Source organism: Schistocerca serialis, chromosome 1 (assembly GCF_023864345.2).
Source record: "Schistocerca serialis cubense isolate TAMUIC-IGC-003099 chromosome 1, iqSchSeri2.2, whole genome shotgun sequence".
Lineage (NCBI taxonomy): Eukaryota > Metazoa > Arthropoda > Insecta > Orthoptera > Acrididae > Schistocerca > Schistocerca serialis.
Window position 1 is genome coordinate 743,665,984 of NC_064638.1, and position 288,358 is coordinate 743,954,341.

The following is a 288,358-nucleotide window of genomic DNA, read 5'->3' on the forward strand; positions in this document are numbered from 1 at the left end:
CAGCCAGTTTGCCGTGGCATACGGAGCTCCATCGCAGTCTTTAACACTGGTAGCATGCCGCGACAGCGTGGACGTGAACCGTATGTGCAGTTGACGGACTTTGAGCGAGGGCGTATAGTGGGCATGCGGGAGGCCGGGTGGACGTACCGCCGAATTGCTCAACACGTGGGGCGTGAGGTCTCCACAGTACATCGATGTTGTCGCCAGTGGTCGGCGGAAGGTGCACGTGCCCGTCGACCTGGGACCGGACCGCAGCGACGCACGGATGCACGCCAAGACCGTAGGATCCTACGCAGTGCCGTAGGGGACCGCACCACCACTTCCCAGCAAATTAGGGACACTGTTGCTCCTGGGGTATCGGCGAGGACCATTCGCAACCGTCTCCATGAAGCTGGGCTACGGTCCCGCACACCGTTAGGCCGTCTTCCGCTCACGCCCCAACATCGTGCAGCCCGCCTCCAGTGGTGTCGCGACAGGCGTGAATGGAGGGACGAATGGAGACGTGTCGTCTTCAGCGATGAGAGTCGCTTCTGCCTTGGTGCCAATGATGGTCGTATGCGTGTTTGGCGCCGTGCAGGTGAGCGCCACAATCAGGACTGCATACGACCGAGGCACACAGGGCCAACACCCGGCATCATGGTGTGGGGAGCGATCTCCTACATTGGCCGTACACCACTGGTGATCGTCGAGGGGACACTGAATAGTGCACGGTACATCCAAACCGTCATCGAACCCATCATTCTACCATTCCTAGACCGGCAAGGGAACGTGCTGTTCCAACAGGACAATGCACGTCCGCATGTATCCCGTGGCACCCAACGTGCTCTAGAAGGTGTAAGTCAACTACCCTGGCCAGCAAGATCTCTGGATCTGTCCCCCATTGAGCATGTTTGGGACTGGATGAAGCGTCGTCTCACGCGGTCTGCACGTCCAGCACGAACGCTGGTCCAACTGAGGCGCCAGGTGGAAATGGCATGGCAAGCCGTTCCACAGGACTACATCCAGCATCTCTACGATCGTCTCCATGGGAGAATAGCAGCCTGCATTGCTGCGAAAGGTGGATATACACTGTACTAGTGTCGACATTCTGCATGCTCTGTTGCCTGTGTCTATGTGCCTGTGGTACTGTCAGTGTGATCATGTGATGTACCTGACCCCAGGAATGTGTCAATAAAGTTTCCCCTTCCTGGGACAATGAATTCACGGTGTTCTTATTTCAATTTCCAGGAGTGTACATGGTTCCTATCTCTAAGATGGAAAAAAGTATGCTATGTGATGAGTGAGATCATGCTGGCATACACTTCACTAACTGCTATAGCAATGACTGAACTATGATCACAGCAATTTAGATGTGAAAATAGGAGCTCACGGTGGTGGTGGTGGTGGTGGTTAGTGTTTAACGTCCTGTCGACAACGAGGTCATTAGAGACGAAGCGTAAGCTCGGGTTAGGGTAGGATTGGGAAGGAAATCGGCCGTGCCCTTTCAAAGGAACCATCCCGGCATTTGCCTGAAACGATTTAGGGAAATCACGGAAAACCTAAATCAGGATGGCCGGAGACGGGATTGAACCACGGTGGTGGTTTCGTGTAACTTACAGATAGCGTATTATGACTTTTTAGAGACTTTTAGGATCCACATGGAGTCCACAAACAACAATTTTATGAAACCTGGCTCGCTCTGTAGGTCCTCGGTTGATGCCGTGAATCTTGACTTCCGGAAGGTGTCAATTCAGTTTCTCACTGTCCCCTAATGAAGAAAATACGAGTGTTTCGAACATCAGACTAACTTTTTTATTGGGTTGAAGAGCTCCCAGAAAATAGAACACCACATGTCACTCTTAACAGAAAGAAATATTCAGACATACAAGTAACTTCGGGTGTACCCCAAGGGAGTGTTAAAGGACCATTACTGTTCACAATCCATATGCATGTGCATATGCATGATTTCGAACGCTCGGTGAGGCTGTTCGTGGATGCGTTGTTGTATATAGAAAAGCTGTACAAGGCTGTTTGTGGATGATGCTGTTGTACATAGAAAAGTCGAAACGCTAGAAACCTGCGCTGCAGAAAAATCTACAGAGGATCGTTGTGGGTGCAGGGATAAGCAGCTGAGCCTCAACATAAAAAAATAATATACCGTGCATAACTGGGTGGAAAGACCCATTATTCTTTGATTATGCAATTGCCGAACAGTCACTGGAAGCAGTACGTGTACTGAATATCTGGGAGTATACTGGTATTACACTTCTATGGTACCTGTCTTTGGCTGCACAGGAAGGAATGTGCTGAGGAATAGCTTTAGATGTATTCAATCATATTATGCGTATTACTGATGCATTAAGACACAAGTCAGTCAGGAAAAATACAGAACAGATCACATTTAAGCTGCATAAACATATCTGAAAAGAAATAAATTTGTGTTTGAATCAGAGTTTACACATTGCAGTCACTCACCTCTGAATATCAGCCTAAAGCATACCATTCAGTAGTGTGGAAAGTAATGACATATTAAGACATATTACATTACGGAAATATTTCTAAGTTTGGTGAGCGTTTGTTGAGTGTCATAAGACTGGATTAAGCTTCCCTGGGTTATCTTTCTTTCCCACCGTTCAGACGTGGTCTAGGAAAAAAAAAATGAAACCGTAGACAAGGCCTCATTCTATAAATGATTTGCATGTGATTTAGAAACGTTTTCCTGTATAGAGTGTTGAAATTAATTTTTTTCATACAGAAATAATACCATTCAGGATTACAAAAAATAAGCTTTACATAAAACAATACTAGACTGATTGACATAAATTTTACAGGAGGGCAGGATGTTCAAACAGATTTACATATTTCACAATTTTCTACCAGGAGCTGTATTGTTTTCTTGTATGTGGAGCTGTTCTTACGTCAGCCAATGGCGTTTGGCTTATGAAAGGACCATCAATGGAAATCTCAGGCCCAGTACCTTGAAAACAGAACCCAGGACACTAGATGGCAGTAATACATTAAATAGTCACACAATAAATATCAGGAAACGTGTCACATAATTATCTTCTTTAAATTCAAACTCGATTGTTGCCACTTAAGAAATACACTGGAGCGCCAAAGAAACTGGCATAGGCATGCATTTCAGATACAGAAATATGTAAACAGGCAGAATACGAAGCTACGGTCGGCAGTGCCTATGCAAGACAACAAGTGTCTCGCGCATTTGTTAGATTGGTTATTCCTGCTGCAATGGCAGATTATCAAGGTGTAAGTGAGTTTGAACGTGGTGTTGTAGTCAGAGCACGAGCGATGGGACATAGCATTTCCAAGGTAGTGATTAAGTGGGGATTTTCCCGTAGGACCACTTCACGAGAGTACCGTGAATATCAGAATCCGGTAAAACATCAAATCTTCGACATTGCTGCGGCCGGAAAAAGATCCTGCAATAACAGGACCAACGACGGCTGAAGAGAATCGTTCAACGTGACAGACGTACAACCCTTCTGAAAATTGCTGTAGATTACAATGCTGGGCTATCAACAAGTGTCAGCGTTCGAACCGTTCAACGAAACATCATTGATGAGCTCTCGGATCCAAAGGCACGCCTCTTGTACCCTTGATGACAGCACGACGCAAAGCTTTACGCCTCGCCTGGGCTTGTCAACACCAACATTGAACAGTTGATGACTGTAAACATGTTGCCTGATCGGACGAGTCTCGTTTCAAATTGTATCGAGCGGATGGACGTGCACGGGTTTGGAGACAATCTCATGAAGCCATGGAGCCTGCATCTCAGCAGGGGACTGTTCAAACGGTTGGAGGCTCTGTAATGGTGGGGGCGTGTGCGGTTGGAGTGACGTGGAATACCTGATACGTCTAGATATGACTCTGATAGGTGACACATACGTAAACACCCTGTTTGATCACCTGCATCCGTTCATGTCCATTGTGCATTCCGACGGACTTGGGCAATTCCAGCAGGACAATGCGACGCCCCATATGTCCATTATTGCTACAGAGTGGCTCAAGGGACACTATTTTGAGTTTTAACACTTCCGCTGGCCACCAAACTCTCCAGAAATGAACATTATTGAGCATATATGGGGTGCCTTGCAACATTCTGTCCAGAAGAGATCTCCATCCCCTCGTACTCTTACGGATTTATGCGCAGCTCTGCAGGATTCATGGTGTCAATTCCCTCCAGCGCTACCTCAGATGTTAGTTGAGTCCATGCCACATCGTGTTGCGATACTTCTGCTTGCTCATGGGGGTCCTACACGATATTAGGCAGGTGTACCAGTTTCTTTGGCTCTTCAGTGCATAAATATACATAAATCACTCTGTTTAACGATTCAGGACCACGTAGTGCCCAGTGCAACAATAAATATTCTAGAACAGGGCTTCCCAACCTTTTCAGCTGGTGGACCCCTTCTTCAGTCGAAAATCCATGGCGGACCCCTAGTCAGTCAAGAGCACAGTAACTTTAAATTTCAGAGCGAAACCCATGGGAACTGAAAGCTTCTTAATGCAAGTGCCACGTTCCCAATGCCCCCCACCCCCCGAAGTATCAATAGCCTTTGGTTTAGAGATGAATGAAAACAACTTGAAATTAAGGATCAAATTTGAATTCCCACTGTATCCAGACACTTACTAGTGGATTTACTTCCTTTGTTCAACATACTGTAGCCTGATTAAAGTTACTTGGTAATTGAAATTTCACATGATGGAGCTGTCTTCCTCCAAGAGCAATCAACGTCACGTCCACACTGTACGCTGTTGACAAGCTGCCGCTTACGGTCTGTTCACTTCCACTATTTGGCTACTGTTGTGTAAGGAGCATCCATATTTCGTAACAGTCGTGTGCGTGTGTGTGTGTGTGTGTGTGTGTGTGTGTGTGTGTGCGTGGTTTTTCGTGAAATCCGAAGAAAAATGTTCAAATGCATGTAAAGTCTTCCTTTGGTCGTCCTCCCTCCTCAATCACTTCAACTAGAAACTTCCCTTATTGTGAAGGCGATGGAGAAACTGCACCCTTCTTCAATGATCCTGACTTCAGCCACCGATCCATGTTAGAAGTAATAAACTGGTCAAAAATCGACTTATGAAATAGGTAGTGCACTGACAAAGCGAGTTTGACATTTAATGACGCCTGGGGCCGCATACGTGCCAGCGAGCGCTGTGATTGGTCAAAGCTCACTCCGCGCATGCGTAAAAGGTTTCAGCGCATCTAGCGCCGTGAGCCGGCGCACAGACGACCCCCGTATAGCTGCTAAACAGTCGATGAGAGAAACCGCATTCTCCGGCACTAAACTATGTATACGTTCTCACTTAGGAACCGCAAAGGCTGCTTGGGGATACGACCTGAAGTAAAAGTACACATGCTTTTCACACGAAAAAAAAATAGTGATGAATTTGATTTTCACATTTCTATTCAATAATTTTACTCATTATTTCACATGATTTGGTGGAAGGTGGCCGCGGACCACCTAGAACCAGCCGGCGTACCCCTAAGGGGTCCGCGGACCACAGGTTGGGAAGCCCTGTTCTAGAACATTCAAATCGAACAGCAAGACCTTGATCTGTTAGCTTCTGTCAGTGTATATGAAGAGAGTATATGTTCTGTATTCTTTTTCCAAAGGACATTGCCATTAGAAAGTACTTACATATGTACTTCTTAGAAATATCACATTGTGGAACCTTTGAATCTATTCTCTGTATTTTTAGTGCATGCTATGACAAGTACTATAATCTTATTAAATGATCTGGCATCTAGCACTAAGCAAGCATTTCCTCAGCATGGAGCAGAGAACAGTACAGAATTTTAGATGGCTCAATAATATCCCATTCTAACATATTTCGTAATTTTGTACTGACAGCTGGTTTAGTTGCCCAGGATGTGGAATACGAGGCATCACAATAGGTTTTATGGGGAAATACGTCAAGTTGACATTCATAGCCATGAATTACGCCATATTTCACTTCGAATATATTTATCTATTTTAGCAGACTGCCTTTCAGTTGAGATTGCTGACTAGCATCTAAACACCTAGATTAAGTAACGTGATAATTATTTGTCTCACAATAAATTCAGAAGAACTCAACTCGGGCTGCACAGTGTGGTGACTGTCATACTTGTTACTAATGATATTCACCTTAATGCCCTGGCAAAAGTTGCCATGACCACCATATGTTTTCAACAAATCCACTATCATGTACTGATCATCAGATGTAATATAACACTTTCCTTGTATCCCTTCCAAGAAGGAAGTCCTTTCCTAAAATATAATCTACTACTAACTCATCAATCGCTAGGAATGTGTTCTGAATGACCACATTTTCCTGTCTTAAGAGCAAATAGGACTGTGTCTTAACGTATTTTGACTTGGTACCAATGCTCCCACGGCTTTGCAATTGGTAACTGGCAAAGTACAAAGGGCGGACAAAAATATGGAAAAACTGAAAACACAACACATTACCATGTCTAATACAGTGCAGGAAAATTGTTAGCATTCAAAACAGCTTCCAGTCGCCTTGTAATGCATAAACATAGGTCGTGTATGGTTTTCAGGGGTATCTTATACCATTTTTTCTGAAAAATAGAAGCAAGTTCAAGTAACGATGACGAATGTAGATAGTGATCGCACACATTTCTCACCAGAGTAGACTACAAAAGCTCAATGATATTGCGATCTGGTGACGGCAGTGGTCAGGAGAGATGTGACAATTCGTCACCAAGCTCCAAAACGAGTCCTGGATAGTGTGGACAGGGCCCTTGTCGCCGTCGAACACTGCGTCGCTGTTGAGGAACAAACATTATACTGCGGGAGGGACTTGATCAGCCAAAATGGCCACATTATCCTTCACAGTTATTTGACGTTGCAGAGTACCCATGTGGCCCATTGGATAACATGATGTGGCTGGCAAAAGATCACCGATCACTCACCCCATGATTCATTTTTGGTGTTTCCGTCAGAAGTCTGAAACAACGTGAAACAAGACTCATCCTACCAAATGGCATTCTTCCATCATTACAGAGTCCAAGTTCTATGTCTTTGGTACCATGTTTTCCTGTTACAGGCATTTGCATCACTGACAAGTGGTTCTGGAATTCCACCTTGCCCTGCAATTACCTGTGTATGGAAGTACCTTCGTGTTGTTTTGGTGCTGCCAGGGTTCACAAGCGTGACATTCAGTTCTGCAGTGACTTTTGCAGCTGTTACTCTCTTGTTTTTCGCCACAATCCTCTTCAGTGGCCATCTATCACGATGCCTCAGGACACATATTCGTCCGCATTGTGTCTTAGCGGATTATGATTTTCTGCTTTCCCTGTACGTGGTATCAATCTTCTTGAAACTCCAGATTCTTCAGCTGCCTTGGTTATGGAAGCAACCATCATACGAGCGCCGACCATCTGTCCACATGCAAAGTCACTTAGCTTCAACATGACGCACTATTGTGCACAACACTGTTCTGACCTGAGTGTCACTTGTTACGTATTGAGGACATTGCACAATTGCTATTCATGGTCTAACATCATAGCGCAACCTGCAGACTTGGCCAGCATTTGCATTTATGTTCAAGTATGCATTTCTCATGGTGATTCCGTATTATCGTCTAACCACTGAACCATATAAAAGGTGGAATTCCGAATCGTGCTGGCTGATGTTTTGCAGCAGCTGATACTCCAGTAAATTTAGATTCTTTCAAATTGTCAACAGTTTTTCTGGAGCTAAGCTTGAATGATTAAAATGCATTGTGAGACATATACCAGTAACAATCACTCTTGCTACTCCAGGCTAGCCTTTCAATAACTCAATCACAACCCTCTGAAGCGAACTCATATAAAATCTGGCAGAATCGTACTCAGCCATTAGAACGCCTTTCACTGTGTGAGCTCCACTGTCATAAATGAATAAAATATATTTTTCTGTGGTGAATGTCCCAGCGCTCTGTGATAATATTAAGCTCCTTTGATAGATGAGGGGATGCTGGTAAGTCCTTGGCTATATGAAGAGAAAATGATGTTACGGGTTTGAAAAAAAAGTAATAACTCAACTCATTTCCCCTAGAGCTCAGCACTTTTATGGCGTCTTTGTTCCTGCTTCTGTGTTAGCTCCACTGTCATAAACGAATAAAATATATTTTGCTTTGGCGAATGTCTCAGCGTTCTGTGATAGCATTAATCAGCCTTGTTGGACGAGGGGATGCTGGTAGGCCCTTGGCTACATAAAGAAAAAATGATGTTTTGGGTGTGAAAAAAGAAGTATTTATTCAACTTCCCTCTAAAACTCAAACATTTATGGTATATTTATTCCTGCTTCTTTAACCCATGTAAAAAGAAAAATTACGATTACAAGCAGCCATTCTGGCCTCCTCAGTGTTCAGAAAGATCATCCTTTGAGATGTTCCGTGATATCTGAGAGGGCCACATAGGGTGAATAGGAGGGATGTTTGGGGATTTCAAAGTGAAGATCTGTGAGTTTTTGCTATGTGATGGCCACCTTGTTAGGAGGGAGATCGTATTGCAGAAACAACGTTCCCTTTCTCAGCTTTCCTCGACGGTCCAATTGTTGCTTCAGTTTGTCGAGAAGTTCAACACAGTACTTTGCCTTCATGGTTTTACGGTGTTGTAATCAGTCAATTATAGGATTCCATCTTTATCAACGACGGATGCAAGCAACTTGGCTCTTGATCTTTGTGTTTTGAACGTCTTTGGTCGTAGGAAACCACTGCATCTCCATTCTTTGGAATGCTCTTTGATCTCTGGATCTTAAGTATATATACATGCTTCATCCATGGTGACAAGACAAACCAAAAATAACATAGGGTTTCGAAATTGGACCAAAATGGACTATGAAGCAACCATTTGTTCACTATTTCGGTCTGCTTTGATACATTTGGGAACCCATTTCTTATTATCAAAATCTCATGAATAACGTGACCCACATGTACTCGGGATTTTCCCAAGGTTTCTGTTAACTTTTTAGTACTTATTCTCTGACCAACCAGGATCATGGAATGAACAACATCTACGGTTTGGAAACTGCGACTTGAGTTTTCCTTCCAGGATGCTCTTCACTTCAACGTGAAATGTCCTGATTTAAATGCAGCAAACAAGTTTTTGATAGTGGAGTAGTAAGGGCAGTCACCACCCATTGTAACGGACATATCATTATACATTTGTTTGGCCGTGTACTTAATCGCAGCACGACTCTCTCTCTTGTGAATTCTCTGTTTTCCTGCGTAATGGTCACTTTCAATGTGCACAGAAAAATAAAAACCAATGTTAGTGCTAAGCAATTACTATCACATATGACTTAAATAAGAAGGTTTAATGCCAAAACACCAGAATTAGTCTACATCCATAAACCAGAAAAAACAAAGGACGTGTCAGCTCTACCTGGTATTTTGTCCAGTATGAGAACCTAGAACAAGCTTAAACCAATTAATTGTGAAACTAAGGACGTTGGCACTGTTATGCAAACTACGCCATATAAAAAGAAGTTACAGAAACCGTGAGAGCGACTGAAACGTTTCTTTTTGACTTTTCATAAATTCTGCCGTAGAAGTGAGGAACAATTCTTTTGGAAATGTATATACAGATTGGGATTTTACAGCAGAGTAAAGCTTGTTCTAGGAGTCTTGTAAACCCAATCCTTTCTGCGCCTAATAATGGCTCGTTGTCTAATGAAATTATTTCTGCTATTATGTAACAGCTTTGTTTTTGTTTCTCTTACATCCTGAAGCAACTTCCTTTCAAATGATTCTGATGTAGTCAATTGCTTTTCTGGCGATGTGGAAGACGAACTTGTACTGGGGATGGATAAAGATGATGTAGAAATGGCAGCGGCAGTACATTCATTAACTGTTCGGATTTATCTGGATGTTTCGTTTTCGAATAATTTTTCATGTCATAAAAATGTTTCATTGAGTTTAAGGTAGGTCAGGTAATTTCTAATAGTTTAAATGGATTTTTATAGCTACGACTGACAAATACATCTGTGCATCCCAAACAAGTTAGGTACCTACTTACCGATATTAATCATCATATCTATGGACAAATACCTTGTCGATAAGCGTAATAAAATAAGTGAATCCCTGAGAACCATAACGGCGTCGATTTTCAGATTGTGTCATGTATGCAAGCTTCTGACATCTAAAATCGTTTGGTGAACTACCTGTAGACCCACAATGTATACAAGGAGGTGACAGAAGTCATGGGATACCTCCTAATATCGTATCGGAACGCCTTTCCATATGGATGCCCAATCCCTTTGCTGAACACAGTAGTAGTTTACTGTGTTTTGTGGACGAAGAAGATTCGTGATGGCGTGGTGACTACACATATACTGTATTATACAACAGAGTTACTGTGTAGTGCTCTCTGAAGAATACGGTCATGCTACAATATAGTTCTGCACATTTATACTGAATCTTGGAAGCGCAATACGTCAGTCGAAAAAATAATAAAACCGTTTCCTGCGATAGAAGAGAGGGGAAAAAAGTGTGACATTTTAAGGTCGACAAGGTGTCCTCTCCAGGGATCGGGGCGTGCTCAAACTCTGTGGAAACAGTTCATCGTCAGACGCAGTCGTAGAGCAACGAATTCTGCAGTTCAGTAGGAGAGACGAAGATTGCTATGGCTCAGTCCTAGTTTGCGAATAGTCGCTTCTACGGCCGATTTGAGAGTGGTATTTGGAAATTTCTCACCGTGGGTTGCGATTTTTCCAACCAACCCAAGCAATGTAGGTTTCAAAATGACATTTATTCAACCACTGTTGCGCAGGTCAACATTAAAAACAGAAAGCATGGAAGTATTGTAATAAACCTGCCAACGTGGTCAAATGTAAAGGTTCGGAAGCAATTAAAAGGTTACAGATGCCATCAGAGTTTAATAAGTCGTCTTAAGGGGGGTAGGACGTCAAACGGGCCGACTTCGAGAAGGAGAGGCACCCCAGGACATTTTAATTTTCATTGTCTATACTTTTACGAATAAACCCATAAAACTTTGTCAGCCTGACCAAGAAGGATTCAGGATTCACACTCATAGCAGTGGAAGTTGAAAAACACGAAAAAATAATATTTTTTAAATGTGAAATTTCATGATTTCTTTCACTTACTATTGGCTGCATTTGTTGCTATAGGTACACTTGTCTTCATAAGTAAGAACGGTTCTTCGATGAATTTTGCACAGCTTACAAACCATACTTACAGGTGTATGAAACTCTAGAAAATATTTAATCTATGGAAAAATGAATGGGCTGTTACGTTTTAAACTTCGTGTTTAGAGAAAACTCGAATTTTATAGTTAATTATCTCAATTTTTACCACAGTTTTTAACAGATTTGGGAAAATCTAGAGTTTCATACACCTGTAAGTATGGTTTGTATGCTGTGCAAAATTCATCGAAGAATCTCTCTTACTTACGAAGAATAGTGTACCTACAGCAACAAATGCAGCCAATACCAAGTGAAAAAAATGATGAAATTTCATATGTAAAAAAAATTTGTTTTGTTATGTTTTTGAACTTCCTCTGCTATGAGTGTGAATCCTGAATCCTTCCTGGTCATGCTAACAAAGTTTTATGAATTTATTTGTAAAAGTATAGACAGTGTAAATTAAAATGTCCTGTGATGCCTCTCCTGCTCCAAGTCGGCCCGTTTCACGTCCTACCCCTTTTAAAGGCTTTTTCCCTGCTTAAAACGGTAATTTTTGTTGACGTCCAACAGGATTTTCTCAGTCGTTCTGAATTTTTACAATAGAGTCTATTAATTTTGGTGTCGACATTAACATTATTGGAAGATAATAAATGTTACTGAATATTTTCTACGTATATTTTATAACTCGTTTGTTACCCTGGATGTAATCGTATGACATAATTTTAGACTGGTTGATGAAAAAGATAAGTCTGTAGTGTTTCCTGGTGAAAGCTGGTTCTGCTTCGACGCCAGTTATGACTGTGTGTTGGCTGGAAGGAGGTCAGCCGAGGGCCTGCAACCAGCCTGTCTGCTTTATAGACACACTAGACATACAGCTGGAGTTATGGTCTGGGACGCGAACTCATGTGATAGCAGGAGTACCCCTGTGATTATCCCACGCACCCTGACTGCAATTTTTTACATCAGTCTGGTGAATCGACCTGTTGTGCAGCCGTTCATGAACATCGTTCCTGATGGTGTCTTACAACAGGATACCGCTCGCCCACATACCGTCGGTATAACCCAACATTCTTTACAGAGTACCGGCATGATGCCTTGGCCTGCTCGATCACCAGATCTGTTGCCAATCGAGCAAATATGGGACTTAATCGGCAACAGTTCCAGCGTCATCCAATTCCAGCATTAAATGTCCCTGTACTGACCGACCAAGTGCAACAGTCATTGAACTCCGTCCCACAAACTGACATCCAGTATCTGTGTAACACAATGAACACACGTTTGCATGCTTGTGTTCAACGTTGTGGGGGTTACACCGGTTATTAACGTACCAGCATTTCACAGTTGCAGTGGCGTATCTTGCACTTACATTAAACTGAGATTTTGCAGTGTTGATCAGTTAAATATGTTACCTAGACATATGTATTCCCGAAATTTCATTACTCTACATCAATTATTTTTTGCTGTTGCGCCTCTTTTCCGTTAGTGTGCATTTGATGTTAACAAATTCCTCTTCTTCAGAAACGCTTTTCTTGCCAGCGCCAGTCTACATGTTATTTCCTCTCTACTTAGGCCAACATCAGTTGTTTAGCTGCCCAAATAGTAAAACTCATCTACTGTTTTAAGTGTCTCGTTTCCTAATCTAGTTTCCTCACCAACGCCTGAGTTAATTCGACTACATATAATTATCTCTGTTTTGCTTTTGTTGTAGCTCGTTTTATATCTTCCTTTCAAGACACTGTCCATTCTGTTCAACTGCTTGACTGTCTCTGACAGAATTTCTATCATCAGCAAAACCTAAATGTTTTTATTTCTTCTCCCTGAGCTGTAATTCCTACTTCAAAATTTTATTTGGTTTCCTTTACTGCCAGCTCTGTGTACAGACTGAATAATATTGCGGATAGGCTACAAACCTGTCTCACTCCCTTCTCAACCATTGCTTCCCTTTCATGCCCTTCTACTCTTATAACTGCCGTCTGATTTCTGTACAACTCGTAAATAGCCTTTTGCTCGCTGTATTTTACCCCTTCAGAATTTCAAAGACAATATTTTAGTCAACATTGTCAAAAGCTTCCTCTAAGTCTACAAATGCTATAAACGTATATTTGCCTTTCCCTAAAATCTCTTCTAAGAGAAAACTTGGCGTCATTATTGTCTCGCATGTTCCTAAATTTCTCCAGAATCCACACTGATCTTCCCCGAGGTAGGCTTGTCCCAGTTTTTCCATTCTTCTGTGAGGAATTAGTGTTTGTATTTCGTAACCACGACTTACTAAAGTGATAGTTCGGTAATATCCACACATGTGAGCATCTGCTTCCTCTGGAATCGGAGTTATTATATTCTTCTTGAAATCTGAAGGTATTTCGCCAGTCTCATACATATGGCACATCAGATGGAATAGTTACATCAAGGCTGGCCCTCCCAAGGCAGTCACTAGTTCTGACGGAGTGTTGTCTGCACCAGGGGCCTTGTTTCGACTTAGGTCTTTCACTGTTCTGACAAGTTATTCTCGCAGTATCGCATCTCCCATCTCATCTTCATTTACGTCCTCTTCCATTTCTATAACAATGCTTTCAAGTTCATTTCCCATGTATATACCGTCTATATACGCCTTCTATCTTTCAGCTTTCCCTTCCTTGCTTAGGGCAGGTTTTCTCAAAAGACACAATAAATCGGGAAGACTAGTCTTCTAATGTGTTCCTGTCTAAAACAAATGCCGTAGATTGCTCTTAGAAACTATAAAACATTTATATCATTTTATCAAGTTGCGAGTCATGTACAAGCAAGATCTTGCAAGAATTCATTTGTACTTTGATTTTCAAGCAGAAGCACTACGTGTATTTGAAATATACCATTATTCGAGGGATTTATGGAGATTTTCACGCCAGCGAAGTTTCAAGATCAAGACTGGTTTAAAATTTAACCTCAGTTTTACAGATGGAAAATGTGAATCTCAACAGAAATTTTCAACAAAACTTTCAGGACTCGATTACCCTGGATTGTAGTTCGTCATTTATGTTCATAGGCCTGATCTGTAAACGTTCATGGTGGAGTATGTGCAGAATGACAGCATCATAAGCCTCAGTATAAACTGTTGGCTTTTATAGTTTTTTTTCTTCGCAATCTCTTAAAGTTCGATTTGTAGAGAGCGAAGAATAATATTTGTACATGTTGTGTGAAAACAGGTTCTTGAAAATTTTCAAGACGGATTTTCTTGAGGTGATAGAGGTCCTTCTTTAAATCGACGCTAGTTCAAGTTTTGTAACATTTCTCTTACGATTGGCTGTGACCTCTCATAACAGGGCGCGAAGTGGCGAGAGGGGGCGTGGGAGGGGTGGAGCGCGGACGTACTGCCCGACAACAAGGGGTTGTCATTTTATCTCATAGCAGGACTCCTTTGGTTGTTATTTGTGGCATTACTACAGCGCTACGCCCCGTTTTGTTGCCCTTCATGGTAAGCCATCTTGGGCTTACATTTCAGCAAGATAATGCTCGCCCACGTACTGCGAGAGTTTCTGCTGCTTTTCTCTGTGCCTGGCAAACCCTACTTTGGCCAGCGATGTCGCCGGATACTTCCCCAATTGAGAACGTTTGGAGCATCATGGGCAGGGCTCTCCCACTAGATCGGGATTTTGACGATCTTATGAGACAGCTGCACAGAAATTGGCACGATTTCCCTCAGGAGAACATCCAACAATTCCGTCAATCGGTGCCAAGCTGAACAACTGGTGGCGTAAGGGCCAGAGGTGCACCAAGACGTTACTGACTTGCTCAATTTGTGAACTCTTTCTCTTGAATAAATCATCCATTTTTTTCTGAAAATGTAATCGTTTGTTTGTTTGTACATGCACATCGCATCTATGATAATTCTTTCATGGTACGTGGCTTTTTTGTGTGTTAGAGCAGCCGTTATGGCAGTGGGCAAGGGAGGAGGGGGATCATAGAGTAGTAGCGGCCGAAGGATGGGTGTCAGATTTTTGTACTATGTAAGGAAAAGATTTCTGTAAAGAAATACTGTTAGCGCCAAATTCTCATTTCCATGAACCATTTTAGGAAGCTCCTCCTTCGTTAAGTAGCTGTCTTATTTTACAGGAATTGACTAGTATATCCTATCAGCAGGAATGCTAAGAAACGTCACGAGTAATATTTAATCTCACAACCCCTATCACTGATCACACCAGGCATAGCCATTTACCAAATATTTGAAAATCACTAGAGACAATTAGCCGATTGACAATGTGATGCCACTTCTTCGCAATGCTAACTCCAAGAACAGGACTTCAATCACAGCCATCCGCTCGATTTCAGCAACGCTGCCGGAGTCAGTTCAAAGACAGTAAGTTAGCTAGAAGTTGAAGTCTAGAGAGTGTTCAGTAGAAGCAGTTCACCGGATTTAAAATAAAGTGATACAAGTTCCGTGATTCCTATGGATAAGTGGCTGGTTCGCAGTGGTGACAAGAGATCCCATGAAGTGATTCACCGAGTGTCTCTTCTCTTTCAAAAGTATGCAGTTCTGATAAGGAAAGACATTCGAATTTTAGCAAAGAACATTCCTCTTTTGCATCTTCGTCTGTTCCAATCAGCAATGTTAGTTCCAAACTCAAAACCGAAGTGCATAAACATCAAGTTGATTATCTGATATTAGGCTTTACCAGCATGCTTTTGAACAATGAGGTACGACCACAATGTTTCCTTTGTTTGAGTATTTTAGCCAATAATAGTTTGAAGCCTACAAAATTACACCTACAGACAAAACACTCAGACCATATAGACTCATCGATTTTTTTAGCCATCATGAGCAACAACTAAAAGGAAATGTCAGATTCCCTAAAAAACAGGTATCAGTCCTTAAGGAAGCCCTACGCACATTCCTAGAGGTATTCTTTCTAACTGCAAAATGCAAATCACCACACGTTGTCGGTGGAAATTACTTTTTCCCGCAGCCGTCAAAATGTGCGAAATAATGCGTGGAGAAAAGTTTGGTGAGAGTGTGAAGTCGATACCACTCTCAGATAATACCGTAGCTCGTTGTATTGATGCAACAGCCACGGACATGAAATGTCGATTCGTACTACGTCTTCATGACAGCTCAAAATTCGCCCAGCTGTTTGATGAAAATGAATGCTGATATCGGAAATCTTCCCAGCTTCTTGTTTTTGCACGCTATTTTCGTGAGAATGAAATGCACGAGGGTATCCTATTTTGTAAAGATCTGGAAGGGAGAACTGGCGAAAATGCTTTATTTCTTGCGAATTCCGTTTTTGTTGACAACATTCTGTCAGGGACAAACTGTTTTGGTATATGTACTGATGGGCCGGCTGCATTTATTGGAATTAAAATTCATTTATGGCAAGAGTATGTGCTGTTTCTGCTTCTGTAAAATCCACACACTGCATGACACACAGACAACCGGAAGTCAAAGTGCTGAACAATGCAGTCATTCTTGGAAATTTTATGAAAGCACGAGCTTTAAATAGCATGCAAAATTCAGTGCTTTGTAAGGAGGTGGGCGCTACACATGACTCGCTTCTATTGCACGCCGAGGTCACGTTGGTTGTCTCGTGGTAAAGTGCTTCCTTGCAATGTGGAGCTGAAGGATAAACTTTGTCTTTTCCTACTGAACAGCAATCCTACTGGCGGCTCTATTTCTGGATGAAAAGCGGGTTCTGATATTATGCTATTTGGCCGACGTTGTTGAGAAACAGAAAGATCTCTAAGGGGAGTTGGAACGCCCTATCCCGACAACGTTAAACTTAGTGAATTCCCTTCCCTTTATTTCTGGAACCACTGTAGTCATTGACGTGAAACATTTATAGGGCATTAAACCGTATATTCTGAGTCTACTGAACTACAATAATTGCATTTCAGCCACTGCTTTCGGAAATACAATTTTTTAACTACACGGTTAAAATTTTGTGTACTTTTTTGTACATTATCTTACATAATTTTAAGTATACGTAACATTATATTCATCTTTTAGTTCAGTAGATTCAGGATATGTATGTTATCACTCCTTGAAAATTTGAATACTTTTCTCGAAGTGGTTTCAGAGATTTAGGGAAAAATGCAACAGAAAATGTAAATTTTCAGGAACGGATTCTAAAGTTTCAAAAGACTGTAACTCACTTAACTTATGCTTATTTTTAGTCACTCAGAAGCACCCTGCACCATACTGTATATCATCCTCTCGATCTTTTCGCAAGTTCTTTCTTCTTTCTGGACTTCTTAGTGGCAAACTGTGCTGCATACTCTGCTTTATCAATGCAAACCTTGTCCATCTGTTCAAGTTATCCGTTGCAGTTTGCTCCAGGATTAATTCCCATGTGCTGTAGCACTTTCACCCTACTACCAATGTTGTCATCATTAAAAGCAATAACAGCATCCATCACTGACCCCCCACTTCAGTGTCTTCATTCCAACAAAAACATTTTTTGGTAAGCGAGTCCATGTAAGATAACTGAACGACTCATTGGGATTTTGAGTCTGGCCATGCAGACACTTCTTCAGTAATTCAGGATTTGCCAGGTCTCTGTAAATAGGTTTTGTGGTATCCATGACTGCTGCTAGGATGGAATGTTGATGGCTGTATGAACTGTTTGAGTGCTGCGCATTGCGGTAATTGCACCATGAATCAGGTCCAGGAGGGCAAAGGTGGTATACTGGTTTTTGCATCAGTTGACAGTCTGTGGAAGAAGGTAGCCTATACTACCTGCTTCATTTTCAACAAATTCTCAGTATTATTTCTAATGGCTATCTCATAATACTGCTGTAGTTCATCAATGATTTTGTCTGTCAGCCTGCCTCTTATGGTTTTACCATCAGAAAGTTTCTTGTCTCTCAAACTTTGTTTCATCTTCTTTTAACCTGGTGCCCATCCTCTTCTGGACATGACCAACACATTCCAGTTTAGTGATAATCCTCTCACCATAAGGCTGAACGGCTACTATTTGGGTCTCCATGACCTAAGAACTTAGTGTAACACACTCCCATTTTGTTCATAGATCGATTAAAAATTTCAATAGCTGCAGAGGCCTCCATACCACCACTTGTTCCATCATAATTTCTGTCACAGATATGCCCTTCTTTATTCCCTAATTTACACTTGTAACAATGTTTGGTTAAAATCTGAAAATCTATTACCTTCCCAGTATCCACACTGGTCGTCGAACCAACAGAATTCTTAGAAGTGTAGCCACACTTCAGACAAGTGCCACCAAAAGCTACTGGTATGTCAGTCATACCATCATTTATTTCAACAGCTTCGTTTGCAGGACCCTTCATTGACTTACATGCAACAGATTCCTCAGCAGCTCCAATAAATCCTGCATACTTGTCGATTTTACAAGGTGGGCATGGCATATTCATCAGGGCACACATTGTTTCTGCTGCAGTGTATCCTTTGCCAGTAGCTCTCAGTCCATAAAACCACCTAACATTCACTTCAAAATAATTATCTTTACACTCATCAGAATACCAAAATGAATATGTTTACAACTGGCACAATTAATAATAAGTTTCCTGGCTAGTCCATTTAATACCTCACTGTCTTCACGGAAACTAACTGGCCCTCCACATATTTTACAACAGACGCATTCATCTAACACCCTTGTTAGGATGTGTAAATCTATCAGAATATAAGCTAACCTACCATTTACATCACTTTCGTTTCGAGAAAACTGTGTATCACAACGTTTTATTTTAATCTTCGAAGCACTAATGGGCGTTTCTCTACGTACTGACGGGTTTGCCTGGATTTTATTGTCTGCAATTTCACACGCCACATGATGAACACAGTGTTTCCCTTTATTCGAAAACGTGTTACCACGAAATCCACGTTTCTCAGACACTTCGTTTTGGCGTCATACTTTACTTTTTGAGAGATTTACCAATCTGTTCATCACTTTTCCTTGGAAAAACGTTAGCACTTCGACGTACAATGCGAGTTTATGCTATGAAACGATACGATGCTGTTTTTGATAGTGCTGCCGATACATACACGTAATTAACCTTTATAACACAGCAATCCACAGCCTTCTATTTCTGTATCAAAATTATCGATTTTATTAGATCTTGAAGTATGCACGTAAAAACTTTAACATTTTCAACCGGTGTAGATGATATTTAGAAAAACAAAATAAAATACTTCCCATGTATCATTTTATTCGGAAAATTGCAAATTTTATAGTGAGGTAAAAATTCGAAAATGTGAAAAAAAATTCCGTTTTAACTCCACTTTTATCATCTCAAGGCCTAAAGAGTAATGTCATGTTCATACGCTCGAAATTGTTTACTTTAAGAGAAAATTTGGCTTTGGAAAACCCGGATGGAGAAGATGAACTGCGATATTGAGGTGAATGAAGGTAAAATTAGTAGAATTGGCGTAGAACATTTCGAAGCGCTTAGTCGAGAATTCGAGGATTAATTTCCAGAACCTTCGTCTGAGTATGCCCGGCTCCACAGTCTGTTCAATACTACCATTAACAGACCACTCGTCAGACAGTAGAACAGGAGAAACTACTTGAACCCTCAAGTGACAGAACACTTCGAAATGAATTTAAGTCGAAGTCTCTTGAAAATTTTTGTGTGAAAACTCGGAATGAATATCCTAATTTAGCAACAAGGGCAGTGAACGTGTTATTACAATTCGCATTAATTTGCATGTGTGAGCCAACGTTGTCCCTAATGACATTAATCAAGACGAAACATCAGTCTCGACTGCACCTAGAAGGAGATCTGTGATTTCTTCGCAGATTCAAGCACACACATCACACTATGTGTGCAAATGTCAGAAATTTTCTGAATTTTGAACCATATGCCTCTTTACTCTCGTTTATTTTTTTTTTGGATGACGAGATTGAATACGATAGTTCCTAAATTGGCATTTAGGTGTTGACATTTGTTCTATCTTCATCTGTACATCGTGATCTTTCAAATATGAAAACATTCTAAATGAATTAAAAGCAACATAGACAGAAACAGCTATACTTTAAATAACTAACTAATTTGTAAAACAAAGTAATTAAATATATACATTTGCTCAGTTCCAGTAATTTCACATGCAGCCGTAGTTCTTCATAAACTAGCTGTAATTGTTAGCGTTCACTCCCTTTGAATAATACACGTGTATGAAAATTTTTAAAAGAATGTTGAACTCTGATATGCTCGACGAACACTCTATCATTATTGTTGTTTTTGTTGTATTGATAGTTGCAATAATTGGACACAAAAAATAGATATCGTGGGTCACTTTTATGCCAAGTATGAGAAATGTTGAGGAAGAACAGGAAATAGGGGGAGGGGGAATAATATATGTTTCAGAAGGGGAGTGGTGGCGCTATGGAAAGCGTTTGAGAACGCCTGTCATATAGTGTATTAAGAATACTCCATACCCCCAGATCTAGCGCCCCTTCCCCCCTACAAAAAATCGTATTCCGTCCCCTGCTCATATATAAACTTCAAATGGCTCAGTTGCTCCAATCTGACATAGATTATATAAATTAAAGTCCTATACATCCTACACGTAAACGCGTACTTAGTATTCATAAATGCCCGACAAATAATCTAAATAATTTCTTTCGAAGATAAACCGTTGTCTCCCAGTATCTACATCTACATTTATACTCCGCAAGCCACCCAACGGTGTGTGGCGGAGGGCACTTTACGTGCCACTGTCATTACCTCCTTTCCGGTTCCAGTCGCGTATGGTTCGCGGGAAGAACGACTGCCGGAAAGCCTCCGTGCGCGCTCGAATCTCTCTAATTTTACATTCGTGATCTCCTCGGGAGGTATAAGTAGGGGAAAGCAATATATTCGATACCGCATCCAGAAATGCACCCTCTCGAAACCTGGCGAGCAAGCTACACCGCGATGCAGAGCGCCTCTCTTGCAGAGTCTGCCACTGGAGTTTGCTAAACATCTCCGTAACGTTATCACGCTTGCCAAATAACCCTGTGACGAAACGCACCGCTCTTCTTTGGATCTTCTCTATCTCCTCCTTCAACCCGATCTGGTACGGATCCCACACTGATGAGCAATACACAAGTATAGGTCGAACGAGTGTTTTGTGAGCCACCTCCTTTGTTGTTGGATTACATTTTCTAAGGACTCTCCCAATGAATCTCAACCTGGTACCCGCCTTACCAACAATTAATTTTATATGATCATTCCACTTCAAATAGTTCCGCACGCATACTCCCAGATATTTTACAGAAGTAACTGCTACCAGTGTTTGTTCCGCTATCATATAATCATACAATAAAGGATCCTTCTTTCTATGTATTCGCAATACATTACATTTGTCTATGTTAAGGGTCAGTTGCCACTCCCTGCAGCAAGTGCCTATCCGCTGCAGATTTTCCTGCATTTCGCTACAATGTTCTAATGCTGCAACTTCTCTGTACACTATAGCATCATCCGCGAAAAGCCGCATGGAACTTCCGACACTATCTAGTATGACGCCAATCAATTAAAACCTGCCATTTGCTTTATAATGTGCCCATGTGTTAGTTCTACTTCAGATCCTCACGCATTCTTATTTCCATGAGAACTATAAACCGTCAGTCGTGTAGCCAAAGTCTGTTGAATTTTCATGTTCTGTGAAGTGCGCAACTGTAGCTTATATTCTGCTGACTGCAGTACAAAGTAGTATCATTTTCATGGTTTACTATTTCGAATAGAAGCAAACGTTTCGTCACATGCGCTTAAATCACTGCAAATTCCAGTACACGAACTCCGAATACGATTGAGGTAATCCCCATTATGTGATTTAAGCAACCATGTAATTATTCGCGTGCGCCAGATTCAGAACACAACAATAACGTTTTAGTTGACTTGCTCATACTGAGTGAAAGGGGCAATCTATAAATATTCAGTTTCAAGAGAGACAACTTATCAGCCAAGATCGCATTTGTAAAACCTTTATTTACAATGACCGGTTTCCGTAAACAGAGTTACCATCATCTGATCTCGCTAAAGCTTAATGGGACACTTGCATTAACCTTTATCGAGATCAAATGATGGCGACTCTCTTTGCCGAAACCGATCTTCGTAAATAAAGGTTATACAAATGCGATCTTGGCTGAGAAGTTGTCTTGTTTAAGTTGAATATTCTTTTATCCGAGTCTTGGGTCAAGGTAGATGTTCCCTTTACTGTAGTCTTGTTGTCAACCCAAAAGGATGGCCTACTCTTAAACGTGATATTCAGTCACAATAGTATACGCGAGGTAAATATATTAATATGATATTTTGCATGATGTTGTGTGACTTTATTTTATTAATGATACAGTTACTTAGAGCGTAAGGTTATCATACGCCCATGAATAGCCGGACACTCTTGGCTTTATAATTTTGTCTGGGGTTGCACGAATGCCCAGGGTGACGTATATGGGGAAGTGTGGTTGTCGGTTCCGCCACAACTTTTCACTTAGTCGTTTGGCAACGCAATAGGGTTATTGTGTATATGTTGCTTTTGTGTATAGAACAACTCATCTACACGTTTTTGATCATTTTATCTGTATTCGTTTTTTGCCTCATCGTTTAGCAATGGCTAAAAGAAAATGTTTTTTTCATGTTAACCTGCAATAGGAATAGAAATTTTTGAAATATCAGTATTGAGTCAGAACTTCCTCCTTGTGTATTTAATGACACAATGAAAACAAACAAACTATTTCTGAAAGAAAGTCCTGTCTAGTGAAAAATTGCAACTTAATAAATAAAGCTAAATACTTCAGTAAACTGTTAAGACTTTTAAAAATATATTGTGTGTTGGACGCCAAAAAGTAAAAGAAAACGGCGAATGTCCTGGTCTGAACCCAAAAACATATGATATGCCTATTTGTGTGTAGTTTTGTATTAGTGTCACATGTTTCAATCATTTGTTCATACCATCATTTTTTTGTTAGTGACAATTAACTAATTCACAGCAGAACAGTCATTATAATGATGCTATTCATGTGTGATGAATGGCTGTATGGCGACGACCAAGTGAAAATGAATCTTAATATTGTAAGCATTAAGGACTGATTACCAGTCATTACACTAGACTGACGTTTTCTCAAGAGCTGACAGGATGTTTCCAAAATCTTTCGTGTTGAACATCTTGTAGATATTTTCGTGTTTTGCGAGAAACCTGTTACTGCAGCCAACACAGTCCACATCATTAACTTAAAACACACACTATAACGGTCGTATCATCTTCCATAGGCTGCACCCGAAATTACTGTCATCTATGACACGCTGTCTGCATGTGGGCAAGTGCTCAGATCCGTCGCTAAGATCACCCGATAACGGTATCACTGAGTACGTTTTCTTTAGGAGATTTCGTTGCGATACTGATTTTAAAGATTTCTGAAAGGCCTAAAACAGCTGTCAACAAGGCTGCCTCTTTGCTTGACTTTTTGGAAATTACGTATAAAGAACGAAAGTTGCGTTCCGACGGTCATACGGCGATCGGAACGCGAAATAATTTTTGTTTGGTTGATGCGGAGTGGTAAGCTTTAGCGCCTACTTCAGGCTCGTTAAACGAATATGAATTCAACTTTTGTTTCATTAATCACCGCTAAACCCGGACTCTGTGCAGTTAAAATTTGCACTTTTAGTTGTAACAAGATGATTAACGTGAAGTCAGAGCTGTAGCAGATAATTTCGTATCGATGTTTCGAATGATAAAAAGGAGGCCTAGTATTTGTGCTCACATTTCAGATCTTTATTCCATTAAGAAATATCAATATGCAACTTTGACATTCACCTCGTGTCGTAACAAATATACTCGATTTAAGAAACCTTCATAGTGTGTTCATAAACGCTGTACATCTCTGTTCGTAGCAGAAAGATCTTAAATCCCATTTTAAAATTCCCTTTAGAGTCAATAGACAGGATTTTTATTAAAATTATCTGGCTTTGCCAAAATATTACATGATGACACTTCAAATGAATTACTAAGTATACACTATGGCGAGAGACATTAAAATATCATTGCATTGGTCAGTGAAACGCATATTTTAATTTCATACTACGCGGATTAGAACACGCTACTGTGATGTACCCTGCGCGCTATCTATCCGACGGATTTTGTACTTCGTGAAGTTACTCGGCATTCATAATAAACTAGACTTGCTGAAGAATTTTTCTCTGTATTAACATATTTGAAGCATCGATTGGAAGTGGTGGATCCAAAGTCCACTTTGTTTGCATTTATCTGAGTTTACATTAAAAGCCTATAGCTTTGTATATCATTTTATCGTATTTGCAGCTCCGGCTGCTGCATTTGTTTCCTTAGCCAATCGGAATCAAGGATGTACTCGAACGCTATAGCACGCCATCTGTCTATTTTAGTCACCAATCATCCAAAAAAGTGCATCCATCTTGATTGCTGGTAGGCAACGTGGAATGGGTTGGATTGTTAAAAATTACATGTAATTGCTGTAGGTTCAGCTGATTAGTGTATAGATATTAATTTATACCTGTTCAAACTGGAGTCGTGGGCGGCTTCGATGCAGGCACAGCAAGTGCAGCAGCAAGCCCAGCATCAGCAAATTACCGGGGCCAATGTCATTCTCAAAATGAATGATATACAGCAGCTCTCGACTGTCAGTAAGTATTGTTAATGTTCTTGATTGGAGGAAGATTAGTATTTAAAACGAATGGTACGCCTTTTTCTTGGATATATTGTTTTAGGTTATTGTGGACATTTTCAGTAGTTTTGATAAATGCCAAATTACAGAATTATAATGTCGGACATATTAGTTTCATTGCATTGAGTGATATCCACGTTTATGTATTTGCTTTGGTGTTTTTCCGTGATGAAAATAGTACCATTGCGAGATTCTGTTTTTTAGTTTTTGTAGCTAAGTAGTTCTAATTGTGTCGATGGTTAGTTAACTCTCGCACTCATATTTTACTAAAACTCGGTCGTGTTTGTTAAATTTTATTTTTCTTTACTTCAAAGTTTGACCAAATCTGAAATTATGTTGTGATCTCATTTCTTTGAATAATCAGACATTGACGAAGTTGCACTGGACGTTGGTAACTTAAGATTTTACCCTCTAATTTTCAAGGCTTGCTGGAATTGGCGCATCGGGAGTACCAAGCAGGCGACTATGAAAATGCTGAAAGACACTGTATGCAATTATGGAGACAGGAGACAAACAACACTGGAGTATTGCTGCTCCTGTCATCTATACATTTCCAGTGCCGCAGGCTTGATAAGTGAGCAATATCATTTTGTTACCGCATAGCGTTACAGTATAATTATATTTACATTTTTCACTTGTGTAACAGTGTAATACCATTTCACAAACAAGTGTATATGCAGGGCATTAGCAGCTGCTGAAAGTCCTGGTTAATGAAAACATGGGTGACAGCTCATAACATTTGGTTGAACCATACTAACAAGTTAATGGCTTACAGCTGCAGCTTCATGTGCAACAAAAATAGTGACATTAATCCATGACAGGTTAACCCAGTCTAAGAATATTTTTCACCTTTGATGATTAATCTAATAATTTTTGTTGTACCTGGAGATGTGGCTGTAAGCTAGGAATCTGGTAGTGCAGTCAACTAAAACAAAGTTTTACTAGGTGTGAGAAATTTTTTTATCATGTCATAGCATTTTCCACAGTTGCTACCCACTAGGCCTACCTAGATTAATATTGGAATTTGGACACTTAATTGAAATATCATTGTGTTCAGGTAGAAAATATTAGAAAAGGCCTGTAGATCATAATGAAATGGGTAGAGAAAATGCCTTATTTCAGAAGTGTTAACTGTAAATCCCAGTACTTTGTTTTGTGACTTAAAAAAATAGAAGTTAAATGACAGTTCTGTATTAATGTCTTAAGAGTGATAAATTTCTACTTGCCTTAAAACAAACAGAAGTTTTTTGTGATTTCAGTCTTTTGAGCTGTAGTGTCATTTTGGAAGACTGGGCTGCAAAGATTTTTCCAGCCATCTTGATGAGTTTTGTGAGAGATTGCTTAGTTATCTTTGGCAAATGCTGGGCTATATTGTGGTAGAGGTCCATCCCCTTCCCTTTCAATAGTCCATTTTATGAGAGACCACCTAATAACTTAAACAAAAACACTATTTTGCCTGGTCAGACTGTATAATACAGAAAAGTCTTAATTCTGCCTCCAGATTCAAACAAAATTTTGGTAATTTCCAAGAATGATTACCTATCGAAGTCGCGATGTCCAAACGATAAATACCGAACATGTGAGCCTAAATTGATCACACAACTCTGGTGGTGGGCGTTACGAGTATGTTTACGATGGTCACTACAGCAATGACAAAAGAAGACCATTAAAAAAATACTTGTAATGACAACGGAGATGACTTACCTTACTCGTTGTCATCATGCGGAAGTCCATGTGATGTGTACACTATGGGAACAATTCCCATTTTGTCATTTATTCTCGGAGGTATGTAACTTAGAGCAACTAAGGCAACGACGGAAAACGGATAAAGACAATCACAAATAATTGATCATAACACCGGCCACCAGAGTCGCATGAGCGATTTACAATTGCTCGTTCCATATGTATAATTTGGACACCGCAACTTTGATGGGCAATCATTCTTGGAAATTATCAAAATTTTAACCATTATTATATAGCAAGAGCACTAACGGACACACGATTCAACAATGCATTGTCTAAATATGTTACTTGACTATTTTAGTTTACTGTGTCCAGCCTAAGAACTAAACCAGTGCCTATAAACTAAACCAGGCATACATTGAACCATACATTCCATAAGTTTTTTTATTTAGAATATTGTGAAACATTCCATGGCATGTGTTGCAATTTAAAAAAAATTTATACTTGGTGAATGTAAAAGAGCTCCCTCAGTAGGATATCCATTTTGAACTCCAGTCTGATTAAAAGTACCACATTGTTCTGAATTCACAATATGAAAATATGTGGTCTTCTCGAACATTTTGGAAAGCGAAGTAAGAAGTGAGGCTGGCAGTTAATTATTGATACATAGTAACATTTCTTTGAGAAGTCTAACAATGACAATTTGAATCCATCTGGGGAAACACCTCACATTAATTATATTTTACATTTGTAACTAAGTCACATTACATACTATAAGTACAATAAATACAGACTTTTACTTTTGAGCTTCATGGTGATTTTCCTTATGGTAGATGGAGGTATTTGAGAAATTTTCACAGTATTGCTTCTTCAGCCCACCATTTTTCTCTTTTGAACTATTTTGCCCAATTTTCTCACCAGCCTTTGAAAAGTTTTATTATTATCACCACTTAACATTAAGTGATAAGTTGTCAGTCTTTTTTTAGTAGAGCACTTTGTATCATGGTATCATGATTGTTTTGTAGATTTCCCATTTTTCAGTTGGAAGATCATGCAATACCAATATGATACTGTGTGTGTGTGTGTGTGTGTGTGTGTGTGTGTGTGTGTGTAGACCTTACTCCAGTCACTATTTTTTTAAGCTTTGCGTGGAATGTTTCTACGTTAGATAATTAATCTCTCTCAATTTTTCTGTATGTACAGCTAATTGTAGAGTAACTAACTTTGCACCATGACTTGGCAATTCACTTACCAAATGATAGAAATGAGTTCAATCAACTTTTCCTCTTATGAATGCACAATTTGTCAGTGCAATACTGTCTTTGTCTACTTGAGTAGTGAACTTACACGACTGATACTAAATGCTAATAACATCTGTAGAACACCTTTTCCGTGAGATTTTTGTAAGCAGTTTGTTAGAATTGTCAACCAATAATCCATTCTACTTGTTCCACAGTATAATATGTTAAAATGTTTAGAGAAAATTTCCCATTTACCTAGTGGTATTGACCTGTATACTGTAGTACAGTATTACATTGTGTAGCATTAATTTGTGGGATGATGTTCAGGCAGTGTGTTTCTTTCATACTATTGAGATCTCACATTTTTTGAAACAACCAACAAATTTATTTATTACCTGCCCCAATATTCTGATCAGACAAATTGATTTCTCCTTTCTCCCTAATCGTATATGAAGAATTGGAAGTCTGACATAATTATGTTATCCTGATTAAATTCCCTGTAGTTCTTCCAAATAGTTCCTGCCAAATATTAGAATGGCACCTCCTATGGCAAACACCTTTCTCTTTTCTTGCCCAGATTTGCCTTATTATATTGATGCTGGAATTTTAGAGTTAAATATTTTTGACCACGTGTTGTTGAAATTGTCATTCTGGGTCAGCCAGTTGCACTACCATGGTTTCCTTGAGTGTGGTTGACTCATTCAAAACAACATTGACAGTATAACATAAAAGTTAAGAGCCCCTTCAGTTGCAAGAAGAGTTGGACTCTTACACTTCCTCTGGCATGATCCACATGTAAACAAATTGTACTGATAATATAGGAAAGCAAGCTTAAACTAGCCTCCATTGCTTGTTAGTGTGAGTCTCCAGTCAGTTTTAATCCTCAAAACATAGCAAACCCTCTACATTTTCGTGGATTACAAGCTTTTGGTAATGGCAGCTCTTTCACGGATTTTCTATGTTTGCATTTGTAATATTTTCAGCAAACGTGCATTCTATATACACAGCAGTCTTGTTGTTAATCGCAATTATCCTATTCATGCTACCTTACTTGTTAGAAGGTTTAGTTTCCTACCTACCTGCAGGTACTAAAAATTCTAAATGCAATTGCTTGGTGCACGAACACCTTGTAGACTGTGACATGTTGTGGATGCATAGTGTGACCACTGACACTTCACTGTCTATAAAAGTCAGTAAGGTCCAGAAAATGACAATGAACAGATGTGAAATTACTATATGACACTTTAAGAGTGTTAAATTTTTCAGTTGGCCATTAGGATCAATTTATCAAATCATCCATAGGTTTGGACCCCACAGTGTCGAATAATTCAGATTTGTTACTTTTTTTATTGTAAGTACCTATGCAGCAAACAAAACATAGAAAATGTCATACTTGCACTCTGCCTACACCACTTTTTTCCACATTTCGAGATCTGAAAGTGGCTCGACCTGAGAGCGTCTTGAAACAAAAATATCCATAACTTCAAAACTATTCTGCCAGAAAATTGAAACTGTCATGGTAAAGCTCTAGATTTAAGCTGTAATTTGATGTAATAATTTTGTCATTTATCCTTCATACTACTAAAATCCAAAGGCATTCCTTTGTAAAACGGCCTTTAAGTCTTAAAAATTTCTTAAATTTCACGAAGGATAAAGAAAGGGCTATTGAGTAATAAAATTAAAGACTGTAAATTACCCAAGAGAACAAAGATGTTAGTGATAAACTGGAAAGTCAATATATTCCTTCAAAAACAGCTGAAGTACAGTAGAAGCCCTTCATAATGTGGTTGTGGTTGGACATGCTTTACTCCCATGTCACAGTGTACTTGGGGTATATGGAGTGTGAGCTATGCAGTGATAAACTACACATGGAAAGTTACGAAGTGCACATAATCCAATATTATATAGATCGTACTGTACTTACATCTGAAGAACAGCAGAAGTAAAAAAAATTCAGAAACTTACCACATAGGGTGCAACTACACAAATTTCACTCAAATGCTTAACAGACAATTACAGGAGTTTAAGTGTATTACAGTAAAATATCAGATATAGTATTAAAATTTACAACACTGCTTTCAAGCTACAGGGTGTCGTTATTTTACTGCATCATTACTCCGGCGAGAAGACCCCCCCCCCCCCCCCCCCCCCCCCCACACACACACACACACACACACACACACACACACACACACACACACACACACACACACAAAAGTACTGCTTTAAAGAAGTTTAGAAGTTTGCCGTCTGTGGTTGGTCAATTCATGCAGTGTCTTCAGTGCATGCTGTTTTAAGCTCAAGCACAACAACACAATTTGGTTTGGTTCACTTTTTCACTCCATCCATGTAATCAGTTTCTTTATATTGTGCAATATTTCTATGTGTAGTGATATCAACATCTATACTTTCTTCTTAAGTTGGATCATCCTCATCCTTGACTGCTTCACTACTCTCGTTTCAAACAGCATTGTAATGTCCTTGTCATCTAAGATCTCCGAAATCTCTTCTTCATTGTCGACAACCACCCAATGGTTCAAAGTCTAAGTTCGATATTGCACTGCAGAACATCACATGCAGACTGGATGTCACTGCTGTTGAAATCCATGGGGCTTCAGTGTGTATTCGTTGCATTTTCTTCAATGGAACACTTCTTTCAGCAACTGTGAGTAGTGGCTGGAAATATGTGTTGCCACAGCGGGCCTACTGAATATGTAACACACTTAAGAATGTCCCCATTTCCTCCTCTGATTACTGTTGAAGTGAGCAGTTCATGGCAGTAATGAGCCTTAAATGCTCACATGATGCCCTGATCTAGCAGCTGAGTTAATGCCATCATGTTTCTTTGGCAAAAACAGTGTTTTTCTTTTTCCATCTTTTGATTGCAATGCCTCAGAAGGTGGATGAACCAGATAGTGATCAAGGATTAGTAGAGTTGCTTCTCTTAGCTTAAGAAACTGCCATTGCTTCCTCACTGACAGAACAAACTCTCCTTGAAACCAACTGGTGAAAATGTCCCATCATCCAAACATTACTTGACTGCCTGTAAGTGAGTTGTAATGACATGTTAACACGCAGGAAACATCTTGCACTTTTATCTTTACCTATACAAATAGCTTTCAGCTTATGTCCGCCAGATCTATTCGTGGCAAAAAGGAGGGTTATTCTACGTTTGTTAATTTTCAAACCCATTGTACTTCCTGCTTGCTCCCCCTCCCCATGAGAACTCCATTTGGAAGCAACTGGTGATAAGTGGCACATCATCACAATTATACACCTGACAGTCATTTAAATGTTCGTCTACCAGTACTTAGTGTAAAATTTCATGAAACTGAAGCAGATTCACTGATGCAAGACATTGCTTCTATGTCAATGGTCGTTTGGCGCATTCAATTTCCATAATGAAAACCAAATGTCGGAAGCTATAAAATCTTTGTTTGCCATGTAAATCAAAGTGAAAATTTTCAGCTATGACATTATCAACTGGCCTGGAAAGTGACACCTTCACTTCTCTTTATTAAGTCATCTATAAAGGCATTCATAAAGTTCACTGTCTCTTCCTAGTTTAGCCCTTTCTCTGTCCATTCCGACATCACTTGCAATTGTGTTCACAAAACTAAGTTTATTCTCATCTTCATCCTTCCCCAGATTGTTCCTTCAGGCACACCACACTAGGCTGATAAACTTTCTTTAGTTTCACCACTTTTCACACTACCAATAATTTTTAGTTATCATTCACAGAATATACTTTCCATTTCTGTGAGAGTGTAACAAGTACTCAGAAAGCTAGACAATGAATGAATAATTTATAATCCACCTGATGGTTCTGCTCATTTCGATTAATGCCAAGCATTGTTGCATAGTCACTTTGTTGACTGTATAACAGTGTTAACCGTGAGACATGTATTCAAACCTTCTGTCCAGCAACAATCCTGATCTGTTAAGGCGATCCTTCTGGTTTTGCTTATTGTCTAGAGAGCTTGGAGGTTTTGCAGCAGTAAATTATACTGCAGAATGGCTACATGCAGACTGTAATAAAGTTTTTCAAGTTTATAAAATGTATTGAAAATGCAAAAATCATTCATAAATGGTATTCTATTTTGGGGGCATCTTATTTCATACCACATTTTACCCATATCCGCGTATGTTGAGCTTCTACTGTATTGGACGTACTAAGAGCTGGATTAATGTTGTAGGAAAGTTCTTTTAGAATATAAATACTTTTTGAGTAAAGGAGACCAGTTGTTGAAATGTAGAAGGGTGGAGTTGATAGGCACAGGCAAAAGGAAAGAAAACTCGTTAGCTTTTGGAATAATCCTTTTTTGAGTTAGAGTGAAATACGCAAGAATTTAATTAAGATGCCATTAATCCTCCATTATGTGTGTGATGATGGTCCTAAGTAAGAAAAGCCAATTGAAATAAAACTACATGGGAGCACGTGAAATCTTCTCGGGTGATCAGCCGAGTAAAGGCGTCGTCTTCTCGCAACGTTTCGAAGGGTTTCGTACCCATCATCTTCAAGCGAAGATGATCGCTTGAAGATGATGGGTACGAAACCCTTCGAAACGTTGCGAGAAGACGACGCCTTTACTCGGCTGATCACCCGAGAAGATTTCACGAATGGAATACGCCGAGAAAGTCTCAAATCACATTTACATGGGAGTAGTTTCAAATGTCTTTATGTGGCAATGAGGAAGGAAAAAGGCTGCACAAGGCAATTGCTTGAACTATGTTGCTTTAAGTCTAATTTGTCATGACACCACTTAATTGTTTTGTATAAGTGTGTTGGTGGTGGTGGGTGGTGGTGATAGATTCTTCCAGTATCTTTTTAGGATACAGTTAGCTACAATCCATACAGTAAAAGAAGAGCCGTAACAGTTACTGAAAAGTTGGCACGGCTGCTTCATGCCTCTACCATAACCAATTGCATATTGCAGTTTTTCTACGTGTTTTTACATAGTATAGCTGGTGTGCGCAACGTCTGTGTGCAGGTGGACAACTTTAATAGTGTGTCTTTTACTGCCTCTGAGAGTCTGACTTCCATTTGTGTATACTTTCATGTGGGTTATGAACCCAGTAAAACATTATTAACTGGGGTAACTTTTTACTGCATCAGTCAAGTCTTTCAAGTGAGTCAAATAACATTGGAAAATGAAAAGATATAAGATGGATGGAACACAGTTTCTCAGTATTCAAAAATTTGGCAGAGGTAGTTTCCAATTCTGGAAACATCAAATGGAAGTTATCTTTCGTACTGAGAAATTGCTTTATGTTGTTGATGGATGTAAAATAAGGCAAATTGCATGGAACTTTGGGGATGAGCTTAATGTCAAAGCAATGCTTTTTATTTTATCTGGCACGGAATTAGACCAGCTGTAAACTGTTATATTTTTTGTTACGAGAAATATTTGGAATCATCTGAGGATAATTCATGAACAATGATCGGCAATAAATGAAATTACATTGAAACAACGGTTTGTGAAAGTGCCGCACTGTATTACTATTGTGCAACACACTAGTAAAGCTGAAACATTGGGGCAGTCTCTTGCAGAAGTTGGTGAACCAGTGGGAGACATAGATAGAATTGCCAAAGTTTTTGGTGGACTTTCAGCTAACTGTGGTTTTTTTGTTACTGTTTTGGACTCTTGTGATGAAAGCAGGCAGACTTCCGATAATTATCAGCAACATTACTGAGAGAAGTGCAATGTTTGTTGTAGACAGAAGGAACGGCAACTGCATTTGCTGCTGTTATGGTTATTCACAAAAAAGAAGAAATCAGTGTTCATAAAGCAATTGAAGCTAACAATTCTTTGATCAAGAAGCATGTTGAGTGCTATTATTGTCATAAGAAAGGTCATTGTGTTGCTGAATGGAAAACAGCACTGTTCAGATTATCAAGAGAAAGCCAAACTAACCACCAGGCTGTGTGTGTGTGTGTGTGTGTGTGTGTGTGTGTGTGTGTGTGTGTGTGTGTGTGTGTGTGAGAGAGAGAGAGAGAGAGAGAGAGAGAGAGAGAGAGAGAGAGAGAGAGAGAATGAATTTGAAACATTTTGGCCACTAATTGTGATGTTTAGCTTGCTGATAGTGCAATATCAAAACCTGACTTCACAGGTAATGGTTTTCAACATTTAAACTACAAAGGAAGTTCAAAGTTTCTGTCCAGGTAAGAGATAAATCAGCTGTCCATGCTGAAAGTATTGCATCACTTAAGTTAAATGCACTACGGTCTTTCTGTGTACACTCAGATATTTTGGTGCTTCCTAAGGTCACCATTTCAGAATCTAGTGATATTTGGTACATGAATGTCTTAATAGTAAAGATATTTTAATAGTGAAATGGCCAAATAGTGCTGGCCTAACTGTACTATTTTTGATAAATTGAGGTTTGAAGATGCGAGGGAGTGTACCCAGTCACTAATTATGAACCAGTTTCCCTGTTTTCAGAGGCCTCTTAATCAGTAATGAGTTGATCTACAGATCTTCACCCTTTGGTTCACTTCCAAAATTCTGAGAGTTGTGCAGCAGTTGTTAATGAACCACAATCTTTCAAGAAGGTGATGGTGTCGAGAGACAATGAAAGATGAAATTACCTCATTGGCAATAAATGCTACCTTGGACTTACTGGATTTACCTCTGTGTCATCGGAATGTTAGCAGAAAATTGGTTTACAAAATTAAATTTGAACCAGATTGTTGTATAGTGAAGTATAAGGGCAGTCAGATGAGAGACAGATGGAAAAAAGTTAGTAAACTGTTAATTATTTCCAAATTAATCTCTATAATTGTCAGTGCGGCAAGATGGACAGTGCCTTTATCGAAAAATGTTTGTGATTGCCTATGGAGCCATAATTGTACCCAACTATGTGCCGCCTCTTCCAAAGCAAATAAACGGTCATGAATGTCTTTTTCTTCAGAACGCCAAAATTATGGAAATTGCATGGGTAGAGGTGTAAGAGCTTCCCAGCTAAATTTCTCCACGTAGTTGAAACAGACTTAGCAGCATGTGGGATAAGTTACGGCGATTACTTTTGTAATAATAAAGTTTACTTACTTTTTTTCCATCTGACTGGTTTTCATTCGGCTACCCCGTATATAAAGTTTGATCATGTACAAAAAGATATTCCCAGAAACTCAGACTTGATTATGGGGAACCTTTCCCCTTGTTATTAAGTGTGAATCAACAGCAAACAAGAGTGGGATTGGTACTAAGTATGGGCTGTTGTTCTGTTTTATCTAGTGATATCTTTGTGCAGGTCGACAGTATCTTATTTGTGCAGCTGAAATAAATGTATCTTTGTCATCACCATCCGACTCATGATCTTACATTCCTTTGTGTGCTTGAAAGGTTGCCTTTCTCCAATTTCTACTATGCTCTCTATCGGTGGGAGATTATCGTATTGCTGGAAACTTATCATATGGTAAATCCACAAATAACAAGCTTTAGATAGATTTGACTGCCTTTCATGTTCATTCTACATATAAACTTTGCAAACCATTGTGAAGTGCATGGCAGAGGCTGCATTCCATTTTACCAGTTATTAAGGTTTCTTCCGTTACATTCACAAATGGAGTGTGGGAATAATGAGTGTTTGAATGCCTTTGTCTGTCCTGTAATCTTGTCCTCATGGTACCTGTGTGAGTGGTACATAGGGGGCTATAGTATATTCCTAGAGTTGTCATTTAAAGCTGATTCTTGGAACTTTGTTAAGACTATTTCAGGATAGCTCAAGTTTATCTTCAAGAGTCTACCAGTACAGACCCTTCAGTGTTTCTGTGACAGTCTCACGTGGATCAAACAAACGTGACCATCTCTGTGTGCATTCAGTATCCCTCTTTACTGCTATTTGGTACGGGTCCTGCACACTTGAGCAGTGTTCTGGAACTGGACACACAAATGCTTTGTAAGCAGTCTCCTTTGTAGTTTGGTTGCAATTCCCAGTATTTTACCAATAAACTGAAGTCTACCACCTGCTTTGCTCATGACTGAGTCTGTAATAATTCCATTTTATATCACTACAGAGTGTTGTACCCAGGTATTTGTATGAGTTGGCCTATTCCAACAGTGACTCATTGATGATACAGTCATGCGATACCATGTTTCTTTGTTCTGTGAACTGCAGTGTTTTACATTTTCGAACATTTAAAGCAAGTCGCCAATCTTTGCACCACTTCAAAATCTTAACAAGATCGGATTGAATATTTATGCAGCTACTTTTAGACCGTACTTTATTACAGATAACTGGATCATCTGCAAAAGTCTGAGGTCTACAAGGTCATTAATATACATCATGAACAGCAAAGGTCCCAACACACTTCCCTACAAAAAAACAGATACAAACTAGGCCATCTTGTATAACTTTTTTTGTGCTCACGTAAGCAAAATAATAAATTTTTCTGAAGCTGTTTGCGTATGAATAATAATAAACCGACCAACAAATTTAATGCTCAACAAAAATGTGAAGTTTTGCTTTTTCTGTCTCCAATGGTAATTGTGGGGTACACTTGAAACTTTGCACATTCTCCTGCTGCTTTCTGGTAGTTTCCAATCTGAGAGTGGAGTTGATGGCTTTTCTAAAAGTACCAGAAATGGCTGTTTTCAGCCAGTTTCTTCAAAAAAAGTATTTTTCAAACACTTTTAAACAGTTTTCATTAGAAAGACCATGTTCTAAACCATCTAAAAATATATGTTTGGTGTTGCAATGTGAGGATATAAGGCTTTAGAAAAAGAACAAGTTGGAGGTGCACTGAAAATAGCCCATATTCCCATGGTACTCAAATTAAATCTGATATCTTTTATTATGTTGTACGTTATTTTAGTACTATCTGTAGAAGATATCCAAAGTTCAGGTTACTGGTAAATGAACTCGAGTCGAAAAAACTGCTCGTAAGCAGTCTTTTTGTATTTAAGATATCTTACAGCATTCAGCTCTAAAAATTCTTTTTGAAAAAAAAACAAAAAAAAAATTAAATGGCATAAGGAATCGAATAAAAAGAATAATTTTCTCTTTTTTGTGATCCTTATAATTTGAGGTAATCACATTTGAAACTTGTTAATTTTTTGGGTTCTCTTGTATCAAAATTTCTTTCCAAACAATCCCATGAGTGACATCTGGCTGGCAGTAAAGTTTTCCTCACAATTCTACAAATTAAGTAGCTTGAAGGAAACAAACATGAGATCCTAAAACAGACCTCTTCCAGCTGTGGCCTCTTACATTTACAGAAACTGCAAGCGTGGGAAACTCTAGCCTTGAAACTAGAAACTCTGCCCGACAGGCCATGAAGGCCCAGCTGTACTGACCAGCCGCGTGTAATCCTCAGCTCACAGGTGTAACTGCATGCGGATACAGAGGACACACCACTCTTCTGGCCGTATGTCAGTTTACAAGGCTAGAGCCACTGCTTCTCAATCAAGTACCTCGTCTATTTCGCTCACATATATTTGGCACCCATCCTAATGCTAGCCCAGCTCGACAGTACTTTACTGCAGTGGTGTTACCACTGCAGCAAGGCCATTGCGAAACCAAGCATTGGTCACATAAAACTCCAGCATTGGTCACATAAGTTTGAAATTGTTGTTATTATTATTATTATTGTTATTATTATTTTCTTCTTTCCTTTCTCAGACGTTATGTCTGGTTAAAAATGGAAAGTGATGCGGACCTTGATCAAGTGTGATATCCTTTTAAATGTACGGTATACGTTACATTGCATTTAAGAACTTTCGGGTAATTGAACATGTATCAATAATTACAGATTTCTGTAGTTGTATATATATGTTTGGATGTAGCTGTATTGCGTTGATGTACTGGTGGATATTGTGTGGTATGACTCATGTAGTTGACAGTGTAATTGGTATAATGTCAACTTTATCCTGATGCTACATGTCCTTGACTTCCTCACCCAGTTGGATGTATTTCTCATTTTTTCTGTTTTTTCTGTATATTTGTTGTATTGGGTATGGATACTTTGATTAGTTGTGTTAATTTCTTCTTTTTATTGGTGAGTATGTTGTCAGGTTTGTTATGTGGTGCTGTTTTATCTGTTATAATGGTTCTGTTCCAGTATAATTTGTATTCATCATTCTCCAGTACATTTTGTGGTGCATACTTGGATGTGGGAACGTGTTGTTTTATTAGTTTATGTTGTATGGCAAGTTGTTGATGTATTATTTTTGCTACATTGTCATGTCTTCTGGTGTATTCTGTATTTGCTAGTATTGTACATCCGCTTGTGACGTGATCTACTGTTTCTATTTGTTGTTCGCAAAGTCTGCATTTATCTGTTGAGGTATTGGGATCTTTAATAATATGCTTGCTGTAATATCTGGTGTTTATTGTTTGATCCTGTATTGCAATCATGAATCCTTCCATCTCACTGTATATATTGCCTTTTCTTAGCCATGTGTTGGATGTGTCTTGATCGATGTGTGGCTGTCTTAGATGATACGGGTGCTTGCCATGTAGTGTTTTCTTTATCCAGTTTACTTTCTTCGTATTTGTTGATGTTATGTGATCTAAAGGGTTGTAGAAGCAGTTATGAAATTGCAATGGTGTAGCCAATGTATTTATATGAGTGATTGCTTTGTGTATTTTGCTAGTTTCTGCTCGTTCTGTAAAAAATTTTCTTAAATTGTCTACATGTCCATAATGTAGGTTTTTTATGTCGATAACTCCCCTTCCTCCTTCTTTTCTGCTTAATGTGACTCTTTCTGTTGCTGAATGCATGTGATGTATTCAATATTTGTGGCAGTGTGATCGTGTAAGTGTATTGAGTGCTTCTAGGTCTGTGTTACTCCATTTCACTACTCCAAATGAGTAGGTCAATATTGGTATAGCATAAGTATTTATAGCGTTTGTCGTTTCTTGCTGTCAATTCTGTTTTCAGTATTTTGTTAGTCTTTGTCTATATTTTTCTTTTAGTTCTTCTTTAATTTTTGTATTATCTATTCCTATTTTTTGTCTGTATCCTGGATATTTATAGGCATCTGTTTTTCCCATCGCTTCTATGCAGTCGCTGTGGTTATCCAATATGTAATCTTCTTGTTCAGTGTGTTTTCTCTTGACTCTGCTATTTTTCTTACATTTGTCTGTTCCAAAAGCCATATTTATGTCATTGCTGAATACTTCTGTTATCTTCAGTAATTGGTTGAGTTGTTGGTTTGTTGCTGCCGGTAGTTTTAGATCATCCATGTATAGCAAATTTGATTTTGTGTTGGTATGTTCCAGTAATATTATATCCATAATTTGTATTATTTAGCATGTTGGATAGTGGGTTCAGAGCAAGGCAGAACCAGAAAGGACTTATTGAGTCTCCTTGGTATATTCCACACTTAATCTGTATTGGCTGTGATGTGATATTATTTGAATTTGTTTGGATATTAAGTGTGGTTTTCCAATTTTTCATTAGTATGTTTAGGAACTATCAATTTAGGATCAACTTTGTATATTTCCAATACTTGTAGTAACCATGAGTGGGGTACACTATCAAAAGCTTTTTGGTAATCAATGTATGCGTAGTGTAGCGACCTTTGTTTAGTTTTAGCTTGATATGTCACCTCTGCATCTATTATCAGTTGCTCTTTACATCCTGCTTTGCAGCAGTCCTTTTGTTCTTCATTTATAATTTTGTTCTGTGTTGTATGTGTCATTAATTTCTGTGTAATGACTGAAGTAAATATTTTGTATATTGTTGGTAGGCATGTTATGGGGCGATATTTTGTCGGGTTTGCTTGATCTTTAGGTTTCAGATAAGTTACTCCTTGTGTAAGTGTATCAGGGTCTGTGTATGGGTCTGCAATGTAACTGTTAAATAATTTAGTTAGATGTGAATGTGTTGAGGTGAACTTCTTTAGCCAGAAATTTGCTATTTTATCTTTTCCAGGGGCTTTCCAATTGTTTGTAGAATTAATTGCTCAGGTGACGTCATGTTGCAAAATTATCACTTCAGGCATTTGTGGTATCATCTTGTATGTGTCTGCTTCTGCCTGTATCCACCACGCATGGCTGTTATGTTGTACCGGGTTTGACCGTATGTTGCTCCAGAAGTGTTCCATGTCTGTTATGTTTGGTGGATTGTCTATTTTAATGTGTGTGTTATCTATTGTCTGGTAAAATTTCTTTTGGTTTGTGTTGAATGTTTGGTTTTGTTTCCTTCTATTTTCACTTTTTTGGATCTTCTAAGTTGTTTGGCCAATGCTTGTAATTTCTACTTCTTTTCATCTAATTGCTCTGTTGCTTCGTGTTATGAGAGTTTACCTAACCTCTTTCGTTTTTTGTCTGATATTTCATTTCTTACAAATTATTATTATTATTATTATTATTATTATTATTATTATTATTATTATTGCATATCCAGGGTTACCATAGGTTCTGGAAATCAGGGAATTTCAAAAATGTCAGGGAAATTTGAAGAAAACGCTGTAATAAGTTATTTTTTGTCTGTAGATGAAATGTTTTGTTTACTGAGGTGCTACACATCGTTGCTGCCTGGGTGAGCTGAGCCTGTGTGCCGCTTCCCTATTCCCTCACTACTACTGCTTCTCCCCTTCCCCACACTCCCATCAGCTTCCAGTCAGTACTGCCACCACTTCTTACTGCTAGCCTAGCAACCTGCCAATGAGAGGCAGGGAGACATGGTGAGTGGTTTGTTTGGGTCTGATTCTAAGATTGTAGATGCAGTGGCTGGAGATGGCAGCCATGTGTGCATGAATTGTCTGAGTGATCGTGTGAATGTGTGTTTGCTCTTGTTTTCTAACAAAGGCTATGGGTGAAAATTTAGTTCTGAGAGTGTGATTGCATTTCCTACGTGCCTGTCTGTGGCTCAGCAATTGTCTTTACAATGAGTTGCTACCTGTCCTCATTATTGATTGTCAGAGTATTTGTACAAGTTACTTGTTGCATGGGTTGGTCACAGTGGCCTCATTTTATCAACATGCTGTCTGTGACTTGTGAATAGCTGGCCACATGAGTGCATTTCCATAATAACAAGCCAAAACTGCAGACTCTTTCTAAGGATATCTAAAATGTATCAGGCCAGCCAGTCTGAAGCTCTTTGGTTCCCACTAATGTGCTGGCCCTGCCCGTCAGATCTAGTCTCACCAATCTGCCTGCGCCGGCCGGAGTGGCCGAGCGGTTAAAGGCGCTACAGTCAGGAACCGCACGACCGCTATGGTCGCAGGTTCGAATCCTGCCTCGGGCATGGATGTTTGTGATGTCCTTAGGTTAGTTAGGTTTAAGTAGTTCTAAGTTCTAGGGGACTTATGACCACAGCAGTTGAGTCCCATAGTGCTCAGAGCCAACCAATCTGCCTGCAGGCCAGGTCTGTTCGTGTGTGCGTGTAATGCTGGGGATTTTCATGGTTTATCTGTGGACCCAGGACTGTGGTGCTGCTCAGCAGGCCAGAGGCTATTTCTGATGCATTTCAGGAATTGTGACTGTCTCACCACAAGTACATTCCACATTGTTTTATAGAAATTTCATATGTTCTAATACATTTTGGCACTTCAAAAGTAGTTCATATATTGGAATGTGTGGGCGATAAGAAGAAGAAAATTGTCAGTTGCTGGCAGCTTGTGAGGAGTATTCTCACATATTTTTTGAAAGAAAAATCACACAATACTTATAAAATAATAGATGTAATAGTGGGTAATAACTGACAATGATGAATATAGTAGAACCAACCTTCAATTGGCAATCACCTACAGTGCTGGTTTATACAATTCTTCCCTGTCTTATACACTTCTTTCAGGAGGCTTACTTTCTTTGCAGGTTATTTCTGAAATCATTGAAGGTATTTTAAATCCTTCTTGTGGCTCCAAAACAGCCTTATTTTTGTCGCCAAATGTTTCATTTTATTGATATAAAATATCAGCAGTGGTCTTGATGAAACATATATACCATTTGGCTTGCTTTCTCCATCTAAAAACCGTTCATTACAGATGACGGTGTTAATACTTAAGGTTTTTGCTCACATTAGGAAACACAGTCTGCTTGAAAGTTTTTTTTAGATATTTCCTTGTTTACACTATTGTTTCTTGTACTGTGCTTGTAAAGGTGGATTGTCGTAACTTACCCTTGAGATCTCAAAATTTATCAGGTAAAAATGCTAGAACTTGAATGGAAATCAGGGAATTCCACCTGGGGAAAGTTGTTGCAACCCTGATATCAATTCGCCAGTCACCATCTTCAGTGCAAGGTGGGAGACTCACTCAGTCATTCACAAAATACCACTTCAAATGTAGGTGTGTGTTGTGAAGAACATGACAACTAGCAGTTTACAGAAATATATCAGCAGCTTGGATTCTGTGTACACACACTCTTATCAGGTTTGGGAACATGTGGTAACGAAACTCACCCATGACTGCTGTTCCACAGCTATCGGCCATGGCCCCTTTGGTGTTGGGGGTGCTGGTTTTCTCACTTTAGAAGGAAGAGCAGTGTTGAAGCCAGCATGGACCATACCAACACATTGATACAATGTTTCATGTGTATGCTGAAGTTCCATATTAACTGCAAACTAAGCTAACAAAAAGTATGCTACACATTAAACCAGAATTAAACTAGCACATCAATAACATTACACAATGAAAATATTTAATAATAATTCTCTACAGCGTTAATCCAAAAATCTCAGGAGGGCTGCTGTGAACTTCACCAAAATTCACACACTGTGATGGTGGTGTAAACCCTGCGGACTGTTTAAAACAGTGTGTGATGCAGCTGTTATTTATATGAATGTGTGGTGTGTGTTCTTTTGGACATGCCCGGAAGAACAGACACTACGGGGAATTCACAGCTGTGATATAATATATGTAAATGCAACAATTTTAGTGTCACTTCCTAGTCATCAAGTGCATACTAAATAATTGTAGAACATAGTAAAAGATATCAGATTTATTTGAGTTCCAATGGAAGATAGGTCCATTTTCAGTGCACTTCCAGTGTCATTAATTTGTAGGGCCTTACATGCTTGCATTGCAAAACAGATATATCTTTTTGGTGGCTTAGAACATGGTCTTTCTAATGAAAGTGGTTTAAAAGTGTTTACAGAAGACCCTTTCCATTTTCGGCATTTTTAGGGAAATGGTCACCTTTGCCCTTAATTTGTAAGCTATTGGCAAGCAGTAGGAGCCCCTCAGGTGGCTCACCACCCTTTGGTGAGTACGTGCTTGGCTACCACGGACCCCTAGCCTCTGCAGCATTGCTTTGTCTAGACTCTCTGTTACCTCCTCCAACTTTGTCACATGGTTCTTTCGATTCAGACCCTGCTTGGACTTGTTCATGATTTTGTTCTTGATTTTAGTTTCACTCCCAGTGCTATCTTCACCTTCCATTAACGGTTATATGGTCCCCATTATTAGTTTTGACCTGACATTTTTTTCAAAACTTCAAAGAAATGAATGTCATGCAGGGTTGGTCGCCCATTGTGGTGTATGCCCGTGAGAAATGAATGTCATGCAGGGTTGGTCGCCCATTGTGGTGTATGCCCGTGTACCCTTCCACCTTGGTACCCTTCCACCTTGGTACCCTTCCTTCCGTTTTGATGAAAGAAGAAACGGCAAGAGTATCTTAAAGAATATTTTCTCATAATGAAATAAATTGCCAGCTGTGCTGATTTTGATGGTGACTGATTAATGTCTCGCTATTTCAATATGTAATTGACAAAATGGAAGATATTTTAGGCACAAAACTTTTACTTCATGGTGCTGGAAGTGCGAAAAAGTTTAAGGAAAAATTGAGGCTTTACAAAAGAACATTGAAGTCATTGTCGAAAGGAGAAACAAAAGTTTCAGCAATGAAAATTTTGCAAACTGCAGTAAGATAATGCTGAAGGCTAAAGTAATAGAAATACTGCGAGTGCAGCTTACGATCTAAACAAAAATTATGTAAATTACGGTGCTAGTGGCTACAGGTTAAGTGTTTGCAAACACAAGAGCAAGGGAAAGATACACTTAAATAGCAAAAAGTTACGCCATATCTTATCTGAGTGTGTGTGGTGGTTCCATTCATTTGTTTCTTTGGATTGTTGAGAATTATATTTTGTAACTGTGAGAATAATAACTAGTTACACATGAAAGTCGGAACTGTTTTTCCTACAGTTGCAATTCTGAAAGTAATATAATTTATGCAAATTCTCATTGTCTGACTTAGGCCCTAATTAAAGATGGGTGTCATTTGGTCCAGAAACTTCAGGGCAACAGAAGTATGGAATCAACTTAAAATCTAACAAGCCTAATGGTACAAAGAAAAAGTAAATTTAAGTGTATTCAATCTTTGATTGCAATTCTCTCTCAAGTTAAATAATTTTAGAAAAAGTCTGGAGGCAAATTTTTCTAATGATGTTCGTTAATAATTCCAAAACGACTGATTACCTCAGTCACAATTCCTTATTACTATTTACTGTAGTAAAATTTTTAGTTACTCATTATTTTTAATTTGGTTTCCAGCGAAACTAAATGCATGATGGTAATTAACATATTAAAAATTGTCTGAATATTGAATATACATGAAATAAGGTCAGAGTAATATCTCGACAGGTTTAGGCTTATAATTCATATACAAGATGTGTACGACTATAGATTTAAATAGAAATAAAGAGAGAACAGTTACAGTCGTTACCAGGAGTGCAGTAAGAGCAGATGGATAGATTCCAGCTAGCTCTTTTCGTACATTTGTCTTATTACCATTTTTAATGGAATCGGTTCTTTATTTTGTGTTTGAATTGACTTTTTCTTTTTACTTACTGTTCCCAAACTGTAATAACTTGATTACAGTCTAGCCAACATACATCTATGGCAGTGCCTCAGTGTTGCTGCAGCTCTATAGAAGAGTATTGTTTTCAGTTACTCGGCTTTGGTATTGTTTGGATAAGAGTTCAAAAAAATTAAGCTATAGGTTCCTGTGGAGAAAGAACAAAACAAATTTCATAGATTGATCATCCCTTTCAAGTCTGCATGAAGCTTGGTACCAACTTTAACAGGGTTTATATGATTAAGATCATTATATGAATCTGCTTCAATGACACTGACAGGCGAAGTGTGCTGCATAGAAGTGGTCTACATACTTGATTTACTATTAACACTTGGATCGAGAATATGTGGTTGTGAGCCCTTTGGGTGATTTTTGAGTTACTGAATTGAGGGAATGTGTTTATTTAGCTCTGTTAGTATTGAGGGAAGTCTTCCGGTTGCTAAGGTATCAGGCTTTGATTTTCAAATGGTCTTCATAAACTTGATTCAGTTACTCTCTTGACAGTCCACCACGAACTCACGTACCATGCCCCATTCTGCCTCTATATTGTAATCAGTCTTGTGATGGCCATTGTTGAGACAATTTGTTCACTTTTTATGTTGTGCAGCAGTGCCAACAGAAAAGTAGGATGTCCTTTGTTTTTTAAGTACACAGTTTTTCTTGTTACACAGAGATCTGTGCATTGAGTGGAGTCATCAAATGCTGCCGCATCATGTTCTGAGCAGTTGGTAGGTGGTTGAAACCTGAAATTGATAGCAGTGAGATTTTTGGGAAAAACTTGTGTATCACAAGGATAGGCGAGTGGGAAATCCAGGTGATATATTTGTTGCAATAGAAAAGAACGAAAGAAAAAAAGACCTCAGATCCCCTGAGATAGAAATTAAATCTGCATGTGAGATTGTTTGGGCAAGACTCAGTATCAGCAGTGGGCATAAAACTGTTGGATGCGACCTCAAATTCAGCTTTGAGGTTGTGAAATCGCACAGTGTCAATGTAGCATTGCCATCCCTGCGTCCCACTGTGCAATGATCCATCAAACTCTTACCTTAAGGGGCGAAACCACCAGTTACACAACCAGTAGGCAGGAAAGGACAGGAGGAGTACTCCTGTGAAGATTTCCTCCGTCCCTCCAGCTAAACACCACCAGTTTTTCCTTTAACCGGAAAGGCTTGAAGAAGTCCACCAAAGGCAAACGGTCTTCTCCTTCGCCAACTTGAAGATCCTCTTCGACCATGTTGCTGTGTGGTACCTTAGCCCAGCCAGCCTCTGTCTCGCCGTTGTGCACAACCAACTGTTTTTCAGTGTTGGACTCCACGGACCGGCTGCACAAGCCAGCTAATGCTTCTGTGGAACCCATGGCGCAGGATCCTCCTGCATCTGTACTCTGTAGTAGTGACTCTATACCCGCTGTCACTTGGCAGTGGCTGAGTTGACACACCTACATCTCTTCCTCCTCATGACTGTCCTCCAGTGGAACGTTCGCAGCCTTCGGTCCCACGAAGATGATTTACAACTGCTTTTGGCATTACATTTCCTTCAGAAAACAAAATTTCACTCTCGCAGCCGCTTCGAGCTTTCACATTACTTACCGATCCGTTTTGACCTTCCCCGTGTGGTCGGCATTCCATCTCATGGCAGCGTCATGCTGCTCATAGGGGATGACATTCATAGTCAGCCCTTCTCACTGACTGCTCATCTTCAAGCTGTTGCAGTTCGCTTTTTCCTTCCCCACCTGACTTTTTCCTTCTGTACTATTTATGTACCTCCATCATTGGATGTCACCAGGACAGACTTCCTTCAGCTTATTGGGCAGCTACCTTCCTCATTTTTACTACTCAGTGACTTTAATGTGTATCATCCCCTTTGGGGTTCTCGCAGGACCTGTCAGAGAGGTTCCCTCTTGGCTGACCTTAACCAACTTAATCTCCTCTGCCTTAACACTGGAGCACCCACTTTCCTTTCCGACTCCTTGCACACCTATTCCCATTTGGACCTATCCTTTTGCACTGCCCAGCTTGCCCATCGTCATGAATGGTCCATTCTTTCTGACACCTACTTGAGCGACCATTTTCCATGTGCTCTCCGTTTGCTGACTCCTACCCCATCCACGTGCAGGCCCAAATGGCAGCTTACTAAGGCTGACTGGCGGCCTTCGAATAGCTAGATTCCCCAGTTGTGATAACCTTACTGCTGTAGAATATTCCATTCCTCGCACTTCCTCTTTACCACGTAGTGTCCCAGTCCCTTGGTAGACTGAAGCATGCTGCGATGCAATTCACGCACGGAGACGTGCTCTTCACCTTTTTAACTGTCATCCTACAATGGCAAATTGCATTCATTATTAACAGATGCATGCAAAGTGTCGTCACGTTCTTCGGAATAGCAAACGAGCTAGTTGGATTTTATTCACAAGTTCTTTTAACAGTTCCACCCCTTCCTCTGTCGTGTGGGCCAACCTCTGATGGCTCTCTGGGACCAAGATCCATTTCCGGCTTCACAGTAGCAGATGTTATCATGGACCCTATTGATATTTCAAACACCTTGGGGCCACCAGTTTGCGGAAGTTTTGAGCTCTTTCCCACTATCCACCCTCCTTCTGCCGTTGGAAGTGAGCAAAGGTGGCTCGGGCGATACCCTTGTCTTCTCTGAATCGTGAGTGCTACAATGCCACCTTTACTATGATGGAGCTTTATCATGGTCTCAGTTCATCCCGCTCCCCCACCCCAGGTCTGGACGCCATCCACATTCAGATGTTGCAGCACCTTTCTCTTGCTGGCAAGCACTTTCTCCTTACCATGTAAAACCGCATCTGGGCAGAGGCACACTTGCCAGATGCTGGTATGAAGCCACCACCATACCCATACCTAAGCCTGGTAAGGATAAAAACCTACCTTCTAGCTACCGCCCCATCTCTCGTACCAGCTGCGTTTGCAAGGTGATAGAATGTATGATTCATGCCCAGCTGGTATGGTGGCTCGAGTCTCGCAATTTACGGACGAATGCACAGTGTTGATTTTGAGCATGGTGTTCTGCAGTTGACCATCGCATTACATTGTCCACCCATTTCATGATGGTTTTCTGTGGAAATCCCAGACTGTGGCTGTGTTTTTCGATTTGGAGAAGGCCTACGACACCTGCTGGAGAACTGGTAACCTTCGTACTCTTTACACGTGGGGCATCCGTGGCCACCTGCCCTGTTTCCTTCAGGCATTTATACAAGATTGAGTTTTCAAGGTGCGTATGAGTTCTGCGTTGTTGGACACCTTTATCAAGGAAAACAATGTGCCTCAGGGTTCCGTCCTGAGCGTCGTCCTCTTTGCTATCGCCATTAACCCTATCGTGGCCTGTCATCCACCAGGCATCCCAGGCTCCCTTTTTGTTGATGATTTTGCCATCTATTGCAGTTCTCCATGGACCTGTTTCACTGAGTGGCGTCTCCAACGATGTCTTGATTGTCTTTACTCTGAAGCATCAACAATGGCTTTCACTTTTCCGCTGACAAAACCGTCTGTATGAATTTCTGGTGATGCAAGTGGTTTCTCCCACCATCTTTACATCTTGGACCTGTTGCCCTTCCATTGAAACTATGAAATTACTGGGGCTCGTGCTCTATAGGAAACACTCTTGGTCCTCCCATGTATCTTATGTGGCAGCCCGTTGTACGCGGTACCTTAATGTCCCATGTGTCCTCAATGGTACTTCCTGGAGTGCTGATCACACCACTGTCCTTAGTTTGTACCAGTCACTTGCTCATTTGAAACTCGACTATGGGTGCTTTGTTTATGCATCTGCACACCCACCCTCCTATGCCGTGTCAACACTATTTGCCATTGTGGCATCCGTTTGGCTGCAGGCGCCTTTTACACCAGCCCGGCTGAGAGTATGTATGCTGAAGCTGCTGAACTATCCCTGTTCTACTACCATGACTTTCTCCTCGGCGGGTATGCATGCCACTTGTCTGCCATGCATGACCACCCATCCTATGCGTCCTTCTTTTACGATTACTTTGATCATCAATATGAGGCTTGTCCTTCTTCTCTGTTACCTCCTGGAGGCTGCTTTTGGTACTTGATACGGCAGCTTAACTTCACATTATCTGCACCTTTCCCGGTGCGTGTGAACCCTTCACCATCTTGGCTTCATGAAGTGGCCCATGTTAATTTTGGCCTTCATTCGCTTCATAAGGATACTACTCCAGCCTCAGTCTATCGCCTTCAGTTTCACGACCTTTGCATGGAACTTCGTGATAGTACCTTTGTATACTCTGATGGCTCTCGGACTGACCGCAAGGTCGGGTGTTTCATCATCATTGGCACTCGTGTCTTTCAATATGGGCTTCCGGCACACTTCTTTATATTTACAGCTGAGCTCTTCGCCTTGTATCAGGCCATGGAGTACATCCGGCGACACAGCGTTTTCGATTGTGTCCTCTGCTCAGACTGACTCAGTGCCTTTCAAAGTCTGTCCACTTTACACCATCCATCCCTTAGTGCAGCAGGTCCACGAAAACAGTCAACTGCTCACTCTTGGCAGAGCCAGTGTGATGTATCTGTGGGTTCCTGGTCATGTCAGTCTGCCAGGAAACAAGGCTGCTGCCAAAGCTGCAGTCCTCCCTGCAATTACCTATATTCCCTCCGATGATCTCTGTGTTGCTTTTTGTCAGGAGGAGGTGTCCTTTTGGCATCACCAATGGTCCTCCTTTCACGGGCAAAAGCTCCGGCTTACTCAGCCTCTCCCAGTGGCTTGCATGACCTCCTCTCGGCCCTCCTGTTGGGAGGAGGTTATTTTAGCTCGGCTGTGTATTGGGCACTGGCTTTTCAGCAATCGTCATTTGCTAATTGGCACTACCCCACCAGTTTGTATACATTGCACTCAAGTTTTAACTGTCTGCCACTTCCTGATAAAATGTCCACTTTTTAGCCTTTTAAGTTCACGTTTGGTTTTGCCATCAGAGTTGTTGGCCATTGTAGCAAATGATGCGCGGACTGTCGACCGCGTCTTACTTTTTATCCGCCAAAGCAATATAGCAAAGGCCATTTAATTTTTAGTTTTGGACCTCTGTTTCTGTATGGTGTCTTTTTTAGCCCTTTTTCGATGTGCCTGTTTTTAGCTTTCTTCTATTATATCAATTGGGACTGACATATAGTCATGTTTTAACTCCTCTCTGTCCTCGTCTTCTATAGTTTTGACTTGGGCACATATGACCCCAGTTGTTTTTGCGCCCTAAAGCAAAACAAAACCGAACCAAAATAATTGGATCCTTCTGTTGCCCATTTTTCTTATATGTAGGTTCCCCAGTTGTACCGTAATAATCAGTGAAGATGTTAATCATGCAACAATTGCTTGGCAAAATTACAGTTTTGTTACTGGTGGGTGTAACTAAATGCTTTCTCTGAAAACTACCTACAACAGTGTGTTAGGAATCCCACTCATGATGAAAATATATTGGATCTGATGGCAACAAAACAAGGCAGGAGCATGTAGACGAACTCTGGCTCAAATTTAAGAATAAATAGTTGACCATGCACTGGATAGGTGCATACCTGCATACCCAGTAGAACAATTCATAATGGTAGGGAATCTCCATGGTCTACAGTCCCTGTAAAGAAACTTCTAAAGAAACAGATTACTGCATAACAAGTGTAAAACAAAGTGTAGGGCTATAGATATGGAGGTGTTGAATGAAAGATGTTTGGCTGTCAAGAGAACAGTGCACAATATCTTCTGAGACCACCGTAGCAGAATATTGTCAAGTGAACTTTCACAGAACCCAAAGAAATTTTGGTCATATGTTAAGGCTGTTTGTGACATCGAAGCTAGTGTCCAGTCCCTAGTGAATAAGACAGTAACAGAAATTTGTGTCCCGAATAGCTTCAGGGCTCGGGCTTGAGAAATTGAGCCCCCCCCCCCCCCCCCCCACTCATATATGATAAATGTAATACTATCTGTTAATACTACAGTGAGGAAAACTGTCATAAGACAGCAGAAAAAAAGTTACAACAAAAATTTCATAATTTTTAGTAGTCAATCATTACTTGCAATATGAACTGTTCTGAAAAATCCTTATCAGTGTGGTGTTGTTTTTGAAACTCTGTTACTCCTTTCAACTTATTCTTTCACTAGTTTAAAATTCTATCAGAGGCAAACATAAATATGAGGGTTGGAACTTAAATAGTGGCAACTACTTATTCACAACTGATACAAGAGTCACATGTTTGCACCTGTGACTGCCCTTCAAAGTAGTGATCATCGTTGTGTAGAACCTGTTGCCAGCGATGTGGAACGTGTAATATACCGTTACCAGAGCCTGTTCTGTTGATGGTGCAAACGGGGCGGTCTACTGCCTGTTGAATCTCTGGAACAGTTCTGAAGCGAATGCCACGAAGTGATTCCTTCATCTTCAGAAACAAATCAGTCACTATGACTTAAGTCCCGGAAGTATGATGGATGGTACAGTACTTCCCAGTCCCATCGACCGAACAGAGCAGCCACAGCTTGCGCTGTATGTGCCAGTGCATTGTCGTGCAAAATGATGGTTGGGTTGTGCAGAAAGTGTCGCCGCTCCTTTCGCAAAGCTGGTCACAGGTGATGCTCCAAAAACGAACAGTAATATTGTGCATTGATAGTCTGCCATGGAGGAATGTAATGCATTAGGATAACACAGTTGTACACGAGAAGCACCGTAACTTTACACTGCTCCATTCACATCATCAACATAACAGGCTCTGTTACCAGTATACCATGCCTTACACATCACTGGGAACAGGGTCTACACAATGCTAGTGACTACTTTGAAGGACAGTAGCAGGTGCAAACATGTAACTCTTTTGTATTGGTTAAGAGTAAATAGTTGCCACTATTTAAGTTCCAACCCTTGTATATGTGAAACACATTTTCTGACAGTAGATAAAAGGGGTGTTTCTGAAACTTATAAAAACCAAACCTTTTGGGTTTTTGCAAGATTGTTTTCACAACAATGTTGTGTTCCTTACCAAAGTAAAGCACAGCTCCAGAGATAAAGTGATGCCATAGTCAATTTTGTAACTTTAATAGTTTGATTCTTCTCGTATTCACTTTTATGTTGGTATCTTGAACATCTTGGCGACCCACCTTCTTTTTATGGAGAACACGACCTTTTTCATAAATGGCGTATGCCAAGCCCGAATAGTTGGCCAGGACAGTGGTTGCCTTTCATACCATGTTCGAAAGTTTCATTGCTCGTGGCTATCGGTTTTTGTCTTTATGAACCAGGCCACATACTGATCTTTCTTCTTTGGTATCTTCATTTTATCATGTTTTAAAACTCAATTTTGCATAAGAATTGCATCACCTAGAAAACTAAAAAAAAAAAAAAGAAAAGAAAAAGCTTAGAGTTGATTTGCCCCAGGTTGAAATTATCTAATCATATGTTGAAAAACATTTGTTAATATCTCGTATAGTTTGTTATTAAAATCTTAAGTTGTAAAGATAATTTACAGAATGCCTGTACATCCACTGTGCCCCACTCAGCTGCTCAGAGATTTCCTATTTTAGTCTGTGTTTTTTGTCATTCATACTGGGAAACGCCTCAGAAGTAATCTTGATCGTATATAATGGGCTAAACTACTCAGTGTTACTTGTGGCATTCTCCATTTTCTACCTTAGTTTAGGATTGTCAGACGTGGTGTTGTGGAGAAAAAGAAGAGAGATAAACAGCAACAAACAGTGAGGTGAGGTGGGTTGTACAGAAAACATGAAATGAAATGACCGTGTATAAGAATTCCTTGGTGGAAGATGTAACCATTACTGAAATTAGTGTTTTGTTTCTATTAAACTACTATATACAGTATTGTTCATGTTGTAAAAAGGTTCGTCCCGTCTATTTCTGCTGATGATTAACACAACTCTTGATTCTATGCTTCTTATTTGCAAGGACTTTATAGAGATCACAGTTTTTGCATTGGCATTGGTTGGCACTGGTACTCTCTTGTTGTTGTTGTTGTTGTTGTTGTTGTTGCCGGCCGGTGTGGCCGTGCGGTTCTAGGCGCTTCAGTTTGGAACCGCGTGACCGCTACAGTCGCAGGTTCGAATCCGCCTCGGGCATGGATGTGTGTGATGTCCTTAGGTTAGTTAGGTTTAAGTAGTTCTAAGTTCTAGGGGACTGATGACCACAGATGTTAAGTCCCATAGTGCACTGCAGCTCTTTATGTCTGAAATCTGTTTTGCCTATAAAGTTTTAAAATTAGATACAAGAAATTTGATGAAAATTACTGCCTGAACTAAAAATGTATTTTGTGACTTGCTTTTGAAGTTGTTAGCTGAAAAGAAATGTTGGTGTACAAGGTGATAAGTCATCAGATTATGGCATCTGTGTGGGTAATTAATAATCAGTGAAATTTTTGGTGTAACACTGCAGAACAAAAATTGAGAAAGTTGATTGTACACTTACAAATTAGAATTACAGGTGCCACTGTATTACACGACAGCATTCACATTAGCAATAGTACATAATAGCTGTATATAACATGCCTGTTTTGTAAAATGTAATTTTTGTAAAACAGAGGATGCAAAACATTTAACTACATCCAGTTATTATCTGTAGTTGAGATAATTTAGTTGGTGTAATTCATCAGCTAGAGGTGTGTGTGTGTGTGTGTGTGTGTGTGTGTGTGTGTGTGTGTTTCCGAAGGCTTCGTTGGTTGACAGCTCACTTTGAGTTCGTTTGTTTGTGCATATCTGTGAGTAGCAACTGTCCTTTTTTTAATATTGTTACGTTCCAGCCTGGATTTTCCAGTGTTTGATTTGGAATCATAAGTCACATTTTTGTGTTTCATTTTGAGAAGCATATAGCAACAAAAGTGGAGGACAGATGGTCTGTATAAAAGCTACACATCACAAAACTCTCAGCAGTGTGCATGAGCAATGATACTGTTGAAGTAATTCCTTGCTACATCACCATCTACTCCTTGTCTACTTTCCCATTCACCTCCATCTCATTACACTCAAAATTTGATCTTTGATGCCAATGTGATCTACAGTATTTGTTTTCGTACCTCACCCAGAATTCCAACACCTTACTTTTCCATTGCTCACTAAGTAACCCACAATTTTCAAGTGGTTTTTACATTAAAAGTTTGTGTTTCATTGCCATAAGTAAAAACTAGTAACACACACAGACTGTAAACTTCAGGTGCTTCGGCAACTTCATTTTGTAACACTGTTTAATCCACCAAAGGCTCTCCTCTCTCTCCTGCTGCACTCCCCTCCTGTGCCACCCCTACACCTCACACACCAAGAAAAAGAATTGTTGTTTCAACTTCCCAAATCAGCTGCATTTTTTACTTTTCCTTTTGGTGAACTCCTTGAATATTAGTTGAGCTGATTTCAGACCTACTTCCAAACATGCTCTATTCAGTTATTCCATTCATTGTTGACTGTTACTTGCTCTAAAGACAAAGAGGATAATGTTGTCAGAAAAATTAAGGTAGTCCAAGTGCATTACAAGTACACATTCCTTCTTGGTTCAGCAATTGAGTAGACAATGTTGCTCTATAGCAACACTAATTTCCAATAGCCGTTTTATGAGCAATAAATCTGCTGCATTTTAATAATTGCCCTGTTGAGCTGCTGGATGGCACGTTTTTTTTCCTTACTATGTCTGTAAACGGTCCAGTGCAGGTTCTTATCAATATAAATATCCAAAAATCATTGAATATTCTGTTTAACTTGTTGAGTTTTCCCTTGTGTATGATTTGTAACAGTGCAGTCAGGCATAGTGCAGTAAGAATTGCTGTTTCCAGAGAAATGTTTTAAAGTTCCTTCATTAGGCTTGATTGTACTATTTTCATCTTCAACAAGGATTACTATTTCAGCCTGGATGTATGATGGCAGAATCTTTGTGTGATAAGAATGGATCCAGTATCATTCTTCGTGGAATGCCTGAATTGACTATTCTCCACTCCGAGTATACTGTATTGTTATGTAGTTTCCTGTGGTTTTTTTAATGTAATGATGCATTCTTTTTGTGAAACAGAATTAAAATTATGGGTGTCAGATTATAGTTACAAAGGTCAGGAGTTTGATCCCTGCAAGTCCCAGAATTTTTACACATCACTCATTTCATTCACTACTGACAATTTTTTTTGGTGTGAAAAAATTTGTTACAACATAGTTTGACAAGTTCTAAAAATAGCAGTGGAAAATGTTTTTGTCTTTTAGTAATAGTATAACCTTATCCTTGAATTGATAAATGGCATCTTCTATAGAGATTGTTTCTAAATCCAGATTGAAACGGCCTTCTTTACGAATAGATTTATCATCCATGCATACATAATCTTTGCAAGTATCTTCAAAGAGGTGGTGAACAGTAAGATTTGTTGGTAGTCTTAATGTTACTATGCCTGCTCACCATACATCAGTCAGGCATCCGGCAGAATGATTGATAATTGTCTTTGAGTTTGGTATTTAATGTTACATATGGCAACTGGAACATTTGTGTTTGGACCTTAGAACAACTTTGCAATCTGAAGACACTCCACAAACTAAACCACAACACAATAAATGTGTAATAATACAGCCGAGGTGGTTTCCATAGTAAGTATTACTGTATATTACCACACGTACAGCATATTTCAGCCTATCTGGAAATATACCATCTGATAGTGATGTTTTGCGTCCATGCGTGCGGGCAAGTACACTCGCGCGTACTGCTGAATAGCTGCGGATATATGAAGATTATTATTTTAGCGATTTACGCAAGATGATATCAATCGTGTTGCAGTTGCTTTTGGGAGGGTTAATTACACACATAAATTATTTGGCAGAGCATGGAGTAATTAGAATTTGGCTGTATGTGTGGGGGATTGCGTCTTGTATGTGTTTTCTTGGTTTATGTCTTGAACTGTCCACATTACTCTCTCTTGTTACATTCAGGAAATGACCATAAAATGTGTTTGTTACCTGTCCACTATTGCTTACTATTTGGTCATGTTCTTAAAAATGTAAATCTTTACATTCCTCAAATGATTTTGCTGTTTGTCGTTTAACTGTTTGTCATATAGATTCAATTTTACTATCTGAATTATAGATTTAAGGTGTTACACAAATTAATTATCTATGTTAAGACAGCACAAATTGTACTTTAAGTCATAAGAAATTAGTCTTCTGATCTCTTTGCTTGCCCTTAACAATTTCATATTTTTCCATGCACATGATGTTGGAATTCTTTTTGTAATACATGACTTTTGTGTTTTATTAATGTGTGTGCCTCTCTCTCTCTCTCTCTCTCTCTCTCTCTCTCTCTCTCTCTCTCTCTCTCTCTCTCTCTCTCTCTCTTCCCCCCCCCCCCCCCTCCCCCCCCCCCCCCACTTTTAGCTAATGAATTTTACATCTGATGATAGTGAGGGGTGGGGGACACCGCACCAAGCGCACACTTCATGCTACAGATACTGTGGGTAAAGGAAAGAAAGAAAGAAAGAAAAGAGACCAAATTACATGGAAATATAAAATATAGGTCCAACTGTGAATGTGAAAGTTACAGAGAACTACAGTAAACAGGTTTGCTTGTTATGCAAAGAAGCAGCCAGCTATCTGTTACCTTAATTACTGCAGATTGTGCAAGAGTAGATTTGTTATTGCATGAAGATGCAAGATTTTATATAAATTACTTACAGTTTCTTCCAGAAATGGCTATTGTTTATGAATGCATGATGTCTGTTCTTTCGGACATGTTTGAAAGAACAGATAGCATGCATTCATATACTTGATTGCCTCGATGACCAAGGAATCTACCAGCTTCATCGCAAATGCACATTTATGTCCGACCTCCTGCGGGTATCTGGAAATAAGTGAGTGTCTAGGACTTGGATGGGGAATGTGGAAGGTGGCACTGAGTAGGAATGTGGGTTGCCTGGGAGGCAAGACCAAGATAGTCCACCCAGTTGTGATAAACAGTGTACTCAGGGTGGGCAGTGGTTAACACAACTGAGTAGTAAGCAGGAGACAACAGGTTTGAACGCCAGTCCAGCACACATTTTTCATTCATCACCACAGGTTCTGCATCAAGTCTCTATGCAGCTGACATCAATAGCCTCTTTCCTTTCCTTTATCTCCCTCCTATTTACATAATATTATTGGGTTATTACATTTATTCTGCCGAACATGGTGGTCTTGTTAACTGAGAGTATATTCTGTGCTGAATTCTGTTATACAATGTGTAACAGCATATTATATGATGGGTGTCACAGAAAAAGCCCTTCAGATTTTACTACTAGTGGAATGTTTTTACAAATGTCTATCACTTATTTAGTTTTAATAAATTGGAAGAAGATCGTATGATATGATACAAAATATTGTATCATAACATGTAGCTTCTTCGTTTAAAAATTCTTGTAACATTTTTAATTGACACTGCTGTGATAGAATTCCCAGAATAATCTGTCTTCACATTTTCACAGATCAGCCCACTTCAGTACCTTGGCTATTAAACAGAATCCATTATTGGCCGAGGCATACAGCAATCTGGGCAATGTGTACAAAGAGCGTGGTCAGTTGCAAGAAGCTCTGGAGAATTACAGACATGCTGTTCGTCTTAAACCAGATTTTATTGATGGTTACATTAATTTGGCAGCTGCCCTTGTGGCGGCAGGTGACATGGAACAAGCAGTACAAGCATATGTTACTGCCCTCCAGTACAATCCAGTAAGTAATGCCATTAAACATTTTTTTTACTGTCAGCCATTTCATGTATATTTGAAATGTTTACCTGTCATGAATACTGTGGAATGTGAAAATTGAAAACTAGTGTAGGGTGCTGATGAGACAGTGCAACAAGAAACAGTTGCAGAACAGATTAGAGGAAAGGATACGTTTACAAAAACTGACTTCACATCAGGCCGTGGTAGAGAGACAACAAATTCTAAGTACATTGAATCGGCATACTGCTGATTAGGATGTAATGTGGTATAAAGTAAGCCCCCCATACCCCACCCACAAAAAAATCATTTATGAATGATTTTTGCACTCCCAATGTATTTTATAAACTTGAAAGAAATCTTATTGGTCTGCATGTAACTTTTCTGCAGTATAATTCACTGCTGCAACCTCCAAGCTCTCTAGACAGTAACCAAACCAGATGGCTGTAATTACTTTGTTTGGTTTGTGTTGCTTGGCATTAATTAAAATGAGTAGAACCATCAGGTGGATTATAAATTATTCATTCATTGTCTAGCTTTGAGTGCTTGTTACACTCTCACAGAAATGGAAAGTATATTCTGTGAATGATAACTAAGTGGTGAAACTAAAGAAAGTTTATCAGCCTAGTGTGGTGTGCCTGAAGGAACAATCTGGGGAAGGATGAAGATGAGAATAAACTTAGTTTTGTGAACACAATTGCAAGTGATGTCGGAATGGACAGAGAAAGGGCTAAACTAGGAAAAGACAGTGCACTTGATGAATGCCTTTATAGATGACTTTTAATAAAGAGAAGTGAAGGTGTCACTTTCCAGGCCAGTTAATGTCATAGCTGAAAATTTTCACTTTGATTTACATGGCAAACAAAGATTTTATAGCTTCCGACATTTGGTTTTCATTATGGAAATTGAATACGCCAAACGACCATTGACATAGAAGCAATGTCTTGCATCAGTGAATCTGCTTCAGTTTCATGAAATTTTACACTAAGTACTGGTAGACGAACATTTAACTGGCTGTCAGGTGTATAATTGTGATGACGTGCCACTTACCACCAGTTGCTTCCAAATGGAGTTCTCAGGGGGAGGGGGAGGAAGTAGGAAGTCAAACGGGTTTGAAAATGAACAAACGTAGAATACCCCTCCTCTTTGCCACGAATAAATCTGGCGGACATAAGCTGAAAGCTCTTTGTATAGGTAAAGATAAAAGTGCAAGATGTTTCCTGCGTGTAAACGTGTCATCACAATTCACTTACAGGCAGTCAAGTAATGTTTGGATGATGGGACATTTTCACCAGTTGGTTTCAAGGAGAGTTTCCTCTGTCAGTGAGGAAGCAATGACAGTTTCTTAAGCTAAGAGAAGCAACTCTACTAATCCTTGATCACTATCTGGCTCATCCACCTTCTGAGGCATTGCATTCAGAAGATGGAAAAAGAAAAACACGGTTTTTGCCAAAGAAACATGATGGCATTAACTCAGCTGCTAGATCAGGGCATCATATGAGCATTTAAGGCTCATTACTGCCATGAACTGCTCACTTCAACAGTAATCAGTGGAGGAAATGGGGACATTCTTAAGTGTGTTACATATTCAGTAGGCCCGCTGTGGCAACACACATTTCCAGCCACTACTCACAGTTGCTGAAAGAAGTGTTCCATTGAAGAAAATGCAACGAATACACACTGAAGCCCCATGGATTTCAACAGCAGTGACATCCAGTCTGCATGTGATGTTCTACAGTGCAGTATCGAACTTAAACTTTGAACCATTGGGTGGTTGTCGACAATGAAGAAGTGATTTCGGAGATCTTAGATGACAAGGACATTACAATGCTGTTTGAAACGAGAGTAGTGAAGCAGTCAAGGATGAGGATGATCGAACTTAAGAAGAAAGTATAGATGTTGATATCACTACACATAGAAATATTGCACAACATAAAGTAACTGATTACTTGGATGGAGGGACAAAGTGAACCATACCATATTGAGCAGTTGCACCTGACAAGCATACAAAAAGCTATGCACTGACAGTAGTGCATTGAATGATCTGCCAAAGAAAGCTGGCTGCTTTAAAGCCACAGAATAATGATGTACTGTAGCTTGCAGGCAGTTTTGTAAATTATTCTACTGCATTTAAACTCAAACTCTTCTTGTTTGGTAAGCTTCTGAAATGTTTTATTCGTAATGTTTTCTGTATTGCCTTCAGAGTTCGCATAATCTCCTCAAACGTTAGAGAAAAGCATCACCACATCGGTCACCTTAAACTGTTTAGTGCCTGTTAGAATGGTAAGGCTCCCGGTTCTCTTCTTGTCTACAGCTGATAGGTATTCCTGGAAACGAATGGTTAATCTTGTTATTGTTAAAGAGGTCAGCACTGTGACATTATTGGATTTCCCACAAAATTCATCTAAAACACTTGTACACACATTACTGACATAATACTGTACACCAATGAAAATCTGTTGCTCTTGGGATTATAACACAGTTACCAGGCAGTGAACTGCATTATAATACAGATTTCATGTGGCCTGTATCTGTTAACATTGATGCCTTCATTTGTTGGCTGTAACACCTGAGATGCTATCATGCGGTGTCTGATAAAGTAAATACTATGCATGTCCTATTTACAGAGGTTATTTTCAGATGTAAAACAGTTTGATTATACTATAGTATAAAAAAACCACTCACTCTAAGTCATTTGCGTCTCACCACTCCCGACTGCCTTGATCCTGTCATTTTTTTCTCTTTGGCTGCACAAAAACACAGTTTTTTGTACTGTTACTGGTCACATTGATAATTTAATAAGCAAGCCTGTGTTCGTACTGTATAAATACAAACATGTTTAAATCAGCCAGAAACAGTTGTATTAGAACTTTCACAAATTTTGTTGAATTAACAAAACTTATTGTTAGCAAGTTTTCTCATAGTCTCCATTTTTTAATTTTACTGTGTCATCTGAAATAAAGTAAATGTATTTTGTCAATGACAGAAGGTCTAAGATTCGCTTTTCAGTGTGCAAATTGTTACCTATTTACTCATTGACCTTGAAGATGAATGGAAACTTAGCCAGATTACAGCGAATTTCTAATTAATAATGTACAGACTGCAAGTTTTACAATATGGAACCTGCTGCTCTTGAATCTGAAAGATTAACCCCCATCCTTTATTTTTTAGAAATTCTTTTCATATATTTGGACACTAGCATTGAGTGTGTGATGATTTGCACAGATGCAAACAGTTGATAATATTTAAAGTGAATGTGATATCTGAAGTGCAGAATACCTCTCATAACAACCCAATGGGAAACTATGTGGATGTTAAATGAACAAAAATACAATCATCAGAGAACATATCCTCATGAGTTGTTTTTGATCCCCAAATTTTGCACTTTGGTGGAAACTGTCTCCTTATGCCCCGAGGAACTGAGAGTAAATAATTAGTAAGCTGTCAGTGGAAAATAGCTACAGATTGATAGCACTATACTTCAGTGAATAAAGTAATTTCAAGAAAAGTTGCTACTTACCTTATAGCAGAGATGCTGAGTCACAAATAGGCACAACAAAGACTGTCACAAATAAGCTTTCGACCAATAAGGCTTTTGTTGAAAACACACACACACACACACACACACACACCTGTGGTCTGTGGCAGCTGTTGAGTGTGGTTTCAACTGCCAGAGACTGTGTGTGTGTGTGTGTGTGTGTGTGTGTGTGTGTGTGTGTGTGTGTTCTGTTTTGTTTTCAACAAAGCCCTTGTTGGCTGAAAGCTTATTTGGGACAGTCTTTTTTGTTGCGCATCTCTGCTATATGGAAAATAAAGGATGGAATGTAACAATATTACGAAAAGGGAGGTTGATACTCATCATTCTCTAATAATTTCACTGAGTATAGTAAAAGACAGACCTGAATTGTTACAGAAATGCAGTAACTTTTTAGAGTTCATACATGCCGCTTGCAGTTGACCTACTGTGGAAAACTGGTAATCACTGTTCAGTGGTAATATGATACACATACATCAGGATCATCCTAATTTTTCAATTTCCTAAGAGTTCAACCCCCCTTCCCCAGTTTTCTCCGCTCAGCAAAATACAGATCTGTGCAAAATTAAGCTCAAAACTGCAAAATAAGTTGTGAATAAGAAGTACTGAAATTTTCACTCCAAATTCTTCAGATAATTCCTGTTTTATTGAATCTGTATGCAATCACTTGAACACACTAGTAATGGATTTTGTTTGTTTTCTGTTAACTTAATGAACTTTGCTAGAGTATGTGATTTGCTGTTGCGAAGACATGAGAAAATGCATAATATTTAAAGTGCAAACCGTTCTACCAGATTGTTACTTGCATTGTTATTATTAGACTTACACTATTACCACTTCGTAAATTTCATTAGTAAAAATTTATATATCTATAGTGTTACATACTTGGTTTATTTACTTCATAAACAGCAGTCATGTTGTCTTTCATTGATTGGTTTTAAATAGTTGTTTCAAACCATTTGTGTGGCTGTTGCACAGGACTTCAGTGATGGGCTCGCCCTAGATCTAGCTTATTCTGATAGTTTATCACAAACACCAAGAACTCATTTTTACATCTTGTTGACAGCACTTGCATTCAGATCATTAGGGCCAAAACTGCCTTCTTAAGTTTTAAGGATTTTCTTTTACACTTAGTCATAAAGCTTACACAAATAGAAGTGCAATATTGGTCACTCAAAAAGCACTTGTTTTTAGGCGAAAAGATTACAATTCTTGTTGGAAGAAACAATCGTGCCTTTGAAAAATTACTCAATCTCTCTTGTGCTCTTTGTGCAAATGGTGAATGTTTCATTGACAAGCTTGTTCTGGTCCTTTGGAACAGTGGAAAAAGAGATTAAAACTTTTCATGACAATAAGGCTAAGTGGCCTTTAGTGATGTAGATAAAAAAAAATTGAATCACAATGAAGATTGAAAATTCTGTTTCAATACAATGGAAAGGTGCTCTCAACATTCACTGGCATTCAAAGGTTTAATAGATACAAGAAGTAACTTTCCATGGCAAGGGGCCATTGCTGGGAGTCCCTAGAATTGTGATATCTTAAGACAGAGAGCAAGCAAAGGCCATTTCACATATAGTAGGGAAATGGAGTGTAACTGACTAAATTCAAAAGCTTCATTCTAATACTACAGACAGCAACACAGGTGAGGAAATGGTTCCTGTACAGATGTAAAGAAAAAAAAATACATCCACTTCAAAGTTCATGGAATTTTTGAAATACATTCATTGAATTGTTAATTCTTTCAGCATCAGCTGTATTCAGCAGCTATACTGTCCATACAGCTGATGCTAAAAGAATTCACAATTCAGTTAATATATTTTGAAAAATATTTGGATGGCTGTAGGATTGTCAAGTAAAATAGGTGTCCTTGGATTTCTTGAATACAGCCTTTCCACTCTGAACCAACACCAAAACAAGAGTACTTTCTCTGGTTACTGGCAGGTTACTTATACCAGGAACGTACGTCAGTGTAAGTGGGTGGCAAAGCGTTTTCACATTGAATACGTACCTATCTCAAGATCAATAATTGATATAAAATTCAGTTAACTTGAGGAGAACGGCTCTTTAACAATATATGTATATTTCTTGTTCGAATGTACATACAAGCCTGACTTCTCATCAGAAACAATTAAAGCACCATATTGTGCTTTCATATTCGTGGGTCATCTGATTGTCATAATACTGCTGTGCCTATCACTTAGGTTGCTATGAAGAGATTTTTCAAACTGCATCTTGTGTGTAGTTCTTCAATCTGACTCTATCCTTAATTGATGATAATCAGAGTGTACATGCTGTGGGCAACTGGGAAATCTGGGATAAACCCGGGAATTTTTTGTCCAGGAAAAAACTCGGAAAAACCCAGGAATGTTAAGAATTCTGGGAATTCATAATTGTTTTAGTCTTTAGTTAATTTTTTTTGTAATGTTGACTGGTAAGAACAGCAAAATGTGTCAAAGACTTTAGTACGAAGTCTAAGGAATACTTCACAAAAGCAAACTGCTACTGATAAGCATTACATCACAACTGTTTACATAAAGTTCATTCTGAGCAGTTGCCAGCAGGCTGATGTGCATATGCAGTTCAGTTGTGTAGGAGCAGTGCCTTCTCCCACTTCTGGCTGCTGAAAATGTGACTGCATCAGTAGCAAGAAGCAGTCATGCTACACAGAAAAAATTTTCTGGTGTGGCCAGTTTGCCAGATTCATGCATCCGCAGAGCATTCTGGGTTTTAGTGGGGAGGGGAATAGTGACCCATGTTTATGTTTAGTGATTTTGCTGTTTCCTGATGTCCTGTTTCTTCTTTGCTTAAAAGTTCACATGTCAAATAAAAGCAAAACAGATTTCTGTAGCCGGGAGCTATCAACTGTGAATTAAAATATATTCACATAATTATGGGAGGCTGTTATTAGCTTAAATTTTCTATTTTATTTTCACATTTTTGGCAGTCAAGCATTAATTGCCTTGCACAAATGAAGTTATTTTTGTCGGTTTGCTAAATAAATGTGGATTTTATTAATCTTTTCTGCAGATGCTGTCAGTTTATAAGAAATGAAGTGTTTACATCCCACAGTAGTGGTCAGTTTAAACTGTTCGCTGAATTTAGATGCACATTTTCATCTTCTAGAACTTAGGGCATTATGCCATAATAAAGAATCAAACATAGGGCACTACAGTACTGGTACACCAAGAAAAGTTATATCCTGAAAACTGCACTGAGAAGCTTAATATCAGGTTGGGGCCTACTTCATTGTCAATCAGGACATACGAATTTGTTCTTTAAGCCGAATTATGCATTCCTATGTTCTTGTAGTATCCTTTGATATCGTATTTCTCGTATGACGTCATGTAAGTTCTCTTAATGCTGCATGTGTACGAACATACGGGTTTCCTACATCATCGTAGCTGCCCACGTGCAGTAACACTTGTTCACTTGTTTTCTGGTGCTATCTGGCAGTTGCTGAAACGAACACATGTCTACACCCAGAGTTCACGGGAAAATATTGCAAATGGTTCTTCAAAAAGCGTTATTATGTTCAAAGGAAATTTTCTGTTAAACAAGATGAACTATGTTATGTGTGAGAATTTGCAGTGAATTTCTTAAATTACAGGGCGTTTGACTCTCATTTAAAAAGTAACACTTTCAGGACCGGCTACTTTGAATAATTTCGAGCCCAAAAGACCAGACATTGTCGTCGTTTAAAATTTTACTGGCACATTTGTGTGGTGTATCTTAAAGTGTAACACACATTAAAAAGACAAATAATATATATGAAGGCTTAGCTATTCTTGTAGCTACACTATGTACATCAATTTAAACCATTTACTTTCCCTGTTTGTGCATTCGTGCTGCTGAATAGTGATGTTGCTATTGGCTGACTACATCACGTGTCCCATGCTCTGAATATCTGCTGTCATTGGCTGATGACATCACGTGACATGAGCTATGACTGGCATACAATAGTGCATTGCAATCTCTATTTCAGTGCTTTGGAAACTAATGTGCTGTGTTTGGTAGAATTCAGATTTATACTTTCGTAATATGAAAGTATGGAGTGCATCGTAATATGAAAATATGCAGTGTACATGTTGTTGCACATCAAAGATCTTTCCAAAACGTGCTGGGAAGTTCTCGCTGGTGTATGGAACCTTTACCATTCAAAGGATTGATGTTTTTACAGTTGGAACAAATGTATTTTTACCTGGTAAATTTTTTGTCCATGTATACACCCTGATATTCCAGCAGTGATTAAGGCAAATATGGCGCAAGTTATGCTCTAAGCAGACAAAGCTGAACAAGAGGTTGAAGAAGATAAATCACCTGAAAGGGTACAATATGCATTAAAGAGGTTTTTCTTCCTCCAGACATCACATTTCCATCTTTTGTTACTCTTAGTGCCTGTAATTTTTTCAGGAGATTCTCTGTTACCAACTTTCTTGAAGAAGCCCTTTCAGCACGAATGAATGCTCCTGCTCACAAAAGCGAAATTAAAAATATATTGGATAATATTTCTTTGCAGAAAGAGAATTCATTCTTCAAAGTTTACAATAAAGTTCTAAAAAAGGTTTAGAGTTAGAAACAGTTTATTAAACATATCAATGCTGGCGAGGGTAACAAATACCTAACTAAGGCCAAAGCCATTCTTAGGGAGAAATAACGATCAGTATGTCTTTGCTCAAATCATGTATATTTGTTGAGTAATATTGGGAAATATTATTTGGAAAATTTGGGTGGAGAATGTTTAAAAGGTCGTGCTGTGTCTTTGATGTTTCTGTAAATTTGTATGAGAATAAAAAATAAATGGCAGAGATAGGAAAGAGAGTATCAGTTTTGAAGAGAAATAATTGATGCATTTACTGTTTTCCTACTTGTATTTGTTTTGGTGTCACGTAGCCGTGGTCCAGTTGGGCAGAATTTTTTGTGAATTATTTTTTTTACTCTGGTAGGATTAAGGATAGAAAGCAACATTTTACCTTTCAGAATGTTAGCTATAGCTATGGGCCACCTTAATGCACACATATAAAATGGAATTACAATCAAATCCAAAGAAACCAAATGAGTTTGTGTGATATTCCATCTTATGTATGTATGTATGTATGTATAAATATAATGGAAGGAAACATTCCACGTGGGAAAAATTATATATAAAAACAAAGATGAGGTGACTTACCGAACAAAAGCGCTGGCAGGTCGATGGACACACAAACAAACACAAACATACACACAAAATTCAAGCTTTCGCAACAAACTGTTGCCTCATCAGGAAAGAGGGAAGGAGAGGGGAAGACGAAAGGAAGTGGGTTTTAAGGGAGAGGGTAAGGAGTCATTCCAATCCCGGGAGCGGAAAGACTTACCTTAGGGGGAAAAAAGGACAGGTATACACTCGCACACACGCACATATCCATCCACACATACAGACACAAGCAGACATATTTAAAGACCAAAAATATGTCTGCTTGTGTCTGTATGTGTGGATGGATATGTGCGTGTGTGCGAGTGTATACCTGTCCTTTTTTCCCCCTAAGGTAAGTCTTTCCGCTCCCGGGATTGGAATGACTCCTTACCCTCTCCCTTAAAACCCACTTCCTTTCGTCTTCCCCTCTCCTTCCCTCTTTCCTGATGAGGCAACAGTTTGTTGCGAAAGCTTGAATTTTGTGTGTATGTATGTATAAAGGTTGATGAGCTTTACAATTTTTATGACCCCACATTCTTTCATCCAGGTAAAAAGAAGATATCCTCCAACTGGTCCTTGACTGTTGTGAATACTCATTTTTAATTTCTTAGGATGTAATAAATAGTTCATGAAATTTTGGGCATGCAGCCATGTAAATACTACTTTTAAACTAATATTTTGGGCGCATGTCATCCAGCCATCCTCAGAGCAAATTGCAAGACTGACAAGGTGCCAAGCACAGCCTTACATGCCCCACCGCAGTGGTAATGCGAGTGTGGGTCACAGATGCTATTTGGCGGCAGAGAGGTGCTCTTAACATACGCACCACCTGTGCTGAAATCATTCAGATATTGATTCACTTATCAATGTATAATCAGTGGTGGCAACACCTGGTCGACTTTCCTGTAATTTAATTACACCAAGATCTGGAGTCCATGCCTTACCCAAATTAAAATCATTATCTCTGTTTATTAAGTTATCGGTTAATCTAATTTCTATTGCTTTCTTTAAAATAGGATCCCAAAAGGAAGAGGTGGAGGTTAAAATCTTCCGTCACTGTAGTTCATCAAATGTCCCATATCTATACAATGCTCTGCCACAGCTGACTTGTCTGGCTGTAGTAAGCATGTGTATCTTCAGTGTTCCATGCACCTCTCATGAATGGTGCATGTTGACTAACCTGTATCTGATTTATCACAATTTCTGCAATGTGTGTGATAAACGACTGTGTTACGAAGCAATAAATCATCTTTCACAGAACTGAGTAATACTGCAATTTTTACCAATGACCAGAAGATTGTCTTAACACCGTGGTTTTGAGAATACGGCTTGTCTTAGAGGAAAGAGTGCCCACATAAGATAAGAATGCTCTTGATCTGGAGATATTAGTTTTGTCTTCCAGATCACATACTTACTTTGTAGGATTCACATTGAATTCTCTCCAGATGTGTTGCTGGGATTATCCATTCGCTTTAAAAATTGTCTTAAGGTTTATGATGAGCTCCCCATACAAATTGTCATTCTCTTGGATATACAGTGTGCCCTATTTACTAAGGGCTTAAGGACACCTTTTATTTTTGAAGGATGATGGCAACTACTTTGATGTAAATGTAGATTCATACATGATGTCCCAATGCGCCTTCAACTTCACGACGAATGAAAACATCCAAAAAGAGGTGCAGCCATCTTTTGTATTTCCATAGCAAATTTAATACTAGATTGTTGAAATTTGGGTGCTCAAGAAATTGATGTAATTCTTGCTCCTTGTGAAGCCAGACTACAAATATGTTGTCCATGCACCTCCAGAAGACCGTTGGTTCAAAACGTGTCAAATCCAGTGCCTTGCCCTCTTAAGTCTTCCACAAGTAATTTAGATACCAGGGGGAGAGGGCACTTCCCATAGCAACACCATCAGTCTGTTCATAAAATTCTCATTAACTTGAAAATAAAATGACAGGAATACATGCCCAAATAGGGATGTGATGTCTTTGTCTAAATGTTGGCCAATAAGAGACAAAGAATCCTTCGAAGGTATGAATCTATATTTACATGCCAGTAACTGCCATCTCCGTTTCACAAATGGGGGTGGGGGGGGGGGGGGCGACTCCTAAAGTCCTGAGTGCAAAGGGCAAACTGTGTATCCTATAATGACAATTTCCAAGATGATCTCAAACTCCTTCAGAGTGCTTCTAAAGTGAATGGGTATTCCCAGCAGCAAATTCACATAGGATTCAGTGTGAATCCTAGGATGCAAGTACATGATCTGGAAGAAGAAAGTAATACATTCAGATAAAGAGCATTTTTGCAATATGTGGATGCTCTTTCCTTGCAGATAAGCCATGTTCTTGAGAATCATCCTGTTAAGATGATTTTGTGGCCACATAAACAATAATTATAGCCTTACTCGGTTCTGTAAAGGATGATTTATTGCGTTGTAAGATGGGTGTGTATCAGATGCATTGCGGAAATTGTGGTAAATCCTATATAGGTCAGACAACATGCACTGCTTACGAGAGGAAAACGGAAAAATAAAAAAAAAAAGCTTACAACAACAGTCAGCCAGTTGTGACTGAGCATTGTATAGACACGGGATATTTGATGAACTACAGTGAACGGGAAGTTTTTACATCTACATCTTCCTTTTGGAATTATATTTTCAATGAAGCCTTTCAAATTACATTAACCGATAACTTCATATAAATAGAGATAATGGTTTTAATTTGGATAAGCCTTGGAATCTGGCTCTTAATGTAATTAAATTGCAGAGTAGTCATGAAGGTGTTATCACCACTGAATATACTTCGATAAACAAGTCAATCGTCTGAACACTTCCACTTTAGTTCGCGAGCGCGCGCGCGTGTGTGTGTGTGTGTGTGTGTGTGTGTGTGTGTGTGTAAAAGTGTACCTCTCTGCCACAGACCAGCATCTGTCATCCACATGCGCAGTACCACTGCGGTGGAGCACACAAGGTTACTCTCAGCACCTAGCCATCAGTCTTGCGACTCACTCTGAAGATGTCTAGATGATAGGCGGCTGAAATATCAGTTGAAGAAGGGTATTTGCATGGCTGCATACCCAAAATTTAATGGATTATTACTAATATTATTTATACTTGACAGCAAATTATTCAGGCAGTAGAATGGTCCAGTATTGGGCAATCCACTCGGGTTCCTTCCAGAAATTTTCGTGAACAACTTAGAAGTACAATATTTCAAAAGTAATGATGAAAAATCTACTCACTTAGCGGCGGCAGTGGCGCGCGCGCGCGCACACACACACACACACACACACACACACACACACACACACACACACACACACACACACAGACGACAGTTGTAATTAGCCAAGCATTCAGAGCCAGTGGCTCCTCCTTCAGGCTGAGGGATTGAGGGGGAAGTAAGAGGGGTGAAGGAAAAGGACTGGCGAGATCTAAGAAAAGGGGTTGATTTCAAGAGAGTCACCCAGAACTGTGGGTCAGGGCAGACATACTGCACAGGATGAGAAGGAAAGACTGTTAGGGGCTGCATTGGATGAGATTTGAAAACCTGATATCTTGAAGGTGGAAGACAGCATAATACTCAAGACAGGGATTACTGCGTAAACATCATCCACGAGTTAACTGCTGGTATATGACATAGGTTGTTTCACATGTCGTTCACCCTTTGATAATATATGTTTTGCCAGTTGCAGAACTTCTATAAGTGGTGGTAGGGGGTGCATAGTGCAAGTCCTGCAGCGGGGATGGTCGCAGAGGTAGGAACCTTAGAGTAGGGAGATTGGTGCAAAAGGAGCGTAGGATCTGACAAGAATATTGCAGAGATTGGTACACCAACTAAAAGCTATTCTAGGTGTATTGGCAAAATCTCAAACAGAATGTATGCCAATTCAGGGCATGATTTTAGGAAGTTATGGCACTGTCAAAGTAGCTCATTAATACATTCCAGACCAGGATAATGCTGAGTCACCAGTGGTATGCTGTGAAGTTGTTCCCTGAAGGGATCAGCAGTACCAGGATTGGGTGTGTTGAACTAGGAAATCTGCTTTTGAACTAGGCTGGTGGGTTAATTCCGCACAGTGAAGGAATGACATCATAGGTTTGGAATTAGATGGGCACTGACAGAGGAAATGTTCAGCAGACAGACACACTGAATTTAGTGTGGTGGCATCAGCGGCTACAAGTAAGGTGTGTGATGGGAGTGGGATGTGCACAGACTTCAGACATCTAGGAGACAATTTGTATCTTTGATATAGGAGGGGGGGTCTTAGTACTACGAGTTGCGGATGCTGGTCAACTAAGGCAGATATTCGTTTGATTGGTGCTTTGCAGCCAGCAACTATAGGAGAGCTAGGATTATTGGTTTTGTAGATCTTAGGAAGAGGGTAAAAGGTGGGGGTGTGTGGTTTGGGTGGTGTGAGAAGTTCTATGGATTGAGGTGTTAATCCTTTTGAGGGGCCTGAGCTTTTAAGCATGGACTGCAGGTAAGTTTGAATCACAGGGGTTGTATTGATGGCAGACATTGTAGGTAGAGGTGTCAGACAGCTGTCATAGACCTTCACTAACATAATCCTTTCGGTGAATACTACAGTGTTAGATCCTTTGTCTGCTGTGAGGATAATGATAGAGCCATCAGCTTTTAGGGAATGTAGAGCCTGGAGTTGTGCAGAGGACAGTTACGGTCATGTTGTAGGGACCCGAGGAAGGTCTGTGAAACAATGCGGGATGTGAGGAATTCTTGGAAGGCTTGTACGGGATGATTTGAGGCACTGGTGGTGGATCAAGAGGGATCATCCTGTTGGAGGAACATCTGCAGCTGAGCAATATAGCAGAGGTTGAAGAAACCGCTTCACTTGTAAAGTTCTTTTATTATCACAAGACCGGTTTTGGACTCTTACAAGCCCATCTTTAGGTGTCGGAACGTGGCACTGTGGCCCCCGAGCGCCGCTTTGGACATGTGTTACTCCTTGTTCTGCACTCACAGGCAGTACACTGCGCCTAGTACACGTCCACTGTGGTGCTCGGGGGCCACAGCACCAAGTTAAGACACCTAAAGATGGGCTTATAAGAGCCCGAAACCGGTTGTGTGATGATAAAAGGACTTTACAACTGAAGTGGTATGTTCAACCTCTGGCATTTCCAATTGTTATTACATGTGAAGGAAAATAGGTCCTTCACCAAAGCAACATGATCAAATGCAGGTGCAGGGCTGAAAGAGATACCCTTAGATAATACAGTTATTTCAGGAGGGGAGAGTGCTTTGGATAAGAGGTCGACACTGTACTGTTATGACACTGATTATGGGTTATTCTTGGTCTGGGTGGCAGTGGTGACAGCTGTGGGATGTTCAGGAGGTTGGCCAAGCTTGGTTTGTAGGAGAGAGGAGTGGCGGTTTATGGTGTGACTGTTTAGGGAGCCACAGAGGGACAGGAAGGGAAACACCACTGTTCATGTAGTTTAGGAGAAGTTGGGAAAGCTTTTTGAGATGAAGTCTGGTGTGTTGTCAAAGTTTGAATTTGGCTTGGCAGACGATACCATCCAAGGAAACATGAGGGACGGACAGACAGCTGCAGAACTTTGCAGGAGAAGTGAAGTCTGGTGGAGTGTAAATTGGCTGGTGAGGAATATAGTCACAGATTAGCCTGGTAGAAGCAAGAGATTGCTGTATTTGAAACTGTGAAAGAGCCTGGTGTAGAGTAGTATTACATCCAGAAATGGGGCCTTTCAATGTTAGGCCTTCGGAGTAACTCCAAGGGACAAGCAAGTTTCAAGAAACAGAATGAGAGACTAGTCTCGATAGTGCAAAAGCATGTTTTCGACAGTGGGTGTAATATGGGATGGGATTCATCATGGCAAGAGAGGATAGTTCGAAGAGTTAGAAATCATAGGATTGGCAAAGAAATAAACAAATAGATAAATAGATAAGCAGAGCATGTTAAAGATAGAAAAATGGAAGAAAAGAAAGGAAAAAATTTGGTTAAACCAGAGAAAATCCGCACAAAATTGTTAATAAGGGGTAATGAGTGGGCAACCTGGTGATACGAAAAAAATTATAGAAAAAGGAGGAGGGGAAAAATCGATTGGGAAAGTCGTGAAAGCAGACAATATTTTAAACTTTGCAGCCTTCCAACATTGCTTCACAGCCCTTCCTCAGGTCCCTACAACATGACCCTAACCTGTCTTCTCCACAACTCTAGGCTCTACATTCCCTAAAAGCTGATGACTCCATCGTTATCCTCCCAGCAGTACTTGACTGAAAGGAGTATGTTAGTGAAGTTCTATGACAACTGTCTTGACACTTCTACATGTGTCTGCCATCAGAATCCCATCCCTGTGATTCAAACTGACCTACAGTCCATGCTTAAAACCTCAGGCCCCTCACAAGAACTAACACCTCAATTCATAGAACTTCTCACCCCACCCCACCCAAACCGTGCACCCCCACCTTTTACCTTCTTCCTAAGATGTACAAACCCAATAATCCTGGCTGTCCTATAGTTGCTGGCTTCAAAGCCCCTATCAAACGTATATCTGCCTTAGTAGATCAGCACATGCAACTCACAGTACAAAGACTCACCTCCTATATCAAAGATACCATTTCCTAGATCGTCTGAAATTCCTTAGTCAGTGCCCACCTGATTCCAAACCTATGATATCATTTCTCAACACTTCCTTACAACTACTTCACCTTTGAGGGGCAGACATACAAACAGATCATGGGTATGGCCATGGAACCAGGATGGCTCCTTCCTATGCAAACCTTTTCATGGGTTGCTTGCAGGGGTTTCCCTGGGATCCATAAGTTTTCAGCCCCTGGTTTGGTTTAGATACATTGATGACATCTTTACAATATGGGCTCATGGTGAGGCTGACCTGTTGAAATTCCTGGAATCTCTGAATACCTTCTCCCAATTAAATTTCACATGGTCCTGTTCCCGGTTCAGTGCCACTTACCTTGATGTTGATCTCCTCTTCACCGAAGGCCAACAAACAACAGTACTTAACATTTTGACAGTTGTCATCCTTTCCATGTCAAATGTTCCCTCCCATACAGCCTTGGCATCCAAGGCAAACATATTGGTTCACATGCAGACTCTTTAAAGCAATACACCACTATTCTCACCTCAGCTTTCACTGTAGGGAATTACCCCACCGGCCTAGTACAAAAGCAGATTTCCTGGGCCATCACATCCAATCCTGGTACTGCTGATCACTCTACAAAACAGCTTCCGAGCACACCACTAGCGAGTCAGTATTATCCTGGTCTGGAATGTATTAATCACCTATTTCAACAGTGCCATGACTTCCTAAAATCACTGAAATGAGATCTATTCTGTCTGAGATTTTGCCCAACACACCTAGAATAGCTTTTTGTCACCCTCCCAATCTTTGGATATTTGGCTCATTTTCACTGGTCATTGCACATTTTAACTAAAAACTAGTGATGATGCATAATTTGCTGTTTTTACAGTATGGTATAACCCTACTTCTGTGTTCCTGGAATTAAGGTTAAGTTTCTTGATACCAGGACCCTATACTCAGTGAATTTGAAGCAATAAACATATTAAGTTGGAACAATTTGTGCCATAATTCCTGCCTTGCAGAGCTCTGTTCGGCGTAGTATCAGATGGGAATAACTAGGTTTGTCTGAGTAAAGGTATCATGACCAGTCACAACCATTTTCAAATTGCGTATGCCCAGTTTTGTGATTGTTGACATCTTTGTCGAACCATACTTAGCATGTTTCATTGTTTGACCACTTGTAGCCATAGTTGACACCTTCACTCACTTTGTGTTGCTCAAATGTTTTTAGTTTAAAAAAAGAGCCAATTATGTGTTTCATGCTGAGCAAAATGTGTCTGAGAATCTATCCTCCTTGTAAAGTGCAGTATTTACGTATGTATTTTTTGTAACATAATACGAGCAAACAATGCGAGTGACAATTTGCTTGTGTGGTTTTCTTCATAACTCAGGAGGCACAGTACCTGATAACCTCAAAAAGATGACTACAGTGCAAGAGACTCAGAACAACACATATGAAAACACTGCACAAAATACTTACACAAATACGTCCACTTGACAACAAGAAAAAAATTCTCAAAATGCGTCATGCTAAGCATGAAAAAATGCATAACTAGCGCAGTGTTCCATTATTTAACAAACAAATTACAGCTGGAGGCTTTCGAGAAACATTGATTATGACTTGCGTAATTAAGTAAGAAGTTTGTACTTCTCAGACAATTATCAGTTCCATTTCCATCAGTGGTTTTTATTAGATAATAAACAAGACCCTGACAAGTATTTTCATGTATATTATGTACGTATGACCTACATAAAGTGCGAAAGTACAAGAGGTGTCCTGTATGTAACTTTCACAGCTTAAAACGTTGTTCCCACATTTTAAATTTCCTGCATTTAATTTTTTTTGTTTAGTCCTGTGAAAAGTGTAAAGGTGAAGTTCCACTGTATTTTATAAATGTATATTGGTATGGTCAATCTCGATCTCATTTGGATGCTTCACAATATGACTGTGACGTACAGCTGCATGTGATTGCTAACTGAGAGGCTACTGGTTAACAAACTGATTACGAACAGGAAGAGGCATGCAGAGTCAATGCGCCTGCTGCCCACACCCCTGGTTTACCCATTATCCCTTCATACCAAAAGCTTTAGCAATAATTAAATTATATTACTTAAGTTGTTATTCGCAAGTCCATAGTTTATTTACATTTATTTTTATTTGTACAAAGTTTGGAGTGTTTATATGTAATGTGTAACGTATTGTGCACCATGCTGCCTGAAAGAAGAAATGTTGTTTCATGGATAACTGACCATCCTGGAATACTTTTGTCAGTAGCAGGGATTTAACCTCCAAAGATAAAAATACTTTTAACATGGCTCTGTATGACGCATTCATTGCAAATAATATCTCTCTTCACAAACTTATAAACACTATCCTCAAAGGTTTCCTGCACAAATACTGCTTAAATCAAAATATGCCAGATGAATCAACATTGCATAAAAATTAATACTGGCAGTTCACCTGTGTGTTCTGGTAGAAATACGGAGTGAACTCGAGGACAACATTAACTGAATTTTAGTTGACAAAACTACTGATACTTAGGGCTGTAAAATTACAAATTTAATTGGTGGTGCGTTAAAACGAGAGTTGCCTTCTTCCTGTTTAGTGACGTGCAAAGAACTTGAAAAGATAAATTATTCTATGATTGCCTGCTGGGGTGGCCGAGCGGTTCTAGGTGCTACCGTCTGGAACCGTGTGACCGCTACGGTCGCAGGTTCGAATCCTGCCTCGGGCATGGATGTGTGTGATGTCCTTAGGTTAGTTAGGTTTAAGTAGTTCTAAGTTATAGGGAAGTGATGACCTCAGATGTTAAGTCCCATAGTGCTCAGAGCCATTTGAACCATTCTATGATCACTAGGTTTGTGAATGAGGGTATAAAAAAAAAATTTCCGGAATTTTCTGCAGACGAACGAGTGTTAGTGTTTCTCTCAGATGATGTTCCCTTTATGATCAAAGCAGGAAAAGACCTCCAAGTATTTTATCCCAATTAGATTCAGGTGAAGTGCTTTGCTCGCAAAGTACATCACCTTGCTGAAATAGTACGATCCATGTTTTGGAATGTAAGTACATTGATTTCATCCACAAAGAAAGTGTTTAAGGCACATGCTCACATCAAAACCCATCAAGAAAAACTACAAAATGTGCTGTTACCTCCTGAAACAGTGGTAACACGTTAGGGTATGTCGGTTGAAGCTGTGTTTTACAGTGAAAATTTCAATGCAGTCAAAGGTGTAGTAAGTGACTTTGATAGTGCAGATCTGTGGCAGAACTCCTCACTGTCAGATATATTCCCAAGAAAACTTAAAGAAAAGTTCAAAAAAACATTTTGAATAGTAACCCAAGCAGCGATTCCTTGTCCCAGATTGATAGTTTTATTAATGGGATGGGTGAACTTTTGTCAAAAATTAGTGGCAACATAGAACAAGGATTCAAATACTGCCCAGTTACTTCAGTTGATATAGAACGGTTCTTTCCTGCTTATAAAAAAATGTTTAGAGTGCTCGAAGATACAATCCTACAACTGAACATTAACAACAGTATTTGATCGTTTGTGTGTACAATTATAGCAAAATGTAAAATAATTTGTAAGTGAAAGTTTAGTTTGATAATATTAATTAAATTTCAGCATTATTAAAAAAAATCCTGCTTGTATGTTGTTCTTGGAATAACATATTACGGAGTTCTTGAGCGTGCTACTCTGCATGTGAACTGTGCATATAGATTGTTGTGTGGCAGCTAACTTGCATCGCATTTGCTTGCTACCGACAATGATAGCAAAGAAAAAACAATACTTGAAACAAGGTGTGAGTCTTCTTTTTGGAATTTGTTTAAAAAAGTAATCTCAAAAAGAACCCTGCCTAACCTCTACCAGAAAGTATACAGATCATGAGATCAACATTCTAAATGTTTTGATTTTTCACGTGGCTGGCACTTTTCCTCGCAGTCGGTATGTACAGGTTCATCGGGGAGATATATTGCATGCAATAACTACTATGTTTTTTTGTTATATGATCTTGTATGTCTCAACACTTTCCATGCATATTTTAAACAGTTTTCATGTGTATTTGCAGGTATATTTTGAACTTCTTATGTTGTATATAGTCTGTTCTCTACTTAGGAAGCGCTAATATAACGGCACGGTGGAAGAGAGTAATTAAGTTTGCAACTTGGTTAACAGCCCCGACAGTAACACACATTTTACAATAAAATTTGATGTAAAAAGAAGCATAAATTTCATTGACATGCATCAAAGAATTTATTTTCCAGTTAAGTGCCTCAGACATTTGCTTTTGGCATGAATCCATGACTAGCATTTCCGACATTGTCTGACTTAGTGAAGCAACACAATGTTACAGACACACAAGGAAATTGATATACACGTACTATATTTCTACCCGTTGTGGTCATTATCAAGTATCGTTTATAGTTTCTTCTCCACTGGGCTTAGTATCGGCTGTGTGTACAGCTGATAATTTAACAAGTGCAAGATTGGTGATTGTTAGGGCATAGGTCCCTGATCACTACTGCTGCTTGCACTTTTCTTCACTCATTTTGGGATATTTTGTACTAGTCAGTAAGTTAGGGTGGTACAAACAGCTATAAAAATTCACTCAGCCTCAAGGTTACAGTGTATAATTTGAAGGATTTAGCATGAAAAATGATATATGCTAAATTCAGAGCTCATGTCCATCCTATTCACATAAAGATAACTCAGCTGTGTTGGGTGTTTCTTCCATGAATCATGTACTCCTCCACCCTCTCCCCCAAGACCCCTACCCAGCACCTTATGGACTAAATGATTCTAACAAAACAACCTAGAAATTCCTAGTTCAGGTGGTTTTGGAAAACACAAAAACACACACACACACACACACACACACACACACACACACACACACACACACACACTCACTCACTCAATTACCGCTGCCTCCGGCTGCTGAGGTCAGCCAGAGACAGTTTTTCTTCTCTCTCTCTCTCTGTGTGTGTGTGTGTGTGTGTGTGTGTGTGTGCGTCTGGTTTTTTTTTTCTTTTGTTTTTTCTTTTCTCCAGAAAGAGTGTTTTGGTTGAAAGCTTACCTGTTCAGTAGTATCTGTGGCATGCATGTCTATAATTCAACTTCTGATGTTAAGAATTCAGGCATACAACAGTAGACAAAGATCAGCCAATCTCATATAAGGGTTATGTGGCATTGTGGTTTTTCTCCACACAAAATGTATCAGTAATGTAGGTGATAGCTCATTACTCTCCAGGAATGTATATATTGCACAAAAATTCATAATCAGAAAAGTATTGTTTAAAGCAGTTAAGTTTTCTAGTCCTCCCTGTATAGTGTGTGCTGTATTGTAAAAGAGTAGTTCAGTTCTGTTTAGTGTAAAAAAAATGGTTAGAGGGATAGTCAGGTACATAATAGTAGTAAAGTTTTTCATTAAATGTAATATGTGGTGATCTGTGTATGATAATAGGCATTGGATTGGGACAGTTTATTACATGGTTGTATTTACTTGCTGTTACAGGATTTATATTGTGTGAGAAGTGATCTGGGAAATCTGCTTAAAGCACTGGGAAGACTTGATGAAGCTAAGGTAAGGTTTTGTCTTACACCTGACCTTTCCATTCCTTTCCTTATCACATGAAGTTTACTCAGCTTGGCAATTATAGAGGAAATGACTGGGGACAGTACTTCCTCTGCATTTAAGTATTCTTTTAAACATTGAATGTTATAATTCTTGCTGAAAAACCATCTTTGTGTACAATTTAGCAAGCTGAGTGAGCTCCTTCCTTTCCAAAATCCTATTCAACTATCTTTACCAATAGTCATTAACACAATGGTATGAATTTTCAAAGGCTGCTAAAAGTAATTCACAAAATTTGTTGGCTTGCCTGGTGAAGGAGTAGATATGCATCCAAGTGTATTGAATCGTAAATATTCCTGGTTAAGATTTTTCTTTTTGTCTGAGATTTATGGTAAAAGATTATCCACTGTGTCATCACACACAACGTTAGAAGAAAAGGAGGTTGCAGTAACATTTGTTCCAAAAAAAGAAAAATATGATGGAGTGCCTCACGTTGCCAGATTTTTGGGCACATAGGAGTAAAACAGCTTTTTCCTATTGATTGTATTGTCACATTCACCAGCTATGAGTCCAGGTGGTGTTTTCTTGTTGTTGGAGCACTAATGATGAATTTGACATTACATCTGCATTCCTTCCTTTCTCCTGCTTCCATGTGCAGCTTAATGCCCAGTGACTTTACCATGCTAATTTCTCATTAGCATGCTAAAGTAAAGGCTGGAAACATAAGTGGTATTGGACAGCGCATTTGCCAGTACCAACTATGGAGACTCACAAAATGCAGCGCCACAGTTTTCAAGAAATAACAGCAGTGTGGTTTGTAACAGATGCTGATATTTCTTGAATTATTTTGCTTCCATTTAAGAGTTACTCGTGAGGGAGACGACATGAGTTACGTCAAAAAGTGTTACTTTGTTTACAGTTACTGTTTTATACTTGGCAATTCTCGACGGGTAACTCGCGCAGCTGTGACCTTCCATTTTCCAGTCCTTGGCGATATCAAACAGGAAAAAGTTGTTGAAAGTTTCATTTGTATGTATGATCTTACCTGGATCCAGATGAAAAATTTATATTTACTTGCAAGTTGGTAAAACCATTTGATAAGTTTCATATTTTCAGGCAATTTTCTTGAGTTGCGCAATGTATCAGATTAAGCATGTGTGCATAATGTCTTGACTTATCATATGGTTTACAGCCAATTTCAGGCGATAGTGGTTTGAAATTTTTTCATGTACTGCAAATTAGCCTTTGAAAGATTCAAACACATTGACTCATAAAAGCTGAGTGGAACCAAAGTGCTGGAGACAGGGGGTTTTCAATTCATTCAAAATCATCTGTTTCTGATACAGCTTTCCTTGTTTGGTTGGATGGAGTTTATTAAAGTACATACCTGTTTGAGTAGTGAAGCTTTCATAGAATACTATTAAGATTTGCTGTGAATTGGCATCATTGGTTACATTGCAGTTATTACATTAGTTTGCTTTTTCATTTCTGACTTTACACACACACGTAATTCAGTAGTGAATAAATTCCAACATGTAAATGGAAATTAGTCTTTGTAGGAAATGTGGGAATAGGTCATGCATAAAACTAGACAATGAGTGCTCAAACCTTGTTGTAACTTCTTTTTTTAATTTTCTGGTGAAAGTTGTATTAGAAACATGTGTAATTTTACTTATTGCATTAATGATTTGTTAATCTTCGTGCAGATTTTACTGGTGAAGGAATAAATTCTTTCATCAAAGTGACTGGCAAAGTAATTTTGGAGATTCTTGTTACATAAAATGGAAGTTCTGTAAGTAAAAGTAGAACAAAGCATTAGTCTGTTGTTTGTTTTCGGCATATTTTACCAAGCTCTGCAAAGTCATTGAAATTCATAAATAGTTTACTGTTATCAGTTAAAATACATGGTAGTACTGCTGATTAAATTTCAGCTCAAAGGCTTAGTGTTTATCACATTATAAGCTTACATATTTTACAGAGTAGACATGCTTTAACACAGAACATTTTAAGAAATGCACCAAAGCCTTATTGGAGAGCAAATTGTGTGGCTCTTCCATTTTTGGCTTGCTCTGAGGTAATATTTGAACTCTAATAAACTATTATTGCAAGTGTTGTAGTCTTTAATTATGAACAGACAGCAAGCTTCTATTTTTGTAGGGAGGGGGGTGGAGGCAGTACTACATCACTCAATGTCACCAAGAAAGATTTTATTGTATAAGGAGTAATAAAGTGATAGAACCGTAATGCCTTTCTATAGGCATTAACAAATGGGAGGCTTGAATTGCTCTACAGCAAAGACTGAAATCATTGTTACGTCTTAAAAGTTTTTAAGTATATATAGAGCTTCTTTGTGCTCTGTGCATCAAACAAGGAAAAGTATACCATTGCTCAAAGTTCATTAATCCATTTGTGTGGGAGGTGAAATATGAGGGAAACAATACATAACAGAACTTAATGCATACTTACTTAATTTCTTAATTTTCCTGTCAGTTCTCTGTTTATTGATTAATAAATGATAGGAACTCCAGTTTAGTTGTTGGTGCCGCCCAGGCTTGTCACGTGTGCCTTTGTGCGCTGATTAATGACATGCTTCTTGTTCTTTCTTCCCCCGACTGGGAATGGCTCTGTTAGATGGAGGCGTTCATCTCGTCGACTGCGCGCTCGATGGTGGGCGGGCTTGTTGGTGTGCCAACTCAGTGATAAATGTAGTCCTAGTGGCTGGTGCCCCTCAGGTAAAGTAGACCACTGGGCCAGTCTCCTACCTCCCCGCGATGCTGCAGGAAATTAATTAGTTGCGTGCTGTTATCCTTAATTATTCTGCACATTCCCCCTCAGAATGAAAAAAAGATTCTTTTGTGTTTTTTTACCCGTTTTCAGAAGTGATACATTTGATTTTTTTAATTCTCGAGTCTTTATGAAATTGGCTGAATGTGCTTTTGTTTAATTGCAGTATGTAGCTGATTCATGATAGAAACCAAACCATTAAATAGTGAATGATGTTTTGGAGACAGCTCTAAATTTTGAGTTTATTATGACAATGTTATCATCACTCCTTCAGTTCAGGAAAAGGTACAATTTTGTTTCTTCCAAAAATGAACTTTATTTATTGGTTTGTTCCTTTTAAAAATAAATTTAAAAAAGGAATTGCATCTGACATCGTTTTTAAGTCTGGCTTATTTATGTAACTTATCCATTTGCATAACCTCCTAGGAGGAGACTGGCTTTTCAATTTAAAACAAAAATTTTCTGCTGCTCATATCTTGTGTGTTTTAGGTTACGGAGCAAATAACACTTTTGTGTTTCAAGCCTTGTCTCCCGCGCGCGTTAGGCGATTTGTTTATTCCTTACATCCATTGCTGCAATTTCCATTACCTATCCTCTGTCACTAATGTAACATGTCCTGGTTGAAAGTAATTTCGTATTTTAGTGGTTGCATTCAGTGTTGTTAGAGGCACTATTGTAGTACTCTCACCCAGGGCATGTTAGGCTATAGCTGCAGCGTGCTGCGTACGGCAGTATCAGGTTATTCACATTGTTAATTTGATCGCCTGTGGATTACCTGATACTGTGTTTTACAGTGGAACCAAGTGTTACTGCCCTTTGTCACTTTGACTTGTCTTATTAATTTTGCTGTGGCACTTGATGATGCTGTCATAGGATGACCATTACTCCCTTCCTTTATGAGTATAATTATTACTCTTGAAGGGAGCGGTCCGCAATGCTTGGGAGCAAGGCTTTGCTAGCGCGAGCAGCAGCGTTTTTTGCAACTGCCTGCGAAGCACCTTCTTGCTGATTAGCTTTTTTTCCTGCCCCCACCCATCTTCCCTCGTACCCTTACCCAATTACAGGCTTGCTACCTAAAAGCAATAGAGACTCGACCAGACTTTGCTGTGGCATGGAGCAACCTTGGATGTGTATTCAATGCTCAAGGAGAGATATGGCTGGCTATACACCATTTTGAGAAAGCTGTGGCACTTGACCCAAATTTTCTGGATGCTTATATAAATCTTGGAAATGTGCTGAAGGAAGCAAGAATATTTGACAGGTAAGTTAGTAAATTTTGTGTGATTTTGTAGGATATGAAATAGTTGTCTGTCTGTGTGGATGTGGTATGGGAAGCTTTTGATGAGAATTAACATTTTTTACTCCTTTTTCTGATGTTACAGCATTTTTAATTTTTGAATATTGATTTTATTTCAAAGGTAGACACAAGTAATCCGATCTAACTCTCCTTTGCTTGCTGGTACATTTGTTAGTTCATTTTGTGATTTACAATAAAGTTTAGAGAGAGACAAGTAATGAACTTAGAGTTGATACATAGTTGCTGACAAGCAATACAAATTGCAAGAGCCAGGTGAGTTAATATAGTTATTTGCAAATTCTTGAAGTGAGAGGATAGTTCCAATGAAGTTTACAAAAAATTACATTAATCACTTCATGATTTTTTAAAAAGTATTGTGCTACTGTTGCTTCTAACAAGGAGAAAATCCCCAAGTGTTTAGCTAGGTATTATTAATGAAAGTTATTAGAGCTGTGGCTACTGTAATTATGAATGTGGTGAGCTACGAAATCAATTCAAGAACTTTGTACACAAAATTTTTGTAAAATTACCTTCTACTTACTGTGCATGGTATCCTTCAGAATCGGGATGCACTGAACCCTTGTGAGGCAAACGGGAGAGCTACTTGATTGAGAAGTAGCGGCTCTGGTCTTGTGAACCAACATACGGCCAGGTAAACCAATATACGGCCAGGAGAGTGCTGGGCTGACCACATGCTCTCCATATCTGTATCCAGTGGCGATGACGCCTGTGGGCTGAGGATGACACGGCGACCGGTTGCTACCATTGGGCCTTCCAAGGCGTATTTGGACGGCGAGAGAGAATCCTGCAGAATACTGTCATCTACAATTCATATACTGTTCCCAGTACTGTTTCCACTTCCAGAAGCAGTCTTCGTATGCCTCTTGCTGAATTGCACAAAGTGCTATCTGTAAATTTTGTTCTATCTCATCTGTTGTTGCACATCTTCGTCCTTTAAACATCTCAGCCTCATAACCATAGACCCATGTCACATCACCAGTTAAGATTCTCATTTGCGCGATTCAAAAGGTCTTCAAAGTTTCTTTCTGGTCTTGACTCATGAGCCGCACGACGAACTTGGTGGCAACACAATGCATTCCAAGATGCTGTGTCAGGATTTCACGACATTATCCCACTGAAATTTTACATTCTTTTGCAATCTCTCGGACAGTCGATCTTAGATTGGCACGCATAGTTTCACTGACCATGCCGACATTAGTGCCGTTAGTAGACACTAAAAGACATCCTCAATGAGGATCATCGTTCTTCCACCCAGCCATTTTTTAACTGTGTGAACCATTCATAACACAAAATATGGCTTAAGTGCTCATCACCGTAGGCATTGTGCATAATTTGGTGAGAGTTTCACGGAAAATTTGCAGACGTGTTGTTCCTACAACTTTGCCATCTCAAAATTTGCAAACTGTGTGACACAATGTTCTACTCAATATGGCACTGAACAATAACTAACAGACATGCAACAATAAAACTTCTGACAGTTATATGTTAAAACATGGGTACTTGCAGGGATGCTAACTGCATTTCACTCCAACGCACAGTTGGCACAAAATTATTAATGTTTTGGAATTTTTTGAATAGACCTCGTATATCAGTGTCAGGTTAAATATATGCAGTCTTATGCTATTTATTGCCATAAGCTACTCTACAGAGAAGTTTAGTTTTAACATATCATAACTTAAGCACACATTTGAAATACCAATAACAGTTCCTTGCAGCTCTGCACTTATTCCCTAGTACTGCAGACTTAGTTTCCTCACAGTAAAACTTGCAGTTGCCAGTTGTCGTAATGTACTTTTTTGAAGCGTGTGACGATGTTATCTCGTTCAGACCAATGAACTCTTTTTGAAATTGAACTCCATCTTGTTAGCATATTTACTGCTTGACCAGTGCAACATTCATATGTTATATAACGCAGTTTCATCCTGCTCTTAGTGAGTTCATAAGTACAACAAAAGCAAACAGCTCAAGTTAGCTTGCATATGTGATAAACAGCAATCTTCAGGAGAAAATAGAATGCAAAGTGAAATAGTGAAGCAGCCTACTACAGTTACCGATTATAAGAAGAGATTTTTTTCCACAGTTCATCATTTGAAACATTCAGTGTTTTCTTATATTTGCAGATTAAACTTTCTGTTGAGGTTAACAATATTATGAAAGAGATGCTGAGTCGCAGATAGGCACAACAGACTGTCACAAAACAAGCTTTTGACCAATAAGGCCTTCATCAAAAATAAATGGACAGATGACGTGTGCTTGCCACATCCACCCCCCACAGCACGTGCGCGCGCACACACACACACACACACACACACACACACACACACACACACACACAGAGAGAGAGAGAGAGAGAGAGAGAGAGAGAGAGAGAGAGAGTGTGTCTCTGGCAGCTAAAGCCAGATCCATTCATAATATTGTTACATTCCATTGTTTGACTTCTGTTAAGGCTAACATTTTTGTATTGATTAATAGTGTGTGTCGGGGTCATCTTAAGTAGCTTTGGCTACTGAGGTCATGTGCAGGTTTATTTTGTAGAATTCATAAGGGCAGTGCTGAGCAAATGGTAATTGCCTTTGAAAAGACACAAGATTTCCTGATGACCCGAAGCACTCGATACAGTATCGAGGTGCTCAAACAGTCGCGTGGCATTTGACTCGCGGGGCACTAGGGCAAGGGATATGTGAAAAAGTATGAACCAGCCACTACAGTATCAATTGCTATGCTTGAAATATGACAATTTTGTGACACACACAAGGAAATAACACCAAATTCTGTCATCTGACAAACACTGGGTGTATTTGAACAGGTTCGCAGTGAAAGTTCATACTGTGTACAAAATGCCGCTTGCTTAACTAAAGGTAACATTCAAAAGTGGAAATGTTGTCCTTCAAAAAACACTACTTGGTTTGGAACCCAGATCAGCATTTTATTTGATTATGAGAGACTGTAATGATGATCCTGAAATTCAGATGAAACAAGAAGGGAAATTTATCAAAAATTGTCTAACAATCAAAATAAATCATGTTAAACTGACAAATTTCTTTTGGGAAAATAAATGACAGTGGCAAGACCTGTCGTGGAGATAGTATCAACATACCCGAGTTAATGGTGCGATGAGCCCAAGTTAGAGAATTGGACTGAATCGTCATTACGAGCTTCTGTTTGTGTGTTAGTTGCTGTTTTTTCATATGACTTGCACCCTAGGAGATAGTCCGTGTTTCATAGTTGGTCAGACACAGGAGTACAGGAGGGTTGGAAGGGGGACTGGTGAGTGTGGGAAGGGGAGTCGTGAACCGGCAGCAAATTATGACATTTTGCCAACCATGGGAATCTGTATTGTGTACTTCAGGTTTTTCCATGCTACAATGTTGTAGGAAAGGCGCTTACCGCTGAAACAACCGGTTATACCGGTTATTTTCTATGCCAGTTCAACCTGACTTCTCAAAACCGCTAAAAATAACCAGTTTTTGAAATAACATATTTTTGGTATTTTATTCATAGTACCATGCTTACCCGATCATAAGATAAGGTTTTTTCCAAATTCGTCATTCGAAAAATATGGGATCATCCTATACCCAGAGAGTAAACTATTGTTGCTGAGGCCAACATTTTTACACAGTTCAGTAGATAAATATAGGGATTGTCTTACATTTGCAGATGAAGCTTTGGTTATTGAGGATTCATACAAATTTGTTTTGAACCGTCCCAAAGGGCTTGGCATACCAAACAATACTTGTATTCGAATAGGCTTGAGATTTCCCAATATGCCAAAGTGCTTGATACAGTATTGACCGTATTGGAGCATGGAGACTGCGTTAGTGCCAGGGATATATGAGAAATAATGAACTAGCAACTACAAAAATAGAACGCTCCGCTTAAAAGTTGACAACTTTATGAAGTGAACTTTAAATTGTGTCAGATACACCCATTTGTTGTATTTGAAGAGGATTCAAATAAATGTTCTCATACATGTATGAAGACCATCTACATATATTTATATTGCTTTTTAAGTAAAGGTAGCATGCAAAGGCAAGAATCTTATCCTTCAAAAACCATTACTTGAGGCAGAACCCAAGTCAATATTTTATTTCGTTATTAGAAATTAGATTGGCTTACATGTTAAATACAATTGTTACAGGCTTGTAATCAGCTCTAGAACAAGATGACATTCAGATGAACTGGGAAGGCAATTGAATCCAGAATGAAATGTCTAACTAACGAAATAAACTGTATAACACTAATTGTCACTAGATTGCGAGACAAGTGAAAGTTTGATAATTGGACTAAATAGTAATCTTCTATTTAAGTATTAGTTGCTGTTTGTATATACAACCTGCACCCTATAAGATATTGCCTTCAGTGTTGCTCAGGCACAGCACTACAGAAAGTTTGATAGGGGACAGTGACCCAGCTTGGCTGAGAACTATAAGTGCGTGGAGGGGAGTGTTCAGCAGGCAGAAATTTTGTAGTACAGCCAACAATGCGAAAGTATATTGCATGCTTTGGCTCTGTATGAACATCTACCATGTTTAAACTGAAGTAGGCCTGAACTCGGAATCAAGCTGACTTCAAAATAGGGCCAGTACTCGACAGTAACATAAATGTCAACAGGAGATGCTAAAGTCTAGATGGGGGTCAGTGACTTACTTCCATGTTTATGACTACAATGTTGTCATATAACTGGAACGATTGGGTCTGTATCACTTGCTCGTTCTTCATAGCTAGTGAGAGAGCGGTAGGCAGAAAGTGTGTTTGGAAGCAAGAGACATAGTGACATTCTCATGTCAGTACAGAAGCGAAATCGGATACTTATTCGGATAAAAACAGCTGTGTTCTCAGGCCCCACGGTAACCACAACCTCAGAAATTGCAGTTTAGTCAGAAGAAACAACCTAATACTTCTGGCAACAAAGTTACAAATCTCACAGCTGTGTTATTATTGCAAATTAATGTAAACCATGTAGACAAACAAAAATGACATAAATTTAGATTATATGCATTGTTAAGTTTGCAGAGAGATACTTTGTCAGTAAAATTTTGATTAGTTGGAATACGTTACGAATAAATTTTTCTTAAGGAGCGTCTTGAAAAAGGGGGGGGGGGGGGGTTGTATATAATCAGGGTCATCTTATACCCGGGTAAATACGGTAACAACATGAATCAAGGCAATTAACACTTTGCCGTCCACAGGTCTCGTACAAATTAATTCGCTTGGCGCTGGCAGCAATAATTCAGATTACTTGGCTTGTTGCTGGCCACTTGTGTCCTTTTAGTTGATGACAAGCTTCAAACACATGGACTTTTGTTCGCTTCAATTTTTCCAGAAATCCTCTGTTTTGCCATATCGTTCCACAAACTTGAGTTTTCTTTTCAAGTAACTTCTCTTCAAGTTCTACACTGTTATAATAATTATCCACGTAGAGGTGGCCACTTCCATAAGAAGTTCCATCACTGTTTTTGCTTAAGGTTGTCCAGCGCTGCTATATGTCTTGAATGAGAAAATGTATCCCGTACTCGAGTCTCTCAGAATCTGAATGAGTATGCCATATTCCGTAGTTTTCGAATTGTAAACTTTAAAATTTAACTTTCCACGCCATGGCTTAGATTAAATGTTCCTTTAAACTTTTTGGAAAAATAATCAATTACGAATTGCACATTGAAAAGCTGGTCAGCATTATCTGGTTTGTTGTTATTGTTGGAAAAATGTAAAAATGATAACATTTGTCTGAATCGGTTGTGGGACATCGTTTTGCGAAATACCGGTGTGTGTATCAATGTATTTGTTGACCAGTAATCATCGATCCTTGCTTTTTCCACAATTCCCATGAGGATAGCAAGCCCAAACCATTTTCTAAGTTCGGGTACCGTAATGTCATCAAATTTGGCTTTTTTTATCCAGTTTCCTTCTTTTGCAATTTTGACTGGTTTTCATGGTTTCGCCTTAATATATTCAAATAGATCATTCCCATTATATAATTCTACGATACCCATGACGCTCTATGTATCTTTGGGAAATATGTGTGGACCCTGAGATACTCCAAATTTTTTTGTTGGTCCTCAGTAAATCAGTCTGTCTTCTTCGTCTGATTCATCCGAATCAGTTGGCAAACGTAGAGTTTGCCGAATTCTTCTTGGATGTATTTCACTATCTTCTGACGATTCTGCTTCACTTTCAGTTTTTTGATATCCAATGTCTTCTTCCCAATTGGCCAAGTCGTCCGAAATGTCAGACAAGATGTCTGCGAATTCATCGTAAATAATCGTATCGTCTCTTTCGTCTGCCGTGATGAAAGTGCACAAGTACTTTTAAAAACAAAAAACTTGTTGTCATGTGTAACTTATTGTCACCTAAACAAAACACGAACAGAATGAAAAAGATACTGAAGTGCTGTAACTGGCCACTGCATGATACTATGCTCACGACACCACTGTGGTGTTGCCAGCCGGTGAGCGATATTATGCACGCGACAACACTGTGGTTTCGCCGGCTATTGACCGCTATTTCATGCACGACACCACTGGTGTCGCTGGATGGCAAGGTGTTAATAAAGGTTTCTATTGTGTTGTCTGTCAGAATAGCTGGTGTACAGACTGGCAGAATTCAGAGGCTCTCCCATAAATTGTGGCAATAAATGTAACAGTGCAGATTATGTTGGGCATTGTTTTCTCTTGGCGTCACATGGAACCATGAGAGTTAAATACTACGTCACCATTACGGCTTTACCTTGTTCACTGTACTAACCAACAGGAATTAAAATATAAAGTACTACTGATAATGGATGTCAGTCCAGATCACCTTGTCTGGTCAGCTAATCTATTGATAGAATTCAGTATTGTTCTTGACAGACAGACATTATGATCAGGATGAAATTGGACTTCATAATATGTGAATATGACAATGGCACAAGAGTGACTTCACCACACTGATGAAGGCCACTTGTAACAGTAGGCAAAACATTGATATACAAGACAGCATGACCACATAGTCACATACCCTGCAAAGTATTACTGAAGACGGTAACAGCTGTGGAAGGCAGTGCTCAAACATATATAGTTACAGTGTTGTTACGCAACTGGAAACAAGTGTTTACAAAGAGTTACTTCACAGAACTTTTCCTTTGATCTCTCTGTTTATTTAGTTTTCTTTCTCGACTTTGCTATAAACATTATTTATATTTCCATAAAATTGCCATTGATTTCTTTATTCGAGCATTGTGTGCTCTGAGGTCCTGCTATACAATTAATTGTTCATGCGGCATCTTCATTACTAGTTTTATTTACAGTTATGCAGGAAAAGCTGATAATGCTAGCAGACATCAATTTTCTACAATGCATGTTTTTTAAGTAAGTAGTTTTGAAATTAAAAAAAAAGGATGTGCTAAGATATCTCAATAATTTTATTTTTACACGAAAGCCTGTACCTTAATCTAATTTTCTACATAATTTCTGTCAATATTGAGGCACTTGTCATAACATTATACCAGTTTTCGAATACCCTCCTCATAGAAGTCTGCTGCCTGATTTGTTATCCACTGCATCACCACTGTTTTGACTTCGTCATTGTCTAGAAGATGCTGACCGCTCAGGTGTTCCTTAAAGTGCAGCAACAGATGGTACTCACTGAGGGCAAGATTGAGCTGTACGGAGGATAATGTAAGAGTTTCTCATCGAAAAGATGTTATGAGATCTTTAGTCTGATTCGCCACAAGCGGTCAGGCATTATCTTGCAGCAAAACGAGGCCCTTGCTCAACTTGCCACGTCTTTCGTTCTGGATTGAACGGCGTGGATTGTGGAATGTCTTAGAGTAAGCTGCTGCATTGATTGTCTCATTTCGAGGCAGAAATTCCACAAGCAATACTCCTTTTCGGTCCCAAAAAACTGTGCACATGATTTTCTGGGCACAACTTGTTTGCTTAAACATCACTTTCCTGGGTGAATCTAAATGCCGCCATGCCATTGACTGTTGCTTTGATTCTGGTGTGACGTATGCCACCCACGTTTCATCGCCCGGCCCGTAACAATTTGGCTTAAGAAATCATCACCGTCATTGCGGTACTGCTCAAGGAAAGTCAATGCACTGTCTAAATGTTTGGTTTTGTGCACATCCATCAACATTTTCGGTTGCCAACGTGCACACAATTTTCGGTAATTAAAGTGCTCGGTAACAATGCCATACAAAACACCATGAGAAACATTAGGAAAGTCATCCCGCAAGAAGGTGTCGTGTTTTCTCGCATCTTATTGCCCACTTCTTGCACCAAACTTTCATTAACGACCGAAGGACGCCCACTCTGTTGTTCATCATGCACATTTGTGCGGCCATCTTTAAATGCTCTCACCCACTTTCTTACCATTCCATGACTCATAATGTTTTCTCTGTAAACTACACAGATCTCATGATGAATATCGATTGCTTTTAGGCCTTTAGCACTAAGAAAATTTATAACAGTCCGTACTTCACAGTCGGCGGGACTCACGATTATCGGAGGCATCTTAAACACTCAGTACACAACGTAAACAAGGAAGAATCAGACTGTAATTGTCAGTGCGTAGACAACAGATGTAGGTACCCAGTGCGCATGTGCAGAACGCCGACCGCAGCACTGTGGCCGTGGTGTGGCAAGATGGTACTTAAAAAACATGCCTCATATATTCTTTCAGAATTCTGATAATGGCTATTGCTTATAACCAAAGACATAACATTTACGAAACAACAGTATTACGAAAAAGATGGGTCCCTACTCACCGTAAAGACAACACATTGAATTGCAGACAGGCACAGTGTAAGGATTGTTACAAATAAGCCTTTGGCCAAAACCTTCTTCAGAAAAATGTTCACATGACCGCTTCCTCCGCCAAGGCAATAGAAACGCATTGAATAGGAGCAACAATCCTGAGTGGTGTGGGGAAGGGGTAGGAATAACAGGATGCAGGTGAGGGAAGAGGAATTAGCACAGCCAGGTGGAACATGCAGAGTCTGCAAGTGCCAGGACAGGACTGACAGGTGCATTGCTAGGAGGCTGTAGGGGGGAGGGGGGGGGGGGAGGAGAGGTGGGAAGACTATGAGGAGCAAAGAAGAGGAAAAAAACCAGTGGATACACTGGCAGAGCAGTGCACAATTAGGTAGAAAAGGCAAATTGTTAGGATGGGACAGAAACAGTTGGGTGGAGGGTGTGGGGGAAATAGGTTACCACAGTTAGAGGCCTTTCTGAAATGCACAGATAAGAGTTATTCTTCCTACAGCCCCTACATGCTCTGCCCAAGTAGCGCCATTTAGTCTTCGCCACCTGTACCCTGCTATCCCTCCCACTCTCCCTTCACCTGCCTCACTTCGGATTGTAGGTCCTGTTCAACAAGCTTCTGTTGCAGTCTGGCTGGAAATGGCAGCTGTGTTGTGTGAGGTGTGCTTGCTTGTTGCGATGGGTACATGTTTCTCTTTTCCAAAGAAGGCTGTGACTAAAAGGTTCAGTGTAACAACTGGAAACAATTCTTTATGAAAAGTAAATTCCAGAATTTCTCCTTCGATCTCTTTCAGTTTAATTCTTAAGACTGCAGTCATCTTTTTGGTGAGAAGCAACATATCCTTTAATTGTAACACTGTTGACGTTCCAACCTGAACTTTCCGTTGTTTAACATGTACAAAACAGTGTGCATAAGAGCATTGAATATAGCTCTGCAACTAACCATTCTAACAAGACAATAATATATATATATATATTTATATATTCCTTCCATTATATATATATATGAATTAATAGAGGGAAACATTCCACATGGGAAAAATATATCTAAAAACAAAGATGATGTGACTTACCAAACGAAAGCACTGGCACGTCGATAGACACACAAACATACACACAAAATTCAAGCTTTCGCAACAAACTGTTGCCTCATCAGGAAAGAGGGAAGGAGAGGGAAAGATGAAAGGAAGTGGGTTTTAAGGGAGAGGGTAAGGAGTCATTCCAATCCCGGGAGCGGAAAGACTTACCTTAGGGGGGAAAAAAGGACGGGTATACACTCGCGCACACACGCACATATCCATCCACACATATACAGACACAAGCAGACATATTTAAAGACAAAGAGTTTGGGCAGAGATGTCAGTCGAGGCGGAAGTGCAGAGGCAAAGATGATGTTGAATGACAGGTGAGGTGTGAGTGGCAGCAACTTGAAATTAGCGGAGATTGAGGCCTGGTGGGTAACGGGAAGAGAGGATATATTGAAGAGCAAGTTCCCATCTCCGGAGTTCGGATAGGTTGGTGTTGGTGGGAAGTATCCAGATAGCCCGGACGGTGTAACACTGTGCCAAGATGTGCTGGCCGTGCACCAAGGCATGTTTAGCCACAGGGTGATCCTCATTACCAACAAACACTGTCTGCCTGTGTCCATTTATGCGAATCGACAGTTTGTTGCTGGTCATTCCCACATAGAATGCATCACAGTGTAGGCAGTTGGTAAATCACGTGGGTGCTTTCACACGTGGCTCTGCCTTTGATCGTGTACACCTTCCGGGTTACAGGACTGGAGTAGGTGGTGGTAGGAGGGTGCATGGGACAGGTTTTACACCGGGGGCAGTTACAAGGATAGGAGCCAGAGGGTAGGGAAGGTGGTTTGGGGATTTCATAGGGATGAACTAACAGGTTATGAAGGTTAGGTGGACGGCGGAAAGACGCTCTTGGTGGAGTGGGGAGGATTTCATGAAGGATGGATCTAATTTCAGGGCAGGATTTGAGGAAGTCGTATCCCTGCTGGAGAGCCACATTCAGAGTCTGGTCCAGTCCCGGAAAGTATCCTGTCACAAGTGGGGCACTTTTGTGGTTCTTCTGTGGGGGATTCTGGGTTTGAGGGGATGAGGAAGTGGCTCTGGTTATTTGTTTCTTTACCAGGTCGGAAGGGTAGTTGTGGGATGCGAAAGCTGTTGTCAGGTTGTTGGTGTAATGGTTCAGGGATTCCGGACTAGAGCAGATTCGTTTGCCACGAAGACATAGGCTGTAGGGAAGGGACCGTTTGATGTGGAATGGGTGGCAGCTGTCATAATGGAGGTACTGTTGCTTGTTGGTGGGTTTGATGTGGACGGACGTGTGAAGCTGGCCATTGGACAGGTGGAGGTCAACATCAAGGAAAGTGGCATGGGATTTGGAGTAGGACCAGGTGAATCTGATGGAACCAAAGGAGTTGAGGTTGGAGAGGAAAATCTGGAGTTCTTCTTCACTGTGAGTCCAGATCATGAAGATGTCATCAATAAATCTGTACCAAACTTTTGGTTGGCAGGCTTGGGTAACCAAGAAGGCTTCCTCTAAGCGACCCATGAATAGGTTGGCGTACAAGGGGGCCATCCTGGTACCCATGGCTGTTCCCTTTAATTGTTGGTATGTCTGCCCTTCAAAAGTGAAGAAGTTGTGGGTCAGAATATAGAAAATCCATGGTAATACATGCAATGTGCAAACATTAAAAGATGGGGAGTTAGATCGTATTACACACCTCATAAATTCCATCAATTGCTTCCTGTAATCAATAACCATTAGTAGTATTGTTCGGAGTTTGAACCTCCCCAATTCCAGTAAGAGTGTAAACAACTTGATTTTTACCTTACTGTCCTTCACTCTTACTTGAGACATGTAAATACAGAGTTTATTGTGATTATAACCACAGCAGTAAGCACAGTTCATTACATTGAGAAACACTAATAGTATTTGCATTAATTTATGCTCTTTGTACAGTTAACATCATAGTTCAGAATAGCTTCTGTTGGTGGCAATAAATGTTTCAGAATGCTGATCATATGTATACAAATATTCTGCAGTTTCATAGTTATCTGTTGAGAGGAATCTTCTCCTTTGGGATCTAAGGTAAACTTAAAAGAGAGTGAAAATTATTCTGTCAGGAAATAAGTCAGTGGTGATGGTGGCTGTATGAAGGACTGATGACAACTGAAACATTGAGAGTTCCCATACAAGCTACTTCAAAAGAAATATTTGGGATTAAAATCAGGAGACCTCCCTGGTCACTAAAGGGGATTGCCACACACCATGCCCGACATAGGCACCATTCAGTTAAGTTGCTCTGTACAGCAAGTTCATAGTGAATCATTGCTCCATCCATTTGAATTCACATGGGTTGATGTGGATTCTGACAGAATAGGCTCTGAGAAAAAATAGAACAGTGTGGAATTCACTCTCTCTGTAAGCAAATGTGTACTTTGTATTTATCCAGTCAAAGTTGCAGCCCAAATGTAAGTGGATCATTGGATTTGAAATTGAGTGTTATCTGATGCACAGTAATGGGCCTTTCACATGTACGAAGTATTGTCTGTGGTAAATGAGGGGTAATTGGGCCAAAGACTGTTTGTGAAAAAAAAATCTCGTTGGTTATTACTTGGTTCCCACAGGCAATCACTGAATTCAAGCCTGCAATAATGGCCTTCAGAGGGCAAACATTTGAATTCCAGTACAATGTGGATCTCCACATTACGCAGCATTTGGTGCACAGGCACGATGAGGCAGCAGTTGGAATGCCTTGTTTCTGAAATATCTTGGACTTATCTACTAACTCTCAATGTACCTTATCTCTTAATTGCCTTAGCGGACTGCATTTTAAAGTTACGTTTTATGAACAGTTGGTTGGAAAGTCTGACTAAAATCTCTGATGTGGGGAATAGCTAGAGGTAATCAAAGTACTAAAAACAGTGGTAATAAGAATTTTTAGTAAAGTAGGGTGGTGGTGTCTTTATTTTGAGAATTTGTTGAAAGTACTGCCTTACTGTTCATTATTCCATATCATAGTAATATGGCAAAACTACCCAAATCACTTCCACAGCATAAATTACACTAGAGCTCAGTGAACATTAAGAATGACACCACCACCACCAGCAAGATTTCTTAGTTGAAGAGCACTTACTGCAGACATCATCTACAGTTGCATTGTAGTTTCTGAATGTTTTGATTTGTTACAATTGTTGTACCATAATTTATACTAAACCAGTATGTGCTTCTTATATGTACTATTCCACCTACAAATAAAATTCAGCCTTGATACAGACCAAAAGAAATTTTCTCTGTGAAGAGTGGCTAAAGTTATAAATTAATGTAAGAATACCTGTCTAAAGTAGTGATTCTCTTAATTAAATATTAAGATTGTTTAGATATTGAGGTATTCTATAATGCTCAGACATGGCACAATTTGCTACAATGGTCATTAGTGATATTATTGATGAAGAAATCCTTACATCATATAAACTTTTATACACAAATTGTACTGTAATTGAGACTTGTAATTTTTCTGGGTCATAAAACAAAAGTTTTTGAAAGTTTATTCTGTTGCAGAAATGGTAGGGAAGGTAAGTCTTACAGATTTACTATTAACACAACAGATTTATATTTGTTTCTCGCAGTTGGATGTTGTTGTTATTTGCATTGCATATGATTGTTCGAAGTGCATCATAAATTTGAACCTCAGCTAAAGACTCAAGAATTCAGTGAGTGGTCTACTATAGCACAGTTACTGTTTTACAAGGATGTGACTGTAATCATAAAGTAATCAGTGTGCAAATGTAGCTCTTGCAACTGAAACTGTCAAATGTAGTTCATGAAAGTTTGAAGTAAACACTGTTCACCACTTTAAAAAATTTTAAGCTACACCATAGTACAAAGTAAACATTATGAGACAAGCATAATTCTTTCAGCTCGGAGACGAGCATAATTCTTTCAGCTCGGAGACGAGCATAATTCTTTCAGCTCGGAGACGAGCATAATTCTTTCAGCTCGGAGACGAGCATAATTCTTTCAGCTCGGAGACGAGCATAATTCTTTCAGCTCGGAGACGAGCCTAATTCTTTCAGCTCGGAGACGAGCCTGATTCTTTCAGCTCGGAGACGAGCCTGATTCTTTCAGCTCGGAGACGAGCCTGATTCTTTCAGCTCGGAGACGAGCCTGATTCTTTCAGCTCGGAGACGAGCCTGATTCTTTCAGCTCGGAGACGAGCCTGATTCTTTCAGCTCGGAGACGAGCCTGATTCTTTCAGCTCGGAGACGAGCCTGATTCTTTCAGCTCGGAGACGAGCCTGATTCTTTCAGCTCGGAGACGAGCCTGATTCTTTCAGCTCGGAGACGAGCCTGATTCTTTCAGCTCGGAGACGAGCCTGATTCTTTCAGCTCGGAGACGAGCCTGATTCTTTCAGCTCGGAGACGAGCCTGATTCTTTCAGCTCGGAGACGAGCCTGATTCTTTCAGCTCGGAGACGAGCCTGATTCTTTCAGCTCGGAGACGAGCCTGATTCTTTCAGCTCGGAGACGAGCCTGATTCTTTCAGCTCGGAGACGAGCCTGATTCTTTCAGCTCGGAGACGAGCCTGATTCTTTCAGCTCGGAGACGAGCCTGATTCTTTCAGCTCGGAGACGAGCCTAATTCTTTCAGCTCGGAGACGAGCCTGATTCTTTCAGCTCGGAGACGAGCCTAATTCTTTCAGCTCGGAGACGAGCCTAATTCTTTCAAAAAAGAGAAGTCACTGTGTTAATCGAGAAGCATATACGAACAGAATACCACGTTGCACATTTGTAATCGCAAAAATTCAGTAGAGTTCTAGCCTTCTATGAAAGTGGAGTCAGCAGCGGCAGCTTATCAATTGCGCACAGATTGTATACATTGTTTAGTTTAGTGGTATTTTTACTTACATCTGAGTAGAAGTGAACAGTACCACATTATTCAGCTGTTTTAGTACTAGATATTTTTGCTGTAAGAGTTAGCATATTTTACGATAGTTTGTGTTATTTCAATTTGCTGGGTTAGGGTTACATATGCTTCAGACAATAATTGATCAAAGTGGGTTGTGGACTGTGTTGTGTATGGATGCAGGGGGAATTGGACACTGTCTGTAAACAGCTGGAAGCCAAGTTGGCCACAGTTCACATGCTTCAGGCTGCTGCTGTGGAGTCAGGTGATGTTGGGGCATCTGAGATAAATGCCTTGGCACATATGGAGTCAGTAGCATCACTGGGCATACCTGCTTCTACTGCATCTTCTGATTCTCACGTCCTGGCCAGTTGACACCTGAAGGTGATAGGCGAATGGTGGCAGGGGCACGAATCTTGGGGTCAAAGGGTACTGGCCACACAGTGTGCCATATTTCTTAAAAATGGGGCTCAGGTATTGTGTGCTGCTGAAAGTCTGCCAGAGTTAGCACAGAACACCTCACTTGTTGGGACAGTGGCCCGGACAAGCACAGTGTGTGTGATTGGTTGTCATTGAGAGCTCCAATATTAGGCAGGTGATGGAGTGCCCTCAGTAAAATATTGAGCAGGTTGGGAAAGAAACCCACTTTCCACTCAGTTTGCCTGCAAGGGGCTCTCATCAGAAATGTGGAGGCCGCTCTGCCAGCAGCAGTTAAGCGCACTAGGTACACTTGGCTGCTAATTGTGGTTATGTAGGCTTGAATGACACTTGCGTCTGGGTTCGGCTGCCTATTCTTGGTTCCTACAGGTGTCTGGCTGACAAGATGAAAGACAGCTAGACCCACCTGCAGTATGGAAGCAGAACTATAGTTTTGTAGCATCATTCTCAGAACTGATTGTCATCTGGTTTGGAGCAGGTGAAATTTCTAAACCAGAGGCTAAGACAGTTCTGTGATTAGTGTTGTTTTTGGCGGCAGCGGTGGTGATTTTATCTTCTTTATTGTTCTTCTTCTTTCTTTCTTTTGCAATTTCTTCAGTTTTACTCCACAGTTGATAACCAGTAAATTGTGGTCAGAGTGCAGTTCAGCCCCTAGAAAAGTCTTAAAATTTAAAACGTGGTTCCAAAATTTGTCTTACATAATCTGCCTCCAGGTAACTTCCACACAATTCAGGAGCAAGATTTGTCTGGCTTCTTTACAGATACCCTCCCTGTTGTGGATGCACATATGGTACAGCTACCTGTCTTGCTGAGGCACGCAAGCTACCTTTCCAACAGTGAGGTCCATGGTTCGTGAGGGGTGAGACAGTATTGGATGCAAATTTCTCGACCTCTGTTACCAAGTAGAGAATTAAAAGTTTCCCCTTAATAGGTCAGGAAGAAGATAAGGTAGTGTGTGTGTGTGTGTGTGTGTGTGTGTGTGTGTGTGTGTGTGTGTGTCAGGATAAATAAATTCCTCCACAAGCTAGATAAGATGTCTTTTGAGTCTAGATAAAGTAGCGTTTGTCATGTTAGATTAGAGAAACAGTTAATATATTATTAGTTAACTGCAGGAGTGTGTATGGAAAGGTGCTGGAACTAATCTCGCGTACAAACAGTAAGGGTGTCCACATAGCTCTAGACTCTAAAAGCTGGCTAGAACTTAACATCAGTAGCAGTGAAATTTTAAATTTCAATTGGATTGTATATTTCAAAGATAGGTTGAATACTGTGGTAAAGGCATGTTGTTGAGCCTTAAATATGATGAAATCTGGGGAGTCTTAACACAGATGGGTTGAAGACAAGTGTTAAAGGCGAATCAAACTTGCTCATGAGATGCTTTTGTAGACCCTCCAGCAGGAGCAGTGCCAGAGCAGTTGAGGGGAGACATGAACATTTTGAATAAATTTCGTGGTCATGTTAAAGTTCCAGGTTGAGATTTTAATTTGTCAGCTACAGTCAGGGTGACTTAAGTGATGAAGACAAGTAGTGGGGACAGAATCATTTGAAACTGTTCTAAGTGTTTTATCAAAAAATTATCTTCAACAGATAACCAGAGTACAGATTTGCGGCGATACCTTAGACCCGCTGGTGACGAACGGACCCAAACTTTTCGACACGTTGTAGAACAGGGAATCGGATATCTTAATGTTGTTCCAGCATCACTGGATAAGGCTGTAAATGGGAATAAAAAGAAAGGCCGGACGATATTTCTGCTTACCAAGAATGACAGGAAACAGATTTCTTGTTACCTGAGTGGGCAACACAAAGATTTCATATTCAGCACTAACAAACTTCAGTATTAATGGACAAAGTTGGAGATTAGTAGCATACTTTAGACTGTTATGTGCCGAGAAAGCTCTGAGGGATAAAGAAAGACCTACCATGGTTGTACAGCCATATTAGAAAACTGCTACGAGAGTAAAGACAAGCCTTGCAGACAAACAGAAGTAAAATGAAGCTTAAATTTGTGTGAAGCAAGGTAAACAGTAAATGTTCAATGAATTTGATATTAAATTCTGTCTACTGACATGACAGAAAATCCTCAGAAGTTGTGGTCTTACGTTAAATCAGTAAACAGATCAAAGCCATCTTTCCAGACACTTAGTGACCATAACACCATTGAAACAGAAGATGACAGAGAAAAGGCCAAAGTACTAAAGATCTTTTTCCGAAAAGTTTCAAACTGGAAGATCACTGTAGTGGCTCCTTCAAATTGTTGCACGAATGACAAAATGGCTCATAATGAAATAAGTGACTGTAGCGTAGAGAAGTAACTAAAATGAACTTGATGGGATACTGATACAATTCTCACGCCATTCCCGTTTTATAGTAGGATCTTCGAATAGAAGCCCAAACCTGTAAGTATCTACCTCCGAAGTTGGTTATTTATAGAACTTGGAACATGTTTTATGCTTACATTTTATGACATTTCTGGAGGCAAAAAATTTTCCAGTTTAGAACCCAACGTGGATTCTGTTAAGTCGTGTAAAACCCATCTCACTATTTTCATCCACAAGACAGGGAGAGCAGTAGATAAACACAGACACCCAGGTAGATGCTATGTTACTTTCATTCTGGAAGGCATACAATACAGTTACGCACTGCTGCATAATGAACAAAATGTGTGTGCACAGACCAGAAGACCAACTGTGTGATTGGATTGAAGAGTTTCTAGCAAACAGAATACAGTGTCTTATTCCGAATGGAGAGTTATCTTCAGATGTAAAAGTAACTTCTGGTGGGGAGGGTTACACTACCATTACCTTCTACAATATTCATAAATGGCCTTAGTAGATGACATCAGAAGTTCCATGAGGCTTTTCACAGGTGATACTACTGCATGCAGAGAAGTTACAACCACGGAAAATTCTAGCGAAATGCAGGAAGTAGTACAGAGGATTGACACTTAGTGTAGGGAGTGTCGGTTGACCCTCGACGTGAACAAATGTAAAAGGTGACAATTATTGATATATATGAAATAAAATCGTCATAACTTCTGAACAGTTTGTGTTGGGATGTTCAAATTGCATGGTTGGCAGCAGAGCAGGATCAGAATTAGTATGTGATGTATGATTTGGTTTAGTGATGAAGCCCACTTTCATTTGTGTGGATTTGTCAATAAGCAAAATTGGCGCATGTGGGGGACTGAGAATCTGCATTTTGTTATAGAGGTCTTTTCACTCTCAATGGTGATTGTGTGGTATCCAGTGTCCAGTCAGCAAATAATCAGTGCGATATTCCTTGATGGCACAGTGACTCCTGAATGGTATGTGACAAGATGTGGTTCATTCAAGTCAGAGCTTGACTCTCATCAAAGCAGGAGAGTGTTCAGTATCCTGGAGGAGCAGGTTTGGGACCTGCATTCTGGCTCTGGGCTACCTACAGGCCACTGGCATGGGCCTCGATTGGCTGACGTGTTCTCCGGCTGTAAAAACTTGAGACTTCTTTTTGTGGGGCCGTATTAAAGACTAGTTGTACACATCAATAACCCCAAAACCATTGCTGAGCTGAAAAAGCCATTTAGGAGGACATCGACACTGTCTATCACCCGACACTTGTTCGCCTGCGCCACATCGTAGCCAGTGATGGCAGGCATATCAAACATGTCATAAAGTAAACCCGAATATCTTTAGTGATGTTCACATGTTGTATAAAGTGTGGTCACCCTGTAACTTATTGCGAATACATAGACCCTTTATTGTATGACGGCACAGTTGCTGAACAATCGCTGGAAGCAGTTACTTCAATAAAATACCTAGGAGTATGCGTACGTAGAAATTCATGAAATTGTGTGTGGGGGGGGGGGGGGGGGGGGGGGAGATTCATCGGAAGAACTCTCAAGAAACGCAGTCCATCAAAGCAAGTAGCTTAAATAAACAATCTTTTAACCAGTACTTGTTTTTGCTCATTGTGTGAGATTCGTACCAGGTAGAACTGATAAAGGAAGTACAAAAGATCCAAAGAAGATCAGTGCATTTCGTTGAAAGTTAATGCTTATTAGCATGAAAGCATCACAGAGATGATCACCCAACTCCAGTGGTAGACGCTGCAAGAGAGGTGTTCTGCACCACATTGTGGTTTATTGTTAAAAGTTTCGAGAGTACACATTTCTAAAAATAGTTGAGAAACGTATTACTTCCTCCTCTGTATATCTTGTGAAAAGACCACAATACACTTAGTGCATCATGCCCACACAGAGGCTTACGGACCGTCGTTCTTTCCACGGACTGCTCACAACTGGAACAGGAAAAATGGGTAAGTGAGAGTGGTACACAAAGTACCTGCCGCCGCACACCACAAGGTGGCTTGCAGACTACAGATGTAGAAATACATAATATTTGGTAGTTTTGCATGGATTGCTCATTTTTAATTCTTGTCAGGTGTTCTGCCTGTGAAGAATCTCTGATTTGCTAACTTGAATCACTGACAGCATGTGTACAATACTTCAGCATCAGACGAGCTATAGCTTATACAGGGTGGTCCAAAACAGTCTGAAAAGTTTTCAAGAGTGTTGTAAGAGAGGCTCTGCTGGGAAATAATAGTTATGAAAAAATTTGGATATGTTCACACAGTTACAGACTTACTTAGCACTGAAGTTAGCCAGTCAGGTTGTCACGTGTGCAGATTACAGCCTGCCAGAGGCAGTGTTGCCAAACATATTAATTGTTTGGTTAGATGAAACCAAACAAAAAACATGGGAAATTTTTGGAGGGTACTAAGGATCGAGCCTGCAGCCATTCGCCTTAGTGAGCACTCATTTCAAAGTAATCCATGATGAAAAAAAGAAAAGAAAATGAAATTTTAAGAGACATCCTAGTGCACGAAAAATATAGTTCTGCACAGAGTGGAGGTGTAACATAGTGGTTAGGCGACATAAGTAACATGCAAAAGCTTGTGGGTTCGAACCTTGTCAGGTGATTTGAAATTTTGAATTTCAATTTATTATCAAAATGACTTTGAACATAACTTTGATCAGTTCTTAGCTAGAGGGATAGGGACTGTGTTGTGTGCGGATGCAGGAGGAGTTGGCCACAGTTCAAACGCAGCTGGAAGCTTTGTTGGCCACAGTTAACAAGCTCCAGAGTGCCACCTTGAGGTGCGGTGGAGATGGGGTGCGTGGGGCAGCCTCTGCTGTACTAGATGTCCAAAGGGGGGTGGGGGGGGGATGTTACAGCTCTGTCACTGAGCCGACCTTAGGTGCGGCTGAGCCAGCCAGCCCACCCTCACCTCGGTGTGGGTGGTGGACTATGTCGAGGTCTCGAGCCTCAAGGCGAAGACTGCATGGAGGACGCAGCCTCCTGCCAAATCCCATGCACTTTGCTAATAGATTCAGTGTGCTATCTGATGCTGGGGGGAGGCTGAGTCGAATCGGAATGCACCTTCTGCCAGGATAGTGGCCGCTCCTTCAGCAAGGTCCAGACAGGCACGTGGGGATAGGGGTTTGTTAGTTATTGGGAGCTCCAATGTAAGGCGGGTCATGGAGCCCCTTAGGGCAGGGAAAAAGTCCGACGTTCACTCGGTGTGCTTGCCGGGGGGCCTTGTCCGGGATATGGAAGAGGCTCTTCTGGCGGCTATCGAGTGTGAGGGGTGCAGGCAGCTGAAGATTGTTGCACATGTCGGCACCAACAATGCCTGTCTTTGGGGTTCCGAGGAAATCCTTGGGTCCTTTCGATGGGTGGCTAAATTGGCATGGGGGCAGTCTCCATCTCTTGAGGAGTGGAAGCAAAGCTGACAATCTGCAACATTGTACCCAGGGAGGACCAAGGTCCTCTGGTTTGGAGTCGAGTGGAGAATCTAAACCAGAGGCTACATCAGCTCTGTGATGAAAATTGTTGTAGATTCCTCGACCTACTCTATGGGGTGGAAGGTTGTATTACGCCTCTCGATAGATCAGGGGTGCACTACACACAGGAAGCAGCTACATGGGTAGCACAGTACTTGTGGCGTGTACATAGAGGTTTTTTAGATTAGCTTCCTCCCCACAGGAAACAAACTGTTGGTCTGAAAAATTACCATTTCATGTCACTGATGTTGGTGTGGCAACTGTAAAAATTGTTAGCTCGCCTAAACAGGTCATTCCAAAGAATTTAAATTTTCTTAATCTCATGTTAGTAAATGTTAGAATTGCCTGTAGCAAGATCTTAAAGTTACTCTCCGAAATAAACTGTAGCAATGCCAACATTGCATTAGGCACCGAAAGCTGGTTGAAACCATACATAAAAAGCAGTGAAATTTTGGACTCTGACTGGGCAATGTTTAGGAAGGATAGGACTGATACTATGGGAGGTCGTGTGTTCATTGCTGTCAAAAGCTGTTCAAATGCAGTTAAGATCGATACTGGGTCGGACTGTGAAATAGTCTGGATAAAGCTGTCAATCAGACAAGGATTGACTATTCTATTAGGATGTTTTTATAGACCACCAGCATCCACAACAAACGTCCCAAAATGGTTCAGGGAAAGTCTTGAGTACATAGCAAATAAATATCCAAATCATCCATTAGTTATAGATGGAGACGTTAATCTGGCATCCATTGACTGGGCAAATTGCACGTTTATCGCAGGGGGCAGAAGCAAAGCTTCGAAGTTATTCTAGGAGCACTCTCAACATACAACCTTGAGCAGTTGGTTAGAAAACCTACTCTAGATGGGAACATATTAGATATCTTGGCAACAAACAGACCTGATCTTTTTGAGGATGTTAATCTAGAAGACGGTATTAGCGACCATAATGTTGTGGCTTCTATGTCAGTGGAAGCTACAAAAAAAAGCCTAGAGTTTTCTTGTTTGGAAAAGCAAGTAAAAGTGTCATTAATGAATATCATCATAGCTCGAAGCATTCACTGCAGGACACAAAGATACTGAGCATCTTTGGTCGGAATTTAAATGTTATTTTCCACCATGTGCTAGAGAAGTAGTATGTGCCTAGCAAAAATATAGGGGAGGGAATGGATCCACCTTGGTACAGCAAACATATTAGGAAGTTTCTGAGAAAGCATATAATTTTGCACATTCGTTTTAAACGTGATCACTGCCCTGCTGACAAACAGAAATTATTGCGAAATGAAAGCAGCTGACAGAAGGACAATGAGAGAGTCTTTCAACCAATTTGAAAGCAATATTTTATCTGCAGATTCTAAAAGTAACCCCAAAAAATTTTGGTCGTACGTAAAATCTGTGAACGCTACAAATAATTAAATACCTTCTCTTGCTGACCATATGGGTAATGTAACGGATGATAATAAACAGAAGGCCGAAATTCTAAACCAAGCTATCAAAAACTCGTTTATGGTAGAGGACTGCAGTACCATTCCCCCTTTCAGTTATTGAACAAACGCAAGGATGGCTGGCGTCGTGTTTACTGTATCTGGAATTGTAAAACAGTTAAGATCCTGAGACACCAGGAAGGCATCTGGCCCAGACGGTACCCCATAAGATTTTATGTTGACTATGCCACAAATATAGCACCATTCTTATCAATCATCTATCAGACATCATTGGAACAGCACAAAGTTCCATGGGACTGGAAGAAGACCCAGGTCATAGCGATCTACAAAAAGGGTAGATAATCGGATGTACAAAATTACCGGCCAGTTTCATTGACATAGATTTGTTGTAGAATCATGGAACATATTTTGTGTTCAGACATAACGACATTCCTAGACTCTGAGAAGCTCATCTGCAGAAACCAGCACGGTTTTAGGCAACAGCGGTAATGCGAGACACAGCTGGCCCTCTTTGTGCATGATACACAACTGGCTCTAAATACCGGCTCCCAGGTTGAGGACATATTTCTTGACTTCAAAAGCGTTCAACTCTGTTTCGCACTGTCAGTTGCTCCAAAAAGTGCGTGCTTACGGTCTGCCCTATGACATAAGCAGTTGGATATAAAGTTTCCTGACAGACAAAGAGCAGTATATCATCCTGAATGGGGTGACTTAAACAGAAACAAGCGTAACTTCAGGTGTTCTCCAGGGGAGCGTAGTAGGTCCGCTGCTTTTTAAGTTTTACATAAAAGATCTGGTTGATGGTATTGGCAGCAGCATTAGACTGTTTGTGGATGATGCTGTAGTCTGCAGGAAAGTAGTATCACACGAAATTTGTGAACAAATCAATGAGGATTTGCAGAAAATTAATGTGTGGTGTAATGACTGGCAGTTATCTCTCAATATTAGTAAGTGTAACCTACTGCGTGTAACAAGGTGAAAATCCCCATTAATGTAAGAATGCAAAATAAATGCCCAGTTTTTGGAAGCAGTAACATCCATCAAGTATCTGGGTGTGACTATTCAAAATGATCTCAAATGGAATGTTCAGATTACACAAACAATGGGCAAGGCGAACTCTAGATTGCAGTTTATTGGTAGAATCCTGAAGTGATGGAGTTCTTCAACAAAGGAAATAGCTTACAATGCATTAGTTCGTCCAGTCTTAGAGTATTGTTCGTCTGTATGGGACCCTTAACATCTGAGTCTGATTCAAGAGATTGAGAAGGTCCAAAGAAAAGCGGCAAGATTCGTGACTGGTACATTTAGCCATCGCGAGACTGTTACAAATCTCACAGAAAGTTTGAGGTGGGACACACTTGCAGCTAGGCGGCACACTAAACGGAAGGGGCTGCTCACTAAATTCTGAAATCAGATCTTCACCGAGGATGTAGAGCATATATTATTACCACAAACTTTCAAATTGCGCAATGATCACCATTCAAAGATAAGGGAAATTTGAGCTCATACTGAGGCATTCAGGCAGTCGTATTTCCCTCGCACAATGTGCGAGTGGAACAGAGGCGGGGAAATATGACTTTGGTGCAAACTGTGCCCTCCGCCACACGTGCTTGGTGGCTAGCAGTGTGTATATATGTAGATGTAGATGTAGAACATCATTTCTATGGAATTAATTGCATTAAATGTTCATTTTGCTTCATTTTTTCTTCATATCGTTTTACCCATTGGAATCTTTGTGCAACTGATGTGGATTATTTTTATTCATCTGCCATAATATTGAAACATTTGAAATTGGTTAAAAACCAGTTAAAAACCAAAATACGAAATAGTCTATATTTATGGTGCAGTGGCATCAGAAGTGTATTTCATTACAAGAGGTGGATGTTGTGGATGGCAATCCTCATACAGATATTGAAAACATAAATCTTCGTTGCACTATAGAAAAAATAGTCACATGAACAAAGGTAGCAAATAAAAGTGATCTCCCCTATTCGTCTTATCAACCACTACAAATGAATTCGCACGTGGAATAACCCAGATTGGAAATACAGTGTTGTAAATTGTGCAAGCCTCCAGTGCATTTTGACCCACAGCACTGTATATTAGTGTATTCGTCAAATGAACAGTGATGTTGCAGCATGGTTCCCATACATTCTCTGCTGTGGCAGTGCATGTCACGCACACCTCCGTTGTTGTCCCATCGCACCTCATTCCATGTACATTTGCAGCTAAATGAACACTTCAGACAATGATTATGTCTGTAAGATTTCGGAAAATCATCAAATGACTGGCAGATAAGTCTGCTCAGTTGTGCTTATAGTGTAGATGGCGGCGCAAGAGACTCCTGAGCTGTTGGTTCGAGCTTGGTCCTTGCTTCTGTAAATTCATTCATTTTTTGTGTTGCTCTCTCTTGTTTGGGTTGAGGATAATAAATAAAGAACACATTTGGCAACACCGCATCTGGCAGACTGCTTAAATTTGCATTTGTAATGACCTGATTGGCTAACTTCAATGACATATAACTCGGAAATGGCGCAACATATCAAATATTTCTTTTGTAACAATTATTTCACAGCACAGCCTCCCTTGCAACGTCCTTACAAGCTTCTCAGTGTGTTTCTGGCCATCCTATATAAATACAACAATTGGGCACGAGTTGAAATAGAATAGTAAATAGAGGGGAATATTTTTCTTCAGGGGTAGGGGGGGGGGGGGGGTAGCATTGTGAGAGTATAGTAGTGGGTTTTCGTCAGAGTGTTTGGTATCCTCTAAGTTACTTCATGATGAGACTTCTGTAGTTAAAATTTATAACTGAGGTCTTGGGGGGTTCTTTGAGTAGCAGTTGTGTGCACAGATCATTAAACTACCGCCTCTAAATTTTTCTGTTGGCACTACACATGCTGGCAGATGACGCTCACCGGGCATTCGCCATACCCACACCTTGCCATCACATCGCCGCATTGCATACAGTGATTTGTCACTCCACAAAACAGTTCTTCCACTGTTTTCCAATGCCGTCCAGTGTTTACTTTTCTTACACAAAGTGAGGCTTCATTCGGCATTTACCGGTGTGATGTGTGGCTTTTGAGCAGGGGCTCGACCATGAAATCAAAGTTTTCTCACCACCCGTCTAACTGTCATAGTACTTGCAGTGGATCCTGATGCAGTTTGAAGTTCCTGTGTGATGGTTTGGATAGATGCCTTCCTATTACACGTTATGACCCTCTTCAACTCTCGGCGGTCTCGGTCAGTCAACAGACGAGGTCGGCTTGTAGGTTTTTGTGCTGTACGTGTCCCTTCACATTTCCACTTCACCATCACATCGGAAACAGTGGACCTAGGGACGATTAGGAGTGTGGAAATCTTGCGTACAGATGTGTGCCACAAGTGATACCCAATCACCTGACCACGTTTGAAGTCCGTGAGGTCTGCGGAGCACCCCATTCTGTCTCTCACGATCCTAATATTATGTTGTCTGGTTGCTGGTTAGCCAAACCAGTTAATTCTGCATTTCATGAAGCTCAGATCTTACGGCATAACAAAATTGTTCCCTTCAATCAAGCATGGTGTATTTTTAACCTGTTAACTGTTTGACCTTAATTCCAGTTTGTCTAATTTCATACAAGGCACATGTGCACAAACTTGCACAGAAAGTTGATTCGTGAAGCTTGTGAAATGATTGACAGACTCCAATGCAAGGCAGCAAACATTCATCATTTCTCGCTAGCTGTGATTGATGACAATACACAGTGCATTGTATGCTTCAAAAAGACTTTGTGTAAGGAACAGTGTCAGCTGGAATTTGTTGTTACACATCGTGATAGTGTTTTTAGCATATGGAAATGAGCCATCTGGTTGAGGTGACAGGTAATCTGAATTGGTACTAAAAGGGCCTCCTTTTAAACCAGATATTACATTCTGCTCATAATCTTAACAATGGTCGTAACAGTACCAAGCCTAATCAAGTGGTCCGTGTTCTGTGTATGGCATTTCTTGTCATGGTTTTGGTCACTACAGGCTGTTTTATCATACTTTCTCTTGTTAATGACTCTGTGCAGAGAAAAAGATATCAGATGGGTCTTGTAACTAGAGTTACATTACGAATCATGAAAATATGTCGTGTTGGCCCATTCATTGGGATATAGCAGTCTCACGTGTGGAACTATAAGAAGGAAGCTAAAACCGGGACTGTCTTACTAGTTTTCAGAATTTGAAGGTGTACGAATCCACTATAAGCAATATGTCAGATATAAGGGATGATATTTGAAAAAATCTTTTTATTTTATAGCTGATTTTGGTGTTATTTGCCAATTTTGTTGTGAGTTAGTGAAACCAGCTATTCCGAGCTGTCATCTACTGTTGCAACATGTTTTAAATTCTTCCATCTGTCAATATGACGACGACTGATGTTTCCATGATGTCACATGTCCTGTGCTGTGATTTGTTGATAGTAGCAAAGGGACGGCACTTGCTGATTCACATGTTTACAAAACTGAAAAGCATTCAACAAATATTAATTGCAAGTTTTAGTGAACTGATGTCCTCAGAGTTATAATGTTTTTATGGGAGAGTGATCCAAATTTTGTGACATTTCACTAAAAGCTGCCAGTTTTGAATTATTACTTTCTTTACTGTTCTTGCAAAATTTTCTTGTCTAACAGCATCATTGCACAAATGGATAATCTGCCCCAGTTATGGTGGGAGTATTTGGACAAGAAAGTCACCTTAATGCAGAACTATGGCCAGTTTGTTGCAAGACTCATAATTGAAAACCATAGTTTCTGTAATAGTTGTTTCAGACTTTGTTTCAGTTTCAAAACTTGGATTTTTGTAGCCATAACATTGATCTTAGGAATTTTTTGTTTCAAATCTGTCTGCTTAATATTATTTTGGAGGATGACATAAATGGAAAAATTGAAACAGAGTTAATGCACAATTAAATTTCCTTTGCTTGAAGAAAGATAGTCTCATTTAATTTGAAAGAAGGTCTAAAACCATTTAGGAATTAACTTATGTCATATTTGCACTGGGGCAGTAACCCACAGAGCCATCAGTCCACGCACATGCGCGTATGCACGCAAAATTAACTTCGTCGATAACTGAAATACGAAGATTTCCTAGTGTCTCTTTACTTTCTTGGGTTTGATAACTGACATTGCATGCAGTCTCATGAAGGAAATAAGCATAAAATGTTTGTGACCAATGAGGTTACATGTTTGTCGTGTAAAGGCAAGTAGTGGAGTTATCGTTCGAGCTTTGAGGAAGCTCAGATGTATTTAAATTTATTGAAGGACGAAAAAATGGAGCCAAAATATTCCTTAAATGTGTTCCATGGTAATTAAAGGGAGTGGTAAACCTATTTTGTGATATAATGTGAAACAGGATTTTTTAATTGCTCTCTTATCTTCACTGAATGTCCTCGTAAGATTCACTGGCTCAAAGAACTTACAAATTTTAACTCACATTTCATACTCTAATCATGTAGAGAAGATTGCCTCCTTAAACTCACTTTCCTTACATTTATTACAAGTATGTAATGAACAGGGGAATTGTAGAATAGACAAATCCAGTCTTCATTTAGAAGAGGAAGTGGTGCCAATGTGATCTTGAGAAGCATTACCGCTCATGATCTTACTATCAAGGCTGTTGAGTTGTGCATTGGTGTAAGAAAAAGTGACAGTAAGTGAGGGATAATGAGCTGCAGCTGTGAAAAATGCACTGTCCTTTTAGAGTCATTGGTGGTATGAAATACTGTTGCCCCTGTAAGGTGTTTGTCAGTGACATGGCAGGAACATTGGTTTGGACACCTTCACAGAAACAGTTGCCAATCTGAATGTTCTTCCAGTGCTATATAGTCCTGTTGGAGAGGGTATGCTCGTGCCTTGAAGCAGTGTGGGTGGACACGAAGTAAGTTACTTTAGTGGATCGTAGAGTGTTGGTTTTTTATGTGAAATTTTACAGTAAATTGAATGACAGTGTCTTAAATATGCAGCTCTCTGGGCTTCCAATTTGCATATTGAGTTTGGTGGTGGTGGTGGTGGTGGTGGTGGTGGTGGTGTGTTTCATTTGCAAATAAATGAGTTTCGTGTCCAAATTTCACTTCTTTAACTTAAGTTTCTGTGAATTAAGTATTTTAATGTCAGGTTTTTGATGTACCGAAACTGTGAACGCAAAAGATTTTGGGTGACAAAGTTTATAACTGCTGTTACACAGATTGCATCCCAATTATACATTGGTGTTGAAAAGCAAGTTACCTTCTTAACCGGATCAGCTCTGTTCCCTATGTGCCTGTCTTGCAAGTAGAAGCTATTAACTGTAGCAGTACCAGGGGGGAGGGGGGGTTGTGTACTTAATGCACTCCTTTTAAAATTTTTGTAATCACCAGTTACTTTATACTTCAAAATTTTGAGAAAAATACTTGTTTGATTGGCTCTTCCTACCACATTCCATATGTTTTACATCTTACAGTTAAACTAAACTGGGAGCTAGGAAGCAAGAATGATTTTTATGCTATTTTATTTGGTTTGTACACCATAAAAATTGGCAAGAAGTAATGATGAGCAAATCAATTAACATTTTTTTTTACGGAGTGCACAGCAATCATTAACCCTCTTTCGCACACGGTTCTTCTGTACTCCCTTGCCGCCCCCCCCCTCCCCCACCCCCCCCAAAGCGATTTTCTAAATTCCGCCACAGAGCTAATAAAGTGCTCGTACTGTTTAAAATTGCTTCTTGTGCTGATTTATGATTTGGAGGGAGCGGTTTTCACCGGTGTGGCGGGAACCCCGCTGGCAAGCATACGTTGCGGCAGCCAGCGGACGCTTATAGCGCTAAATAAAGGGACAGACCGTAGCGACCGTTGGAAATAGAGCTCCGGGCGTGTAGCCGCCTCTAACTGGACTGGCGTTGCCTTAGCCCTCGATTCATCGTCCGCGCGTGCCGCAACGGCCTCAGCTGCTTGCCGTCTAGAAGAACGTTTGGCCTGTCATTGCACAAGAACACAAATACCTCCAGTTGAATACTTAGCACGTAGTGTTACGATCTTCCTGCCAAGTGCCAAATTCAAAAGCCGTGTGTAATATCTAGGCTATCATACATCCACTAACAGTAGCGTTGTAGGGCTTCGGCAGTAAGAAAAATCGCATTACAGAAAGCGATCAAGCAAATCAAATGAGTAAAATGTTAGCTGCATCATCGACCGATGAATGTTGTTCGGTAGTGTTGGCGCTTTCCGGGAAAGTGTGTAAATGTGGCTAAAACAGAATCAAAACCGAATTTCAACATTCAATATCTGTTTGTCAGGAATTGTAGTAAACCGCCCTACATACTTGAAATAACCAAAAGAATGATAAAATTGCCTGTTGGAAGATAAGTGTGTAAAAAGATTGCAGTAAAGTCCCATGCCGCCGCTTGTACATCGGGAAATTTGACTCGGCAGATCGATAAGATACCAAGGACAATACGATTCGGGGTAAATATTTGTAATAAGCTGGACTCCCATTATGTTTCGAAAATAATGCAGGTGTCAGGTACGACAAACGTTTGTGCTAACTTAAAATATTAGATATCCCGAGGATGTATGTTGTAGTGGTAGTAATAGTAATAATAAAAATAATATATTGCTCAATGGCCTGGTGCAAGTCGTACAATTGGGCCGCACGTCGGCGTCTTGGTGTCCCTGTATGAGTAGACTTATTTTAAATTATGAGCATAAAGGTATCCCTTAAAGCCACGTACGAAAATCCACGGCCAGTGTTACCATATTGCGTTTCTTGTACACAGAGACGTGCAGTGTATTTAAGTATAGCACCGAAAGGCAGTGAAGGTGATTTCAGATAGCATTCCGATCGAATTGGTAAGTTGGTGGCCCTTGTCAGCATATTCCGGTTTTGTTCGTGATGGGAGTACCTCTAGTACAAAGAACGTTCTCTGTTGTGGTCAGCATCGTTTGTTTATCATTTAAATTCACAAGAATGGGACATTTCAAAAGACAAACCCATGTGTCGAATAGTTCAGTGACCAATTTGATCTCAAAAAGCAGTTGAATTAAGCACGCTGTTTCATATGCGGATTCGTTGATCCAATTAGATGCCATATCTTGTACCTACTAAAATCATAAATATTTTAATACTTTCCATTTCGAAATAGATTATTGATTACCGTGTTAGTTTTTAAAAATTACAACTTTCGAAACGGGACGTGTTACGTAGAACTTTCGGAAACAATTTAAGCAATGTCGATTTCATATCTTATAACCTTTCTACTGCATACAATGTTATCCTTTAAAAAAATTAGTTCAAAGTCAGTTGCAAATGCGCATAGTCGTAATAAAAATTCGCTTTCAGAAAATTATGCGGAGTTCTATATTTTAGGCACTTGAGTTTTAATAGAAATATGTAACGTAATAAAGGTCCAGGAAAATTAAATCTGTAATGGTCTTTATTTAGATTTTATCAGACCTTAGTGTTGTTCTGCCACGAAAAGGAGATTTCGAAATAGATGGCGACCGTGCACCCATGTGACGGATGACGTCAGTTGGTCGTGTTCCAGCCGTAGCGCTCTCAGGAATGTCACAGAAGAATCAAGGTCAGCTGTGCCATTTTCGTGTCCTGTAGTTGAGTGTATTTATTGAAGCCTGATGGCAAGAATAACATGTAAATGATCTCGGAGAATGATAACGCAATTTGTTTGTGAATACTCAAAACTTCATTTGATTTTATGGTAGCGCTACCGCTTGATGCAGGCTAACTTTGTTAGAGCAGTGAGGAAATAAGACACAGCAAAGGCAGGCGCACTTCTTCAGACAGTATCTGCAATGAAAGGAATTGGATACATATGCGCCAGTTATTGCCAGTTACTATCGAAACTTCTGCAAACGCGGAAATGCATTCCTATTGTGAAATAATTATACTGTAATACATTGGGGACTAAAAGGACCAACGCACATTGTAGTGCTCGGTCTGCTGCACGATTGCCCTAACCCGCTTAGAGTATCGAACTCTGTCTCGGCGCACATGTAAACCAAAATGATCAAAATTCAGTATGTTTGAGTCGACAAATGCGATTATGCGGTAACGAAATCATTCCTTATTATTCGGAATTACAATATCGTGATATGGTTTCGCCCAGTGTCGTCACACATTCAATGCTATTTGAGGGAGGGGGCGGGAGTCTTAACACTGTGGAGCGATCTCATTTCCGAAGCTTTTGGGGATGGGGAATCGAATTCCTGTGTATTTGGTACTGTTTCCCATAGTTTTACTCTATGGAATGTAGGGAACCTGCACGTACGAATTAGTGTTAAGAGATTGTTGTTGCCATAGTCAATCGACACGATTTCGTTATTTGTGAAAGGGGGGGAGGGGGGCGGCGGCTCGAAGTATCCTGTTGCTATAAATCAGCAGCCAGTGGAGAAGAAAACCCGACCACGATAAGGCTGATGTGAAAATCACACAGCATTTCTACATAGGACCCAAGTGGACACTGTATCTCTGTGTGACTACCACCCATTTAATTGATTTGCTTGGTGTTTGAGGAGCAGTGGATTTACAGTCAGTTCCACACGGAAGTGTACGCCGCTACCTGTATGAAATAACACTATTATAAACATGTTTACATTAAAATACATAGTACTAATTGCACAATTACCTAATAGTTAATTCAGTCTCCGCCATTATCGATTATAGCTTGGTATCTTTTTAGCATGATTTTCACGAGATTTTCGGGATATTATCTCGGTAAAGATTTACATATCGTCCTGATCTTACATGGGAGCTGTTTCAAAGTGTATACAGGGTGGTCCATTGATAGTGACTGGGCCAAATATCTCACGAAATAAGCATCAAAAGAAAAAAACTACAAAGAACTAAATTCGTCCAGCTTGAAGGGGGCAACCAGATGGCGCTATGGTTGGCCCGCTAGATGGCGCTGCCATAAGTCAAATGGATATCACCTGCGTTTTTTTAAGTAGGAACTTCCATTTTTTATTACATATTCGTATAGTACGTAAAGAAATATGAATGTTTTAGTTGGACCGATTTTCTCGCTTTGTGATAGATGGCGCTGTAATAGTCACAAACGTATAAGTACGTGGTATCACGTAACATTCCGCCAGTGCAGACGGTATTTACTTCGTGATACATTGCCCGTGTTAAAATCGACCGTTTACCAATTACGGAAAAGTTCGATATCGTGTTGATGCATGGCTATTGTGATCAAAATGCCCAACGGGCGTGTGCTATCTATGCTGCTCGGTAGCCTGGACGACATCATCAGTGTCCTGACCGTTCACGGGATAGTTACGTTATTTAAGGAAACAGGAAGTGTTCAGCCACTTGTGAAACGTCAACTACGACCTGCAACAAATGATGTCCAAGTAGGTGTTTTAACTGCTGTCGTGGCTAATCCGCACATCAGTAGCAGACAAATTGCGCGAGAATCGGGAATCTCAAAACGTCGGTGTTGAGAATGGTACATCAACATCGATTGCACCAGTAGCATATTTCAATGCACCATGAATGTCGTGGCTAATCCGCACATCAGTAGCAGACAAATTGCGCGAGAATCGGGAATCTCAAAACGTCGGTGTTGAGAATGGTACATCAACATCGATTGCACCAGTAGCGTATTTCAATGCACCATGAATTGCATAGCGACGACTTTGAACGTCGTGTACAGTTCTGCCACTGGGCACATGAGAAATGGAAGGGAGAATAATTGGCCCCCATTTCATAGATGGCAATCCAAATGGTGCAATGATTGCTGATTTCCTACGTAATGTTCTACCGATGTTACTACAAGATGTTTCACTGCATGAGAGAATGGATATGTACTTCCAAAATGATGTATGTCCGGCACATAGCTCGCATGCGGTTGAAGCGGGATTGAACAGCATATTTCATGACAGGTGGATTGGTCATCGAAGCACCATACCATGGCCCGCACGTTCACCAGATCTGACGTCCCCGGATTTCTTTCTGTGGGGAAAGTTGAAGGATATTTGCTATCGTGATCCACAGACAACGCCTGACAACATGCGTCAGCGCATTGTCAATCCATGTGCGAACATTACGGAAGGCGAACTACTCGCTGTTGAGAGGAATATCGTTACACGTATTGCCAAATGCATTGAGGTTGCGGACATCATTTTGAGCATTTATTGCATTAATGTGGTATTTACAGGTAATCACGCTGTAACAACATGCGTTCTCAGAAATAAGTTCACAAAGGTACATGTATCACATAGGAACAACCGAAATAAAATGTTCAAACGTACCTACGTTCTGTATTGGAATTTAAAAAACCTACCTGTTACCAACTGTTCGTCTAAAATTGAGACACGTATGTTTGTGACTATTACAGCGCCATCTTATCACAACCGAAAAAAGTGGTCCAACTAGAACATTCGTATTGCTTTACGTACTACACGAATATGTAATAAAAATGGGGGTTCCTATTTAAAAAAACGGAGTTGATATCCGTTTGACCTATGGCAGCGCCATCTGGCGGGCCAACCATAGCGCCATCTTGTTTCCCCCTTCAAGCTAGACGAGTTTCGCTCTTTGTAGTTTTTTCGTTTGACACTTAGTTCGTGAGATATTTGGCCCGGTCACGATCAATGGACAATCCTGTATATTGGCTTTCATTTACGCTTCATGTTAATATACGACCACACATTCCGATCCGATTTGTATCCGGAGACGTTTTAGGTCAATCCATCCTGGACACCCCGTTGTCTTGTTTCCAGGCTATACAGAGACGGCTGCGATGTTACGGATCGTTATCCTCTGAAGCACCCATTTCGCCTCTTTCGAGCCATGTAGCTTTTTAACGGACCTCAGAAGCACCCATTTCGCCTCTTTCGAACCATGTAGCTTTTTAACGGACCTCAGAAGGCATTTTTGATAAATACTGCACATTTTTGCACTGCCTCGTGACGCTTCAGATATTTTGCACTCATTTTGAACTGCAACCAACAAAACATTCAACACACACTGTTTATCTACACTGAAGAGCCAAAGAAACTGGTACACCTGCCAGATATCGTGTAGGGCCCGCGCGAGCACACATAAAGTGTCGCAACACGACATGGAATGGACTCGACTGTCTGAAGTTGAAGTTGTAATGGAGGGAGTTGACACCATGAACCCTGCAGGGCTGCCCATAAATCCGTGCGTGTACGAGGGGGTGGAGATCTCTTCTGAACAGCACGTTGCAAGGCATCCCAGATATGCTCAATAACGTGCCCATCTGGGGAGTTTGGTGGCCAGTGGAAGCGTTTAAACTCAGGAGAGTGTTTCTGGAGCCACTGTAGCAATACTGGACGTGTAGGGTGTCGCATTGACATGCTGTAATTGCCCAAGTCGGTCGGAATGCACAATGGGGATTAATGGATGTAGGTGATCAGACAGGATGCTTACGTACGTGTCACCTGTCAGAGTCGTATCTACACGTATCAGGAATCCCATATCACTCCAACTGCACACTCCCCAAACCATTACAGAGCCTCCACCAGCTTGAACAGCCCCCTGCTGACATGCAGGGTCCTTGGATTCAAGAGGTTGTCTCCATACCTGTACACGTCCAACCGCTCGATAAAATTTCAAACGAGATTCGTCCGACCAGGCAACATGTTTTCACTCATCAACATTCCAATCTCTGTGTTGAGGGGCCCCGGCGAGGCGTAAAGCTTTGTGTCGTGCAGTCATCAAGGGTACAAGAGAGGATCTTCGGCTCCGAAAGCCCATATCGATTATGTTTCATTTAATAGTTTGCACACTTCACACTTTTTGATGGCCCAGCATTGTAATCTGCAGCAATTTGCGGAATGTTGAACGATTCTCTTCAGTCGTCGTTCGTCCCGTTCTTGCAGGATCTTTTTTCGGCCGCAGCGTTGTAAGAGTGTTGATGTTTTACCGGATTCCTGATATTCACGTACACTCATGAAATGGTCGTACGGGAAAATCTCCACTTCATCGCTAACTCGGAGATGCTGTGTCCCGTCGCCCGTGCGCCGACTGTAACACCACATTCGAACTCACTTAAATCTTGATAACCTGCCATTGTAGCATCAGTAGCCGATCTAACAACTGTGCGAGACACTAGTCTCACCAGTGCCTAGCGCAGCGCCGTATCCCGCCTGGTTACGTGTCTCTGTATTTGGCTACGCACTCCTATACCAGTTTCTTTGGCGCTTCAGTGTATACATTGTGCAAAAGCGCATTGAGTACAGATTCGAGACCACTATCAGAGAAGTCGCTGCGGACATAGTTTTAAAAACAATCTCGTACACTTTCTTGTGGAACTGACTTTACATTCTGACGTGGTGAAGCTGTAGTCATATGCCCTTGAAAGTATGTTGCCAGCTAGTCAGCCGGACGGAGCTGTAAAATGACATTTCATAGTAATGACTGCAAAGTTAACTAGGCCTACGTTGGTTGTATAAGGCCCGCATTTCAGGCCACATATTTAATCTAGAGCTATTGCTCGCAATAATTCATCAGCGAATTGTTTCGTCATGACTCTTATGCACTATTATACATGGTGCTATTGGGGATGGCATGTCTCGGTTTCCTCAAACATCAGAAATTGTTGATGTAACCAAATTGGGTGCGATTACACATTAATGTGAAGGTGGACCAGTGTAACAGGATTTTCACTTTCGTATTACGAGGGTTGTTTTTTAAGTACGTTCAGAAAACACTGCAAAAAGTAAAATGACATTAAGAACCAGATAAATATCCAGCTCAACCGAGACTCAAGCCATAAAACTTTGTTTTTTGAAAGTGACAGCAGTTGCGTCACCACATCACTCTTAAGGAAATAATCTGATTCTTCTTGATCGAATGCTATGGTCTGGATCGTAGGCAGATCTTGTTGTTCATGCAGTAAAAACAGTGGCAAAATGTTTGGAAATAACTGGGTAGCGTATTTGCTGTTTACGAATGACGACTTCGGTCTGCTGCGACTGACAGTAAACAGACCCGAGTTGAGTGCGCCCGAATGCAGATCCACTTCATGTGGGCATGTAGCCCACTGGGCGTAAGTGGCACAGCGCCGGCCAAGACAAAGATGAGCTGCCATAGCTTCAGTTCTTGTTTGTTTCGTGATGAGGCATGTGTGGAGACCACCGCCCCCGCCACTGGGGGTAAGGTGAGATTTTACTGCTGCTTTTATGGAAGTGCCTCACGTGAAGTACTAGTCGCATCTGTAGCACTTCGGAGATACGAGTAAGGTAGTCGTAGTACCCTATAGTGGGCAATCTTTAATGGTAATTTCATAAGAACTACATCTTCTTGTAAAATACGATTTTGTAATTCATAATGTGTGTGTACTTGAATGTTAAAGGTTATTTGAAACTCTAAATAATAACTTACATAGCCACAGTGCACTTATTTGACGGGTCGATGTATTAGGATGCAACTTTCGTGGTGGAGCACCTTACTATACCATCACTTCCCTTTTCACTTCTTGTTACCATGCCTTATCTCGTTCAATGCCAGACACGTAAACGTATACTGTACTAGTTTTGGCTACTTTGTTTGGTGTCTCCGAAACCATTACGTTTAGTCATTACTATTTATGGATAACACGACGGATCTGTAAGAGGTATTTAAATAGTCTCAATAACCTCTTCGTTTCAGTGGTGAGTTAAAACTAAAAATTTATGGAGGATTCCTCCGCTCAATCAGGATTAAAATCTCTTGCCTGTGTATCCTTAATCAAACGTTCTGCCTGCTGTCATTAATTACTTTCTTGGCTAGATGGAGAGATTACGGAGGAAGGGGCGAATGGAAAATGTTACAAAATCATTTATCGTCCGAAAAGATTTATCACGCGCTTCACTGCTCCTCTTCCAAATTTCCATTACTATAGCCATATACGAATATTGCTTGAAAGAGTGGCAGGTGAATTTCGTAAGCGGGCTCTCTTGTCTGCAGAAGTCTCTGAAAAATAGTAGTCCCCGATTTACTTTCCAATTCATTCTCTTCCGAGTTTCATGTTTCACGTTTTTTTAGTGTCACTCTAATCATGCGCTGTTTGGGTAGCCTATATTCATAATAGACGCTAACCAATCCTATTTGTTACCTACTTCACCGAAAGCTAGACATTGTTCCAGAGCCAAAAGAAATGTTGTGTTCTGCATGCTACATATACCAATGGGCTTTAGAAACCTACTTGAATTTCAGAAAATTCTTCTTACTTACATGAAACAAAAGATTAAACTCAAGCGAAAATAACATTCACTCAGTGCTAATTGTCAAACAGTTTCGTCTCTCTCTCTCTCTCTCTCTCTCTCTCTCTCTCTCCCTCCAAACTTGAAAATTTCTCCAACGCCTATAGGCGTGAACTTGTTTGCATGTACGTTGCTTGTTAAAGAAATCTGCACTGCAGTAAAGGACACATTGCGTGGCTGCATTTTTAAGCAACAGCTGCATTGCGTGCGTATCTCACTTCGGTTGTGACGCAGTAGCTCGTCGTTCCACATGGAAATAGATCGACCCGCTGCATTTATTTCAGTCAGGCAATCTTCGTGAAATGTAAGCCAATAGGCGGTGCAGCTGTATGATATTCTTAACAACGTTCTTGTCCTCGGGGACTGTTACGTCACTATTCACTTCGCATATCGTAAAGTTTCAGGGATTACGCTATTACGTAATATACAATATCTGCAGCCTTGGTACTTCATTGCGTTAGTATTACACAGTAACACGGAATTTACCACACACACACACACACACACACACACACACACACACACACACACACACACACACACACTCTTTCTCTGGCATTAGGCATACAGATTGTATTGAACACAACGCTGATTGTCTCGTGTCAGACCATGTTTTCATCTTATAGCCGGTCATTAGACTTCTGTACCAGATGGTTCAGCGATTGCCATTGGACACTGAACTAATTTATAACCTTCATATTTAGATCAGTTTAGGGTCGCTGTGCTCTATTCCATTGTTCATTAGAACAATAATTCATGTTCAGAATGTATTTCGAATGCTAAGATAAACTTTGCTTAAGTGTTTGGTAGTCCATGTGTTGCATAATTTTGAGCGATGCTATACATTTTAAACCTTAGAGATTTATGTATCATTGAATGTATAATCTGAAGTTCGCAAATCTTGTACATGTGTCGCATCTAACTTGAAATTATTCGTTATGTCATCTTGCTGTACTCCTCTAGCTTCAAGTAAAAATGTTTAATTGCCAGAACGGTATTCGGACTTGTATCCCATCAGTGGCATATACAGGGTGATTCAAAAAGAATACCACAACTTTAAAAATGTGTATTTAATGAAAGAAACATAATATAACCTTCTGTTATACATCATTACAAAGAGTATTTAAAAAGGTTTTTTTCACTCAAAAACAAGTTCAGAGATGTTCAATATGGCCCCCTCCAGACACACGAGCAATATCAACCCGATACTCCAACTCGTTCCACACTCTCTGTAGCATATCAGGCGTAACAGTTTGGATAGCTGCTGTTATTTCTCGTTTTAAATCATCAATGGTGGCTGGGAGAGGTGGCCGAAACACCATATCCTTAACATACCCCCATAAGAAAAAATCGCAGGGGGCCAGTGATGAAATGCTCTGTCACGGGCTGCCTGGCGGCCGATCCATCGCCTCGGGTAGTTGACGTTCAGTTAGTTACGGACAGATAAGTGCCAATGTGGTGGCGCTCCATCCTGCTGAAATATGAATTGTTGTGCTTCTTGTTCGAGCTGAGGGAACAGCCAATTCTCTAACATCTCCAGATACTGTAGTCCAGTTACAGTAGCACCTTCGAAGAAAAAGGGACCAAAAACTTTATTGGCTGAAATGGCACAGAAAACGTTCACCTTAGACGAGTCACGTTCATATTGAGTTGTTTCCCGCGGATTCTCAGTGCCCCATATACAGACATTGTGACGGTTGACTTTCCCGTTACTGTGGAAAGTTGCTTCATCACTAAACACAATCTTTGAAACGAAAGATTCATCTGTTTCCATTTGAGCAAGGATAAAATCACAGAAATCGATTCTTTTAATCTTATCAGCTGCAGACAGTGCTTGAACCAATTTCAGACGATAGGGTTTCATAACTAACCTTTTTCGTAGGACTCTCCATACAGTTGATTGTGGAATTTGCAGCTCTCTGCTAGCTCAGCGAGCGATTTTCCTGGGCTGCGAACAAATGCTTGCTGGATGCGTGCTACATTTTCATCACTCGTTCTCGGCCGTCCAGAACTTTTCCCTTTGCACAACACCCATCCTCTGTAAACTGTTTATACCAACGTTTAATACACCACCTATCAGGAGGTTTAACACCATACTTCGTTCGAAATGCACGCTGAACAACTGTCGTCGATTCACTTCTGCCGTACTCAATAACACAAAAAGCTTTCTGTTGAGCGGTCGCCATCTTAGCATCAACTGACGCTGACGCCTAGTCAACAGCGCCTCAAGCGAACAAATGTACAACTAAATGAAACTTTATAGCTCCCTTAATTCGCCGACAGATAGTGCTTAGCTCTGCCTTTTGTCGTTGCAGAGTTTTAAATTCCTAAAGTTGTGGTATTCTTTTTGAATCACCTTGTATTATGTACGTCTGTATCAAATGACTTGTGTGTCAAGCATGTAAGTTTTGTGATAAAACTGATGTGGATCCCTGTGGTAGACAGGTTGCGGTGTGTACATGTTCTAACTATTAAACAGTCACATTCCTTGGTCGTATTGGACACTACTGTCACGGGAACATGGAACTCATGGTGTACAAATAATCTTTTTATGGTTTCGTACGTTAGAGTCGAAGAAATGATAAATGAAGCGCAATATTCATACGATATCTGCAATTACATAAGGATTTAAGGTAGTTGTAACTGTGGTTGGGTTGTCAGTCCTAGTTGTTATCGTTTCCCAAGGTTGATGCGAACTTCAGCCAAACTCTCAGTTGAAGACCACTACTAGATGAAATGGTGTTGCAAGAAGACGGCTTAAAATGTTAAGACTCAAGGAGTACACTGTGCCCTGTGAGTTCGTGTGTGTACCACTCAACCTGAACCACGTGGGTCTGTGAAGGACGGTTGTTTGTTGGAGATGGGCGCCGCTGTGCCGCGGGCTGGCGTCGCTGCGGTATTGATTTATTCTGCGCGCCGCTTGTGAGCGTAATGCGCATGCGTGACCCGCCACACAAGCCGCCTGCTCTACCGGCCGCCTCGCGTCCTTGCCCACCGAGCGAGCTTCCACACCCCACACTGGTACCACGAAATTGTTAACTGTGGATATTCAGTTTGCGGAAGTGCAGTGGAGATAAAGCGAAGTAATACTTCCAATCTCTTTATACTTCGTATCTCTTACAAAAGTAAAGTACTCAAGGATGCTAGTTTGGGATAAATGTAGTTGCGTTGCTTTCCACTTCAATGGAAGCATATTTCACCGCTGTTGTACAATAATCAGTGGGTTCATTTTATTTCCAAAAACGTCCTATATATTGAGCGTCTTCAGTTCACACCTGTACGTATCACATTGAACTAACACCAATAAATTAAAAGTTAAAGCAGAATTAAGATGTACGCACGATCCGTCTTCGAGAGATTGAATATAAATAGCACATACTTAGTGTTACTAGAACTAACATACACATAACCAAATTCAGTAGTTCGAGAGGTAAATTGCAGTTATGAAAGGTAGTAGACATCCCAGTATCTGTTGCAAAAGGTGGTAACAAACTGTGATAGAAATGGCAAAATAGAGAAATAAGAGGACTAATAATCACCCGAAGGTGCATTCATTAGTAAGCATACGTTTCATGGCGTGATGTATGACAATATGGTCAGTATTACAGAGATTATTTTGTGCGAGAATGAATATGCTGTGATCGCTCAGAGAAAATACTGAGATGCCAGCGAGGAGGGTTGCCTTAATTTTGCGCATTGGTAACTAGCGTTGTCAATAGCTGACGTGGAGCCTACAGAGGAAGTATGAACATTAAAGTCTAGATAGGATGGAATCAGCTGAGCTTGAGAGGGCAAAATGTCCGTTTCATGGCACGTGTTACCCATTTCAGCTGATAAATTTTTGCTATGTAAGTTTTTTGAAGGAAAGTATTTAATTCTTACCATGGATGGTAACTGAGGTCAACACGGCAATGGGAATTAACGCAACGAAGTTTCAAAAACTGCGCCTAATATACAATATTGAACATTGTTTATATTCTGCGTCTGTAGCTAAGGTCAGACGTAATAACAATGATTTGTACCAGACAGTTTTCTCTGCAGAGAAGTAAGATTACTATGTCGACTGACAAAAAAACCGCATTCGCACTGTAGACACTTTAATGATGTGTTTCTGTGTGGGGTTCAACGTTCGACTCCTATTCAAAGTATTTGACACTTTCACCGCGGCCATAGTTAACACAGACCGAGCTAGTGCAGTGACTACGGCACTGGAAACTCGTTCAGGAGGATCGGAGATAAAATTCTCTACCAACAATGCCGGATCGGATTTTCCGTGATTCGCCTGAATCTATAGACGAAATGCCTGGTTGATATCTTTAGAAGGGACACGTCCGATTCTCTTCCATTCTTTGTTTAGTTACTTTGCGCTTCGTCTCTAACGACCTACGTCAACATTAAGGCATTAACATTCCAAGTACACTGTTCATTGTGCACTGTAAGAGATGTCTATTAGCGGAGCTAACAGATTTAGTTACGGCTCACATACTTACGAATGGATGTTCAGTTTTTCACTAACTGCAACGCAGTAATCTTAGTCTTGTATTGTAAAGTCCTTTCACCGTATTATTTGGCAAATTGAAGTGGTTCCGTAGGACATCTGCTAATTTTTCATAAAATTATGCGTTATGAATGGGTTCAGACATCTTTTGCACTAATCACATATTGGATCAGCCTTGGCAGTAGATAAATGTGGTCAGTTAGTGGAACTACTACGTGGTTATGATTACACTTTCGCTACGTGAGTATCCTACAGTTACTCGTTTTCCATGGGGACAGAGAAACTGCGAGGAAGCATTTGTAACGATTTTGCGGGAGAGAAATGACGAGGAAACCATTGAAATAAAAACATTTTATTTTCCACATGAGAGGGTAGCATTTGTTAATTGCGTACTGCGTTCACGTCCAGGTTACAAACGGTGCTCAGTGTGCATCTACGACAGCCTGGAACCGCACTAGAGATTGCTTTACTGCTGCCCGAAATATTTCTGGTGGGATGTTGGCTGTCGTGACACAGCTCGTGCACCGCTTGAAGATCGCGTTCTCAGCCATAGCAACAGTAACGTCTTCAATAACTTGTGGCGCATTTGGCCGTCGGCCTCTTCCAGGAGCAATTCCCAAATCGCCAGTTGATTCAAACTTCCGAATCATGATCTTCAACCCCGGTGCAGATGACGAGCTCTTCGTATTCCTTTAATGCGTCGATACATGCGAAAAAAAGCAGCACGATTGTTGTTGTTCTGATAAAACAGCTTTACGAGTAAAGCTTTGTCACCTTGTCAACAACCATGTTGACTGTCTGAAACTATAATGCACACTGATTGCGATTCAACCCTGCACCACCGTACCAATATCGACGCCTAACGCCGAATCATGACGCTTAACAGTACTTATAACGCAAGTCCTGCAGCGCACAGACTGAACGTCATTCCTATAAATTTGGATGCCCATGCGGTTAATAGTTTCTCGGTTACACTGGCTCAAATAGTGAAAGTGTAATTATAACCACCCATTACGTCAACAGTTGCGGCAGTTCCTGCAACAGTGTGCATTATTAGCAGAAAGTAACAGCACTGAAACACAAGATAAGTAGGTAAATACCTTCATCAAAGTTATTACACGCACGACCGGTACCTCAGTTTTCTGTCAGACGCAGTTGCCAGAATTCGTAAATTATTTTCCGTCGTTAGACGATGCGCCGCGACGTTCTCACCTGGTGATCGCAGCACACGACGCTGTTCAAAAGTGACACGTAGTGCAAACGTGGAAACATTCATAGCACACAAATGAGAGATCGTGCAAACGTGCAATCATTCATAGCGCAGAAGTAAAGTTTCCGGGTAAGTGGAAGACATACTTCTTACACACTAACGCAGAATTGGGCCTTATTGCTGCATCAGTTACACGCAATTTTGAAGTCTCTAAAGAACTCACATTTGTCACGTCCTAAGTTTCAGTTCTTCACGTACTATAATTGTGTATTTACTTGCTTTGTGTTGTGGAGCCCGTCGCTGTGTTCGCAGAGATATTATAGCCAGCTGTTATTCGTAGTAAGTGAGAATTCAAAGCATTATTTAATTCCATTTTTACCATCGAGATGAAGAGGCATAAGTTAGAAACTTTTTGCCAGGCGATTATGACACCCCTCCACGACACGTTCGCGATTGACTCGTTCAGTTTGTAGTACTATTTATTTGTAATTGGCTGCGATCTGATAACTTTAATTTCTGTCATGGGATGCTAGCGCGAAACTCTGCTTTGTGAATAATAAAGTTCGACATTCGCGGCTAGCTGTTCGTGCTGTTGAGTAAAAAAGATCGCCGTAGTACAGACATAAAATGAGTAACCATAACGTCCAAACGGCGGCTTAAAAGAATCTGCCCACGAATTGATAAACACTGTTGTATCATCCTCTATTATGCCGTCCTCTGTTGAATTAAGATTACTTCATTGTGTGAGCTGTGGAAGGTGCACCTCAATTACAGTGCTTAATTGCTTAAAATCAGTTCTGAATATTGCACTTATAAGCAAAAGAGGAATCGCGGTAAAGTAAAATAATAAACCTGGGGTAATAAAACTAATGCAGGTCCAGTTCTTCGACTTACCAAATGGGAAAAAAAGACAGTACAGAGATCATAAGAAACAAAGTTACTAGTGAGAAAGTAGCAAAAAATGTAGAAGTATTATCAGATGTAGACTGTAAACAAAAATGAAAGTGCCAAAATCAAAGTTGTGAGAAAACAGAAAAATCATTAGCTTCATCAGTTTTTCATTCCGGAAACGCGTGAAAAGTCTTTACATACAATAGCTTTTGAAAGCTTAATGTCATCTATAGAATACTATCCAAGCAATTACAACTTTTTTGTGAACATTTGATGAAAAGAGGTATGTGCAAATTCCTGGGCCCTTAAAACTGAACGAAGTGCCCTAAATTATAAAAAACAAAATATACAAGTGCAGAGTAAGCAAACAGTAAGTTGAGGATAACATTTTGGTAAAGAAAGGAGAAAACTGTCTTTAATAAATTTGATTTATAAAGCAAAAATACTGGTACGTGGGGCTATAGTACGCTTTAAGTAAAATGTTGAGTATTCTTGAAAACTTATTACCGAAATAATTAATTGGAAGAAAAATGTAGGGTACAGTACTTCTATTTGGGCTGAATATAAATATTAAAATCCTATTAACTTTTAATAAGTAAAAATGCTTCAAACCGTGGCTAGTAATTTAGTTCAGTGTCAAGTTCTTCCTTTATGCATGAAATTCTTTTATTCGATATGCTTCAGCTCAAGTCTTGATTTCATTCCCAGCTGTGGCAGTATTGTCATTCGTTACCTCCCTTTTTCTTACATATTAGTCTGACAGTTTCCGAGGAAACCTCTGAACTCTCAACTCATTTTCTTTTTTCTGTGAGACTAAAAGCGGTCACAGCATAAGTAGCAGTAGACTGGGACAACATACTTACGTTGAACCTCGTCAACGTAAGTGCTAGAAACCAGTAGCATCGTATTGTTATCTTGGCCACCGGAGTTGTCGCTCTATACTACTATTTTTTTCCCCGTGTTAGATTATTTTTAATGCCTGTGAATATGCAACTGGCGATTACATTGCCTCCCTGACCACCCGAATCCTCATGCTAAACAAAGATAAATCGCCGATTGCTGTCAGCCATGAGCAAACAAAGAGCAAAACAAAACAACTGTAGTTAGTAATAAATATGGCGGTTTAGTGTTCATAAAGAGAACACTGGCTGCAAGTAGACTGAAAACGTACAGGTATCTCTTACAGAAGCTACTGATTCTTCACGATGTTTCACTATTTCTTTGGCTCGCAATTCATTCCTGTGGTGAATTTAGATTGAGTTTCTGTGTCAGTTCCTCTGCTCATTTTATACTTTCCTGTGTAACAAATAGCACATATTACGTAACAAATAGCATACATTACACGTGGCTTGTCTCGGTTACCGAAGTCTTACTGTTAGACTTTGAGAGTGTGGTCTCGCTGATTTTCCACTCTGGGTCATGGCACAGTAGCTTTCCTCTTTGGGTAAAATTTCAATACATCAGTTATTAGAGCTACACCATCTGCGGTGTATATTCACTTTTACGTTAGTTAACCTCTACGTTCAATATAGACGACGTCATCTTTTTTTTCTGCAGCCAGAGTTTCGCCGCTTCGCTTTGTGCTGTGAACTTCAAGGAAGTTTTTTCCAATGCGTTTCCCCATTGCCACCAGGAAGTGACAACAAAGCAGTTGTCAGCCGACGACTTCCTTCTGGATCTGTGCGCTCCAGCATTGCCGCTTACGTCTAACGTCACTAACGCGTAACAGTCTGATGAAATATGAATTTTGCTTCACGTTGTTCGCCGGGCTGTAAAATTGGTAAAATGTATTACCTTTTATTTATAATCATTGTTCTCGAATTCATAACGGCACCGGAATTAGAGGCATTACTATTAATGGCATTACTATTAATGTGGTTGTTGCTGTGAACAACTAAACTACTAGAGCCTTAAGGGTCCATTCTCCTCAGCGAATAAAATCAGCGGTTTTACAATGTTTTTTGACAGACTAATGAAGCAATTACTGTGAATTTATTTTCTCATCATTTATTGACTCTTGGACAACATTTTCTGATTTTCAAAAGAAAATTTCATTGTTCGCCTCACATCCGAGGAATTAAAATTTGCTCTGTCCAAAATGAGATGTCCATGAAGGAAGACCTGCAGTATGCAAATCTTACCTGAAATCGAAAAAAAATTTCCTGGTTTATAGGATATTACGCACGAAGTTTTTTGGACTTCGTAAAAAATAAAAGGTTGACCATTGAAACAGAAATGTAGTTATATCGTGTTTTTAGCCAATATTTTCGAATAACTAATGAATAAAATAAATGCTAATTTGCGCGAGTAGTGAGTGAGCCAAATTTCAGAAACTAAAGTTTCTGATATTTGTGTCAATTACTTGCACATGTCTACAAAGAGCAATAGGCTAATTTTTTGTTTTAATTTATTCATTAATTATTGCAAAAAATGTGACCTAAAACACGAAAAAGATCTCTTTTCAAACCTCAATTTTATTATTTTTCAGATTTCAAAAAAAAGTATGCCATTACTTGGTATGCAATATCCCATAGCTTAAGAAATTTATTTCAGATGAGAGTTGCAGAATGCAGGAATTCCGTCGTGGACGCGCCTCATTTTCACAGAGCAACTTTTAACTCCTCAGATGAGAGGTTTAATGCTGATTGAATCCAAAAATTTTCTCCAAGAATCAGTAAATAATTTGCAAAAACATTTACGTTAATTACTTCATTAGTTTTTCCAAAAATAGTGTAAAAATTGCTTTTTTTATAGGGTGTCTGAAGAAATGAACCCTTAGAACAATCTTAGGCCTCCTCTCATTAGCTTCAAAAAGAAAGCCTATAAGGTTAACATTAGCGTTTTAGACCTACCTCATTAGGGCTCCTTTAGGAGGAACAGTTTTTCCTTCGTATCTGTCCCCGTCCGACCCACTTCTCCCCTTTGGCGGAGCTTTTTGAGGCACATAACTTCATTGAAGCTCCGCAATACACTTGAAACTCTGAAAACACGGCAAAAAGCAGCACACAGTAATCTCCAAGACGTCCAGATAACCACAAAACTAGTCAAAAGGTGCTTGGCATATGACCGGATTTGGATACACGGCAGGCGCAATCTTGTTGCTGAAGCTGGAACTGTTTTCGGCCTGACCATCACATAACCCGGTTTTACCCCATTGGCATAGGAACATGCCAATATCTTAGAAATAAAATGGAAATAGTAGACACTGTGCATCTGAGGACCTCGGTAAAAATTCAGTTGCCTGTTCTTGATGTCCATTATTTTTGCCAATCATTTCCCTCATGAAATCGGACTTCTTAGGCCGCTCTGGAAACTGGCCACATTTTCTTTGTTGGTAGTGTAGCTGATTCTCTTCTTTGTTGGGGCCTTTTCAATCTTCCCTAGGTTTGAGACTTAGTGCTACCAGTGCTTCGTATTCAAGAAGTTGAACTTCATTGCCAGCCTGCCTATGCCGAAGCCAACAGTGTACCACAGTCACATCAGTGAAATAAAAGAAAACGCGCAACCACTATCTCCTGTTTCGCTGTGTGCGTGCTTATGTCAGCTATTGATATCCACTTGGCATATCGGTTGGAGAGCCGCACAAGCTGAAGCGACTTGAATGCACGAATTGTCAAACCAGTTAGTGATGGTAGTATCACTACCTTCTGTAATTGACAGAAACGTAAATGAGAAGTCTCCCTAACAATACCGGGTGATCAAAAAGTCAGTATAAATTTGAAAACTTCATGAACCACGGAATAATGTAGATAGAGAGGTAAAAATTGACGACACACATGCTTGGAATGACATCAGGTTTTATTAGAACTACATCTACCGTTATCGGGCCTTTTTTTCTTCGAGGAAATGCGTGATTCTGGTTTTGTAACTGCTACCGTGACGGGTGAGAGGTACGCCGATATGTTACAGAATCGCATCATCCCCAGCCTGGCTGATCAACACCAGCTGGAACATATGATGATTTTGCAGGATGGCGCTCCACGCCATATTGCTAGACGTGTGAAAGATCTCTTGAACGCGTCGTTTGGTGGTGATCGTGTGCTCAGCCGCCACTTTCGTCATGCTTTGCCTCCCAGGTCCCCAGACCTCAGTCTGTGCGATTATTGGCTTTGGGGTTACCTGAAGTCGCCAGAGTATCGTGATCGACCGACATCTGTAGGGATGCATATTGAGCATTTCCTGCAAAGAACATCATCTTTGCTTTGTCTTACTTGTTATGCTAATTATTGCTATTCTGATCAGATGAAGCGCCATCTGTCGGACATTTTTGAACTTTTGTATTTCTTTTGTTCTAATAAAACCCCATGTCATTTCAAGCATGTGTGTCAATTAGTACCTCTCTATCTACATTATTCCGTGATTTATTCAGTTTTCAAATTTATACTGACTTTTTGATCACCCGGTATGTAACGATAATCAGTAAAATGTTTAATAGATAATGTGCAGTTAATGACGTCAGTTGCGTCTTCGATGAGAGAAGTGCGGTATGATGATCAGCCAAGTAGAACCTTTAATGCGCGATGTCTACTTCAGTGGACAGATGTCTAATGCGTTCGGAAACTATAAGTATGTTATGTGCATAAAAACCTTATAACTTTACAACAGTACCACCAGACAACAACTGTAAAATTATTTATCAATCTTGACGAGCGCTCATAGAACAACCAGGAGCAATAGTGGACACAGCCGCTCGTTTACGATTTATAATGGCCATTTTAGCTACCTCTATGTTCGCTAAACTTTCTTAGGGGTTCATTAGGAACTACCAAGGAAGCGACACCGGTCGGTCATGTACAATACAGTGGACTGCCTGTGTTTGCAGACCGTGGACTGATTACAAACATCTGTCATTGTAGTGTGCAAATAGTAATGCACCAAACCTTTGAATTTAAATTCCTTCTCTAACGCTCTGAGTAAATTTGGTGCACAGGGGGAGCTATCTCAAAACACTAGATGATTTTGGGTGTATTTCGCATTAGTTTGTGTTGACGGGTTATAATTCTTCTCTGTGTGAAGCAGAAAAAAGTACAGTTACTGGACAGGATTCGCTTACGTAACATGGTCACAGTAAAAACTGCTTCCTTAGCCACCATTCCGTTTCTTGGCCTCCCACGAAGTATCATAAAAGTGAGGGTTATTTTATCTCTTGATAAATAAAATATGGTATAGACAAACGTTACATCATCGTATCACATTTCAAGATTGCTTTACCAGAAGTATTTTTCGTTTGGCAGCGAACAGTTTCGGGTATTCTTCGGATAATAAACATGTTTAAACAGTATCTTACCGGAGACTGTTTTCTTGTGCGTTAATTGCTTGTGTGGCGGCAGTTGATCGAGAATCTTGTTCCCGTTGCTGTCTGATACGCGAGAGATTTAAATCGTTGTTCGCAGTTAGGGTCAACTTCTAAAGAGTTCAAGCTGGAAAGTAAAAACAGTTTGCCCTTGAGAGCTGTAAGACAGGTGAGGTATCTCCTACTTCAACGCTGCCTTAAGATTGTTTGTGTACTCCTTAAAGACGAACGAGGTGCGAGCAGAGAAAATACACAACTTATACAATGGCGAAACTTCGTCCGTTGCTTTGATACCGTGCTAAAGCATTCCTAAATTACAATGTTCTGTCTTAGATATAACAAGAGCCAGTTTTAGAACAAGCGTCTAGTTCTTGGCTGGTAAGCTGAGATAATGTTCAGTGTGAAGACAGCTGATTACCACACCACTACCCCATAGTCTTTCGCAGTGTTACGCGCATCCATTGCTCCTTTCTGTGGAGACATTGTAGTCCGGGTGTTAACAGGAAGTCGCCGAACAAGTAGATTGAGACTTGAAGAAGAAATAAAGGGTGTCCCAGGACGACGATCATTCGAAGCACAAAAGTCAGTAAACATACTAACATGTACACCTTAAAAAAACCATGAGCACCTCTTCAGTAGAAGATATATTACACAGTAGCAAAGAAGAAAAAGTGCTCATAACTTATAGCAGTATGCACTTTGAGCCCATGCCTATGCGACATGAACACTTCTAATGATCGTTCCTATAATATCGTTTAATATTTACCATTCCTCCTGGACACCCCGTACATACGTGGAAAAGTTTTAACTCAGACAATAACTTGTGCGAGTAATTAATAAATCTTGCTTCATTTTGGGGTATTAAGACAGTAAGCAGCAACTGGGAACTAAGCTAAATAGTGTACGTTAGTAAACCATAGCGTCCAGCAGTATTTTAGTTTCCCTTTACACCTGTATTTAAAAACATTTAATATAAACTTCGCTGACGCTTTAGTCGTTCTCCGTGAATCATTCTTCATTTTTATTGACCGCTTTCCCCGGTTTCTTTCTTTATATATGTAGATTATTAAATTCATTTTGATTTCACTGAAGCCCTTTGATGAATCGTTGTGACAGGAAGTAGTTTCCTCAAGCAGAGAAGCGTCACGCCGTATTGCAGATATTGATCGCCACCGTCCCGCCTCTCTTAACGTAATTCTGACAACGTATTGGGTCGCAGTAGGTCGGTTGATTTACTGATACGAAATCATAGGACATTCTATTCCAGGAGAGCATTTTTCTTTATCAAAACTGTCGTTTCGTACTTACAGCTGATCATTATTGTAGATTTTAGTTTCCCCTTCTTTCCTCCGTCAAGAGTACAACTTTCTTCCCTTTGTTTTCAAGTTACCTTTTGTAGCCTTTCTAAAGAATTGTTAGTAAGTGTAAATTCGTTTCAACAATAAAGGCACAACTTGAAAATTTGCAGAATCTGATTTAGCGCTGTAGCTTCTCACTACTCAATTCTCAGACTTGTATTCAACAAAGTACATGAAGTGCGAATTGATTAGTGCTCTTGTTGTTCAAGGAATAATTGTTTTCATGGCTGCAAACTTTAATTAAGAGGGTAGTCCCAAAAGTAAGGTTTTCTATTTTCTAAAAGTATATTGACCTGCTTATTTCTACAATGGTTTACATCAGTTTACAGCTTGAACATTTAGCTATTTTTCGACATAATCACCATTTCTTCCGATGCATTTTTGTAGACGCGGTGGCAGTTTTTGTATGCCCATCTCATACCAGCTCGCCGCCATGCTGTTCAGAAAGTTATGAACCTCTTCTTTCAACTCGTCGTCGGAGCTGAATCGCTGGGACAACAATTAACGCTGACAGGTACTGTGAGACTGAAAAAACTCAAACGGGCAATTCTGAACCGGAGAAGAGGAATGATGAGCAAAGGCGCACACATTCTCGATGTCAACGCTCGCCCACACATCGCTCGGCAAACCGTTGCTCTCCTGCAACGGTTTCAGTGGAACATAATCACCCACTCACCCCTTAGTCCTGACTTAGCGCCCAGTTGCTATCACATGTTCCCTAGGTTAAAAGATCATTTGGCCGGAAAGCGATTCAGTTCCACGACGAGGTGAAAGTAGAGGTTCATAACTTTCTGAACAGCATGGCGACGTGTTGGTATGACAAGGGCATACAAAAACTTGCACAGCGTCTACAAAAATGCATCGACAGAAATGGTGATTATGTCGAAAAATAGATAATGTTCAAGCTGTAAAATGATGTAAACTATTGTACAAAGAAACAGGTCTATGTACTTATAAAAAAATAGGAGACTTGCTTTTGGGATTCCCCTCGTAAAATGTCTGTGCCAACTAGAACGGAGATATCATCTAATTTAGTAGAACTGAACTAGAATTCAACGAGTTCACATATAGTGCATTACTTGACTTGTCGGGGGGGGGGGGGGGGGTTGTCAGTATTCACAGCCATTAGTACGAAGTACAGGAGCTAATAGTTACCGCAATGGCCAAAAAATTGGTCTTGCTTGCTGGAGGAGAATGAATCAGTCTCCGGCCTGTTATACTAACTAAATGTAGTTCATGGTTTTCACTAGTAACTCATCTATTGCTCTGGCTGTAGTGACCTCGACGTTGATGGTACGTCTAGCCCTGACCTCACTGACTCGTCATCGCCTGTTACGATACCATTTTTATCAGGGAGCTATTACATTAGAACATTGATAATTAAAAACAATTTTTTCGGATTGCTATCATTTACGAAAACACATTTTACTGGCGTTCATAGAAATAAGAAACACGAAGTACAAAACTGTTCGTATATTATTTCGTATTACAAGCCTTGTAAACAGCAAAGAACTGACCAAGTAGCCAAGGCTGAAAAATTCAAAATGGGTATTAAAGTACAATAGTGTACGAAAAGAAGATCAAAATTTGTTGTTTTTTAGTAGTAGACTCATTTTTTACTATTTTGCTAGTTCTCTCAAACGTTTTAAAGATATCACTCTCAGCTTTTTATAATCATTTTATTATATTCGTCTCAAGGGTTGATCCATTTTCAGCACGTCGTTGTTGCTAGACTTTCGTTGGGTCATGGTAGTCGATGACTCTGGCAAATTATTTCATCGTTCTTCAGCATTTGATATTGTCATTACATTTCATGTAATTCTGAATGTGTGCCCTTCAATTGGAGAAAGGGCACAGTCCATCACAAGCGAAAGTTCACAGGGAGGTAAATCTTACTGCCCATGTTTCGGTAGGACATGGGTAGATTGGCTTGAGAGGTTGCGCAGTAGTATTGGAAGAGGAAAAAAAAAGTTTCATACGTTTGGCGCTTCCGAGCAGTATTGTGCTGTTTGTGGGCAGTATTGTCAGTTGCTTGCATGCTTCGTTAATGTACAGTGTCAACGCTTTAAATGAGTCCAAAACAGGAAGAGATTCCATTCATGCACCGAAACGTACAAATCATTGCCGACGTTATGGGACATGAGAATGGATGAACATAAAAGCCAGAAAATTACTCCTCCTAAGTTGTTGTTCACCAAATACACTTCAGTTTGGAGGGATGCTTTTTAATTCTTTAAAATCAAAGTTCCAGTAGCGTATAAAATATTGGAACACCAACTAAAAAGTTCTGGCATAATCATTTTCTCTTTCAGCCTCAATTATCTCAATAAATTTTGACGAGTGAAATTTTACCTCACCTTGTTTGGTGGAAGAAAACTTTTGTTTTTTCTTTATGCTTGAAAGAAAGTGTTATCGCCCAGAATTTCAAACTAGACTAAATCACATTTTTACGGCCAGCTCATAACTAGCGGAACTTCTAGGTGGTGCGCGTGCGCCAATTTGAATTTGCCAACTGGAACGCCTTCGGTTAACCAGCCTTTCGGGTGATCGCTATTGGGATAATAAATTCCCTTTATCTCTTTCGACAGCGATGGCTTTATTCTTAAATGTTCCATCTGTGGTTCCCCGGTGTGCCATGGGACTGACTCAAAATACGTTAATTACTTGGGCACGGATTTTCCAAGGCGAAATATTATGTATATATATATACGGTCCTTGCGGTGCATCATTGTTTCCAATCAACGGATGTAGTTAACTGCATAAACAAAGAAGTGGAAACGTGGCCTCAGTTTGTTGGCAGCGGTAGCAGGAGCAGGTGTTGCGTTTCCTGCAACTACAGACTTCGCGGGCACTTTGATGTACGATGTGCCGCATCTAATTTCGTCCCAGTTTAGAGACAGCCCTGTGGACTTGCCAGTTCCAGCCGTTGGACTTGGCCCGCCATCCCGAATTTTTCTTTTTTGTATTCTGTGCTCTTTTACTTGTTTTGTTTTTATATGTCTCATTTACAAAAATTATATGAAATCTGCTAACTTTGACGCGTTTGCATCTTTTCGACTGCTCTGCTTTTTCAAGATATCTGCCGCGAATTAATTTTTGGGAAACTCATAAAATCGTAATGTAGATTAACAAGACTAAACCTTGAACGATTAGTAAAAGTATTTTGACAGGAGAGGATGTTTTATACGAAGTAAATTTTTAACACGCATGGAGGTGACTTGCTCCGTGTGCAGAGGCGTGTGTTATTATTCTCTCTTCACATCTTATCACCTGATCTATTAACAGTTCGTTGGAATGCTAATATTTTGGCTGAGTCGCTATGATTGTAGTGCTACCGGTGGCGTATGATAGTGATGCATGCCAAAGGTTACGCCACCGGGAGCAGCTGCGGCTAGTAAATTTTGTTCGTGTGCCAGATGCCCACTGATACACTGGACTCGCTCGTAAGATCGCACCTTACGGATTGAACACGCGTTACAGGACACTATTTCTGTAAACTATTTTCAAAACTAATATACGTATGTCCAATTTGAACAGTAAAGCTGTTAAATTTTGTGTGTCCTTTGCCCCATTTGTAGAAAGCTCGAAGTTCTCAGTAAGAATTATACACCTACTGCAAATGTACATAAAATCTTAACGCCAAACGCCATCGTTGTCTGGCAAGTTCGTGCCGTGACGCTGTGATGGGCTCTGTATGTAACAGAGTGGTAGAAGTTATGGATTTACAGTTTTTCACCAGAATCGTGACGTTACGAGAGAATGCTTCATTGTCTTAACTGTTTTAGGACGGTAAACGTTTTTATGAACTGTATCTTCACATCCCATGTATTTGTGTAGTTCGTATTGATCATGGTTTATAATTTTTGAATGTAATTGTGATACCTTCCCCCACAATAAGAAATGTTGTTAATGGAAGTACATTCATATTTGGAAAGTACTTTTGGGAGGGAATAAAGCTCTGGACTCGGAACTTCACAGACATGTAAAGCAGCAGTTACTAAATTAGGCATTGTATTTCGTAGCTGACGTCAACCAAAGGGACCAATCGCAAAATCGGCCGCGTCTCGGCTTTAAGAGTGCAGCTGAAATGTTTTCAATTGAGCAACGACGAGTAGCAGCTGTGCCTGCAGCATTCCATAACCACCCTGTCAGACTGTGACGCATTTTCCGACGGTGGCCGATTACAACAGATCGATCGTTAGGGCATCGGTCACGACATTTGCAAGCTGCGCCCATTACTCGCGACCAGATCTTCAGTTTGTTGCTGAATGTGAAATCTTAGTTCTGTATTGCGGTCGGTTTAACAGAAACTATTTCATGGGACTTCGCAGAAAAGCACACTAAGGTCGCTCTGTGGTTTGTGTGACATTTTGTCAATTTGCATTCCTATTTCCGATTTTGTATGTTGTCTTCAGGTACTTACCCTTTTTGCCACTCCCCCAATACAAGTGGGATGTTGTTAAAGGAAATCAAGAGCAACAGCTCTTACGTTATACTGTAATCTCCCCTTTCCTGTATTCTTGCGATTCGCCACTGGGTTCAATCAAGTCACCCTTGGTCACAAATAAAGGGTGTACATAAAGGTGGGGAACACTTCCAATTATTTATTGCACAAGAACTTAACATTGTATAGGTGTCATACATATTAAATTTTGAAGAGAAACTCTGAAAGTCTTTTCAAACATTCGATATGCGAACCATGAGTGACCCGGCAGAAGTCAATACTGTAATCGAATTCTTGCCATACCCGTTCCATCATGGCAACGTCAACTGTGGCAGTCGCTTCCCGTATTCTCACCCGGAGCTCTGCTAAATCACGTGGTAGAGGCGGTACATACACCACATCTTTAATATGCCCCCCACAGAAAAGTCACACGAATTGAGATTTGGTGATCTGGGAGGCCATTTCATGAAACACATGTCCCCTTCTGTAGCACGGCCAATCCATCAATGCGGCAGCTCCGTGTTTGCGACTAGCGTTGACTATCGGCAATTTACCAAACTACATGAGGGGGGGGGGGGGGAGATGACGCATGTATGATGTTTGGTTCTTGTGCAATAAATAAAGTGTTCCCGGACATCATGTACACCCTGTATAGCTGTAGGCGTAGTGGAACTATTTGATAAATCTTTCCATGTACGGGATTCACGATTTCGTAAGTGGTATAGCATTTTATAGCAAAGCACGAGCTCTGTTTCGTTAGAAAATTATTTATAGCACCTGAATGTGCTCGCGCAACGTTTTTGGCCATGGAGCCCATGCAATCCCAAGGAAATGACCACGTCTGTTTTTGTAGGTCAGCCCGTTTCGGTTTCCTTTCTTGGTGAATTTTACGTTGCTGCCGAAGATTTTGGCCTTTCTGCTTGTCGTCACGTATTATCAGTGTGGAATTCAGAAAAAAAATCCCAACAATGTAATCTTCGTTCGTACAACTTTAATACAAAACTTACTCCTCTTTAGGATTGTTTCGTTGACGCGTTGGGGGGTTCTTGAAAGATGTACGTAACTGATTACAGTACATAACCCATTTCTTTTAACAAGTTTTGTGATAATTATTCAGCTCGAGCAGCTTATGGTAGTACTGGCCGCTTAATTGAACGTTGCAGACAGTTAAACGCATACGCAGGCGCAGTCGTAATTTCGTTTCCGGACGGGGTCATGTACCGGCCACGGTATGACCCACGCCGTGCAGGATATGACCTATGGGGGCGTGGCCCACGTGGGTTGGTGGAGACGTCACGGGCGCTGCTGCCGCTCCCACTCGCCCAATCACTCAGTCGCCGCCGAGCACTGGCGCAGGACGCGTCGCTGTTGTACGCCTCGTGCACCGTTTTCTCTCTTGCAGTTTTTGGTTCACCGGTAAACTTAAGTGAGATTGCATTAGCACGGTTTGCCTGGTTCCAGGTTTCTGTTTAGTTCTGGCGCTAGGTTCGAAGCATTTGATAAACATACGGTGCGTTTCGTATATGAGTAAAGACACAGAAGAAGCGGAGTGTTTAATCGTACTCCCGCAAACAACACGTCTTCTTGGTAAACGGTTATAATATTTGATCATGTCAGACAGTAAATAAACTACTTAAACGTATATTTAAACAGTAATAAGTCGTCTAAGATGGGTTTATCCATTACTGCATTTGTCACGTATTATTGACACCTGTTACATGTATCGTATCAGACAGGCGAACTGTTTTACAGTGATACAGTTAGACATTAATGTTGTTTGTTTTTATTTTGCTTATGGTTGGAGGCTACAACTTTCTATGTTGATCAGGTTTACAGAATTGTCAGCTTACAAAGTACTGACAACAGCATCATTTAGCAGTTTGGTAACATCCTGGGTCATTTATTCCCCAGTATGTGCTTAGTGTGTGCGCACCTGGTATGAATTCACATCAGGCTTAGTGAAGTACTGTGCTCATGGAACACCTGAGGAGCCTGAGAAGCACAGGTTGTTTTCTGTTCATAATCTCACATTGTTTCCACATGTGATGAAGGGAGTTACCAAGGATAATTCCTCTTCCTTAATTTGAAAAGAAATTCACCTGACCTATGCACTTGGCAGTGAGATGCTTCATAAATTTTGATACTCAGTATAGGCCTCGGCCTTTAGTTCATGTAACTGCAGACATTCTGTGCTATAAAGGATACAGTTGGATTGTAAGATACTTCTGTTGCAATATACATGACAGCATTTGTTAGGTCTAGTGACATTTCTTTTTTAAATATCTGATAAATATCTCAGTGTGATTCATTGAGATATCCCTGACACGAGCTTACTAATGAATCCTTGATAAGGCATGAGTAAATATAGGTTTTTGTTTTTTATGGCAAATGAAAACAATTGTGAACTTGACAATAACAACATACATTTTACTGGAATGCAGATACGATTACAGCAATTTCTTCATGCATGGGTCATAAGGTTTATGTGTCTTTACTAATATCTCCAGATTGTTTTCTCTAGAGCCTGAAATTGAGTTAGCTTTACTAGCATTAGAAATCAAATTGGTCGATAGCATGTCTCAAACTGTTGACTTAATTTTCTTCCTTTCTTGTAGGTTCTCTAAGTTCTCTCATCCCACATTCAGCTTGTCAGGTGGTGTTCTATTATAATTAAGAGATGTAAAAGTCCTTTCTTAATCACATACAACTTGGTTAATTGTCTACATTAACTTCAGCAGATGTGGAGAAATTCCTATTATCTGGTCATTTTTTTGGTATAGCGCTGAATATTTGGCTCGCATTCTAATGATTCATCTTTGCCATTTAAACTTTCATGGAGGTAAAATGTTGTGATGCATTAAATTTGTGTTTATAGAAATAAGAGAAGTCACACTTATTTCTTCTTCTTCTTCTTTTTTTTTTTTTTTTTTTTTTTTTTTACAAACAGTTCACAAGCAATTAATTTTTTTACTTTTGTGTGTGACTATTCTTAAAAAATGTTAACTGTCACAATCATTTTCTGAAAAATCCTATATTTATGTGTGTAAATAGTCTAGTAATTTGGACAATTGCACCTGTATATTAGTTGAAGATGCAAATGCTTCTTCATTAAGGGTTCAGTCTGTTCTGAAAGTGCATTTTCTATCTGTTGAGGTTGACCTCAATCTCGTTCCATAATAAGATTTCTGAACTGCAGGTATCCAGATTAAGATGAAAGATACTAGCCAACCTACTACAGTTTCTATTATGTACACATAGTACACAGGACAGTGGACTTAATTATGTGCAGTTGTTCATAGTTATTGTTACAGTGTATCAGAACACACTTTTGATTCAGTATCTTTATATTTTTACAACTGTGTTAAAGTGCAGGTTTTACCAAAAGGTGGGGGAGATGGATTTTCATAATTGATGAGTTGGTTTCTATGTGGAATCTAGCTGTCAAATTAGTTTCTCCTTCTGTCTGGAGAGTATTCTGTAGTCACCTGTTACATGCACTGTGTCTTTAGAAGTTGTTATAAATTTAATTTGGAAGTTTTTTTTAAGATATAAATTGTGATAGTTAAGTTTAGAAACAAGCTAAATACAATCAGGGCTCTTTAACCTCAATATATTAGCACAATTTTGAGAAACAGTGTCAAGGTATGTGGGGAAAATTTATATTTAGATCCTCAATGTGCATGTATATTGACACAATTTCATGTGTAAAACACTTAACTGATCAGTGTACATAGAGATACTTTATATCGAGAATGTAACTGGCAGTCTCTGGCAAGAGGAAGAAATGGTATTGTGGATTATGAGATGTACAGAATATTACCATACAACAGTAGTAAATATAATAATCTCCCAATGCTTGAAAACAGCAAAGAGCATAGTGAAAGTGTTAAACTTAAATAGCAGTAATCATCGTGCCTCTTCTGAGTACAGTGTCCGTAAAACTGTCCAGAGAATCAGCTGAATCTCCTCTTTAGGTAGGAAGTGCAGTAATAACAGGAACCATTTATGATAAGTTAGTGATGGGTTGCTGTTGTTAATGCATTACTGATTGCAGGAAGTGATGTATCTGTAGCAATGGTTCCTTCTTGCAGTATATTTTAGTCATGGTAAATAAGAAACTAGCCATGCTGCCTTCCATACGTTTGTTAATACTACACTTGGATTGCCTGGCTATAGTGAATTTTAATTGATGATGTAGTAAAATGTCTTTCAAACTGTTTGACTGATAACATCCAAGGCATATGATTACCAATGAAAGATATTTTGTGTGTGCGCGCGGGCGCCTGCCCGCACGTGCCCATGGGTCATTAACTACAGTTTCATTTCCAGTGAACGCAGCGTTGTCGTTGTTTTGTTGTTGAACAACAGGGTAAATTTTCTTGGTCTGTAGTTTCTTGAGATACTAAGTAGTTAGTGAAAACTAGTAAACTTTCAGTATTCTTCAGGGCAGACTAGTACTCTTATAATGTAGCTGTAAACCAGTTTATATTTCTTTTGAAATTTTTGTAGCTGTTGCTGATAGTGGTTTTTCGTGGCGTAGGAGGCCGAGTATAAACAGCAACAAACTGCACGTATAAGTTGGCTTATTTCAGTAGGCCACATCTTAGAAGAGGATTGTTGCAGACAGCATGTGAATGATTTGCTACAAACAATACTTTCCTGTACATTCTATACACCACCTTCTATTAAAGTGCCATTCTTATCCAAGAAAAGAATGTTCGTCTTTCTAATGGTGAAGCCTGTCAAAATGTGGTTCTGCAATTTTTAAATATAAATTGTGGGCATAACAGGCATGTTTCCCCAGCTTATAACTGTGGAGCAAAGCCACACAATTAAATTGATTTTTAAAATGTGTTGGGACAGTTCGGTGAAGTGACAAGTATTTCACAGTAAAAGAAAACATGAACAACACAGTGTTTCCAGTCTGTCACTTTCGCTGCTCAATAAAATTTACGTGGATTTAATCCTTAGAAAGGTAATTGTAGTTGTGGAATCATGTTGGGAACTGAGGAGTGAAACATCTGTGAAGAAGAAACTGTGTTTACAGGATAATATAAAGTTTAACATTTAATATATTTGAAAAGGTGCTTGTGAATTCGAAAGGAAATTGCGGAAAAGTCTTTATGCACAAGTCATGCTGGTCACACCATGGACTATCAGTGCATCATTGTATATACGATCATCACCATCTTGCCACCCAAGGACAACCGACCAGTCTCTGGTTCAACAAGTGGCGACTGGGAACAGCCATCAAGGCAGCATGGTGGTACCTGCTGTTTTGCGTGGCTCAAGTGCTGCCTTAAGAGGTCCGCATTATTAAAACGTGCTCGAGTTACTTCCGTAGTTAAATGAATGGTTAATATGCATGGACTGTAATAGCAAACTTGTCAGCATGTTTATCTGTTTAGGAAATTGTTTTTAATCAGTTCTTTGTGACTAATTGCTGTAACTGACAAGTTATTAATTAAGAGAAATTGTTACACAATTCACTAGTTATGGTTTTCCTAATCTGCTATGCAAGACCAATAATGCACTGATGTTTGCTTGAATGCAATGCATGCTTTCAGTTTCTTGCTTTAAGTTTTTTCACCTTCTTCTTTTGATATGCCTTTGACGAGTTGTCAGGTAGGAACAAAAAATGTTGGAGACATGATACATAGTGTGCTACTTGCTAGTACTTTTCATGTCATTCAGATCATATGCAGCTTTTGTCACCTAGCAGTATGCCGCTAATTAAGACCATTGGTATACAACTATAGAATGCAGTACACTGTCATGACACTTTTTCTTATGCTTCTGTATGGTAAACTTTTGAACCATTTTTTTACCTCATCAGAATAGATGCTGCCTGCTGTATTTCTGTTGGGTTGGTCTGTGCGTTTTGTAGGCGAATGTGTTTATGAAAAATATTTACTGCAGTCTGTAGTGTTGTTCTTAGATCAGGTGGAATTGTGTTACTGTCATTTAATAGAAGTGCCTGCAACTTTGTCATATTGATACTATACATTAAGACCAAAGCCACAGAGTGTAAAAATGAAAACAACTTCAGAGAAGTCCTATTCAACATCAAGAAATGTTTACAAGTGATAGCTAGTTCTGGATTAAGGATCAAATCTATCAGATAAAATGGCAGTGTATAACATTATCTGGGTAAAGAACTCATTGTTTTATTTGCATGTTAATACTACAGTAAAAGCAGCACCTGTCACTGTGTTAAAGGCCAATATACTAAACAAAAGAAATTGTAAGTAGTTTCTTGTAACGTAATGTAACAAAGAAGCTAAACAACAGTGAGCTGTAGGGTGACTTGCTGTAGATACACAGACATTGCCAATAGCCTCCAGTATCCATGAACATTTTTTACAATGATAAGAAAGTTGAGCAGCTCCATATGTCTTTGTGATTAAGGCATTGTGATGATATGTCATGATGGGAAAAGAGTTATCTGGAAATTTGTATGTTTAACAGCAGAGTTTGATGTAGTTGAATTAGTTGATAGTCTTCAATCCCTTGTTCTGATTTGTTTAATGCAGATAGGTATATGGATAATGAAGCAGAAGGGGCACATACAGGTCTCAGTTACAGTTTGATTTTTAAAATGCTTCAGTTCATCATAAGAAACTGTTTAGACATAGATTCTGTACACTGACTATGTTCTGAGGAATGAATGCCAGTTTTTCTGTCAACAGAGCGGTAGCAGCCTATCTCCGTGCCCTTAATCTCAGCCCTAACAATGCTGTTGTGCACGGGAATTTGGCTTGTGTTTATTATGAGCAAGGGTGAGTAGTACATTAATTTATGTAATTTTTTATGAAAAGATTTGAATATATGGTAAGCCTTTGTTTCGTGTTTGTAGGCTTATCGATCTCGCCATTGACACATACCGTCGTGCAATTGAGCTACAACCTAATTTCCCTGATGCCTACTGTAACTTGGCAAATGCTCTCAAGGAAAAAGGACAGGTATGCTTTGGTTTAAACCCTTTTTTCCATAATCGAAATTTTAACTTCAGTCTCATTTGGTGCTATTAGTATTGACATGTCGGTGAGACAGGTGACACTGAAGTGATAAGAAGTGATAACATGATCATCAATTTCTCTCTCTCTTTCTCTCTCTCTCTCTCTCTCTCTCTCTCTCTCTCTCTCTCTCTCTCTCTCTCTCTCTCTCTGTCACCTTTTGATTATTATTAATAATGCAATATTGGCATACTAAGCCTGATGTGTAAATAATTTCCTTTCCCTGTCTGCTGTCTCGCTGAAATAACTTGTATTAATCCATTGACTGATAAATTATGAAGTGGCATGCTGATAGTTCACATACTAATTAAAATTTAATAAAATGATGAGGTATTAATAATAAATATTGAAGTAAAGATGGTCTTAACTGTTCTGTTAAAGTTGTTCTGCACAATAAGGAAATTTTTTTTAATCTAACATCTCTTCTTATTGTGGATGTAACTGTGAAAGGCTTCAAACCGTTTTCAGTCATGTGGCACATTGCTTCAATGTGTTTCTCTCAGAAGTTTAAAAGGGTCTACAGTAGTGTTTAGATTGTGGTAAAGTGTTGCATAATATAGCAATGGTCTTTAGTTATAGACGAGATCCAAGTGAAGTGACATATTGGCTAAAGAACTAGCTTTTGATTAACATCTCCACCCTCCCATCCACAGTTTGGTATTTTGTGGTTTTCTTGCAACAAAAGTTGGGTCTTTTGACACGTTTGATAAATTTGCTGCCGTTGTGGTCCCCCCCCCCCACCCCCCCCCCCCCCCCACCCCCATATGAGCTAGTGCTCTGTTTCCAGTGACCTCTGCCTCAAATAAATATCACGTTTGTGCTCTGTTTTCATCCATGGTTAAATTAATAGGTGTTTCCTTTACATTCACAAAGTAATGAGTGGGTGTTCGTATCTTCTCTTCGTTTAAGGATTAATTTCCTCTAAATAATTAAAGTTTCTACAACTTCTTCTACATTTTCCATCCATTATTCATTTGTAATTTAATCTAGTATTTAATTTGGTTTGTTTTATTATAGTTCATAGTTATTTTCATCACATTGACCATCCAACCCCTCCCTTCTAGTTCCCACACCCTGTCCCATTGCAGGTCTTTACCTTTCATAGAATGACTCATTTTCTTTATTTCAAACTAATTCTGAATAGAATTAGTATCTCCCATATAATTTGGCCATTGATCTGAAATATTTAAACTATCTCAGTGAGTGAAGTATTTGTCAGTCTATGCTAGACTTGTAGATAGTGAAATTTTGAAAAACCCTTTGTATTGTGAATGAAATAATCTACAATGTAAAGGTTTTGATAATGTGCTATCAAGTGGTCAAGATGCTTCTGAAAACCATAAGTTACAAATGCAGTTACCTATGACAAGCAGGACTCTGAGAATAGGGGAAATTTACAAGCAATAAGTTGATTATAGCCAAAGAAATAGTTTGAAGAAAAAGCTTTCATATTCAAAGCACCTTGTCACCAAAAAAAGAGTCTTGCAGCCAAAGTAAACTTCATTGTCACAAATTGCAAAAACATAATGTGTAGATTACCTAAAGAACCATGACTGTACACTATGTGATCAAAAGTATCCGGACACCCCCAAAAACATAAATTTTTCATATTAGGTGCATTGTGTTACTACTGCCAGGTACTCCATATCAGGAACCTCAGTAGTCATTAGACATCATGAGAGAGCAGAATGGGGCACTCTGCGGAATTTACGCACTTCAAACGTGTTCAGGTGATTGGGTGTCACTTGTGTCGTATATCTGTATGCAGAATTTCCACACTCGAACAACAATAAGTCCACTGTTTCTGTGATAGTGAAGTGGAAACATGGACATGTACAGCACAAAACTGTACAGGCCGACTTTGTCTGTTGACTGACAGACTGCAGACAGTTGAAGAGGATCATAATGTTGTAATAGGCATCCATCCATCCATCCAGACCATCACACAGGAATTCCAAACTGCATCAGGATACATTGCAAGTACTATGACAGTTAGCCGGGAGGTGAGGAAACTTTGATTTCATGGTCGAGTGGCCTGCTCATAAGCCACACATCACGCTGGTAAATGCCAAACAATGCCTCGCTTAGTGTAAGGAGCAGTAAACACTGGACAACCGAACAGTGGAAAAACATTGTGTGGAGTGACGTATCACGGTACACAGTGTGGCGATCCGATGGCAGGGTGTGGGTATGGTGAATGCCCAGTGAACGTCATCTGCCAGTGGTGTAGTGCCAACAGCAGAATTCGGAGGTGGTGGTGTTACGGTGTGGTCGTGTTTTTCATGGAGGGGGGCTTGCATCCCTTGTTGTTTTGCGTGACACTATCACAGCACAGGCCTACATTGATGTTTCAAGCACCTTCTTGCTTTCCACTGTTGAAGAACAATTCAGGGATGGTGATTGCATCATTGAGCACCTGTTCTTAATGCACGGCCTGTGGTGGAGTTTGTACACAACAACAACATCCCTGTAATGGACTGACTTGCACAGATTCCTGACCTGGATCCTTTAGAACACCTTTGGGATGTTTTAGAGCAGTGACTTCGTGCCGGGCCTCACCAACCAACATCAATACCTCTCCTCAGTGCAGCACTCCATGAATAATGGAGTGCCATTCCCCAAGAAACCTTCCAGCACCTAATTGAACGTATGCCTGTGAGAGTGAAAGCTTCAGCTTTACCAATGGAGGGTGCCACGAACGTTTATAGGAATAGTTCCGGCCACTTACACTGTTGTATTTGGATATATATGTTTTATAATTGTGTGCAAAAATTAAGTTGTGGTTGTTAGATGCAAAATATTGTAATTTACCTGTAGAGAAAGGTTTTGCATCACATCACACCAGCCTTGATGTTGCCATCAGCAAAAGCACTCCACCTCCAAGAACATGTGTCAGATTTAAAAGAAAATACAATCAATAAAAAAATCAATTAAATGGGACATGGGTGTCAATGTTTTGGCTGTTTGTGGTACAGATTGTTTACTTGTGTTGAACACTTCTTGCCAGTTGTCATGGAGACACTGAAATGTTGAGACAATTGTTTATAACAGGCATTTCTGCTGTGAACTGTAGCAGATTTAACAACAAAATAGGTTTTTGCATATTTACACAAGTTGTAGACAAGCGCTGCGTAGATAAATTGATTTAAAAAGAAATGCAGACGTGACAGCAAACATGCATAGAAATATGCTTGAGAAAATATGAAATAAAAGTAAAGTGAAGAACTGTTACATATACTTCCTTGGAAGACTGCAAAGCAATGTTATTAGCATGGCATAAGAGACTGATCCTGAAACTGATTGCAAGCCACAATCCTGACAGACAATACACAGCCGTGAATGTTCAGTAGCTATGTATGAGGTGAGGTGTCACTAGGAACTAAGGTTACACCGATGATATTCCTGGAGTTTCGTCTCTTTCAGAGAAATTAGTGTGCAGTTATTCAGAAACTTGCAGTTGCCAATTGTGCAGAGTTTCAGCCACTCATCACCTACAGCACTGGTTATAGGTCAACACAAACGGTGATTTGTGTGGGTAACTGGTCTTGTGAAACATTTCGACCAGTTATTAAATTTCTGTGGACTAAAAAAAATTGCAACCACAGCTGAAATTCACCGCAGTTCGTAAAGGTTTACAGCGAGACTGTAATGTCTTGTCAGCATGTTGCAGAGTGGCATCAAAAGTATACAACTCGTCTAGAAAACTTGCTGATGATTATTGCTGTGAGTGACCCAGTGAAGTATCAAAAAGATTTAAACACAACTCAGCAAGTAAGAGCTGAGTCAGGACAATAGGAGGATCACATTACAGCAGATGACAGTAGCATTTGGAATGTCATTTGGAAGCATTTGTCTTACTGTTCACAGTATTTTGCAGTACATAAGTTTTTCATGATGTGTTCCACAAAATCTAACCAATTAGCACTAGGACAAGCATGTGGGGGCAAGCCTAAAACTTTCGCAATGGTTCTCCACAGAAGAGAACAGTTTTCTTCACCACATTGTCATGGGTGATAAAACATGGGTCCATGACTGCACCCCTAGTAGTAAGTGGTCTTCAGTGAAGTGAAAACACACCTCTCCAAAGACAAAGAAATTTGAGGAGATGCCATCTGTGGGAAGGTGACAGTCACATTGTTTTGGGACAGGATATGTGCCATTCTCATGAGCTTTTTGCAAAGAGGGAAGACAGTGCTGGCTGATAATGCAAGACATTGGCACGATTGCGTGAAGCAGTCTGGAGGAAACAGCCAGGAATTCTTAAAAAGGGTGTCAGCTTCTGTCATGATAATATGCGAACTCTTGCAGCTTAGAAAATCGGTGTGCTGTTGAAGCAGTTCTGCTGAGACATTGTTGAACATCCTCTCTACAGTCAAGACCTCACTCAAAGCGACTTTCACCTTTTTCCCTACTCGAAGGAGCGTTCGGGAAGCTGACGACTTGTTCTGACAAGGAGGTCTATCAGTTTTCAGTATTGCTTCAATGAAATAAAAAGTGCACGTTCCACTGCAGGGCTTTGTAACCTTAGTTTCTGATCATCCCTTGTAGCATTACCCACAACATAAGCAAAAAGAACAATCACTATTGACAGAACCAATCATTACAATGGTAGTTTGTTTTTTTCTTAAAGTGATGAATGAAAATGTTTTGGTTGCTTAAGTGTCTAGTAGAAATTATAACAAGTACCAAAAAACATAGCTGAAGTTACAGAAGTTGTCATTTTTGTAGCGATTGGTTATTAAATAAAACCTGCTTGGGTGTCAGGATATGCAGACCATCATTGTTCTGACAAACTTAATTATTTTAGTACTAACTCAGTGGCACTTGAAAATATGAGTAAAATGCTTGTGAATGACTGTCACCTATACTTGATACGTAGCAATAATCTGCAGAACATGGGTTTGTGATTCCTTTACCAAGACGACAATACAAATCTATCCTATTCAATTTATAGGTTGTGGAAGCAGAAGATTGTTACAACACAGCATTGCGGCTATGCCCCACACATGCCGACTCACTCAACAACTTGGCGAACATCAAGCGTGAGCAGGGCTACATTGAAGAAGCTACTAGACTATACTTGAAAGCCCTCGAGGTGTTTCCTGAGTTTGCAGCTGCACATTCAAATTTGGCATCTGTTCTGCAACAGCAAGGGAAACTCAATGAAGCACTTATGCATTATAAGGAAGCTATCAGGTAATTATAATAATTCAAAAAAGGTCCTTAAATATTGTCTGAGATTAACACTTTCAGATTACTTCAAACGTTTTGTTAATATAACTGCTTACACAGGATCCAGCCAACATTTGCTGATGCCTATAGTAACATGGGCAACACATTGAAAGAAATGCAGGATATACAAGGTGCCCTACAGTGTTACACAAGAGCCATACAAATTAATCCAGCATTTGCTGATGCGCATAGTAATCTGGCATCAATTCATAAGGTAATACTAATAATAGTTCACGTGTTCTATAAATCTTTCATTGCAGTTATTTGTAATTGAGAGAAAACATTATTCACTAAAGTTCTCTACAATTTCACTGTTATTTGTGTGTGTGTGTGTGTGTGTGTGTGTGTGTGTGTGTGTGTTTGTTTGTTTTGCCAGTTGGCTACATTTCTATTGATAATCATTATGAAATAAAGATTCCTTCACTTTCAGAAATTCTTGGTAATGGGAATTGCTAACTAAATATTGTCATTCTGTACTAAGATCTTACAAACTCTAATGTGAATGATATCTCTTTTTGCTCCCACGTAGGATTCAGGAAACATACCAGAAGCAATTCAGTCATATCGGACTGCTCTGAAATTGAAGCCTGATTTCCCAGATGCATATTGTAATCTTGCACATTGTTTGCAAATAGTATGTGATTGGACAGACTATGAGGCTCGCATGAAAAAACTTGTGAGCATTGTGGCAGAACAACTTGATAAAAATCGTTTACCGTCAGTTCATCCTCATCATTCAATGCTGTATCCATTATCTCATGAATTCCGTAAGGCTATAGCAGCCAGGCATGCCAATCTATGTCTTGAAAAGGTAAGCTGCAACAATTCTATTGTGCCAAATATTTAGCCAGAAAATTTGTAGTACCTAATTACAAATACTAATTGCATTAACTTTTCCCCTGTTGTCCACTTTTTGTTACAGATTCACGTCTTACACAAACCACCTTACAAGTATCCTAAAGAGCTAAACGCTAGGTTGCGCATTGGTTATGTTTCTTCTGATTTTGGTAACCATCCAACATCACATCTTATGCAGTCTATTCCTGGACTACATAACAAATCTAAAGTAGAAGTCTACTGCTATGCTTTGAGTCCTGATGATGGGACAACTTTCAGAGCAAAAATAGCAAGAGAAGCTGAACATTTTGTTGACTTGTCACAGGTAATTTACTTTACAATGCTTTTACTGTTAAGAAATGGAGTATTATTTCTTTGGCACATTTATAAAAAGAATTAAGAGATATGTTGCTGTTGTTGTTGTTGTTGTTGAGATATGACAGTTTGAAAAACCCAACTGCTTAAGTTGAATGGTACACAGGCAAAGTTTCTGTCCAGTGGGTTTAAAATTTTCGTGGTAGTGATGTAAGAATGAAAGTTCCTTTGCCTGGAAAGTCTGCAGCTCAGTTGATCGTTAGTCAAGAAACGTACCAGAATTAAAGAATGCAAGATAGTTCTTTCTTTCATAGTTACCAGATTCCGTTCATTGATGATTGACTATTGGAAGTTTAAAACCATTCCTTATTAATTACAAGAAATTACCCAGTCTTCCGATCACTCTCTGTTAATCATATCATTAGCAGGGTGTAAAAACCCTAATCTTCCTTTCTGTTTTTGCCAAAATAATTAAAATGTGTTTATAATACTCCTGCTGGTGCCACAGCAGTGTTGTCGAATTATTGCAACATTGTGAAGAATCTGAGTGTGCTGTAATCTCTACATATTTTTGTATGTTTTTAGTTATGTTAGGTGAGAAAGAAGGTGAAAGTTTTTCTTTAACTGTCAAATAATTGCAGGATGCCAGTCATCGTAAAGCAGCTGTATTTGCTGAGTATAATGTTTTAAGAGAAATGCAGTAGCTCGGAACAGTGTATGATCTTGGAGTGGTGAGCAGTGTAAAGGCTCATCAGTTGTGTATGTGAAGAAAAATTACAAAGGTTTTCTAAGACATTTTGTGCTGCAATGTTCGGAGTACTTATTGCACTGCAAAAGTACATTCAATATTAGTATAAATTCCCTATACATATGACAGTGGAGTAAATGTAAACAAGACATTGAGTTAACAGAGCACAGCGCTGAAGAGGTCTGCCCATCCAGATTCCCCTAAGTCGTTCCAGGCAAATGCCGGGTGATTCCATTAAAAAAGGACAGTCAGTTTCCTTCCTTCCCTCCCTCCCTATCCTTCCATAATCAGAGCTTGTGCTCCGTTTGTAATGACCACATTGTCGATGGGACGTTAAAACTCTTAAATGTTACTTACTTACTTCTTGGTTTGATGGCATAGCAGATCATTGCCAAATTTAATACCCTTGAGGGCATTCAGTTGACAGAAATCTTACAGAGAATGAAAGCAGAGTTCGTTGTTGGCTCTTTCAAGGCCTCGTGTGTTTGATTGGCAAGACCACAAATAAGTTGAAAATGAGGGCCCTGATTGTCATCTGCACATGAGCTTTGTAGTAGAGAACTTAATGCCATTAGTGATTTCAGTGAAGGTGACATACATTTTATAGAATGCAAATTTTATATTAAGATTGGATTAAGTTACAGATGCTGTCAAACCAACATTTCAACGGAAATAGGTCACCACAAATTTGAACAGAAACTGAGACATATGCAAATTAGTGAAAGCCTCAAATGTTCGCAGCTAAAAACATATTTGTTCCAGCCTCATTGTGACCTGTGATAAAATGTGGGTACCCCACTACACGGTTGAGTCCAAACAAGTTTTTAAAGAGTGACAAAGGATTGGTGGGACAAGCAAAGTGAAAGCGAAGACTCGATTGTCAGGTGGCAAGGTGTTTGTGCCAGTGTTTTTTAACAAGTGTGGTGTTCTGCATATTGGCTTTTGGCATGTGCATCACACCACCACTGCAGCAGATTACTGTTGCCGTTTGAGTGAAGTTACTCAAATATTGCAGCAAACAATGTGATGAAGCAGTAAAAGTCATTCTCCCTGATGGCAAAGGCACATTACAGTTTATACCTTTGTCTTAAGGCTCTTAAGTTTTCTGTGTCTTTGGAGGACAAGGAGACTCTAATACACTAACAATATGAGGGTGACTCAGCAGTGGAAGATTTCGTACGTAATTGGCAGATGATGTTGCTCGAACCAATCTATCTCCCCTCCCTCCCTCCTCACAACACTAGGGGAGGTGCATTTCTAAATCAGATTATGTACAAAAGTTATGCATACTTTTTTGTGTCATATCAACAAATAATAAATTGAAAACAAAAGTCTGAGTAACATGTGATCTGCCCTCGTAGAAGCAGATCTTCACAGTAGAAAATTATTGCATGATATCTTGTGTGAACTCTCTAGGTTAAATGTTGGAGTTTTATGTTTAGCTCGTGATATAAGGAACTCCAAAATTGCTGGTGAATACTTTAAAGACATTTTTTTATTATATACAGTTGAACTTCGGTTATTTTCTTTTATTAGTGCCAGGCAGTTGTAGCAACTGGAGCCATTCCGTCTTAATACCATCTACATTCAGATTTATTGCTCTTGATAACTCCGTGAGCTCAGTAGGTTATAAAGTGTGTTCTGCCTCTTCTTCTGCTAAATACATACTATACTATCGACCTTATAATGTTTGATGGAGGCTGTTATTGGATATCACTATCACCTCTCCTAGGCAGTTCCATTCATGGGTGATGGATGCAAAGCACGGCTGTTGGTAACACTGTATATAAGCTCAGATTTCTGTGATCTTTTTGTGTCATGGCCATTTTGTTGAATGTCTGTGGGAAGAAGTAACGTGCTTTCCTCTTCTTGGAAGGCCCATACTCTGAAATCTCACAGCAAACATCTACATGCTTCATAATGATTCTTTTAGTGTCTGCCACTAGTTAGTCGAACATCTGTGATGCTCTCTCACATATTAAACACACACTTGGAAAAAATGTGCTGCTTTCCAAGGAAAAAATGTGCTGCTTTTCCAGGACTATAGTTGCACATGAGTCTGTCAAACGGCCCGTCCGAGAAAAGGGAATGATGTATGCCTGTTTCCAGTGACTTTGAAGACCTTGTTGCTCCAGGCCCTATGTTAAATTGCTACTGCTTTTATTATGTTCATTTGCCTTTCCTATGTTGAGCTGGTTAAGTTGATTTTCCATTAGAGAATCAAGTAGCTGCAAAGATGTCTGATCCATTTGCATATTTAAATAAAGAACAAAATAACTGAAGATATATTGTTTACTTGGTAGAAAAACATTCATTTGATGCTTGCTCTCCTTAAGTTTATTTTGTCGTGTACAGCTTTTGTGTGTCTATAAGGCTTTCACTTTGCGTAATAGTGTGCAGAATCTACCTTTGCTTCCTTAGTGACTTGTTGAACTGTGGCAGATTTTTCTGATCCCTCACCATCTTGTTTGGCACAAATGTATATGTACAGTACTGAGGAATTGTATCCATTGGTACTCCACATTTTTGACCTCAGAAATTCATGCTGCCTGCTCAAATAATGTGCTCTCTTTCCATCACAATTGTTTTCTCAACGTTCCTCTAAATGCCTCCAGTCATTAATGCTATAATTTTTATGACAAGATGATGTAAGACCTTACCTTCACAAGGTCAAGGTAAGTTCAAGAAAAATCTTGCCCAATACCTGTCTGTGGCACCTGTTCGTAACATTTCTCCCACATTGTTCATCTGGCAAGTTGGTATCTCCCCCATTACCATAGCATGACCGGGAAATGTGATTTCATATCCTCAAAGCATTCTTTCATTGCCTTGGTTTTGTAAAAACATCAGATTACATTTGACACCCCCCCCCCCCCCCCGCCCCTTTTTTTTTTATTTATTTATTTTTTTTTTATGAAAAAACCTGGTTTATTTTCCACTTACCATACAGCAACAAATATGCCACCACCAGTACCACCTAGCCTATCCATGATGTATGTTATTCCAATTGAGATTTAAAATTTGCTGCTGATCAATTCTGATTTCAACCAGCTTTCTGTTGCTAGTATTAAGGGGTTTAGAGGCAGCAGAAAAAATCTGTAGTATGTAGCAGTTACTGAGCACACAGTTGCTGTAGTAAATAGTTACCGGTATTCATCAGTTATTTTAATAATAGCCAACACTGCATGCAATCAGTTAGCGAACTGCATCCTGACCATGTCATATTTGAGTATCGATGGAAATAACATGTTCCATCTAGTTCAAAGTTTGGTATTCCAGTACTCTTGTGTCTGCTGAAATAATCATCACTGACACTCAAGTAACAATACTTAAACATAGTGAATTGTGATCTACACAGGATTAACTATCAAGTCCACTTAGATGAAAATACTGAATCATTTTGTTGACATTTAATTTGTAGTTTTACATGAATAACTGAAGTGTCAGTAATTCACAGTTGGCATTCCAGTTCCCCAATCTTTTACTGCCACATGAAGGTATAAAAGTCTAGCCATTTCTTTCTTTTATTTCATTGTTGTAAATAAGAGTCTTACAGTGGTGTTCCTCAGAAAAGCAACCATTTATTTATTTTTTAATTTCTGAGGGGGTTCTAATTTTTTCTATGAATAATGGCAACTTTGTCATGAGTTTTGAATCAGAAAACAGAGCACAGTTCAGAGTCCCTGTAATTATCTTGTTTTGCAGTTTGATATTATTATTATTTTGAGTCACAAGTTTTCTTCAGACATTCACACAAGTGTGTAACATACCAGCATCTTTCCAAAGCTTTTGTATAATGTTCATTTAGAAATAAGGTAAACAAAGATTGTCCTACAACAAAGAATGACAAACATCCTGAATATTTGTATGACTGATGTGGACAGCTGATTAGTTTTAATGTCAAAAGAAACTCTGGTTATAATACTGATTCCTTTTTTAATCTGAGTCAATTTTCTCTCATACGCTTACATTACCAAAAGAAAGTTTTATCCTCTTACACTAATTGGTAAGTCAACACTGTGCCACAAACATGATTACTCCATTGTTGGTGGAATGTAGCAGCTATTCTATAATTCCACAGTATTGATCAAGCATTTGACCTGTAGCATTTTTATTGCTACTTTACAGTATTTGTGTGTGTGTGTGTGTGTGTGTGTGTGTGTGTGTGTGTGTGTGTGTGTTTGGAGGGAGAGGTGTTGAAGATTCGAAGAAGAAAATAGGAGACTAATAAAAAGAAAAGGAGAGAATCTGAGAGGAAGAACTGTGGAGGCTGTGGGCAGGAAGGAAGATTGTGATAGAAAGGGAAGCTCATCATGGGATTAACTTGGAAGGATGCTAGAGAAATTAAAGAAATGACTGTCCAAAATTTCTTCTTAAAAAATGCAAGACTTCGCTTCCCAGCAGTAGCAACAAAGATACATCAGTATACAAATACTGAAATTATGCTGCCAATGAGCACTACAAATGCATTTAAAATGTTGATCTTTCGCATAGTAAATGTTCATTAATATGCAAAGGAATCATAAGTCTTTCATTTTTAATTAATAAAATGTGCAAATCAATTACATTTCTCTCCAATGGTCCATTTCAGTTGTCTTCTGAAAGCTCCTGATGTAATCAATATTTCCCTCACAGAAATAACAGAACTAGATAATGGCATCCTGTTTGTAGTGGACGCCTGAGCTATTTCAGGTGCCGCTAAGTTAAACGTTTTTAACAATAATAGTATTGTTATAGGAAATACATTTTCCAAAGAATTGCTTTGCTGACTTAAACACATTACAGCAATATTGACACACAATCTACATGTCATTAGTGACTGTCAAGTTTTGCTAGAAACCAGAATGCATTGGAAAATATGGCAATGTAGTACACTTTCTACATTTCATAATTTCCAAACGCATAGGTGTTTCTCATAGGCATGGTATGTTGGAAAAACATTTTTTAGAATTTGAAACACCCTTTAAGGAGTGGAGAATTGTTTTCAGTTTGTGATTTTTTGTAATATCTGTTTTGCCTCCTTTCTTTTTTTAAATAGGTTCCTTGCAATGGGAAAGCAGCTGACAGAATAAATTCTGATGGAATACACATTTTAGTGAACATGAATGGTTATACCAAAGGTGCTCGTAATGAAATATTTGCACTCCGGCCAGCGCCAGTGCAGGTAATGTGGCTGGGGTATCCAGGAACAAGTGGAGCATCATTTATGGATTACCTCATAACAGATGTAGTTACATCACCTCTTGAATTGGCTAGTCAGTACAGTGAGAAATTAGCATACATGCCACACACATATTTCATTGGTGATCACAAGCAAATGTTTCCACATCTCAAAGAGAGAGTTATCCTTACAGACAGGGTGAGTGTTATTTAAGCAAGTTTTTGTAGTTCATTGTGATTATGTAAAAAGAATAGTATATGTAATCTGCTACTACAGATAGTATTCCCATTTTTATAAAATAATTGAACAACCTGAGTGAGTGTGTATAATGTGCATTAGTGTCTTCATAAAACACAGCATCTACAGCAGTACTTCCTGAAATGATTATTTTATTCCACTGATTAAATTTTATAAAAAAAAAATTACATACTTTTTTCAGTCAACTGGGAAGAAGGAAGTGCCGGATAACGTAGCAGTTATCAATGCTACAGATCTGTCACCTATTATGGAAAACACTTCAGTGAAAGAAATACGTGAGGTGGTTTCTTCAGATAGCAAACATAGTTCGCGACCTGTTGAAATTTCTTTAAAGGTAGCTGAGCTACCGACTACCACACCAATTGAGGTTTGTTGGAACTTACATGAACAGAGACGAAAATTAAATTTATGTACAGATAAGAAAAAGTTCATTGTTGAACTGGACTAACATTTAAAACTAATTTCAGACAATGATTGCATCAGGGCAGATCCAAACATCTGTCAATGGTGTTGTTGTTCAGAATGGGTTGGCTACAAATCAGACTAATAATAAAGCTGCAACAGGAGAAGAAGTTCCTCAGAGTATTGTGATAACAACTCGACAACAGTATGGCTTGCCAGATGAAGCAGTTGTTTATTGTAATTTTAATCAGTTATACAAAATTGACCCTCTCACTCTCCAAATGTGGGTCTATGTAAGTATTACTACCATTTACAATGCTTGTTTCCTCTTGAAAACTGAAAACTCTGAGATAAGTTGGAATGGTAAAATTAGAAATAGGTACCAAAGAACAACCACATTCAGCACCTAGTCTGGCCTTAATTCATTGTAAGTTCAATAATTTGTTAATGTGGATGTTCCCTTCAACAAGGTCATGGCCAGTTCTGTAACGTTATCCTTGATTAGATTAGATTAATACTAGTTCCATGGATCATTGTACAGGTATATACAATCAATGTGTTGTTGCATTCTTGTCAACAGTATTTGCCTCATTACTAAGGAAATAAATTTTTGTGCAAGTAAAAAATGTTGTTGGTAGAAGTTGAATAATAGCTATTTGACATATACCATTGGTTTTCAGTTACATGCATCCATATTGCTGGTGTGTGTGTGTGTGTGTGTGTGTGTGTGTGTGTGTGTGTGTGTGTGTGTGTGTGTTCATAAAACACAGCATCTACAGCAGTACTTCCTGAAATGATTATTTTATTCCACTAATTAAATTTTATAAAAAAAATTACATACAGTTCTGTAACGTTATCCTTGTACAGGTATATACAATCAATATGTTGTTGCATTCCTGTCAACAGTATTTGCCTCATTACTAAGGAAATAAATTTTTGTACAAGTAAAAAATGTTGTTGGTCTTGTAATCAGTCCTGGTCTTCTGATAAATTTTTGATCTACATATCAAAAATTTTGAAGGTATCTATGAACTAGAATAACAGATACAAATTTGTAGCAAACCATAATTCTGGTTTCTTTCAGCAAAAATATTAACTACCAATGCATTCATGAAATTTAATGCTTACATTTGTGCGTAAAAACTAATTTGGAATCATTCATATTTTAGTGTAAAAGTAGGGATTCACTGTATTTGGTCTATCAATATATTAATAATCAATGAATCAATGCCTCATTTTTCAAGAGCCTTAAGTAAAGATTTTGTTGAAACTGAACCTGTAGCTTTTTCAGCATGCATGAATTCCAAACTGTACAATTTATCCATTGCTTAAAAAAAAAAAAAAAAAAAAAAAAAAAAAAAAATTATTATTCAGTTGGAGACAAATTTAATGAGGATCTGGTGGATTAAAAAGATCATGTTGATAAACAAACTATGGATCTTTTTCTTCTCTTCTAAGGTTGAACAGTGGAAGCCTTGCTTCAGTTTTGGATTCTCTTTCTGCAGGCTTTTTGTTAACAGTTCTGCTGCTACTTTTCATTTGTTTTTAATCAACGCAGTTGAAAACCTGTAAGCTCCATGCACTATACTTTCATATTTTTAATGCCTTTGTACTCTGCATTAAGCATTAATGTCATATTTTTCATTATTGGCTATCAGAGTCTCTGGATTCGCCTTATGGTACTAGACAAACATTTATAATAATCTCCATTTGCCTGTTCAATATTCTTCGGAGGTTGCTTGAGTAATAAAAAGTCATGTCTAGTAGATTTCTTACCTCCCTCATATGCTTAGTGTTCACAGTCATTTGTGTAGTCATAATTTCTCGTGTCCTCTCAAAATCCCCTGCAATTAGTTCAGTTTAATTTGTCATATTTTTTATGACCCTGTTATTGTTTCTCATTAATAGTTTCCAAGTTCTCAGTATTTGTGGCTCCTACTTCGGGAAGTGTCTGTGGTGATTACGTGCCAGTGGGTGGCCAGAGGGTGATACTGCAATTAGTTGGCAAAAATAAAAGTGACTGTAGACCAAATCATATGTTACTTCTATGTTACCTTATGGTGACACCTGTGTGAACTTAAGATTCTAATTAGCCGTGGAGCTTACAGAAGGCAGATGAAGTAGACTAGTGGAGGGATAAATGAGTGACATACAGTTGATTTGAACTTCTTTTAATTAAAAGTAGATTTAAGCTTCCCTTGAACATTAATAAATTTCCATAATGCAAAAGGCCTTAATTTTATTGAGGTTGTAATGCTAATTAGCAGCGTATTATCACCATTTGTGTTGTCTGTGATGTGTAATTGTTGCTGTTGTAAAACCAGTTCTTTTTCACTCTTGAAAAACAATTTTCAATAATTTCTGAAATTTCTACAGTTTTATTCTGAATTAAATTCTTGACTCTAAGCCCCTTCTGTCACATCCTTGTTTCCTGACCTCAACAAGTGACTTTTTCCCTCAGTCCGTTCTTCTTTTTTGCCCTGCTCCGTACTCATCCATTTTTCTTCTAATTTTCACACATAATCACTAATCATAGAAGTAGCATTTAAGTTTGAGGATAGCTGCGAGATGGAGCTTCAAAAAGTGGCTACATCATCAGATAACTAAGGGTTAGTGATGTATGTAAGCAACATGGACTGTTATTGATTAGTCGGAGGGGCTAATTCTGTGGCTATATGAGTGTGCAACAAAATTGAGGTTCATTTATAAAGCGAGAAGGTATGTTTTTTGGTCATGGCCATCCATTTGGTTGGTTTTGGGAAATAATCAACAGAATGAGGAAATACGGAAAAAAGGGCTAATGGTTGCCTTCAGTGGGTCCTTAAAATCTTTGTGCAAATTATTTGTGAGAACATTCCCATACAAATAGATTAAAAGTGCCAGAGAAAGTGTTTCTTATGTGAGATACAGTACTTGGTGTCACTGCATCGCAGTTACTTTTATGAATAAAATTAGTAGAATTTCACTGCTGGGCATTGTTTATCAATGGGGAAGGTAAGGGCTACAATCTTTCTATCAGTATTCATTTATTTTTAGTAGTATTGCTACTTGCAATTGCAATGGTTATCCCTCTAATTGAGACACATTGTTTTACAGATTTTGAAACATGTGCCAAACTCAGTTTTATGGCTGTTAAGATTTCCTGCTGTGGGAGAGCCAAATTTGCAGGCTGCAGCCCAACAATTAGGTTTGCCACCAGGCCGTATTCTGTTCAGTAATGTAGCGGCAAAGGAAGAGCATGTGAGACGTGGCCAGCTAGCTGATGTCTGTCTTGATACTCCTCTTTGTAATGGCCACACGACAAGTATGGACGTCCTTTGGACTGGTACCCCTGTTGTTACATTGCCAGGTAATTCATAGTTTTAAGAAGTGATTGCAATCAATATGTAATAATGTCTCTGTTCTTCAGTATGCATGTTGAAAATAATGGTCCTGTGAAGGAATATGCAGGTGAAACAATTTTCATAAAACCAATGAATTAGTTGTGTAATGTAGTGCTATAATTTCTTTATATTACAAACTTTTGGAGGCTTGAGAGATGAACTTTGAGTAGAGCTACATAAAGCCATTGTATTTACATTTAATGTAATTTGGTTAGAACTTGACGTAAATGAGAAGAGTGAAGGACACATCATATTTCTGTGTAATTAGCTGGCATTGGATAAACTACTCCATTAGAAAACAAAAATGCAGTTTCTTAGTCAATAGACAGAATAATAATAATAATAATAATAATAATAATAATAATACACAAGGAATACGTATCTGGAATCTAAAGATCAAGCAGACACAGCAAACCCAGCAAAATATCGCTCCATAACATGCGTACCAACAATATACAAAATATTTACTTCAGTCATTTCACAGAAATTAATGACACATACAACACAGAACAAAATTATAAATGAAGAACAAAAAGACTGCTGCAAAGCAGGATGTAAAGAGCAACTGATTATAGATGCAGAGGCGACATAACAAGCTAAAACTAAACAAAGGTCGCTACACTACGCATACATTGATTACCAAAAAGCTTTTGATAGTGTACTCCACTCATGGTTACTACAAGTATTGGAAATATACAAAGTTGATCCTAAATTGATAGTTCTTAAACATACTAATGAAAAATTGGAAAACCACACTTAATATCCAAACAAATTCAAATAATATCACATCACAGCCAATACAGATTAAGTGTGGAATATACCAAGGAGACTCAATAAGTCCTTTCTGGTTCTGCCTTGCTCTGAACCCACTATCCAACATGCTAAATAATACAAATTATGGATATAATATTACTGGAACATACCAACACAAAATCACATTCGCTATACATGGATGATCTAAAACTACTAGCAGCAACAAATCAACAACTCAACCAATTACTAAAGATAACAGAAGTATTCAGCAATGATATAAATATGGCTTTTGGTACAGACAAATGTAAGAAAAATAGCATAGTCAAGATAAAAATACTGAAAACAGAATTGACAGCAAGAAACGACAAACGCTATAAATACTTATGCTATACTCATTTGGAGTAGTGAAATGGAGTAACACAGACCTAGAAGCACTCGATACACTTACACGATCACACTGCCACAAATATAGAATACATCACATACATTCAGCAACAGAAAGATTCACATTAAGCAGAAAGGAAGGAGGAAGGGGAGTTATCGACATAAAAAACCTACATTATGGACATGTAGACAATTTAAGAAAATTTTTTAGAGAATGAGCAAAAACTAGCAAAATACACAAGGCAGTCACTCATATAAATACATTGGCTACACCATTGCAATTTCATAACTGCTTCTACAACTCTTTAGATCACATAACATCAACAAATACGAAGAAAGTAAACTGGAAAAAGAAAACACTACATGGCAAGCACCCGTATCATCTAAGACAGCCACACGTCGATCAAGACGCATCCAACACATGGCTAAGAAAAGGCAATATATACAGTGAGACGGAAGGATTCATGATTGCAATACAGGATCAAACAATAAACACCAGATATTACAGCAAGCATATTATTAAAGATCCCAATACCACAACAGATAAAATTAGACTTTGCGAACAACAAATAGAAACAGTAGATCACGTCACAAGCGGATGTACAATACCAGCAAATACAGAATACACCAGAAGACATGACAAAGTAGCAAAAATAATACATCAACAACTTGCCATACAACATAAACTAATAAAACAACACGTTCCCACATCCAAGTATGCACCGCAAAATGTACTGGAGAATGATGAATACAAATTACACTGGAACAGAACCATTATAACAGATAAACACCACTATATAACAAACCTGACATCATACTCACCAATAAAAAGAAGAAATTAACACAACTAATCGAAATATCCATACCCGATACAACAAATATACAGAAGAAAACAGGAGGAAAAAATTGAACAATACATCCAACTGGCTGAGGAAGTCAAGGACATGTAGCATCAGGATAAAAGTTGACATTATACCAATTACACTGTCAACTACAAGAGTCATACCACACAATATCCACCAGTACATCAACGCAATACAGCTACATCCAAACGTATATATACAATTACAGAAATCTGTAATTATTGATACATGTTCAATTACCCGAAAGTTCCTAAATGCAATTTAACATATACCGTATAGTTAAAAGGAAGTCACGCTTGATCGTTGTCTGCGTCACTTTCCATTTTTAACCAGACATAACGTCTGAGGAAAGAAAGGATGATGATGATGATGATGATGATGATGATGATGATGATGATGATGATGATGATTGTAAATCTGTTGTTGTATGGTGTGTAAGGACGTTTAACTGTATGTGCATAAAGCTATCCCTGGAAATAGCATAGATATTTAACTGATAGTGTGTGTCAAAAGAGAACTCCAGAATGCAGCACTGAATGTGGTACATCGTGGTTCAGGCCACAGAGGTGAGGTGAAAGGTATATGAACTAGGAAATAGTTTTTCGGGTTCAAATCTAATAAGTGTGCCCTACCTCAAAATGGGCACAACATGTCTTCAGGGCTACACATCCGTTGTCACTGTACCACATCCATTGTTATTTATAGTTCTTTCAGTGGTGGTCTGAAAAGTTATTGATGTTTGTTTCTGCTGTTGGCAGTTTGTAGCCGCCACTTTAATAAAACAACTACACCCATTGAAGCAATGAACATAATACCTTTTTTTTTTTTAAAAAAAAAAAAAAAAAAAAAAAAAGAAAGTGATAGTAAGGATATTAAGTTACTTGCTGCTGTTCCATCTGTTGGTTACTGCTGATTTTATAATCCGCATATGAGGGAACTTCAGAAAGTTATTTATATAGTATGGCAGTCCAAATAACTTTTATTGAACACTGTACTACCCTTCACAGTGACATAAGTACTACATTTCAACATACTAACAAAGTCTCTGTAAACAATGGTTGGAACTGCCCCAAATCGTACAGTCCCTCGATGATTCAGATCAGCTTCTTGGTTACAGAGCAATTGACAATCATTGTTCTGGACACAGTCTGTTGTAGAAATATTTGATGTCAATTTCACGTTGAAATAATCTTCATGTAATAGCAACAAGCTCAAATCTTAGACAAAAACATTGCAGAGCATTACAGGCTGCCAGTATCTTATCATTAAAGAAACAAATCAAATATTTAAAAAAGAGTAAATTTGTATATTTAATGATCATTTGCAGTCGTGGATTGGTTTATGACAGCATTGAGAAATGTAGCATTTCATGATCTTGGCACACTCGACTCTTCTTCTTCTTCTTCTTCTTCTTCTATTCCTCCTCCTTCTCTCTCTCTCTCTCTCTCTCTCTCTCTCTCTCTCTCTCTCTCTCTCTCTCTCTTATTTCCAACTTCAATCGAATTCTGTAGGTCATAAAGTTTTCAGAGATTGTTTATATACTTTGACACATACAAACAGCAAATATGCATAATATAGGCTCACAAGAAAACGTTTGCTGTACGATTTTTCCAGATACTTTGCCCATCGATCACAGTACATTGAAATTGCCTGGCAATTGATTTGTATTTTAAAAGAGTAAAAATAGTAGAAATAGTTCACTGAATTTGCAGTCTTTCCAGTTTTACATAATTTTTAACAATCATTTAAAGTTCTTTTCAGACCAGTTAAGACACTTTAAACAGTTTTTTTTTTCACTACAGAACCCTATTGGGTGTATTTGTGTAGCCAGGAAGTGCCCATTATGCAGAGACACCACGTCATAAAGTTTTGTCAGTGAAAAAAAAAGCTGACTAAAACGTAATTTAGTGACCTCAGAACTTCCGCAATGATGATAGAAACCTCGCCACATATCACTACTTTGATGCCTCATACCTGATATTACGAGTAGAAGTAGGCTGACTACTTTCATCAAGATCGTTATCTTAAGAACATGTGGTAAAAATGTTACAGAAGTGGCCATACCCATAGTTCGTAGTTTCTGTATGCGAAAAGCATGTGTTTTTGGTATTTTCTCCAAAACTTAGCATGAGCAAATGGCACTTTCATGAGACACCTGAAGTCCACCCTAAACCACAATGAAAGCAACAGAACCGACCAATTTGCTCACCGGGCATGGAAGGGGGAAGTGCTTAATGTTTAGATTTTGACTATGTACCGTAGGATGGCTACAGTATGCCCTTTCTTTAGATAAGTGTGTAAATGCTCACTAGGCCAAGAGCCAGCCAAGACGTGTGACCTTTATCTCTGTGGTCAGTAGAACCTGAGATATGGCCCCTGCAAAACCGCATTTTCACATGCAGCTTTTTGGATCGTATTGGTACTAGGCAGTTTTGTGCATGTCTGCCAGGTCATTCATACGCAACATCAGTAGTAAGGGTCCTAACACACTGGGGCACAGCTCAAGTCACTTAGTTCTTCCATTGATTCCCCATCCAAGATGACATGGTGCGTCCTCAATCCAGTCACAGATGTAATAGTTACAAAACACAAATGCCCCTAAAACCTAAGCCACCAGCAGTTGTATGCAAGAACAAGTCACTGTCCAGTAAACAATTTATTTAGAGTAAAATAGAATGGCAAAAACTGAAGCTTCCATTTGTTGTTGTTACTGCATTTTTTTTTTTTTTTTTTTACACCCACCCCACTGTTTGGATGCATATTGAGATGTGTGTGTGTGTGCGCAGGTGAAACGCTGGCTTCAAGAGTAGCTGCATCTCAGTTGGCTACATTAGGATGTCCAGAGCTTGTGGCAAGCACACGCCAAGAATACCAGGACATAGCTGTTCGTCTTGGTACAGATAGAGAATAGTAAGTAAATTAATATTCTTGAGAATAGGTTTGGGGTCTTTGATAACATATCCATGGTGTGTGTGTGTGTGTGTGTGTGTGTGTGTGTGTGTGTGTGTGTGTGTGTGTAAAATTACAAATTTTGTTTACAAACTTCACTAAATTGGTTTCTGTCTGATGAAATCAAAACTAGTCTCTAGCATATTGATTTCGTCCAGTAATTTCCATGATAGTTATAGGTCTTTTAAGAGAGAATTCATGTTGATTCAATTAGGATAACACTATAACAGACAAAATTGTGTTACATACCCTATGTGATCAAAAGTATCCGGAAACCTGGCTGAAAATGACTTAAAAGTTCGTGGTGCCCTCCATCGGTAATGCTGGAATTCAGTATGGTGTTGGCCCGCCCTTAGCCTTGATGACAGCTTCCACTCTTACAGCCGTACGTTCAATCAGGTGCTGGAAAGTTTCTTGGGAATGGCATCCCATTCTTCAGAGTGCTGCACTGAGGAGAGGTCAGTGAGGCCTGGCATCAAGTCAGTGCTCCAAAACATCCCAAACGTATTCTATAAGATTCAGGTCAGGACTCCGTGCAAGCCAGTAAATTACAGGGGTGTTACTGACGTGTAACGACTCCGCCAAAGGCCGTGCATTATGAAGAGGTGTTCGATTGTGTTGAAAGATGCAATAACCATCCCCAAATTGCTCTTCAACAGTGGGAAACAAGAAGGTGCTTAAAACATCAATTTAGGCCTGTGCTGTGATAGTGCCATGCAAAACAACAAGGGGTGCAAGCCCCCTCCATGAAAAACACGAGCACACCATAACACCACTGCCATACACAAAGTGGGACGTCGTTTGGCATTTATCGGTGTGATGTGTGGCTAATGAGGAGCCGCTCGACCATGAAATCAGAGTTTGCTCACCTCCTGCCTAACTGTCGTAGTACTTGCAGTGGATCCTGATGCAATTTGGACTTTTGGTGTGATGGTTTGGATAGAGGTCTGCCTAGTAATACATTACGAACCTCTTCAACTGTTGGCGGTATCTGTCAGTAAATAGACGAGGTTGGCCTGTACACTTCTGTGCTGTATGTATCCCTTCACATTTCCACTTCACGAGCACATCGGAAACAGTGGACCTAGGGATGTGTAGGAGTGTGGAAATCTTGCGTAGAGACGTAGACTTAACACCAAATTACCTGACCATGTGCAAAGTCCTTGAGTTATGTGGAGCACCCCATTCCGCTCTCACGATGTCTAATGATTACTGAGGTTGCTGATACGGAGTACCTGGCAGTAGGTGGCAGCACAATGCACCTAATATGAAAAATGTCTCTTTCTGGGGGGTGGCCAGATACTTCTGATCACATAGTGTATATGCCAACTTGCGAAACAACCTTTCAATTTACTTAAAAAGTAGCTGGAGGATGGGTAGTAAAGAAATCTGGGATAATTTAATCTTTTTCCCTGTTTTTCTCACTTTTGTGCCCCCCCCCCCCCCCCCTCACGTTTTTTTTTGTATATAGTCTATTGTATGCTATTTCCATGAGAAGTTACATTATTCGTTTCCTTTTTTTTCCAGCTTGAAAGCCACTCGTGCTAAAGTATGGCGAGCACGAACTGAGAGTCCATTGTTCGACTGCTTACAGTATGCTCAGGGTATGGAAAAACTGTTCCAGAAGATGTGGGAGCGTTATCAGCGAGGTGATAAGCCGGACCACATAACTGACGTCAAATAGGTGCACTATTTGTACCGAGATTCTTCCCTTCTTTAGCCTGTACCAATCAGTACATTAGCCGCCATACGATAGGCGGTAGTATCCTGATCTATTTATGTCATGAAGCTGTGACTGCATTAGTTCTTGGCCCTGATTTCACATAAGGCACCACCATACCGTAGCCTCTCTTTGATAACTGTGCCAGATGAACGTTACCATCTGTGTTAATTATCCGAAGTTGGGCATCAGATGCATAATTGTTTACTGTGAGTGGTGGTTGCCTCTAGATATTTTTCCGGGTTGAAAATGAACTTCTGCGTTCCCAGAAGTATTATCTGCTGCATCCAGTTGTTGCTTGCAGAGATCAGTTGTGTTGCTTTAAGATGTATTTCCGTTGTGTCGAACATTAAAAAGTATTTGGACTGTGCTGTGTGACTGAAACTGTTGACACCATGTGTCTTCAGAGATAGCATGCACAATATTTTTAAGTGTCTGTATGTTCTGTTTTCAGTGATTGTGATATGTTATATATGTTATGTGATATTTCCTATGCCAGTTGTGGAGTAAAATGACGCAGAAGACACAAGGAGGAGCCATATGAAGTTCATTTTTAAGAAGTGATGTTTAATTTTATAGAACTAAAGTACCTGTGAAGGACAATTTTCTGTGCATTATTCAAGATCTATCTCTACAAAGACAGCAGTGTCTGTTTGGTGTATCTGCTGTTTTTGCTGCTCTCAGAGATTTATGAAACCATGAGCTATTTTCCTAAAAATAAAATTAGGCCTCTCCTTTTATGATTGTTTTCTTTCTTCCTTTCTTTGGCTCTTCTTTGCACACTGTAGAATACGTTGAAATTACCCCAGTTAAATAAATAAAAATGTAATAAATGCTTTTGTATATCATCTAATTATTTATTACTTTGTGTATCTTGATTTTGTTGTGCTGTTTCCAGAATAAAATTAATTGCTACTATTTTTAGGTGTATGAGCAAAACCAAGGAGCCTTCCTTTTTTGCATTTTGAGGATTTGTGAGAACTTGCATTAATGAAGTAAGCAAGCTGCAGGAATTTTACGACAAATTTACCTAGAGGGCAAAAAGAGTTCTTGTTGCAGTTCTGTCAAAAGTGTAGAACACACAGGGATGAGCCATGGATGCATTAAATGTTACTTATGAAACACTTGCATTTGCACACAGTCTAAAAGTGTGACAAAAAAATTGAATATCTTGGATTTAATTTCATCTCTCTACTGAAATTCCTTACAGAACAACCCTTAAAGATTATGCAAGATCTGTCAAAAACTATCACTGGATTTTATCTTATTTTTGACTGATGAAAACACGAAGTAAATTATGGATATTTTACAGAATATCTACAAACCTATGGTTTGTACCAGACATCTCATTGGGGAATGCAAGTTCCCCGCTTTTGTAGTGAGTAGACCTTCATGGGTTCTACTGAGAACCTTAACTGCTCTCTCTTCTTCAGTAAGAAGTGTGATGTTGACCAGGATGCTGAACTTTGTTCAGAAATCCCTCTCTTTAAATAGATAAAACCAATTTTTCTATGAAAGGTGCAAAGTCACAAAAACAGCCACATGAACTAAGTCGGTCTTGTCCATTATAAAATATCTTCTGCTGCCAGTCAAAATTTTTCTTAAATTTGTGCACTACAGGTTTCAGGAACTAATTATGTTATCAAGAGCATTTTCCAAAAGCTAATTATTTCCTGAATGCAAGGTGCACAAAATAAAGCAAAATCTAGTCTGCCAGCAGAAAATGTAACAAAAATCATCATTTTTTACAGTCCCAGACTTTGAGTAACATTTATAATGGATAAAATACAACTAAAGTATGTTGGACCACTTTAACTGACTCTTGTTTATTTAACTGCTGCATGCAGAAAATGTTCTGTTAAGCAGAGACTGTGCTTCAGACTGAAGTTACAAAACAACAGTTAATGCAAGAACTGGTATCTAGAACGTTTTCTTTTCAGTATGAAAGGCAACAGAGATAATTTAGTCATCTATAGTTAAAAATTAAACATGTTCCTGGCAAGTGAAAACTCACATACTTTTCACATAATATATTCCTTAAAATTTATAATGTCTTGTTCATAGCTTTATAAGATCTTTCAAAATGTCCCACCACTTCAGCAGCATAGTTATACATAAGTAATACTCTCTTGAAAAAAATTTTCACATCGTACTACCATACTCCAAAAAGCAACTTACATTTGGTTGCGAAGAAAATGTGGGCAAATGCAACAATTTTCTGCTGTATTCAAATGAAATTTAAAACATTTTGAGCTGCTTCCCAACATAGTATGTGACATCAAATAGTAGATAGCACTTGCAAAGTCTCATCATAGAACTCTGCCATCAACGACCTTAACAGTCATTGGTAAAATTCTTTCTTTCCAGCTTGGTGAACTGGTGTAATTATTGGGAGGCAGATCAAAGCTGTTAAGATGATTCTCAAAAAACTCATTTGAAAGTTACAGAGGGTTAAGAATTTTCAGGACAGTGCTTTGAAGATCACTGTGGTACAGGAGAAAGATACCAAAGCTTAAAATACCATTCGTTTGTTTTTAAATTTCTCTTCTTACCTTTCTTAGTGTTCCAGTGTAACAATTTGACTGGTGTGCATCTTTCCAAAGAATTTCAGCAATACATTTGCCAGAAATAAAATACTGAATAAAAAATGTCTGCAATCATTTCACTTTTGTATTGTGAACTGAAGTGCATGTGTACCTTGCAGAAGGCTGTTGTTTCCGTGTTTACCTACAGGGTACATGTTTCAAAACTTACAACGAACAGTTGAAAAACAGTTATATACATATCTTAGGAGGAACAGGGAACTTGAAACACTTTCATAGATCTCTCTCTGTTACAAAGAAAGTTTGAGGCCCAATGGGCACAAAACTAGTAGCTTGATATCTCAGTTAACCACACCATGCAAATTTTTTTCTTGAAACAGTAGAAAAATGACACTAATTCTTTAACTACTGATAGTGTTATTAGTGTTTCATCCATTTTGCACATAGGGGTTGGGTTGTTTGGGAGAGGAGACCAGACAGCAAGGTCATCAGTCTCATCGGATTAAGGAAGGACAGGGAAGGTTGTCGGACGGCCCTTTCAAAGGAACCATCCCAACACTTGCCTGGAGCAATTTAGGGAAATCGTGGAAAACCTAAAGCAGGGTGACCGGCAGCGGGATTGAACCGTCGTCTTCCCAAATGCGGGTCCAGTGTGCTAGCCACTGTGCTACTTCGCTCAGTTTTGAACATTAGTCTCTGAATAGGCAGTAGTTACCACCTTGCCTGACCATTACATCACTTCGTACATGGTGAAACAGGTGGTGGTATTGTAACTCTTGACATTCTCTTTTAAACGACACTAATTTTGTAGTGAATGCTGGAATGTTTATCCTTTCACCCAGAGAAAATTGCCATCCTTATTTTTGTTGGTCAGATAAAAGATTCCAGTGGCTGTGCCAAACATTCATCACACAAGACGTTAATGTTGCAATCATCTTCCCTTTTGGGATACTTGATGCTTAATGATCCAATATTATATGCAGAACATTACGTAAGTGAGTAACTTTCCAAATGATCTCTCTCCCCCCCCCCCCCCCCCCCCCCCATTTAAATCTCTCTTTCTTTCTGCTGGAGCTGTTCAGTTCTTCTTGCAAAGATTTAAAAGCAATATTTTCTATTGAATTAAAAACTTGAAGATATCAAGTGTTACTAAATCAAATAAGGAACTCAAACTCGTTGGAGAGGACCAAAGTCGGAGAAAACTGATAGAAGAAACTATGTTGTGGGATATTTGAAGCAAATTTAACGAGTTGTTGAAATACACCACACATTTTCAGTGTCAGCGATACAGGGCACGACTGGAAACAACAAGTGCTAGAGATTTATGTAAAGTTTCAAAACACGGAAAGGTTGTGCGAAGTATTTGTGACCAAATACTTGAAAAAAACCTGTAATTTCAGGTACTCGATAGGTCCCTCTTACAATAAAACTAAATATTTGTGCGTGGCATACTGATACATTAGTCTGTGAATGTTGTATCGCACGATACGCACGTATTTAGAACAAATGGAGAGTTTATTTTTGGTAGGTGCTGAAGAATCTTACATACATGAATAGTCAATGCATATTTTTTTCCTAAATTTAAGGATGAAAAGCTGAGGTGTGTGCACAGATTAATTGTAATAATGTTGGTACTACTTTGTTTCGAAGAATAGATCTCATTATATTGTGGTGTCAGTCTGTGATGCTATGTAACACATTAGGAGGGAAGTATCAAATGCATGTAAACATGCCTAAAAGTTCTCGTCATCACTCGTACAAAGCTAAAGAAAAATTTACATCATTGAAGAACCAGAAAACACTGGAAACTGTGCAGCCGGAATAAAGAACAATGTGAGCAACGGTTGTATTAGTGACATGAGAAACAAAATATGGCTTCAAGAAGTGCTTCAAAAAGTGAAGCATTTGGACCTCGAAAAAAAAGACTGTGTGATTTTGTAGATGAGGAGCGACAGTATGGATGCACAGTGTCCTGTGAAATGTGCCAACTCAAAGTATTGGATTTAGCCAAAGAACTGGGTTTCAAAGGTAGCCATAGCTGGCTGCCTATCTAGATTTTTCATTTGAAATTGATTAGGCTTCCTGAGGAAAAGTACCATTGCTCAACGGCTTCCAGATTCATTTCTTTTAGATAAATTTGTGCCACGAACATTCCTACCACTAATTGGTAATGTGGAGCAAATTCCAGTGTGTTTTGAGATGCCACTCAACACAGTGAACGGTAAAGTGGAATCCAGCACCATCAAACGAACTGGCAGCCATAAGAAGCAAAGGTGTACAGTGATGGGTGTAAATGGCGATGAATGAAAGCTACCATCTTACATAATATTTAAATGGAAAACTGTTACGAAAAACAGTGAACAGCATGTTGGTGAGAACTAATCTTAAAGGGGTGATGGGTAATAACCTTTTGGTTCACTGGGTGATGTGAGTTTGGCAACATCGCCCACATGCGTTACTGAATTTAAGTAACTTGTTGGTCCTGGAGAGCTCCCTTGGACGTACGACTGAGGAATTGCCAGACAAGTTACAAAATGGGAAAACAGTCTCCAGCAGTAAGACTTTAACATTACTGCTGGAGACTAACACTGATCCTGCAGCCACAAGATGTTTGTATAAATTGGCTATTCAAAGCTGCACTTAAACAGCAATATACACAGTGGATGGCCAGCGGAAACCACAGATTCATGCCATGTGGAAAAATCAAGTGGCTGGATTTGTTAGAGATTTGTGGGTGTGTGAAATGTACATGGGGCTCCATTCTGCTAACACTGGTAGAAAAATCCATCAAAGAAAAATGAAGTATACATTTCAGTGGATGGAACCAAGGAGGATGATGTGTGGGGAAGGTGGTGGCAACGATTATTCTTCTGCTAATGATGATGAAGAAAGTGATGAATAGAATCATTGTTAGAATAATTAAATAAAACACAAATTAAAGCTCTCCATCTCCCCCCTCCCCCCAATCCCCATTAAAATTAGGGTGTGCAGATTATTTGATGGTGTGGATTATTTGCTTTTATATGGTGGTACTATTGCTGTGAAATGCAGCATCGTTTGTTCCCAGTTAAAAATGAAATTATCACTTTATGTAAAATGGATTACATCAGGGAACTAGTCAGTTATATTTAAATGTCGCAAATGCATGAAATGGTTGAAGTTGGAATTGTAAGTTAAGGATTATCTTCATTGCAGCATCTCTGTGTGAATAAATCCTTTTCAGTATGGTGTAATTGTAGTTAACACAAGAACATTCATATCTCACTGCTGATACAGTGATGTTCACTGATACTTCGTGTGCTGGGGATTCATCTTTAGGGCCACAAACTTGACAAGGAACTGGAATTCTGACTATGAAAACTCCCCGTTGCACCCCTCGCAGATTTAGTGGTAAGAGGGCCCAGTGGACAGCTCATCAAAAACTGAACAAAGGTCAAGCCTGAAAACAGGAAGACAGTGTACTGAACAGTGGAAAAAAACGGCAAAACAGAAACAGTGAATGATTTAACACAAGAAGTCCAATGATGAAACAACAGTGTCGTGGTTCAATGGTCACTGTGTTGGACTGCCAAATGGGCGAGCCGTGTTCAAACTTCTCTTGTGCCAATTCTCCCCCCCCCCCCCCCCCCCCCTTTTCCCCACTGTGTTCAAATTTGTGTCTGTGCTCTGGTGTAACATTTGTATGCAACAATATGTAAGGTAGGGACATACAATGACAGCTGATTCTGCACTACTACTTTATTAGCTGCTAGTAAGAATGGCTTTTGAATGGGAACCACAAATGTTTTATGACATGGTGACAAGTCTGCTGAATCCTCCACCAGAAAACATCTCTCATGTGTCATACGTGGTATTAGTGACAGTATGTGTGTCATATGATAGGAATCGTATACAGTGCATGCCTGGTGAGGGAGTGAGATATTCCTCCTTGCCCGAAGTGTTCGTATGAATGTGAATGTGATCGCTCCCAAGTAAATGATGAAAACATAAGTTTGTTACATAAGCTGCAACAAGTGAATGCAACAGTTCACACTCACAGTTCTCTGTGCTCTGTTTTTGAAGTTGTATTCCATTCTGGAAGTTTAGACTCTTGAATGCCTTTGTTGTAACATTTTTCAAACCTATTTATTTGTTGTTTTCATTTCTGCTAGACATCTATTTGATATCTCCTTTGCTCTCATTGTTCATCATATTTACTTGTGACGGTAACATATTGTTACCACATGACTCACCTTGTGTAACAAATGTATAGTATAACAGCTGTCAAGAATACAGTAAGAGAACAATCATTTCAAAGGCCAGATGGAGAGTTCATAATGCTGTGAAAAAAAGTAAAATAAAAATAAATGGCACGAGCAAGTTTTGAACTTGGGTCGTTCGGTTTACAGTCCAATAACGTAGCCACAACGCCATTGATCCTTTTAGTCACTCTATATTTTACTTCTTGTCCTTGGACCAGTCACTGTTGATATTACGCATTTTTTTATCCCCCCACCCCCACCCCCTTGTGAAATGAATGTTTTTAAGCTGTCTATGACTTATAGTCATTCTGTCTCAGTACTGCTGATAGTTGTGTTTATAATGATGCTCCATTAGCAGAAATGTTTGTATGAAGAAAAGCAAAATGCCAGAAATAATAAAAGTATGTGTCTAGTTTTGACATAGAATGCAATGCAGTCAGTTTGCTAGTATCTGTTCCAGAAATTACACCTGTGGAATACTTCAAACTATTTGGCTCTGATGAAATGGTACGATAAAATTATAATCATTGGGTGTGCAATACATCAGAGACTATGTACTTTATATGGTATTAATCACTTTCTAGGTAGTGTGGAGCTCTCAGATATGTTTGTTGCACTATACAGGATAAATACAAAGCCTGAACCATTTTACACCTCACAGAAATGTATCTAATCAGTATTTGATTTCTTTTGTGACATTATCAATGTCAGAAAGAGAAGCATATGTCTTTGCTGAATTTCTGCTGGAAGATAGCCAATGCACTTCTGCAGATTGGAAAACTCTAGGGAAAAACACTCCCTCTGTCATAAAGAAGTACATAAGCATGTGCAACCTTCAAGAATATATTACTTATCCGGTACTGGTAAGTGATGCAAAATTTGAGCTGCTTGTATATTGGCCAGTGCATATCATCTCCAAACAGAGGTCCATGTTGCCTTCAGAATGTAGTGTACTAATAAAGTGCTAAAACTGTAGTGTGGTTTTGTCTCCATAAAAAAGTTATCCAGTGAGAGAATGCTTCAGAATTGATCATTCTTCAAGAATATTTTATTAAGATTTTCACACAACTGCTAATTTGTAGTAGGTCGAAGTAGATTCATTTATATACAAACCATTACATTGATATTTTCAATTTTTTAGACTTCACACACACACACACACACACACACACACACACACACACACACACCATTTATTCTTACCTCAATTATAAAGTCTAATGAGCAAAAGAAAAGGACCTATTACCATGAAGATGCTTTCTCTGTGAATGTATAAGAACTACTACACCTTACTGGGCTTCTCTGTTGTCATTTGGTGGCCGAGCAGTTCTAGGCGCTACAGTCTGGAACCGCGCGACTGCTACGGTTGCAGGTTCGAATCCTGCCTCGGGCATGGATGTGTGTGATGTCCTTAGGTTAGTTAGGTTTAAGTAGTTCTAAGTTCTAGGAGACTGATGACCTCAGATGTTAAGTCCCTTAGTGCTCAGAGCCATTTTGTCACTTGGCTTGTCAGCAAGGAAACCTTAATTCCTCATCCAAGTCCCACATACGGCTCGACAGTCAGCTAAGGCGAATGACAAGTAGTATTTAGGACAGGGTTGCATAAATCGATGTTGTCAAAGTCCTGGGACTCTTGTGGTTATTAGTTTCTCTGCAAACACCAGACATAATTTGTTTTAACATAGAAACTGTATAGGCACCAGTATTCTTGCCCTTCAGCTTTAATTTTGGTCCAATTTAGATAATTTTATTGCTGCAAGATCAACTTTGTGCTGGAAAGTTTTCTCCATACACCAATAGAAGCTAGCACACTTTTAGAGTTATTACTGCACTGTATCTGCAACCTATCATCTGGAAATCTTTTGTAGTAACACAGTTCCAAAGGTTTCTGTGCTTGCATCAATGTGTGTCCAACTACGAATATTTATTTATTTATTTAGTTTTTAATTATCTGATGACAGGATGTCTTGGGATGTTTCGAATGCTGGTCTCTGTTCTTCAAACGTATATTCCTGATTATTCGTCAGTAAGTTGTGTGGCGATTTTGCAGTTGTAGAGTTATTTGAGATTAACCTCCTAAAGTACACTATTAGTCTTGGAAACTATATTACTGCAGTAGATTTCAGTCCTGGAAAGCCCTTTTTTTCTGCTCAGGTGTGTGGTCCAGTTTGTCCATATGACATAGCCAAGAAATTTAACAGGTTTTTTCAAGAAGCGAAATTTTGCAAAATTAATTAAAAATTCTATTGTGATGTAATTTTCAACACGAAACCAAACTGCTGAGGTACCTTACTCTCACACTTCAATGTTATTATTATACTGTATTTGTAAATAAATACTACGTTCTCTTGAGCCATCACCGAGAACTGTAGGTGAATTTGATAATCTAGGTGGAGCTTTCATGTGTAGTCAGTCACAAAGTAAGTGTCCTTTTGTCTCTCCTCTTCAACAACATGAAACAATCAATTCTTGAGGTCTTATGTGCAAAACACACCGTCATTTTGCACTGCATCCAAGAGATCTTGCAATTGTAGTGGATGGTTATCGTTCACTGTAGTAGTGCGTAATTTTCTGTTGTGAATATAGAAAACATTTTCCCCATTTTTCTTTTTTACTTTTGCAAGCTGGCAAGTATTTCTGAATGAACATGGTTCAGTTATTCCTTGGTGAAACTGCACCCGGACGTGGTTGTCAACAATTTCTTTCTCTCCTGGTGACACTATCTAGTTCTGTTACAAAATGATTGTCCGTCTTTAACAACAGTCTTCGTTCTGACATTGGCATACAGTGTCTTTGTTAAAATATAACTAGGCACTAAATTTCAATATGTTCTGTTGTTTTGTTGCTGTCAGAGCTTTCAGTGTTTGGTTTGTCTTCTCTATGAGTACACAAGATGAGTATCCATTTTTCTTCATAATATTAACTCCAACCTTGTTTAATAAAACTTCATATTGTCTTGAAAGTCATTCATAGCTACTGTGACTAAATTATACTGCCTCTAGAAAGAAAATAAGTATGTTAAAATTTTAATATCATCAATCTCAACTGTATTTGTAAAATATCTCTGTGGAGAGACAAGCCTTTTCCCAAAATCCTCTGGAGATCACATCTGTATCCCACAATGGTCTCAAACATCTTTTCGTAATAAATTGACTTTCAGAATCAACAAACGCTCTCACTTCTCAACAGTGTATTCAAGCGTATTAAGTTTATAAGTGTTAACGCTCTTCTTAACAGCATTTACATTCCTTGTCACCTTTTTTTAAATATCTCATTTGCTTTCACGATTGCAATAATTTGACCTGCAGTCACTGACACCATAATTGTTCATGTATGATGCCTTTGTTGCTTTAATCTGTAGTTTCTTTGTTACTGGAGTTCCTGAAATTGTTGTTGCTGTAACCTTAACTATTTCCTTTTGATAGTGACTTCACAGTAATTTTGTGGTGCCCTTTTTCCATTAAATTAAAACATTTGCAAGCACAAGAGTAGTTCTGTATGTGAATTGTCTTCTATCCCACACATCATGTAATGGAATAGCGAGTCATCTTGGGTCAGCACAGCTGGGAATATCTTTCAAATGAGAAAACTGTTTCGAAGAGACATCATATCTTCTTGTGTTGATACAGTAGTTTGAGTGTCTCTGCTGCACTTCATGTCAAATTATTGCAATGCTTTTTTTTACTGTGCAGCTGAGCATTTTTTGAAAAAGCAAGAATTTGCAGTTTGGTTCAACACATTGAAAATGCTATTTCCTTGAATCCAAGATCCAATTTTGAACAGGATTTCTATCACTGCCACTAAATGTCCTCAGGGTAACAACATTTACGTAGGTCACGTGCATGTGAGGAGAATTGTGCTTCACATTTATTATCTGTTTCTGAATTAGAATCTTTTTTTCAGCTTCTTCTACAGTAGACTTAGTATTTTATTGTTATCCTTTCAGATTGCATTCTCTTCATATCTGGTATCACTTTTATTTACATATTCATTGTCACCAAATGTTGCTTCAGAGTTAATGTAAAGGTTAACATGCTGTTGAGAGATCAAACTTGGGGTGCCATATTCAGACTTGTTTCATCTACTAGTATTTTGTTTCGTTTCGTCTTTGGCTACAATGTATAAAATTTCTCCTTGCGTCTTGGTGCTGCTAATTGTGAATTCTTAATATAGGTTTAAAACTCCACACAATAACATCATTATTTCTTTGCAGACAAAGTGGCGCGCACAAAGGCTTGTCTTAAATCCTGCAGATGGTCAAAAATTACGCCATCAATTGTTTACTTGATTGTGACTGGGATCCCCCAAAATTTGAAGGAAAAGCCTTTCTATTCTAATTTTCACAGAAATGATATTATGGACTGACACAAGAAAAACATAACACTTAAATGTCATTTAAAAAAATTTACTTTACATCCCAGTCACTTTCATGCCACCAATATACTATTTTACGATAAAATACTGTCGTATGGTCTTGTTATGAGTCTAGAAGATTGCAAACAAATCAAGCCATAAATAGAAGTAAGATGAATGGATTAATACTTCTTGACAGGCTTCTCTCTGTGTCTTTAAAAGTGTGCATGTGTTACCTCTTTAGTCACAGCATCCAACATTCCAGGCTTGCTCCTGATTGATGCTTCAGTGTACTCTTGAGGAATCATCTTCCATTCGTTCAGGAGGACCTCCGATAAATCCTTTGAATAGAATTGATAGGCCCTGCTCCCCAACTAGTCCCCCAAGTCATAACATTCCTCTCCACGTCATCCAAGAACTTGCACGAATCTTGTAACATGGGTGTGCGTTGTCACGCATTAGTGTAAACTGTAAAACTATCACCCGTAAAATGGAGCAAAAGGCACATAATCATCTGAAAGGATTTTACCAGTGTGTCTGTAAAGCTCCCATGCCCCACAAAGACCAAATCTTTCCTTGAAATCGTATGGATTCCTGCTCACTACATGAGATAACGACCACAAAAAGGCATCCTGGATGAGAATGTGCAGGGGGAATACCTTACTCCAGGCATTGTCCCCTCTTTACCATCAGGTAATCACAGGGCAAACAGTGGACAACACTTGCTGAAACTGTTGCACTCTCCAGCTATTTCCTTGTGAAACATAGTTGAGGTATAGGATGCTGACAACAGTTCTGGGCCTGGAGCAGGTTTTAAGGATTGAAGTGTGTCTTATTCCAGTCATCTTTGAACAGTTCTCTCACTAACACTGACTCCTCCAATTTGGTGGAGGCAATGTCATGCTTCAGTGGGGGTGGTTTCATAGTTGTAGAGAACTAGAAGTTTAAAAGAGTGGTGGTTCTCTCTTGCCACTGTTAAAGTCTTCGGGCTTGGCAACTGGTTTCCTTGCTTAGCTGCCAGTTCCGTTGTACTTTCCTATGGTTCTGGAAGTCATGGAAGGTGTAGTTCTCAACACTTCTGCAGTATAATGCTTGTTGTGACCATCTCCCGCCAAACAGTGGCTTTTACTGCATCTTCAGGGCTTAAAAACATGGTTACTTCAGAAAACTGATTATAATCACAGGAAGATTATACAAACATGTATGACTGAAAGGGGAACAATACAACAACAAGTGCTGTATTCACATTGGAGTGAATTCCGTACTTTGGGCTAGAAAGATTTAACATACCACAGAATGAAATGTGTTGTGAATCCTAACTGTTGGAAATAATGGGTTTAATTGTGTGGTGAAAGGCTGAGGAATGAATTGAAACAAAGGTAGTTCACTGTGCAAAATTTATGGAGTTAGAGTTGACAGATGTTAGCTGAAAGGAAATACTATAGGAGAAATGCTAACAAATAAAAGATATAGAAAGGGTGGTGAGAAAGATTAATGGTGGTTACACAACGGGGGGTTTTATACACCTTTCAGCAGTTGGCCCTGCATTTTAAGGAGTTGTAGAAAAAAATGTCAAGGAAAAAGGTTGAAAGAAACCAAAGGGGCTGAGCAAGATGTAAAGATTTGGAAATGTTACTTCAAACCAACACTGTCAGAAGCATCAGAGTTCTGTTTGAGTAACATGTAACGAGAAATCCGCAGTGGGATGTTCATGTGTGAGCTGTTGTCCAAAGTGTGAACAAGCAAGTTTGCAGCACCCAGTTAGAAATATTTTTAATTCTTTTAAATGCAAGACCAGTCTCATGACAGCCAGCAATAACATTCTTTCCCAGTGACAATTACATGGATGGTGAATAGATAAGCATTTTCAGGTCTTAATGGTGTCAGTTATGTTCATATTTAAACTGTTGTTACAAGAATTTAATTTACAAAAATATTATAACTATGTATTGTAGTGACAGATGGTATGATTAAGTTTGTCAGGTAAAAATCGTTACACTAAGTTTATAACTGCATCACCTCATCTGCCAACCTTCACATGTATTGTGCACAAAAATAATCTTTGCACTTACATGAGACTGACAGTGAATGTTTAGTTTTCATGAAAATAATAATTGGTTTCTAGGCTGTAGTCACCTCGAAACTATTTTTGTCTTTTTAGCTTGTCCTTTCGATGGAGAGAAGGCAGAATCTTGCAGTGTTTTCAGTTACGTGTGTCCCTGTCACTGGCAGAATTTACTCTATAAGAAAGCCGTAAATTTTTCTACTACTTGATTATTGTACAGTTCTTTCCCATATGACCACTCGGAAAGACGCAACATGTGACACAATTGTTTGCTAACATTATGCCTTGTGTAAAGAAGTTGTTACTATGTCAGCACAGGCCCTAAATTCTTAGTTAGCAACTGTAAGTAAGAGAAGTGATATCAAGAAAAAAGTTGGGTTCTCTTTGCATTGCATTTTACTGAAAATATCTATCTCCCTGAGGAAAACACATCCTTCAGAATAAGGATGCTGCAGATTGAAGAGACTTCCCAATGTTTGACCTTTTTTAAAACCCATTTGATACGTTGTGTTTAGACAGAAGCCTTCCTCTGTTCAAAGGGACATAACTCACAAGCATTACACTTACAACTTGTGGAGAATAAAAGTGTTAATGTTGCAGTTTCAAGAGTGGTTACAGCCTAGCTATGATTGTTTATGCAGGAGGCTCTAGTGAGAGATTATGAACTAGAGAAAGTGGGAGATAAATGACCACACTTCTAAAACCTTACTTTCAGAAAGGACATTACTTAAGTTGCCTTTACCTTGCAATATTGAAAACAAGAGAATGTGGCAAGTACTAAACAAATCTGATTAATGGGATAAAAAATGCTTGAGAGTACTGGATGAGAAAAGGTCATGATAATGCATCTGTCCACTATGTTGCTGTGGCAAGGAGAAAACCTGGAGATCAGAAACATGAAATGGAATATCTACCCTATTTTCCAGATTTAGAACCTTTAGATTTTCACCTGTTCAATATATAAATAAATATGTGGCTGGAAAAAATGTTTTGAAGTCCAGTGACGAAGTTATATGTGGAATAGGTGGGTATTAGGGAAAAATGTTTTATTTATTGAGAAGAGTGATTGATGTATTAGACACACATTTTTATAACAACAATGGAAAGGAGAGATTGAGCAAGAGGAAGCATTGAGTTGCAGACAGGTACAGTGAAAAAGTATGTAGAATATTTAAGGCGGCGTCATTAGGAAGTAGAGCGCGCGTGCGAACGACCACTGTATGCAGGACTGAGGACAGAAAGTAATGCCGAGAGAGTGTGTGTGTGTGTGTGTGTGTGTGTGTGTGTGTGTGTGTGTGTGTGTGTTTTCTGCTTCGAGAGGAGTACTTTACCCAAAAGCTTAAATATTTAGCACTCTTTTTCATTGTGCCTGCCTGAGCCTCAATGCTGCCTCTCTGTGATGAGTAGCAATCCATCATTGCTGTTTTTTAGTTATTCCTCCCTGGACTTCCCATTTTTAGACACAGTTGCATTTATGAGGAGACTTCAAAAGGTAAGTTACACAGTGTTATGGCAGGCCAAGTACTTTTTATTGAATGCTGCACTACACTTCTAAGTGACACAGATAAATGACACTGTTTTTTATTAGAGTTTGTAAACAGCAATTGGAACGTTCTACATCTACACCTACATCCATACTCCGCAAGCCACCTGACGGTGTGTGGCGGAGGGTACCCTGAGTACCTCTATCGGTTCTCCCTTCTATTCCAGTCTTGTATTGTTCGTGGAAAGAAGGATTGTCGGTATGCTTCTGTGTGGGCTCTAATCTCTCTGATTTTATCCTCATGGTCTCTTCGCGAGATATACATAGGAGGGAGCAATATACTGCTTGACTCTTCGGTGAAGGTATGTTCTCGAATCTTTAACAAAAGCCCGTACCGAGCTACTGAGCGTCTCTCCTGCAGAGTCTTCCACTGGAGTTTATCTATCATCTCCGTAACGCTTTCGCGATTACTAAATGATCCTGTAACGAAGCGCGCTGCTCTCCGTTGGATCTTCTCTCTGTCTTCTATCAACCCTATCTGGTACGGATCCCACACTGCTGAGCAGTATTCAAGCAGTGGGCGAACAAGCGCACTGTAACATACTTCCTTTGTTTTCGGATTGCATTTCCTTAGGGTTCTTCCAGTGAATCTGTCTGGCATCTGCTTTACCGACCATCAACTTTATATGATCATTCCATTTTAAATCACTCCTAATGCGTACTCCCAGATAATTTATGGAATTAACTGCTTCCAGTTGCTGACTTGCTATTTTGTAGCTAAATGATAAGGGATCTATCTTTCTATGTATTCGCAGCACATTACACTTGCCTACATTGAGATTCAATTGCCATTCCCTGCACCATGCGTCAATTTGTTGCAGATCCTCCTGTATTTCAGTACAATTTTCTATTGTTACAACCTCTCGATACACCACAGCATCATCTGCAAAAAGCCTCAGTGAACTTCCGATGTCATCCACAAGGTCATTTATGTATATTGTGAATAGCAACGGTCCTCTGACACTCCCCTGCGGCACACCTGAAATCACTCTGACTTCGGAAGACTTCTCTCCATTGAGAATGACATGCTGCGTTCTGTTATCTAGGAACTCTTCAATCCAATCACACAATTTGTCTGATAGTCCACATGCTCTTACTTTGTTCATTAAACGACTGTGGGGAACTGTACCGAACGCCTTGCGGAAGTCAAGAAACACGGCATCTACCTGTGAACCCGTGTCTATCGCCCTCTGAGTCTCGCGGACGAATAGCGCGAGCTGGGTTTCACACGACCGTCTTTTTCAAAACCCATGCTGATTCCTACAGAGTAGATTTCTAGTCTCCAGAAAAGTCATTATACTCTAACATGATACATGTTCCAAAATTCTACAACTGATTGACGTTAGAGATATAGGTCTATAGTTCTGCACATCTGTTCGACGTCCTTTCTTGAAAACGGGAATGACCTGTGCCCTTTTCCAATCCTTTGGAACGCTACGCTCTTCTAGAGATCTACGGTACACCGCTGCAAGAAGGGGGGCAAGTTCCTTCGTGTACTCTGTGTAAAATCGAACTGGTATCCCATCAGGTCCAGCGGCCTTTCCTCTTTTGAACCGATCGCGGTCCTCTGGTTTGGAGCCAAGTGGGAGGCTTAAACCAGAGGCTCAGACGATTCTGCGGAGATCTGGGGTGCAAATTTCTCGACCTCCGCTATCGGGTGGAGAAATGTAGGGACCCCCTGAATAGGTCAGGCGTGCACTACACGCCAGAAGCAGCTACAAGGGTAGCGGAGTATGTGTGGAGTGCACATGGGGGTTTTTTAGGTTAGAGAATTCCCTGCCTAGGCCCGACAAGACGCCTCCTGAGACGCGGCAAGGTATGAGTAGGCAAAATGCAACAGGGAATAACAATATTAATGTGCTAATAGTAAACTGCAGGAGCGTCTATAGAAAGGTCCCAGAACTGCTGTCATTAATAAACGGTCACAATGCCCGTATAGTACTAGGGACAGAAAGTTGGTTGAAACCAGACGTAAACAGTAATGAAATCCTAAACTCAGATTGGAATGTATACCGCAGAGACAGGCTGGACAGTGAAGGGGGGAGGCGTGTTTCTAGCGATTAGAACTGCAATAGTATCGAAGGAAATTGACAGAGATCCAAAATGTGAAATGATTTGGGTGAAGGTCACAGTTAAAGCAGGCTCAGACATGGTAATTGGATGTCTCTATAGGCCCCCTGGCTCAGCAGCTGTTGTGGCTGAGCACCTGAAGGATAATTTGGAAAATATTTCGAGTAGATTTCCCCACCATGTTATAGTTCTAGGTGGAGATATTAATTTGCCGGATATAGACTGGGAGACTCAAATGTTCATTTCGAGTGGCAGGGACAAAGAATTCAGTGAAATTTTTTTAAGTGCTTTATCTGAAAACTACCTTGAGCAGTTAAACAGAGAACCGACTCGTGGCGACAACATATTAGACCTTCTGGTGACAAACAGACCCGAACTATTTGAAACAGTTAATGCAGAACAGGGAATCAGCAATCATAAAGCGGTTACGGCATTGATGATTTCAGCCGTAAATAGAAATATTAAAAAAGTTAGGAAGATTTTTCTGTTTAGCAAAAGTGACAAAAAGCAGATTACAGAGTACCTGATGGCTCAACACAAGAGTTTTGTCTCAAGTACAGATAGTGTTGAGGATCAGTGGACAAAGTTCAAAGCCATCGTACAATATGTGTTAGATGAGTATGTGCCAAGCAAGATCGTAAGAGATGGGAGAGAGCCACCGTGGTACAACAACCGAGGTAGAAAAAGCGATTTTAATTGTTTCTCTATCCCTCTGTCGTCCAATTCTATATCTACCATTTTGTCATCTGTATGACGGTCTAGAGAAGGAACTACAGTGCAGTCTTCCTCTGTGAAACAGCTTTGGAAAAAGACATTTAGTATTTCGGCCTTTAGTCTGTCATCCTCTGCTTCAGTACCATTTTGGTCACAGTGTGCGTGGATATTTTGTTTTGATCCACCTACTGCTTTGACATAAGACCAAAATTCTACCGATTAATCAATTCCTAGATGACAGAAATTCGCTCCTAGATCATGGAACCATTTTGAGAACAGTTGCGTGATCGGCTCATTGTTGTAAAATCTTCCCCATGGAAATTGCATGGTGCAAGATTTTCTTTCCTTCCTTTGTGATCAGCACCTACATGCTGGTGCAACTTTGGTCAAACTGTTGGCACCATTTCACTACAGCTTGATGCAAAAATTGCATTTGTTCCGTACACCACCAGAATTTCACAGTGAACCAGTGTGCAATTTAGACATTTTTATCACAAGAACTGTACTGTATCATGTATTTCAACTTTGGAGTTTCCAGTTTCTATGCACACAGTGATGCACCTGTTATCTGAAATGCAGAACGATTGTCTCTGCAGGTAACCTGGAACATGTACTCGGGTCTAACAGCACTCCAATCTGGTTGTGCAAAGGTCTTAGCATGGGGCGACGTGTAATTTAAACTTCTGAAGACCTTAAATATAATAATCATATTACAAATTTGTGTCTGATGTAAAAAGTTTATACGTGGGTATTTTGTAGACGTTATGGAATTGCATTTCAGGGATGGAGTACTGAAAAAATAGGGAAGAGATGGCATTTACCTTGAGAGACACTACACTGTAAAAATAAGTAATAGTTTGACTCTTTTACGTAGTATTTCACTGTCTAATAACTTTGCACAGCTTTCCCAAGGTAGGCATGTAAAGCAAAATGAAGTATACTGAGCTTGGGGGAGAAATTTGAAAAAAAAATAATTATTGTGGCTCTAAATTGTCATTCATTCTGCAGCCAAGTGTGCTGCAGTTCTGAAACTTCCTCGCAGATTAAAACTGTGTGTAGGAGCAGAACTAGAACCTGGAACTGTTCCATGTGCAGGCAGTGCTCTTACTGAGCCATACTGCTAAGAGTAAGGCTCTTAGAGTTGGTCATGGCTGGGTAGCTCAGTCAGCAAGGAGAATGCCAGCAAAAGACAAGATTCTGAGTTTGAGTCCCCGTTTGGCACACGTTTGATCTGCCAGGAGACTTATTGTGACTGTTCAAATGACTGCTTAGAGACAGTGGAAGGAAGAGTGAAAAAATAAAGAAACCATACAAAATATTTTGAATATTCATAAAAAAACTTCAGCTTGACTACAAACTTCCTAATTTTTTGGTGTAAATTTCACTACTGGTTTAGAAGCACTTGCAGATACCTAAATACCTGCACTCAGGGCCGTGACAACTGCTGAATACAACACACAAGCACCATTTTCACCTCTTAAGTTAAGATGGCAAATAGGATACATTTGTAGGTACCCTCTGCCATGTACTTCACAGTGACTCGTAGAGTGTTGATGTAGGCAACTAGAATACGTAAATAAGGTTCCTCGTAAGTGTCGTGTCGTCGGTGGTATCTTATACACTTAGCAGCTATTCAATTTTAGCACATGTGTTAGCCAATATGTCTTGTGGGATCATTGCAATGAATGTCCTCCTCCTCCTCCTCCTCCTCCTCCTCCTCCTCCATCATCATCATCCTTGTTGCCAAATCTATTACAGTTCTTCTGTAGACATTATCCTTTGAATACTGTACAGAAGAAAAAAACAGGTGAAAATTAGTTGTAAGCAATTACACTGTCATTAGTGATGTATCCTCCAAGAAAAATATTTGGCGCATCCAGTAATGTCATACAACGATATGCATAAAATAAGTGAATGATCTACCTAAACCAGGGACCTTGCCGCTGTGAGATGATCGACATGATTCTAGGAAGGTTATCATTGGAAAGGCTAGACAAACTTGTTTCTGGAGATGGGGCAGCAGTTTTGGTAGTAGTTGCAAGAATGGTCTGGTTGATTGACAGACAGACGCCTTGTAACACTAGCCAAGGTGATATTGCTATGTTGCAAGGGGACATTCCAGCCGTTGTATTTCCTGAGGAGATTCAGTCCTATTGCATGGATTAATTTTTATGGTATACTTGGGCTCAAACAGTTCCCCTTTCAGTACTCTGGGCAGGTGTTGTTAAAGGGTCTGTTAACATGGAGGGAAGGATAATATCTTGCATTCTGCATATCAGTTTGTAGAATGTTATGTCTTGTAATTGTGCAGGTAGATTAATGAATCTGAAAAGAGGAATTGATAGGTTTTAATGAGGCATAGTGAGAATTCGTGAATTGTCATGGTGTGCAGAGCAGGATTCCTGGTGAGGATTACTAGTGTATGAGTAAATCTGATTATGATAAAGAAAATAGGAATGTGGGTAAACTGTGAACAGCAAAGCAAATAGATTATCAATGTAGACACAAATCACCACATTATTACAAGTATAAAGAGCTGCTCGCCCCGCAGATCTATAGACAAAAAAGTCATCATGAGTCAACAGAAATTGTTTTGTTCAGTAAGAGAGAGAGAAAAAAAATACTGATAGAATACTGTACAGTGCACAATTTAATTGGGAACACTTAGCTCAATAAACATCAAAGAAGGCTGTAAGTGTACATGGAAGAGACCTGAAACATGAGAAGATTTCAGGTAGGTTATATATGGTAAGACAGTGATTTAGAAACCCAGTGTCTAAAGTGAAAACATTTGCAGGAGCATAATTTATTAGTTATGAAATGCAGATTAAAGCATAAGAAGCTATGAAATTAATGGAACTTGGATAAGTTGTAACAGCTAGATGTTGTTGTGAGTTTCAAATGGTACTTTAGGCAACAAGTGACTGGAATAGTACAAATTGATATGATAGAAGATGAATGGCTAGCTCTGAGTGATTAAACAGTGATGGCATCAGAAGGCAGAGCCTTGTCAAAATCCCTGAAATACACCTAAGATGCTGACAGTTTGTGAAAGAAGAAAATATATAAATGAAGCTAGTATAAGGGAATGCAGGTGTATAAAAAGGAAAAGAGATAGAAAGTGTAACATTCCTAAGCAGGAATGGCAAGAGGAGAAATGCAAAGCTGTAGAATGCAGAAGTGGAACAATACTTTTGGAGGAAAAGAGGATTTGTTGCCTGAACATTATTCAGATGGCGAAGCAGTACTATGCAAAGAAGGGAAGGCTGAAAAGTGGAAGGAATATATAGAAGGGCTATGCAAAGGAAACAGTCTTGAAGGAAATATTGTGGAAAGGGAAGAAGTAGTATATAAAGTTGAGGTAGTAGGTATGATAATGTTAGAAGAGAGTGACAGAGCATTGTAAGCCATAACAAGCCAATGGAAAAGCTGACATTCCCTCAAAATTACTGATGTTCTTCAGGTAACATAGAATGACAAATCTGTTCCACCTGGTAAGTGGGGAGCTAAAGAAGAAATTTAATAATCCCGATTTCAAAAAAGACAGGTACTGTTACGTGTGATTATTACTGCACCATCAGTTTAACAAGTCACAGATGCAAAACAATAACAGGAATTATACATAAAAGGGCAGAACAATGAATAGAATCTGTTTATTTCTTCTGCTTGCCATCCAGTTTTTTTGTCTTCAACTGCTGTAAAAACAAAAACTTGTAAACTGATCCTATGATTCCATTGTTAATTTGTAGAATTTTCTTTTATATGTGTTCATTGTACGTTATTTTAGTATTGTTATAATTGATTTTCAGGCTTGCTTTCAACTTGCTCTATTAAATTATTCCATTCACTGTTGCCTTAAAGGCAAACAGTAAAATGCCATAAGCAAAATCGAGGTAATTCAGATGATATCCATTAACTTGTATTCCTTCTTATTCTCACTTCAAGAGTTGGAAACTTCTCTAGGATTGTTGAGAATGGTTTTGTTGATATGGAACCTCCTTGCCTCACTCCTCTTTCATTTGTAAATTTCTCACTATTCTGTTGGAAGCTGTAGCATTTATTTATTTATTCGTAAGGTTCACATGCAGTTTAAAAATTACAGGTACACAACATTAGTATATGTATATAGTAAGAATGCAAAACTACTTATAAAACATAATTTCAGTATCTAAGTTCTTAATCCGTACAACAGCTGTATCATCCATCAGCTTTCATGTGGTTGCTCCCACCCAGCTGATAGGAATGCGAAATGTTAATTGTCTGTTACGGAGGCTCATGGTCACAAACCAGAGGATACGTAGCACCCCTTTTGTAAAGAGTGTCTGCGAATCATCCATGCTTAGTGTGAGCTATGTTCAATTTGACCCATCATTTCCTGGCGAGTTCTGTACCAGCAGTGTCACAGTTATACTTTCAGAACCACTCATGCTCTTCAGGAAGCCAATAAGTTAACAGTTCTGACCCCACAGGTGTCTCACCCTGTATTACTGGCATGTAGCTGTTCTGTTTGCCATAATGGTGGGTTTCTTGAATGAAGTCTGCTTTGTTGTAGATTTGGTATGATTTCCTGTATTGGTAATCCCAGGTTCTCCTGCAGCTTGTGGTATTCCATAAGCAAGACCTCACTTCTATGGATTGTGGATGGATACATGTTGCTCAGCAAAGGAATCCAATAAATCAGTATTGGCCAGATTGTCCCAGTTATTAACCACATAATTTGGTTCAACTGGATGTCGATCAAGCATGTATATTCTTCACTATACATACGATGAACCAATCCCTTGTTTCTCAAGAGATGTTAGTACATAAGTAACTGAAACTGAGTAGAGAGCTTTCTCAAAATCTCTGATCCCAGACAGAGTGATAATTCATACTTATTGCTCCTTTCTATAATTTCGTTCACAATGGTCCACTATGCTGTATCCATTTTTAAAGCCAGTTTGTTCCAATATCTGTTTAAAATCAGATGTTTTTTCAGTGCAGTTTTCATGAATGCTTTGTGTATTACTGATAATAGGGTAGATGTAAAGTAGATAATTACAGGATTTCTCCGGTTTTGGGATGTTATCTTCTTTCACAAACAATCTGAAAATAATTGTGCCAGTTTCTTTTCTACTTTCTTTCATCCATCTGTAATAGTTTCCTTTGAAATACTGCAATGTTCCAGTGCCTTCCCTTTCTTTATACTTCAAACAGCTTTGTGTGTTCCTTGTGGAATTTTTTCAGGAATGTAATTTTTTATTATTAACTGTCTTTGTTTCTCATGGTAAGTCGTAACTAAAAGTGACATTTTATTGTGAATATGTTTATTAACAGATACTGTAGTTGAGTGAGTGCTGCATTCTCATTTAAGTGGAAACAATTAACTTTTGTATCATACACCTGAAGTGCTAACATGTACAACTAATTTTTGCAGCTCACAAATAATGAAAATTTGTGTAGTGCAAAGCATGCTAAATGATTTAATTCTGTTTTTAAGTATTTAATCTGTGTTGCAATGCATGATAAGTGTGTATGGTGCTGTAGCATAGTCGTGCAGGGAGTGGTATGTGCAGGTTGTGGAATGGAATTCCTTTGGGGCAACTGTAATGGGGATTTGAATGAGGAGCTCAGTGAGGCTCTCCCATAGAACTATAAGCTCCACAAAAAATACAAGAGAATTCCTGGACAGAAGGCAAAACTTTGTGCCCTTCAGGCTGAGTTGGAGTACACAAAATTTGAACTAGATTGTTTGAAGGGGAGGAGAAGATCATGGGTACTGGGTAAAAGTAAGAAGTACTGGGCAAAACGGGAACAGCTCTTCAACTTCTTCATCTACATTTGAGCTCACAATATCTACTGAGTTTGACTTCTGACATGAGGTAGGAGAGGAAAAGCCTCATCCAGCTTTAGGTTACAACAGGAGTCAGCAGTCTTGTAGCAAAGAAACTAAGTAAAGGTCAGTATCAAAAGAGAGCAGAAAAAAATGTCTATTAAGATAGTAGCCATGATGGGTGTAGACCAGATGGTACAAGACAAATTAGGAACAGGGTACCAGTAACAAGTAGTGTGAAGATGTAGGGAATTTGTGTAAAGATTCTGACAAAGAGGATAAGGTCATTGTAGTAGGTGGAGTTGGGAACAACATAGGAAGACAGTATTAGGGATGGCTTGGATGAAATAGGAGTAGCTGCTACACACACAAATGTGAGTTTTGTGGAGGTCGTACTGTGGCCAGCTCTAGTTCCACACTGCTGAGAGTCACGTGAAAATGGAAGTGAGCTGAACTCAAACGAAATGAAATGAAATCTCATATAAAAGTGCAGTGCCTATTGCTACAATTGGGAAGTGGGGATATACTAGTCATGGCCTGCGCTTGAATAAGTTGAGCTTCTTGCAGAAGATGTAATGGGGACCACTATCACATAAAGCTAGATTCGTGTATTTGCTGGTGGTGGAGCGGTACCTTCATTTGGTTAGAATCAGGATTCAGGCACCCCGTTACAAAAGAAGTTAAAATAATAGGAGAGCCTCACAAAATGCTTAAGAATTCCCAGAAAAGTAAGTTTAGCTTATTTCATCAGAATATTAGAGGACTGAGCAATAAGGTAAAAGAGCATCTTGCCTGCTTGGAAATTTTAGAGGGCTCTGCAGAGATTGACATCCTGTGCCTATTCAAGCACCACACAGCCACAGGTTAGAAAAGTTAAATATAAAAGATTACACTTGAGCATCTTACCCACGTAGAACTAATATCGGAAAAGGAGGAGTAGCTACACATGTTAAGACAGAACATAAGTTCAAAAACATCTAGCACATATTCCAGGAACACCAGTTTCATAATACCCACTTCACACACAATATTCTAAGACCCAAGGATAGGAAGAACCTTGTAGATTTGATATTTAAATTTTTTAAAGGTTTTTGATTCTAAACTGAATATGTTGTAACAGGCAGAATGCAGTAAGTTATTCTGTATGGAGAGCTATCCACTAACTCAGAACTAAACTCAATTGCTCCCTATGATAGCATTGAAACTGTTCACATTATTTATTAGTGATTTATCTGATAATGTTGGTTCTAACTTATATAGATTACAAAGTTCTCTTAAAACACAAGGCAGTAGCAAGTCCAATTTTAAAAAAATCAGCACAGCACAAAGACCAGCAACTAACTACTATCAAAGAGAACTATAAGAGTTATGCCCTGTTTGAAGTGCAAAACTTTAGTAGGCTGTAACAGGACTAATGAGTCACATTGTGTTCAGTCATGCTATGCAAATGTTGTTATATGGAGATGTGATGCAGTGCGATCACATAAGTTTGGTTATAGGTAAATCAAATGATATACTTTGATTTAGGTAGTTCATGAAATAGATAGCTTACACTTGTGTGGCCTATAGAAGAATACTTTTCAAATGTGTGGGATGCTTACAAGGTTGAACGAATAAGTGATATCAAGTGTATGGAACATAAGACAGCTTGAATGATCACAAACTGGTTTCCAGTGAGGGAGAGCTTAATGGGAATTTTAAACATATGCCATACAAAAATGAAGAGCTTGTATAATGAAGAAAAAGAAATTGAAAATTGTCTAACAGAAAATAAATAAAAATTGAGGCACAACAAGGTTTACTTTCTTCCTTTCATTTTGAGAAAGATGACATCATGTAATTATTAGACATCAACTTTAAGAATGCCTAACTAAAAGTAAACAATCAAATATGGATACTTAGGCAGACACTTCAAGTACCATTGACAGTCAGGTTGCTATGGTGTAACCAGCAAAGATTTAAAAAAAAAGTAATTGAACTGGCAAAAAACAATAGATGTTCTGGTTTCAGAAATTGTATACTGTTCTGACTTAACAGAACCTCTCTATACCATTTTCTATTGTCTTTCTCCTTTCATCCAGTGTCCTCAGCAACTGACTCATGTAGTAGAAGTGTCTATTCATGACATTCAAGTTAAGGTTTTTTAAAAAAAAGTAGCCTATAATAGAATACATAAACAGTTTTCCAAATAGTTTGATAATAACCCCTCAGTTTGGTTTTTCCAAAGTTTTTTTTTTTTTTTTTTTGAGAGAGAGAGAGAGAGAGAGAGAGAGAGAGAAAGGCCAAAGTTGGTCAATGAAAAGTTGTTACGTTAATATTTGCTGAGATCATGCCAAGTATTTTTTTATCATGGTACCATTTTTTTACTTCTTTCATGACTGTATTACCTCCATAACAGAAAACAAACATTTCTATTAACATACTTGCTTTACACAAGTAACAATAAATTCAGAAAGGGAGACATTCAAATATGGCATGCCACTGGACTTTCGCACTTGGCCTGTTCCATTGTGTATATGGTTTCTGACACAACAAAGTCATTCATAACAAGAAATTACAAAAACTATGAGATATACTGATGGTATGAGTAGAATAGTGATAGGGGAGAGGGAAGTTCAACATGTCATCAGTATGAGGTAATTAGAGATGGAACAGCACTATAGTCTGATAAAAATTACTTGTTAACTGACACCTAATATCCTAGAAATAGTCTCAATGTTTCTCAAGAATTGTCCACTATTGCAAACAGATCACTATAATATTTGGAACAATTTGATCTGCCACAAATTACAACAGTCAACAATTTGTACATCGTGCATGAGTAGCTGATTCCTGTTTGACTGAACTTCGACCTAATGGAAGGTGACAGCTGTGGTAGCAATACTGTAGTGGTACATGACAGGTGTCAACTAGAAACTGCTTTTAATCAAAGTGTAACTCGGTTGGATACACATGGTACACATTAATAATCATTTGCATTCTTGTTTAAGGAATCTTTCTCGAATTTGCAAGAAATGATGGTGGATGAGGATTTTAATCCTACTTTTTCTCTATATGAGTCAAGTATAAGTCTCATTAACACTGTATTAAACTGCTGTATTTCAATTTTGCTTCCTGTTTGCTCATGGACTCCACTCCAAGATGGAGATTCATAGTGACAGCAATTTCTTTTTTTTTTTTTTTTTTTTTTTTTAATGAAAGACAGCTGTTGTAAGGGTCCTCTTTGTTATGAAAAGAATGGAATCCTTTTTTATCCAATCATGACTAAAGAAGAGACTGACCACACTGGCTGCACCAGCAATAAAACATGGCAATAGTAGGAGATACCTCAAAAATGTGGTTAGTGATTCAGTAAGTCCCAAAAAAAGTTTTTTAATAATAAATATGAGGAGAAGACAAAGAATTTTTTTGGGCCCAAGAACACAAAAGATCTTTTCTTTCATTCACACGTCAAGAAAAGTCAAATTGTACTATAAATGGCACAAGCAGCCTTTGTGGATTAGTTCTTTAAAGCATACTGAACACTAGTTACAAATAAGACAAATCTATGTATTTATATCTAGATCACTTCATATTTCATTACCCACCCACCCCCCCTCCCAATATCTCTCTCTCTCTCTCTCTCTCTCTCTCTCTCTCTCTCTCTCTCTCGTGTGGTATCAATCATTAACGTGACCACCACTTGTGTTCACTGTCAACATGCAATAACCACTCATAGACAGCAGGTGGCAGCGCTAGCAGGGGAGGGTATATACAGTGTATCAGTGGGATGTGGAAAAAGGTGCAGTCATTATCATAGAGCAGAAAGAGAGTGATTTATCTGACATCCAATGATGCACGATTATTGGCTTTCAGGCCAAGGGCGGAAGCATTTCTGAAACATCTGAGTTTGTAAATTGTTTATGTGCTTTCTCACATAAAGTGTACTGTGTATGACAAAATGCTGACTGAAACTGATGCTAAGGTAACTGGGGTGCACCAGAGGCCATAGACGACAGGGGTGAACGACAGCTGCAGAGATCGGTCTACCAGCAGCGTCTCCTCAATAACCATTCAGTGAATGTTGTTCTGTACGGGTCTGCAGCAGGTGCCTGGTTCATGCAGTCATGTTGACTGATGTTCATCAGCAACAGTTGACCTTTCCAGATGAATCATGCAGTCTAAAATTAAACACCTTGCAACAGTCATCAGAATAGTCCAGGCCAGAGGTGGGAGCATTATGATCTGTAAAATGTTTTTTTTGCATTCTGTCATTGATCCTGTCATTCTGGAAGATACTACTGATCAACACAAACATGCACCTATCTTTGTGACCATGTCCATTCCTATATGCAGTTTTTCCCCTAGGAACAATGGCATCTACCAGGACAATATAGCATGTCACACTGCTCTCAGACTATGTGCGTGGTTCTGTGGTTGGAAGAACACCAGGATGAGTTTACTGTACTTCCCTGGCCATCAAACTCCCTGTATTTAAACCCAATTGACAATTTGTGGTACCATCTTGATCAGGCTGTCCTTGCTGTGGATCCTCAACTGAGAAATGCAGCTATGGATTATGCTAGGCAGCTCAGAGCATCCCAGCAGGGCACCACAGCAGTTACACGGATCTATGATATATTTTCTGTGTTTGTGTCCAGCAGCACTACTACAGTCATGGTATTTTAGAATCTGCATATCTGCTGGTTACTATGGCTGTCAGTTTCTGCCTACAGCTCAGAAACAATCAAGATTCTAACAGAGATACATGGACATTTCAATGCATTTGCATATCCAGAAGTGCCATCAGTTTTTATTATTCTCTTTACTCATCATGTGACATGCTTAACTCCTCCAATGACAGCTGATACTGGTCTCTGTAAAGTTACATAAATGCTTAGTATCAGGCAGCAGCAGCTAAATAGTGTAAGAGTAAGGACAGTTGTTGTTGTTGTTTCCCAAAGTAGCGGCTGCTTTTATGAAGACAGTCTGAAAATAATTCCCAAATTATCAGTAAGAATAGGTTAGACCACTAATGATTTCTTGTTGGGATAATTTATAGAAGGAGCCTACAGCAAATGCTTCTGCCAGTCAATGTGTAACTCAACTCATTTCACACATCTTCATGGGTGGGGTTTGAGGAACATGATGTGTGAATTAATGCTTCATTCTTGACAGCTGTGTCATGTATGGCAACTATTCACAGATTCTTTTTTTTTTTTTTTCTGTCCTTCAAGAAGCGTAACACGAAATTATGTTTCTTTGCAAACTGTACACATCTATGATAGACTCGGATATAAAGTTTGTTTTATATTTTAAGTTTGTAGCGGTAGAAAATGTGAATCAGGTATTCAGCTGATCATGTCATATTAGTGGTCCAAACGAGTCCATGTCTGATAGTGGGTCAGAAATAAATTTGTGGAGTGATGACTATTCAATAATAATGTACTAAGTGTTCATCACATATAACTATGTGAAATTTAATTCCCTTGTAAACTCTGTATGATTGGTGACTAGTATTTATAATTTCAAGGTACATGGCTGATAAAAATCGTGATATCAAAACATTTATGGGATAGTGACCTTATTCATGGTATATAAATTCATATGTGTGTATGGCTCATTGATTTTTTATACTAACCTATATGTACTGTGCTGTTAGTGACGGTAAGTTACTTTCATGGACATTGATCTCTGTTTCACTCAGGCTTGCATTCCAACTTCAGTCCACGTAAGACCAACAATATCTCCATTTCAAAAGCTGAAGCATATTGCACATTAAACATTCCCTTCTGTACAGCTGAGGTATTCATAGTAAATCTACCTGCTCTTAACAGTAAAGCCCTCAACATCTTTACCAGTCACTTCTAACTTGTTAGTTAGTTATATGTTACATAGCTTGTATCAAAATCATGTGGAACAGGTAAGTTTATAGGATAAGTGTATATGACACGATTTTAGTTTACATTTAAAACTTGTTTTGCTATCTGTCATGCATTTCATGGTATTGAGCAAATGACCAAATTTTTGTTGCTGCATATTGAACTCCATTGTGAGCCACTGACAGCTTTAATAATGGGTGATAAACTTCATTTTTCCTAGGCATTGTAGGCATTTACTTTGCTATTCTTGTCTTAATGTGATGGATAATGTATGATGAACTTCATTAGTAAATATATTTATTGTGATGGTGCAGTTAGAATGCGTAACTCCTAGAAGAGGTGCCTTCCTGACAATCGTGGAGGAACACCACACATGTTATTCTCACAGTTCACTTACGTGCAACCAGTACTTTCTTTCTAAAGGATGAGTTACCCCAGCAAATTATTCCACAAAACATTATTGAGTGGAAATATGCATAATATGCCATGAGGTTGATGTGATTGTTTCCAAGATTAGCAATTGTACAAAGAACAAGAGAAGCTGAACTTCATTGTTTGAGCAGCTCAGTAGTATGCTTCGTCCACTTGAGGTTTTCATCTGTATGTACACCTAAAAATTTGGAGTATTCTAGGCTGTTTATCGACTCCTGTTCATGTGATATATCAGATTTTGGTATGACTGTTTGTGGCATAAGCTGAATAGAATGTGTTTTCTCAAAATTAAGGGGGCTCCAGTTTCTTAGAATTACTTAATAATTCTTTGAAAAAGTCATTAACAAACTCTTTTGAAGAGGTTTGTTATAACACTAGTATCGTCTGCAATAAGAATCGATTCTGGATGATAGTGGAAGGTCATTCACATAGATAAGGAATATGAGTGGAATCAAAATGGAATCTTGTGGGACCCCCTTGATGCTTTCTCACAATAACTAAACTTTTCTTTCCATCAGCCCTTTCAGAATGCTAAGTGTGATGTGCTAAGTAAGTTTTTTTTTTTTTTTTTACTTAAATATGAGACTGATCTTGAGTGGGAAATTTCCTGGCAGAGTAAAACTGTGTGTTGGACTGAGATTCGAATGCAGGACCCTTGCCTTTCTCAGGCAAGATGCTGTACAGACTGAACTACCCAAGCATGACTCGTGACCCATCCTCACAGCTTTGCTTCTGCCAGCACTTCATTTCCTACCTTCCCAACTTCGCAGAAGTTCTTCTGCGAACTTTGCAAGAACTCCTGGAAGAAAACATATTGCAGAGACATGGCTTAGCCACAACAGCCTGGGCGTGTTTCAAGAATTAAATTTTCATTCTGCAGCACAGTGTGCATTGATATGAAATGTCCGGCAGATTAAAAATGATGAATCCTCGACCTTGACACCTCCCCCTATTGCAGGCAAGTGCTCTACCAACTGAGCAATCCAAGCACAAATCACAACCCATTCTCACAGCTTTGGGAAGGTAGAAGATAAGGTAGCTGGCAGAAATGAAGCTGTAAGGATGGGCCATGAGTCGTGCTTTTGTAGCTCAGTTGGTAGAGCACTTGTCTGTGAAAGGCAAAGGTCCTGAGTTTGAGACTTTGTCCAGCACATAGTTTTAATCTGCATCCACTCCACTGCAAAGTGAACATTTCATTCTGTTCTTGAGTACATTGCTTTTTTGAATATTTTGGAAAAAGGTGTCAGTAAGGAAATTGCACTGAAAGACCTAAGTCAAAACAAGGCCTCTGGAGTAGATAACATTCTGTCAGGACTACTGATAACCTTGACAACCTTGATAACCTTGACAAAATTATTCTATCTTGTATGAAAGATGCATGAGGCAGGAGAAATACTGTCAGCCTTCTAGAAAAATGCAAAAATTACAGTTCAAAAGAAAGTAGGCGCTGACAGGTGTGAATATTACTGAACTATCAATTTAATAAGTCGTGGTTGCAAAATACAAACACAAATTCATTACAGAAGAACAGAAAAGCTGGTAGAAGCTGACCTCAGAGAAGTTCAGTAGCAGGAACAAGTGAGGTAATACTGTACCTGTGATAGGTTAAGGAAAGGCATTTGTAGCCTTAGAAAAAGCTGGAATACTCTCTTTGAAAATCAGAAAGCAGCAAGGGTAAAATACAGAGTGCGAAAAGGTATTTACGACTTGTACTGAAATGAGTTGAGTTAAGGGGCATGAATGGGATGCAGTGGTTGCGAAGGGAGTGAGATAGGGTTGTAGACTATCCCTGATATTATTAAATCTGTATTGAGCAACCAATAAAGACAAGCAAAGAAACATTTGGAGTAGGAATTAAAGTTCATGGAGATAAACAAAAACATTGAGGTGTTGCCAACAACATTGTAATTTGGCAGAGACAGCAAAGGCTAGGAAGAGCAATTGAATGGAATGGACAGTATCTTGAAAGGAGCAAATAAGATGAACATCAAGAAAAGAAAAACAAGGATAATGGAAGGCAGTTGAATTAAATCAGATGACACCAAGGGAATTAAATTAGGAAATGAGACAGTAAAAGTAGTAGGTCAGTTTTGCTTTTTGGATAATAAAATAACCGGTGACGGCCAAAGTAGAGAGATTATAAAATGTAGACTGACAATGGCAAGAAAAGCATTTGAAGAAGAGGAATTTGTCATAGAGAAGACCACCACAACAACAACAAAATTGGGTGATAATGAAAGTCCTTGTCACCTTTCATATAAATATGTTTAATATTTGCATATTTTAATGTCTGGAAAAATTATGTTTGCTAGTGATACATTACTTATAGCACTAAGGACATTAATTATTAAGCGAAAAAAACTTTTCAGAATTCCTTTTGAAAATCCAACAACACCCTATGAAGTTTTGTTTTTTTGAACTTTTATAATTCTATCAGTTTCAGTGATGGATGTTGGTGCTGTTTCTAGTTGCTTAACATTTTATTGAGTGACATTTCTGATAGTCTCTTGTTTATTCAAATAAGCCATTTAATCCTATATCTGTTGCTACATTTAGAAAGTGACTGTTAAAAATACTTGAAGCTTTTGAATTATCTCTCACAACAGTGTCATTTAGTTTAATTGTAATGGTGTCTTGTACACTGAGTGGTTGTTCCGTTTCCCTTTTCACAATATCCCATTTAGTTTTAATCTTATTATCTTCATTATTAATTTGTGTTAGGAGGTGCATTTTTCTAGACATTTTAATGACTTTTCATAAAATATCACAACACTTTTTGTAGAATGCAAATAATGCTGGATCTTGGCTTATTCTGGTCTCTATATAACTTTCCATTTACCTCTTACAATGAATTTGTATATTTATTGATCTACTCAGTCATTCAATGTACATAAGTGTACAACATGACATGGGACAAGTCAAACAATGATGTGAGAATATATATATAGAAATAGAACTGTTTCTCTAGTGTACATCTCACTGAAGATATATTACATATATATTCATAATAATTCCAGAGTAAGAATAAGTTCAAACAATAATGCTGATCGTAATCAAACGGCAAAAGTTTATTTATGGACATTAGGTTATTTCTAATGAAACAGTTTGATTTTGAAACATAATAAAAATATCTAATTTAATTTTTGATAGATAACATTCAAGAAAGTCTTGAATGATGTAAAAGCAATGCTTTGTTAGGAGTGCTCTTAAGGTTTTTTTAATTTTGTTGATTCTTGAATACTTTCTACTTCTTTCAGATGATGGTTGTAGAGTTTGATTACTATACATTTAACACTATCGCTATACAGTTTAGTAGAATGGGGAACTAGTCTTAACAATTTTTTTGACCTAGTGTCATGATGGTGACGGTCCAGATTCCTGTCTAATATACTGGCGTTATGTTTAATAAAACAGAGAAATTCAAATATATATTGGCTAGGGAGAGGCAGTATCTTAGATTTTTTAAAGAGCAATTTACATGTTTCTCTTTGCTTTTTGTACAGGATTATTCTGGGCCCCAAAAAAATTCCATTGCATAGAAAAGAGCATAATAGATGTATTCAATGTGCTGGCATTTAGCTTATCCTTCACTCAATGGAGCATAAAACAAATTTCGCTTAGCATGGAACTGATCATGTCAATGTGGTTTCTCCCTGTGGGTGTATCAGTGATGTCACTCCCTACGAATTTTCTTTCATTGATAAATTCTACATTGCTGCCACTTAGTGTTACTGTTGGAACATGGGGAATAGTCTGGAAGGTTAGGCATGCTGTGTTTTTGAATTTAGGAACACTCCATTTGATACAAACCATTAGACTAATTGGATTGCATTTCTATTAACCGCTGACTGAAGAGATTTGTCTGTATTTACTTTAAAGATATTAATCTCATGAATGAATAGAAACATCTTGCTAGTGGGTAGCACAGAAGGGAGATCATTTATATAAAGTTGAAATAACAAAGGACCTAGAACAGTGCCCTGTGGCACACTATGTTTTATGACTTGTGTAGTTGAGTGCATACTATTTAGGGTTCCTGATTGATTCATTTCATTTTATTGAACGTACTTTGTTCGGTCTGTAACATAAATGCTGAGCCAGCAATGGGTAGCTCCCCGTATCCCATAAGAATCCAACATTTGCAAAAGCATGTTGTGATTTACTGTGTCAAAACCCTTTGTGAGGTCAAGAAAGACAACTATTCTTGTCAACAAGATGTAGAGTAGTATCAAGAAATTCATACACTGCAACAGTAGTGGTTTAATTTTCCTGGGACCCATACTGAGGATAAGGAAGAACATTATTTTTTCTAATAAATGATTTTAGTCTGGCAGCCACTGCATATTCAAATAAAATACTGAATACAGGCAGCACTGCAACTGAACAGTCATTGCAAGGATCTTATTTAGATCCCTTTTTATTTACGGATATGACTTTTGCTATTTTAAGTTTTCTTGGGAATACTGCATCTGAAAATGAAGCATTTATTGCATGACACGGTGGCTTACTATCCATGGCTTACTCGGGTTTTTAATGAACTTTTTAGATAAATGTTTAGGAGAGCTACCTTCACATAGTAACACAAATTTACTACGGATTATGATGATTTTCACATTAGCCTCTCTTTCTGTACATATCTCATTCTGTACTACCTCTTTTAACTTGTTCTTAAAATTTTTCAACATTTTCTCATTTATAAGCCTGATTGCTTTGTATGAACATATCTCAGGGCTGTAAGATGCTACATTGTTGATAATAGTTGTCGATATACTGAGGGCGGAAGCGATATTTTTAAAAATATAAATATATCAGATTCCTAATAGTTTTAAAAATATCAACAGTCCTATCCCATACCATGTAGTTCCATTTCTCCCACATTTCGCTTTAAAAATATCGATATGTTGTTGTTGTTGTGTTCTTCAGTCCTGAGACTGGTTTGATGCAGCTCTCCATGCTACTCTATCCTGTGCAAGCTTCTTCATCTCCCAGTACCTACTGCAGCCTACATCCTTTTGAATCTGCTTAGTGTATTCATCTCTTGGTCTCCCTCTACGATTTTTACCCTCCACGCTGCCCTCCAATACTAAACTGGTGATCCCTTGATGTCTCAGAACATGTCCTACCAACCGATCCCTTCTTCTAGTCAATTTGTACCACAAGCTCCTCTTCTCCCCAATTCTATTCAATACCTCCTCATTAGTTATTTGATCTACCCATCTAATCTTCAGCATTCTTCTGTAGCACCACATTTTGAAAGCTTCTATTCTCTTCTTGCCTAAACTATTTATCGTCCACGTTTCACTTCCATACATGGCTACACTCCATACAAATACTTTAAGAAACGACTTCCTGACATTTAAATCTATACTCGATGTTAACAAATTTTTCTTCTTCAGAAACGCTTTCCTTGCCATTGACAGTCTACATTTTATATCCTCTCTACTTCGACCATCATCAGTTATTTTGCTCCCCAAGTAGCAAAACTCCTTTACTACTTGAAGTGCCTCATTTCCTAATCTAATTCCCTCTGCCTCACCCGACTTAATTCGACTACATTCCAGTATCCTCGTTTTGCTTTTGTTGATGTTCATCTTATACCCTCCTTTCAAGACACTGTCCATTCCGTTCAACTGCTCTTCCAAGTCCGTTCCTGTCTCTGACAGAATTACAATGTCATCGGTGAACCTCAAAGTTTTTATTTCTTCTCCATGGATTTTAATACCTACTCCGAACTTTTCCTTTGTTTCCTTTATTGCTTGCTCAATATACAGATTGAATAACATCGGGGATAGGCTACAACCCTGTCTTACTCCCTTCCCAACCACTGCTTCCCTTTCATACCCTTCGACTCGTATGACTGCCATCTGCTTTCTGTACAAATTGTAAGTAGCCTTTCGCTCCCAGTATTTTACCCCTGCCACCTTCAGAATTTGAAAGAGAGTATTCCAATCAACATTGTCAAAAGCTTTCTCTAAGTCTACAAATGCTAGAAACGTAGGTTTGCCTTTCCTGAATCTTTCTTCTAAGATAAGTCGTAGGGTCAGTGTTGCCTCATGTGTTCCAACATTTCTACGGAATCCAAACTGATCTTCCTTGAGGTCGGCTTCTATCAGTTTTTCCATTCATCTGTAAAGAATTCGCGTTAGTATATTGCAGCTGTGACTTATTAAACTGTTAGTTCGGTAATTTTCACATCTGTCAACACCTGCTTTCTTTGGGATTGGAATTATTATATTCTTCTTGAAGTCTGAGGGTATTTCGCCTGACTCATACATCTTGCTCACCAGATGGTAGAGTTTTGTCAGGACTGGCTCTCCCAAGGCTGTCAGTAGTTCTAATGGAATGTTGTCTACTCCAGGGGCCTTGTTTCGACTCAAGTATTTCAGTGCTCTGTCAAACTCTTCACGCAATATCATATCTCCCATTTCATCTTCATCTACATCCTCTTCCATTTCCATAATATTGTCCTCAAGTACATCGTCCTTGTATAGACCCTCTATATACTCCTTCCACCTTTCTGCTTTCCCTGCTTTGCTTAGAACTGGGTTTCCATCAAAGCTCTTGATATTCATACAAGTGCTTCTCCTTTCTCCAAAGGTCTCTTTAATTTTCCTGTAGGCAGTATCTATCTTACCCCTAGTGAGATAAGGCTCTACATCCTTACATTTGTCCTCTAGCCATGCCTGCTTAGCCTTTTTGCACTTCCTGTCGATCTCATTTTTGAGATGTTTGTATTCCTTTTTGCCTGCTTCATTTACTGCAGCCGACTGCGGTGGCCTGCGGTTCTAGGCGCTCCAGTCTGGAGCCGCGCTGTTGCTACGGTCGCAGGTTCGAATCCTGCCTCGGGCATGGGTGTATGTGACGTCCTTAGGTTAGTTAGGTTTAAGTAGTTCTAAGTTCTAGGGGACTGATGACCACAGCAGTTGAGTCCCATAGTGCTCAGAGCCATTTCATTTACTGCATTTTTATATTTTCTCCTTTCGTCAATTAAATTCAATATTTCTTCTGTTTCCCAAGGGTTTCTACTTGCCCTCGTCTTTTTAACTATTTGATCCTCTGCTGCCTTTGCTATTGCATCCCTCAAAGCTACCTATTCTTCTTCTACAGTATTTCTTTCCCCCATTCCTGTCAATTGTTCCCTTATGCTCTCCCTGAAACTCTGTACAACCTCTGGTTTAGTCAGTTTATCCAGGTCCCATCTCCTTAAATTCCCACCTTTTTGCAGTTTCTTCAGTTTTAATCTACAGCTCATAACCAATAGATTGTGGTCAGAGTCCACGTCTGCCCCTGGAAATGTCTTACAATTTAAAACCTGGTTCCTAAATATCTGTCTTACCATTATATAATCTATCTGATACCTTTTAGTATCTCCAGGGTTCTTCCATGTATACAACCTTCTTTCATGATTCTTGAACCAAGTGTTAGCTATGATTAAGTTATGTTCTGCGCAAAATTCTACCAGGCGGCTTCCTCTTTCATTTCTTAGCCCCAATTCATATTCACCTACTATGTTTCCTTCTCTCCCTTTTCCTACTCCCGAATTCCAGTTACCCATGACTATTAAATTTTCGTCTCCCTTCACTACCTGAGTAATTTCTTTTATCTCATCATACATTTCATCAATTTCTTCGTCATCTGCGGAGCTAGTTGGCATATAAACTTGTACTACTGTAGTAGGCGTGGGCTTCATGTCTATCTTGGCCACAGTAATGCGTTCACTATGCTGTTTGTAGTAGCTTACCCGTACTCCTATTTTTTTTATTCATTATTAAACCTACTCCTGCATTACCCCTATTTGATTTTGTATTTATAACCCTGTATTCACCTGACCAAAAGTCTTGTTCCTCCAGCCACTGAACTTCACTAATTCCCACCATATCTAACTTTAACCTATCAATTTCCCTTTTAAATTTTCTAACCTACCTGCCAAATTAAGGGATCTGACATTACACGCTCCGATCCGTAGAACGCCAGTTTTCTTTCTCCTGATAAAAACGTCCTCTTGAGTAGTCCCCGCCCGGAGATCCGAATGAGCGACCATTTTACCTCCGGAATATTTTACTCAAGAGGACGCCATCACCATTTAATCATACAGTAAAGCTGCATGCCCTCGGGAAAAATTACGGCTGTAGTTTCCCCTTGCTTTCAGCCGTTCGCAGTACCAGAACAGCAAGGCCATTTTGGTTAGTGTTACAAGGCCAGATCAGTCAATCATCCAGGCTGTTGCCCCTGCAACTACTGAAAAGGCTGCTGCCCCTCTTCAATAACCACATGTTTGTCTGGCCTCTGAACAGACACCCCTCCATTGTGGTTGCACCTACGGTACGGCTATTTGTATCGTTGAGGCACGTAAGCCTTCCCACCAACGGCAAGGTCCTTGGTTCATGGGGGGGGGGGGGGGGGGGGAAATATCGATATATCGAATTCCTAATAGTTTTAAAAATATCAGCAGTTCTATCCCATACCTCATGGTTCCATTTCTCCCACGTTTCTGTGCGTTTTAAGGTATTCGTGCACCTTTTTTGCGTATTTTTACGTATCTGTGCCATTTTTGCGTATGTGTGCGTGTCTCTGTGTGTCTTTACGTATTTTTACGTGTCTTTCCTCTTGTCCAGCTAGTCTCTCAACCATCTACACCTGTTTAGCCAATTTCTGCGTCATTCCCGTTTCCTTCATACCATTCCTGCCACAATGTATCCCTCCTCCATCTTTCTGCAGCAGTTCATAAACGTATCCCATTCCCCAGCTGAAGCCTAGTCCCACATCACATTTCTCAAATGCCACCTGAACCAAGGAAACCCCCCCCCCCCCCCCTCAGATGGCCTAACTATAAAGATTTCTTTCTCCGGATCCCACACCTCCTTTCAAAATGACCTCCACTTTTTCAGATTCTACCAGTCCCTGGCCCTCATACACCTGGTACTACAGAAACGCATGTCCATGGTACAGGCATCCCAGAACTACCTCTGCTCCCTCTGCAAGATACTACGCCCAACCATTTGTTACAGATTTGGAGTAACTTATTCATGGAGAACTGTGGGTTCATTGTCATACCTAAATATATAGTAGGCTGCTAAGACATTATGTTACAACTTTTAGGAAACCTAATTGGTACGATGCTTCTAAGACTGAAAAGTGCCCTCAGATTGTAATAAATGAATTAACATACAAAAAATGTTCCTAAGTATAACATATAAACAATAATAGTGAATTTAAATTTAATATCATTATAAAACTTCAAAAGACCTTTAAAACGATTTTTAAAACATTTAAATTTTTTATTGTATCTTTTCTTCTCTCTCTTTGATAAGTGTATAGGGAGCTCCTCCTCTCAGGCTGTATGCAGCTCTACGCTGATGTTGCTTGTGCCATGTCCAATACTGCCATTAGTATGCTGAGAGCTGCGACAGCTGGTATTGGTAGCGTGTTGCTCCAACGTAGTTTGAATTGCACGCCAAAAAGAAGACAACCAATCAGAGACTGTGCTCGACATCTATTGAGCAGCCCAGAGAGCATCCCAGAGTGCCCCAGAGAGCATCCCAGAGTGCCCCAGAGAGCTAAAACACCAAGAAGAATTGCTTCTCGGCTTTTGGCAAGATCAATGTGTAGTTTTTGTGGCCCTTAAAAGGGCCGTTTGTTGAGAACTGCTTTCAATGATTATAGATAGTACAATCACCAACAATGCGACAATCTTCCAAAGAAGAAGGACCACTAGCCTTCACCCATAAGTGAATACTACAATCGGAATTTATCTTAAAACGTTTACGACAAGATAAAGACAAACTCCCGTGCGGTAAAAGGTAGGAACCCTCACTAGCAATAATAATCTCAGAAACAGGTATAGTACGGTAAGCCAAGATTTCACGAGTTTCAAAGGATTCCAAACTGGCTCTCCCTGCATTGTTACAAGCAACGAAAGCAACTGTTATCCATCCGTTACCCAAACTGGATCAAAGCTTCCTCTATGACTATCATCTTTGGCTATTGTTGGACGTAGAATTTTTCTCCGTCTATTATTTTACTTGTCTGTTTGTTGCTGGAAAACTCACTTCCGGCAATGTTATTCTTATGGATATGAGACTGATGATAAGCAATAACTCTAGAAAACTAACTTCCAGTATTTAATGAGCGTTGATAAGGACTTCCGCTGCAGCTTTAGCTCTTGTCCTTTAAATTAGCACTTAGAGAATGTTTTTCAGCACAACACAGGCCCTAGTATTACTAGTGCCTGTGTTGCTGAATATTTCTTTTTAGGTTATTTTTTATTTATTAGGGTGATTTATTATTACCTCAATAGATTAAAAACCTCAAAGTCCTGCTCAGACGCACAGCCGAAGGCCATCCTAGTCTTAGAAAATTTTCTCCGTCTATTATTTTACTTGTCTGTTTGTTGCGTGAAAACTCACTTCCGGTTGCGCAATACCACTGATAAGGACTTCCGGTGCAGCTTTAGCTGCTTGTTCTTAAAATAGATCTTATGTAATCCCCCCTTTCTGCGCAACACAGACTATCCCATTTTAGAAATACTGCTTAATGAGCAAAGGGATTTTATGCATAGGAATTATTATGAAATTTTTAAAGGCATGTTTTAGCCGTTCTTATTGATGAGACATCAGCTGTGGAGGTCCTCAGCATACTGAGGTGTGAATTGAACACGACGGAGGAAATTTCAGTGTGGCACTGTGTGCTGCCTGGCGCAGGGGAAGCTTCCTCTGTGACTATCATCTATAAAAAATGAGAATACCCATTTCTTAATTTTTAAAAAAATTGTTTTAAATTTCTTATACATCTTTAGTTTAAATTCATCATCATTTTTCATGTCTCACATTTGAGAACATTCTAGAGATGGAGGGCATTTTTCAGTGCTGCTCAAGTTAGTTTCCTTAAAAATTGTAATTTATAATCTTAGCAGCTGAGAATATATTTAATTAAGACAGTGAACTTGCAGTTCTGTATCGACAAGTCACTTCATGTGTTAACAAATGGTGTGTTACACCACTTCTGCATTGTAACTCTGAAATGCTCTAAATATATGCCATGAGTCAATTGTAGATTAATTTTTGTGTAACTGATCTGAAGATAGGCATCTGGCCTGAAACTGATTATCTGAAAATGAAGAAAAGTGATCTGCCGATTGGAATTGGACATTTTTGTTTAAATTAATTTTACCTTTTTGGAAGCTGTTACACATAAATTTTACATAAAAAATGGCGTAGCATGAAGGAATTACCCAAATAGGACAGAAATTGGTAGATGTGACGCACATCTATAGACAAACAAAAACAAGCTATTCCAATTTCAGGAAAGGTTGGGTGATTTATTCAAGAGGAACAGCTTCACAGATTGATCAAGTCAATAACACATTGGTCCGCCTCTGGTCCTTATGCAAGCAGTTATTGGTCTTGGCAATGTTTGATAGAGTTGTTGAATGTCCTCCTGACGTATATTGTGCCAAATTATGTCCAATTGGTGCATTAAATTGTCAAAATCTCAAGATATTTAGAGAACTATGCCAATAATGCTTCAAACGTTCTTAACTGAGGACAGATCCAGTGACCTTGTTGGCGAAGTTAGGGTTTGGCAAGCACAAAGACAAGCTCTCACTGTGTACAGGCAGGCATTATTTTGCTGAAATGTATGCCCAGGATAGCTTGTCATTGAGGGCAACAAAACGATTCATATAATATCGTCGACATTACACAGTGCTATAAGGGTGCCACAAATGGCAACCAAAGGGGTCCTGCTATGAAAATAAATGGCAGCCCAGATTATCATTCCTGTTTGTTGGACCATATGGCGGGTGATGTTCAAGTCAATATCCCACTGCTGTCCAGGACACCTCCAGACATACCTTCACTTTGTCATCGGGACTCCAGTTCGAGGTGGGCTCATTCACTGAAGAGAATTCTACTCCAGTCAACGAGATTCCAGGGCAAGGACATGTTCTGAGATGCCCCTGACAGTGACAGGAAACCAACCTGACTGTCACCCACCATACGGCCCGACAACCAGAAGCCCTTTGGTTATCGTCTGAGTAGGCTTACAGAACAGCGGTATGTCAACGAGATTCTATGCTCCGTTTTGTTGCCCTACACAGAAAACCATCCTGGGCATTCATTTCAGCAAGATAATGCCCACCTGCACACAGGATGAGCTTGTCTTAGTGCTTGTCAAACCCTACCCTGCTCAGCAAGATCACCAGATCTCTCCCCAGCTGAGAACCTTCGGAGTGTCATAGGCAGGGCCTTCAACCTCCAACTAGAATCTGACGATCTAACATGCCAACTGGACAGAATGTGGCACGATATCCCTCAGGAGGCTATCCAACAAATCCATCAATCAATGGCAAACTGAATAACTGCTTGCATAAGGGCCATAGGTGATCCAGCATGTTATTGACTTGCTCAATTTGTGAAACTCTTTCTGTAGAATAAATCGTCCACCTTTTCTGAAATTGTTTTCTTTTTTCTGTACATGTACATCATATCTACCAGTTTCCATTCCATTTGGATAATTCCTTTGTGGTGCACAATTTTCTTTTTTTGTCCTGTGTATTGTGGTCCTGTCCTGTTCTAATTTCTCTCTGTACTGTCTGTCTCTAACCTGATACTAACCTATAAAATGTGCCCCTCTAGCTCAATTAATAATAGGGATTTTGCCTTGTGTGCGAGTGGCCATCTTACACTTTCTGCTAGACGCTCAGGCAATCTCTCCATCCCCATCCTATCCAGATGCCGGTCATTATCGGAGTATTCCCATTTCCCAACTGCAGCATTAGGTACAGCACAGATATGAGACACTGTTTCAGTAAAAAAAAAAAAAATAATAATAATAATCTACATAGCTCTTTGTTTACATGGCTCAGAGAGAGAGAGAGAGAGAGAGAGAGAGAGAGAGAGAGAGAGAGAGAGAGAGAGAGAGGGGGGGAGGAGAGGGGGGGGGGGAGCTTTATTCTTCTGCAGATCTGCAGATTCCCTACTGTTGCTTATCCACTAACAAATCTAGCAGGCATTTGGAGACTCTTCATTCGTCCCTTCAATTAGCATCTACCCTGCTCCTTCGAGCCTTCATTGTTGTGGTAGATTACTCTGCCATGATTTTCTCAGGTCAGATCACCACTTTCTGATATCCTTCTCACACCACGCATTGTTTCCCATCCAATTATTTTTTTTTAATTTGTTTGGTGTTGGGTCCTGGACTGTATAGTCAAAATATAGCAGTCTCTCTCTCTCTCTCTCTCTCTCTCTCTCTCTCTCTCTCTCTCTCTCTCTCTCTTTCTTTCCTTGCTAGTGAAATTACATAAAGAAAACTGAAATTTATAAATGATGTCCTTACACCACCTGATGAAAGAATGAAGCACCCAGAAGTCACGGTCAGCTGTCAATGTAATTTCGTACATGTACACACCATCAGCGGGTATGTAAATGATTAGAGCTGTAATTCTCAGTCGGTTCTAGGCGCGCAGGCCGGAACCGCGCGACTGCTACGGTCGCAGGTTCGAATCCTGCCTCGGGCATGGATGTGTGTGATGTCCTTAGGTTAGTTAGGTTTAAGTAATTCTAAGTTCTAGGGGACTGATGACCACAGTAGTTAAGTCCCATAGCGCTCAGAGCCATTTTTTTTTTTTTGTAATTCTCAGTGACAGGTAGAGTGGCCACAAGAGTATATTAGTGTTGCTTGTATTTAGTGTATTTACCAGGACCAGTAGGGTATATAAGGGATGAAAATAATTTTAAATGCTGAGTGGTCATTGTGAAGGACATGGATGTGCTGTGTACTCAAGTGAGACGGCATTATCGGTATATGACAGTTTGAGAGAAGCCTCATTGTAAGTATCCATGTGGTCGGCTGTTTGTAACGTGCAGTATCTAGATTTGTGGGGTATTCAGATGTGAACGCAGCATGACGTGGACTGCATGGGAAGGTGAGAGCAACTATTTTTATTGTTAACATTTGATCATAGATGTCTAACCACCACGAGTTTAACCATGTTGCACACCAAGTACATAGTAGCCCCGTCATATCCGCGTCTGCCATCCTAGAACAAGTAATGAACTTCCTGCAACTTTCTGTGTCATCCCGCACCATTGGTCTGAGACCAGCAGCAGCTGGACTAGGAAATTACCGTGCCATATGTACACTGCCTTTAACACCACAGCACATAACAGTAGCATTTGGGGTGATCCTGTGACTGGAAAGCATAGACTGCTGATAAATGATGTCACATTGTGTTCAACGATAAATCAGGGTTCTGTACTATCCGCGAATACCCTTTGTAATAGCAGCGACCTGGGGAGAGGTCCTATTCTGTCATTGTTTTGGAGGGGCACAGCAGTGTCATTCCTGGTGCCATGGTGTGGCAAACCATTGGGTACAAGTTCAGGTCATGGTTGGTGCTGGTTGAGGGAACTCTGAGAGTGTAATGGTACATAACAGACACTCTGCATCCCCATGTGTTATTTCTCACCCGACACTACTGTCATAGCATTTTTCAACAGGTAAAACTCGTACACACATGGGACGTGACTCTGTTAACTGTCTGCTTGATGTTGATGAACTCCCATGACCAGCAGGATCCCTACGTCTGTCCACAGTAGATCTGTGGGACCAACTCAGATGTCAACTCTGTATAATTGCCAGTATCTGGGATATCAAGAACCAGTAACAACAGCTGTGAGCCATTTTGCCTCAGAAAAGGAACAACGGCTTTATAACACTCTCCCCAACCATATCAGTGGATGATACCAGCTCAGAGGGGATGACGTCATGCTGAAAAGTGGGTTCATATGTCAAGGTCTTTGTAAATTTGACTTGATTTTGTAATTTCTGGAGCAACATCACTTATGCTGTCAGCCTGTGAAGTTCTCGGTGGTTTTTTTTTTTTTTTTTGTTTTTTTTTTTTTTTCGATCAGTGTATGCTGAAATCAATATTGTACAGGTACTTTAGCTTGGTACATACTGAAGTTATTTGCAGCTAGTAACGTCATTGAGCTTTATAGCATACAACGTTGGCCCCCAAGTATAGTAATTATCTCCGTGTGCTTTGCTCTATTTGCAGCCAAACAGTATTTTTCCACATCTTTTTTGTGATTCCAAGAGCAATTTGCTGTATCTGGCACACCTGTCTAGGAGAGGTGTGTTTTGTAGCATCCATGATTGTACTTCAATTATGTAGTCATTATTGAGAATTTTCTGGAAAAGTTATGGTGATCATTTCTGAGGAGATATATTCAGAAGAGCAGATCTGTGTGCAGAATGAATTTTCACTCTGCAGCAGAGTGTGTGCTGATTTGAAACTTCCTGACATAGAAAAATGGGTGCTATACTGGGACTCGAACCTGGGACCTCTGTCTTTCGTGAGCAAGTGCTTTACTATCTGAGCTATTGAAGCATTACTCGCGACCCACACTCACATAACTGTTCTTGAATAGCTCAGCTGGGAGACCTTTTGGTGGCATGGTAGCTCAGAGTGTTCGGTCAGAGGTTTAGCTACTCTCTGTAACAAAAGAAAAGAAACAAAACTGAGTGAACGGATCAACAAAGAACCTAAATGGGTGTCGTCTGACATCTGACCTGAAAAAATTCAACGAACAATATAGAACAAAATGAGATCAACAACAAAAAAGTTGGCAGAGCACTTGTCCGCAAAAGTCAGAGGTCTCAGGCTCGAGTCCAAGTCTGGCACACAGTTTTAACCTGCCAAGAAGTTTTCAGAAGTGTATGATTTCTTTTGTAGGTATCATATTTAGATTATTTCAGCTGAGTGACCATGTTATCTTTTCTTACATGGACATGCCATTGCTGTATTGTAGTACAAAGAAAACTCCTCGTTTGGTTAACTGGTCCAGTCTTTTTTACCTGGAATATTACTTTCTGATTTTTGGTAAGTTGTAACTACTCTTGGCCGTGGTAGCCTAGCGAGTAAAATGCTAGACTCTGGCCCGCAATATCTTGGGTTCAATCCTGAACAGGTCAGGGGATTTCTCTGTATTCCAGTCCTTCTGGGGTGGTCACAGGACCATTCTGCCTGCTATTAAATGAGTGCTGGGGATCTTTCCTGAGGGTAAAAGGTAGCTGGGCGATGGGCCCACCACTCTACCCCACCTACTGCGGCAGTGAAGAAAGGCTGCACTCTACTTGCAATCAGGCCAATAATTCAGTCACAGGCTAGCACCACAGACTTTACCTTCAGTGTTATAACCACTCTGTTCCCTTGTCTGTTATTCGTTGTACTGCTTTTAAAATACCATATACATAAAGATGATTTTTTCATTGTTTAGTGTCAGTCTTTAGTAATGTCAAGGCAGAATAAGAGTTAGATTGTGCGTTATGTTGTTTCCATTTTCCCCCTACTGTGTACTTAAGAGCTTCTAGTATTGCAACCAACTGGGCTATGTGCCTGTGTGGGTGAAGTCACGTGACTCCTGCTCCCATAAACCAATTCATGCTGCACGATAGGCGTAATTCCATGCAAACATTCTATATATTTTGTTTTCTTCTATCTTAAACTGTACCTCCACAATAGCACTCATCTTCAGAAAAACTAATGTCATTTGTGACCTGCAAGCCTTGGCAGTAGGGGATAGCTTTTACAATAATTCTGATGGACTATGCACACTTAGAATCTAATTTCAAAAGCCCCAGTTCAAAGGTTTTTACAACAATAACAATTCTGATGGACTGTGAGCTATATAGATATATATACACTTAAAAACTAATCCGACTTGGATGGCTAGCAGCAGGTGAAAAACCTTAAAACTATTCTATTTACAAGACACACATGGTGTGTACATATATATTTACAGACTGCACATATATTACATATAAATAAATAAATACACAAATACCTTTTTCTGTTTATGTTTCACTAATATTTTTTGTTTATACTTTTTTAGCTTTTTTCACACACATGGTGTGCATGTATAAACATTTTTTCTTTTTACCTTTTTTTTCACACATGGTTTGTGTGTGCATATACAGGTGTACATAGTGCATATAAATATTTACATGACACACACACACACACACACACACACACACACACACACACACACACACACACTTGCTTACACTATGATAAAAGGGTTGCACTACTACTCTGCAGTCTCTCTCTCTCTCTCTCTCTCTCTCTCTCTCTCTCTCTCTCTCTGGTGAGTCACCTAACATTACCGCTGGATGTATTTCGTAAACCACATCAAATACTGACGAATCGATTCCACAGACCGAACGTGAGGAGAGGGGCTAGTGTAATTGGTTAATACAAACCATAAAAAAATGCACGGAAGTATGTTTTTTAACACAAACCTACGTTTTTTTAAATGGAACCCCGTTAGTTTTGTTAGCACACCTGAACATATAAACAAATACGTAATCAGTGCCGTTTGTTGCATTGTAAAATATTAATTACATCCGGAGATATTATAACCTAAAGTTGAGGCTTGAGTACCACTCCTCCGCTGTTCGATCGTGTGTATAGGAGAGCACCGAATTACGTAGGGATCCAAAGGGAACGGTGATGGACCTTAGGTACAGAAGAGACTGGAACATCACATTACGTCCACATGCTAACACCTTTTTATTGGCCTTTTTCACTGACGCGCGTGTACATTACCATGAGGGGTGAGGTACACGTACACACGTGGTTTCCGTTTTCAATTACGGAGTGGAATAGAGTGTGTCCCGACATGTCAGGCCAATAGATGTTCAACTGCTGCACACAATTGCAATCTCTCGCGTAATGAATGTCGTACACGCCGCAGTACATCTGGTGTAATGTCGCCGCAGGCTGCCACAATACGTTGTTTCATATCCTCTGGGGTTGTAGGCACATCACGGTACACATTCTCCTTTAACGTACCCAACAGAAAGAAGTCCAGAGGTGTAAGATCAGGAGAACGGGCTGGCCAATTTGTGTGTCCTCCACGTCCTATGAAACGCCCGTCGAACATCCTGTCAAGGGTCAGCCTAATGTTAATTGCGGAATGTGCAGGTGCACCATCATGCTAATACCACATACGTCGACGCGTTTCCAGTGGAATATTTTCGAGCAACGTTGACAGATCATTCTGTAGAAACGGGGTGTATGTTGCAGCTGTTTGGGCCCCTGCAATGAAGTGAGGACCAATGAGGTGGTCGCCAATGATTCCGCACCATACATTTACAGTCCACGGTCGCTGTCGCTCTACCCGTCTGAGCCAGCGAGGATTGTCCACGGACCAGTAATGCATGTTCCGTAGATTCACTGCCCCGTGGTTTGTGAAACCCGCTTCATCGGTAAACAGGTAGAACTGCAACGCATTCTCTGTTAATGCCCATTGACAGAATTGCACTCGATGATTAAAGTCATCACCATATAATTGCTGATGTAGCGACACATGAAACGGGTGAAAGCGGTGACGATGCAGTATGCGCATGACACTACTTTGACTCAGTCCACCGGCTCTCGCAATGTCCCGTGTACTCATGTGTGGGTTCATGGCAACAGCAGCTAACACACCAACTGCACCCGCTTCTCCTGTGACGGGCCTGTTACGGACCAGTTTTCGTGCTACGACCATACCTGTTGCATACAGTTGGCGGTAGATGTTTTGCAATGTGCGGCACGTTGGATGCAGAATAACAATAGCAAGCGCTACATGCGGACACTGCGACAGCTAGACCAAACCACAACAGTGTTCTACAGCCACACTCGTAAACACGGTCGTCATCGTAAACGTGTCCCTGCAGATGCTGCTCGCCGACCGTGGCCCGTCTTTGTTACAACACGCAACCGGGTACCGTCCTGCATACACCCTGCAGGCTTCAGCTGCATTTCGTCGACACTCGCCATATATTATCATCTCCGCCTTTTCAGAGTTCGAATACACCATGGTCACAGTTCCTACAACACTACACTATCACAGACGTGTGGTAATACGGTGTACTACAGTTGGTCTGCGTGCGGAGACGAATGCAGAATAACAATAGCAAGCGCTACATGCGGATACTGCGACAGCTAGACCAATCCACAACAGTGCTCTACAGCCACACTCGTAAACACGGTCGTCATCGTAAACATGTCCCTGCAGATGCTGCTCGCCGACCGTGGCCCGTGTTTGTTACAACACGCAACTGAACGTCGGAGGTTTGAAGCGTCAAATTTAGGTTACAATATCTCCGGATGTAATTAATATTTTACAATGCAACAAACGGCACTGATTACGTATTTGTTTATATGTTCAGATGTGCTAGCAAAACTAACGGGGTTCCATTTAAAAAAACGTAGGTTTGTGTTAAAAAACATACTTTCGTGCATTTTTGCATGGTTTGTATGAAACAATTACACCAGCCCCTCTCCTCACGTTCGGTCTGTGGAATCGGTTCGTCAGTATTTGATGTGGTTTACGAAATATATCCAGCGGTAACGTTAGGTGACTCACCCGGTATATATGCCTCCACCATATACCTTAGATCAGAATCAGCTGCGATACCCCCTATGAGTTTTCCACCTAATCTCTTGCATTCGTCTTCAAGTACCCATCGAAACTCTCCAATCGGCAGTGATTGTTGCATGGCGTACCCATATAAGTTAATTACATCCAGGTACATTATGTCACTCAAATCAAGGGATGTTTAGAACCTGTCACTCGTCTGTGCATTATTTGCCTTCGCTTAACTATGGACACATTTGCAAAGTCTCCCATGGATCCTCAAAGGAAAGAAGCATGTCAGCATCAGTCAATAATTTGATGCTGCACTACATTTTCTTGAGCACTGTGTTCCAAGATAACCCAGGTGCCATGCAATAAAAGGCGGGAGCCACAGAACATGTGGTCATAAATAGACTCCGGAATCTCGAAAACGTTCACAAGCATGCACACGTCTGTGTCCATGCAAAGCTGAGCATACTCTCCGAAAGTGGATATGTTGAATTCCCGTGAGGCATGCATGGCATGCTCATACTCTGCATCCGTTATGGCATCGCTTGTAAGGTTGCTGGAGAATGCAGTTGTGCTGGGTAGCCTGGTTTTGTTGAGTTTCACCATACTATCCACGCACTCGTATGCGAAAACCTCTTTCCTAGTCACAAGTTGAAACTTTTCCTCTTCGGGAAATGCAGTTCGAGCGATATGCATATCCTCCTGAGGTAGAGTTTCAACGAGTTTCTGTAGTGGTGCCTTCATAAAACGTAGCACATCAAGGAAGCAGAGAGTAATTTTTGGCGTCGTTCAATTGGAGAATGAAACATATTTCTCGACGCTCTCAGGTAGGAGACTGACGTGATCTTTCTCCATGCCGAAATCAGCCAAATGCTCAACTAGAAAGTGAATGCCATACCCGCTTAAATTATGGAAGAAAACGGGTATGTGCCTTAGTAGCTGGTACTTCACATTGCATGTATTGTGAGCTGCACCATGGAACACCCCATAAGATGACAATGGTCCCTATGAGGAGTTTCCGCTTTTCTATTTAATGACAGCCCACAAATAGACAGTCAACCCTGTTATTGTACAGATCTTTCTCCTTCGATTTGGTCATGGGAACGTTGTCACTGTAAAGCTTATCAAACTCCCATGAAAGTTTTTCGAGCTCAGTGAGCAGTCAAACTGCAGGATAACCCCCGACATAAGATTTGTAGCAGTTATGACTCGAATAATAGGGTGGTACAATTTGGTTGGCTGGCTCTAAGCACTATGGGACTTAACTGCTGTGGTCATCAGTCCCCTAGACTGAGAACTACTTAAACCTAACTAACCTAAGGACATCACACACATCCATGCCCGAGGCAGGATTCGAACCTGCGACCGTAGCGGTCACGCGGTTCCAGACTGTAGCGCCTAGAGCCGCTCGGCCACTCCGGCCGGCTACAATTTGGTACGTTGCCGTATATGGTACGTATTTTTCTGTGAAGGTGATACGTGAGGTCGCGGGTTCACCTTCACAGCAGGACACAAGAGCGAGGAGGCATTCAAAGTCGGCGTACACCACAAACGGGCATCGCTCCTGGTGGTGAGCATTCTTGATCTTTATGAATATGTTTTCCTCAGTAGGCTTAATCACACATACTGGGTTCTTGGAAGCACAGTCTACTAGATGCGCCGCTAATAACATGTCTGAGGAAAAATAATTAAGGCACCTCAAGCAAATATGCTTTTTATGTTCAGGTTTATTCAACTGAGAGAATAGGAGTTGGGACATGTCTTTGATCCACTCATAGTGATAATTATCACCTTAAGAGAAGAGCAGCATTTTCACATGCTTCTTATGTTCACTGGCAAATTTTGAGAAATGGAGAGTGCTGACAACAATATACTTTCCCTGCTCATCTGGCTTGCTTTTCTTCTCCAGGCCTTAAAAGTGAATCGATTTTCCAGTATTCTGCATCTCAAATTTATGTATGTCCTGGAACTTGTCGGGGGACTCGATTCCATTAAAGTTATAACACTGACCAACGTCAAGGTATCTACCGTATTGAGATGTGCACGCAGGATTGACCATGCAAAACATGCCTGATCCCTTTAAACTGGACATTAATACATGCCCTCTTATTAACTATATCTTTGGGTAGCTTGATATAGCTAGACCCTCCATTTACTGGATCATAGAGACGTGTATGGATGTCCAGGTGTAATATTCAGCTGAGTACTTTAGTTGACCCTCTCACTTCCATCTCGGAAAACTGGACCAGTATAGTACTCAAGGTCGATTTACGAAACTACTTGACGATTCACGTGCTCCGCGTTATTACGCCATTTTCTCCCAAAAGATAATGAAGACTTGTCTCTTCAGTGCCAGAATCAACTTTGGTTGGGGGGGGGGGGCGGGGGGAGGGGGGGGGGTGACAGTTTCGATACAGCCCTGAGGGAGGGCGGTCCATGGACGCCAGAGTGATGTTGGGGTGGCTGTGGCGAAGCACGCCGCACAGGACCTCATTTTGCCGCCCCCAGTACCAGAGACATACCATATTGCGTGAACTGCCGCACCCCTCCACCCCCACTCCCATCTCCTGACGCAGCCACTGTAGAATAACGAAAAAAAATTAAGTACAACGTTTTAGACATCGCTTGCTGCCGCTGCTGCTACAAGGAAGGAAAGGATATTGATTATCTGTAAGCATAGAGAGTATGTATTACCTATTTCGCTCTGGCTTCTTGGCATCTCCCTCATCTCCTCAAGACAACGAAGGTCTTCCTCCATCTCCTCAGACACTGTGGCATTGCGTCCTCACCTGAGTTTGGGAAGATCCATCTGTCCAGCTCCCCTATATCGCTTACAACAAAATGATCTAATAATAAAAACATAGACACAAAAACTACGATAAACAAATATATATTTTTTAGAATATATATTCACATGAGATCTGCGATGGTTCCTGGATACCCCTAGCACATACCCCTCCCTGTGCCCCTTCTTCGCCTGTCAGGAAATCATCTACAACAACAAAGAATATACATCATATTACATATATAATGAAATTTATTTACATACACACAGTACTATGGATACGAAAAATATTAATGGATATATATTTGCAAACAATGCGAAATTCTTAGTTAAATGAAAAGGAGGAACGTTTATCGATTTTGATCCTCAAAATCATCTACAGCAACAACAACATATTTCGTAAACAATGAAAAATATATATACTACTTACTATGGTATTGCTGCCACTGTTAGACCTCTGCCTCCAACTCTTCCACATTTTGGTGTATATATACTGAAACAATAAGGAAAAAATTAACGCCTAAATCTGAAACTGATGCGAAACTTTTTACGAAAATATACACTGCGTTATCTGACCATATGCTATGAAATTAAATATGTGTTTACCTGGTAATTTCCATCCCCTCGGGTGTTTGCCGCCACTGACATTGCCAAAGCCGCTTGTTGCCGCTGATCTCTTCCTTCTTTTTTCAAATAAACCGGTAGCATACACACATGACTGAGAACAACACAGTCGAGTTGACCCCGCCGTGGACTATGGCAGAATGAGAGCGACTGTACCATGACGTGGGTTTATGTAACCTCCACCCCATCCACCTGCCATTTTATCCTGGGAACCATTAGGAGTGCGCCATTCTACCTCACCTGCAGATGAATGCTGGTCTGAGCTCACATGACGAGTTGGTGCTGGTCTGGCCGGCTATAGTTTTTGCACGATCGTGGATTCAGCTGGAAACACCCTGCTTCTGGTCTGCATTTCAGTCAGTGGCGAGCTACTTTTGCTGGTCCCCCAGTTACGACCGTGCACCATGTAGTAAACTACTGTGATAGCATATTTAACAACATATTTTTGTTACGTGGCGCAGGATCATCTTCAGAGTTTCGATGCATTAATTTGCGGTTATTTATTTTAGCAATGTATTCTTTTCGAGTGTATTTTGCCGTAATGTATTTCCGTTCCACGTGCACCTGGGAAGGTATTACAGCTTTTTGTGTGCGAGTGTATTTGAAACAAATTGTTTAAAGCAACATTTGCAAATGTATGGAGACGTTAAACACATTACCTTATTTGCTTATGCATGCAAGTGTTTCAGAGTAGTGGAGGAAGACTGAGGGGTTTCGCAAGTGTTCTGCGATTTGTTTTTTAGAGTCCGTGTTAAAGTGTGACGGTATACCTCGCAAAATGGAAGTAAACTAGTATTAGAAAAAGCGGAGGAGGAGGTGGACAGAGACGGGAAGATGGATGGAGAAGGAGAGGAGAATGGAGAGGAGGAGGAAGTGTTGTGAGAGACAGGGCGGCACATGGAGGAGATGGAAAGGAGACGGATGGGCAGAAGGAGTAGGTGGATAGAGAGATGAGGTAGGACTAAATGGCCAAGAGAGATAAGGGAAGAGGGGATGAACTGACATAAAACTGGGATGAATAAATATCCAGGCAGCGCCGGGTTTACAGTTAGTAATTAGATAAAGATTTACACAACAATGGGCTTGTTCATTTGAAAGAAATTACAGAATATTTCCCTATGGTTAGATGCGGCGTATAAAGTCTCGATAACTAGAGTGTTGTTCTTGAAGTCTACAGACGATAAATTCGTTGCTTAATATAGATGACTCCACCAAAGCTCATCTAGTTGGAATTTCATCTTTATAAAATGAACTACATAATAATCAGCTGAAAAATGCTCCTGTTGGAGCACAATAAAGGCAAATATGATCGTGTTTAAAAGTATCTTACAGAAAAGTGGGCAACCAGCTTTCTGAGTCCTCATTCCGCCTTCCTCACCAAAAATTCTGGAAGCTTCACAGGACGAGTGACCATGTTATGTAAGAAATTTACCAAGTAAAGTTTCAGTTTTGTTGAGATAAAAATTCAATAAATAGCAGATTGTGTATTAGAACTTTAGAAATACCGTTAGAAACATACTTTTGTGAATGAGATCTGCCAAATGGAAATAATTAGTTTCGTATGACATATATGACGAAACTCCAGAATCGGCAAGTTAACTTTGCGAAATTATTGATGCTGATCGACGACGACACTGTCTGAGAAACGGTGACAACACCTGCACTGAGGGTGAGCGACTAGGGTAGACAAGCAGTGGGGGAGGCTCAATTCACAAACATCTCGATAGGTAACCGGTTGCTCTGGACAGCTTCGCTACCTGCTGCACCCTTGTAGGAAACCCCACGATAGGAAACCTCACGTAGCCGCCAGTGGTATGCTGCAGCAGGAGAAAGAGAGAGGGAGAGCACGTGTTCCGACAGGAATGTCTTGGGTACTTTTGTTCGGGGATTAGTGTGACATCTAGTCTGTCAGTCACGGGGCCCGAGCGGCCTCCTCTTGGACAGCAGTGCTTGGCATGGCCACTGACGGATGCGTCGCTTCGCGGAGGCCTCTGGTACAACGCTACTCCGGGCACTCTGTATTGACCAATGGACGGCCGACAGTGCGTACTTCGTGATCAAAAGATTTTTAACAGCGTAATTATGTGCAATGGGTGTTTAATGACGGTATTCCTTGCGGAATCGGGATAAAAAAAGTGATCGAATTAATTGCTTCTTTTGGATGTATTTTACAAGACCTGTGTCTTCCCAAACAGCAGAGAATGATGAGCATGAGAGATCCAACCCCTGCAAACTGAATTTTTGTAAATATACAATATACTCTCTGCTGTGCAATTTAATTTCCTGTTGTAAGGTCCTTCCTCTCCAGCACAGAGCCACCAATTCCCAGGTAGGGAAGGGGGGAGTGAAGGAGAGGGATGGGGGTTTACCAGAGGGGGATGGGATAATTAATTGATCTGTTTAATCAAGTAGTCAATCAAACTGATAGAATGAAAACAGGCTGTTCGAATAACTCAGGTCTGGAAGTGTACCTGTATCAACAAGGGGAAGGGGGGAGGGTTGGAGGTTTCCTGAGGGGTTGGGAGGAGGAAGGGGAGGGGGAGGGGTGGGGGAACAATAGGTTAAGGACCTGTCAATCAAAAGGAGGGATTATCCACAGGCGGTCATAATCCTCTTAGCAGAACAATAGGCTAAAGACCTGTCAATCAAAGGACAACAATAGGTTTTCCCATGAATGCATACTTGCCCTGATGTAGGTAACCTGCACTAACAAAATCACTGATGCCGCCCTTCTCCCACTACTCACAGGGGCACATGTGTCCATGGCTAGTAAGAGCCTAGTTGGTCAAAAAAAGTTGAACCCATGATGTTATAGGCTGCATGGAACAGATCATGGGGAGGTCACACCGTTGAGTCAGTGCACATGGATTTTCATACAGGGAAGCTTCAGTTTGATCAGTGCATGGAGGTTGTACTACCTGTGAGCGAAGGCTATGACTTAATCCTAAGGGTAGATTTCTGATTTCAACAGTATGCCAAAATTGACTTTGGACAGCAAACTCTGAAGCTTATTGGAATCTTATTTCAGCTGGGAAAACTGTTGTCAATGCAGAACTGTCACGAGGGGCATTCAACAAAATAAACAAACCAATTGAAATTATAAATTAGCAATAAGGCTCGATTCGCATGATTGTGTGTCTAGTGGCACAGGAAAATCACTTTGGGTGAGTGTGCAGTCAAGTCTACCTGTGGGTATGGCGTGTGTTGTCGAACCATTAGAAGAAAGTGACATTTTGGATCCATTAGGTTGTTTTGTGAAATGGAATATTATACACACACAGCAGGGGAAAGGAGGACGAGTAATGCTCGTGAACAAGGATAACTGTAGCTCCATGGAAGTGGATTTGAGAAAAGGGATGTTGGTAGCCAATTTAGATGTTCCAGATGAGGAGGGTTGTTGCACAAGGTGTGTCCATAGTGAATAACCACGAGCCGAAAATAGGACTGCATTATGTAAGAAAATTGAACATTTGAAACGGGTGGAGAAGGAGCAGATGGAAGAATTGTTATGAAAATTTGAGGATTTGTTTTTCTGCAAGAACAGTTGCCAGCATTTCCAATAGTTCCAATGGGGAACGAAACACTGATTTACTGTAAACTCTATCATATACCAAGGAATATGCTACCGATAGTGGAGGATTTTATTAACCGGCAGCTAGCTGATGGTATAATATAATATACAATGAAGAGCCAAACAAAATGGTACACCAGCCTAATATTGTATAGGGCCCCTATGAGCACGCAAAAGTGCTGCAACACGACGTGGCATGGACTCGGCCAATGTCCGAAGTAGTGCTGGAGGGGACTGACACCATGAATCCTGCAGGGCTGCCCATAAATCCATAAGAGTACGAGGAGCTGGAGATCTCTTCTGAACAGCACATTGCAAGGCATCGCAGATATGCTCAATAGTGTCCATGTGTGGGGTGTTTGGTGGCCAGCGTATGTGTTGAAACTCAGAAGAGTGTTCCTGGAGCCACTCTGCAGCAATTCTGCACGTGTTGGGTGTCGCATTGTCTTGCTGGAATTGCCCAAGGCCGTCGGAGTGCACAATGGGCATGCATGGATGCAGGTGATCAGACAGGATGTTTACGTATGTGTCACCTGTCAGAATCATATGTAGACGTATCAAGGGTCCCATATTACTCCAACTGCACACGCCCCACACCATTACAGAGCCTCAGCCAGGTTGAACAGTCCCCTGTATCCGCTGGATATAATTTGAAACGAGACTCGTTCGACCTGGCAATACGCTTCCAGTCATCAACAGTCCAATGTCGGTGTTTACAGGCCCAGTTGAGTCGTAAAGTTTTGTGTCGTGCAGTCACAAGGGTACATGAGTGGGCCTTAGGCTCCAGAAGCCCATATCGATAGTGTTTTGTTGATTGGTTCGCACGCTGACAATTGTTGATGGCCCAGCATTGAGATCTGCAGCAATTTGTGGAAGGGTTGCACTTCTGTCACGTTGAACGATACTCTTCAGTCGTCATTGGTCCCGTTCGTGCAGGATTTTTTCCCGGCCCTCGTGATGTCGAAGATCTGATGTTTTGCCGGATTCCTGGTATTCACGGTTCACTCGTCAAATGGTCGTACGGGAAAATCCGCACTTCATCGCTACCTCGTTGATGTTGTGCCCCATCGCTCGTGTGCCGACTATAACACCACGTTCAAACTCACTTAAATCTTGATAAGCTGCCATTGTAGCAGCAGTAACCACTCTGTGTTAGAATACGCATGCCTATGCCAGTTTCTGTGGCGCCATAATGTAGTAACAGTGCTTGAGAAGCTGGAATCGTGGTTGCGCCAAAAAAGCTCTACGGTTGGGACAAGGAAATCAGGTTTTGCTGTGACTTTCGTTGTCTCAGCAGCAACACAGTAACGGATGCATACCTTATTCCAGATATATCTGAGACTTTGGATGACTTGGGACAGCGCCAGTACTTTTCGACCATGGGTCCGACGAGCGATTAACATCAGTCAAATTGACTCCTCAGGATTGTCTGAAAACTGCATTTACCATGTCTGGAGGCCACTATCAATACAGAAGGATGCCATTCGCTCTAAAGAATGCTCCCACAACGTTTCAAAGATTGTTGGACAATGTGTCGAAGAATCTGTAACCATGGCACTGTTTCGTATACCTAGATGACAATAAAAAATGATTCAAATGGCTCTGAGCACTGTGGGACTTAACATCTGAGGTCATCAGTCCCCTAGAACTTAGAACTACTTAAACCTAAATAACCTAAGGACATCACACACATCCATACCCGAGGCAGGATTCGAACCTGCGACCGTAGCGGTCACGCGGTTCCAGACTGAAGCGCCTAGAACCGCTCGGCCACATCGGCTGGCCAGAAGACAACATAGTACTATATTTTGGAGTAGCATGGAACAGCATAGGCAGCGTCTAAGGGAAGTGTTTAAGAGACTGCGAGCGAAACGTTTGATGTTGTACCTGGAAATGCGTCATTTTTCATTGGAGGAGGTGAGACATTTGGGCCGTATTATTAGAAAGGATGGCGTGCGGACGGATCCGAGGTTGCTACAGGCAGTGCGGGGTTTTCCAGGACCAAAAACAAAGAAGTTCAGTCCTTTCTCCGGATCACGAATTGCTATAGAAAATTTGTGAAGGGACTTGCTGACATAGTACGACCGTTGATACGGTTGTTACGAAAAGTTGTGAACTTGGAGTGGACGGGGAAGTGTCAGGAAGCATTGGCCAAATTAAAGGAAGTTTTGACATTGAGTCCAGCTCATGTTTTCCCAGATTTTGAGAAGGAGTTTATTCTAGCATGCGACACATCTAATCAAGAATCTTAGCAAGGAAATTGGTGGGAAGGAGTATCCTGTGGCCCATGTGTCAAGATAATTGAATGCAGCAGAAAAAAATTACTCGACGACAGAGAGGGAAATGCTTAGTATGGTTTATGGGTAACGAATTTTAAGTGTAATTTGTACAGGAAAATAGTCCGAGTGATAACAGACCATACCAGTCTGAAGTGGTTACTGGGACTAAAAGATCCAACTAATAGACTAGCAAGATGGGCTTTAAGGCTTAGTGAGTTCGACTATGAACCCGTACACAAGCCAGCGGAAAAGTTCGATATTGGAGACACACTAAATAGAGAAGTGACAATGGTGAAAGTCCTGAGTTACAGTCTTGCAGAATGACAGAAAATGCAAACAGTGACATTGCTAGCAGTGCTGGACACAGCCGCAGCTTAGCACGTATAACGGTCTTCTGTGTAGAGAAACGAGGTAAGGACCACAGGTAGTGGTGCCACCATAGTTGAAGGTGGAAGTGTTAAGGGAAGCGCATGAGCATTTATTGTCCGGACATGGTGGATGTAGCTTTTCGAATAGGAGAGTGGCGGTGGTGAAAGGGAAGGAGGAATGATGTTGACCAGTAAGTGAGGAGTTATGTGTAGTGTGCGCACAGGGCCGATTTGAGTCGGACACAAACAGAACAGCAGAAGTTCCCAGAAGTGTCAAACCCATTTTCTGTGTTGGGGACTGGCATAATGGGAACATTCAGTCGAACACCGGCAGGGGACAGATTAGTTGTGATGATAACAGACCATTTTTCGAGGTATGTAGAAATGGTAGCCAAGCCAAATCAGCACGATACGACGGTTGCGAATGTGTTGGTGAACAACTGGATTCTGAAGTTTGGTGTACCCGAAATGATATTTACCGACCAGGGCACCAATTTTACGTCAGATATATTGAAGGAACTTCGTCGGTTGCTGAACATATGGAAGTTGAGGACGAGCACACCGCTTCCACAGGCAAATGACAGGACAGAACGTGTGCACAGAACGACTAGTAAGAGGCTGTGTTGTTATGTAAACTCACATCATCAGAACTGGGACGAATATGTGCAGTATGTCGTCTGAACTTACAGCTCAAAAGTCCACACAAATATTGGGTTGTCTCCATATGAGATAGTACACGGATGGAAAATGGTGTCTCCATTTGACTTGATAAAGGTAGGAAATGTAGAAATGGGGAATCAGCGTGCGAGTTCGCGAAAATGTAGGAGGTTTGGAAATGAGTGCAAAAGGCATTGGAAAAGCAGGTCGGAGGCAGTGAGACAGATGGGGAGTGTGCAGAGTGAGGCAATCGATGATGCTCTCCAGCCCTTATACGGCGATAGGGGAGACCAAGAAATTCTTTACCAGGTATCAAGTGCCATATCAGGTAGTAGAAACCACCTCACGGTCAATGCTAAACCCCATTTGCCCACCAGAATTACAACTACGCACATTGGGCATGTGAAACAGTTTAAGGGTTGTTCATAAGCAACTCCAGCTATTTTCCAAGAGGAAAAAGAGGAGAAGACAAAAGTAGAACGAAGGGAGAAACAGAAAGATGTGATTGGGCCAGAGCATAAGGTGCCTTATGCATTGCAGTCTCAGGAGTAGTAGGAAGTATGTGTAATTTTTTTCTATTAGTTAGTAGCGAATGACTGTTCCATTTTGTTGTGATTTAGTTATGGTGTTTGGTTTTATGTGTATTACAGAGCCTGCTAGAGGCAGCATTCTTTGAAAATGGAGGAAGGGTGATGGTGATCTCTGTTCTCAGGTTACCGAAAATGAGAATCTTGACGGTGGAGCATCTTGTCATCCTCTTCGGGGTGGACACCTTGGAAGTGCTGGATACCAGGATTGAGTTGACGAGACTTTTGCAAGGAGTAGCTGACAGTGTGCGGGATGTGCAGGGAGTAGTGAAGAGCCTGCAGGAAACAGCACGCCTTAACTGGGCAGCTGAGTGGTAATTTGTTACCGCCTGGTCGGTACTTGCTGGGATTACGTGAAGTGCAGGAAGAACTACCGCCAGCGGTAAATTTGTAAATGGAACCTAGCAAGCAAAATCTACAGTTTTACTATCAAGTGGTATCAGTGGAAATAGAGACTGACTAAGCACGACTGGTTTGATTTCCAGTAATGGGAAAGCATGCGAAATTCCAGTGCTACACCATTGACACGTAACCACTAAAGTGGGGGCCTTTGAGGAAGCTCATGGAAGTGAGGATTGATGGGATTTTGCTAATCTCGGCAGATAGAGGCAAGTACGCTGGAATTTCAAAGAAAAAATTTCAAAATTGCCGTAGGAGAAGGATAACTGCGTGTTCATCCAGGGTGATACACATCGATCCGAATGCCTGTGCGATGCAGTTGTTTCTAACCAGGTAGAAGGATATAGACTGCCTGAGAAATATAGTGAAACCCAAGCTGAGGCTACAGTGAGTCGGGCTGCATTGGGTTCACTCCAGCTGCGAAAGTCTGGTGGTAATAGTAAGCTGCTATGAGCGTGGAAGCTAGACGCTTGACTCATGGGACTCGGAGGAAGTGGAGCTCTGGTTAATGGGATGGCGTTCAACATAATAGGATCAACTTTTCATCTACCGGCATCCATTTCAGGGGTCACACAATTATGGGATGGCGTGCAACATAATTGTATCTACTCTTCATTTACCACAACGGAGGGGTATCTGTTGAGAGGCCAGACAAACGTGTGGTTCCTGAAGGGGGGCAGCAGCCTTTTCAGTAGTTGCAAGGGCAACAGTCTGGATGATTGACTGATCTGGCCTTGTAACAATAACCAAAACGGCCTTGCTGTGCTGGTACTGCGAACGGCTGAAAGCAAGGGGAAACTACAGCCGTAATTTTTCCCGAGGGCATGCAGCTTTACTGTATGATTACATGATGATGGCGTCCTCTTGGGTAAAATATTCCGGAGGTAAAATAGTCCCCCATTCGGATCTCCGGGCGGGGACTACTCAAGAGGATGTCGTTATCAGGAGAAAGAAAACCGGCGTTCTACGGATCGGAGCGTGGAATGTCAGATCCCTTAATCGGGCAGGTAGGTTAGAAAATTTAAAAAGGGAAATCGATAGGTTGAAGTTAGATATAGTGGGAATTAGTGAAGTTCGGTGGCAGGAGGAACAAGACTTCTGGTCAGGTGACTACAGGGTTATAAACACAAAATCAAATAGGGGTAATGCAGGAGTAGGTTTAATAATGAATAGGAAAATAGGAATGCGGGTAAGCTACTACAAACAGCATAGTGAACGCATTATTGTGGCCAAGATAGATACGAAGCCCACACCTACTACAGTAGTACAAGTTTATATGCCAACTAGCTCTGCAGATGACGAAGAAATTGAAGAAATGTATGATGAAATAAAAGAAATTATTCAGATTGTGAAGGGAGACGAAAATTTAATAGTCATGGGTGACTGGAATTCGAGTGTAGGAAAAGGGAGAGAAGGAAACATAGTAGGTGAATATGGATTGGGGGACAGAAATGAAAGAGGAAGCCGCCTGGTAGAATTTTGCACAGAGCACAACATAATCATAACTAACACTTGGTTTAAGAATCATGAAAGAAGGTTGTATACATGGAAGAACCCTGGAGATACTAAAAGGTATCAGATAGATTATATAATGGTAAGACAGAGATTTAGGAACCAGGTTTTAAATTGTAAGACATTTCCAGGGGCAGATGTGGACTCCGACCACAATCTATTGGTTATGACCTGTAGATTAAAACTGAAGAAGCTGCAAAAAGGTGGGAATTTAAGGAGATGGGACCTGGATAAACTAAAAGAACCGGAGGTTGTACAGAGATTCAGGGAGAGCATAAGGGAGCAATTGACAGGAATGGGGGAAATAAATACAGTAGAAGAAGAATGGGTAGCTTTGAGGGATGAAGTAGTGAAGGCAGCAGAGGATCAAGTAGGTAAAAAGACGAGGGCTAGTAGAAATCCTTGGGTAACAGAAGAAATATTGAATTTAATTGATGAAAGGAGGAAATATAAAAATGCAGTAAGTGAAACAGGCAAAAAGGAATACAAACGTCTCAAAAATGAGATCGACAGGAAGTGCAAAATGGCTAAGCAGGGATGGCTAGAGGACAAATGTAAGGATGTAGAGGCCTATCTCACTAGGGGTAAGATAGATACCGCCTACAGGAAAATTAAAGAGACCTTTGGAGATAAGAGAACGACTTGTATGAATATCAAGAGCTCAGATGGAAACCCAGTTCTAAGCAAAGAAGGGAAAGCAGAAAGGTGGAAGGAGTATATAGAGGGCCTATACAAGGGCGATGTACTTGAGGACAATATTATGGAAATGGAAGAGGATGTAGATGAAGATGAAATGGGAGATATGATACTGCGTGAAGAGTTTGACAGAGCACTGAAAGACCTGAGTCGAAACAAGGCCCCCGGAGTAGACAATATTCCATTGGAACTACTGACGGCCGTGGGAGAGCCAGTCCTGACAAAACTCTACCATCTGGTGAGCAAGATGTATGAAACAGGCGAAATACCCTCAGACTTCAAGAAGAATATAATAATTCCAATCCCAAAGAAAGCAGGTGTTGACAGATGTGAAAATTACCGAACTATCAGCTTAATAAGTCACAGCTGCAAAATACTAACACGAATTCTTTACAGACGAAAGGAAAAACTGGTAGAGGCCAACCTCGGGGAAGATCAGTTTGGATTCCGTAGAAACACTGGAACACGTGAGGCAATACTGACCTTACGACTTATCTTAGAAGAAAGATTAAGGAAAGGCAAACCTATGTTTCTAGCATTTGTAGACTTAGAGAAAGCTTTTGACAATGTTGACTGGAATACTCTCTTTCAAATTCTAAAGGTGGCAGGGGTAAAATACAGGGAGCGAAAGGCTATTTACAATTTGTACAGAAACCAGATGGCAGTTATAAGAGTCGAGGGACATGAAAGGGAGGCAGTGGTTGGGAAGGGAGTAAGACAGGGTTGTAGCCTCTCCCCGATGTTGTTCAATCTGTATATTGAGCAAGCAGTAAAGGAAACAAAAGAAAAATTCGGAGTAGGTATTAAAATTCATGGAGAAGAAATAAAAACTTTGAGGTTCGCCGATGACATTGTAATTCTGTCAGAGACAGCAAAGGACTTGGAAGAGCAGTTGAATGGAATGGACAGAGTCTTGAAAGGAGGATATAAGATGAACATCAACAAAAGCAAAACGAGGATAATGGAATGTAGTCTAATTAAGTCGGGTGATGCTGAGGGAATTAGATTGGGAAATGAGGCACTTAAAGTAGTAAAGGAGTTTTGCTATTTGGGGAGCAAAATAACTGATGATGGTCGAAGTAGAGAGGATATAAAATGTAGGCTGGCAATGGCAAGGAAAGCGTTTCTGAAGAAGAGAAATTTGTTAACATCCAGTATTGATTTAAGTGTCAGGAAGTCATTTCTGAAAGTATTCGTATGGAGTGTAGCCATGTATGGAAGTGAAACATGGACGATAAATAGTTTGGACAAGAAGAGAATAGAAGCTTTCGAAATGTGGTGCTACAGAAGAATGCTGAAGATTAGATGGGTAGATCACGTAACTAATGAGGAAGTATTGAATAGGATTGGGGAGAAGAGAAGTTTGTGGCACAACTTGACCAGAAGAAGGGATCGGTTGGTAGGACATGTTTTGAGGCATCAAGGGATCACAAATTTAGCATTGGAGGGCAGTGTGGAGGGTAAAAATCGTAGAGGGAGACCAAGAGATGAATACACTAAGCAGATTCAGAAGGATGTAGGTTGCAGTAGGTACTGGGAGATGAAGAAGCTTGCACAGGATAGAGTAGCATGGAGAGCTGCATCAAACCAGTCTCAGGACTGAAGACCACAACAACAACAACAACAACTCTTCATTTACCAGAATCAATTTCAGGGGTCACACAACTGAACGTCACACAGCCACAGCTGTACTGGCCGGACGCAAAGTTAGAATTTTTGCCCGAACGATATATAATCTTTCTGAAGCAGATTTAGGAGCCGGGCCTAATGCAGTCGGAGGATCAATTCACCGCTGAGCAAGAGGGAGGCATCTCAGCCGAGCAGCTGATGCAGCATGTCACGCGTTACAGAGAAGGACAATAGCAAAGGACTTCTGAGTGCCATCGTATCGAGTGTCGTAGTGGCCCTGTCCCTGCTATGTGTTTTCATTCTTAGAATGCGGAAAGCCCCTGTTTGTAATCAGTATTCTGTTCATGGATGATGCTGGATTTACCTGTGACAGTATTTTTAACTACCATAACTGTCACAATTGGGCCGATGTCAGTCCGAATGCAATACACGTATCACGACATCAGCAGCGTTATTCGTTGAACGTAAGGGCAGGACTGGTCAGAGATTGCTTAATTGGATCACACTTCTTACCACAGAGACAAGTTCTACGAACGAATTGATGGTGTGTCTACAGAGAACCCTCTCAGTGCAGCTGCAGGGAATTTTTACTTGAAAAAATTTGAATGAGCAGCCCTGCAGACACCGAAGAAGAAACTCACTTGTTGTTTTCCTTACGTTGATGACACTTTCGTTGTATACCGTCCTGGAGAAAAAGAACTCTCAGAATTTGTAGATTTTCTGAATGATATTTATCTTATAGTAAAGTTCTCTATGGAAAAAGAGAAAGAATATCACATTTTATTTTTCGATGTACAGATGTTTAGAAATCCTGACTTAACATTACGGCATGAAGTCCACAGAAAACCATTCACACGGACAGATACCTTCACAGGAATTCCGATCATCATCCCAAATAGAAAAGACGAGTTCATTGATGCACCGGGCTTAAAGAATCTGTAAGCCACAGTACCTGCAGGACGAGTTCGATCATTTGAGAACTGTATTCAGAAGAAACGGCTACACTGACGAAGAGATAAATAAGGCACTACGCCCTAAAAGATCTGGAACTTCTAATTAAAAAGAAGCAACTAAAGGGAAAGATTTCCTTCCAGTCGTAAAATCGATCGATGCATGAGCAGAAACAGTATTAACACAGTGTTTACACCAACAAGAAAGGTACGCGAATATTTTTACACTGCGAAGCACCTACGACCGCTCTTGCCACAGCTGGAGTATATAAAATCCCTTGCACATGCGGTCTGGCGTACGTAGTAATTACAAAGAATTGTCCAAGTGCGAGTACATTACGACTCACGCACTTGGGGTTCCGTAGAAACTTAATTACTTATGCAGACAGTTTATCCATTCCAGGAATCGAGGATACTGATGATTTTTGCGTCTTATCGACATTGATACTGGCAAGGTATCGGTTTCAGGGATATGAAGTTAGATAACAAGTAACGAAAGAAATATTTTTTCTTGTGATATAACTACAAGTCAACGAGTTCAGATTTTTTCCTTTACTTGTACTGTTAAACTTTGCTTCTTGCAAAATTTCATGATTCTAAGACAACGGGAAGTATCCTATACGTTTTAACGAGTCAGTTTTGGAGTATCAAAATATATATCATAAATGGCCGTATCTTTTGACTGCATTGACTTAGAAGCTTAAAATTTTTACGTCACCAAGGGACCATCGACGTTAGTATGTGACATATATTTGAACATGATACTCCACATTGTTTCAGAGGAAATTGTCTTAACAGACGGACAGACAAACTTACAGGTGGATAAAAAACGACAGCAAATGTTTCGTCGTGTTGTCTAATAACAAATTAAGAATTCTGTGTTTTTTTTCTTTACTTGTATTGTGAAACCTTACTTCTTGCCAAATTTCTTGATTGTAGGTCAACGGAAAGCACCCTATAGGTGAGTTTTCGAGTATCAAAGTGAAATGAAACGGTCGTATGGCAGTGTTGGCCGGGAGCCCCATGCGGGGAAGTTCGGCCGCCGTACTGCAAGTCCTTTTTAGTTGACGCCACTTCGGCGACTTCCGAGTCAATGATGATGATGAACACCCAACACCCAGTCAGCACGAGGCAGAGAAAATCCCTGACGCCGCCGGGAATCGAACCCGGGACCCCTGTGCGTGGGAAACGTGAACGCTACCGCAAGACCACAAGCTGCGGACGAGTATCAAAGTATGTGACATAAACGGTCGTATCTTTTGATTGCATTGACTTAGAAGCTTAAAATTTTTACACTGCCAAGGGACTATAGGCTTCAGTATGTGACATAAGTTTAAACTTGATACACCAAACTATTCTAGAGAAAAGGCTCTTAACACACGGACAGACAAATAGACAGAATAAAATGAAGTGACAAATAAAAAGTAGTTTCTCGTGGAATACAGGGTGCTCGGAAATTCCCGTTACGAGCTTCTAGGACTTGCAGAGAGGAGTGAGTACATCATATTTTGAATAGGAACACATGTCTCGAACGTACCGTTTCCGTTCTACGACAGTTTCAGTTAAGATGTTTAACTCATACACTTCTGGTTGAGGAACTGAATTAGGTGTGACAAAGTACGGTCATTAGATGACAATTCGAAAGGAAACATAACAAGACATACATTTATCTCTTAAACTCATTCGTCTGTATTAACGCTTAAACATTGCGTATTTACATTATTCCAAAACAAAAGAGAACCTCGCATATCGTACAACAGCGGCTCGATGTTCTGACCACGAACATTGTTACAGAGATTGTACCTAAGCAGCATGTTCTGGAACACACTCCCCATCCCAGCTGGTGCGTCTTCAATTTCTAGTGCAGCAGCCAGAACTCGTGCCAGCAGATCTTCCTCTGTCTTAACAGGAATCCCGTAATTAGACTTGGCAAGACAGACGTTAAGTGACATCAGGTGACCGTGTGACTTGGTACACATTATCCTGTCTATCTTATTGCGTACTACGACACGCAGTTCAGACTTTTCTCTTTCCCTCGGCAGACGTGGTTACGCTACACATGTGAACTGAAACCGTCGTAGAACGGAACCGGTGGGCTTACGGACATGGTTTCCTGTTCAGAATATTAGCTACTTACTCCCCTCTAAAAATTCTAGAAGTTTGTAACGGGAATTTCCGAAGACTACCTATAATTAAAAATTACGATTTTTCGGTTTTTTCATTTGCTTGTACTGTGAAACCTTGCTTCTTGCAAAATTTCATTATTCTAGGTCAATGTGAATTGCCCTACAGATTTTGAAGGGTGTTTTCGGGTGTCGTAATTTTACATAAATGGTCGTATCTTTTGGCTGAATTGGCTTAAAAGCTTAAAATTTTTACACCGCCAAGGGACCACAGATCTTAATATGTGACACAAATTTAAACTGGATACACCTATTCGATGCTGAGACAAAAGTTCTCAACAATGGGATAGACAGACGGACAAGAAAGTGACTCTATAAGGTTTCCGTTTTTACAGACTGAGGAGCGGAACTTAAAAAAGAGGCAATAGAAATTAAAAACAAAAACGAATAACAACTTTATCAGAAAAGAAGAAGGAATGAAACAGGCAGGCCTTGGGTTATAGCACTAAACAAAGCTCCATAAGCCCGCATCTCGTGGTCGTGCGGTAGCGTTCTCCCTTCCCACGCCCGGGTTCCCGGGTTCGATTCCCGGCGGGGTCAGTGATTTTCTCTGCCTCGTGATGGCTGGGTGTTGTGTGCCGTCCTTAGGTTAGTTAGGTTTAAGTAGTTCTAAGTTCTAGGGGACTTATGACCACAGCAGTTGAGTCCCATAGTGCTCAGAGCCATTTTTTGAAAGCTCCATAACACGAGTCGGGGCGACTCAATGGCGGCGGTCTGATGACGTCACTAACCGACTGTTGCCCAGATACGTATAAACATTTGGACTTGATGAGCTCGTTTGAAATTGTAACTGCTTTCTGAGTTGTTATTGCCTTTGCTAATGTGACTACCACTGGAAGAGGGAACGTTAGACAGACAAACACGTCTTTCACCACGGCCTAATATCCATAAAACAACTTTCATGAAGAAACTCAATACCAGCCGTAGAAGCCTACGCTGTATGAGTGTTAGAAATGCTGCCCGAGACAAGAGGTATTTCGCATTGTGGAGAAGTCTGAGGTGGTCGCTGGACGTGGGAGCTTGTGCAGCGTGTGTCCGGCCTGGTGGCGTTGTTTACAGGGCTCGGGCCTGCGGACCACAAAGGCGGAGGGAGTCAAGGAACTCTGCTGGCCGCGGCGCGTGGCGTGGCGTGGCTCGGTGTGGCGGCCACGTGGTGCGCCGCGGGGTCGACGACCGCGCCGCTGCTTTCCCGCCAAACGCGGCCCGCCCGCTCTCTGCGCGTGCGCAGCTGCCTTGCACCGCAGCCCTTGCTTTCACAAAATCCCCGCCAGGCACTTTTACCCACCATTATCAACAGCTGCTCAATAAATTTGAAAACTGACACAGAGTAACGATTGACACGGGACGTAGGTTTGCGAAAGCATTTTTTTTTTTTTTTTTTTTTTTTTGTACCGTTTATGGTATCATCAGTAGGCGTTTATTTCTTACTGCGTTGATTACAAATCGTGTTCCTTGTGACTCTGTGGTGTTTTCCTATGTGTACCTCAAAGAAACATATAGCGCTGATGTTAATCACTAATGTGCGTAATAATGTTTAGATCTGTCAATGTGATTAACTGATTATACTTGGCTGAACCGCCGCTTTTTTGTTAATTTTTTTTTCTTTAAATCCACCAGCTCCCTCACTGATCACCCGTTTCTCCCACATATTTCATCAGCGATCACCGTTACAAAAATTTGTCCCACAAAGTAGCGCAGCATCGACAGTTCAGATTCCCTGACCGACAGACCTCGCAAAGTTTTTGTATAATAATCGATGCCATTGTCTGTCGACAAGTAATCCTTTTTTCTGTTCGTGCTTCTGCAGAAAGAGTTACTTCGGTTCACAGGAATGCAAGGAGCAGAGAAAGGATGATGTACCCTACGCATCTAGAGGGGTCGTGAGAGGGGCAATGTTTATTTCCTTCTCGGTCAGAATTGGGAACTCACGAATGTGCTCGCCTCATACCGATCAGCAGCTATGGTATGAGTGATGCGAGTATGGTGGAACAGGAACAACAGAAGAAAGTTGGGTTAAAATATTTAAGGGTTTAAAACACAAATTGATTTGCCAAACCTTAGTAAAATTACAGGATTTGTATTAAGTATGGAAGAATCAAATACACAGTTAGAATTTTTTCTCTTATGAACAATAAGTGGACTGTCGACAGAAACAGCATCAGCTTAGAACTTCGATTATAATGGCAAAGAGTTTTAAAATTTGCACAGGAAGACAAAAATTGCAGAGTTACGCAGTTTTTGTTGATAAGTATTTTATAGGATAGTCATAATATAGCCTATATGTATAGATTTGTTACATTTTATTGTCATTATATTAGTGTATTATACGCCACAAAAATATATTGTTTCGTTTAGAATATATGCGATTTGTATATTTACTGTTACTTACTCTCCCATTAACCTCTCTCAGAATCACGGTCTTATGTTGGTCATCTGCCTAAAAACACGACCAAGTAAATGTTGGTCACTGGAACAACTATTTTTAAGAGTACAAAATACGTTACTGAGACCTTAAGTAAGCATCTGATTGCACTACATTAATATTACATCGCTACTCCCCAACATTTCAATTATTTTTATTATTATTATTATTATTATTATGATATGATTAATCAAAGCAAAGATGAATTAATAGAAACATTTTGCTGCATTCCTGTTATCTTCTGCTAGGCCTCTCTATTCACGGCATCCTCTTTGCGTACACCGCGATGCTCCATTATTTGGTCTTTCCAAGAACGCCGTGGTTTGCTGCGATTACGTCTGCCAGATGGTTTCTACTCAAAAATTTTCTTTGGTCACCGACGATACGGCATTGCCAACAAATGTCCGTACCACTTTAATGATTTTCTTTCAATTTTATATATCACTGTTCCATTTATCTTCAGCTCTTTCTTCGTTAGTTTTTTTTTTTCGATTCTTTCTATTCTGTTGGAAACGAAATGAGCGTATGGTTTCGTTGGCCTGGAGGCTACTATTCGGGGAAGGTCGGCCGTCAGGTGCAAGTCTTATTTCATTGGGCGACTTCCGCGCCTTGGTGATGAGGATGAAATGATGATGAGGCCAAAACAACACCCAGTCCCTTAGCCGAGAAAATCTCTAACCCGGCCGGGAATCGAACCCGGGCCCGCTCGCATGGGAGGCGAGCACGTTACCACCCTCTTTTTTTCGTTATGGTTCGTTGTATTTCCTCGTAACGGACGTCACATGACATCCGTTGAAGTTCGTTGTTGACCTTTTCTCTCAGTTTTTTTTTATTTTTTTTTATTTTATTTTTTTTACAGAGGCCAGGCAGCTCTCTGGCCGAACACGCTGAGCTACCGTGCCGGCTTACCACCTAGCTAAGCAGGCAGACTGCTATTCTGATGTTCCTTCGTGAATAATCCATTTCCCCAGCTATAGTCTTCTTTTGAGATCAGCGTATACAATCGATAGTTCTGATCCATAGCAGAGGACAGATTTAGCCATTAGCCTACCTACTGTTTTCTTATTGTTGTTAGAAGTGTTTGTCGTACCAAAAAGAATTCATGCACCCTATAAGTTTTCTTCTTTGTTCTACTCTGTATTTCACTTCTGTAATACCCAATCCACTTTTGTTGTTGTATGTCCCCATATGTTAAAATTTTTCTACTTGTATCAGAGCTGCTCCGTTATTGATGTATATTTCAGGTCTAGCGTCGCTATTCACTACCAGATATTCGGTTTTTGTTAGACTTATATGTAGTCCCTATTTGTCATACTCCTGATATAAATGTCGTGTCATGAACGCTATATTGTATTCATGCTATGCTACAACAGTTTGATCGTCAGCAAAGCATAATGAAAACACATGTGCATCGTTAACAATTTCCGCATTATTCCACGACTGGTCTTCTAATTTCGGAGAGCCACGTATAAATTGAACAAGGTCGGTGACATTCTGCAACCTTGTCTCACCTCATTGGTGGTATTAATAGAATCTGATAATTTTGAGCCTCTTCTAATATGTACTTTATTATTTCTGTACATATCACTTACACATAGATGAGTGTGTTTGTATGTGTGTGTGTGTGTGTGTGTGTGTGTGTGTGTGTGTGTGTGTGTGTGTGTATGTGTGTGTGTGTTTTCCACATTTCCTCCTAAACCACTGGAGCGATTTCAACCAAACCTGGTACACAAATCCTTTACTGTCAGTCAACAATCGCCGTGGTGGTAAGAACCATCTACCTAGCATAGTTCAGGAGACGTTACATTATAAAAATGAGATGTGTCAAAAACTTCCGCATTATGATCGACTTTTAGAAGTATTGCTTCTGTGCTTCTAAATGTATTTGAAACAAATTTAGCAGGCGGTATCCGCATATGGAGCGGAATGTACCTACACAAATATATCATTGAACACTGGGATGCTTGAAAAATTGCTGCATCATACATGAACTTTCAACACCTTTATTCTTTACTACTAAGACACTAAGTCGAGTCAAACTGAGGAAATCCCTGACACCTGGAAAGGCTTTTGATAGCTTTCAAGTACCAAGCGCAGACAGCTGTAGGCGAAAACGGCTGTCGTGCAGTTCACACTAATATCTTTGTAGCAGTGAGTGTCTCTCCTATGCTCCTTCAGAATCAAAGCCATGTATGATCTTCTTCACTCCGATGAAACTGCAATCCATTGGCAAGATTTGTTCACGAGGCGCATTATTATTTTCTTCAAATGGTGTCTTCCAGCTTTCAATAATTCTATAGGAATATTTCCAGGATCAGGTGACCGGCAATAATTGAATTACATGTTGAAATTCCAAAGAATAAACAGCTGTCATAGCTTGCAAGAGTCAGTTACATCTTTTAATTTTAAAACTTTGTCATTTAAGAAAACATAACTGTAGTAGACACACATCTGTCGTTAGTTCCGCACAGTTTATGAAATACAAGAAAAAAAAGAAAGAAAAAACTGTAGAAAAGTAAACGTTTAGTATACGCTTGTTTCCTCTAACCTTCTGAATATAAAGTAATGAAATCAATAGTTCTAACGCAATGCAACCAAAATTCGTCAGTCCGTTTCGAATACAAAGAAATGACTGACTATTACATCACAAAGGTAATTATCGCTTTTTAAAAATTAAAAACTATCGTGGAAGTTGCCTCATTGTGTTCCTTGGCCACTCTTCATGGCTTCCGTTACATCCACATCAGTTTTTTCCGTAGGCTATACTGAGTGACGGCCCAGACGTTCTTCGCCAGTCAGTAACACGAGCAAAGCGAATTTGCCTGATTTTTACCCTTTTTATATGACTCAGCAGTCGAGCCCTTTTATGAGGCTCTCTCGTAATAATTTAATATTAATTTAATTAATAATTCTATAGGAATATTTCCAGGATCAGGTGACCGGCAATAATTGAATTACATGTTGAAATTCCAAAGAATAAACAGCTGTCATAGCTTGCAAGAGTCAATTACATCTTTTGATTTTAAATTTATCCAAAAAAGAGGCCAGATCATAAAATTGTTTTTTTGTGATATAACCGATTCCGTGAGTTTAGGGTGTGTCGTACACCAGAACCAAATCTGAAAGGAAATACAAAATGTATTTCGAGCGGAATCATTGATAGTTTCGGCTCAGTAGTTTTTGGAGGAAGATTGCTTTGATACCTTTTAAACGTACGTTGTTTGAAGGGACAGAGAATAACAGATTGAGGACTCTATTTTGGCAATGTTCGGAAAATCTCTACATCCGTCTCGTCCACAGCACAACGCAGAAACCACAGCCGCAACAAGGAAGCAGCACAAATTCCTGCCATCAGCCTGACAACCAAACTTTGGAGTATACCGTTTCAGAGCCCAGATCTGGCACAACCACATATAAACATATCTAGAAATATGCGAGAATTCTATAATGTAGTGTCAGCAGTAAAAATAACTACTTTCCGAACCGTCACTGACAATTTTGTTTTTGTTGGTGGTGATAAAGACCGTGAGAGATGGAAGAACATTGCCATGCTTTGTAAATAGGTACTAGTGGACAACCCAAGCTGTGGACCATATCATAGAAGTGTGCCTCATAAGAAAATGTGGTCGAGTACTGGAAAGAAGCCACATCTCTTGTTATGAGGTGGATACGAGATCTGTGTAATCAACAAGTAGTCATGCATGCTATACTGCTATTTGTTTAAATTCTGCACGTTTGTTATGTTACACTTATTACGTCCTTTATGTTCTTATATATGTACTGGACATTTTAATTCTTGTGTGAATCTTAGACGTCACAGTACTTAACACTGCCATCCGACTGGAAACTCGGACCTTTTCATCATTTGTATTCTTGTTTATTATTGTATTCATATTGTTATATGTACTGCTGCAGCTGCTGCCATGTGCCATACGATAAAAAGTAACTAAAATCACAGAATTTTGAAGAAATTGAAACATGCGTGTTTAACTGAACGTGTATTCCACGGTGAGTTCCTGTACTGTCTCCTGGGTTGTCTATCAGAAAACAGTGCCACATCTATGTACTGTTTAAATGTTACGTGAGCTATCGTGTAATCAGAAAATGTAATAATTTAACTTTAGAATCATAAGCCACCGCAGAAATGTATCCACGGGGTGGGGAGAGAAATGAGTTGCTGAGTTCCCAGAGGTGTCACGCCACGAGAAATAAATTTTATTGGTGACAGGAGAAACTTAATAAATCCTATAGACTTGATGATTAACCACTTACTTCTAAAAGTGTATGAGATTTTTGTAATGAGTAAAAGTCCTATACTCCAGATTCCAAAGGCGAAGGGGGGGGGGGGGCTGAAGGGAAAAATACCCTCTCTTAAAACCACGCTCCATAGCGGACACCTATGTTCAGAACTATTATTTTATTTTTACTAGTCTTCACTTTTCTCTTCAATAAACTGAAATAAATGTACTAGTATCTGTTGCCTATTAACATGTGGTTTTATGATCTGTTATCATCTACATTATGTTGTGTTATAACTGTTCGATTGGCAGTCACTTGTGACAAATTACTTATTTTCTTATGCCTAACGAATTTGTGAGTAAACCTCAACTCCAGGGTTGCGAAGGAATGTCGGTTCCAGTCGCAGAGATAGGATAATGCTGCACTACCAGGTTTGGCCGCAGGTTACCATCAAAATGATACAATTAGACACCACGACATGACCTCTGGGAGCATATAGTCTCAATAACCCGATTGCACTTTCTTTTATGGCTGCGTGTCTCCCAAGTTAGTCCTACCGCATTCTTGCTGTTTTTACGCGATATATGTGTTGTAGGCAATATAAATGCTTTACGGTTTGTGTAGAGCAGTGGTAGTCAACATAGTTCCTACTATCCACTAGTGGGCGTTCCACCTTTCATGGTACTTGAAAGGCGATAAGGATTTTAAAAACACTTTTATTAGGTTTTCATAAAATTCTGACAAAGTGTCTCGTAAGTAATTATTATAATATGCCTTAACCTGCTGCAACTCTGTTTTATAAATCTGGTAGAGTAAAGTTACATCCCTACTTTCTAAATCACCATTAGTGTGGAACTAGTGGACGGTCAGAAAATTTTACTGCTAACAGAGATACAGAAGTGGGCGGTTGCTAAAAAATATAGGTTAACTACCCCTGGTCTAGTGTACTGCTTCTTTAAACTCGACTAGCAGCCTTTGGTGAAAGACTTCCAAATATTTCCAAGTAATATCCACAAGCCTCTCGTATTGGCGTCTCTAAATTCCTCCGAACTCCTCCTATTTATACTACCAGTCGAAGATCCAAAACACTCGATCAATTCTTAAGAGTCTGTAGTACGACAGTGTCTTGAGCGCGATCTCCTTTGCTACGTATTACATTTCCTAGAATTATCTCGCTAAATCTACGTCTCCCTACGACTGAGTTTATACGTGTCTGTCATACTTCATATCAATTCCTAATTTTGCGCTACTAAATTTCACTGATGAGAATGAATTCAGTGGTATATAAATAGTGCTGTACTTCGAAGGCACTGCTTTTTCTATGCTACTCACTATCTCATGAAATCTCCCGGAGAGATACCGTGTCTCGGACCGCTTGGTGTGGCCGGCCGGTGTGGCCGAGCGGTTATAGGCGCTTCAGTCTGGAACTGCGCTACCGCTTCGGTCGCAGGTTCGAATCCTGCCTCGGGCATGGATGTGTGTGATGTCCTTAGGTTACTTAGGTTTAAGTAGTTATAAGTTCTAGGGGAGTGATGACCTCAGATGTTGAGTCCCATAGTGCTCAGAGCCATTTGAACCATTTGAACATCTTGGTGCACAGCTCTTCAGTATTGCTACGAGAAGAAAGAAAATGCCGCTGCTTGCACCCAGAGACCTCAAGCAGATACGTAACTGACAAGTATGTCACAGGTCAAGCGTTAAAATGTAGAGTTTGTTGGTATTCGGTTCTAGTGTTGCCATCATTAGAACTACAACATATTCAGTATCTCAACAACGTTGTGTACATCTAATCTCTACATTTTCATCTCTGCGATATGTCTGTGAAGTGCGAGGTAGAGGGTTCTTTTTATTGTACCATATATTAAGTTTTTTCCCATTCTATTCACGGATGGAGCCTGGGGAAAGTACAGGTGTTTATAAATTAGTTATACAGAGGTAACCTTTAATTGTGAAAAGGATAAATAATTTACAGCAATGTTTGATACAGCGCTAAATGCAGAATGTCTTCAAATTTTATTCCCGCCTAATACTGTTAGCTCCCGACGTTCCCGCTTGCTGGCGTGCGCCAATGAGTTATCCCGAAAGTCATCATGGAGACATATAACGGCGCAGAGAGTGCCGGTGTCATTTATGATTTCATGAATCCACATCCGCTACTACAGTTCAGAGACAATTCAGGACTAAATACCGTGAGCCAGCACTTCAGAGAGAAACTGTTATTAACTGGTACAATTGATTCACCGAAATTGGCTGACGCCAGGTCAGGGTCGGCCAGCGTTCTCTGTATTGATTACAGTTGCGACATTTGTCGTGTTACAAAAGGTAGCCACATTGAACATTTGTAAATAAATCTTGAAGCTATATTGCATACAGTGCTGTATCAAACTTCTTTTAAAATTAAAGGTTAGTTTTGTATAACTAATTTATAAACATCCTGTACTTGTATGGCTTCGTGCGAGTCTAATTTCATCTGCACGATCTCTGGCTGGCGCATAAACTGGCCTGAAGAATATTGGTCGTTTCTGCCGTAAGAGGGCGTTAGCCGTAAGTTTTTCGTACGGGTTTTTGCCAGACAAACGGCACTTTTCTTCAACCGTCTGCTAGTTAAGGTTTTTTAATTATTCTGTTCCACTCTCTTGCCATTCAGACCATCCTGTGACCATGAAGACCACCCTTCCCTGCATACGTGCAGTGTCCTCTGATATTATGAACTGATATTAGTCCCATAGACTTCGGCAGTGTTCAAATACGAGATGTACAAGTGTCTTGTTATTTTCCAGTATGTAGTCCCGCCAATTAATTCACCTACAAATGTTGTCATTCTACTTCATACATCTATACACTGCTACTGGCAGATAATTGAATGATGTGACTGGCTCTAGTTGTGACTCATTCATCCTATAATCAGACGATATCACGATTTTGCGTTTCATAAAGCTCACAAACTGGCATTTCTCTACATTAAGAACTATTCGCCAGTATTTGCACCAGTCTGATATTATGTCGACGTCTAACTGGATATTACTGCGATTTCTACGAGATAGAGTTTCGTCGTAGATAATAACTGCACCATCTGTAAAAAGCCTGAGATTGGGAGTAATACTATCCATTAGATATTTAGTGTACACTACTTGACAAAAAGTGTCCAGATACCCAGCTGGAAGTGAAAAAGAGTTGGGGAGTATTGTGTCGTCAGTAGAAAAGCAGTAATAGCAGAATGAGTCGCTCCCGAGTGCCCAATGCCTTCAAATGTGAAATACTCATTGGATGTCACCTGAGTAACAAATCCGCCAGGGGCATTTCAACACTTATACAGCTGCAAAAGTCGACCATTGGTGATGTGACTGTGTAGTAGAAATGTGAAGGAACAACCACCACTAAGCCAAGAACAGGGAGACCTCACATCACGAGGGACAGAAATTGTCGAGCGTTGTGGACGATGAATGTAAAAAACCGCACGAAATCAGCAGAAGGATTTATTCGTGAATTCTAAAGTGCTACCAGCAGCCCAGGTAGCACAATGACTGTGTGTCTGTAGTTACAAAGAATGGGGTACAATGGGCGAACTGCTCCTGATAAGCGACCCATCTCTGGAGTCAGTGGACTTACTTTTATTGCTAGCAGGACTGGTTGGGGAATGCCTGACGTGTAGGAAGATTTCCCGCAGTTAGTTGGGGCCAATGAGATGAACGTTGTGCGAATGGTAGTACGTCCCTGGGCTAGCGGTTCCTATACGCGAGTAAGGAAAGGTGTTGGGCGGTTGCGGACCAGCCAGTATTGCAAGTGCTAGCTGGAGGCTCACAGTGAGACCGGAGGCAGCGGCAGAGGCAGCAGGCAGCAGCCGGAGGTGGCATCGGAATCGGGCGGCGGCAGCGGTGGCGGTGGCAGCAGCTCCTGCAGAAATGTGCAGCACCTTGTCCGTAATTGTTAGGTTCCATATTTTACACACGTGTCTCTAGAATTTTGTAGAACAAAAAATGATGAGACTGTCAGTCGTTAGACGGTGCAGCTCCCTATAGCTGCATTTTATCGCGTAACAGCACAGATGTTGTGATCCTTGTGAGTCAGTGATTAGATAAGAAGGTAAAGTTTATTTTTTTGCTGCACTGTGGCCACTGCTCAGTCTCTTTTGGGTGGAATGGGCGTGTATAGATACTTTGGATTATTTCCATATCTATTTACGAGTCTTACAGTGATGTCGCACACTGATTTTGGAAGAGTTTATTTGGTGTTACTTTTTTTTTATCCTGCCTGGTAGCACTGGTAGATCTCGCTCACCGTCAGCGTGCTAGCCGGCCGCTGTGACAGAGCAGTTCTAGGTACTTCAGTCTGGAACTTGCGACAGCTACGGTCGCAGGTTCGAATCCTGCCTCGGGCATGGATGTGTGTAATGTCCTTAGGTTGGTTAGGTTTACGTAGTTCTAAGGTCTTTAGGACTGATAACCTCAGATGTTAAGTCCCATAGTGCTCAGAGCCATTTGAACCATTTGAAATCAGCGTGCTTGTAGGATTGTATTTTTCACTAAAGGTTTTGCTGTCTGCCCAGTATGAGGCATATGTAGGGGAGGATTATACTGGTTTCGTCGCATTGCACCACTCCTGCCCACATTTGAAGTATACACCAGACTAACCTCACCCATGTGATGGACACAAGAGCACTGGGAGTGACCTTGGTCAGTTGGCTGGGGGGGAGGGGAGTGGTGGGTGACCTTGAATATAAGTCAACCAAATGTGTAACCGTAGATTCGAAGTGTAACCTGACGCCGGAAGTGATCTTTGAGTCAGATCATTATCCCGCCCTCGAGCCTGCCCTTTATAAACTACTGAGTTGGTGGTATAGGGTGTTTTCCGTGGTGAAAAGTTAGCAATATATTATACGAGTACAGAATTGTGCAGTGTGTACAGTAAAGGAACAGTTCAGAGATGGTGGCTGTTTCTGTTGTTATGACGATGCACTCTGCCATAAAGCAACATCTGTGTGCCAGTGGTTATTAGAGAATAAGATTCCTAAAATGGGCTGGCCTTCCCACAGTCCCAATCTGAAAGCTATGGAACATCTTCGCTCCGGACCCTAGCGTACAACTACACTACTGGCCATTAAAATTGCTACACCACGAAGATGACGTGCTACAGACATGAAATTTAACTGTCAGGAGAAGATGCTGTGATATACAAATGATTAGCTTTTCAGAGCATTCACACAAGGCTGGCGCCGGTGGCTACACCTACAACGTGCTGACATGAGGAAAGTTTCCAACCGATTTCTTACACACAAACAGCAGTTGACCGGCGTTGCCTGGTGAAACGTTCTTGAGATGCCTCGTGTAAGGAGGAGAAATGCGTACCATCACGTTTCCGACTTTTATAAAGGTCGGATTGTAGCCTACCGCGACATTGCTGCCTGCGTTGGTCGAGATCCAATGACTGTTAGCAGAATATGGAATCGGTGGGTTCAGGAGGGTAATACGGAACGCCGTGCTGGATCCCAACGGCCTCGTGTCACTGGCAGTCGAGATGACAGGCATCTTATCCACATGGCTGTAACGGATCGTGCAGCCACGTCTCCATCCCTGAGTCAACAGATGGGGACCTTTGCAAGACAACAACCATCTGCACGAACAGTTCAACGACGTTTGCAGCAGCTTGGACTATCAGCTCGGAGACCACGCCTGCGGTTACCCTTGACGCTGCATCACAGACAGGAGCGCCTGCGATGGTGTACTCAACGATGAACCTGGGTGCAGGGAATGGAAAAACGTCATTTTTTCATATGAATCCAGGTTCTGTTTACAGCATAATGATGGTTGCATCCGTGTTTGGCGACATCGCGGTGAACGCACATTGGAAGCGTTTATTCGTCATCGCCATACTGGCGTATCACCCGGCTTGATGGTATGGGGTGCCATTGGTTACACGTCTCGGTCACCTCTTGTTCGCACTGACAGCACTTTGAACAGTGGACGTTACATTTCAGATGTGTTACGACCCGTGGCTCTACCCTTCATTCGATCCCTGCGAAACCCTACATTTCAGCAGGATAATGCACGACCGCATGTTGCAGGTCCCGTACGGGCCTTTCTGGATACAGAAAATGTTCGACTGCTACCCTGGCCAACACATTCTCCAGATCTCTCACTAACTGAAAACGTCTGGTCAATGGTGGCCGAGCAACTGGCTCGTCACAATAAGCCAGTCACTAACCTTGATGAACTGTGGTATCGTGTTGCAGCTGCATGGGCAGTACCTTTACACGCCATCCAAGCTCTGTTTGACTCAATGCCCAGGCGTATCAAGGTCGTTATTACGGCCAGAGGTGGTTGTTATGGGTACTGATTTCTCAGGATCTACGCACCCAAAATGCGTGAAAATGTAATCACATGTCAGTTGTAGTATAATATATTTGTCCAATGAATACCCGTTTATCATCTGCATTTCTTCTTGGTGTAGCAATTTTAATGTCCAGTAGTGTATACTATCTTCTCTGGTTTCGCCTACTGTGGAGAAACACACCTATTCAAAATGTCCTCAGAAGAGTTCAAGCTGTCATAAAGGCGAAGGGTGGACATACACCATATTAGTGTCCACTAATATGTATCCCGATAGCCGGCCACTGTGGCCGAGCGGTTCTAGGCGCTTGAGTCCGGAACCGCTCTGCTGCTATGGTCGTAGGTTCGAATCCTGCCTCGGGCAAGGATGTGTGTGATATCCTTAGGTTAGTTAGGCTTAAGTAGTTCTAAGTCTAGGGGACTGATGACCTCAGATGTTAAGTCTCATAGTGTTCAGAGCAATTTGAACCATTTTTCTCGATACTTTAGATCAGATAGTGTATAACACGAACACCTAGGGCCCTTTTAGACTCCCTGGGGCGGATGAGATGTTACGCCAGTGTCATTAGATGTCTCTCCATTCCGGATAACGTGTTGCGTTCCGCCTATCAGAACATTTTCGATTCAAACGCAGACGCAGTTGGATACGCCACATAAGCTTGCTTTTTGAAAGTCTAGAAACACCGAAGCAATTTCATTTCCTGTCTCCGTGGCATTGCGGATATTTTGCGTCAGGAGGCCGAGTTGTGTGTCCTCTGAACGATAATTTCAGGATCCTGAAGCTTTAATGAATTTTAGCGATCTGAGCTGCTTTTCATCATCACTAATTCTGATTACTATGTCGCTCATCTCTGTAATTGTAGGGCTACTGGATGATGGTAACATTAACTGATTTTTCCTTTGTAAAGGAACGTTTGAAGACAGGGTGCCACATTTAGTATTGTTTTACTATTTTCTGTTTCGATTCCGGCCTTGTCCACAAGTGTCTGGGTACTTATCGTGCCACCGATAATCTTAACATGTCCAAAATTTCCTGCGATTTTGGTACAGATACTGCGACGATATTTTGCTACGGTTGTTATCAATAGCTTTAAGCATTGCTCTACAGGTATCTGTGCACGTTTCAATGACCACCTTACTATCTGCTGATGTATGGTTTATATTGTAGTCACAAGTACTGTGCAGCAAGTGCTGTTTCTTGAAAAGCTATATTTTCTGTATGGAAAGGGATATCGCCAACATGTTTCATTACTCTGTCAGGCACTTATTATTCTAGAGATTGGCCAATTCTTCGTATGAACTTGTACGTGTTTACATGCTGAATCAAATGAATCTATTTCATGGCTGAAAAATGAGATAACCTCTTCTATTTTATTCAACATGTAGACTTTACTGCTTAATGTTATAGCCCTTGGTAGGTAGAATTGCTTCGTGATCACTGACCCCAGTCTCAACTAGAATGCCCCCAATAACGTCCTATCTCTAGAATGGATCTTTCATTCGGCAACGGAGGGTGCATTGTTTCTGAAACTTTCTAGTCGATTAAAACTGTGTGCCGGCCGGCCGCGGTGGTCTCGCGGTTCTAGGCGCTCAGTCCGGAACCGCGGGACTGCTACGGTCGCAGGTTCGAATCCTGCCTCGGGCATGGATGTGTGTGATGTCCTTAGGTTAGTTAGGTTTAAGTAGCTCTAAGTTCTAGGGGACTGATGACGACAGATGTTAAGTCCCATAGTGCTCAGAGCCATTTGAACCATTTGAAAACTGTGTGCCAGACCGGGACACGAAACGGAACGCGGTTTTAATCTGCGAAGAAGCTTCAGATCGGATCAGTTTGTTGCCTACAATTAGTATACCTCCATTACGGGTAGGCTGCCGAAACACTTATTGTAAGTGATTTTTAGAAAAAAAAATTTTCCAACTATTTGAAAGGAAGTTTTCTCATCTGCCATTTGTAAATCTGGGAATTACCTAACGAGTTGTGGGGGATTAAAGTTCCTTCCAACTAGACTGAAGTAAATTGCGAGCTTAAGTATACGGAGCAGAAGTTCAGTCTGCAGTTACCAGTTACTTCTGCGGCTACGTCTGGAGGCCGACAGAATTATGTTACTTTCTTCCATTCGTGACTACACAATTCTAGCCCAAACCGGTGGTTAGCATTCTGTTTCTACTTCAGTTGACTTAAGATCCTTGTCTACTGCTACAAATCCATTATCTCCCATGGCCCATCACTTGGAGGATGCTCTTTTTGCTAAGCACTTACATTTACGCCAAAAATCACTTTACCACCAGTTTCTGGTTTCGGCCAACTCTTGGTGTCGAGTATTACGTGGACACCAGAACGTTCCAACAATGCTTCAAAAACAGACACTTTTTTATGAATGTGTCTAAAATTTATCGCTAATATCTTGATAGTATCTGGGGCGGTCGTTTAAATCGCTCCATCGCATACTCCTAGATAGCTCACAGCATGATTGCTTCCGTTATTGACCACTAATCGTGTAATCAAACAGTAGTGGATGTTTCAGTCTAATTATACGCACTAACCTACATTTACTTATACTGAGGGCTGCCTGTTAATCATTATTTCAGGCGCCGATAGCCCCTCCTGCGTTTCGCTAAACATTTCCGGCGGTGCAACTTCTTTGCACAGCAGCATCATTAGGAAAGAAATCGTAGAGTTTCATCCGTTACGTTCTCGATCATTTAGATAGACTGATTCAAATGGAAAAGTGTTACACCATAAAGCAACAGCCCCGTATTTGTCAAACTTTGTGGAGAGGTCCATCGCATAACGGATGCTCAATGATAAAGGTTTCATTCCTTTCAGAATAGATGTTCGTCATTAACATCAGTATGAGATGTGACACCCACAGATACGAATACACAGTTTTTTGCAGTTACATGGAAGCGTACAGTATCCGTGTGTCACCTTGAGGAATACTCACCATACCTGAAACAGATGCTGTGTCATTTAGGGGAGACTGCGGGCAAGAGGGTGCTATGAAAGTATATATCAGCCTATGGATATCAGACATGCCCTATAAGTGACAAGTATGGGTATGGGGAAGGCCAGTCAACAATCCATGGCGTTAGTGGGGTGAACTGTAGTGTGGGGTCTTGCATCATCCTGCTGGAATATGCTGTTTGGGTGTCTCGAGAGTTGCTGCCTCCTGTGACCTTTCACCAGGTCATCTACAGACAGGCTGTCATTGATCTGAGAAACAGAAGTGAGACTCATCGCTGAACGTCACAGAATGGCTCTGAGTGTCCCAGTTGACTGTAACTATATACCATGCAAATCGGAGTTGTCTGTGGCAAGGTGTCAGTGGCAAGTACGCACGACAACTCAAGATCTCAACCCAACTTCCAATAATTTGTTGTGGTGGTTTGGTAGTGACACACTTTCTTCTGCATGGACAGTCTGCACTCATACACCTAATTGTCAGAGCCAGATGGACGGTCTTAGATCTGCATCTGACATAGGCCTTCTGGTAGAACACGTACCTAATCTTCTTGACACAGGGCTGTCCTGAGTCCATCTCTTCACTGCGCGTTCTGCAGCCATTGCACTACTGTGCAGTCAGTCAGTATGATGCTCCCATTCTCATATTAATTATTCGCTCTTTCTCAGTCTCTGGAAGAGGGCGACAAGCTGCAAGTGCACATTTTTGGGATTGCCATGTTGTGATCTCCTCCTGAAAAATTCCAGCTTTGTAAGACACTCTTTCCTGGACAGCCATGCGTATTAAAGTGCCACTTCCAGGATGGGGAGGTAAGCTTGGGAGCATTAACGACGAGGGTCGGTGTGTCAGCCTGCCTGAATGTAGCTTTTTGGAAATTTGTGATAAGGTCTTATAGGACCAAACTGCTGAGGTCATCGGTCCCTAAGCTTACACAGTACTTAATCTAACTCAGACTAACTGGACAACACACAACACATCCATGCCCGAGGGAGGACTCGAACCTCCAACGGGGGGGAGCCACGCAGACCGTGACAAGATGCCCTAGGCCGCGTGGCTACCGTGCGCGGCAACGTGCCTTTCATGAGGTTCCCACATCCCACTACGTGAACACTGGGCTGGTACACAAGTGTCGCTTCAGTTACACGATTCACAGACTTTTACAAAACTTTCACTCATTTTCACATGAAGAACATTACGCACAGACAGCTGGGGTACACATATCACCTCCCTGGGGTGGGGGAATGGGATGGTGACACGAAGGGCATCCGGCCACCCCTTAAATTAACCATGCTAGATCCGTTCCTAACTATGCTGACTCTGCGCTGATGTGGGACAAAGATTCAAGAAAAAGCAGAATAATGTAATTTCTCATAAGCATGAAGTATAAATCAACACATCCCACTGTCATGGAAAAAGGAATTCCGAAATGTGAATTTGGTACCGTCCCATCAAGGTTTTCAGGGTGTAACACCTTCCATTTCTGTCAGTGCACAATGAGAACAAAAACGGATCTGTAACACTACCCTGAGGAACACCTGAACCTACTTTCATGTCCAACGATTTCTCCCCATTAAGAACGACATGGAGAGTTCCCTTTGCTAGAAAGTTTTAAGACAATCGTGTACCTGGTCTGATGCTCCTTAAGCCCTTATTTTGTTCACGAGGCAACAGAAAGGAACATATTTTAGAAGCCAAGGAACATGGCATCAAAATGGGATAAATGACTTTCATGAGATGAAATTTCCAGAATCCATATTGACTCTGGAAAGGAGTGTAAGTGAGTGTAAAAAGTGTTCCATAGTTCTAGAAATAGTTACATCAGCAATAGGGGCCTATAATTATGTGCACATGTCCACTGACCATTATTGAGAACTGCACTGATTTCTGTATTTTGCCTACCATTATCTGCCACTGCAATGGGAGCACGTCACTTCACGTAGTCTACGTAGAATCGTTCAGTCGTAATCAGATATAGATGCCTGTCCTGTTGACCGATTTTAGGCGATTTGTACTTCGCCATCATTCACTCTACAACTAGCTATTACCACGTTCATTGTAAGGAGGAACTGCAGCAGGATCTTCCTCAAAATGGTTCAAATGGCTCTGAGCACTATGGAACTTAACATCTGAGATCATCAGTCCCCTAGACTTGGAACTACTTAAACCTAACTAACCTAAGGACATCAAACACATCCATGCCTGAGGCACGATTGGAACGAGCGACCGTATCAGCAGCGCGGTTCCGGACTGAAGTGCCTAGAACCATTCGGCCACAGCCGCCGGCGTCAGGACCTTCCTCATTCAAACAATTTTGGAAGAAAGAATGCAGTATTAGTTCATAATCAGTATTATTTACTAACATAGGTTGGTTGGTTGATGTAGGGGAGGGACCAGACAGCAAGGTTACCGGTTCCATTGGATAAGACAAGGAAATTGGCCGCGCTCTTTCAACGGAACCATCCCGGGATTTACCCGAACCGATTTAGAGAAATCACTGGAAACCTAAATCAGGATGGCCAGACGCGGGTTTGTACCGTCGTCCTCCCGAATTCGAGTTCATTGTGCTAATCACTTTATTAACGTTGGCATTTCAGACACTCAAAACATTTTAATACTATTTATCATACTATAATCGTTATTTCTTAGAAAACTGTGATGTAAAAAAGATACTGTGTAAGTGAAACCCTGGTTAGATGTCAGAGGGGACCTGGTGGCCCCAATCAGATGAGGTTAAATAAATAAATATTTCGGCCTTTCTCTATTCATCCTCCATTTTGGTGGAAGTGGGATCACAGAGTACCTGGATAGATAACTTTGCTCCATTTGTATACGAACGTAATTCCAGAATTCCTTAGGATCTTTCCTCATATTGGAGGACATAATTTTTAATTTCGGTTTCCTTGAAAAGTTCCAGCATTGTTCTTCTTATGTTCATTTTGTCTCCGTTCAGCCTTTATTACTCGACAAGGTTTTGATGTAGTTTAAAATTGTGATGAAAATCTCTTTGTAGCTATTTTCTAATACGGTGGATATTTCCAGTCTCACAACGTTGCTCTGTACATATGTACCAAAGGCATATTGTTCAGTGCTCTTTAATTTTTCCTGTTGACAATCCACATTTTAAGCCCTAGAGACGTATGTGTGATGTTGATTGTTCAGGTAAGCAGAAATTTTTGTCTACCTTTCTTAGAATTCTTTTTAATGCATGCAGTGGCTGGCTGTACATTAGCCGATTCCCTTCTCTGTGTTAACAAAATCTAAAAATTCTAATCTCTTTGCAGCCAACAAACCTCAGGTGTTACTGTCACAAGTCAGTTCTTTAACTGCTCAAGGTAATTTTCCCATGAGGTATTTAGGACAATGTTACACGAATCCCTCTCGTAACGCTATAGATCCGTAAAGCCAGTGTACTTGTCATACGATTTTGTAAATTTCTTGTGACCTCAATCTAGCGTTGTATTTTTAAGTGATTCCTCACATAGCACACCATCTACCGTAAGTGGTAATTCTCAATCAACCATCATCTTACCTCGCCTATAACCCCATCAATATACCACAGAACCTCTGTCACACGGTCTACGTGGTTTAAAGACAGAACGCCTAACAAGTACTGTTTGTTAGCATGGCAAATATCTAGCAGCAGCGAGAGGGAATTGCAAATACCTTACTTTCTAAATTCGGTGAGGCGGGTGATTTTATTCCGAGCTTACACCGCTGGCGACGTGCACCGGCAGTTTCGGTCTGTTATTATACACCTTACGATCACTGCCTGGATTCAATATCGCGGTATTTTTGTGGAAGACCTCTTCATTCTGAAGCAATACCATACCTCGATTTACAAAGCATGCTTAGTTTTTAACATGCATATCGTTAGCGATACTTGTGTGTGCCTGTAGAAACAAACCCGCATTTTATGCAGGGTGACAGTAGCACGGTCGTTGCGATCGTGTTTTTAACATCTGGCCGCTTATATGACGATTACATCTCTCTTCCTAAGAGACACTGGTACCACTTTCAGGAAAAACAAAAGAGGCACGTCCATCCATTGCGGATTTTCAATCAATACTATTTGTTACCACTAGCATTCTGTTATTGGCGAAGTATTATACTTAGTAGGGGATGTGTGATAGGTTCGTGTGATCGGAAGGCTTATAAAGTTTGTGTTGGGGTGTTATGGGAGACTGCGATTTCAGTGCACCAACAACTGTAAGGGGGATGAAGGATTTTATGTGGCAAATTATGTCCAGTCATAAGAGGGATGTAGATATTGATATTTCCAGAGCCACAGCCATGAGGTGGAGGTATTTCCGATGCTTCGCTCATTGTCGAATGCCATCAGATTCGGGCTGCAATCGTAATATTTAATTGTAACTACAACGTCCGCCTCGTTACCTGAATGGTCAGCACGTTGTAATGCCGTGCACAGGGGCCCGGGTTCGATTCCCGGCTGGGGTGGGAGATTTTCTCCCCTCAGGGACTCGGTGTTGTGCTGTCCTCAGCATCATTTCATCCCCATTGTCGACGCGCAAGTCCCCCAATGTGGCGTCGCACTCAATAGGACTTGGCACTTGCCGGCCGAACTTCCCGCCTGGGAATTCCCAGCCACTGACGCTATACGATCATTTCCATTTTCCATTGTAAGTACAATGATAAATATGTGCCCGGTCTCTTAGGACGACACTCTTTGGCAAGTGGGGCGCGTGGCGGAGGTAGCTTGTGGCCGGAACGAATAGGCATTTCCGGCTAAAGGCTCTTGCGAATGGTGGGTAGAAAGAAAAGTTTCGGCTAATCGGTTCTTACCGCACCTTCAGGGGCAAGTCCCGCTGGTGGCGCCCTCTGGATAGCTGATCAGCGAACTAATACTCAGTAAGTGTTGGGTTTGTCTCTGCGATCGCATATGTTGCCTGTATTCTGCTTGGAAAATTGAGTGATTCAATATCGATCACTGCCAAGTGCTGGCGCTGTACGTATTGATAACATCCGAACTCCTACCACTCCAATCATCCCCAGATGCCCTCCACCTCCGTGGCTGGGGGTGGTGCGCTGTGGTACACACCCACATACATGACTGCGGCTGCAGTGACGGTGGCAGTGCACTCATTCTCAGATACTGAATGAATGCAGTCTAGCTGTATGTGTGTCTTGAGCTATGCACCTTTTTTAACTACCACCCCCCACACCTTTGAGTGGTAGGTGTTTATTACTCCTTCAGTGGTTCTTTCCAGACAGTATGTTATATGTTTACCAGGTTTGGTTGAAATAGATCCAGTGGTCTAGGAGGAGATGCAGAATGTACAAAGATATACATCCACTTTTATAATATGTATGGATTTATGTATTGGACAGTACCTGGTGTGAACAATTTAGTTTCTCGTTTTGGAATGCTGCAAACTACAGTATAATATAGTACAATATGAAAAACAAGAAGTACATCTTGTGATGTACTTTGGTTTCAAAACCCGAATAACTCGAAATGGCAAACCCACACTCTAGATTCAGGAGAAACTCCACTGCTTTTGCCTCTCAGCTGTTCACAAGAACACATCTGTTGTAAATATTCAAGTTATACAGAAATGGTCGAGTTTAACGTAAACTCTTACAGCATAAGGGCACAGTTCAAAGTCAAAGCTTAGCCATACATTAATCATTAATATGCCACGAAAGATAATTCCTTTATAATGTAAACTGTCTAGATTCTTGATTTCAGTTTTGTTTCATTTATTAGTGATTATTATTCTACACATTCGTTATAATACCACAACTGTTATCAACAAGAGATACCATCTCAATTACCTCCATTAGAATAGTTTTTCATTATAATGGTGTTATATTAATGTGGCATTTTTCTACCATCAGCAACTGTGTCTACTTTTCCTATTTATAATACAATACGATAATATTACTTTAAGAATGTAATAAATCCAATTCCAAAGAAATAAAGTGGTTACAGGTGTGCATATTACCGAACTATCAGTTTAATAAGTCACAGTTGCAAAATAATGACAAGAATTTTTTACAGAAGAATGATAAAACTGGTAGAAGCCGACCTCTGAGAAGATTAGTTCATGTTCCAGAGAAATGACAGAACATGCGAGGTAATACTGACCTTATGAGAGGAGAAAGAAGGCAAACATATGTTTATAGCTTTAATGGACTGGCAATGTTTATAAAAATACACACTTTGAAATTCTGAAGGACACAAGGATAAAATACAGGGAATGAAAGTTTATTTACAACTCGCTCAGAAACCAGGAGGCACTTATAACAGTCAAAGGACATGAAAGAGAAGCAGTGGTTGAGAAGGTAGATTGATAAGGTTGCAGAATAGCCCCAATGTTACTCAGTCTAAGCACTTAACAGGCAGCAAAGGAAGTCTAAGAAAAATTTTGAGAAGGAATTAAAGTCCAAGAAGAATAAATAAATGCAAAAATACACTTATTTAAAAAGGCAGGTAAAAAGTTCCTGTTATGCAATACATTTTATACATTGAAGTATATAATTTAGTCAGCGACAATGAAAGACATGGAAGTGCAGTGACCCAGAACGACAGTGTCCTGAAAGTGGCACATAAGATGTGCATTAACTAAAGTAAAAGATGGACAATGAAATGTAGTCAAATTAAATAAGATCATGCTGAGAGAATTAGAGTAAGAAATCAGCCACTGAAAGTAGTAGGTGAGTTTTGCTACTTGGCAGTAAAATAATGGATGATGGCCAAAGTAGGGGTGATATAAAATGCAGACTGACAATGGCAAGAAAAGTGTTTCTGAAGAGAGAAATTTGTTAACGTCAAATATTAATTGAAGTAGTAGTAGTAGTAGTAGTAGTAGTAGTAGTAGTAGTAGTAGCTTCATTCATCTGTAGATCTCTTTTTACATAGGACATGTCAAAGTATTTATGAATTTAGATCAGTTTAAAATAAGCTAATTTGTATACACATATATTTACAGACTTCTAGTTAGAGACAATTATTAGATTTAATATCATTATTATTATTACTTATTTTTATAACATTTTTTATCAAACTCCTACTCTGTTTTAGCTAAGTAGTACTTCAATGTATAAAATGTATTGCATAACATGAACTTTTTACCTGCCTTTTTAAATAAGTGTATTTTTGCAATTTCTTTAATCTGTTTTGGTGATTTATTGTACAGTTTTATTCCTTGGTACAAAATACTGTTTTGAGTTTCATGTTTATTTTTTCTTGGTGACTGGTAAATGTATTCACATGGAGTGGTTAAAATCCCCAGTGTTCTGAACAGATCTTTACAATGAGCTCGACTAGTATTTTTGGTTATTTTTCTTATGGCCCTTTTCTGAAGTTTGAAAATTGAGTTCATATTTTGAGCATTTGTTCCCCAAAAAAGAATGCCATAGCTAAGAGTTGAGTGTACATATGAATAATATGAAACTAAATGATACTACAAGTGTTAGGAATTGTTTTTCAGAAGGTACTAGTATGGATTGTAGCCTTGTAGAGAAGTGTAAAGTGGATGATAAGTAGTTCAGACAAGAAGAGAACAGAAGCTTTTGAATGTGGTGCTGCAGAAGTATGCTGACGATTAAATACATAGATAGTATAACTAATAAGGAGGTACTAAACAGAAGTGAGGAGGAAACAAATCTGTGACATAACTTGTCTAATAGAAGAAGTTGGTTGATAGGATTCCAAGATATCAAAGAACTGTCAATTTAATATCAAAGGGAAGTGTGGAGATCAAGAGAACAGTAAAGTAAGTAAGTTCACATGGATGTGGGTTGCAGTAGCTATTCAGGGATTAAGAGCCCTACACAGGATGGAGTAGTGTGGAGACCCGCATCAAACCAGTCTTTGGATTGAAGATCAAAACAGCAACAAAAATAGTATTTAGTTTGTTGGTAGTGATAGCATTTGTTTCTGTATTTACAGAGTTTTATGTTTTTTAAGTGCTATTGCAATTGGTTTCTTTCCACTAAACATTAAACTGACAGGTAAATTGACGTCATTTGCATTGAATCCAGTTCCTGATTTTCTTTTGATTACACAAATTTTCGGTAATACTCATATTTTTAATAATTTATTAACAACACTTTCTTCCATTCAGTTCTTTAGTTTGTTTGCTGATGTGTTCTGTGACTCAAATTCATAACACATTGCTGTCAGTGGAACAACAAATTGCATGGCTTACAAATATCATATATTTTCTTAGTGAAAATAAGACTACATGCTAACACTATTATAATTGTGATTTTACTTGGATCTTAATATACAATAAATATAACAACTGCAAGCCAACCCCATACACATTACCTATTCAAAGATTCACCTATGTCGTAGAAGTTGTGAAGCAAAAGTCACTTACATTCATTGTTGAAACTGTTTTCACTGTCTGCTAGAGCTTAATTATCAAAGGATGTCAGGTGTAGATGCAGTAATTACCATATTCAAATAATATTCTCACATGAGGCTACATTTCAGGTCTGTGTTAACAGGATAAAATATATTAGACTGTCTCACAATCTTGTTGACAACTGAGTGAGGTGGCACAGTGGTTAGCACACTGGACTCGCATTCGGGAGGACGACAGTTCAATCCCATCTCCAGCCATCCTGATTTAGGTTTTCCGTGATTTCCCTAAATCGTCTCAGGCAAATGCCAGGATGGTTCCTTTGAAAGGGCATGGCCGATTTCCTTTCCCATCCTCCCCTAACCCGAGCTTATGCTCCATCTCTAATGACCTCGTTGTCGACGGGACATTGAAAAGAAAACAAAAAACAAACAATCTTGTTGACACCATTATTTCAAAAGCACTAGAGTATGTGCTTCCTTACAATGATGCTTAAGAATTACAGATATGTCTTACTTCACTGTTCAAAGGCTATTTTCTACAGTTTCAGATCCTCCATATAAGAGAGTGCAATATCAGTTTCTTCCTTTCATTGTTTTGATACAGTTTAAAAGACACAGACTTTTAAGCTACTAACTCATCAGTTTAAGTTACATCTTTGTCAGATACTAAATTTTTCCTGTTACATAACAAGACTTTCATTTGTTATGCTGGTCTGTGTATGTTAAACATGTGGAGTTGTACTGTGCACTACTATTGTGACGATGCATTAACCTGAAGTTTCTCTTGTAGGTAGCTGGGTGCAATTGTTCACAGCTAGAAACAGGATGAAATTACACCAGGTCAAATAGAACCCTGTCTAAACCACTGTGATGATTTGATCAATCAAAGTGAGTGCTCTATTTTTTAATATATTATGTTTATAACAGTCTATTTCTGTTTTATGGACAGTTGATCATCTGTGCTTAAGCTGAGTTTCAAAACTCAGTATTTCATTGCATTTTAATATTTATTTTTTCTGTATTTATAAGTATCTCTTCCTGTGAGAAGTGTTTTACTTATTTTTTAACTTTTGTTTTGTAAGAGTATTTTATAAGATCATTATCTCTCTATGATTAATTGTTGTCATTGTTGTTCTGGTCTTCAGTCCAAATCCCAATCTGATGCAACTCTCCACACTGCTCCATCTTGTTCAAGCCTCTTCATCTCTCAACAACTACTGAAACCTACATCCTGAATCTCCTTCTTGTATTCATTCTTGGTCTCTCTCTGCAATTTTTACTCTCCACACTTCCCTCCACTAATAAACTAGTGATCCCTCGATGTCTCAGGATGTGTCATACCAAGTGACCCCTTCTTGTAATCAGGTTGTGCCACAAATTTCTTCTCTCCCCAATTCTATTCGATACCTTCTGATCTGTTATGTGATCTACCCATCTACTCTTCAGCTTCCTTTGTAGCACCACATTTCAAAAGCTTCTATTGCCTTCTCGTCTAAACTGTACATAATCCACGTTTTGTTTCTGTACATACAAATATTTACAGTAAAGAGTTCCTAATACTTAAATCTATATTCAGTGTTAACGAATTTCTGTTATTTAGAAGCGCTTTTTTTGCCCTTTCCAGTATGCATTTTATATCATCTCTACTGTGGCCATCATCAGTTATTCTGCTGCCCCAATAACGAAACTCATCTACTACTTTAAGTGTCTTGTTTCCTACTCTGATTCCTCAGCATCAGGTGATTTAATCTTACTACATTGCATTATCTTTGCTTTGCTTTTATTGATGTTCATTTTATATCGTCTTTTCAAGGCATCTTCCAGTCCCACTACTCTTGCAAGTCCTTTGTTGTCTCCGACAGAATTCCAATGCCATTGGCAGACCTCAGTGTTTTTATTTCTTCTCCCTCAACTTTAATTTCCACTCCAAATTTTTCTTTTGTTTCTTTTGTGTCTTCCTCAATGTACAGGGGGAATAACACTGGGAATAGGCTACAACTTTATCTCACTCCATTCTGAATCACTGCATCCCTTTCATGCCCCTCAATTCCTACAACTGATGCCTGCTTTATATGCTTGTTGTAAACAGCATTTAATTGTTAATATTTTAATTTGTGTTATGTTTTTGATCATTCATGCCTTGAGATGGAACATTTTATTTTTTATGTCATGTTGTGGTTGATCGTACTTCTCATTATCCTTTGCTCCTTTTTCTGGGGCACTACTGTACCCTTTTCTGGTATGATCCTATCAGTTCTACTAGTCTAAATACAAGTAACAATTCTACAGTCAACAAACGTGGAACTGCCTAAGTAGAAAATTTCGGTCTTGGAGAAAGTATTAGATTGGAAACACTCTGATACATGTTTGAATCTTTCATGAGATATCTGGTACACTGTTACTCTACAGTTAGAAAAATATACTTTCCAGGCACAAAAAATTACTTATTTGACAAGAAGTGAGTGCAAATTGACTACAACATAGCCTTACCATTGTTTTGGCTGTACAGGGAAAGATATGATGAAGCTTTCAATTGGAATTTACTAGGGGTCCTTCAGAGATATTCAATATTATTTTTGCAGTTGCTCACTGTTGTGCATCACCCTTTGTGTAGGTTGTCACATCATCATTCTGCAAAATTGCGTTGGGCGTTTGGGCGCTTGTGAACCTCACAAAACTTTCAGAAATGATTCATTAACCAAACTGAAAGATGATGACGTACATCTTCACCACTCACAATATTCGGCAAATTATGACTTCGGCATATATTGATCCAAGCATTGAAAATTAAAAAAATAAAGTAAATTTAACTTGTCTTCTCACACTGAAGAGCAAAAGAAACTGGTAAACATGCCTAATATTGTGTAGGGACCCCACAAGCATGCAGAAGTGCGACAACACGACATGTCATGGAGTTGACTAATGTCTGAAGTAGTGCTGGAGGGAACTGACGCCATGAATCCTTCAGGGCAGTCCATAAATCCTTATGAGTACGACGGCTTGGAGCTCTCTTCTGAACAGTACATTGCAAGGCAACCCAGATGTACTCAACAATGTTCATGCCTGGAGAGATTGGTGGCAGGTGGAAGTGTTCAAAATACAGAAGAGTGTTCGTGGAGTCACTCAGTAGCAATTCTGGGTTTATGTGGTGTCGCATTGTCCTCCTGGAATTGCCCAAGTCCGTCGGAATGCACAACGGACATGATGCAGGTGATCAGACAGGATGCTTACATACATGTCACCTGTCTGAGTCGTATCTAGACATATGAGGGGTCCCATATCACTCCAACTGCACATGCCCTGCACAATTCCAGACCCTCCACCCGCTTGATCAGTCCCCTGCTGACATGTAGGGTCCATGGATTCATGAGGTTGTCTCCATACCCATGCAAGTCCATCTGGTTGATACAATTTGAAATGAGACTCATTCAACTTGGCAACATGTTTCCAGTCATCAACAGTCAAATGTCAGTGTTGATGGGCCCAGGTGAGGCATAACGCTTATTGTCATGCAGTCATCAAGGGTACACGACTGCAGCCCATATCGATGATGTTTCGTTGCATAGTTCACACACTGACTCTTGTTGATGGCCCAGCACTGAAATCTGCAGCAATTTGCTGAAGGGTTGCACCTCTTTCACATTGAACAATTCTCTTCACTCGTAATTGGTCCTGTTCTTGCAGGTTTTTCCGGCAGCACCGATGTCGGAGATTTGATGTTTCACCGGATTCCTGATATTTACAGCACACTCGTGAAATGGTCATAAGGGAAAATTCCCACTTCATCAATGTCTCAGAGGTGCTGTGTCCTATCGCTCGAGCGCCACCTTAACACCACGTTCAAACTCACTTAAATCTTGATAACCTGCCATTGTAGCAGCAGTAACAGATCTAACTACTGGGTCACACACTTTTTTGTTTATATAGGCGTTATCGACAGCAGCGTCGTATTCTGCCTGTTTACATATCTCTGTATTTGAATACGCATGCTTATACTAGTTTCTTTGGCGCTTCAGTGTATATGAGACATAGCTAAAATCATTTGGATTATTGATATGAAACTATTCTACATCGTTATGCTAAGTACGGCGGTGCGGTTGTTTCAGTGTTTTACTTTGCTCGGATACTGAATAATTAGAGCGTATACATTGGAAATGCTACGTGAGCTGACCGTCTTTCTTGCTGTTCCTCCTACAACTGATTATGCCTCTTATAAGTCCGATAACAAAACAAAAAAATGAGTCGAACAGTGACCAGAGATGAAACAGAGAAGCGGAAGAACTTGGAAAGAACTGTGCGCCCCCAACGTTTCTCACCGACAGTCGTGCCTACACGCCCTTCACGGGATAGAGATTAGCGTGAACGCGAGGCGCGATCTCTGCTTCGGCTCGAGGGCTGCTCGGCTCCCGAAATCGATACCGGGCGCGCCTCGCCGGCTGCGTGGATTTCGCGCGCTCGCTCGGCAGTTGTCGGCCTGGCGCGGCCCCGGCTGCGATCAATACGGCCCAAAATAACACGTGGTTGCCCTAGCAACGCGTAAAATAGCCGGCTGCGCGCGCCGCATGCCATAAAACAGAAGCGCTGCCACCGCGACTGCGCTTGCGCCGACGGCCAAGCGGAAGTACGCTCGTGTGAGGCCCGAGGTCTGCCTTGTCTTCAGGCAGCCGTCTGCCTCTATCTAAGCCAGTGAAAGCTGTGGAGACTTCGTGCTTTATCTTCGTAACGCTGGATGAACAGAACAAAGAGTTTCATGAGATAATTTCGATAGTGATGGAGAAAGCTTTCAATGTTGTTGATATTTATCCCCAGAGAAGCTGTTGGCGGCAGAAAGGGCACAAGCCATGATAAGTATTAAAAAAATAATCATCAAACCTTGAATGAGGGATTGCTAATCACTACCATCCTGTCACGGTGTACAATTTCTCTGGAGAAATAACCAATACAAATTCTGGCTCTAACATATTGATTCATCTTTTCTTTTAATTCTTGCTCTGAGACAGTCAACTAGTGCAGTAATGCACCCATGAACAGCCAATGTAGGAACTCTCTTCTCAGTCCTGTTAGTGAAACTCAGCGAGTAAGAAATTTAGCGTGGAAGGTGGTATCACAGTATTGGAAAATAGTCTGAGTGACAGAACAACTCACGCGTTTACACTGACTCACACCCAACATTACAAAATCCAAAAATACAGTGACATTTATATAAACTTCCTACAAAAAATTCAGGTCAGGACAATTTAAGGACTACTATACGAACTGAAAATGCTTGAGTGGAGGCTATAAGGAAACTATCATAAAAGTCCATTAGAAACAGAATGAATTACAACCAGAAAAAAGTTCTTAAACTACAGAAAAAATATTAAAATGAATGGGCTAACTGCTTACCATTCAGCAATAAGATAAAAAAAATAGAAATAATAAAGCGTAGCAGGAATACGGCAGTAACACCCCAATAGACATTAAAATTCGGGAAGATAGAGCAAAAGCAAATTACTTATCCCATTCGGGAAGCAAAATTACTCATGCTGAGTTAATCAAAGGAAGACATCAAGAGGAATGGGCAGTGACAGTGAATCATTAGTCCAGTAACACAACCTTTCTGGTGCACGATACTGACCTATGAGGGGAAAAGAAATTTTGGACATTGTTGGGAGATGGAATGTGGTAACTAGGATTAATGTAAGAAAGAAATAACTTACGTTACTAAATTATTTTAACTGTAGAAGGATGTTCCAAATGATATAGATAATAGACAATGCCTATATGAATGTCCTTGAAGGAACAGTACGAAATACCCCTATAAGAAAAAGAGGTAGACTAAAGAAACAGTTTTTTCTATGTCATCCGAGGCTAATCGGTTGGGGAATGACGTAGGTAACAGAAGGAAAAACACGAAGCAAAGAAAAATATCATGATCCTATCACATATTTTGTGAACACTGGATGTAAGAGATACTAGAGATGAAGTTATTAAGTGCAGGGCTATTCAAAAACAAGTAAATACTTTCAAACATTTATTATTTCCAAACTGCAAAAGATAGAAACACAATTCCAACGTTCCTGGAAAGAGAGAAGTTCAAATTTTTATGTATTCAATGTGAACACCACGTGTTACACGACAAATATCAAAACGCACGTCCGACGTTAGCTGAACGACACCATTCCCAGGATGCTGGATTGGAAGGAGGAGGAACAGAAAATGAATTTCATCGCCAGTGGACTCCCAGGTCTCCAGACCTCACACCTTGTCACCTTTATCCATGGGGTTACTTAAAAGGCCGCGTATTTATCCCCCTAAGCCTGACATTCATGAATGTATGCAACATCGCATTGTTGAAGCTGTGAATTCGATGACAAGAGATCAGCTGCTTCATGTGTGGCAGGAAATGAGCCATCATTTTGATATTCGTCGTGTAACAAAATTGTTCAAATGGCTCTGAGCACTATGCGACTTAACATCTGTGGTCATCAGTCCCTTAGAACTCAGAACTACTTAAACCTAACTAACCTAAGGACATCACACACATCCATGCCCGTGACAGGATTCGAACCTGCGACCGTAGCAGTCGCGCGATTCCGGACTGAGTACCTAGAACCGCTAGACCACCGCGGCCGGCTGTCGTGTAACACATGGTGCTTACATAGAATGTATAAAAATTTGAACTTTTCTCTTTCGAGGAATGTTGGAATTGTGTTTCTGTCTTTTGTAGTTTAGAAGCAGTAAATGTCTGAAATTGTTCCTTTTTTTAAATAGCCCAGTATATAACCAACTGCAGCTGTTCATGACCTGAGAGTATGATTTTGCTGAAAGCTTTCAATACTGTGTGAAACACATGTGTCCAGATTCATTTGAAGGCAGTTGGGAGCAATTTATCTTCAGAGAAGGCAAAAAAAATATGTTGCTGTAAACGTATAAACAACAGTTTGTTTGAAACCTCGAAACTTGTTTCCAGGAACAAACCAAAGCTTTAGGCAGGCTTTTGGGGAAGCATCAAATAGTGAGTGCTGTGTTTGGGTCTAATAGAGACTTTTCCAAGTTCAACACTGGCTGGATAAAGTGTAACGCTTTTTATGAATTATCAAAGACAGGAAAACTCCAGAAAAGATGGAACAAATAAGTTACACAGGCTATGACTATTGATAACTACAACTACCTGGAGAATTTAAGCCAATTAACAGACACTTGAGAAGAAACCCACCTGAACCATGGCATCATGCAGTTGTCTTATGGCATTTGGGACATAGCTAATAATGCACAATTTACCAGAATTTTTTTGATGAAATGATAAATGGCAAAACTGCAACATCCATTTCAAGTTGTGGAGCTGTGAATCTATAGGCGTAGTCAGCAGTAAAGTAAACTAGGACTCTCATGATAGGGGTAAACAGCGAGTATGGAATGGCAAGAAATTCATATACATACACTCCTGGAAATTGAAATAAGAACACCGTGAATTCATTGTCCCAGGAAGGGGAAACTTTATTGACACATTCCTGGGGTCAGATTCATCACATGATCACACTGACAGAACCACAGGCACATAGACACAGGCAACAGAGCATGCACAATGTCGGCACTAGTACAGTGTATATCCACCTTTCGCAGCAATGCAGGCTGCTATTCTCCCATGGAGACGATCGTAGAGATGCTGGATGTAGTCCTGTGGAACGGCTTGCCATGCCATTTCCACCTGGCGCCTCAGTTGGACCAGCGTTCGTGCTGGACGTGCAGACCGCGTGAGATGACGCTTCATCCAGTCCCAAACATGCTCAATGGGGGACAGATCCGGAGATCTTGCTGGCCAGAGTAGTTGACTTACACCTTCTAGAGCACGTTGGGTGGCACGGGATACATGCGGACGTGCATTGTCCTGTTGGAACAGCAAGTTCCCTTGCCGGTCTAGGAATGGTAGAACGATGGGTTCGATGACGGTTAGGATGTACCGTGCACTATTCAGTGTCCCCTCGACGATCACCAGTGGTGTACGGCCAGTGTAGGAGATCGCTCCCCACACCATGATGCCGGGTGTTGGCCCTGTGTGCCACGGTCGTATGCAGTCCTGATTGTGACGCTCACCTGCACGGCGCCAAACACGCATACGACCATCATTGGCACCAAGGCAGAAGCGACTCTCATCGCTGAAGACGACACGTCTCCATTCGTCCCTCCATTCACGCCTGTCGCGACACCACTGGAGGCGGGCTGCACGATGTTGGGGCGTGAGCGGAAGACGGCCTAACGGTGTGCGGGACCGTAGCCCAGCTTCATGGAGACGGTTTCGAATGGTCCTCGCCGATACCCCAGGAGCAACAGTGTCCCTAATTTGCTGGGAAGTGGCGGTGCGGTCCCCTACGGCACTGCGTAGGATCCTACGGTCTTGGCGTGCATCCGTGCGTCGCTGCGGTCCGGTCCCAGGTCGACGGGCACGTGCACCTTCCGCCGACCACTGGCGACAACATCGATGTACTGTGGAGACCTCACGCCCCACGTGTTGAGCAATTCGGCGGTACGTCCACCCGGCCTCCCGCATGCCCACTATACGCCCTCGCTCAAAGTCCGTCAACTGCACATACGGCTCACGTCCACGCTGTCGCGGCATGCTACCAGTGTTAAAGACTGCGATGGAGCTCCGTATGCCACGGCAAACTGGCTGACACTGACGGCGGCGGTGCACAAATGCTGCGCAGCTAGCGCCATTCGACGGCAAACACCGCGGTTCCTGGTGTGTCCGCTGTGCCGTGCGTGTGATCATTGCTTGTACAGCCCTCTCGCAGTGTCCGGAGCAAGTATGGTGGGTCTGACACACCGGTGTCAATGTGTTCTTTTTTCCATTTCCAGGAGTGTACTAGTGGGGATGTACCTCCGCTAAAACGAAGGGTCCATTGTTCTCCATTTGTAAACAATAACATCACTTGAACTCAGCCTTTACGTGTGCATGTTTGCTCTTTCAAATGTAAACAATGACATCAATGTAAATAAGCCACTCACTTCGCATTTTGTATGTAATACAGCTAACGTAAAATTGGTTGCTGTGGAGGTCTTGCCATGGAGCAAGTAAGTCAGGAAATGAAATGTTTAATGTCTCATTTATGACAATATCCCTAGTAACCAAGAAACGAGTTATAAAAGTTATTAACCTGGTGGCACTGGCTGGTTCCTGCAATGGCCTGTGGCTTACATAATGATTCAAGACAGAGATCCACTGTTCTTAGAGTTATGAGACGGGAGTCAACTGTATATATAGGCGTAGACCCACATGCATTCATACTAGCAGTTGCACAGAAACGGACTGGTGCACGGTAACATTTCAGATGCTAAACGACAGTAGTTGTGAGCACTCAAATGAAATGGAGGTAGCAGCAGCAGCAGCAACAGCACTAACAGAGGTGAGCACAACCATGGGACTCTTCACAATTTCTTTGTTTTAAATTAAATGTATACCTCTCAGACATTGAGTGAAATTGTTTAAACGTGGGATGTTAGCCTAATTTGGTGATGTCTTGTGTGTTAAGCAATGGATGCATTTTCTGATTAACAACATTAAAAGTTATAAACATTGGATGTCAGTATAACTTGTTTAAATACTGCATTGTGGCAACTGTTAAACACAAAGTCTTGTATTAATGTGTGGCTTTGGATGCTGATTTAAAAAAAAAAAAAGTGGTTCAAATGGCTCTGAGCACTATGGGACTTAACATCTGTGGCCATCAGTCCCCTTGAACTCAGAACTACTTAAAGCTAACTAACCTAAGGACATCACACACATCCATGCCCGAGGCAGGATTCTAACCTGAGGCTGTAGCGGTCACGTGGTTCCAGACTGAAGCGCCTAGAACCACGCGGCCACTACCGGCCTGCTGATTTTTAAAGGTGGATATTTTAAACAAAGGGAGAAAATCAGCAAAACTTGTAACAAATAGCAGCAAAATTATCAACATACATGGAAGGTGGTCATATGTTGCTGAAAATGCCATTGTACTTCCATGACAACATTAAAATATAGTAATTCAGCTGACAGGTTTATTTTTCACACCTACACAGTACTGTTAAAGTGTCCAACATTTTTCAGGTCGCAAATTAGACTAATTAATATCAGTGTCACATAAATATACAGGCGGTCATGTTATGATACAGATGATAGATTATATTAACTGAGGTAAGTAGAATAACATAATTTATAGTAACAAGGATCCTGGTATCATAAATTACCTATAAGATGATACACTCTTCTTATTTCCAGCCATTTTGACATCACCGAATTGATATAGAGGTGTGGGGAGGGGTAACGGGAGGGAGGAGGTGGAAACTTGAAAGTAGATAAACACCCCTGACTTAAATAAACGATAAGAACACAAACGGTCATTTTGTTTACATTAGGGGCTCAGCTAAGTGACTAATTTGTTTATACAAGAACCAGCAGAAAGATGTTCCTATTGGAGCTCAAAAAAGGCTAGTATGTTCAACTTTAATAGACCGACAGAAAAGTGAGCAATCAGCTGCCCCTGTTCTCATTCCACCTTCCCCACCAAAAATTTTGGGATGTGAACATATTCACGCTATTTTAACACAGAACAATCTAAGACCTTTTACTCACGTCTTCTTTTTTGAACATGTGGGTATAGGAAGGTGGGGTAAAATTGACAAAAGTCGACTCCCACTACCCCTCACACAAACTGGCGACTGGTGTCCATGTAGGCCTCCCTCTTTCGCTGCCACCGTCCACACTTCTTTCCTTGTCTCTCATTGATGCTCTCTCCTCTCTCACTTACAATGGTTCATCTGCCTTTCTCTCCCACTACCAGTGTCACCCTTATCTCAGTTACATTGTCTCCTGTATTTACATTATATCCCACTGCCACTGTTCCTTCATCCATACCTCTTTCTCTTCCACTGCCACTTTTTCTCTCCCACCGTCATTGCTCCTCTCTCTTCCATCATTGCTGTCTCTCTGCTACTCTCTTTCAGCACAGAAAAGCGTAAATATGTTCACATCCTAAATTTGTTGCTGATGGTGGCGGAATGGAGATTGAGACAGCTGGTTAGCCATTTGCCTATCAGAGTCTCTTAAAGAGGAATATATTCGCCTTTTTTGTGCTCCAACAGGAACATTTTTTCACTATTCCATTCTTTTCCGTGCTACTGAAGGGTATGCTGCTTGTATAAAACGAATTATATGGGTCAGTAAAGTTCTGACAGTTTATTTATATATTTCAACGAATTAGATACTTTGACACATATAAATAACTAGTAAGTATGCATCACATAAGATTAACAAAAAATTGTTGCTTCACTTTTTTTCTGATACGTCGCTCCTCAGTCACAATCTATCGAAAACGCCCAGCTTATAATTTTCGTCTAGAAAAAGTAAAAATGTTTTTGGAAATATTACTGAATTTTCAGTCTTTCGAGTTTTACATAATTTTTTAGGGTTCTGTGCCTCAATCTGTAAAAATGGAACCCTCATACGATCCCTTTGTTGTCCGTCCCTATGTCTGTGTGTTAAGACGAGTTAAAGTGTCATGTTCAAATTTATATCGCATATTAAGGTCGATGGTCCCATAATGATGTAAAAATTTCACGATACGAAGTCAATTCAATCAAAACAAATGGCCATTTATGACACATATTTTGATACTCGAGAACTCACTCATTAAAACCTATAGGGTACTTCCTGTTGACCTATAATCATGAGTTTTGACAAGAAGAAGGCTTAAAAATAAAAGTAAAGGGAAAAATCCGAAATTGTTCATTTGTAATTACATCAGATGAAAAAAATATTTCTTTTGTCACTTGTTATCCGACTTCAAACTTGAAATTAGAACATTCTCGATAGGTTAGAATCCCTGGGACCCATATTTTGCAGTGTCGATAACAGATAAAAATCGCCAGTATCCTCGCTTCCAGGAATGGATAGTCTTTCTGTATATATAATTAAGTTTGTTAAGAACCCTCAATGCGCAAGTCCTATTGGCATCTGGCCACTGTTTTTGTAGGTCATTAAGTTCTTTTCAAGCATGTTAACCCTAGAACACTAGCTGGTAGTCGATTCGACGAACACATTGCCCTTCAATAAGCCTCCCCCTTGTTGCGGGCGAGAAGGGCGTGCCGTACTCGTAGCGGTGCCTAGGTGGGCTGTTTGGCACTGATTCCACCGACGGAGTGATCTACACCGCTCTTCGACCAGGTTGTAAGTAGGCTGTTTAGGTTTTTGTAGGCTGTTTAGGTTTTTTTTTTTTGGTAACACCACCTCTGTATGAAAATCACTGGCTGTGCTGTGTGCAGTCTGTGGCTGCTTTGCATTGTTGTAATACTCGCCATTGTAGTGTTAGGCAGCTGGCTGTGAACAGCGCGTAGCGTTGCGCAGTTGGAGGTGAGCCGCCAGCAGTGATGGATGTGGGGAGAGAGATGGCGGAGTTTTGAAATTTGTCATGAACTGCTATATTTATGAGTGATGATATCAAGGTAAATACATTGTTTGTTCTGTATTAAAATCTTTCATTTGCTAACTATCCCTATCAGTAGTTAGTGCCTTCCGTAGTTTGAATCTTTTACTTAGCTGGCAGTAGTGGCGCTTGCTGTATTGCAGTAGTGGGAGAAATGAAGATTTTTGTGAGGTAAGTGATTTAGTGATTTGTGAAAGGTATAGTTTAATGTTAGTCAGGGCCATTCTTTTGTAGGGAATTCTGAAAGTCAGATTGCGTTGCGCTAACAAAATATTGTGTGTCAGGTTAAGCACAGTCTCGTGTAGAATTGTTCAAAGGGGACGTTTCAAGGTAAACTATATTTCGGTCCGAAGTTACAACGTCGAATCGACGAAGGTGTAGGTGTGCCGTAAATGTATATTCTCACAACGACTAATTGTAGTATTCACGAACGAAATGGACTCGTCAATTCGACGAAGGTTTAACAATGAGCGACCAGTTTGCTACACGTATCTATTTGGATGTTTGATGAAAAGAATTCTTTCCTTCAAGTGAACTGTTGTACCTATTCCATAACTCTCATTTTCTTTTTATGGTCTGAAGAATTATCCGAAACGGAGAGTTATTGATCCAATGGAATCATATCTTGACATATCATCATCTGATGACTCTGCCGAAGGCCTCAACTTCGAAGGAGGAGACATCGTTTTATGACCATCAACTGTGCATCAGATTTGGATGAAGAAACGCTCAAACAGTGGTGGCCAAAATTGAGAAGGAAGCGTCTGTCGTTAAAAACAAGAAGAAGGTAAAACAGGCAGCTATTCGCCCTAAAACTTTTGGCCTGAAAATGTGCAGAACACAAGTAATGAGAAGATGGGTTCCTCAGCAGCTTCCCATCCGTCAGCCATTATATCGTCCTCTGCAGACAACTTCCAGTACATCTTGGTGGCATCTAAAGGCGATCTATGGTCTAAGACGGAATGGCTTGGAAAAAGAAAAGTATGCGTGAAACCACTATCACAACAGCAGCATTTAACGTAGTCCACATTCGTCACAGACTGATTGCTTCCACAGCATATACGTGTGACATTCTAAAATGTTTTGGGTTATTTTTCTCTGGTGACATTCTTCTTGTCTTGTTTTTATAACCATTGTGTGTGTTCAGTACTCCTGGCATGTGATGACTCAAATTAAGGTATAAGAGTTGATGCAGTTTTCTTTTGGGTACTTATTCTACAGTGTTGTGAATCTATGTGGTGTGAGTTTTTGTGATTTACTGCAATGGAAAGACTGTATAAACCCTGAAATGCTTTCCTGCGATAAACGATTTATTCTACCGTTGTGTAGCTTCCAATCACTTTCCTGACCAAACCGATGTGTGGTAGTCGAATCGATGAAGGTATCGGTGTGAAGGGTTAAGACTATATATACACACATAAAAAAAGTTTTGGATCACCCCAGTTCCCAGAACTCCTGAAGATAGACGATGACTGTGGATATTGTATCACAGAAACAGTCCCTTTGACTGTTCAGAGATGTCACTAAACCCACCCCAAAGATGTAAACAACCATGCATGACCAGCGCCTATTCGACGGAGGGGGTCCGACAGCCGATCAGTTCCAGTCATTCCACCAGGAAGCGGCTACACGGGTAGCAGGGGTTGTGTGGCGTGGGCTGGGCGGTTTTTTAGGTTAGATGGCCTTGGGAAAGTACAGAAAGGGCAACAGCCTCAACGGGTGCGGGGCAAAGTCAGGACATGCGGGGACCAAGCAGCAATCGGTATTGTAATTGTCAACTGTCGAAGCTGCGTTGGTAAAGTACCGGAACTTCAAGCGCTGATAGAAAGCACCGAAGCTGAAATCGTTATAGGTACAGAAAGCTGGCTTAAGCCAGAGATAAATTCTGCCGAAATTTTTACAAAGGTACACACGGTGTTTAGAAAGGATAGATTGCATGCAACCGGTGGTGGAGTGTTCATCGCTGTTAGTAGTAGTTTATCCTGTAGTGAAGTAGAAGTGGATAGTTCCTGTGAATTATTATGGGTGGAGGTTACACTAAACAACCGAACTAGGTTAATAATTGGCTCCTTTTACCGACCTCCCGACTCAGCAGCATTAGTGGCAGAACAACTGAGAGAAAATTTGGAATACATTTCACATAAATTTTCTCAGCATGTTATAGTCTTAGGTGGAGATTTCAATTTACCAGATATAGACTGGGACACTCAGATGTTTAGGACGGGTGGTAGGGACAGAGCATCGAGTGACATTATACTGAGTGCACTATCCGAAAATTACCTCGAGCAATTAAACAGAGAACCGACTCGTGGAGATAACATCTTGGACCTACTGATAACAAACAGACCCGAACTTTTCGAATCTGTATGTACAGAACAGGGAATCAGTGATCATAAGGCCGTTGCAGCATCCCTGAATATGGAAGTTAATAGGAATATAAAAAAAGGGAGGAAGGTTTATCTGTTTAGCAAGAGTAATAGAAGGCAGATTTCAGACTACCTAACAGATCAAAACGAAAATTTCTGTTCCGACACTGACAATGTTGAGTGTTTATGGAAAAAGTTCAAGGCAATCGTAAAATGCGTTTTAGACAGGTACGTGCCGAGTAAAACTGTGAGGGACGGGAAAAACCCACCGTGGTACAACAACAAAGTTAGGAAACTACTGCGAAAGCAAAGAGAGCTCCACTCCAAGTTTAAACGCAGCCAAAACCTCTCAGACAAACAGAAGCTAAACGATGTCAAAGTTAGCGTAAGGAGGGCTATGCGTGAAGCGTTCATTGAATTCGAAAGTAAAATTCTATGTACCGACTTGACAGAAAATCCTAGGAAGTTCTGGTCTTACGTTAAATCAGTAAGTGGCTCGAAACAGCATATCCAGACACTACGGGATGATGATGGCATTGAAACAGAGGATGACACGCGTAAAGCTGAAATACTAAACACCTTTTTCCAAAGCTGTTTCACAGAGGAAGACCGCACTGCAGTTCCTTCTCTAAATCCTCGCACAAACGAAAAAATGGCTGACATAGAAATAAGTGTCCAAGGAATAGAAAAGCAACTGGAATCACTCAATAGAGGAAAGTCCACTGGACCTGACGGGATACCAATTCGATTCTACACAGAGTACGCGAAAGAACTTGCCCCCCTTCTAACAGCCGTGTACCGCAAGTCTCTAGAGGAACGGAGGGTTCCAAATGATTGGAAAAGAGCACAGATAGTCCCAGTCTTCAAGAAGGGTCGTCGAGCAGATGCGCAAAACTATAGACCTATATCTCTTACGTCGATCTCTTGTAGAATTTTAGAACATGTTTTTTGCTCGCGTATCATGTCATTTCTGGAAACCCAGAATCTACTATGTAGGAATCAACATGGATTCCGGAAACAGCGATCGTGTGAGACCCAACTTGCCTTATTTGTTCATGAGACCCAGAAAATATTAGATACAGGCTCCCAGGTAGATGCTATTTTTCTTGACTTCCGGAAGGCGTTCGATACAGTTCCGCACTGTCGCCTGATAAACAAAGTAAGAGCCTACGGAATATCAGACCAGCTGTGTGGCTGGATTGAAGAGTTTTTAGCAAACAGAACACAGCATGTTGTTATCAATGGAGAGACGTCTACAGACGTTAAAGTAACCTCTGGCGTGCCACAGGGGAGTGTTATGGGACCATTGCTTTTCACAATATATATAAATGACTTAGTAGATAGTGTCGGAAGTTCCATGCGGCTTTTCGCGGATGATGCTGTAGTATACAGAGAACTTGCTGCATTAGAAAATTGTAGCGAAATACAGGAAGATCTGCAGCGGATAGGCACTTGGTGCAGGGAGTGGCAACTGACCCTTAACATAGACAAATGTAATGTATTGCGAATACATAGAAAGAAGGATCCTTTATTGTATGATTATATGATAGCGGAACAAACACTGGTAGCAGTTACTTCTGTAAAATATCTGGGAGTACGCATACGGAACGATTTGAAGTGGAATAATCATATAAAACTAATTGTTGGTAAGGCGGGTACCAGGTTGAGATTCATTGGGAGAGTGCTTAGAAAATGTAGTCCATCAACAAAGGAGGTGGCTTACAAAACACTCGTTCGACCTATACTTGAGTATTGCTCATCAGTGTGGGATCCGTACCAGGTCGGGTTGACGGAGGAGATAGAGAAGATCCAAGGAAGAGCGGCGCGTTTCGTCACTGGGTTATTTGGTAACCGTGATAGCGTTACGGAGATGTTTAATAAACTCAAGTGGCAGACTCTGCAAGAGAGGCGCTCTGCATCGCGGTGTAGCTTGCTCGCCAGGTTTCGAGAGGGTGCGTTTCTGGATGAGGTATCGAATATATTGCTTCCCCCTACTTATACTTCCCGAGGAGATCACGAATGTAAAATTAGAGAGATTAGAGCGCGCACGGAGGCTTTCAGACAGTCGTTCTTCCCGCGAACCATACGCGACTGGAACAGGAAAGGGAGGTAATGACAGTGGCACGTAAAGTGCCCTCCGCCACACACCGTTGGGTGGCTTGCGGAGTATCAATGTAGATGTAGATGTAGAAGGAGGTACACGGCTCGTGTTATGTGTAGTTCAACCATGCCTAGACGGTCAATACTGCGGTTCGATCGCGTTCACACTGTTACTTTGTGCCCAGAAGGGCTCTCAACAAGGGAAGTGTCCACGCGTTCTGGAGTGAACCGAAGTGATGTTGTTCGGACATGGAGGAGATACAGAGAGACAGGAACTGTCGATGATATGCCTTGCTCAGACCTCCCAAGGGCTACTACTGCAGTGTATGACCGCTACCTACGGATTATGGCTCGGAGGAACGCTGGCAGCAACGCCACCATGTTGAATAATGCTTTTCGTGAAGCCACAGGGCGTCGTTTCAGGACTCAAACCGCGCTCAACAGGCTGCATGATGCGCAGCTTCACTCCCGACGTCCATGGCGAGGTTCATCTTTGCAACTACGACACAATGCAGCGCAGTACAGATGAACCCAACAACATGCCAAATGGACCGCTCAGGATTGGCATCACGTTCTCTTTACCGATGAGTGTCGCGTATGCCTTCACCAGACAATTGACGGAGACGTGTTTAGAGGCAACCCGATCAGGCTGAACGCCTTAGACACACTGTCCAGCTAGTGCAGCAAGATGGAGGTTCCCTACTGTTTTGAGGTGGCTTTATGTGGGGCCAAAGTACGCCACTGGTTGTCATGGAAGGTGCCGTAACGGCTGTACGATACGTGAATACCATCCTCCGATCGATAGTGCAACCATATCGGCAGCATATTGGCGAGGCATTCGTCTCCATGGGCGACGATTCGCGCCTCCATCGTGCACATCTTGTGAATGACTTTCTTCAGGATAACGACATCGCTCGACTAGAATGGCCAGCATGTTCTCCAGACATGAACCCTATCGAACATGCCTGGGATAGATTGAAAAGGGCTGTTTATGGACGACGTGACCCATCAACCACTCAGAGATGTACGCCGAATCGCTGTTGAGGATTGGGACAATCTGGACCAACAGTGCCTTTATGAATTTGCGGTTAGTATGCCGCGACGAATACAGGCATGCGTCAGTGCAAGAGGACGTGCTACTGGGTATTAGAGGTACCGGTGTGTATAGCAATCTGAACAACCACCGCTGAAGGTCTCACGGTATGTAGGTACAACATGCAATGTGTGGTTTTCATGAGCAATAAAAAGGGCGTAAATGATGTTTATGTTGATCTCTATTCCAATTTTATGTACAGGTTCCGGAACTCTCGGAACCGAAGTGATCCAAAACTTTTTTTGATATGTGTAAGATTTTTTTTAGTTCATTTCTGTCACTGCAGTACCAGTTTGGGCATATTCGATACTTGCTAGAACTACAATGACAAAATATTAGCATGTGACGAAAATTTCATGCACTGATATCAGCCACAATTAAAATGTGGTGTTTCATTTGGAAGTACAAAGAATTTTGTATGACAAAATAATTTTGTGTAAGGTGGTCACGCCGCCAAGTGATACCATCTAATAATTTATAGGTCAAGACAGCCTGTACAGGCTTCAAATGACCGTTATACGGAGACAGTGTGCCACAAAGTTTTATTGGTGAAAAAAAAAATGCTGGCTAAAAACTTAGTTTGGTGGTTTGAAAACCCTTGTGATGCCCCCAGAACTCTTGCCATGTTTTCAATACGTCAGTTAAAATTACGTTTACGCCTCAGACTGGATATTATGTGTGCATTTTACATGCATAAATACCGCAACTTGGAATCTCTGGATGTCGGAAAAAGTTTCAGGTTCCCCGAGATCACCGTCTAAGAAACACACGGCAAAAATTTCGACGATTTGCTGTGAATAGAAATGATAGAAGTGGCCGTCTATAAAATTTGTGTAATTGGTACCCAAAAACCTTTTTTTTTTCTGGGTGTATCTTGATAACCGATAAGGATTTTCGGAAACGAGACAATGACGTTTCTCGATACATATCTAAAGACCATACAATTAACGTATGAGCAGTTTGCTATGTTTAGTTATTTTGATAATTGCGGCCTGTGGCGCAAAAAACGGCTAAAACCGGTTTTTGCCGTTGTGTCAGGAATTTCCCATGAACAAATTGTGCTTTATAAGCTGCCTATGTCGCACCATAGACAACAGCTCATGTAAAAGAAAAAAGGAATCGATTTGCTAAGTTCGCCTGGGTTGGGGAATGTATGTATTTTTTAACTTTTGACCCAATATTGTAGAATAGCTACACATTCTTCTGACTGGTATATAAATGGTCGTTAGGCCAAGGCCTACCCAGAACAGTTGACCCCTTATCTCTGATCAATAGAACCTGACATATGAGGCCCCCCCTGAAAAATTACATATTTATGCACAGTGTTTTGGAATATTCGTACCGTGTACTGTGGTACATTGACTCATCGAAGTATCCAATGGTTGTTTTGTTTATATAAGAGGCTCAGCCAAGTGATCAGTTTAACAACGTACATAATGTCATTGTGTACATTTGGAAGAGCACACATGTGTGCATAATGGCCATGGACAAGTGACGTCATTGTTTACATGTGGAGAAGAAGGGACCCTTTGTTACAGTACTGGTGTTACAGTACTGGCACATCCCCACTACAATCTGAATTTCCCATCATTCTGTATTTATTGTTTGCCCCTATCTGAGCGTCAAACTAACTTTTGTCGTTGTCTGCGTCCATAGATACTAACCCCCACTATTATTTCATAGTACAGACATTGGACCATGTGACTTCTAGTTATTCAGAAAATGATACACCACTGTTAAAGGAAAGCGATTTAAGAATGTTGGAGAAAATACAGTGTGGTAGGCCATGGTCATCTGAAAGATTGAGTGACAACTGCTTAGTGTGAAGTGTCCGCTCTTGGGTTTAGTAGTCTCTTCAGTGCATCTGACACTGATTCAGTGCAGTTTTTGCATACATTTTGTAATTTTTTGGAGATTAAAACGAAATTTTACTAGCTCACAAGAGATGATATACATGAACCAATAGGTTGAAAATTACTACTGAAGTGCGGTCTCGATATTTCGAAGTGAACGGCATTGGGATTACCTCAAACTAACCAAAATTCTAACTATCGAAATTTATCTGGGAAAAGGAAATAAAACGATGTTGGTTGGTTGGTTGGTTGGTTGGGGTTGAAGGGACCAAACAGCAAGGTCATCAGTCCTTTGTTTCAAATGTGGTCCATTCCGATAGTGTGATATCTCAGAAAAGTCAGAACGATAAAAAGGAAAAGGCTAAAAAATGTAAAAGGGCAATCATGTTGTCAATGGTAAAAACAAAATGAGGTAAGTCAGCAAGAGAGAGAACCCAACGCTATGATAGAGGCAGGAAATATCCCACTGCTGAAACAGCAGGGGCAAGACCATCTGCGACTGAAAAGGTGCAACCGCTAGAATGTAGAAGTGCGTATGGGAAAAGGAGACTAACCAATCTTAAAAAATGATAAAAACAGAGTAAAAGGGGAGAAAAGAGGATTGTGGTCAGGGAGGGGAGTCGGTCATCTCCAAACACGACTTACAGTGGGAGATACCCCAACACTCACCACCCTGCCCCAACACCAGAGAAAGATTAAAAATCTTAAAACTGAGAATAAAAACCACTTTCACGGAGGAAACCAAGAACCAGGTAGACCACCCGGAAATTGTCAGCCAACATCAAAGGATAAGTGCGGGGGAGCCTGTACTTAGCATGCAGAGCCAAAAGAAGGGGGCTTTCAACCAAAATGTGGGCTACTGACTGGAAGGCTCCACAACCACAAAGTGGGGGTGGCTCATCACGCAAACGAAAACCATGGGTCAGCCTGGTATGGCCAATGTGGAGGCGACACAGTGTGGTCGAGTCCTTTCGGGAGAGGCGGAAGGAAGAACGCCACGGGCCTGGTGTCACCTTAATCGCACGAATTTTATTAGACAGGGAAGTAGCCTCCCAAGAGTTGGCCCATGACTGTGCGAAGTGGGATTTGATGTGAAGCCGTAAATCTGCTGCAAATTACAGAAAATGGGGGGTAAGTAAGTGACTGCTCCCCCAGCCAAACGATCAGCGAGAACATTACCCAGGATACCCACATGGCCAGGGACCCAAAGAAAGTCAACGGAACAAGCAGCACTGTGAATATCAGCGAGATGGTCATGGATGGCAGAGACCAAGGGATGGCGCGAAAAACACCAGTGATCAGCCAGAAGGCCATTCATTGAGTCCGTACATAACAAAATGTGGTTGTGTTGGGACTGTTTAACAAAGGCAAGGGCCTGGGAAATTGCCATCAATTCCACAGTAAACATCCCACATGTAGGTGGCAGCAGATGGTTTTCCGTTCCAACAGAAGACGTGAAGGCATATCCCACATGATCAGCAGATTTAGAGCCATCAGTGTAAAAAACAATAGCATCCTGAAACTCCCATAAAATTCGGCGGAAAAAGGAACAGAACACCATTGGGGGGATGGAATCTTTCAGACCTCGGCGGAGATCCATCCGAATTCGAGGCCAAGGAACTAACCGGGGGGTGGGGGGGGTGGAGGGGAGGGACCGAGGAAGACAGGACAATGAAGGAAGCCGAAAATCACGGCAAAGAGACGCAAGGCGGAGCCCAACTGGTAAACCCGCCCGAGGGCGGGAATCAGGTGGGCGACGTCCACAGTCTTGGAACAGGAGAGAATAGGAAGGATGAGTGGGAGAGGAACGGACAGCGAGTGCATAATACACCAGAAGCTGGGACCGCCGAAAAGAAAAGGGGGGGGGGGAGATCCCAACTTCAACCAGGAGACTATCAACAGGGCTAGTAGGGAAGGCACCAGTGGCCAAACGGATACCACGATGGTGGACTTGATCCAGCATGTGCAGTGTGGAAGGAGCAGCGAAACCATAAACTTGACAACCATAGTCCAAGCGAGACAGAACTAGAGCATGATAAAGACGGAGGAGGAGGGAGCTGTCCGCACCCCAAGAGGAGTTGGCAAGGAAGCGAAGGACATTGAGTTTACGGAAACATCCTACCTTCAGAAGTCTGATATGGGGCAGCCAAGTGAGCTTGTTGTCGAAAAGAAGACCTAGGAAACGAAACTGTGGGACCACAGGCAATCGTTGTGCATCGAAATAGAGCTCTGCATCAGGGTGGATCGTAGTACGGCGACAGAAGTGGACCACCCGCGATTTTAAAGGAGAGAATTGAACCCGTGTGAGAGGGTCCACACAGAGGCACGCCGTATAGCTCCCTGGAGCTGCCGTTCTGCAGAGGCCATCGAAGAGGAACCAACCCAAATGCAGAAATCATCCACATACAGGACAGGGGCGACCAAAGGACTGACAGAAGCCACAAGTCCATCGGTAGCAATGAGGAAAAGAAGTACACTCAAGACAGAACCCTGTGGGATGCCCGTCTCCTGGGTCCGTGGAGAACTAAAACCAGTACCAACCCGAACCCTGAATGACCAATGGAACAGGAATTGGCGGATAAAAATCGGGAGTGGGCCCCAAAGACACCACTGATGAAGTGTAAGTAAGATGTGATGGCGCCAGGCCGTGTCATAGGCTTTGCGTAGGTCAAAAAAATACTGCAACCAAATGGCGGCGGTGGGAAAAAGCCTGCCGAACTGCAGATTCCAAGTGAAGTAAATGATCGATCGGAGACCGTCCCTCTCGGAAGCCACACTGGTAAGGGGACAATAGATCCCGAGATTCGAGGACCCAATTGAGCTGATGGGCTACCATCCATTCAAGTAACTTGCAAACAACATTTGTCAGACTAATTGGCCGATAGCTGTCAACAAATAGGGGGTTCTTACCAGGCTTAAGGACAGGAACCACGATGCTATCCCTCCACTGAGAGGGGAAGTCACCCTGGAGCCAGATACTGTTAAACACCCGGAGAAGATGCCGTTGTGGAGCACTGAGATGCTGAAGCAGTTCGTTATGAATGGAGTCTGGGCCAGGGGCTGTATCATAAGAAGAAGAAAGTGCGGAAAGAAATTCCCGTTCGGTAAAAGGTTCGTTGTAAGATTCTGACTGACAAGGGGTAAAACATAACGTGGAAGCTTCGGCCCGCTGTTTCCGGCGAAGGAAAGCAGCCGGATAGGAGGCTGATGCTGATGTCATTGCAAAATGGGTCGCAAGATGTTCCGCAAGAACGAATGGCTCCGTACAAATGCCATTTGGGGGTTGAAGGCCTGGGAGGGTGGACTGCCGATGGCAACCTTGGAGAGAGCGAAGTGTAGCCCATACCCGTGACATAGGGACAGTAGAACCGAGGGAAGAAACAAATCGTTCCTAACATATCCGCTTGCTCTGTCTGATTAAACAACGGGCTTTAGCGCAAAGGCGTTTAAAGGTAATAAGGCTGGCAACGGATGGGTGCCTCTTAAAGTGTTGCAACGCTCGACAGCGATCACAGATGGCAATGGCAATGGCTGTACACCACGGGACTTGCCTGCGACGAAATGGTCCAGATGAGCGCGGGACAGCAAGGCTAGCAGCGCGAACAATCGCCTCAGACACGTCACGTAGGACGTCATCAACACAACCCGACAAAGAGGGAGAAAACACGACATGTGCAGTGTATAGAGGCCAATCGGCGCGTTGGAAAGACCAACGAGGTAACCTGTCCATCGGGCAGCAGGAAGGGAGAGAGAGAATCAACAGGAAATGGTTACTATCACAAAGGTCGTCGTGTGGCGACCAGTGTAACGAAGGGAGGAGAGAGGGAGAAGAAAGAGAAAGATCAATGGCGGAAAACGTACCATGACCGACACTGACATGAGTAGGGGAGCCATCATTAAGAAGCCACAAGTCATGGTCTGCAATAAACTGGTCTACGAGAAGACCTCGTCTAGATGGAAATGCACTGCCCCACAAGGGATGATGAGCATTAAAATCCCCAAGAAGGAGTAAGGGAGGAGGAAGTTGCTGAAGAAGGACAGTTAAGGTAGCAGGTGTAAGAGTCCTGTCAGGAGGGAGATAAAGATTGCAAACCGTGACCTCAGAGTCCAGGTGGACCCTAACAGCAACCGCTTCCAAAGTAGTTTGAAGATGAATCCACGTGCTAGCAATGCCTGTACGGACCAACGTACAAACGCCACCAGAAGCCCGCAGAGGTCCGACCCGATTTCGACAGAAAACACGGAACCCACAGAGGGTCGGTGAGGGAGCATCAGTAAAATGAGATTCCTGTAGAACCACACAAGCTGCAGAGTAAGACGAAATAAGGGATTTCAATTCCAGAAGGTGACGATAGTATCCATTACAGTTCCATTCAATAACCACAGAATGATGATTTAAATGGGGGCTGAACACGCTAAAGCCAGTCATACCGCCACCACCGGGTCACCACCCGTCACCGACAAGGAGGGGGCGACATCCATGAACGACAAGTCAGAATCTGGTTGTGAAGCCGGGGATGGGACCTCTGGTGACACCAGAGGCTCTTTTTTCCGGGACTTACGTTTCTTCTTCTTTTCAGGTTGGGATCAAGGAGGGCTGTGTGGCATAAAGGAGCCAGCTGCAGCAAGATCGGGAACAGAAAGAGATCGGGCGACCTGGGGGCCGACAGACCGCGGTTCTCACGGTCGTCGCGTGGCAGCAGACCTTTGGCCTGGAAAGTGCCGGGAAGGGGCATCCCAGGAGGGGAGCCGTTGACCAGCAGATGCCGAAGGAGTGGGACACTTCTCCGGCTGGGTAGAGGGAGCAGCGCCCAGAGGAGAAGGTGTGGGAGCCGCATGGGAGGGGGGCAGGAGAGGGGTCTGGGATTGGGGTAAGGAAAGAGGAGAAAGGGGTGAAGATGTAACTAAAGCATAACTAGATGTCATGGACACAGGGTGAAGACATGTAATACTTCTTGCGAGCCTCTGTGCAGGTTAAACGATCAACGGACTTATACTCCTGTATCTTCTTTTCCTTCTTATATACTGGGCAATCTGGTGAATGTAGAGAACGATTGCCATGACAGTTAACACACAGGAGGGGGAACACAGGGACTCCCCTCATGGAGTGGACGCCCACAGTCACCACAGAGAGGGGCCTGTGAACAGCGGGAAGACATGTGTCCAAAATGCAAGCACTTAAAACACCTCATAGGAGATGGGATGTATGGCTTCACATCACATCGATAAACCATAATCTTTACTTTCTCAGGGAGGGTATCACCTTCAAAGGCCAGGATACAGGCACCAGTATCAATGTGATTGTCCTTAGGACACTTCTGAACACGCCGAACAAAGTGAACACCCCGCCGTCCGAGATTGTCCTGAAGTTCCTCATCAGTTTGAAGGATGAGGTGCCTGTGAAAAATCACACCTTGAACCATATTTAGAGACAGGTGGGGGGGAGGGGGTAATGGACAGGAATTTTGCCAAGATTTGTACAGGCACGAAGGGCTGCAGACTGAGCAGCTGAAGCAGTTTTGATCAGCAACGAACCCGATCGCATCTTGCTCAGGGAGTCCACTTCGCCGAACTTGTCTTCAATGTGTTCCACAAAGAATAAAGGTTTGGTATTGGTGAAAGTATCCCCATCAGTCCTGGTGCAAACCAAATAGCGGGGGAAAGGTTTCGCCACTAGCTGACGGGCCTGACCTTCTTGCCAGGGGGTAGCCATGGAATGGAAGGCCGAAGGGCCAAGAGAAGCAGCACTTGAACAATCAGTTCCACGCAGAGAGACGGCTGCAGAAAAACGGCCAGAGTTCTGGACCCGTACGCGTTTCATTTGCATAGCATCTGCCCTGATACCACCTACTCCGATCAGGGGCTCTCCTCACGGGCGCCATCCAGCCACAGCAAGGGCCCGCTGGCACGGCAGCCATTGCCAGGAGTTCCAATGCTCCAGGATGACGAGCAACCACTCCAAGGATTGCATGAGGAGGTCACAGCTCAGGTATTAGAAGTGTGATCCCTGTGTGTTCAGGGGACTCAGCCAAACGGGTACATAGCGACCCCACCACTTGGGCTGGCTACGCACCCTAGCATCAGACAACGACGTGAAAGAAGAGGTGGAATGTACTAGGAGGGCACACGTCGGAGACACTAGGTAAGGTGCTCTTCCCCAAATGGCTCACACTATGGAAGAGAAATTTAGTGATGAAGGTCAAACCCCAGAGGGGAACCAGTGAGTGCCAAAAGGAGGTGGTGATTATGCAACAAAGCCAAATTGAAAAATCAACAGAACCAGGAGGATACTGGGGGCCAACATAAGCAAGGACACCAAGAGAGGGAGAGGAGAGGGCGAGGGGGAACGAGCAAGGAGAGGAAAGGAGGGGAAGGGGAAGGAAATGCATCCCTGGAAAGAAGGGAGGCTGCAATAGCTCGGGGCCCCGTGCTCACCACACACGTATCCACAAAAGAGTTGTGGACCCCCTGGGGGGGGGGGGGGGTAAAACGATGTTGAAAAGGATACTGGCGTAAAAATGCGAACATTATTAAAACAAAGTGTTTACATAGGCATTTACATTGAAAGAACACAGTTTTTAACATGTCTAGTAATAATTTATTTCACGAAATCATAGTGGAGTGCTTTTTGTTTGATGACTCTGCAACTTTTACGCGAGGCAATATCACCCCGCCATCTGAAGAGTAGGTTGACGGATGGTGCCTCCTCAAGATCTTGCTACAAGTAGCGCATGGCTGCCTCTAGTGTAGCGTAGACATCGATGTGACTCTTCAACGGTACAGTCTCGACCACATCATCCCCAGTATTCTCACACTGCTTTGGGATGATAATGTCTATTCTAGAAAAATTAAAACATGGTCCAAACAGGCTTTAATTAATTTATTGTCTGTGCTATTAGCTAATTTCGACCATTGGAGATTTTCAGGCACTTAGCACAAGCTTCAAGCTTCACATCAAATTTGACCAAATAATCAGGATGTATGGAATGGTACATGTTTTCATGTGCATGTGTAGCAAAGCTACATGTATGTGTATTTCTCATGGATGTAATCTAGTGCACTAGTTGATTGTATTTGTGCGACAGATGTACATAAAAACGATCTGTGCCTGTTCATATGTACCGGCTATTTAACCAAATGTGATGTGAAGCTTAAGGTCTGCGATAAGTGCTTATAGGTGACCGACGGTCGGAATTAGCTAATAGCACAGATAATAAATAGATTGCAGACTGATAGGACAATGTTGTTCATAAAACATATTGAGGCTGTAGACCCCCATAAGAGCAAAATTCCAAAATTATCATAGAAGAGTCTGTAACTTCCAACTGTTCATCTGAATTTTACCACTCAATTATTTCAACATTTTCTGTCTTTTCACAGGCTGACAACCTTCTGATTAAATTGCACAATGGGTGATCATCCTCACTGCCAAATCTTCAGTTTCTGTATGAGTCTTACAGAACAGAATTTTTCTCCATGACTTAAAAATTTTATATGACTTTATATCGCCCTAAGAGTCACTGGTCCTGTATTCCAGGACATGTGTATGGATGAGGTCATTGACACAAACACAAGTGAGGGTGCTGTGTTAAGAGCGGTTGGGGAAAACGAATCTAGGATCGATATGCTGTATAGCAGATCTTTTTTTATGACGCTCAGATTTCTTGCAAACTCGTAATTCCAAGACTCGAGTTATCGAGACTATATTGTGTTGGGAATATTTTCTGATTTGGCTAAAACTTTTGATTCTGTGCATCTCACACAAAAGAAAAAAAAATTATGGTATAATAGACAGAGCAAGTTCACAGTTGTGACTGACAAAACAACGTGTATCAGTTCCACGTCAATCACATAACAATAGGCACTCAGAACTTGAAGAAATTCCACAAGGTGTACCACAAGCTTTGAGTTAGGATCCTGTGTTTCTGATATACATAAATGCTCATTCACTTTTAGTTTAAGAAGGTGAAAAATGGGCCCTTCTTGCAAATGATAAAACTATAGCAATAAAAATGGTACCAGTTCCATCATTGAAAAGGCAGCTAATTAAATATTCGAAAACATTAACAGATTGTTCAAGACAAACGGATTATCACTGAATTTGGAAATACAGTACATACAGTTCAGCACTTTTCATGAAACTCCATAAACTACAAAATCACGTTTCTCAATCAAATACAAGACGCAGAATGTGTTAAGTTTTTGAGAGTAAGGATGCATCAAAACCTTATTTGGAATGCCTGCTGCTCACAGCTTTCTCTTCATAAAGTATATTCACTAAAATCATTACCTATCGTAGAGAAAAAAAAACATTGGCTATATGTCAAATGAGTGTAAAAGACCGCTTTAGAAGTAGTAGGCACAATGAGTCACAAGTCATTAACGACTTTACAGTATGGAGCATGGTTTATGGCTTTGACAACGGTTCATTAGATGAAGAAAGCTTTTCCCTCGATTTAAACAAAAATCCCTTGAGAATGCAGCTCCCATTAGATTTCATCAGATAACAGAAATTCAGAAATGGAAGAGGAGTCAGGTAAGTATACTCCACGCCTCTAAACTGAATAAGCAAAATGGATACGTTTTCCAAGAAAATTCCTGAGACACACAGGTTTTTCCAATGATATAGAACTATTTGCCTCTACTCTAGTTAAATGAAACAATGAATGGAAGAACTTAAATGAACAAGGTTGAAAATTATTTACAGTAAGAGTAAAATAGTGTATACGTAATGACCAGGGAGTCGGAAGTTACGTTAGGTGGCGGTTAGGGGCAAATCGAGATCAAGATACTGATGGAACATGTAAGGGGTCTGTAGGCCCTTACTATAACTTTGCACTCGGCACAGGTCGATAGGGCGAACAATCGATTGTGACGTGTTGCGAGAGCGAGTGTCGAGATGCGCCAGAGTTGTTGGCGGGAATGGTGCGTGTGTGGAGGCCATTATTGAAATACAGGGTCTTTAACCGAGAAGGGTGTCACCATTGTCGTGGTTAGACCCCTAAATAATAAATTAATACCGGGAAAGTGATGAAATATCATTATGAAAGTGATCAGTGACGTTACTAGTGCCGATATTTAGTTTCGCGTCTACCGCGCCGGCCTAACCTTGGATTGCAGTGTTGGATGCAGTGATGGATTAGCGTGTGACGATAATGGAAAATGAAGAAAGCCTGTGCTGAGATTAGCCGTAATTAGATATGTATGACCAAGGCAGTGGCTGCCTCCTTTTTGTGTTTTGAGAAGAATATAAGTTCGTAATTAGTAGAACTGTGTTGGTGTTCCTTATTACCAGACATTCAGTATTATAGTATTGAACAGGACGAACTGGAAAGTAACAACTTCCGTAGCAGTCAATTCCAATTACCAGCCCCATTAGGTTCACGGTCATGTTAATAATAAATATTGGGCTGCTATTCGATCAGATCAGGTCGGGGTAAAAAACGGAGGTGTTACAAACACCAACCCCGTGCGTGGATGAGAAGAGGCTTGGGGAGCAGATACCATTCTGGTGTGGGACGGGCACTATAGTCGACAACAGCG

The 288,358-nt window shown here is 40.4% G+C and overlaps 1 protein-coding gene across 2 annotated transcripts; it reads left to right on the forward strand.

Annotated features, from left to right (window-relative positions):
- Positions 1–24,368: 24,368 nt before the first annotated feature.
- LOC126481902 (UDP-N-acetylglucosamine--peptide N-acetylglucosaminyltransferase 110 kDa subunit) lies at positions 24,369–168,229 on the forward strand. 2 transcript variants are annotated; one of them, XM_050105863.1, is made up of 18 exons: positions 24,369–24,504; positions 24,608–24,722; positions 25,187–25,337; positions 56,868–57,111; positions 77,907–77,975; positions 81,815–82,011; positions 144,055–144,144; positions 144,222–144,327; positions 149,336–149,577; positions 149,674–149,827; positions 150,143–150,424; positions 150,536–150,775; positions 156,552–156,872; positions 157,114–157,299; positions 157,400–157,627; positions 160,431–160,683; positions 165,504–165,627; positions 167,194–168,229. In XM_050105863.1, exons 2-18 carry the CDS (start codon positions 24,623–24,625, stop codon positions 167,348–167,350), a joined length of 3,144 nt encoding a protein of 1,047 aa, XP_049961820.1. In that variant the 5' UTR covers positions 24,369–24,504; positions 24,608–24,622; the 3' UTR covers positions 167,351–168,229. The 2 variants fall into 2 exon arrangements, with proteins under 2 accessions (XP_049961820.1, XP_049961826.1); XM_050105869.1 differs by lacking the exons at positions 24,369–24,504; positions 24,608–24,722; positions 25,187–25,337; ... (1 more) ...; positions 77,907–77,975; positions 81,815–82,011 and adding an exon at positions 142,425–142,671.
- The last annotated feature ends 120,129 nt before the right edge of the window (positions 168,230–288,358 follow it).

Excerpts from the sequence above, each read along its gene's own strand:
- LOC126481902 (XM_050105863.1), top strand. The coding sequence starts at position 24,623 with ATGCAGGCACAGCAAGTGCAGCAGCAAGCCCAGCATCAGCAAATTACC. Across the intron at positions 77,976-81,814 it reads GAAGACTTGATGAAGCTAAG|GCTTGCTACCTAAAAGCAAT; the intron begins GTAAGGTTTTGT and ends ACCCAATTACAG. Across the intron at positions 157,628-160,430 it reads CTCTCCAAATGTGGGTCTAT|ATTTTGAAACATGTGCCAAA; the intron begins GTAAGTATTACT and ends ATTGTTTTACAG.